The 243,793-nt window shown below is 43.6% G+C and overlaps 1 protein-coding gene across 6 annotated transcripts; it reads left to right on the plus strand.

Annotated features, from left to right (window-relative positions):
* The first annotated feature begins 75,965 nt into the window (after positions 1-75,965).
* On the plus strand, positions 75,966-243,084 carry LARS2 (leucyl-tRNA synthetase 2, mitochondrial). 6 transcript variants are annotated; one of them, XM_022573404.3, is made up of 21 exons: positions 75,968-76,339; positions 79,510-79,764; positions 85,350-85,478; positions 110,192-110,283; positions 113,074-113,134; positions 139,962-140,051; positions 150,953-151,096; positions 176,076-176,183; positions 177,373-177,532; positions 185,715-185,819; positions 188,621-188,736; positions 191,422-191,705; positions 195,479-195,577; positions 198,576-198,713; positions 213,624-213,724; positions 216,394-216,576; positions 218,169-218,338; positions 220,282-220,359; positions 221,259-221,370; positions 232,627-232,754; positions 236,485-243,084. In XM_022573404.3, the coding sequence occupies exons 2-21, from the start codon at positions 79,531-79,533 to the stop codon at positions 236,662-236,664; spliced, it is 2,712 nt and encodes a 903-aa protein (XP_022429112.2). In that variant the 5' UTR covers positions 75,968-76,339; positions 79,510-79,530; the 3' UTR covers positions 236,665-243,084. The 6 variants fall into 6 exon arrangements, with proteins under 6 accessions (XP_089774174.1, XP_089774172.1, XP_089774175.1 ...); XM_022573403.2 differs by having other exon boundaries at positions 75,968-76,106; XM_089918047.1 differs by lacking the exon at positions 75,968-76,339 and adding an exon at positions 81,760-81,989 and having other exon boundaries at positions 79,680-79,764.
* The last annotated feature ends 709 nt before the right edge of the window (positions 243,085-243,793 follow it).

Below are 243,793 nucleotides of genomic sequence, written 5' to 3' on the forward strand. Positions count from 1 at the left end.
GAACTGCAAAAAACAAAAAACAAAAAAACCCACACATTGCCATAGCTCGTAGAAGTGTTGGGAGGGTGGAGGATCATGCTCACAGGTAAGCTCCCAGAATCACACTGCAGACCTGACCTGATGAGGACACTGCTGCCTCTGGCACTAGAGGAACACTCCCCCTACCTCCAGCCCACCCCTCTGAGGCTGCTTTTTCCCCAGGAAGTGACTTTGTACCCGCTGCTGACCCTGAAAGCTAGATGCCTCTGCCACCACCCTGCAGCAGGTTCTGAATAGAGCCGCCTTTGTTGAGTTGCTCATTTCTGAAATTGTACCTCACACAGGTGAGAGTTGACATATAGGTTGTGTGCCTGTGTCCCAGCAGCAATGGAGGTTGGGGAACTGATTTTTCTGGGTTCTGCTCTCCATAAGCAGAATTTGTAAGGCTGGTATATGCGATTTATCCTAAGGAATTGGCTTATGTGATTGTGGGGGTGGGCCTGAAACCCTCAGGGCAGCCCGGAAGGCTGGAAGCTTCCAGGCAGGAGTTGATGCAGCCATCTTGACGCAGGAGTTTTTGTTCCTCAGGGAAACCTCAGTTTTCCTCTTAACACTTTCAACTGATTAGATGAGGCTCTCCAACATTATCTACGATAATCTCCTTTACTTAATGTCAACTGAGCAACACCTAGATGGAGTGTTGGATTGAATAACTGGGCTCTATAGCCTAGTACCCATAAAAAGTTAACACATAAAAATACCCATCACAGATGGTTATTTCTCGGAGTTAGCAATGGTGTTCAAAAGGTCCTGGGTACCCAGAAGACGTGGCAGATGTTTACGATGCACCCCAAACTCACCACTAAAGAGGAGATGATGAGGATGATGGTGGTGATGACGACGCCTACAACAATTTGTTGAGCTCCTACCATGCAGCAAATGCCTAGTCTATTACTATCTCATTTAATCCTCACAGTAATTCCATAAAGTGGTGGTAATTATCTCCATGTTATCAATAAAGAATCTGAGGCTCAGAAAGGTTAGTTCATGGGCCCAGTGCACGTGGAAGGGAGAGGAGCAAGAGATGCTCTGCTGGATTCCAAACCTCCGCCCACTCCACACACCGCCTCTCCAATTGTCCTAAGAAGGCACTTTGGTAATTTAACTAATTCTCAACATTTGTGCTAAGGAGGGGACAAAGGAAGTCAGTAAAAGCAGTGATTCGCCAACTTTAAGGCACATAAGGATCACCTGGAGAGGTTGTTAAAGCACAGATTTTTTTTGTTTGTTTGTTTGCAGTACACCTGCCTCTCACTGTTGTGGCCTCTCCCGTTGCTGAGCACAGGCTCCGGGCGCGCAGGCTCAGCGGCCATGGCTCATGGTCCCAGCCGCTCCGCGGCATGTGGGATAATCCCAGACCGGGGCACGAACCCGTGTCCCCTGCATCGGCAGGCGGACTCTCAACCACTGCGCCACCAGGGAAGCCCTAAAGCACAGAATTTTGGGCCCTATCAGCTGTGATTCTGATCTCGTGGGTCAGAGGTGGAGCCTGAGAGTCTGCATTTTTTAACAAATTCCCAGATGATGCTGATGGTGCTGGTGTGGGACCAGACTTTAGGTAGCATGAGGTAAAGAAATCCACACGTATTACGAGCATCTCTCCCCAGTAAAACCTTAAGAGCGACATCTGTAAATAGCAGACAGCTGATTAGAGTGGGCGCTGTTCTCTCTAGCCTGGGGCTGACAGTGCAGTGATCAGGAGTCAACGGGGTGATCATGGAGGAGGAGCAGCAGCAAAGGGCAGCTTGCTAATCTCTTTGTCAAAGAGGAGCCAGTGTCAGAGAACCGGGTTTCAGTTTTGTGACCTCTTCTGCAAGCCTGCAAACACCCCGATCCCGGGCTCTGAGGGAGCCCTGGTAGGAGGATTTGACTCAGCATCATTTTCCCCACTGAGGAAACTCTAGGCAGAAGTTCAGCTCTTGGAAGAGAAGAGAGGATGGGCTTGGCATGGGTGGGGGCCATGGCCAGCTCACTCGTACCGGGTATCCAGCCATTGAAGTTCTACCCAGGCCCATGCTGACTACGTGTGAGGAGACCCCACTGCTGTCTCCTGGCAGCTTACTGGAGTGGGGATTTAAGACACGGTCCTGAGAGGTACCAGGAGAGGAATGAGCATTCAGAAAATGGGAGAAGAGTTCCAGTTCAATCATTTAAGCTATAAAACATCTGAGTCTCAGTTTTGTCACTTGCAAAATGGGAAAATACAAGGATCTACCTTACAGAGAAAGGTTTCAGTGCATGGTTGTAAAATTTTATATTGCTTTGACTCTTTCCCTGCCTCATTTCCTTTTTTATTTTATATCCTTTTTTATTTTATGTGACTGATACTACAACTGAGCACAAACTGTTCTCAATTTGGAAGGAAGAACAGTCACTTCCAGATTCTTTAAGGATTTGGATAATCTGGACTTGATCAAATACCTGGGTGAACATGAGACAAGATAATGAGAAGGGTTTCTTAGCTTAGGCCTCTGGAAAGCAGAGCCAGAAGCAAAGACTAAAACATTGACATTAATTGGTTGTTTTTTTTCTTTTTTAATCAATATTTTTTAATTGAAGTGCAGTTGATTTACATTGTTGTGTGAATCTCTGCTGCACAGCAAAGTGATTCAGTTATACATATATATACATTTTTTATATAATTTTCCATTATGGTTTATCATAGGATATTGAATATAGTTCTCTGTGCTGTACAGTAGGACCTTGTTTATCCATTCCATATATAAAAGGTTACATCTGCTAACCCCAAACTCCCACTCCATCCTTCCCCCAATCCCTTCCCCCTTGGCAACCACCAGTCTGTTCTGTATGTGATTCTGTTTCATAGATAGGTTCATCTGTGTCATATTTCAGATTCCACATATAAGTAATATCATATGGTATTTGTCTTTCTCTGTTTGACTGACTTCATTTAGTATGATAATCTCTAGTTGCATCCGTTTTGCTGCAAATGGCATTATTTTGTTGGTTTTTTTATGGCTGAGCAGTATTCCATTGTATCTTCTTTATCCATTCATCTGTCGATGGACATTTAGGTTGTTTCCATGTCTTGGCTATTGTGAATAGTGCTTCTATGAACATAGGGGTGCATGTATCTTTTTGAATTATAGTTTTGTCTGGATATATGCCCAGGAGTGAGATTGCTGGATCATATGGTAATGCTATTTTTAGTTTTCTGAGGAACCTCCATACTGTTTTCCACAGTGGCTGCACTAACTTAGGTTTCCACCAACAGAGTAGGAGGGTTCCCTTTTCTCCACACCCTCTCCAGCATTTGTTATTTGTAGACTTTTTAATGATGGCCATTTTGACTGGTGTGAGATGGTACCTCATTGTAGTTTTGGTTTGTATTTTTCTAATAATTAGCGATGTTAAGCATCTTTTCATGTGCCTATTGGCCATCTGTATTTCTTCTTCGGAGAAATGTCTATTTAGGTCTCATGTAAATCAATGAAGCTAGAACACACCCTCTCACCATACACAAAAATAAGCTCAAAATGGCTTAAACATAAGACATGACACCATAAAACTCCTAGAAGAGAGCATAGGCAAAACATTTTCTGACATAAATCGTACCAATGTTTTCTTAGGTCAGTCTCCCAAGGCAATAGAAATAAAAACAAAAATAAACAAATGGGACCTAATCAAACTTACAAGCTTTTGCACAGCAAAGGGAACCATAAACAAAACAAAAGGACAACCTACAGAATGGGAAAAAAATATTTACAAATGATGCGACTGACAAGGGCTTAATTTCCAAAATATACAAACAGCTCATACAACTCAACAACAAAAAAACAACCCAATCAAAAAATGGACATTAATTGTTTGAGAAGTGTCTAGCCCAGGGTGGTGAGAGTGGGGAAAAAGAGAAGAGGGGCAGGGATAAGGAAAGATGCAAAACAACATGATGCAACGTGTTACCACCCTGGGTACCACTTCACAACAGGCTGAGAAGAAAGAAGCAGGTAACTTAGCAGGTATGTTTATCCAGCACATGGGACTCCTCCACAATAATTGCAAGGGAGAGCTAGTCTTTTATGGTAGTCCATGGAAGAGAGAAAGGAGGGCACACTTGGTGCTGCCATTGATGAATGCCAAAGGGGGAAAGCCTTTGCCTCCCTCCATCTCTTGTTGTGTCTTGCAAGTATGGGCACCTTGAACTTTAGCTGGAAACTAATTGATGTTCTCTGGCCCCTTTCCTAGGGATGATGGTAGATTCTCTGATTCCATTCCAATCTCCCCACCCATGATATCTGTAGCCAATTTCCCCACTAAGTTATCCAAGAAGCAAGCAACTTCACCAAGGCAAGCATTGTCCTTGTTCCCCTCAGAGGTAGGTCCAGCCTCAATATGAGGAAAATGTCTGCCTGCCTTGAGCATGACTATCATACCCCTGGTATAATTGTGGCAAGATGAATTTGACTTTTTCTGTCCCTGCAAGTGTTGCCAAAGTGGCTATAAATGGCCTCCCTCTCAGCCACCTGCAGGGGTGGTACCAGCTCAGATTAAAAGTCTTCTTGATTCCAGTTCACTCTGACACAGTGGCTGATGCATAGGAGATGCACAAGGTGCATATCTGCGCCCTTCAACACTCCTCTTATTTATGATTATGTTGGCATTGATCCTATTAAATAACTATTTTCCCCCATCACCTCTTTCTTTTACATTTTCTCCCTCCCCTCTTCTTTTATTTCTGACCTCATCTTTGTAGTTTAATCTCTTCTTTGTGGTTTTGTATATCCTTTGTAATTATGAAGTGGAAGGGCTCTTTGGTGATAATTTCTTGAGAAATTCGTACCAGAGAAGAACAAGAAATTTAAAGTCTTCTCTCTTCTCAACAAAGAGCTGTGGTTCTGTTTACGTCAGTAGAGGTGCAATTCAGAAGTACTAAACAGCCCAGATTAATGCTCCAAACAGCTTCTGTGTGGGTGGGCAAGGCAATTAAAAACTAGACATGTTCAAGTTTTTAGCGGATGTCTAGGTGATCAAAATGCTGTCAACACATCCAAAGAGGAGTCTGCCAGCTTTTGTTGGAACAACACAATTCTCGTGTCCACAAAGGAAACTCTCATCTTTTCTTCAAGTTAGTGTCAAACTGGAGAGGAGTATTAATGGGAGCGGGGGGAATGGGGATGGAGCAGAGACAGCAGGTGGCTTTGTGTTTAAAGGACAGCCAAGGAGACACCCATTAAAATCGGGATAATGCTACAGAACTTTAAAAAACCAATCTCTAAACTTCTAGATGAAAAAAGAGATGAGTTGCTTTAGGATGTCTCTAAAGGTCGCTTTCAAAAAGTTTGAAGGGCCCTTCAGCACACGCTGGGTTTGCAGCTTGGAATGGCTCATTGTCATTGCCCTTAAGTTTTTGTTGATTCTCTTTAGTGTAACAGGAATGTTGCCATGAGCTTCATGTATACCATCTCACTCTTCACAATAATAGGCATTATAATCTCCATTTTGCAGATGACAAGACTGGGTCTCACACAAGTTAAGAAGCAGAGCAAAAGTTACCCAGTATCCAATAGTGAATAGTTGTTCTATTCACTATTGAAAGTGGGGTAATGAAATTTCCAAGTATGATTGTTGAATGATCTATTTCTCCCTTCAATTCAGTTAGTTTTTGCTTCAAGTATTTTAGGGTTCTCATGTTAGGTGCATATATAACTATAATTGTTATATCTTCCTGATGGAATGACCCTTTTATCATTATAAAAAGTTCATATTTAACTCTAGTAACATTTCTGTTTTAAAGTCGATTTTGTCTGACATTTGCATAGCCACTCCAGCTCTCTTATGGTTGCTGTTTGCATGGTATATCTCTTTCCATTCTTTTACTTTCAATTTACTTATATCTTTGAGTACATAACTCAAAGCCCATTGAGTACTAACTCCAAAGCTTATTGCTCTCTACTCTCTGAGAAGACAGTTCAGATTCAGAGTAGTCCTATTTTAGTCTACTACCACTACATTTTGTAAGTGACTCAAGTTTCATTCTGCTTTGTTCTCTCATTAGAATACATCCATTATGGTATAGATTAAAATTCTCTTTTATAGAAAGGCTTTCTGAAGAAGTTTTTTAAAATAAAAAAAAGTCACTTGAAAGCCAACAAAAACGTTATTTATTAAACTTATATATCTAAAAGGAGCTTTAATCAATGAAAACTAGGAGTTGGATTAGAAAACATCAAAAGGATGGAAGAAAGACACTGTAATTTCTGTCTGATGTACTCTGGTAATTTTTCATTTTCTCCATACCTAGTTGTTTGACCATCTGGAGATGTATAACTAATAGAAGACACTCCTACTTGCACGACCAACTGGGACCCATCATTAAACTGAACCCACACAGCTCCACTAGTTAACTGTGTAGCCCAACCAACATTTTTCACAAAAACAGACTTGAAAAGTTGTGCTGATTTAGGGAGACAATCTTTTAGACTACTAGGAGAGCTGTTAGTTCCAGAAGCTGCACCTGCAAGGCCAAGTCCTTCATTTGTAACCTTAGAAGGATTAAGTATTGGTGCCTGTTTTGGAGAAGCAGCACTATTTATGATCATTCTATTCAGAGATGGTGTCTCTCTCATTGGGTAGTTTGGATCCACAGAAGGAGGAGGTGTTAAGGCCTTAGGTGAACTAGTACTACTAGGTTTTCTTCCTAAGATTATTGGGGAAAAGGGAGCACTTCCACTTTTCTTTTCCTCTTCTGAAATTATGGATTTAAGAGGTAATAAAGGGTGTTGAGTAAGCCAATACTTCTATGGAAAACAGAACAGTGTCTGGCACATAGAAGGTGCTCAGTACGTTTTAACTAGAGTTAGCAGAGCTTAGATGTTAAGGGCCTTAACACCACAGATCCTCAGTTTCCTAACCTGTAAACTGGGGATGACAATACCTATCTCCAAAGGGATATTGTGAGAACCAGTGCAATACCATGAATAATGCAATTAACGGAGGGCCTAGCTGTTACTGTTTATTATCATCAGGCTCTTTGAGTCAATAGAGGAAAAGAATGAGATGTTCAAATGAGAGGCAAAGCTGACCTGCAGAGTCAGCTGAGTTTGGATGCCCATGTGGTGTCACAGAGGCCTCTAGTAAATGCAATTACCCTTTGGAGCCATGAAGACCAGGACAGTGCTGGTAGCAGCTAGTGTTAATTGACGATCAATGACCAGGCACTTCTCTAAGTGCTTCTGTAAGGTATATGACCTATTATAATATGCCTGTTTTATGATGAGTAAACTGAAACAAGCCTAACTGTGTGATGTGTAAGCTGAAATATAGTGATGGGAAGTAGGCTACTAATGTGACACACTAATAGTGGTGGAGCCAGGATTTGAACCCAGGCAGTATGGCTGCAGAGGTTAGGCCCTTAACAACTAAGCTCTGCTAACTCTAGTTAAAACGTATTGAGCACCTTCTATGTGCCAGACACTGTTCTGTTTTCCATAGAATTATTGGCTTACCCAACACCCTTTCCTACCTCTTTCTAAAATATCTTCCTACACTGCAAAGACTGGAAAGCTAGACATTTTCCAGACCCCCTAAAAGCTTGTCTCCAGTTGTTCTCCTATGAGACTTTGATTTACAACTGAGTTACTTGAGCAGAGAAGCAGGGTCCAAGGCTCAATTTTCCTGGCACAGGTTGGTCTAGAGGTGGCATGGTTCTTAAGTCAGCAACTGTAGAGTTTGCTTCCTGATCCTGCAGTTTCCTAATTAAGCAGAGGAACAGTTCTTTTTTTTTTTTTTTTTTTTTTGCGGTACGCGGGCCTCTCACTGTTGTGGCCTCTCCCGTTGCAGAGCACAGGCTCCGGACGCGCAGGCTCAGCGGCCATGGCTCACGGGCCCAGCCGCTCCGTGGCATGTGGGATCTTCCCGGACCGGGGCACGAACCCACGTCCCCTGCATCGGCAGGCGGACTCTCAACCACTGCGCCACCAGGGAAGCCCAGGAACAGTTCTCTTGGTGGCCCAGTTTGGCACTGTGGTTTTGGCAGTTGTTCCTGGAAGCTCAGTCCAGAGCCAATTTCCTCAGCCCCTATAATGATTCTGTAAGTTTTCTATTCTCCCTTATAAATTTCTTAGCTAGAACAGATACTGTTGCCTGCAACCAAGGGTCCTCATTAACACCCTTGGATTCCCTCACCCTGGGGTTAGTTGATTTCTTCGAGAGCAAATTGAAACTCCAAGAAGTTAAAAGATTTGTCAAAGTCATACAGTAAGCCAGGAACTAAGATTTAGTTCTGTCAGACTCCAAAGCCTGGGATTCAACCACTATATTTCGCTGTTTTGGTTTTTTTGTTTGTTTGTTTTTTCCATTTTTCTGCTAGGCTCGAATATAATCACAACCTTTCATTTTTGAGATATCCTTATTATCAGAGGCAGCTATGTTCCTTTCTTCCTCTCTCAGTCTTCTTGGAATGTGGTTCTGAATATCTGGCAGTTCCAGCAGCCTAACCTTTTAATGACTTATCCCCATTGTCATGTGTTGAGCTGGGCCTCATGCTGGGCATTCCACATCATCCTGCAACAATCCCAGAGATGGATAACATAATCGTCATCTTAAAAAGCAGAGAAGAGATCCTGAGGGCTGTTGACTGAAGATCATAGCTGGTTAGTTAAGGTCATGCTAGCTGTTGGAACAAACCTAACAATATACAGCGGCTCAAACATGATAGGAATTTATTTTTCATTCACCCAAAGCCTAAAACAAATGTTCCTGATTGGCAGTGGCTCCCCTCCAAGTGGTGATTTAGGGACCCAGGCCGTCTCCGTCCTACGGTTTTGTCACTTTCGACGGGTGGCTTCCTCTAAGTCAAGGCAGTAGATGGAGAAAGGGCATGGGTGACCCCATGTGGGAGGGTTTTATGGACCAGGCCTGAAAGTGATGCTTTGTCACTTCTGCTCACTTTCTATTAGCAAAGACTCAACCAAAAGGCCACACGATCTCAGGGGAGGCTGGGAAAAGTCTATGTAAGGAACACTTGGAAATGTAGGCTGGCCACATGCCCATGGAGAAGAGGAAATGGGACTGGTGATCGTTAACCAGCGCCACACAGCAGCCTCAGCGGGGCCAGGGCCAGCCCTACTCTCCTCCCTGCTGCCCAGTCATCTTTGTCAACAGTGGTGGTGCAGAGGGAAGGAGATTGGACTGGAGACAGGAGTCCTAGTGCTCAACTCTGTCGCTGGCTACATGACTCTGGGTAAGTCATGTCATTGTTCTCGACCTCACTCTCCAACTCAGTAAAATGAAGGGGTTGGGCTCGCTATGTCTACCACTCTAGCCAGCGCTAACATTGACTTTGACTATGCTAATTGCTTTAATTATGCTTTTGTCTAGAAATGATGTTTTTAAAACATCTTTTTAAAACATTTATTCTTTCTTCAAAAGGCAGATCACCTGGAAGCCCAATGTAGGACAGATAAAAGGAGAGCTGCTCCTGCTGGAGGCAGGAGAGGGGCTGGGAGCCCTGTGTTCTTGGCTGCCTGCTCCCTCTTTCCTGCAGTGGCCCCTGGAGGGTCTCTGTGGACCTTAAGTCTCCAAGAAGCATAGTCTGGAAACCAGTTGTCGAAACCATAGTGGTCCCTTCACATGTGCATGCTAGGTCTCTGAATAGCACAGGTGACCCCTAGATTCATTCTTTCACTGCTCCATCCAATCTTACTGAGTTCCTATTTTGAGAGGCAGGAGAGTACAGTGGTTAGTCATGTGGTATCCGAACCTGGGTTTCAGTTTTGAATCTGCCACTTAATAGCCAAAGGATTAGATTTTGAACAAGTTCCTTAACTTCTCTCCACCTCAGTTTCCTCAGCTACGAGACATGGAAAATATGCATCTCATATGCTTGCTCAACCCTCTTCCTTGTACTATCTTTCACCTTAGCGCTTATCACCTTGTACTATGTCAAGTAATTTACTTATTTATCTTGTTTCTTGTCTGTCTTCTCCACTCGAATATCCACTCCTTGAGGTGGTGACTTTTGTCTATTTTGTTCTCTGATGTATCCTCAGCACCTATGACCAAGCCTAGCTCAATAACCGTTGCTCAATAAATATTGTTAAATGTTGTTAATTTCCTTAAAGCACTCAGAATGGGGACAGGTACATTATAAGCATTTAGTAAATGTTGACTGTTAGTATTTTTATTGAGTACTATTGATGAGGATACAGTGTTGAAAAGAATCAGATAGCGCTCCAGCCTTCATGAACTTTACAGTTCAGAGGGGAGACATATAAAATAAAGAAGCAAAAATAAATATCTATTATATGTTACACATATTTAAATTTTGACAATTGTTATGAAAGTTTAGGGAGCCATGAAAGGATGTAACAGAAAAATATCATTTGGTTTTGGTTTTTTGGAGGTGGACAGGGGTCCAAGCTGGCTTCTTTGCGATAAACCATTTAAGCTGAGACCTGACAGGTGAACATGAGTGGGCCAGGCACAGGGACAGTGTTCCAGGCACGGGGACAGGTATGTGAGGCCTCAATGCTGGATGGAACTTGGAGTTTCTGGGATCTGAAGGCAGACCAGTGGGGCTGGTGCCCAGTTAGTGAGGGGAACAGGGATAGGAAAGTCCGCTGGAGAGGCAGGGATTGGAGGGGACAGGATATACAGAACCTCGGCATCCCCAGCAGGGTGGAGTCTTGGCTCGACAAGCAGTGGGTCCCACAGGCAAGTGATGTATTTAAACAGCAGAGGAGGGACATGGTCACGTTCACAAGATCCCTCTGGTTGCTGAGTGGGGAGGGAGCTGCAGGGGGAGGAGGGAAGCGGGACACAGAGGCTACACTTCACCTCTGCACCACATTCCACGGGTCAGAGTTCTTTTTCTGCCATTTGTTTTCCCACAAGTTTTGAATTACTTAGGCAAACTCTTTCTTCTGTTTACTGATCAAGTTCTAGTGCTTGATCTTGAAACTGCAGGTCCTTCTAACTGCTGGGGAAAGAATTCTCATTGCACTAAGAAAGATTGCCTCCTTTCCTGCAGCTTAGGCAAACCTCCTTTGCCTTAGCAAAGCAGATACTATTCTACATCTTAAAACTGTCTTTGCAAATGCTGTTTCTGACAAGGTCTTCTCTAAGATGCCTGGATTTTGGAGATGGTTGCTCTGCCCTATAACTACCTTTTTTTTTTTTCTTTAACATCTTTATTGGAGTATAATTGCTTTACAATGGTGTGTTAGTTTCTGCTTTATAACAAAGTGAATCTGTTATACATATACATATGTTCCCATATCTCTTCCCTCTTGCGTCTCCCTCCCTCTCACCCTCCCTATCCCACCCCTCTAGGTGGCCACAAAGCACCGAGCTGATCTCCCTGTGCTATGCGGCTGCTTCCCACTAGCTATCTATTTTACGTTTGGTAGTGTATATATGTCCATGCCTTTTAACCTCTAAGATGTCTCTTGTCTTAATTGAGAACCCTGATAATAATATTTAAAATGGCATCTTTATTCTCTAAAAGTGATAAGTACTTGCGAGGTTTCCTTCTCGAGCCTGGAGGAGAACATGAACCCTCCCTTCTTCTTTCTTTATAAAAAAAGTACCTTTTTGTATTTCTTTTTTACACAGAGTTTGCTAGCTTTGGCTCACTGAAATTAACCCTGGAGACTTGTAGGGAGCTTTTGCAAAGTCAGGTGACAGATGCTGCAGGTTTGGATTCGGGGGGAGGGCAGTGGGGATGAGAGAGCTGGGAATTGGACAGAATTGAGAAAGATTCTGGAGGGAGAATTGACAGGACTTGGGAAAAGACTGAACTGAGTGTGGGAGGAACTTTGACAGATGACTCCCAGGTTCCTTGCATGAACCACCCGGAGGATTGTCCGTGAAAAGAAATGAGAGGGTAGAATGTCCCTCGGAAATCTGTTTACTCCACAATTAATGATGTCAAGAGGTCCTTTGTGCAAAATTTCCCTCCTCAGAGGCCCCAGAGTGAAAACTTAAAGGTCATTGACTGTGTCTGAACAGTATTAGAGGAAATGGGGGTGGGGTGGGTCACGGGGGTTCTTGGTGACTCAGCAGGTGGATTTTCCTCCATAGACATCTCTGATGATGTACTGGGACGTGAATGGGAGCAGAGCTCCACCCTGAGCCCCCAAAGAGGTGGCATTTCTGCTTGAACTCCTCTCAGCTCTGCCCTCTGGGCACTGAGAGCTTAGGGGGTTGGGGGAAGACATCTCACGAGTGGGGGAAAGTCTGACCCTGGATTGTTCTGTGGGAAGTAAGGACAGGGCTGAATGGCTGAGGAGATGTGCTGGGAATTGAATTCCCTGTGAGTGATTAAATGTACAAATGCAGGCAGCTGGACCACATGTAAAAATAGAACTCTGACCCACAATCTGCTGCCACCAGCTCAGGAAGCCAACCCACAAGGCTCGTAACATTCTGCCTAAAATGACTGGGACATTACAATCAATAACTGCCAGCTTCCCTAATGTGTGTCTTCCTTCCAACTTAGGACCAATCACAGAAGGCCAAATATGCTCCCCTAACCAATCACATAGGACGCCCGGCTTCTAGTTAGCCCACCTCCAGCTCCCTCTGCCCACGGCCTCCAATCAGGACACACCTGAAACCTTCCCTTTCTCCACTACACAGCTTTCCCACTCCCCCGCCTGCCTTTGAGTCTCTGCCAAAGGCAAGTGCTGACTCCCTTGCTATATAGCAAGCTCTGAATAAATAGCCTTTGTTTGTTCTCATTTGGGTAGTCTTCACTTATTTCCGCACCTGGCACCTTCCAGGACTTCATCGAAGCTACCTTGCTGGGGACGTGGGGAGGGGGAAAGCAGACACGGACCTTGAGATCTCTGTATTTCTCAGTGTTGGGGCAGAAGGCTGATTCTTCATCAGAGGTGATGCCGGCAACATCTGGCAATTAATCTGACACCTTACCAATGTAGCTGAGGAGTATGACTGAGTAGGAGGAGGGCTGTCTGCTGGGGCAGACCCTCTGAGAAACAGCAGTTTAAAGGGGTGTGTGTGCGCGTGTGCACATGTTTTCCTGAAATCGTTTAGCTCCTTTACAGGAAGAAAGCCCACAATGGCCACCAGCATAGCCTTAGAGTTTAGAGCTGTACAAGTGGCCCACATGGTGTGTTCTCCTTCCCAAAGAATATGTACAGAGTATGTGCACCTCTGACTGCAACTGCGTCTGAATCCTGGCTTTATCACTCTCCAGCTGTGTGATCTTGGACAAGTTACTTCCCCCTCCCCCTCCCCAGGGTCTCAACGTCTTCCTGTGTTTATTTCATGGGCATTTCCATGCTGCCATGCTGGTTTAAGTGTGGTCTACATGCCACCTGCATTTGAATCCCCTGGAGTATTTGTTAAGCATACAGGTTTCTGGGCCCCACCGCAGACCTAATGAATCAGAATCTCTGGCAGTGGTCTGGATATCTATCAGAGTAGCCAACTCTCCAAGTGATTTTTCCACTCATTAAAGTGTGGAAACCTCAGGGTTACTGCATCTTAGGTACTTGTGAGGTTACAATGATGATCAAGAGCTGATGCTCCTCCAAGGCAAAGCACATTGCAATAAACCCAGAAATGGAGGAACCAACAGCTGTGGGAAAAGGGATGGATTCCAATCTGGGAAATTTGAGAAGGCTGCATGAAGGAAGTGGTTTCCAGTCTAAGCCTTGAGGGAGAAGTAGAATTTCATCCTGCGGACATGGAGCCCCATCTGAGGTGCTGGTGGTAGGGAAGAGGAAAACCTTCTCCCTCCAGAGGAGAGAGGCATAGACTCAACACTGCCTGGAGGTCACTTATTACAGTGGCACAGGCCCATTCTAAAGCCCCGTTAGATGCCACCTACCTATGGGGTACATAGTACTGTCCCTGTTTTATGCATGGGGGACCAGAGGGCCAGCGAAGACCTGGGACTTACCCAAGGATGTGCAGCTAGGAAGGAGGACGCCAGAGGTTTGCCTATGGAGTTAGAGAATCTGCAGGAAGAAGGGGGTTTCTGTGGAGCATTTGAGGAGCAGGGAGCCCCCGCTGATCGTTTTTTTTTGGAAAAAGGTTGTGGTGCTGATTTGTGACGATGGGAAACCTGGCCTCAAGGCAGGGGTAGGCTGGTGTATGTTTAACTGGTCACCAGCTCTGGGGAGAGCAGGGGCCCTGAGTTGTAGCGTTTGCTGGTTGCTGTGGTGTAATCACTCCCACCACGGCCCATTTCAAGCTGTTGACATGATGCCACTGAATAAAGTCGGGAAGAGATGCACCCAATGGGCTCTCGAGCCAGAAGAGTGGCTCCGGCACCCTCTGTCTAGGGCATGAATGAAGGGGAAGTGTGAGCCAGACTCACCCATCGAGAATGAAGTAATGCCGTGGGCTGGTTTGTGGACTGACTGTGGCCTTCGGCTGGTTTAGAATGCCCCTTAGTCTCTTTGATGGGCTGTGCCATCTTTATTGCTTCTTGGGCATGCCTTTGCTGAAACATTTGCAGTTGAGGAACCCTGGCTGTGAGGGAGGCGGGGAGCTGAACGCTGCTCTTCTCTCTCAGAAGGGAATGCATCCAAGATCTTTACAATGTTGCCTTTGAAAAACAACCGGTCTCAACATGGTCGGAGGGGAACTGTGGGCGCATGGAAGAGCCAGAGGAGAAAGAATGAGGGTGTCCTGGCCTTTGGGACACTGGGAGGAGAGGTGCTAGGAAGACAGTGAGAAATGAAGGGGACCTCCCAACCGAGCTGGGCTTCGTGGGGCAGAGACAAAGTGGAGGGAAGGAGGGAAATTTACTTTCAACAGACCTATGCAGAACCATGGCAACCAGATAATTAAGAAGTTATTATAATTTCAGCATACATATAAATATTGTGCTTTATGATTTTCATTTGGAGTTAGGTATACGGAGGAGGCATGACAGATAATAGATGTCTTTTCTTGCCCAGGGCACTAAATGGATTCATCCAGCCCCACCCCACTGCCTCCTGACCCATATCTGCCTCCTCCAGCCCCTCACCCCACTCAAACATAGCCCATGTTGGTAGTGGGAGAGGGAAGGGGTGCCGTTTCTCCCCCTTGGAGAGTAAGCCAAGCTGTCCCTCTCTGAGGGCATCCTCAGTGACAAAGGGGCCCAAGCTGAGGCAGAACACACCTGACAAGGGCCATACCCACAATCTACGCAGAGAGCACTCCACCAGCAAAACCAGAGGGAGCCAGAGAGAGGCCTGAGACCTCACCCAATGATGGGAGACCATCCTTGATCCTTGATTCTCTTAGGTCCCCAAGACCTAAGGACCCAGGAGAAGGCATTTGGTATTGTAATTATTATTCTCTGGTGGTATCTTAGGAACCTCAGGGCTGGAACAATGCCTGCTATGTGGCATCCACTCAGGCATCTACTAAGATTGTGGGTAGGTCTTGTAACCCACTCTGTGGAGGACAGATTGGACAAAAGAGGCAAGAAAAGAGGCTAGGAGAATGTGGCAATAAGTAATAAAGAGCAGGGTGTAATGATGAGGATGGGGGCACTTCACCTCTGCACACTTCCTCCCAGAAACCCATAACCCCATCCAAGCACGAGAAAAAACATCAGACAAGCCCAAACTGTGATTGAAGAACTATCACACATCAGGGGAACCTAAGGAGAAATGACAGCTAGATGTAATGTGCATCCTGGAGGGGATCCTGGGACAGAAAAAGGACTTTAAGGAAAAACGAATGAAATCTGGACAAAGTGTGAAGTTTAGTTCACAGTAGTGTACCAATGTTGGTTTTTTCGTTTGGCAAATGTACCATGGTAACCTAAGATATTAACATCAGGGGACACTGGGTGAGGAGTATTTAGGAACTCTTGCTGCTATCTTGGAACTTCTTCATAAATCTAAAACTGTTCTTTAATTAGATTATTTGAAAGGGGGTGAGGAGAGGAGGCATGGCTTCCTAGTGGGGCACTTGGGGACAGCTTTGTGGACAAGTTGTCATCTGAGCTGTTGAAGAGCATGCAGGGATTGGGTGGGACAGGGTTTACAGGGGTGGAGCAGCCTGAGCACAGACCCAGGAAACCAATGGGGCTCGGTGGTCAACGGGCACTGCCTGTCTTCCAAGCAGAGGTGGACAAACAGCACAATGATGTCAGCTAGTATTATTTCCTTTTGACTTAAGGATTCTCTAAATCAGGAGGTAATTAGACCACCCCAGGCTGAACGAGGGCACGTGTATTTTCGTCGGCGAGGAGTGTGGTCCATGGGGGACTCTAGTGACCAGGAGCTCTGCTACAGTCTCAGATGGGCCCGGGGCAGGGTCGGAGAGGGGCGTTGCAGTGGCTCCCTCTTCCCACTCCGACGAAAGACTAGTATGTTGGGTGTATACCAAAACCTGCATATGGATGTTTATAGCAGTTTTAATCATAATTGCTAAAACTTAGAAGCAACCAAGATGTCCTTCAGTAGGTGCATGGATAAATAAACTTTGGTACATCCAGACAATGGATGTATTGTATTATTCAGCGCTAAAAAGAAATGAGCTATCAAGCTATGAAAAGACACGGAGAAACCTTAAGTGCATGTTACTAAGTGAGAGAAGCCAATATGAAAAGGCCACATGCTGTAGGGTTCCAACTATATCACATTTTGGAAAAGGCAAAATTAAGGCAACAATAAAAAGCTCAGTGGTTCCCAGGAGTTGGAAGGAGGGCAGAGGCTAGTGGGATGAATAGGTGGAGCACAGAGAATTTTTAGAACAGTGAAACTACTCTGTATGATACTATAATGGTGGATATATGTCATTATACTTTTGTCCAAACCCACAGAAGGCACAACACCAAGAGCAAGCCCTAAGGTAAACTGTGGACTTTGGGTGACTATGATAGGTCATCAGTTGTAACAAATGTACCACTCTGGTGGAGGATGTTGATAATGGGGGAGGCTACGTATAAGTGCGGGCAGAGAGCTTATGGGAAATCTCTGTACCTTCTCCCTTAATTTTGCTGTGAACCTAAAACTCCTCTAAAAAAAAATAGTCTTAAGAAAAGGAAACAGAGCCACAAAACAAAACACAATGAAACAAGTCTGTTGGGAGTGGAATAGGGGTCCAGAGGAGCCACCCAGCTCCCTTTGAAGGCCCCCAGCCCTGGTCTGCCTGGGAGGCTTTGCCTGAACTGAAGTCATTCCAAGGCCCAGGGGAGTGCGGATCATCAGGGTCCTGGGAGCAGAGCACACACTACTTTAGACTTTTAGAGGAGCAGTTTGTGGGGGAGGAATCATTTGAGCTGGAGTTTAATTGACTTCGCCAGGTAGCCTAAGTCCCACCCTGGCCTCTCCATTTTTTCCCAAGTCCTCCCTACATGGGAACATTTTGTTAAAGACACTTCCACACAGGCACCGCTCCTTGTTCATCGTGTTTCTGCCACTCAGCTTGTCCCTGGGCCCCCTCCTGCCCTGGACACTGAGGTCAGAGTTCATGTGACGTGAGCATCACAGGGGAGGGCGTGATGGAGTTGACATACTACCGGGCCCCTAGGTGGGCAGTTCTCCTTCCACAAAATCAGAAAGATAAGATCTCGAAGGCCCCTCCCTGCCTTGGAAACCCTGTTCTACCCTTATGACAGCTGCTCTGGAAAAGGGAAAGGGACAGAGTGGGAATTCCTCGTTCTGTTCATTCCACCCTGATTCCCAAATAATTGGCTTGGAGGTACAGATGAGCTCCGGCCTCCAGGGCATCTGCCTTTGGAAAGGAACCAGGCAGCTGCTAAGGAACTTATGCTGCTTCAAAGAGTGGACGACTGTTTGTCCTCCAAAGCCTTGTCTGGATTGTCCCCGGTGCAGATGGCAGCTTCTGGTGTGGGACCCTAATTTGAAGAAGATCCTGTGACCTCTGGACCAATTAAATCATGTCTCAGGAGCTGGGAACAGCTGTGTGAGGAAAGTGCTTGTGATGGCTTTGGGTAACAGGTGAATTTTTTTCTCCCACCAGAAGTCATTTGAGTGAGGTATTGACTGTGGGTGTTGTGTAGTTCAGGAAAATTGGTCTCAGGAGAAGCAAGAAAAGTGACATTAGCAACGTGCCTTTTTCAACAGAGGCTCTAATGAGGCAGAGCTGGTTTTGGGGGAATAATTGCTCCCAATTATCAGGAAAGTTGCCTGGACCAGAAATAGGAGAAGGTACCAGAGACATGCTACTTTGAGAGGGGCAGAGAGTTGGGGGGATTAGGTTTTGAACCTCTACCCCCAATCAGGCCACTGGAACTACATTCAGAAGTGTCCCTCGAGACTATTTTGTGGTGATAGAACTGTTCTGTATCTTGATTGTGGTTGATGGTTACAGGATCATATGCCTCTGTCAAACCTGCCATAAAACTGTAAATTTCAAAGAGTCAATTCTACTCTATGTAGATTTTCCCTATATTTAAACATACACAGTACACACATACACAGGGTCACTTAGGCTGGCTCTCCTCACCCAGACCCAGGTAGGCCTCTGTTGGTCAGATATTAACTCTAAGTCCTGCCTACAACTCCTGGGATCCTTGTATAATTTTCTAAAGGAGGGGAGAAGGAGGAGAAACGCCAATGCAGGATTATAAAAACTGGGAGGTCTCTGAAGCAGGGGCTTGCCACCTTGGCTGTCCCCAGCACCCCCTGGGAGCTCTGACAGCTCCAGGCCACACCTGACAAATGAAGTCAGAATCTCTGGAAATGGGACCCATCCTCAGGATTTAAAAGTCCTCCCACCCCAACCCGCACCCCATGATAGTTTTGTGTGAACGGTTTGGGACACTAATGGCTCTAAAATCATGAGGAGTGGCTCGTATATTCCATCCTTCACTTACATCTTTGGAGTCAGTGTCCGAGGCCTACATCTGAGGCTCTGTGCTCTCCTGCCCCGCCCACCCCCCGCCCGCCCTACAGGTTGCTGGATGCCCTTGGATTTCCATCTTGCTGCTATGCTGGGACGTCAGTAGACTCCTTCCTCTCCCACTCAAGGATCGATTTGGAACTTTGGCCCTGGGTTCCCACTGCCTCCGGCCCCTGCCCTCCTCCCTCTCTCCCTAGGAATGTACATACATATCGTGTCCTCAGAGGAAGGACTTAGAACTGAACTCTGGTTCCAGCTCCCCATCTTGGGTGAGATTCCTGGAGGGTCCCAGGTTAGGGCAAATCACTCATCCTCTTTGAGCCTCAGGTTTCTCACCAGTAAGATGGGGAAGATGGCTGAGATGATATGAGCACTCACTTTGAAAACCCAAGCATTCAAGCCCTAGTTAACATTTTCACCAATGGCTCCCTGGAGGACAGGACTTTATATCCTACATTTCTTGGTTTCCAACAGGAGTCTCTGCAGTGTTCTCCCAGGGATGCCCGATCATCGTTTGCCAAATTAATTACTGTTAAACCTTGTTTTTCATGGGGAAAAGGGCCAAGCTATTTTCAGGCTGGTGGGTTAAGTCAGAACTCCGTGCAGGCTTCCAAAACAGCTGTTGGTTCCTGCTGGGAGGTTTCTGAAGTGGCCCAGATTTCTAAGTGCCCCTGTCCTAAGGGAAAGGCTGTCACCATGCCTGCCCGCCCACTGGGAGGGAAGAGGATGAGCACTGCCCTCCTATGCGCTCTGTTCTTTCCTGTACAGCATGGACAGAGAATGAGGCTCTCCCCTCTGGAGGGGAAAGTTGAGGGACACAGTGGGAAGTGGTGTATTTTGAAGCTTTTCCAGAATTGATTGTTTCGAGGACACTTTTTTAAAGGGTCCCTTCTTGAATGTTGGCAAAGTGGCCAGACTGCCAGAAAAAGATATGACATGGACAGTGTCCCTCTGCCCTCATTAGATTTCCCCACCCACTTCAGAGGCCAGGGAGGCTGCACATCCCACCCCAGGGTCCAGGGTTCCCACTCAGGGTGTCAAGTCTGGACTGTGTTCTACGCTTGGCAGAGCAGGGTGGTAGGGGTCGGGGGGGTACTTGAAACAACAGAAATTGATTCTCTCTCAGTTCTGGAGGCTGAAAGTCCAAAATCAAGGTGACCCATCCTCCCTCTGACAGCTCCAGGGAAAAATACTTCCTTGATTCTTCCTAGCTTCTGGTGGCTACTGACAATCCTTGATGCTTTTTGGTTTGTAGCTGCATCACTGCAATCTCTGCCCCATTGCCACATGGCCTTCTTCCTGGTGTGTCTTCAAATGACCCTCTTAGAAAGGTCATTGGATTTAGTTAGTCATTGGATTTAGGGCCCTCTCTAATCCAGTATGACTTCATCTTAACCAATTATAACCTAGACCCTATTTCCAAGGAAGGTTTGAGTAGAGCTGAATTTTAGGGGGACACTGTTTAACCCAGTACAGTATCCCTGGGGCCTACGTAACCTTATATATCTTCTGTGTGAGGGGTTTTGTTTTGGCAAATCTGAGCAGGGTGAGCTCAGCACCACAGTAGTGAAGACAGGCACTGTGGTGTGAAAGAAGGGCCAGGGCTTGGATCTGAAGACTTGGGTCAACTTCCTGTGGATCTGAGCAAGTCACTACCCTCAGAGCATGAAGCTACCTGCAGACCCACAGCTTAATAGGATTAAGTTCTAAGACTGTGTGCATTAAAATTAACCCTCCAACATTCACAGAAAGATAGACAAGATGAAAAGGCAGAGGGCTATGTACCAGATGAAGGAACAAGATAAAACCCCAGAAAAACAACTAAATGAAGTGGAGACCTTTTTCTGGAAGTGGCAACCTTCCAGAAAAAGAATTCAGAATAATGATAGTGAAGATGATCCAGAACCTTGGAAAAAGAATGGAGTCAAAGATCAAGAAGATGCACGAAATGTTTAACAAAGATCTAGAAGAATTAAAGAACAAACAGAGATGAACAATACAATAACTGAAATGAAACCTACACTAGAAGGAATCAATAGCAGAATAACTGAGGCAGAAGAACGGATAAGGGACATGGAACACAGAATGGTGGAATTCACGGCTGCGGAACAGAGTAAAGAAAAAAGAATGAAAAGAAATGAAGACAGCCTAAGAGACCTCTGGGACAACATTAAACGCAACAACATTCACATTATTGGGGTCCCAGAAGGAGAAGAGAGAGAGAAAGGACCTGAGAAAATATTTGAAGAGATTATAGTCAAAAACTTCCCTAACATGGGAAAGGAAATAGCCACCCAAGTCCAGGAAGTGCAGAGAGTCCCATACAGGATAAACCTAGGATAAACACACCAAGACACATAGTAATCAAATTGGCAAAAATTAAAGACAAAGAAAAATTATTGAAAGCAGCAAGGGAAAAACATAACATACAAAGGAATCTCCATAAGATTATCAGCTGATTTTTCAGTGGAAACTCTGCAGCCCAGAAAGGAGTGGCAGGATATACTTAAAGTGATGAAAGGGAAGAACCTACAACCAAGATTACTCTACCCAGCAAGGATCTCATTCAGATTTGACAGAGAAATCAAAAGCTTTACAGACAAGCAAAAGCTAAGAGAATTCCACGCCACCAAACCAGCTCTACAACAAATGCTAAAGGAACTTCTCTAAGTGGGAAACACAAGAAAAGAAAAGGACCTACAAAAACAAACCCAAAACAATTAAGAAAATGGAAACAGGAACGTACATATCGATAATTACCTTAAACATCAATGGATTAAATGCTCCAACCAAAAGACACAGCCTTGCTGAATGGATACAAAAACAAGACATATATATGCTGTCTACAAGAGACCCACTTCAGACCTAGGGACACATACAGACTGAAAGTGAGGGGATGGAAAAAGATATTCCATGCAAATGGAAATCAAAAGAAAACTGGAGTAGCAATACTCAGATAAAATAGACTTTAAAATAAAGAATGTTACAAGAGACAAGGAAGGACACTACATAATGATCAAGGGATCAATCTATGAAGAAGATATAACAATTATAAATATATATGCACCCAACATTGGAGCACCTCAGTACATAAGGCAACTGCTAACAGCTCTAAAAGAGGAAATCGAAAGTAATACAATAATAGTGGGGGACTTTAACACCTCACTTACACCAATGGACAGATCATCCAAAGAGAAAAATAATAAGGAAACACAAGCTTTAAATGGCACAATAGGCCAGATAGATTTAATTGATGTTTATAGGACATTCCATCCCAAAACAGCAGATTACACTTTCTTCTCAAGTGCACATGGAACATTCTACAGGATAGATCACATCTTGGGTCACAAATTAAGCCTCAGTAAATTTAAGAAAATTGAAATCATATCAAGCATCTTTTCTGACCACAAGGCTCTGAGATTAGAAATCAACTACAGGGGAAAAAATGTAAAAAACACAAACACATGGAGGCTAAACAGTACGTTACTAAATAACTAAGAGATCACTGAAGAAATCAAAGAGGAAACCAAAAAACACCTAGAGACAAATGATAATGAAAACACGATGATCAAAAACCTATGGGATGCAGCAAAAGCCATTCTAAGAGGGAAGTTTATAGCTATACAAGCCTACCTCAAGAAACAAGAAAAATCTGAAATAAACTATTTAACCTTACACCTAAAGGAACTAGGGAAAGAAGAACAAACAAAACCCAAAGGTAGCAGAAGGAAAGAAATCATAAAGACCAGAGCAGAAATAAATGAAATAGAAACAAAGAAAACAATAGCAAAGATCAATGAAACTAAAAGCTGGTTCTTTGAGAAGATAAACAAAATTGATAAACCATTAGCCAGACTCATCAAGAAAAAGAGGGAGAGGACTCAAATCAATAAAATTAGAAATGAAAAGGAGAAGTTACAACAAACACCATAGAAATACAAAGCATCCTAAGAGACTACTACAAGCAACTCTATGCCAATAAAATGGACAACCTGGAAGAAATGGACAAATTCTTAGAAAGGTATAACCTCCCAGGACTGAACCAGGAAGAAACAGAATATATGAACAGACCAATCACAAGTAATGAAATTGAAACTGTGATTAAAAATCTTCCAACAAACAAAAGTCCAGGACCAGATGGCTTCACAGGTGAATTCTATCAAACATGTAGAGAAGAGCTAACACCCTTCCTCTCAAACTCTTCCAAAAATTACAAAGGAAGGACCACTTTCAAACTCATTCTATGAGGCCACCATCACCCTGCTACCAAAACCAGACAAAGGTACTACAAAAAAAGAAAATAACAGACCAGTATCACTGATGAATATAGATGCAAAAATCCTCAACGAAATACTAGCAAACAGAATCCAACAACACATTAAAAGGATCATACACCATGATCAAGTGGGATTTATCCCAGGGATGCAAGGATTCTTCAATATACGCAAATCAATCAATGTGATACACCATATTAACAAACTGAAGAAGAAAAACCATATGATCATCTCAATAGATGCAGAAAAAGCTTTTGACAAAATTCAACACCCATTTATGATAAAAACTCTCCAGAAAGTGGGCATGGAGGGAACCTACCTCAACATAATAAAGGCCATATACGCCAAACCCACAGCAAACATTATTCTCACTAGTGAAAAACTGAAAGCATTTCCTCTAAGATCAGGAACAAGACAAGAATGTCCACTATCACCACTATTTTTCAACATCGTTTTGGAAGTCCTAGCCATGGCAATCAGAGAAGAAAAAGAAATAAAAGGAATACAAATTGGAAAAGAAGAAGTAAAATTGTCACTGTTTGCAGATGACATGATACTATACATAGAGAATCCTAAAGATGCCACCAGAAAACTCCTGGAGCTAATCTATGAATTTGGTAAAGTTGCAGGATACAATATTAATGCACAGAAATCTCTTGCATTCCTATACGCTAATGATGAAATCTCTGAAAGAGAAATTAAGGAAACACTCCCATTTAACATTGCAACAAAAAGAATAAAATACCTAGGAATAAACCTAGCTGGGGAGACAAAAGACCTGCGTGCAGAAAACTAAGACACTGATGAAAGAAATTAAAGATGATACCAACAGATGGAGAGATATACCATGTTCTTGGATTGGAAGAATCAATGTTGTGAAAATTACTGTACCAACCAAAGCAATGTACAGATTCAATGCAATCCCTATCTAATTACCAATGGCATTTTTTACAGAACTAGAACAAAAAATCTTAAAATTTATATGGAGACACAAAAGACCCTGAATAGCCAAAGCGGTCTTGAGGGAAAAAAATGGAGGTGGAGGAATCAGGCTCCAAGACTTCAGACTATACTACAAAGCTGCAGTAATCAAGACAATATGGTACTGGCACAAAAACAGAAATTTAATCAATGGAACAGTATAGAAGACCCAGAGATAAACCCACACACCTATGGTCAACTAATCTATGACTAAGAAGGCGAGGATATACAAAGGAGAAAAGACAGTCTCTTCAATAAGTGGTGCTTGGAAAACTGGACAGCTACATGTAAAAGAATGAAATTAGAAGACTCCCGAACACCATACACCAAAATAAACTCAAAATGCATTAGAGACCTAAATGTAAGACCGGACACTATAAAACTCTTAGAGGAAAACGTAGGAAGAACACTCTTTGACATAAGTCACAGCAAGATCTTTTTTGATCCACCTCCTAGAGTAGTGGAAATAAAAACAAAAATAAACAAATGGGACCTAATGAAACTTAAAAGGTTTTGCACAGCAAAGGAAACCATAAATAAGACGAAAAGACAACCCTCAGAATGGGAGAAAAAATTTGCAAACAAATCAACGGACAAAGGATTAATCTCCAAAATATATAAACAGTTCATGCAGCTCAAAATTAAAAAAACAATCAACCCAGTCCAAAAATGGGCAGAAGACCTAAGTAGACATTTCTCCAAAGAAGACATACAGATGGCCAAGAAGCACATGAAAAGCTGCTCAACATCATTAATTATTAGAGAAATGCAAATCAAAACTACAATGAGGTATCACCTCACACCAGTTAGAAAGGGCATCATCAGAAAATCTACAAACAACAAATGCTGGAGAGGGTGTGGAGAAAAGGGAACCCTCTTGCACTGTTGGTGGGAATGTAAATTGGTACAGCCACTATGGAGAACAGTATGGAGGTTCCTTAACAAACTAAAAATAGAATTACCATATGACCCAGTAATCCCACTACTGGACATATACCCAGAGAAAACCATAATTGAAAAAGACACAGGCACCCCAATGTTCTTTGCAGCGCTATTTACAATAGCCAGGTCTGGAAGCAACCTAAATGCCCATCGACAGACGAACAGATAAAGAAGATGTGGTACATATATACAACGGAATATTACTCAGCCATAAAAAGGAACAAAATTGGATCCTTTGTAGAGACGTGGATGGTTCAAGAGACTGTCATATAGAGTGAAGTAAGTCAGAAAGAGAAAAACAAATATCATATATTAACGCATATATGTGGAATCTAGAAAAATGGTACAGATGAACCGGTTGGCAGGGCAGAAAGTGAGACAGAGATGTAGAGAACAAACGTATGGACACCAAGGGTGAAAGCATTGGGGTTTGGTGGTGGTGGTGGGATGAATTGGGAGATTGGGATTGACATGTATACACTGATGTGTATAAAATGGGTTACTAATAAGAACCTGCTGTATAAAAAAATAAATTAAATAAAATTCAAAAAAATAAAATAAAATTAGCCCTCTGCTCTCTGCAGAATATTCCTGCCCAGGAAGATGAAGTTACAAATAATTGTTTTATTTGTCTTATGAACTTACTGAAAATCCATTTATCTGAATTTTTATTTATCACTCAACTAGCCTTCGTCAGGGTAAATAGCCCCTTTCTCAGAACAGTGGATCGCTCAGCTGGTTTTAGCAAATGCCTGTTTACTCTTAAGGTTCATTCAAAAACTTCCTTTCTTTTTCCCAACCCTCAACTATTGTATCAGGAACTTAGTCCAATTCCAATCAGCTCCCCACAGTTGAAGATCCACCTTAAACCAGACCCTCAAATCCTATAAATATAGTACCCTTGACCTCCCCACTTGCTGCAGAGCAATAAACTGAGCTTTGCGGGCCCCACAGGCTATCCAGGTGGTATTTTGCCTGGAGTTGGCAGCTGGCTTATCTCTGAGTGTCAGTCTCCTATATTTTATATTTATATTGTATATAGCAAATGCATATTCTTATATAGAAATATATTTTTACATTATATATTTTTATATTTATATTATAAAAAGTCTATAAAATGGGGATAACAATTCCCTACTTTACCCACCACACAGACTTGTGGGTTCCCTGCTCACCCCCACCCCTGCACAAAAGAAGAAAATGGAGACTGGCAAAAATTCTCGTCAGCAAGGACGTACTCCAAGACTGAAAGGAACAGTTACCCCCTTGGGAGCTTTGGAGTCTTTTAAATGTGATGTGTCAGTAAAAGAATTCTGTAAGTCGTAGGCTGCTGTTAGATATTTTTGTCCCTCTACCCACAAACGGAAGCTTTTGAACCAAATAACAGAATCTAGTGAGGTAAAGTTGGCGACTTGTAAAATTGGTCCCTGAATCAAGAGTTTCCTAGCTTTTGTTAATTAGAATTAGACACACACGCGCGCGCGCGCACACATACACACACACACACACACACACACACACACCCCACCAGGCTCAGGATTAGCCTGGGGGATGTCAGGCACCCATGTGGAATGAGGGACAGTGCTGGGTGGTCTCCTTCCACCAGCCCACCCACAGCATCTTACATGTCCCCGCTGGTTGGGAGTCACGGGGGAATTACTGTGCAGTAAGCCAAGATGTTGATACTTAATAAGTGGTACTTACTGAAAGTTTAGTTACCAAAACTGAATTTAAATTGTTTTCTAATAGGCATTTTATGTAAAATGAAGAAAAATGTGCTGTTTTGAAGTTGTGCAGAATTCCCCTTTGTTTAGGAACATACCATAATGGCCTCTCTGAGTGTGTCTATTATGGACTGTGGTTCTAGGGGTGGGGCTTTTGCAAATCAGGTATTTGCCAGCTGGGTGGCATGTCTGTAGTTTAGCCAAGTGAAGATCAAAATGAAGATCCATATTTCACTTTCCCCAATTGTCCCTACAATGTCATTTGGACCTGACTCTGAGTCAGGACCCAATCAAGATTTGAACGTGGCATTTGGTTGCTATGCCTGTTTAGTTTTCGTTCATCTAGAATGGTTCCCCCAATTGTTTTCCCTTATCATATCAACTTTTGGAGAAGATAATCGGTTTCTTTATAAAAGGTTCCATCTTCTGGATGTTGTCAACTTGTTTCTTCGTGGTGTCATTTCACTTATCTCTCTTTCATGCAAAGTGGGAGTTAAGGCTCATTTGATTAATTTTTAGCAAGAATATGTCACAGATTTTTAAAAATATTTTTTCAGATAATGAAACCAATTCAAAGTTATTATGGAAAAATTTAAAGAAAAAATAAATAAAGGCAGCCCATAGTCCTGCCTTTCCAAAATAAATATGTTTTGGTGCATTTCTTGCCAGTCTTTTGTTCTCTGCATGTGTATAAAGAGAAACAATGAGAGAAAATATATAAATATCCTTTTTAAGAACAAAATTAAGCTCAGATTCTCTGTGTGGGGAAGTGTGTGTGTATGTGTGTGATCAACCTATCATTTGATCAGTTGTCCTATTGTTGGGCCTTAAGGTCATTTCCAGTTTTTGTCCTTTACATGTATGACAAACATCCTTGCATTCACATCCTTATCTATCTTCTTCTAAAATGGAACTACTAGGCTAGTACTATGTATACCTTGGTACACATTAACAAGGTGCCACAGTTGATTAATTTATACATCTGCCAGCCATTACTCGCCTGCCCATTTTATTACAACTTCACCAAACCAGAATTTTCTTTAAAAATATTTTGATAGATGAAGACATAATGGTATCTAATTTTAGTTTTCATACCATATTATTTAAGGAAGCTGAGCATATTTCCATACGCTCATTAGCCCATCATGGGGTTTTTTTAGTATAATTTTATCCATAATTTCTTGATTGCACAGTCCTTTGTATTAAAAACAATCCTTTGTCATATATGTTGCTCTTATCAAGTTGGAAAATGAAAGGCCGCTCATAGCCTCAGATTTCACTCATAGCCACTCTCTCCTTGGGATCACGCTGGAGTCTAGGGCCTGTTGAGAGGGTAGGAGCTTGGTATAGAGAAAGCCCTTGGCACAGGGCCTGGCACACAGTAGGCACTCAGCAAAGGTTGGGAGCATACTGGTGATCCCAATAAGCCCCCGGGACACGTCCCCTCCTGTGACCCTGTCGTAAACCACCAGGATGAAGCTCAGAACTCCTCCCAACCTTGCCTCCCCATTCCCACTTCATTCCCTTCTCTCCATCTGCTCCTCGTGAGTCCAGACCTGCTTGGATTTGCCTCTTGATTTTCCCTTTGTTGAACTACAAACCATAATCCCCAGTTGACAAGGGCCTGATTTGCAGAAGCCCCACCCCCAGAATCAGGTTCAGAATACCTGGTTCAGAGGACTGAACCTCTGAAAGCTGCAGAAGGTGAGGGCTGGGGTGGGTGCAGAGGGAGACTGGACAAACCTAGTCCAGGCTGGCCTAAAGCATGAGGACATCCTGGGCAGCCTAATAATTTGGTGCCCCATCACGCCGATATACTTTTTAAATTCTTTAATGGGAAGTAAATAGAAAGTAATTTTCTGTTTTAAAAAATAGTGTGCAGAGACAGCTCTCTCCTTCTATGTTCCCAGCACGGCTTCTCTAAACCCTTGCTCTGGTTTCCATTGTGATCACCAGCAACTGTCTATCCCTTCCAACCAGACTGTGAGTGCCTGGAAGGTGGGGACTTTCCCTCTTTGTCTCAGAGTCCCCAGCACCTGGGGCAGTGTCTGGCACATAGAAGGTCCTGGAATGAATTGCTGACTCTCCTTCTGTAAAAGGCTGCAGTAGACACGTGGGCTCAAAGGGAAGAGCAAGAAACCCACACATTGCTGATCTCAGGCCTCTTTGGACACCGGGGCTCAGCCCTCATGACTTGGAGCCCCTATGCCTGGGCCCTGGAGGGAAGCCCAGGACGCCCTCTCCTCCCCTCAGTTCTTCTGGGAACTGCATCCTGAGACACATTTGGCTCTTCTTGTCCTGGATTAACTTTAAAATGCAGCAATTCCTCTTGGAGGAAGAGATGGAGACCGAGAGGGAGAGCAAGCTGGAAGTGATCTGAATGAGGGTGGGGGCTAAGTGGACCACGATGCTGCCCTGGATAGCAAGGGTAGGAAATCAGATCAGAAGCCAAGAAGCTGTTGGCAAAAGGGTTGGGGTTAGCAAAAAGGGTGTCATAAAATACCTGTTCTAAAGAGAAGTCACTGGGGCTGAAAGGCTATGGCCTCGCCACTCTAATCCTGTTCCCAGGTCTCTGCTGCTTCTCCCCTGCGAGAAGCCTGGCCTCACACTTCTATGCTGACCACATCAACCTAGGCAAATAATAATAGTTGCCATTTGTGAACGTCCTCTGTGAACTCTGCTTCACATATGCTTTCTCCTTTAATGTAGACCTCACCGCTTCTCATCTGCTCTTTGATGTATGATGACACCTATCCTCACTTCCTTTTGTAGCTATAATAAAAATCAGTATAACATTAAAAAGCACTAGGGACTTCCCTGGTGGTGCAGTGGTTAATAATCTGCCTGCCAGTTCAGGGGACACGGATTCGAGCCCTGGTCGGGGAAGATCCCACATGCCGCAGAGCAGCTAAGCCTGTGTGCCACAGCTACTAAGCCTGTGCTCTAGGGCCCGCGAGCTGCAACTACTGAGCCCGCGTGCTACAACTACTGAAGCCCGCGCGCCTAGAGTCTGTGCTCCACAACAAGAGAAGCCACCTCAATGAGAAGCCCGCACACCACAACAAAAAGCCCCCGCTTGACACAGCTAGAGAAAGCCCGTGCTCAGCAACAAAGACCCAATGCAGCCAAAAATAAATAAATAAGTAAATATATATATAAAAAATAAAATAAGCACTAATTTTTTTTTTTTTTTTTGCGGCGCACGGGCCTCTCACTGTGTAGCCTCTCCCATTGCGGAGCACAGGCTCCGGACGCGCAGGCTCAACAGCCATGGCTCACGGGCCCAGCCGCTCTGCGATATGTGGGATCTTCCTGGACCGGGGCACGAACCCGTGTCCCCTGCATCGGCAGACGGACTTTCAACCACTGCGCCACCAGGGAAGCCCCAGCACTAAATTTTTATAACAAAAAAAAAAAAACCCTATAGATATGATGCTAACACCCCCTCTTGGAACAGAGCTTGGCTGCACTAGCTTCCCAGTTATAACTGATAGGCTTGATCTTAGAGGATAAATCACTGGGTTCAGGCATCGCATAGATAAGCCATGCCCTGCACCACCACCCCACTCCTATCCTCCAACTGCTCCCTCTCCCCAAGCCTGTCACATCAGAACTCAAAGCTTATGTTTGCATTAATATATCATTTACATAAAGTTCACCCATTTGAAGTGTACACTTTGAAGAGTTTGAGTAACTGTATACAGTCATGTAACTACCATCACAACACAGACCAGAACCATCCCCTAACCCTAAGAAATCCTTCCTGCCCCTGTGCAGTTGCTCCCCGCCCCCCACCAGCCTCATGCAACCACTGGTCTGCTCTCTGTCATTATAGTTTAGCCTTCTCTAGAATTACACATAAATGCTCTCATGTAATATATTGCCTTTTGTGTTTGACTTCTTTCACTTTAGCATAAAGTTTTTGAGATTGATCTGTGTTGTTCCATGTATTGCTATTTTGTTCCTTTTTTTAAGTATAAATTTATTTATTTTATTTATTTACTTTTGCCTGCATTGGGTCTTTCGTTGCTGCGCACAGGCTTTCTCTAGTTGTGACGAGTGGGGCTACTGTTTGTTGTGGTGCGCGGGCTTCTCATTGTGGTGGCTTCTCTTGTTGAAGAGCACGGGCTCTAGGCGCACAAGCTTCAGTAGTTGTGGCATGTGGGCTCAGTAGTTGTGGCTCACAGGCTCTAGAGTGCAGGCTCAGTAGTTGCGGTGCTCGGGCTTAGTTGTCCTGCGGCATGTGGGATCTTCCCTGACCAGGGCTGGAACCCATGTCTCCTGCATTGGAGACGGATTCTTAACCACTGTACCACCAGGGAAGCCCGTATTTTGTTCCTTTTTATTGCTGAGTAGTATGCCACTGTATGCATATTCTACAATTTGTTTATCCGTCCACCATTTGTTGCTTCCAGTTTTGGGTGATTATGACTAAAGCTACTATGAACATTCACACACCCATCTTTGTGTGGACGTATGTTTTCATTTGTCATAGGTAAATATCTAGGAGTGGAATGGCAGAATCATATAGTAAGTTTATGTTTAACTTTAAAAGATACTGCCATACTGTTTTCCGGAGTGACTGCACCACGTTGCATTCCTATCAGTAATGTGCAAGAGTTCCAATCGTTCCACATCCTTGTCAGCACTTGGTATTGTCAGTTTTTGTTGTTATTTTGTGTGTTTTAGCCATTCTAGTAGTTGCATTGTGGTGTATTGTTGTGGTTTTACTTTGCATTTCCCTGATGACTAATGATGCTGAGTATCTTTTCATGTGTTTATTGGCCATTTGTGTATCTTCATTGGTGAAATGTCTGTTCACATCTTTTTCCTATATTTGTATTGTGTTGTTTGTCCTTTTATTATTGAATTGTACAATGCCTAATTTTTTAAAAATTTATTTTATTCGAGTATAGTTGATTTACAATGTGTTAATTTCTGCTGCACAGCAAAGTGATTCAGCTATACATATACATACATCTTTTTCATATTCTTTTCCATTATGGTTTATCACAGGATATTGAATATAGTTCCCTGTGCTGTACAGTAGGACCCTGTTGTTTATCCATTCTATACATAATAGTTTGCATCTGCTAACCCCAAACTCCCAATCCATCCCTCCCCCACTCCCCCTTCCTTGGCAACCACAAGTCTGTTCTCTATGTCTGTGAGTCTGTTTTGTAGGTAAGTTCATCTGTGTCATATTTTAGATTCCACATATAAGTGATATCATATGGTATTTGTCCTTCTCTTTCTGACTTCACTTAGTATGATAATCTCTAGGTCCATCCATGTTGCTGCAAATGGCATTATTTCATATTTTTATGCGAAATGCCAAATTTTTAATAGCTAAATGTTCCCTATGACCCAGTCTGAGGCACGGAAGTCTGATTTCTGTCTCAACTGCTTTATCTCACTTACAGAGACAGATTTAATAATAGTAAAATACAGAATGTGCCTCCATCCAAGTCATGTTGACCACCGAAAAGTTATTTTAATCCATTGCACCTTTTAAAACTGAACAAGCATTTGTCCTCCGAACCCTAAACATGGTTAATATGACTTTTACTTCCTTTTTTCAGGAACATAAACATGTAACAATGCTTGTGTAAGAAAACACCCACACTTTAGCTGACACCTGCTTTTTCTCTTCTTATGTCAACTAAAGTTAAATAATCACCAACAGAACTTGGAGAAATCTATTCCAGAGATAAATCCCTTAGCTTCTTGATACTCTGATGGGTCATTGCTCTGAGTAAGAAAATCCTTACATCAGGAAATTTATGCCTTGGTTCAAATTCTTGGAGTTTCTGATTTTTACATAAAGTCCTAACCATGCCAGGGGGAACCCTTACATACAGTTCGTCCATGTGTCTGTGCTTCATTCAATTCTCTCCCATGGTGGGACACAGAATAAATCTAGTAAGTTTGATAGTTTAATAATGGTTACCATTGTAGATGGCTTACTGTGTGCCTGGTCCTTGGAACTTGGAGTCCATAATCTCATCTGATACTCAGGTAAACCCTGAGAAATGGTGGCTGTTATTATCCCCACTTATAGGTGTGGAAGCTAAAGGTTACAGAGGAGAAGTAACTAACCTGCCCTAGATCTCATAGCCAGCAGAAGCTGGGCCAGGTTCAAACATTGGATCCAGTGCTACTAACCACCCTACTGCATTGCCTCTCATTCTGTGTATCAGGATTACCTCATCTGTTCATCCAGAATACAGCGGTGCTTGCACGGTGGCCCCTGTGCTGGCCACATGGGTGGGCTTTCCCCCTTTATTCGCCCTCACTCTATTTGACCAGTTGGAAGGCTAACACTGCATTTCCTAGACTTCTGGATGTGAATGAGGTTGTGCCAATGAGATGCAAGGTTAGGAAATGTTATAGGTTAAATTGTGTTCCCCCGAAAAGATATGTTGAAGTCCTAACCTCCGGTGCCTGTGAATATGACCTTATTTGGAAACTGAGTCTTTGCAGACATAATCAAGTTAAGATGAGGTCATTAGGGTGTGTCGCTATCCAATATGACTGGTGTCCTTGTAAGAAGAAGAAAATGCCATGTGAAGACAGAGACACACGGAGAACTCCATGCGACGACAGAGGCGGAGATGGGAGTGATGCAGCTTTAAGCCAAGGAACACGGCCACCACCAGGGGCTAGGAAGAGGCAAGGAAGGATTCTACCTAGAGCTTTAGAGGGAGCATGGCCCCGCCCACACCTTGATCTCAGATGTCTAGCCTCCAGAGCTATGAGAGAATAAATTTCTGGTTTTAGGCCACCCAGTTCGTGATACTCTGTTACCAGCCCGAGCTGACTAACACCGGAAGGCAGAGCAAGGCAGAGGCTGCTGGCAGGCAAGCTGGAGGCCGGGGGCATGAGCAGTTTCAGGGGCCAACTCTCCGCCCACTGCCATCACAGCTTGTGGCCAGAGACAGTCACAGCAGGTCCTGGCTCTGGATCTTGGCTTTGAGGCTGGACCTTGAAGGCTTTGCTGCAGTGGTGGTCCCTGGCTGCACTTCTCCAGCCCTTCCAACAACTTTTGTAAGTGCTCAATTCCCTGGATTAAATCCTTTTCTGCTCTATTTCCTGTACTGAACTCTGATTGACACACATTCCTAATGCTGCTAAATATTGGATAGACTTAAAAGTGGAGAAGATTCCCGTGTGGAAATCAGGGCAAGCTATACTAGAAACGCAGCTGCAGGGGGGGTGGGCTTCAAGCCTGCCTTGGTCCGCAGGTCTCTCTCTAATCTCCAGGTGACGCACTTTTCCGTTTTCCAACAGCCTGAATTCCTTTCGCAGAGCTGACATCCTCAGTGGGTTTCACCTCCCTTGGGTTGGCAACCTTTGCTGGATTGTTCTATTGTCAACTTGTTTACACTGGGAACTCTGTTTTCCAAAATTGCCTTCCTGGTGTGGTTCTGAGTTTGATTTGGCCACAGCTGAAGTTCTGCAAGACCCAAGAAGCAGAATTGCTGCAGCAACCCTGAAGGTTGTTATTGGTGGGAGGCACTGAAAGAGAGTTTGTCACACCCTCCTTGCTCTGTTTCCCCTTCTGACTGCCAGGTGCCTGACCAGTAATGGCCCAGGGTCACTGTTGGATGCTTTACTGTCACCTCCCAGAGACAGTAGCCACTGCTCTTTGGTTAGCACTTAGGATGGCTAATCCCTTCTTTGAATATCCTGTTTCTCCTTGTCCCAGAGCTAGGGGCACCGTCTGCTCAGAGTTCCTGCATTTTCTCCTTTTTTCAGGCTTTTTCTTTTCTTTTTTGGAATCAGGATGCAATAGGGTAGATTTCCTTCCAAGCCTCCATCTCTCTCCTGTTTGATTCACATGATTTAGGTAGTTTTCTTTGATGCTTGTCCTATTTTGAGGTTGGGTGATGGGGGAGGGAAGGACAAGGAAGGATTTAAGGGTCATTGCTTGTAGCAGGATCCAGTGGGGACTGTTATGGGGCTAACCGATGCGTGTACATCTCAAAATGTCAGAAACCACAGGCAGATTGGAGGGTTGAGAAAACTCTCAGTGAGAACCATCAAGCTGCTCATTCTGTCTGTCTTGATAAATGCCCTTTTTATTAGGGGATGAGGGTGTTATGGTGATGGGAGAGGGCTGAATGGGGAAGGGTTCGGTGTTTTGGTTTTATGTGATTATTTATAGGCAGGGACATAACTTGTATGAACCACTGTAAAAGTTTTCTTCTCTGAGCTGTACTGAAGTCATGTCCTCCTAACACCGTGGACACCATAAGGGAGGAGAATGCCCTTTTCTATGATTCCCAGACCAGATCAGTTCCTACCTTCTTGGCATTGCCCAAAGACCAACAAGGAACCCACAGCTACTAAAGAGGGCAGGGAACAGCCAGGGCAGGTGACCCAGTGGCTGGGAATGGACGTATTTTATTGGTCATCTTTCCATCCATTTCTTTGGGCTCTAGAATTTGCACATGTTGGAGTGAAGTGTGTGGATGCAGTTCTGAACTCGTCATAACGTTCTGATGGGTACAGACTGCTTTCACTTGCAAAAAAGACACAGAGCCTGGCTGGAAAAAAATCACGTGTCAGACTTGAGTCATCTGTCCTTAAGGAAATTCTTGGACTGTGGAAATCCTTTTCTGATATTCTGGCCGACCCCACATTTACTCACATATGGGAGAGCCTGGGGAGATCCTCTCAATAGCTATCATAACACTGCTGTCTCCACCTGAAATCTCGGGACCACCCAGACCTTCTCACCTTTGGCTTCCATGGCTCAGGGAAGCAATCATATTGCCACAAGCTCCGGGAAGACTCAGGCTTGCTTCATGCACACTGCTCTTGACTGCTGGCATTAGCCTTGCAGACAGAGGCCCTAATTATACCAGTCACTCTGCCCGATAGACCTGGAGTATCCCCGTGATTAATGGGAGAGATTCACTCAAAACACAAGATATCTCATTTCCTAGTGGGTGTACAAGCAAAGTACTGCGGAAATGTAGCCTCCACTACTCCAGCTGAAATGTCTCAGCAGGTTTCCTTCTATTCCCAAGCAACTGGAAACAGCAGGAGTGTCTCCTTAGAATCCAAAATCATATTCAGGAAGAGGTGGGGGAGGTAGTCATTAGAGGTCCCAGGTGGTTTTTTAACAAAAGTCACTTTATATAAGTTCACTATAGAAAAGTTGGAAATTATAGAAAAATATGTAAAAGAAACCAAAAGTCACGCACAATCCCACCAGCCACAGATAACTCTGGTTGGCATTTTTGGGTATCTATTTCCATCTGTTTTGATGCATACATAGAGTAGTAGCTCACACAAAATACTCTGTTTTTTAATTTTTTTTCTTTTACTTTAGCATACTATCCAAATTATTAAATACTGCCAGTCAACACATATAGAGCATTAGCTGTGCACTGGGACCAATTTTCCACACTCCGTACTCTACTGATAATACCTCATTTAATCCTCTCAGGTACTAGAAAGAAAGCTACTTTTATGAAAGCTACTTTTATCTCCACCACTCTACAGATGAGGAAATTGAGGTGAGGAGGTGTTAAAACAACTTGCCCAAGGTCATTAGTTAATACACAGTAGAGTTAGGATTCAAACCCTGGCAGCCTGGCCACAGACCTGTGCTCTTAGCTGCCACTGTGCCGTGCTCTGGTTTCCAGTGCTGGCTCCCCAACAAATGAGCTGTTGACCTTGGTAGGTCTCTGGTCCTTCTTGTCACAGCTTGTGTAGGCCTGGCACCAAGGCATGCTGTGCAAACGTTTTCTGAGCACCTACTGTGTGTAAGGTGCTGTGGCTGCAAATTTAACAAACACAGGGTCCTGTTCTCAAGAGTGTCAAAAGGTCATAAGGAGACAAACACCGTTTCCTTAAAGCATGGCACAGCCAGGGAATTCATGGAAAGACCTCCAGGGGGTGTCCTTCAGGCAACAGCGAGAGCAGGACCTGCAGTTTGCGGTGACCCTGAAAGTGGCCAGCAGCCCAGCTTTCGGCACCTGAAAGAGGGGGATTGCTCTAAACAGTTGTGGATCCTCGTAGGGTTGACCTGGCCAGGACCGGGGCAGTAATGCTGCTTGGAATCAGGTGGTGAAAGAGCCGTGTGTCCAGGAAGTGCATTTGTTGCCATGGTGCCCAGATAGCAGGAGGGACCAGAGAGAGAGGAGCCTCTGTGCCGTCTGCCCTGTCCCCAGGAAGGTATTTATGGGGGGAGGATGAGCCCAGGAAAGAATTAGGGACCAATTCCAGCCCCAGGAGGACAAGAGGAGGACGACGTTCCTGGCCACGGCCTGGTCTCCTACAGGCTAGACTCTTGGAAGCCTGAGCTTTGAGTGACAAGGATGCTCAGGGCAGCCGACGCCACACTGCCAGCCTTGGCCAGGACCACTCGTCCTCAGAGCTTGCAGCCAAGTGACAAGCTGGGCTGCCAGTCCTGTGTTCTCCCTCTTTCATCTGTCCTACTGTGTGGATGAGAGGAAATGGGAGATGCTTTGAATAGTGAAAGCAGCAGGCCAGGGTAAGGCGTCTATAGGTATGCTTATGCCTGCAGAAAACTAGGTCCTTGTCATTAACCCATGTCTCATGAAAATTGAACCTGTCCCCCTCCAGGCTGGTGACTGGGCTGTGCCCCTCTTGTCAAAGAAGTGTCAGTGTCTGGGAAGCATGGACAGGCCGTATTTTCCTGCTAGAGAGTCCTGACTGCAGCCCCCAGGCATGTCCTCCGGGCAGGCACTGAGTCGAGACTTTTCTGTGCACTATCGCACAGAAACCACACAGCATGAGGCAGGTTCTAGGATTTCTCTTGTGTGGACAAGGAAATGAGCCTTGGGGAAGCCAGTGCCACACCGGGGCCACATTGGGGCGATGCTGCTACTGAGTGACAGAGTTTGGATTCAAACCCAGGGGCATCTAATCACAAACTGCTCGCTTGGTCTTGTGTGACTGCATCCATTTGTGTGACACTTGAAGCTCACTTTGGCCTAGAAATAAACTAACAATTTAAATCCTTTGGGCTCATTTGGTGTCAGTTTATTTAGGCAAAGTGTTACTGGGTCAGGGAACCAGAGAAGTGGCGGGTAGGTTCTGTCTTTATCCGTCTCAGAGCCCAGGTGTCCAGGTTCCAGTCCACACTCCAACCCCACCGAGGACTCCAAGGAGAGCTGGGAGGGGCGGCACGGTTGCCTGCTCACTCCTGTATCCACAGCAACTAGACCAGCATCTGCCCCACACCCAGGGCTCCATCCACACGCTGGATGAAGAGGGGGTGAGGCTCAGGACACCGAGGCTGAAGGCAGACTCCTATCCATCAGGGAAGCTCTTTCTCACCTGTCTCAGCCAGCCTCCTTACCTCCCCACACACCCCCTGTTCTGGCGGAGGTCATCTGCACCCCACCCCGTCCCACCTCTCACTTTTGCTTATGACAAAAGTATGCCCTCCTACCAGGAGTACACCACTCCCGTCTCCAAGGCCCAGATCCACATTCCTCCCTCCTGCACAGAACTCCCCACTAGCCAGTGGCTTCCTCCCCGTCTCAACTCCTGGCACATCTGTCTGAGCTATGAAAGCCTGGGGGCCCCTCCAGAAGGTCCCCCATCCTGCTCTCCTTCCCCTCTGTCTCCCACTTGCCATTTCATCCTCACCATTTGTGTGTGTGCTGGAGTGGGGGGATGCAGTAAGGAACTGTTGCATCACAGCTGTTGTATTGTTACAGGAGGTAGGAAATTATAAAGACATTACGTTTCTAGAATGATGCTTGCAGAATAATGTTTGTAGAATAATATTAGCACTAAGCATATTTCAGTCCCAGCTTCTTCTTTTGTTTTTAAGACACTGAAATTCCAAGTCTAATTTTTCCGTGCCCATTAAAAAATTGAACCTTCCTGTGGGCTTTTACCACCACCATCCCCCACTTTCATCAGGAGCTCACATGAGCCGTGTACTCACACTCCCACCACACAGGTAGCAGTCCAAACACACAGCAGGCCCTGATTCTGGACAAAGAGACCTCTGCCAAGGCTGGGGGAAGAAAATCGAATCCCATTCATTCATACTTTCATGTTTGCTGAGTATCCCCTATGTTCCAGGCACTGCCTTGGGGACACAGTAGTGACTAACATTCCAGTGCAGGGAGCCAGGAGTAGGCAGATAGCACTTTCTAGGGAGGGAAGGAGGTGCTATGGAGAAAGTAAAGCAGAAAACTGAACGAGTGGTGGGAGCCCAGCGTGGGCTCCAGGCAGAGGGATCAGCAAGCAAGAGCAAAGGCCCTGGGGTGGGAGCGCGCATGGCAAGCCAGGCCCGCAGGAAGGCAGAGGAGTGGACCATGGCAGTGGACCAGGGAAAGAGTCAGGTGCCGAGGTCGGGGCAGGGGTTAGATCGTAGGACCTTGCAGATGGCTTCACATGGCTTTGTGCTGTGCCCAGGTCAGCTGGAGAACCTTTGGAGGATCTTGACTTGTTTTTTTACTTCTGTGTTAAAGAATCACTCTGGCTGCTGAGTGGTGAACAGACTTGGGGGCTGGGGCAAACGTGGGTGCAGGAAAACCAGTTTGGAGGCTGATGGTGGTCTAGGGGCTGGATTCTAGGTACACTTTCAAAGACAAGCTGATGGGGTCTCCTGATGTCTTGGATGTGAGTGTTAGAGGAAAAAGAAGTTTGCTGAAGTTGACTTTATATGGAAACCATTTTCAAAGTGCTCGTGTGCATATTATTAGGGTCTTTGATGACCCCTGGAAGGTGGGCAGGACTTCTCTTTACAGATGGAGAGTCTGAGGGCCAGAGACAGAAGGGGCTTGTCCCATGTCACAGGTGTTGTTTCTTAGACCCAGGCCATTGGCTGCTCCTGAGGCATTTAATCTCGTTTCGTGCTTTATGTTCTGAGAGAGCCTGAGCAGGAGGGCTGTGCAGGCCGGGAGAGGGTGAGCTGGGCTCCAAGAGGGGGTCTGCACAGAGGCCAGTGTGAAAGGAGTTGAGGCACCACAGGCGGGGCCTGGGGTTATGGTCGGAGGCTGTCTCTGCACCCTCCACCCTGCAGAGCAAACGTCCTTCACCCTCAGTAGAAAGACTGGGAAGGTGCCACCCTTGGCTCTGCTGGCTCCCCTCTGGCACTAGACTGCAGAGTCGATTCTACTTATTACCACCCTGAGCTTCCACTCCAGCACCTTCCATGGTGGTCACAGCATGATTTGTTGGTGACACAGAGGTCCCACTGGCCTCAGAACAGTTGGGGAAACCCAGACCCTTTGCAGTAATTCAGGGAGGAAATGGGATAAATGGGAGGGTGACCCTGCGCTGCCAAAAGGCTCAAGACATCTTGTCACCCGGTTCCTCAGTGGGGTCCCAGCTGGAACAGAATCTAGCCCTTGCGGTTCAAGAGACTTCAATGCTGGGACTGTTATTACAGAGTTTGGGCAGGTTAAGGAAACCCAGAGACTAGCCGCAATGGGGGCTGTTGTTACCACCGGACCTAAAAAGGAGGAGGAAAGGTACTCCTGGAGGCCCGAGGGCTGGAGCATGAAGGAAGGACTGCCCCGAGGGAGCAGTGGTCATGGGGCCACGGTCAGGGCCAGAGCAGGGCCAACAGGGCAGAACCTCCCCGGCTCTCCTCCCCGAGGAAGGTCTCGCATTGGCCAACCCCGCCAGAATCCAGAAGGCGAGGGAACCCCTGGTGCTGCCGTCCTCAGGATCAGCCTTGGGGTACACAGGGCAGGGCCAAGAACAGAAGAAGGGAGAGGCAGAGGGAGAATAACAAACACACCAGAGATGCCTCAAACCTGGGGGAAATGTGTGCTTAAACACAGCGTTGATCGTTCATTACTGCTTTCCCCTGAACCTGTGCTTAAGTTACCACTGGAGAAAATCAAGTTCTCGGGAAAGAATATTCTGGTAGGAATAGTGATTAGGTACTAAAATCCAGAGACTGAAATTTTGACTCCTGGGGACTTTCCAAAACAGACTTAAAAAATCACTGGCTTCAGATGTCAGAGAGCTTTCAGAAGGCAGAGGAATAGACCTAAGCCCCAGGAAGTCATTTCTAGCTCTAGTGTTAACGTATGTGATCCAGTATTTTCCAAAGTGGCCTATATAATTTTGATATAATGGAAACATAAGTCATTTTCCAGGCAGAGTCTATACTAGCAGATAGGCTACTACTATGTAACCCTTTTCAGGGCAGACACATCTGGATAATTGGGATGGTGTAGATGGGTCTTAAAGTCCTCATAAATTCTAGATAATTAGGATGCTTTGGAACCAAAAGGAATTTGTTGTAAACTGGGACTAAACATGTTGCCTTCTTAGTGTGAAAATTTTTTTTAATTAAGACTTTTTTTTATTCCTCTTTTTCCTCAACTAAAATCTAGGTTTCCACAGGCGACCAGCTGACCTTTTGATTTGAGCAGAATTTGCTACTGCTTATAAAGTCAAAGATCAATGCTTATCAAAAATCGTCAGCCTGGAAATCTCTTTAATTTCCTGAGCTGTGTAGGTGGCTTTTCTGATAACATGCACTCATTCTGATGCTACATTTTGGAGGCGGTCTGCATCTGAAAAGCGCACTACAATCTGCTTCCCCCCCAACACCCAGGCACATTGGTCGGCAATTCCCATCAGTCCTTTCTAGCTGCTCCATGGGGCCAAGGCTGGGTCACAAAGCTCTGAATTCACTCCATCTATCCAGAGAGAGGGAGATGGGAGCGCAGACCTGCAGGAGGGCCTCCACACTTCACTGAGGTGCACCCCTTTAGGTCCCTGTCTCCTTCGCCTTCTCTCGGTGGCTGCTTCATGGTGTTTCTGTCCTTTTTTGCCCTTTTTTTCCCCTTTCTCCTCTGGTAGGGATTTTTGGGAAAGGATCTTAAATTGTAAGGGTTTGCACTCCCACTCCTTTAAATCATCTCTAGATCACTTATAATACCTAATACAATGTAAATGCTATGTAAACAGTTATAACTACAATGTAAATGCTATGTAAATCGTTGCCAGTGCACATCAAATGCAAGTTATGCTCTTTGGAACTTTCTGGAATCTTTTAAAAAATATATTTTCTAGGGGACTTCCCTGGTGGTCCAGTGGTTGGGACTCCCCTCTTCCGCTGCAGGGGGCAAGGGTTCAATCCCCGGTCAGGGAATTAGGATCCTGCATGCCGTGCAGTGTGGCCAAAAATTTTTAGATAAAATAAAATAAAATAAATCTGCTACCCCTGGTTGGTTGAATCTGCAGATGTGGAAGGCGGACTGTAATTCTTCTGAAAGAAAGAAGGCAACCTTCACTGACAGTGCATACATTCCTCCAGCTGATAGGGGCACTGCATTCGATTACTGTCAGTACCCTAGAAAGTTAAAAGGATAAATTTGTATTTCTAGATATAATTAAACAGTTGTGATTTCCACTTTATTATCTTTCTTTTCTTTTATCATGCCATTTCTTTAGTTCAATATAGCAAGAAAAAAGATGAAAATGGAACTCCAAGCCTATGTAAAAGCTTGTGCTGATGAATTAAACCAAAGCACCTCATTCATTCGTTCATCCAATCATTCATTCAATGTTATTAACAAGGAATACTTTTTGAGTATTTACTCTGTGCCAAACTTTATGCTAAGAACTTTAGATGATTACCTCATTCAATCTATATAATTACTCTATGGGATAACTGCTAATATTATCACTATTTCATAAGTAAGAAATTTTCAAGAAATATGCCAGGTCCTATGCTAAATGGGGAGGAACAGAAAAACTAACATATTTTCTTGGCATCAAGGATTTAGGACCATGGAGGCAGAGACAAATGCATAAACAAAAACATAAAATAAAACATTATAGGAGCCACCATGACCAGCTGTTAGGGTCCAGCTGGGCACACAGGAGGGAATGGTCCCTTCTCCTTAGTGTTATTCAGCTGGCTGTAAGTCCTGAGGCTTTCCAATGGGTTGGGAAAAAATGGGCCTAGCACCAGCATCTCAACACACTTGTTTTTCAGCCAAAGCTCTTGGCCACTCCCCCTTTTCCCAATCACCTCTGCTTGCAGGTTCCCCCTCCACCCTGTTGACTGTGTTATCCCCCAGACCCTTGGGTATGCTCACCCCCAGCCCTAGAAAAGAAAAGCCCAATACTTTCTGTGATAACCAGGTTGTGATGTAAAAAGTATACTCTGTTAACTGTAGGTACCCTAAGCCCTCTTAGGAAAGCCAGCCTGGGAAGATACCATGATCAACTTTTGAGGGCAGAGCAGGGAGGTTACAAGGTGAAAAGTCAAAAGTAATGCTTAAAGATGAGAGAGTAAGAGGAATTTGCTGTGCTCCTGAGAGGAAGAAGGAAAAAGAAATGAGGCAGAGAGAAGCCAGAGCTACCCAGAGGGTGGGTCCCTAGGGGTAAAAGTAGCAGAAACAGGTGGTCCATGCTGGTGGCCCAAGGAAACTTCTAAGAATGAGGACGCCTAGTGGCCAGTTGTAGTTGTAATCCCTTTCTTCCCATCCCCACTGCAACACACACACACACACACACACACACACACACACACACACACACACACACAAGGTAGAGAGGTCTACCACATTCAGGAATACCTTGACACCTTTTGGAGGAAAACAAAGGGCTGAGTCTTGTGTGAGGGTGAATGCACTGTGGCATACAGACAGGGAGCTAGGTGCAGGGGCAGATCCAAAGTTCATGGAATCTGAAGCTCATACAGTTTGGTGAGATGCCCTTAAAGAAAAATAATATAAAAATATCAACCTTTTGCAAATTTTACCAAAACATATGACCACGTGAACACTTTGCTAGGGCCTCCCACAAGGGAACAGCCCTGGAATTTAAGCTTCATTAGCTTTCTTATAAATCTTTCACTGGGAAGACGTGACCACAGGAGAGCCAGACCCCATTTGAAAATCCTCAGAAATTTTTGAGGGGGCTTTGGGCTCCATAGTCCACACAATGGGGGAGTTTGAGTCAAGCTGATCTAGATCTCAGGGGTTGGCTGGATATGACTGACAGCTGGGTTATAATCACTTTCCTAGTCTCCAGAACAAACTACAATCTCAGAGGAGGAGAGACCACGGTGAAGGAGGGACTAAAGGCAGCTGCGTCGGAACCTGGAAGGGTAAGTCTGAGAGCTTGCGTTTCTGGAGGGGATGGGAGGGAGGATGACCACAGGCCTGCAGAGTGAGGTGAGCCGGCTCTTTAAAAGCTCTTCAAGTCTTATTAGAAAATTGCAATGGAGAGATCCCCTGCCCTCTCCTCCATCCCAGGGTACACAGTAAGGTCTGTCCTCCACTCTGATTACCCTCATTTTGGCGCTCAGAAAGAAGCTAATCAGAAGACACACATTGTACAAGCTACTTCAAGTGCAATTTAGAATTCAGCGTGACGAAGGGAGTCATCGGGTGTGTGATTATAAAGAAACATTCCAACAGAATTAAGGCATGAAGGTGCAGGGGTGGGCGGGTGGACAGGGATGGTCAGAAGAAACAGGGCACAGCTCACCACCACTCTCAATAGTTCCCAGCTCTGCACACCAACCAATGAGGAAACACAGCTTCCCTGTGTTCCTGCATATCCAGTAGCATCGCCAATAATCCTCACAACCCTCTCAGTGGCGTGTATTAGTTTTCTCTTGCTGCTGTAACAAATTACCATAAATTTAATGTCTTAAAATAATACATTTATTTTCTTATAGTTCCATAGGTCAGAAGCCTGAGATGAGTCTCACTGGGCTTAAATCAAGGATTGATGTCAGCGGAGCTGCATTCCTTGCTGGAGGCTCTGGGGAGAAATCATTCTCTTTTCCAGCTTCTAGAAGCTGTCTACACTCCTTGGTCCCCTTCCATCTTCAAAGCCAGCAAGTCTTTCTCACATCTCATTACTGTGACATTGACTCTCCTGCCTCCCTCTTTCAGATGTAAGGATCCTTGTGATTACATTGGCCTCACCCAGATAATCCAAAATAATCTCTTTATTTTAAAGTCCAGGTGATTAGCAACCTTACTTCTCTTTTCCCAAATAATGTAACATATTCACAGGTTCCAGGGATTAGGGAATTAGTATGTGGACATCTTTGGGGCCATTATTCTTCTTATCACAATAGGAAATATTATTATCTCCTATTTTCCAGGTGAGAAAAATGAGGCACAGAGAGGTCCTGTGGCTTGCTCAACATCACAGAGCCGGTGAGCAGTAAAGTTGGGATTCACCCAGGCCCATCTGATGCCAGACCCTGTATTCTTAACCTTTAAACTGTACTCCTTTCATATAATCATTGTTCTTTTGTTCAATACTTTATTGAATTTTATTTGACACTTCCATTGATAGAAGCATTTGAGTAAGGCAAAGGCTCTGGGGGCAGGAACTGCTGGTGGTATGGACATGCAGGTGTGGGAGAGGCATACTGTATACCCCATAACAGTGCCAAGTGGGGGACCATCTGCCTGTGTTAGGTCACAAGAGACCGGGGTTCACATCTCAGCTCTGTCACTTGTATCTATGTGCCTTCCAGCCAATTGCTGGATCTCCTGAGTTTCCTCTGCAAATGATAATAACAGAACAGAACCCACCTTACAGGCTTGTTATAGTAACTAGAACAGCATGTATGAAGCTTCCAGCTGTGCCTAGAGCACAGGTGGTGTTCCAGGAATGCTGCTGTTACTACCTCTCTCTCCTTGGCCCCTCTCCCCAAGGAACCTTAACTTCTCGCAGGTAGGTACTAACAGAGGAAATGGTGGCTGAGAGTTCTGGATTCTGAGGAAGCAGATCTGGGGAAGCTGAATCAGAACAGGTAGGAGGAGGACAAGGAGCTCTGCTTTTATCTGTCTTAGGTAGAGTCCACATTAGAACTAATTAGAGAAAAGGGGCTCTGTGGCTAAAACACATTTTAAAAACACTGATGTCTCCCTCCCTCCCTTCCTTCCTTCTTTGTGTTTTCAGAAAAGTTTGGAAGAAGGAGAGGAGAAATAAAATGTCCATTAGATCTAGAGTTCTTGGTTGCAAGCAACAGAATCTGACTCTGACTAACTTAGATGAAAGTTGGAATTTAGTGGAAGGGCATGGGGTGACACCAAATTGAAGACAAAGTTGAACATCTGGGTCTCGGGAAGACAGGAGCATGTAGACAGCAGGAAGGAATAGATAGCCTCTTCAGGGCAGCAGTGCCCTGAGTGGAGCCCTTCCCGCTGGCCCCCTGGGCTTGGCACTGGGTCCACTATCCATCTTCCTGGGAAGCAGAGTTACTGGACTAGCCTGGGACGCTTGCTGGCCCCATGTCTCAGTAGGCAGGGAACCTTGACTGACTGTCCCACCAGAGCATCTCCAGAGGGCAAGATGGGGTTCCCCAAGAAGATACCAGCAAGCAAACAACTGTCACCTTTGACAAAGGTCACCTTTGCAAAGCAACCATCGGTCACCTTTGCTATGTTTGAAAATGTATCTTTCACCCCTGACCTGCCTCCAGGACTCTCTTTCATTTCCTCATTCTTTCTATTTAAACTGCAAAATGTCATTTTTGTAGGTACTGCCACCCTCCCCCCCGCCAAAAAAAAAAAAAAAAAAAACAGGAAAAAGAAAAGCTTCGTGCTTCTTGGACTTGGGGAGAAATACTTTGTTTTACCGTCAGTTGACTCAGGGTCAACTGAGTTTGGTTAATACGGGACTCTGAGCATAGTGGCCTTTTGCTGTGTCAGCATCAGTCGAAAAAGGACCACTATGTCACAAAAAACTCACCTGTTAAATCCTCATATTTTACAGTTGAGACACAGGTCGGAGATGCTCAGTGACCTGCTCAAGGTCACAAGGCAGTTTAGAGGCAGGATCTCTGCTGGTTCCTTCCATTAAACAACCTAGGCCTTTGGAGTGGCAGTGCCTCATCAAGAGGGAGCTTCCTCTTATCTGTCAGGCACAACGTTGCCCCATCATGGATGACGATGTGAGTGGCGCCTCCTGGCATTTGCGGTATGATATGGCGCTGAAACCCAGCACCCAAGGATGGGCTCCTGGGCGATGGAGCACCGCTGGCTGTGTTTGAGGTGTCCAGAGTCAGATGCAGCTCCTTTGTCAGTCCGTGCCCCTGAGGGCTTAAAAAAGGAAAGAAAGAAAAAGAAAAGAGAAACGCTTCCAATCTCTGATTTTACGGAACAAGGCAAATTTCTCGTTTTGACAGAATCAAAACCCAAATCCGCCTTACCAAGAGACCAGAGGAAAAAACAAAGTTCAATAGATTTTTTTTCTTAAACTGTTGGATCCCATTTGAAAGGAAATGGGTTTCGTTCTTTAAAAGAGAGAGACAAGAGAAATGAGAGTCTCTCCAGGATGGAGAATTCAAAAGTATGGTGTCCCTACGTGCCCGGAAACCAAGGGAGGGTCAGCAGTTTCAGGGTGTGGTTGACAGGTGATTTGACCAGGGGGTGTAGAACTGGAAGAGGGTAAGGTTTCTAGAAGAACTGGGGCGTCTCTTACTGTCCAGTGACTTCCAAATGGCATCCTTCAGTTTCAAGGAGGGCAGGGCAGGGTGAGCTACTCAAATCAAAGTTGGCACTACAGTGAGCCTCCAAGCCCCACCTCCAAATGCTGGGCCTAATTGTCTTGCTCTAAAGTAGATGGAATCTAAACCCAAACACCCCATTCTACCTTTATTGCATTTCTAGGCTGTCATTGCCCCCAGACTTTTCTTCCTGATGGGCCACTTGAGTGAAAAACAAAACAAAATAACCCAAGACCTTGCAGCAAAATGAAGCAAAACCTATCCTGTATTTCACCAGGAATAAAGTATTCTGTTGTTGATTTTTTAATGCAGACACTTTGCCTTAGTATGATTTATACCTCATTTTATCTTTCCGATACATTTAGCCATCAGTGGGTGGGAAGTTTTCAGAGCCCTGCTCAAATGTCATCTTATCCAAGAGATTGGCCATCCTATCCCCAAGAGAATATTCCTTAGTACCTAGAAAAGCCCTGTCATATATTAGGTGTCCAGTAAATATTTGTTGAATGAATGAATGACAAATTCTTTCACTCAGATGCGCCCAGACCCGGTTGTGCTGATGCCCAAAATATTCATCGACTACCCTCCGAGGTAGATAAAGTGGGCACAGTATGGGAGGGATAAAGGGAATAGTACCCCAGGCTGCTGCCCTGGAGGACTTGAATGTGTAATTTGGGAGGAAAAAAAAAATGTACGTGTTATAGAAGTTAGTGAACTCGTAACAGAAACAGAGCAACAAGGAGGCAAATGGGGCCGTCCATCTGCAAGTGATTTCATTCATCCATCGAATGTCCTGAGTGCTGACTGAGGCTGGCTGCTCAGCTGAGTGCTGTGGCATGATGAATCCTGAGGTCCACGCTGCCCTCCCCGAGCCTTGAGTCTGGTGGGGTGAAGGGAGAGTGAGAAGAACGCCCAGAGACAGGGAAAATTTAGGTCTCAGGCTTTATAAGAAACTTATTTAATATTCTTTAATTACCTTAAAATCAATGTAGAAATTTGACTAAGAATTGAGGATTGAAAAATCTATTTTAAGTTCACGTAATTGATTTTGTGGGATCAACTTTTAGAGCTGGGCAGAGCTTGGAGATGCTCTAGCCCACCCCACCCCCTCATTTATTATCAAATGTGGAAAGCGAGGTTCAGATCAGCCAATGAATAGTTTTCCATATAAGAAAGAGGGTCCACATCCCTAGGGTGACAAAATCACAATCTCTATATGGTCATATATAGTGGAGAAAGCATGCAATATGATAGCGACTTTGTGGTCGTGGAATTTTACTTTTTAAATTTTATACATCATTAAAGCAGGATATGAGATTTGTGTGTTTATCAAAATGAGAGTGTATGCCTGAGCCAGTCCTCTGCCAAAGTAACATTGTTGTGAAAGATAATGAAAGAGAGAGAAGCTGCCCAGATCAGAGGAAGCCATGGAGACCTAGTGACTGTATGTGCCATGATAAATGACTCATGGTTATGTAAGATGTTAACAACAGAGGGACCTAGGGGAAGAGCACACAGAGTTTTCTGTACCATCTTTGCAAATCTTCACAATTATTTGAAAATAAAAAGCAATTTTTAAGAAGGAGAGCATGGTGTGGTAGATTGTATTTTCTAAAAGTGGATGCCACACGGTCTTCCAAAGTTTGCCACCTCCACGTCAAGAGGTAGAATCTATGTTCTCTCCTTTGAGGGGGCGCAGGCTACTTACCTTCTCTGTGCTTCTGCTGCCTCTGTAAAATGGGAAAACAGTGCTAGAATTGTTTTTACTATGAAATGGGAACACACATGTAAAGCACGTAGACAGAGCTTGGAAATGTTGGATGTCATTATTGTGGGGCACAAGTTAGGAACCCAGTTATCAGAGCTGGACTGGCAACCAAAGTAACTTAATACAGAATCCCGGGAATTCCTTAAACTCCTCCTGTTTCAGGGGAGAATCCTTGCCGAGGGTGGAGATGCCAAGTTTGCAGGTGGGCTCTGGGAGAGACAGGATGGAGAAGATAAATGCAGAGACCAGGGATGGACGATGATGTGTAGTGCATGCACTCGGGGAAGGAGGAAACTTCCATAGTCTGTGTCGATCAGGGGTGGTGTCAGGAGGGGGTTAGCTGTAGCTGTACCTTGAAGGCTGGCTCAGGTGCAAACGAGCAGAAAGGCAGGGAAGGGTAGCAGAGGTGGAACCAGGGCCTCACCAGGGGCCTGCCTGGGCACACTTTTAATGTTATTTGTTATTTGCCTTTAGCTATCCTTCTTTCTCGATTTTTACCAATGTGAAATGGTGGAAAAGAATCTGTACATTTCATCATTTTAAGGATAGTAGACTCTAGCCATGAACTCAAAGGTTCCTGCTGGCCTACAAGTACTCGTCAGCTAAGCCCTCTCCTTCCAAGGTCACATGTCCATCAAATGGCACAAATTGGAGCTTATACCCAAGACTGGCCACTTAGGACAGACACCACATCCATGTGCTGATGGTGATTGGTCCAGAGGTGGCCCTGGGACACCAGCAGGACCAATCAGTCACCTCTCCTGGGATCATAAGCTCTCTGGGAGAGAGAGGGAACCCTTGTGGTGGTTTTAAGTCATGGCCACAAATTCTGTGATACTCCTGCCTTAGAATTGTAGCCCATGACTTTCCCCTTGAATTTGGGCAGGATCATAACTGCTTTGAGCACAGAATATGATGTAAGTAACACCAGTTGACATGTGGCTTCTGTCTTGTTTGTTGAAACACTTGCTCTTACAGCCTTGAACCACCAGACAGTAGAATAGAGGAGAGGAGAGGAAGGAGGGAAGGGGAGGGGAGGGGAGGGGAGGGGAGGGAATATGAGCCCTTAGTCATTTGAGTCATCCCACCCCTTGTGCTAGACATGGAGTGAAAAAGCACTTAGATGATACCAGCTCCCAGCCATTTGAGTCTCACCAGCTGTTATGGATTGAATGTTATACCCCCAAATTCATATGTTGAAGCCCTAATCCCTAATGTGATGGTATTTGGAGATGGGGCCTTTGGGAGGTCATTAGTGTCAGATGAGGTCACGAAGGTGGTGGCCTCATGATGGGACTAGTGCCCTCACAAGAAGAGACACCAGAGAGCTGTCGCAAGCACGTGCTAAGAAAAGACCTTCTGATCACATAGAAGGCAGCTGTCTGCAAACCAGGAAGAAACCTGGACCAGAACCTGACTGTGCCAGTACCCTGATTTTGGACTTGCAGCCTCCAGACTGTAGGAAAATAAATTTCTGTTGTTTAAGTTACCCAATCTATGGTATTTTGTTATGGTAATCCAAGCACACTAAGATACCCGCTGAGACCCCAGACATAGTGGAGCAGAGAACAGCCAACCCTGCCATGCCCTGTCTGAATCCTTGGTCCATAGACTCCACAAGAATAAGAAACAGTTGTTTTATACCACTAAGCTTTGGAGTGACTTTTTAATATAGCAATATCTATTAACTGGATGATGGTTCCTATTAACTGGAACATTGTCCTTCCAGAGCCTTGAGCTGGGGACTGTGGAAGCTTTGAGTTGCCAAAGGCAATATCAGCTAACAAAGGGACAGAGAGAAGGAGCTGGCCTGAGAAATAAGCTGGCACAGAGCTGGCAATGAAGAGGAGGAAAGGTCCAGCCCTCCTTGATGATACCACTGAAACCCCTGGATCAAGCTGTGTCAATCTCCTCTTGAACTTTTCAGTTATATGAGCCAATATATATTTTTTAAAGTATTAATCCAGTTTGATTTGGTTTATATTCCCTCCAGTTATAACTGGAATAGAGATTAAAAGGATAAAAAAGGGAATTCCCTGGCAGTCCAGTGGTTAGGAATTCACACTTTCACTGCCATGGCCTGGGTTCAGTTCATTGTCAGGGAACTAAGATCCTACAACTTGCATGTGGGGCAGCCAAAAAAAAAGGAATGAAAAGGAAGACAAGAGAAATGGAGGAAGGCGGGAGGGGGTCAGGTGGGAAGGGGGACAAGACCAGACCTGTTCTGTTTTCCATTTAAATGTAAGTGGTATCTGTAGCAGACACTGTAGGTTGCCCATTTACCATCCATTCCCCACCTTCCACCTTATTAACAGAACCAGTCCAGGTTGTCCAATATTCCTTACCACTGATTGGCTCAGGAGTGGGCATGTGATGAAGTTCCTCCAATGAGATGTGAGGGGAGGTCTCTGGGAGGAGCCTTTGGGAAAGGCTTCCTTCTCTCCAGGAGGCGAGACAGGCCCTCTTGCCTTCTCACCGCAGGAGTTGGGGGGTACATCTGGAGGGGCCACAGCTACCTTGCAGAGAAGGAACCTGGGTCTTAGATGACATTGAGCTGCTGATTGTACCTTGCCTCAGGCGCACTCTCTTCTGCCTTTTGTGTGAAATAACAAATGACAATCCGGTTTGAACTGCGGTTTTCTGCTACTTGCAGCCCTGATATTGCAGAGCCTGAGGAAGGCCGACTTAACCACCATCTTATTTTACTGAGGAAGGAACCAAGGCCTAGAGGGACATCTGTGTGTCCAGGTGTCAAAACTAACTGATGGCAGTGAGAGACAAGAGCCTCACCTCCCTTCTAACCTAGGCCTCATCCCATGGTAAGACAGGTTCTAGAATCTTCCATGTTGCGTTGCCCCCCCCCCCCCACCACTCAGCCCTGAGCCTTCTGTAGTCAGCTGTGTATGCAGAAGCTCATCTGATTTGAATCCAGCAGGCTATATTCCACCTAATTAAGCAATTAAGAGCAGGAAAGCTACATCTCCAGAGCCTACCTGCTTTTCATGATGAGCCTTTATAAGCCCTGGCTGGTTGTTGTGATGGATGCCAGGGGCCGCGGAGACCTCTGGAAGCTGAGTCTTGCTGGGCTGGCCTGGGGGCTGTGGCCCTGATTTTTTATGGAATCTAAAGTCTGCCTTTGGATAATTACCTCTGTGTGATTGTGGGATTAATGTCACCTGGGCCAGAGGTCTGCTGTTTTCTGCTTAAGGGAGGAAAAACAAAACCCTTTGGAGAGGCTCAACGACTGCGAACTTGGAAATCGCCCTAAAAATTAGTGAGCCAGTGTGGTGAGGCCAGAGCACAGCCAGCAGCGTGCTGAACAAGTGTGCTCGTGGGTGAGGTAGAGAGGAGCCTCATAGAAAATGTGTTGATCTTCCTGCTTTCCTCACACACAGGCACAAGGGTGTGCAAATTCACTGAGAAGCAGGCAGCGGTGGGCTTCTGATATGACACCCTCTGTCCTGGGCGCCCGCTATCAGGAAAAATTCAAGCCAGAAAATTCAGGAAGAAGATAGCTTGGGAAAAGCCGGGTCCAAATAGAAGCCACCTTCATCTTGGACACCTCAGCCATTGCTCTCATTACTCAAGGGCCTGCCCTGCAGCTCAAATTCATAGGCAGTAATGTTTCAGCACCAAGGCAAACATCCTTCTCTCAGAAGAACCCCCTCAAAGAGACTGATGCTACAGGTAGAGGTGCCATCTGCCACATGTCTGCCACTCAGCCAGACAGAGAGCTGCTGATAAGTGGGTGGGAGGCACCCCCAGCCGATGTTCTAGAACAGCGTTTTCCCTTAAGTCCAGTGTGGGGCGAGGGGGGGTGGCGGGGGGCAGATGATGTCCTCAGGCAGGTGCTCTGTGGCTGGTCTTGGGGGTTGTGTGTCTTTGTGGCCCCGGGTCCTGTTTCCCTGAGTGGCTCTGTGGGACGAGTGGTGAGTGTTGGGGGTGGGGGAGGCAGAGTGTAAGTTGTCCTGTGCAAGCGGGTTGTGTGTGTGTGTGTGTGTGCGCGTTTGCTCGCTTACACAGGGACCTATAGGGATTTGGGTATCCCTGGATATGGGAAATGCCTGGTGCTTTGCAGGCAGAGCTCTAGACCAGGAGTGTAGTCATGTTAATAAAAATAGAATGTGAGTTAGATATTAACTTTCAATTTTCTAGTAGCTACATTAGAAAAAAAGAAAAGAAAATCTATTTCCAAAATATATTTTATTTAACCCAGCATATCCAAAATTATCATTTCAACATACATTCAATATAAAAATATATAAATGGGATATCTTATGGTCTTTTTTCTCTTATGAAGTCTTCAAAATCTGGTGTGTATTTTACACTTACAGCAATATCTCAGTTTGGACCAGCCCCACGTCAAGTGTTCAATAGTCACGTGTGGCTCATGGCTGCTGCCCTGTACAGTGTGGGTCCGGAGACTTGAATCTGAGTCCCTGCTCGGTTTCTTTCTAGCTCTGTGGCCCTGAGAAAATTATTTATGTGTTCTGAGCCGCTATGTAGCCATCTGTGTAATGCCATTGATAGTCCATCTCGTGGCAGTCGTTCAGGTAGCGTCCTATGTGTTGCTGGGTATCTAGGGTCCAAATCAGTGCTGCGGGGCTGGCTTGTACAGTGGTGTGCCAGAGCTGGACCATACATGCTCACAAGAGCCAATGGTTAAATATTCAGGAATTTTGTAAACTGATGGTAAACTACTGGTCTCTTGAAATCAGCCATGGTGGGAGAATGTTTACACCATGGAAATGAGCAAATGCTTACAAATCGGTCCCTGCCACTCCAGAGAGCTGGTTGTTAAACATTTACTTGCACGCCATGGACTTGGGTATATTTATATGTGATTGCAGGGGTGAGTGTGGTCTGGGGGCTGCTTCCTTGGCTGTTTTTTCTCGCTGAGGCCTCAGCATCTCCCTTTAGGTGCTCCTGTCTTGTGGCAGCCCCTTCCAGATTACTCTTTCCCACTATGAGAGGCAGCATTGAGGAGTGGTTAAGCCAGCAGAATCTGGAGCAGACCCTGGATCCTCCATTTACTCATTTTGTAACTGTGGACAGGTTAACTTCTCTGTGCCTTTGTTTCCCTCATCTGTAAAAATAATAGCAGCTGAGAAATAGGGTTAAATACCATCCCCGTAGGGCTTCCCTGGTGGCGCAGTGGTTGAGAGTCGGCCTGCCGATGCAGGGGACACGGGTTCGTGCCCCGGTCTGGGAGGATCCCACATGCCGCGGAGCGGCTGGGCCCGTGAGCCATGGCCGCTGAGCCTGCGTGCCTGGAGCCTGTGCTCCGCAACGGGAGAGGCCGCCGCGGCAGTGAGAGGCCCACATACTACAAAAAAAAAAAGAAAAATAAAACCATCCCCGTAAAGTGATAGAACAGTGCTTGGCATACAGTATGTGCTCATGAATGTTGCCTGTTCTATGTTGATGATTCGCAGCTGATGTCTGCAGCTCCTCCTGGCCTGCAGGCTCTAACTGTCGGTCTCTGTGGAACAGTCGTGAAGGGGCAGTGTTTATGGCAGGGACATCCAGAGGACGAGCTGGTGTGATGGTGGGGTAGGTAACACCACAGTCAGGTTGGACCTGGGGTTGTCTTTCATTCCATTTTCCTTTCATCTTCTCTTTCTCGTCCTGTCATGAGAATTGACCGCCTACTGTGTGTGAATTCTGTGGGGAGGGGATGGGCACACAAAACTGAGAAAGCTGATCCCTGCCCTCAACGAGCTTACAAAAGCTCTTTGGGGTCTTCACTAATTTTTAAGAGTATAAAGGGGTTCTGAGATGGAAAAGTTTGAGAACTGTTGGACTGCGGGTATAACGAAAAGACTACTAAATGTGGGGGCCAGAGGGGTTGGCAGGTTTGAGCTCTAGCACCTATTACTGTGTTTCTAATCCCTTGACTTCTTCTGGCCTCAGTTTCTTCCTCTGTAAAATGGGAGTGATAATGTGGATCGATATCCCAGCCACCTCCAGGGTGCTGTGAAAGTGCATTTAAAGACCCTAAGGGCCTGGAGGGGGGAGGGGTTGCTGTAGGCACAAGCTGGGCCCTTGGGGACTATGTTCTAAAGCTGACATTTTACTATCTGGGGGATCTGGCTGACCCCCCTGAAGTGAAGAGAAGCCCAGAGAGTACCCAACAGGCTATCCCAAGCCCTGTCATCTGGCTTTCTGGAATACCAAGGATTCTCTGGGGTAATTCCCACATCAATGCATGAAAAGCAAAACCGACACATTTAGGTGACTTTGGACAACATTGCTGGAAAATGCAGGCAGGGAGTTCCCTGGTGGCCTAGTGGTTAGGATTCTGGGCTTTCACTGCCTTGGCCCAGGTTTAATCCCTGTTGGGGATCTGAGATCCAGTGAGCCAAGTGGCATGGCAAAAAAAAAAAAAAAAGAGGCAGGGAAGGGATGTGGAGCTTGAAATTTCCAGATTTCTACTACCCTTCTTTGACTGGAATTGACAGCCTCAACTGTGTCACCTACCAGGACCAGTCTCAAATGGAGGGCTGTTAAGACTCCAGAATAGCCCAAAGGGGACATTGCCCCACCCTACCCTGCTCCTGACCTTCTTCCATCAACCCTGGCTTCCTCCAGGATCCAGTGCTTTTTTCCTCCCCAAAAGATGCTGTCATGATTGTTCCTACCCATAAGAACCCCTAGGTTGTCTCCCACCAGAACCCCTATCTCCTACCTCATTCCCCCAGAGACCCCAGCCCTAACCTTGGCCAATGACTAGGTGGAATGAGGAGACTCCATAAGAGCTGAAGAGCTTTTCCCAAAGAAGAGCTTCAAAGGTTCCTGGGATGTTTAAATATGTCAATATTAATAGAGATGTTTTAAGTAGAAGAAAATGCCAAAATTGCAGCTGGTCAAAATGCTAAAAAACACTCCATGTCAAGCTCAGCAACCAGCAGGGTAGAGAGGACAGGTTCTCCTTAGCATCGCTCTGGCCAATTAACTCCAGTCCCTCTATTCCCCTCACAGAGGAGGAAGCCTTCCCAGCACCTCTCCCTTGCCCCTGCCCGTTAAGGAAGACAATTAGCATCTGAGCAGAGGTCTCCAAATGACATCCTGTCAGTTTTCTGTCTAGTTCAATACTATTTCCAACAGTGACTTTCAAAACAGAAATGATTTTTTTGTCATTTACTTACAATTTTTAATTTCTTTTAATTTTTTTTTTTTTTGCGGTATGCGGGCCTCTCACTGTTGTGGCCTCTCCCATTGCGGAGCACAGGCTCCAGACGCACAGGCCCAGCGGCCATGGCCCACGGGACCAGCCGCTCCGTGGCATGTGGGACCCTCCCAGACCGGGGCACGAACCCGTGTCCCCTGCATCGGCAGGCCAACTCTCAACCACTGCGCCACCAGGGAAGCCCTACAATTTTTAATATTTTAAATCTGTTTTACATAGTTGTGTGATTATATTCTAAAAACAATTTAATAGGCTGTTTAACATTTTAATATAATAAACACTTTTTTTTGGTTTTATTAAACACTTCTTCTTCTTTTTGTTTTTTTTCTTTTCCAAAATGGAAATTTTTTTTAAGTGTACAAAAGTAATGCATCGTTTAAGAAAAAGTTTAGGGGAATTCCCTGGCTGTCCAGTGGTTAGGACTCAGCGCTTTCGCTGCTGTGGTCCAGGTTCAATCCCTGGTTGGGGAATTAAGATCCGCAAGCCGTGCCACGTGGCCAAAAAAAAGAAAAAAGAAAAAGTTTAAAATAGGAAAAATAAAAAAACCACTCATAATCCCCTCCTCCCAACTCTAACACAAGCAATACCATCATATTGGTGCTTTTTCCTTGCAGTCTCTGTCCCTATAAATACATTTTATTTGAACGTTGTGATGCTTGTCTTGGCTTGGTTCCCCAGAAAGCAGAGTCTGAGACAAAGGTTTCTGTGCAAATATTTCACTGAGGAACATGATTTCAGGGAGGAGGAATGAGAAATGGGGAGCGAAGCTGGCAAGAATGTGTTATGGAACTGGCCACAGCTGAGTGCACCTGGGTGCTGGATCCAAGATCATCTGAGGAGTCATAGGAAGACCTTGCATGGGTGGGGGGAGAAAGAGAGAAGCATTTTCCATTGGCTCCCAACCCCCGTCGGTCAAAGGCTTTCCCCATGGGGTAAGTCACCCACATTTCTGAGGTGCCCTTGCATGGGTGCTGAGTGGGTTTCCCCTAAGTCCCAGGCGATGGCATTGACAGAGAAGCCCCAGGGTGAGCAGCATAAGCAGGGGACACATAATGTCAGGTTGCAGCTGTGAGAAGCTGGCCGGAGTTGACCCAGAACTGCTCACCCCAGCGTGGGCAGGACTAAGAGACAGGCAGGGCCAAGCAGATCTGAAGAGGTGCCCAATACAGTCTTGGCGATGCCCACCTAATTTTATCCTTGCTTTCCCCACTGACCTTTATATATTTTCCATATCGATCAATAGTTCTCAAAAATTTTTAATTGAAATATAGTTGATTTACAATGTTTCAGGTGTACAACAAAGCGATTCAATTATACATATATATATATATATTCTTTTTCAGGTTATTTTCCATTACAGGTTATTACAAGATATTGAATGTAGTTCCCTATGCTATACAGTAGGTCCTTGTTGTTCATCTATTTTATATATTGTAGTGTGTATCTTTTAATCACAAATTCCCAATTTATCCATCCCCCACTTCCCCTTTGGCACCCGTAAGTTTGTTTTCTATGTCTGTGAGTCTGTTTGTTTTGTAAGTAAGTTCATTTATATTACGTTTTAGATTCTCTATATAAGTGATGTCATATAGTATTTGTCTTTCTCTGTCTGACTTACTTCACTTAGTATGATCATCTCTAGGTCCATCCATGTTGCTGCAAATGGCATTATTTCATTCTTTCTTTTATAGCTGAGCAAGTGTCCATTGTATACATGTACCACATCCTCTTTAACCATTCAACTGTTAATGGACATTTTGGTTGTTTCCATGTCTTGGCTATTATAAATAGTGCTGCTCTGAAATTGGGGTGCATTATCTTTTGGAATTAGAGTTTTCATCTTTTCTGGATATTTGTTCAGGAATAGGATTGTTGGATCATATGGTAACTTTATTTTTAGCTTTTTAAGGAACCTCCATACTGTTCTCCATAGTGGCTGCACCAATTTACATTCCCACCAACAGTGTAGGAAGATTCCTTTTTCCCCACATCCTCTCCAGCATTTATTATTTGTAGACTTTTTGATGATGGCCATTCTGACTGGTGTGAGGTGATACTTCACTGTAGTTTTGATTTGCATTTCTCTAATGATTAGTGATGTTGAGCATCTTTTCATGTGCCTTTTGGCCTTCTGTATGTCTTCTATGGAGAAATATCTGTTTAGGTCTTCTGCCCATTTTTTGATTGGGCTGTTTGGTTTTTTTGATATTGAACTATATGAGCTGTTTGTATATTTTGGAAATCAATCCCTGTTGGTCACATCGTTTGCAAATATTTTCTCCCATTCCATAGGTTATCTTCGTTCTCATAATTTTTAATGGCTGCTTTCCAAGTAGAGGGAAAAGTTTAAATTTTATATATAATCGATTTCTATATATTGTGTTATTTGCAAAACAATGACAAGCTGACCCACTGAGGTGACCTAAGAAGGGTCATTTTATACCTTTGTGGCATAGAGGGAGGTGTCATTCCTCAACCCAAGTGAGTGGAGGGAAGACATTGATCTCCTTACTAAATACTTCTGTTTCTATTTCAAATTCAAAACTTTTGGAATACATTGATGATTGGAAATCAGGAGAAAAGAACCCTACTGACTTCAGTGTTCTCAATAAAACTCTATCCCTTTTCTTCCTTCCCAGCAGTAATACTTTTAGGACTGCTAGAGAACTCTGGATAAAGACGGGTTTAGGACTCCATTTGTCTCTTGGCACTCATCCATTCGGCAAATACTTATTGAGCACTTGCCATATGTCAGGTATGGCACCAGGCACTGGGGACCCAGAGACCACGGACCATCTCTGTCCTCAGGGCATCAGGTGATACAGGCTTGTAAACAATCAAATGTTATGACAATGCTATGATAATAAGCACAAGACACCGCAGGGAAAGAATAGGTCTGACATTTCATTCATTCACTGACTGTATTTGTTATTTATTGCTGGGCAATAAACTGCCCCAATACTTAGCTACCTAAAACAATAATAACTATTATCACACAGTTTTGGTGGGTCAGGAATTTAGGAACAGTTTAGCTGAGTGGTTTTGGCTCAAGGTCTCTCATGATGTTGAAGTCAGGATGCCAGCCAGGGCTGCAGTCATCTGAAGGCTTGACCAGGACTCAGGGATCTGCATCCAATATGGTTCCCTCACATGGCTCTTAGCAAGAGGTTTTAGTTTCTTGCCATGTAAACCTGGACTGCTTGAGTGTCTGTGATGTGGCTGCCCCAGAGCAAGTGATCCTACAAAAGGAAGTTGAAGCCACAGTGTCTTTCATGAGCTAGCCTCAGAAATTGCACACCATCACTTCCACTATATTATATTGGTCCCACAGGACAACGCTATTCAGTACAGGAGGGGACTACCTAAAGAGTCAACATTAGGAAGTGGGGATTATTGGGGGCCACTACCGCGTTGGTTCATTGATTCATTCGATTCCCAGTTATTAAGCATCTGCCAGGAGTCTGGCACTACGCTCAGGACTGGGGATACCAACGTGGTTGGCAATAATTGAGTTCAGGGACCAATTCTTTGTTTCATTTTATATCTCCAGTGCCTGGAACACAAAGTCTCGGTAAGGCTTATTTGTCAAAAGGAAGCAAAATGAAGTGGTTAGGAGCTGGACTTATGGAGCCAGTATGCCTAGGTTCAAATCTGGCCTCCTCCTCCCCACACTGATGGTTTTCCAACAAATCATGTTGGTTTATGTTGCTTACAACCAAGAATGCTAATGATATGCTCATTAGTTTTCCCACCAATCTCCTTTTATATAGTTCAGACTCCACACAGGATCCCACACTACATTTAATTGTCATGTCTCCTTTAATCTGGGACAGTTTCTCAGTCTTGCCTTGTCTTTTATGACCTTGCCACTTCTGAAGAGTACTGAGTATGCATTTTGTAGAATGTCCCTCAATTTGGGTTTGTCTGAGATTTTCTCGTGATTAGATTGAGGTAATGCATTTTGGACAAAAGCACCAGAAGTGATATTATGAATCATATAAGGGATACGTGATATCAACATGTCTTATTACTGGTGCTGTTGACTTTCATCACTTGGTTAAGGTGGTAGGTATCTGCACAGTTTCTATTTTTTCCTTTGTAATTAATAATTATCTTGAGCTACTTTCAAACTCTGCAAATATCTTCTTTTTTCGTTCTTTTACCCATTGATTTGGCATCCATTGATAATGCCTTTGGACAACAATTATTCCATGTTGTTTGCCTATTCCTGATTTCCTATCTCTATCATTCATTCTACATTTATTAATCGGAATTTTACTTTAAAGAAGAATTATCCCTTCTCCTTCTTATTTACTTATTCAGGTATTTATTTATAACAGTATGGACTCATGGATTTTTTTCCCTATGGTTTATAATCCATTACTATGGTTATTTATCTCTCAAATTATCTCAGATTTGGCCATTGGGAACCCTCAAGCTGGCTCCTGTGTGTATAGGAGAAATTATTTTTAGTTTTAATTTTTTATTATAAAAGTTATATATGCCTGGGTGGAGGGTACATGAGACCTCTCTGTACTACTTTTGCAATTTCTTGTAAATATATAATTATTTCAAAAAGAAAGTTAAAAAAGTAATGTATGCTCATTATAAAAAATCAGGAAATACAGAAAAGTATAAAAATTATCTTATCTCTTAGACTTAATCACTGTCTGTATTCTGGTATGTTTCTCTCCATTCTTTCATTTTAAATGCTATCATAACACAATTGTGGCAGCTCTGAGCACTGACATTCTAGTTTTATAATGGAGAGAATGCCAGCCAGGGAGACAGGGATTACTAAAACAGTAATACCACCAGCCCAACATCCATGTGTCTGCCACATGCCCCCAGCCCTCCCGGTGCTGGACCACATCTAATCCCTCCCCCGCCAGCATATGAGGTGGGGTGCTGTGTGCAGTACCCATCAGACAGGGTACTGGAGGGTCTCAATGTATTGATTCAGGTAGAAAAGAGTATCAAGGTTAGTTAGTAGAAACAGAAGGAGTTAAAGCTAGTAAATTCTGGAGAATGTACACAGGTCAGGCTGACTTGAGAGAAGAAGAGAGAGATTAAGATGATTAGAGGGAGAGAAAAGAGGAGAAAAGCAGAAAATGTTGAATTTTTACATTCTTGCTTCCAGAAAACAGAGGGCAGCCAGGAACTCAGTGGGTGTTTAACCAAGCGGACTTAAGGTCTTGGTCAAGGATGAACTTCTCGCCTCCACTCTAGGTTGCCCTGACAACCTTCTCCTTCTGGTATTGACATAATGATGAGAAAGAAGGGAAAACAGGCAAATGAAGAAAATAGTCATGAGAGGCAGAACCAGCCGTGGTCTGGCTTGCTTCATCTTGCAGGGAGGTCTGGGGAGGAGTCCAGGAGGGGCAGAGGGCTCTTGGGCTGGTGTTTCAGACAGAGGCATGAGGACTAGAGGGAGAGATGGGGTTTCCTGTACAGGGATGGACTTGAACTCATGTGCTAGAGACACCTGAAGCTCCTCTCAGAAGTTTTAGTGAAGCCATTCAATTTAAATTAAATCTCACTGGTTGCATATCCTCCTTGCTTCCCTGGCTCTTCAGGTTAGTCAAGGTTGCTTAGAAGGAAACTCCAGAACCCAGGTTCAGGGAATGGCAGCCACGCACTCTACTGGCAGGGCTCAGAGTCACCACATTAACCTGGGGCTTAGAGCCCTTTCTCCTTTTCCATCACCCAGAAGGGTTGGGACCATCAGAGGAGAGAGAAAGAATGGAAGAGGGTATCAACAGTAGTTATTACTCTCTTCTCTTTTCAGGTAGGGAAACTGAGGCTGAGACAGTAACTCGCCTACGGTCACAAAACTGAGAAATGTCCAGGATTCAAACCCAGGTCAGATCAAGTCAAGGTTTTGCTGGGTAATTACCTCACTCTGTGATACAGAGCAGTGGTTCCCAAACTCTATCGTGTGTCAGAATCTCCTGGAGGGCTTGTTAAAACACAGAAGGCTGAGCCCCACCCCAGAGTTTCTGATTTGGTAGATCTGGGACGTGGCTTGGGAATTTGTATTTCTGACAAGTTTCCAGAAGATATTGATGCTGCTGGTCCAGGAACCACACTTTGAGAACTACTGACATAAAGCAAGCCATTTAAGCCTTGGACCTTGAGTATAGTCTTTGTAAAACAAGGAGTACCTTTTTCAGAGGTGCTTTAGCCATGGGGATACGAAGGTTGAGGGAGTTTTACTTTTAGCAAAGTAGCTCCTTGGATCTCTTTACATATTAGGGTTCCATGTGAGAGGTTATTGGAAAGGAGGTTTCTGCTATTAAACATAAAACCAAGAGTTTAAAACCAACTAGTGACCTAAAAGATGTCAAATACTGTTTGTTCCTGTTATCTCTTGCTATGGCTTAAAACAACAATTTTATTACATGATTTTGTGGGTCAGGAATCTGGGCAGATCTACCCCTATGGTGTCCACCACAGTTACTCCAGGGCTACTCAAGCTGGTGTCCGGGCTGGTCTGGAGGGTCCAAGATGGCTTCACTCACATGGCTGGAGCCTTGTCAGGGTGGTTGGAAGGCTGTTGACTGGAACCTCTACCATGGCCTCTCCAGCAGGATGGTCTCAGGGTAATTGGATTTCATGGCAGCTCAGGGTCCAGAGCAAGTGTTCCAAGAGACAGAAAGCAGAAAGCACCAGTCTTTTAAGGCCCAGGCCTGGAAACCAGCACAGCGTCACTTTGCCATCTGCCATTTGTCAGCATAATCACCAGAGGTCCCTGTCCCCAGATTCAGGGGAGGGCACATACACTGCCTTCTCAGTGGGCAGAATGTTTTGTGGCTGTCTCTTTGAACTCAAGCTTCATCCACACCTGAACCTTATGTCGATGATAAGCTTCTGATCCTCAAGCCAGATGTGGTAAAGGGATGAGACTTGGGGGTGGGGGGGGTTAGTATATTTTGCATGTGGGCTAAATGTAAATAACTTGAGCAGAGGGTGGGTTGTAATAAGACCTAGAACACCTCCATCCTGCTGGAGGAAGCCCAGTCGGCCCCATGGAGAAGCCCATATAGAGAGAAACCTGGCCCTGCACCTTTCTCCCAACAGCCCAGCTGAGCTCCCAGCCCATAGGCAGCGCTAACTTGCCAGCCATGGGAGTGAGCCAGCTGGGAAGGTTTGGTCCTTCAGCTCCAGTCAAGCTTAGCTGATGGTGCATAGATTGACATGACACTAAATAGGGCTGTGTGATGGTTCATGTTGTGTGTCAGTGCCCGGATGCCCGGATGTTTGGTCAAACATTATTCTGGATGTTTCTCTGAAGGTGTTTTTCAGATGAGAGTAACGTTTAAATCAGTGGACTTTGAATACATTAGATTGCCCTCCATAATGGGGTGGGCTTCATCCAATCAGTAGAAGGTCTGAATAGAACAAAGACTGACCTCCCCTGAGCAAGAAGGAATTCTTTTTAAGATTTATTATTTATTTATTTAATTTTTGGCTGTGTCGTGTCTTAGTTGCAGCACGCAGGATCTTCGCTGAGGCATGCAGGATCTTTTGTTGCAGCACGTGGGCTCTTCACTGTGGTGTGAGGGCTTCTCTCTAGTTGTGGCGTGAGGGTTTTTTCTCTTCTCTAGTTGTGGCGCACAGGCTCCAGGGCGCGTGGGCTCTGTAATTTGCGGCACGCGGGCTCTAGTTGAGGCGTGCGAGCTCAGTAGTTGTGGCACATAGGCTTAGTTGCCCCACGGCATGTGGGATCTTAGTTCACTGACCAGAAATTGAACCCGCATCCCCTGCCTTGTAAGGTGGATTCTTTACCACTGGACCACCAGGGAAATCCATGAGAAGGAATTCTGCAGCAGATCTTGAGGTCTTTGACTCTAACTGCAACTCTGCCATGTATGGAATACTAGTTTTTGATGAATGTTAATAAGTCCTCAGCTATTTAAAAAAATGTTTCCATGGTCAATTATGTTTGGGAAAACTATTTATCAAACAATGCTTAAAAGGTCTCTGTGTTGCAGAACTTCTAATTAGGCCGTGGATCAGTTTCTGTATAGCACATCTGGAGCCTTGGAAAGGGCTGATCTGGGGTTATTGCGAGCTTCCTGACAGTGAATCTTTATTCTGTTTTGTAAGTGGGTCACCCTGGTCGGCTTCCACTCTTTTAGAGGGTCTCATTTATAGGAGAAAAGGGGTCTCCTTCTTGGGTAAAAGGAAAGCGATGCATCGCTTTGTTCTCTTCCATCAGAGCAGCACTGTGGGTCCACGAGTGAAGACTTTCCAGCCTGAGAGCTGCTGCTCCATCAGAGCCCTCCCCCAGCTCCTGAGGCTTCCCCTTTCTGCGAGGGAGTTTGGACCACTCTATCAGATATTCTAGAGCAGAACCAATGAATTATTTATGTGCTTTCTGCTGGCAAAGATGCTAATGAGATGCTACTGCATACATTAGTGCAATACCTGGAGATTCTTTTTGCTCAGGACCACTGTCTCTGCCCCCTATTGGCCGTGGTGGTGGGTAGGGTATGGGGTGGCAAAGAAGCCAAGGAACTGAAGACTCGCCAGCCAGCAATTCATGACTAGGGAGGACAGAGGCCTATCCATCTTCCTAGGTCCCATGTTGGGGACTTGAAGAATGAACATCCCGAAGCTGTTTTCCACTCACACAAGCAGGACAGAGCTCAAATCACCTCCTCCAGGATGCCTTTCCTGACTTATCCCTACCCACTGTGCCCTCTCCTTCCTCTCCAGGCTGAGAGATGTGTCCCTCCTCTGTGTGCTGCAGTCCCTGTGCTGACCAGCATCATAGATGATGGCAGGGCTCCACTGTCTGTGTCCACCATTACACCCTGAGCTCCTGAGAGTGTGTGTTCAGTGCCTTTTTTCTCTTCCTCTCCAGGACCGAAGGTGGCGCTCAGTACGTACAGGATGTTCAGATGTTGTTTGATGAGTTGAATTGAATTGTTCATACGTGATTAGTTCAATTCAGAAGGAAATATGGTTATTTTGATAGGGATTGGTCTTTGCCTTTGGAGCTGCTGAGCAAATTTAATATGTAAACAAGACTCAGGTGGAGAGATGTTAAACACTCAAAAAAATATCTTTTCCAAGTACTTTGGCAGCTTCCATTTGATGAACAGTTGGTTGATTTCAAATGATTTAGTTGTATTTATTCAAGTAAGTTCAATAGGACCAATCTCTATTTGGCAAAATTCTGTTAACTCTTACTGTCTTTTACTGTATGGCCTTAGAAGTAATTCATTTTCATTTCATCTCCCTTCCTTCCTTCCTTTCTTCCTTCCTTCCTTCCTTCCTTCCTTCCTTCCTTCCTTCCTTCCTTTTTTCCTTCCTTCCTTCCTTCCCACTCATTCAGGTGAGAGTTTGCTCCCCAAATTAAGAGAATAAGTATTAGGAAGTAAATCTGTGGTCATGTATCTTGTCTGGTTTCTGCATTGCTTTCATGTTTCAACTGACACTGTCCCACCAAAGCTATTGGTTAGCTCTTTACCGCTTACAGTGCAGTACATGGGCTGGCAGTATTGGCATCTCCTGGGAGCCTGCTAGAAATGCAGAACCTCAGGCACACCCCAGACTTTCTGATCCTTGGGTGATTCATATGCATGTACATGTTTGAGAACAGAGGTTTAACTAACCTGGACAATGTCCCTGTTTCATACCTTGGAGATGATGTGGGGACTGAACCAAAAGAAGAGGATTGAATATATACCTCTTTGCAATTTATCAGCACTAAGTGGCCTACACCTTTACGGGATCTACACACTGGAAAGGTTTCCCTACCTGTCCCACGCACACCTCCTGTAAGAAGCAGAACCGCTGCCCCTAAGGGACTGCCATTAACCACTTTATATGTGTTCTCTCTCTCAATCCTTACAACAAGTCTGTGAGGTAGGCACCACCTCTGTCTCTTTACAGATGAAGAGCCTAAAGACTAGAGAGGAGAAACAGCTTGCTTGCCGCCACCCAGCTTGGCACAGTACCTGGCCTGTAACAAGGATTCTGTAATTGAAGGCTTTCAGCATCCTTCTCCTCTTTTGGGGGACAGGGTGTCCAGATTTAAATGGCTGCAGAATAGTTCAGTTGACTCATAAACTGCACTGAGGTGTCATCTCCTGTTTTCAACCCTTTGCAGGCTCTAGAATGGTATTGCTACCCTGGGCCAAGAGCCAGGGATAGTATCTTATTGCCTGCCCCATCCCAAGGCTCCCACTTCCTCTTCCATGTACTTCTCCTCAATCTCCTCCTCATTCTCTCCTTCCTCCAACTTCTCCTCTTTCTCTTTCTTGTCTTCCTCTTCTTCCTGTTCTCTCTCCTCTTCCTTTCCTTTTTTTTTTAGATTTTTAAAATTGAAGTGTAGTTGATTTACAATGTATTAATTTCTGCTGTACAGCAAAGTGATTCAGTTATACATATATCTACATTATTTTTTATATTCTTTTCCATTATGGTTTATCTCAGGATATTGAATACAGTTCCCTGTGCTGTACAGTAGGACCTTGTTGTTTATCCATTTTATATGTAATAGTTTGCATTTGCTAACCCCAAACTCCCACTCCGTCCCACCCCCACCCCTCTCCCCCTTGGCAACCACAAGTCTGTTCTCTATGTCTGAGAGTCTGTTTCTGTTTCATAGATAGATGTTTCCCTTTTTTCTCTTCTTTCTCCTCCCATGGTCAAGCACTTGAACACGGTGCAGCTCCTCTTCCTTCCATCCCTCTCCTTCCCTCCTTTCGCTCTGGGCTCCAGGTAGAGAATTCAGATGACGATGATGATTTTATCGTTGTTATTGTTTGGCCATGCAGGATTTTCGGTCCCTTTCCCCCCTTTATTCTTTTCATCTTCTACCCTGGTGGGAAGGAGGTCATTCAGCATAAGAACATGAACTGCTATGAAAAGCAACCAACATTAGGAAGAGAAAGCCTGGTTTGTCTTAAAGATCTGGAAACTCTGTGGGTGAGGAGGAGGGATGTGATGGGCAATAAGGACCGCAGGGAGTGAGGAGGGAGAGAAAAGAGAAGAGACTAGAAAGAAGGAACTCCAGGGTGCTCCTCAGACAGTCTGGTTGTTCTGCAAGGGGATGAGTAGGAAAAGCACAGACTATTTGGCGCCATCCTCTCTACTTGGGGTGTGTTCATCACCAGCCACTGGGAAGCCACTGTCAGGTTAAGGGTATGCCGGCAAGTCCTTCCAGCCACTGCAGGACATTACGGGGCAGTTACATCATTGTTACTGCTAATACCAGCCCACCACTTCCTACGCTCCCTCTGCATGCCTGGCACTTGTTAAATTCTTTCCATACACGACTCCTACATCTCACAGATTGGGCAGAGTAGGAAACTGAGGCCTGTGCTTACTCTATTTATCTGCTGTACAGTTTGGACTGTAACACAGTAAACTAGATCGTTGGGACTGACACACAACTTGCTGTCCTCTGTGTACAAAACTATGCTGCTGATCAAGGATCAGAGGAGTGTGATCATTGACTTAATTAATTTATTGTATACTTGGGAAGAGAAGACATATACACATAAATTCAAGGGCTAATTACCTCTACAAGAATACAAGAGATGCCAGAGATGGTCTGACTAAACACCAAATTAATGGCAGGGATATAGGACCTATAAGATCTTACTAAGATTTATTTATTAAAATTGCAGATATCACCAAAAGATGGACAAGATACATTTTATACATTTGCAAATAAATATAAATAACCCATAACCCACTCTTAGACTAAAAATAACAAATTCTGAATATCTTCAGGTCAAATGTCACTCAGTACTGTTTTATACATTCAGTATTTCTTCAAATAGGATTATCTTTTTCTAGAAGTAATCACAAAGCCTAAGGAGATTTGCAGCAGTGGAAAGGATTTTTTTCTCCCCTGTAATGAACAGATCAAAAGCTTAATCCCAAGGTCTGTCTCTGTGTCCAAGGATAATCGTGGTGTGAGTCACTCCAAGTGGGTTTTTTCCTACACACTCAAGAACCGCAAGGCATGGCAGCAGGGTGGGGGAGACATAAAATTTTAAAAGTCAACAAAAGAGGTCACTTTCAGCAAACTTTGTATCCTGGAAGGGATGCCAAAAATGGGTACTTTTTTATATCAGGCACCTAGGAAAATATGCACTGATTTTGCTCCAGGCCACTCAAGGCCAAGACTGCTCTTCAGAAAGGCATCTACTCCCATTTTCTTGGTTCCTGATCTCTTGGACACTGGCTTTGCAAAGATCATTATGAGTCTTTTGACCCACCAGTGCTAGGCTTAACTTTCAGGTCAGCAAGAACCATTAAAGAAAAAATTATCCATGACACTAGTTAAAATAGTGAGGCAGACTTTATTCCTGGAGACTTTTACTATAGGTGTAGGGACTACTGCAATGGGGTTTTGCAGTAGGGGAGAAAGATTAGGCTTAGCTCTGAATATAACAAAGAAAAGTGGGAATTTATAGCCAAGGAGCAGAGTGAGGGTCAGTGGATGGAAAATTACCAATAGGAAACATCAAGGGTAAGGGGAGAGTCTGGCTAAGCCAACCTAACAGGATGCTTGCTGAAGGCAGGCCAGGGTGATCAGACATCACTTGGAGGTTGGTGGAGGAAGAGGAACCCCGGGCAGGGGGAGTCTGGCTAAACTGACTTAGCAGGATTCTTGCTATGATTGGGCCATGCAAAGATAGACACAGAAGTGCAAAAGTTGAGACCTAGTTCGGAAGAGGATTCTGAGACAGCTGGCTTCAGGTAGGGCTTGATCTGGCAGATCCTTCTGTAGCACCAGGACCCAATTCCTCTCTTAGCCTTCTGCCTTCATTCTTAGCAGACTCATCCATCTCGTTCTGGGATGGCTGCTGCAATTACTGAGATTTTCCTTTCCACACAGCAGCAAAAAGAATCTGGGTTCTAGTGTTCCCAGCAGAAGTCCTATGCTTTCAACTGGTTAGTCCAGCTTAGATAATGTGCCTGCCTCAACCGTCTTTGTGGTCAGGGGATGGAATAACTGGACTGGATTAAGCCAGACCTCAGACCTGGGGTATGAAGGGTGGAGTCAAGTTCACAAGACTAAATGGCTCAGAGTTGGGGTGAGGGGTGGCTTTTTAAAGGGAAGTCCAGAAGCATTGATCAGAAAAGGGGGAGGAGTAGGTAAGGGGAAAAATCATAGATGATAAGCCTATCTACACCTTCAGTGGCTTGATTATCACAGCTGGGGCATTTTTATTGAAAAACAGGCCATACAGTAGCAAGAATCTTGGGGTTGGCCTTCATAATGGAAGACTGCAAGTTGTTCCCAGAAGATCTGAATCAATGTCTGAAATGTGACAGCTCAGATAAGAATTTACGTGGCTGCCTCAGGACTTATTTTTTTGAAAGGTCGCAAAAGCATGGAAATAAATGTCAAGTTGGAATTATTTATTGCTCTTGTACCTCGAGGTCATTTCTAGTGAGTTTGCTTTACCTAGTGAGGTAAGCAGGGAAAAAGCTTGTTTTTACACTAAGGGAAGAAATGAATGAAGAAATGGAGACTCCTATTCCTGGAAATTCCTGACACACAGGCTTTTGTATTAATCAAAGAGAGTGCAGAGCAAGGTGCAAGAGGTAAGGAAAATGAACAAAGGGTAGAGAAGTAAAGTTTCAGTGATTCAAATAAAACTCAAAGCTGTTAAGGGAGTCTGCAAAGAACTCAGGAAATTGGTCATTACAATTTTTTAAATAGTACTTGAATGAATCCAGAATGTCTAAACCTTGGTAGGGTCCAACAGAGTAGGTGGGGCAAGGCGAGGTGGGAAGGGGGTGAGGACGTGGCGTGGGAGGGACCAGAAAGAGACCAACTGATAAGGTGGTTGGGAAGAGAAGAAACAGTGAGAGAGGGAGGGGTTGGGGGGGGGGAGAAGAGGAAGCAGCAGGGAGAGGAGGAGGAGGAAGAAGAAGGATAAGGAGAAGAAGAAGAAGAAGAAGAGAAACTTGGAGGATCAGACACCATAATATGAAAGGCACACAGGTGGGAGGAAAGGCAGGGGCACCCAGGCAGAGAGAACTAGAGAAGCAATTTGAAGATGAGAGTCTTCCTGAGGTCAGAGAAGCGTGTTTTCTTCATCCTTGTCCACCCATTTCCTGGTGCAGGGCCTGGCTCTTATGCTCTTATAGTGAAAACCAAGGCAGAAGAAGCACGCAGAGAAGGATGCCGGGAAGCTGGAGGGGGAGACACAGGGATGGGAGGTATGCAGTAGTTCAGGCTAAAGATCGAATGCCGGCTCTTAAAGGAGTAAACATGAGTAAATACGTTGGAAGGAAAGTAAAATTTTCAAGTCTCCACGCTATAGAAGCCTCTTACAATATGGGGGAAAAAGGTAGTATAATTTCTGAAACAAGATTGAGCCTAGAGTTTAAAAAAACAAGTATTTTTCATTTTTTAATCACAAAAGTAATACATGTCTGTTGTTAAAAACTTCAGTGTTTTAATACAGAGAGTAAAATGTGAAAGTCCACCTCTGGGAGCTGGGCATCCTGCCCCCTCTCACTTTTTCAGGCTTCCCTCTTTCAGTTATTCCTTCTATGTCCGACACTGATTCCTCCTTTGACTTTACCATCTCCACCCCCTTACAAACATGTTCATGCATTTCCTATTCCTTTTAAAAAATGCACCAAGAAGGGCTCAGCCTTCACTTCTGTGGCATGTCTGCCCCATATACAAAGCGTGAATTAAATCAGGAGGGACATTCTACAAAATACCTGACTGGAACTCTTCAGAAGTGTCAAGGTCATGCAAATAAAGATGGAGGAGCTGTCCCAGATTGGAGGAGACAAAGAAGAATTGTATCTCAATACAGGGTATACCCTGGACTGGATCCTAGACTGGGTATTAGAAGGAAACTCTCCTGATGTGATAAAGAGTGCATTAGTTATCTGTTGCTGAGAAAAATTATCCCAAAGCATAGCAGCTTAAAACTACAAACATGTTCTATCTCATGCAGCTTCTGAGAGTGACTTAACTGGGATTCCTCCTCAGGGTCTCTCCTGCTGTTTCAGTGAAGTTGTTGCCTGGGGCTGCAGTCTTAGAAGAGCTGACCGGACTGGAGGAACTGTTTCCAAGCCCACTGACCTGGCTGCTGGCAGATGACCTCAGTTCCTCACCATGTAGCTCTCTGTTTTTATTTTGGCCGTGCCACTCCACACAGCATGCTGGATCTTAGTTCCCCGACCAGGGATCGAACCCATGCCCCCTACAGTGGAAGCATGGAGTCTTAACCACCGGACCACCACGGAAGTCCCTAGCTCTCTTTATAGCCTTGCTCATGACATACTCCCTCGTACCGCATCACCTGAGTGAGTGATGCAACAAACACACACACCAAGATGGGAGCTGCAGTGTCTTTTACAACCTAATGTGGAAAGTTTAGGTACATAGAGTTATTTCTGCTGTATTCTATTGGTCACACTAACCCAGTCCAGTATAACATGGGAGGGGATACACATTGGTGTGAAGACCAGGAGGTGGGGTTATCAGTGGTACTGGTGGTATCTTGGAGGTGGGATACCACAAAGAGTATTTACCAAAAACTTAAAGCAAGCATCATACGTTAAGGTAGAGCATTAGAAGCAACCCCAATCCAAGTGAGGGACCAATGGAGTAAGACAAGGATGTCCACTGTCACGGCTATTCGCAGTGCTTACTCAAGTGTGAAAGAAGGCTCTCCTTCTCTTTAACGATTATTTGTGGTATCTGGCATGTTTGACCCTGACCTGTTCTTCAAGTTGAGTCCTGGCCAAAGGAGACAAATAATGTTTGGGTGAGACTCTGGAGAGCTAGGCTCCTTTGATGAGACGGTGCCATGTAAAGAAACTTTCTGAAGAATTAGAATGTTAATAACATACAATGCCCTATAAAGATGAAATCAAACAAATGGTGATGGGCATCACTCTATTTAATAAAAAGTCTTCTTAATCTTTTCTGTATACAAAGTCATAGAAGCTGAATAGTATACAAATTACCACACACTCGGTGGCTTAAAACAATACACACTTATTTCCTTATAGTTCTGGATGTCAGAAATCCAAAATCAGTTTTACTGGGCCAAAATCAAGGTGTCAATAGAAGTCCGCTCCCTTCTGGGAGGTTCTAGGAAAGGATCTGTTTTCTTTCCTTTTTTTAAATCGTGGTAAAGTAATCATAAAATTTACCGTCTCGGGACTTCCCTGGTGGCGCAGTGGATAAGAATCTGCCTGCCAATGCAGGGGACATGGGTTCGATCCCTGGTCAGGGAAGATCCCACATGCCGCAGAGCAGCTAAGCCCGTGCACCACAACAACTGAGCCTGTGCTCTAGAGCCTGCGAGCCACAACTACTGAGCCCATGTGCCACAACTACTGAAGCCCACATGCTTAGAGCCCACGCTCCACAACAAGAGAAGCCAGCGCCAGGAGAAGCCCGTGCGCCGCAACCAAGAGTAGCCCCCACTCGCCACAACTAGAGAACGCCTGTGCACAGCAACGAAAACCCAACACAGCCAAAAATAAATAAATAAAAAAATTTTTAAATTACCATCTCAACCATTTTTAAATGTACAGCTCAGTGGCATTACATACATCCACATGGCTGTGCATTCACCATCATTCATCTCTGGACCTTTTCATCTTCCCAGACTGAAACTTTGTACATGTTAAACAATGACTCCCCATTCCCCCTCCTCCTAGCCCCTGAGCAACCACAATTCTACTTTCTGTCTCTATGACTTTGGCTACTCTAGGTACCTCATACAAGAGGAATCATATAATACTTGTCCTTTTGTGACTGTTTCACTTAGCATGTCTTCAAGGCTTGTCCATGTTGTAGCATGTGTCAGAATTTCCTTCCTTTTAAGGCTGAATAATATTCCACTGTATTTATGTACCATGTTTTGTTTATCCAGTCATCCCTTGATGGACACTTGGGTTGCTTCCACCTTTTGATTATTGTGAACAATGCCTCAATGACATGGGTGTGCAAGTATCTCTTTAAGATCCTGTTTTCAGTTTTTTTGGGTATCTACCCAGAAATGGAATTGCTGGATCATATGGGGAAATCTATATTCTTGTCTTTTTCATCTTCTAGAGCTGCATTCCTTGCTTTCCTTTGCTCATGGTCCTTCCTTCATCTTCTAAACCATCAGCACAGCATCTTGTTCAGTGGTCACATTGCCTCTTCTTCTGTCTCAAATTTCCCTCTGCCTCTCTCTGTCATTGCATTTAGGACCTACCAGGATAACCCAGGATAATCTCATCTCAAGATTTTTAATTTAATCACGTTGCAAGGTATCTTTTGCCATATAAAATAATATTCACAGGTTCCAGGGATTAGGACCTAGATATCTTTGGGGACCATTATTCAGCCTACCACACAAGCTAATAGAAAAAGCAAAAGTAACATAGAAAACTATCATGAACAGAAAGAAAGCCCCATAGAACCCCACTGTCCCTAGAGATCATCACAGGAAATAAATAGTATGAGACATATTTTTCTAGATTTCTTTCCATGCATATACTAACACATGTATTTCATTTATTTCCTTTCCTTTTTAAAAAATCAAAAATGGGTAACATTTTACACAGCCCAGCGACTTGTCTCTTTCATTTAATAATGTATCTCTGTAGCAAGCTCTTTAAGAGTGAAAGAAATTTACTTTCATGTTATGTCTCTTTGATGTAAAAATAGCAACTTTCCAGTAAAGCAAGTGAACTTTTAGAAAAATTCTATTTGAAATAATCTCCTAGAAATGTAAATGTTAACTTTAATTCATAAGAGGAAAGAGGTATTTTTAATCAAAATAAGGGTAGAGGCTACTTAGAATTTAGTGTTTTGGGTAAATTAGAGAAAGGGCACCCTAGTTATATGTGCATACAGCATGAAGTCCTTGAAGATTGAATTACTTTGTGTGGTATGTTGATATGAGAGTCAGTGCTTCCATGGTGTCAATTTAAATTAAGCATCTGGTTTCAGGGGTGGAGAGATCAGGAGACCTGGATGGGAATCCTGACTCTGCCATCAACTAGCTGTGTGACCTCAGGCAAGCTGTAGCCAATCTCTGGGCCTCAGTGTCCTCATCTTCGAAATGAGAGAATTGGCCTGGAAGTTGTCTCAACTAATGATCTTTCATTCTGCACTTTGGGAAGGGCACTATTTTAGCAGGTTAGAGACCCAGTTTTGAATACCAAATATTTACAGTCAGCCCTCTGTATCCGTGGGTTCTACATCAGTGGACTCAATCAACCACAGATGGGAAATATTCCCCCCCCCAAATTCTAGAAAGTTCCAAAAAGCAAAACTTGAATTTCCTGTACACTGGCAACTATTTACATAGCATTTACATTGTAATAGGTATTATAACCTAGAGATGGTTTAAAGTGTACAAGAGGATATGCATAGGTTATATGCAAATATTACACCATTTTAAGAAGGGACTTGAACATCCTTGGATTTTGATATCCTCGAGGGGTCCTGGACCCAGGACCAGGATCTGGGATCCTGGTATCCCCCTGGGATACCTTGGGATGACTGTACTAATTTGCTGTGATCTTGAGCTAGACAGCTCTATTGGGCCTCAGTTTATTCATCTGTAAAATGAGCCGGCTGGACTAGAGTATTCTCAAGATCCTTTCTAACTCTCACATTCTAAGACAGTGAGTCTCAAACTTCAGTGTGCCTAAGAATTCCCTAGGGGTTTGTTAAAATGCAGAGTCCAATTCAGCACGACTGGGGTGGGGCCTGAGATTCTATATTTCTAGCAAATTCCCAAGTGAGGCTGATGCTGGTCTGAAGTGTACTGAATAACAAAGTATTTGGATTTCGAACTGTCAGGAAACTTAGTTAAAGACTTGGAAATTGGTGAGAGATTAGTGTGTGGGTGGAGTACTGGTCTGGGGATTATCTGGTGCTGTGGGGTATGCACATTTGCTTGTCTTCTATTGTCCAGCTCTGTAAAAGCTAAGATATAAACTATAGATGTAGAATACAGAATAATGGGATGAACTTTGTTTGATAGAGGTACAAGTGATTTCAGCCCTGTAGAAAAAGATAGCTCTCAAACATTACTTTTTCTAGTCCTACATGATATCAACCAGTTTTGCACAAGTAGCAAATTTCTTTCAGTATTCCTGATTGCCCATATATATGTGTTCTTCTAAATCTCCTTTAAACAGGTTTTACGTTTTTTAAAATTATACTTTAACACCACTGTTCCTTCGCAATTCATTCATTGATTCATTCATTTATTTATTTATAGCAAGAAATACTTGCCAGGGATGGGGAGGTTACAGGGTGGAATACATAAACTCTTATAGGAAAGTGGGTGGTCAGGCATCATGCTTTCCTGACTCCCAGCCCAAGTATCAGGTGAGGAAAGCACACTTTACCTCCAACTTTGGCCAGGTAATTCCCCTCCCACAGCTAGACCACGGATATGGTGGAAGATGGCTTAACCATCATGTGGTCCATTAAGGATCAAGAGGTTGACAGAGGAGGAGGAGGCTGTAACTACGATGTACTTCGAACCGTGGCCTCGGGGTTCCTCCAGTGGTCTTTACACCCGTGCCGCCTAGGGACACTAAACTGATGGCTTTCACACCCCTGCTACAATTGTGAGGAATTTTATCCTTGGGTGTCCAGAGTTTTGCAGCCGCTAGACGCAGGGTGGAGGTCTGGGCCTAAGGGCGGGGCTTGGGGCCAGGGGGCGGTGCCAGTGACCGAAGAGCGGAACCCGCGACAGCCGCCCAGCGGCCCCGGCCTCAAGGAATGCCGGGAGTCGGGACCAGGCCGCGCTCTTACTCTTTCGGCTCCGCCCCCGTCTGTCTGTGTCTGCAGTGGCCGCCATCGATAAAGTTGTTGTTCTGCCAACATGGCGGCGCCCGTGGTGACTGGCCGGGCCGTGTTCGCCTAAGGTGGGAACCGAGGCGTAAGGAGCCGCAGGCCAGAGCCTGTGAGCAGGTAAACCCCTGACCCGGGCTCATAGGGGCAAGATACGAGGCCTGATCTCCCCTTTACCCGGATTGGTAGATTTCGACTTGCCGGGAGCCGGAAGGGAAAGTGCGGGCTGTGTTTGGTGGTCTCGGAGCTGTGCAGTTTCCCAACTGGAAAAGTTTCTGAGATTCAGATCTTCAGATTCTTTGAGCCACCGACTCTGTTGATAGCTCTGGACCCTTTCCCAGAAAAATGCATATGTACGTATAGTTTTGTACTCAATTCCCTTTCTCCACCGCTCCACTACCCCGGCTGGTCCCTGGATCTTTGCTCCCGGGGCTGAGGCTTTAGACTCGAAGGACATCCATTGGCCCACATCCTCTCTGTGACCCACAGATCATTGTCACAGCATGTTAGGGCTCTAAGGTCATCAGAGAGCATCTGGATTTACCCCTTTATCTTAAGGAGAAGCTGATTTTCCAGGTAGGAAGTAATTTCCCTGAGGTCACATAGAGAATTAGTTGGGGGTTTTTTTTGTTGTTTTTGCACATAGCTCCTTTAAGATTAATTTCCCAGGTACATTCTCGGACACTTTCTTTTGGGCGCACACTAATGCCCTCGTGTGCTTCTCTGTGTTCTGTTTCTTTGCCCGTTTTTTCCTACTCTGCTAGGTTTCTCTGTCCGTATATGATTGTCATTTTGGGTCCAGTTCTCAGGCCCCTCCCTCTATGGTCACAGGCCGCTACCCCCACCATTCTCAAAAAACTTAAGCTTAAGCCCTAAGTGAGGTTGAGATCAGGGCTGGCTCTTAAAGAGGAGTGGAGTAATGGGGATTGATACTTTGGAAGGATGTGGAAGAAGAGACAAGATTCCAAACATCTAGGCAAGGAGCTGGCTGTGACAGAGCTAAGGAAGAAAAGGGCCAAGTTGATCATAGCACGAGATATGAATCACACCTTTCACATTCATGGTAGGGGCATGGTCCTCTAATAAAATGGCTGCTCCTTATCAGGAAGAGGCAGTGTCCATCAGGGCTTTGGTGGTGGAGTGTCCCAGAGCAGGGCCTGGGATGTAAAGAAAGGGAACTGGACTGAGCTCCAGGGCTGCAGTAAATCATAGCCCTGAGTGCACTTATGGCTGAGTTCCCCTAACATAAAGGGTGTGGACTTTTCTTAAAGGGTCTTGACACATATATTACCAGATTGCTCCCCAGGGAGTTGGAATCAGTTTGCATTTCACCAGGAGTGTATAAAAGTGCACATTTCTTTTTATAACAGGTTTTTACCAATCTGATAAGCAAAATATTTCCTTGTTGTTTTAATTTGCATTTCTTTGATTAGTTGTAAAGTCATTCTTTTTCAGGTATTTGCTAGCCAATTTGTATTTCCTCTTTTCTCCGTCCCCAATTTTTAAAATTAGGTTGTTACTCTTTCTCTTCCCCTATGTGAACTTTTATAGAGAAGGGTAATCTTTTGCTGTAGTTTTGGCAGTTTTCTCTCAGCTTGTTGTTTGCTTTCTAATTTTGTTCGTGGTGGTTTTGATATGCAGGTATTTTACATTTTTTAGAGAGTTTTATTAATATTTTCCTTTATGAAATCTTCCATTGCTTTTATGCTTAGGACAGAACATCCTGCACCTTTTACAGAATTAGTACATACTCATCTATGTTTTTTCTTGTTTTATGGTATTTTTAAAAATTCTTTAATCTATGTGGGATTTACTCTGCTTTTTGGTTTGAGGTGGGGCTCTAATTTGAATCGGCCCCCCATTCACTGAATAGTCTATCACTTTCTAATCTATTTGTGCTTTTTGCTTTATGAACTTTAAGTTCTTTAAAATACCCAGATCCATTTCAGAATTCTCTACTCTATACCATTGGTTTATGTACAGGAAAGGTTATTAGTGAGCCAGGTATTATGTAAACATTTTTAGAAAGCTTATTGTTATGTAGACAGGGAATGTTGTTACACGTTTTTTATAATTTGGTGCATAGTATAAGTAAGTTATAGAGACAGGATTAGAATTTTAAGTGAAATTAAGATTCCTTCCTTCATATTGCTCATATTGGTGATCTGTCTGCACTCTTTGGTATTTCTTTTTTCACAATGGCTAACCAGCATCGAAACAAAAATTTTGAGAGGATCAAGAATTAATGCCAGCTTAGAAATAGAGACACAGATGTAGAGAACAAATGTATGGACACCAAGGGGGGAAAGCGGGGGGTGGGGGGAGGTGATGAACTGGGAGATTGGGATTGACATATATACACTAATATGTATAAAACAGATAACTAATAAGAACCTGTGGTATAAAAAATAATAATAAAATAAAATTCAAATCAAATCAAAACAAAACAAAAAAGAATTAATGCCAGCTCAGAGTGCCAGTTTCTTCCTTCATTTCTCTCTGGTTTTGAAAGGTCTGTTTTTGTCTGTTTCTGCACTATAGCTAATGCTGTTATGCAGGAAGGCAGAAATTTTAGGCTATTTAGTCATAAATCTTAAATATTTGATGAACTGTCACCTTAGGCTTTAACACAGTGATGAAACATGAAACTTCTATGAGGTCATTTCTGGAATTCACCTTTGGAGGAAACCAATGAAACATTAAAGTTGAATTTTGATTCGCAGCTAGATGTCTTAGTGGGCCCCAACCTGTGGGTTGTAGTCCAGAAAACCGTAACACTCATCACTGTTCCACATGTTATATATTTATTTGTTTGTTTCTTATCTGCTTTTCTCTACTAGTATATAAGTGCCATGAAAGAAGGGACTTTGTTCACTGCTCTATCCCCAGTGCCTAGAATAGTGTGTGGACCTAGTGACACTCAATAAATATTTAGTAGGTGAATGAAGAACTAAATGAATAAGCAGTCTTCTAAATAATGGTTATTTCCTGGCTCAGCCTACTGAGTATACTTAGCTTGTAGTATGTATGAAGAACGCTAATCTTAGCTCAGAGTCTCCGATCTTCCTGGGAGACCTGTGTTCAGATCTCTTCTGATACTTGAGCCTAAGACCAAGCCCAGATGTGCTTAGAGCTCTTCTGAAGCCTGGACAATGGGAATTAAAGCCTCCTGTACAGACCCTAGGCTGGCCTAAAGGCGAGGGCCAGAGGTGGCTCTGCTGCTTCCCAAGCAAGCAAGCTGTGAGGTTGCAGCAGGAGCTGGCCCAGGTGGTGGTCTCCTTTTGTTCCTATGGGGCTTTTGTATCTTGCTGTTTGGGAGCATCGAACACGTTTAATATTTTCCAAATAAGAAGTTTGTGTTTAGCTCAATTGCACTTCTGAAGTATTCTTTTCAGGGGAAGAAGTCATCAGAATAAGAGGAAAGCATGTGGACAGGCGGGGAGCGCTGGCTGTGCTGAACGGAAGGATGAGCTCCGGGAGGTTCCAGGCGGCTCACACGTGTGCTTTCTGCCCTCTCTTTCAGGGCCTTCCCTCCTTTTGAAGAATGGCTCCTTCTTGGCAGAGGCTGGGTTTATATGCCTCTCTTCTGAAAAGGCAGCTAAATGATGGTCCAGATGTCATCAAATGGGGAAGGAGAGTGATTCCAGGATGTTCCAGAGGTATTTACAGTGCCACGGGAAAGTGGACCAAAGAGTATACGCTGCAGACAAGAAAGGATGTGGAGAAATGGTGGCATCAACGAATAAAAGAACAGGCCTCCAAAATTTCAGAAGCTGATGTGAGTATTCTTTTATATATATATATATATATATATATATCTTTTTTTTTTTTTTTTTTTGGTTGCACCAGGTCTTAGTTGCAGCAGGTAGGCTCCTTAGTTGTGGCATGCGAGCTCTTAGTTGCTGCATGTATGTGGGATCTAGTTCCCTGCACAGGGATCGAACCCGGGCCCCCTGCACTGGGAACTTGAAGTCTTATCCACTGCGCCACCAAGGAAGTCCCATGAGTATTCTAAGAGATGCTGAAAGAGTAGAGAAGAGGGACTAAGAGCTTGGACTGGGGTGAGACTGCCTGAATTCAAATAAGTTATTGAGTATGTGACATTGAGCCAAATTTCTGAATCTCTCTGGGCTTCAACTATTTTTTATCTAAAATGGGCATTGTTAATAGTAGTGCTCACCTGCTTCCCAGGATGCTTGTGAGGGGTAACTGGGATGAGACCAACTTGGTGCTTGGAGGAGTTTCAGTGTGGTGCACATACAAACAAGGTGCATGCAAATGGTGCCACACTGGGCATTCTGGAGCAGCATTTACTGGGGAAGCTCATCAAGACAGGAGCCACAGCAGATGTCAGGTCCTCTGTGGTCCACTGCATGGTGGGGCAGCACACAGGGATCCAGCAGGGTCAGATAGGAGATGCTAGGAGAGGCACCTGGGCCCCTCAGCTGTGGAACTTTTAAGCTCCTGCATATTCTGAGAAGTACCTCCCTCTCCCCTCCCATGATGCTGGCCTCCAGCCCTATTCTGCCATCATGGCTTGGGAGGTACCAGCCCTTCCCAGATGTGATCTGGGACTGGGGTCCAACCTCATGGTTGCAGCTATATAAGTTAGGGGACCCTTGGCTTTTGGTCTGTCTGCACCAGCTCAGCGCTCTACCTGAATTAATTGTCTTAAGCACTTGGCTGTAGCCACTTTCCATGGAGTTCTCTGCTGGAGGCCAGCTCCTTCTCTGGGAGGCCAACCTGCTGGGGATCAGTCTTGGATGCATTAACCCTTACCTCTCGATATTGGTCAAAATGACAAATGGAAGATGTGATTTGTTGAATGAAATGTTGAATCTGATCAGAGCACAGCACTATAAAATAGAGTTTTACTCTTAAATTCTGACCGTCCTTTCATAATAGTTACCAGTAAAATAATGCTGACCCTTTATGTTTAATTAAAGAGATTAGGCCAAAGGCAAGCAGTTGAGTAAATATATATCTGCACAAGATGACACTGCTTGAATCGCCTTTCCTGATTCTCCACTCTTATCAGACTCATTCTTTCTATGAGATTGATCATTATGAACAATGAGGGTGGGTAGCTATTTGTATTAAACTGAAGGATGGTTTTCGGCATTAGTTACAAAGAAAATCTGGTATTTAAAGAGATGTAGTGTGTAACACGTGAAATGATAAAAAGCAAGGTTTAAATATATTGCATAATTATACAATAAAAGCTTGACTTTTACCTCATTAGGAAGTGAAAATTCTTTGTGGCAACATGACCAGACTAATGTAACTAAATGTATTTTGGAAGCAGACCTTAGGGAGCAGTTTAATTCTCAATGAGGAGCATAAAATTAGCTTTTTTTCTTTTGGTTTAAATTTAGTCACTTCCAGACATTTTGAAGTTGTAGCTTTTTCTTCTTGTGACATTGCATTCTTAAGCATATGGTTGTGTAAAAACTTAAATGGATCAAAATAAACTGTGTTTCACTAGTTGGGTAAATAGCTTGAAGGACATTTTGGGTGATCCCCTGGTGGCATTCTGAGGGTTTGAATCAGGGAACGGCAAAGTGGAGAGAGCACTGGATCGGGAGCCTGAGCAGTAATACTGGCTCTGCCCCCAAATCAGTGCGATCTCATCAGCATCGTTTAACCTCTTTGATCCTCAGATTCTTTGCATTGTTTATCTCACAGGATTGCTTTGAAAATCAAATGAGAAAATGTGACTGAACCCATTTTATAAACTGAAAGAGGATAAAAATGTGTGGTGTGTCTTTGTCAGGAATGAGAATATGACTAGATGCTGGTGGATTTTGAAGAATCTATAATCAACCTCCCTCTGGTATTAGCTACATTTGAAATCCACCTGAATGAGCTTCTAGATGCTGAATATTTTGCCATCATCATCGTAATCATCGTTATAAAAAGAACTTCCATTTAATGAGCATTTTACTATGTCAGCCACCATCTTTCCATTGATTATCTCATTTAAATCCTGAATCAACCCTGGGGGTGAGTAATATTATCCTCATTTTGGGGGTAAGAAAACAGGCTCAGAGGGAGGTTTGGTAACTTGTTGAGATGCACAACTCACTTGTGGCAGAGCCCAGGACTCAAACCCAGACACGTTTGATTTCTAAACTCATGCTTTCACCAGGAACCTTCTTTTGCCTTGCCTTTGATTTACAGATTGTAAACCGAGGCCAGAAAGACAAAGGAATTTGCCTAAGGTCTCACAGCTAGTGTCAAAGCTAGACCAGATCCCAGGCTGCAGGCTCCTATTGAGTGGTCCTTCCCCCTCCATCCTCTAGACTCAGCGACAGCTTCAGAGCATGATCTATAAAGAGGCAGAAGTTATCTTTCTCCTGATGTTAGAAGCTGACAAAAATAATAGGACCCACTTATAAAAACCATCCTTTTTCTATCGCTTCCAATCTTAATTTCTTTTAAAGGCTTAAATTCTTACACTTTCATATAATTATGAAAATTTCCCTTTCAATCAGATTCCTACTCAATTATAGTATAAACTCCCATAATTCCTTCTCTCCACTCCCAGAGATAGAACTCATTTCATTGTCACAGAGGAAAATGACTTAATTCACACAGAAAAGCAAAAGGCAGGGGCAGGCAATAAGCTGAATACCTTTTCTGCAATAAATAAAAATATTCATGAATAGTAAAGAGTTTTGCTAGCAATACTTTTCTTTTAAAAAAAATTATTTATTTATTTTTGGCTGTGTTGGGTCTTCATTGCTGCGTGCGGACTTTCTCTAGTTGCTTCGAGCAGGGGCTACTCTTCGTTGGGGTGCGCGGGCCGCTTATCGAGGTGGCTTCTCTTGTTGCGGAGGTGGGCTTTAGGCGCATGGGCTTCAGTAGTTGTGGCGCGCGGGCTCAGTAGTTGTGGCTCACGGGCTCTAGAGCGCAAGCTTAGTAGTTGTGGCGCGTGGGCTTAGTTGTTCTGTGACATGTGGGATCTTCCCGGACCAGGGCTCTAACCTGTGTCCCCTGCATTGGCAGGTGGATTCTTAACCACTGTGCTACCAGGGAAGCCCAATACTTTTCTATATATATTCTGTAAACTCAGTTTTGTAGTTCTGCTTAGCTAGTATGTAATGAATCCCTTGATTTTGCTATAAATTTAATCTTTGTTGGATAGACATACAAAATGGATATGTTAATGAAGAAGCTATATGTGGAAAATGTTTGGGGCAACATTGTTAAATAAACATTTTAAAATATATGTCACTATAATAAAAACAAAATGATTATAATAAAAAATAGGTTTAATGTAAAAACTTTAAAATGAAAAACTAGAAATAGTTTATATCAAGGCTTTTATTGTTTTTTTCAGGTCCCAAAGAACTCTGTAACAGCTGTTTTCCCATGTCCCTAAAAATTCCCAAAGGAAAGGCAGTAGGCCAAATCCATTGCAATGAGTAATGTTTGAATCGAGTGGGTAGTCTGCTTATTTCCGATTCTGCACCAAGTATCAGAACGAGGTCTTGTACTTCCTTTGAGGGATTTGTTTACAAGCTGAGAGGATTGTCTGTCACTTGCCTTCTTAAAGAAGGAAAGTCCTGAGTCCCCACTAACTCCTGAATCTCAAGTCCTCTCTCATGCTCCTGAGGTTTTCCTAAGAGTTATGGATCCACATTAAAGTGCATGATCAACGTGGGGCTTTCCATCCGTTTCTAGAAATCAACAGCAGCTGTCACTTCAGTATTCCAGATTTCCAAGTTTATGTATTATCCAAACTTCTTATTTATTCACTTTTCCCTTCTCTTCCTTCAGGCACCTTTACTTACCACTCAGTTGTTAAGTTCCAGAAGATGGGCAGTACAGAGAAAAGTGCCACTCTGGTCTGTTTTGCCACCCTTTAGGGGCCCTGCTAAAGATTTGTTTAACTTCTTTGCTGAAGGAAGTGTAAAGCAAGGGGTCGAATGAGATTTGGAAAGAATCTGATTTCTGGTTTCTTCTGTTCCCCTGATTACAGTTGGCTGTCAATTATCAGTCATGCAAATACTTACCAAAAAATACCTCCCCAGTCCACACACATACCCAAAAGAGTGGTTATGAATATTCTGTCTTGCATTTGTTTTCATTCATTTTGAAGAAGCAAAGCCTTAAAGAACTCTAGTAGAGCTCACGGAAGGGAGTAAGGACAGAAAGAGAAAAATAGAAGGTGGCACAAAAGTAATGATAACATCAGACAGTCCAGACCCTTAGTGACTAAACAGAAGCAGTTACCTGTTCTCTTCCTTTCTTCAGAGGCACCCCTTCTCCCCCATGGGAGGATTTAAGGTTGGAGAGGGGGAACATTCCTGTCACCTGGACAGGATTGGTGAAGTGTGCTGGGAAAAGTGCCCTTCAGTAATAAGTGCTCTGCAGAGGCCTGTTATCAGGCTTCAGAGCACAAAGGCCGACAAACATTTATCCAACATTTATTAAACTGGGAGGTGGGCAGCCGGGAAGGTGGGGTTGGGGGGGAGGGATGATTAAAACATGGTCCTTGCCCTTGAACAATAGGTCCCCAGTAAGGAATCAATTAAATGATACCACCTTTCCTGTGGAGCCTTGTCCCCTCATGTGCACAAACTCGTGACAGCATTCACCATTTTACTGTGGAAGAACTAAGGTGCCAAAAGTCAGTGTTCCAGTGAGGACCTCCTGCCCTGTGTTCATTCTGTTCCAATGCATTTACCTTTTTTCTGTGTTTCTCGTGATGAAGCTGCGTCTTTGGAAGTTGGAGAGTTATGTAACCCTGGCCTGAGGCTGCCTGTAGATCACCCCCTGGGAAATAGCTAAAATTTTCTCATTACCTTACCATTTCAACTTTTTCTGTTGAAAGATAAGCTCACAATACAGCAGAGAAACCCGGGACCTGAACCGGTGCCTGAGGACCCTGCTTGTACTGTTCAATCCAAGTCTGCATGCAGCTACAGGGAATTTAGGGAGGGTCTCCATTTTTAGACGTGTCACATCTCTGTGATTCACTATTGTTTCCTTGAATTATATGGACATATGTGTCAGAGCTTCATTTGGAAAAACATATAGTTCTTTAAGACCTAGATAGCTGTCCTAAAAGAGAAGCTTTTAAAAGAGAAAAAGACAGATTTAAAAATACATATGGGTAATAGGACTTTGAGGTTGTTTGGCATTATTTTGGACATTCTTTAGGTTAAGCCAGGGCTTTGAAGTTTGGTATTAGGCATTTTTGTCAGTTTACCTTATGGGAACGGTTTTTTAAAAAGAAAACTTTTAAAAATGTTAAATTATTACCTTGAGTAAAATGCCAAAATATTATGTGCATGCAGGTTTCCCCGTGAATGCTTAATAAATACTCATTGTCATTTTTTTGTCATTCTTTTCTAGAAATCAAAGCCCAAGTTTTACGTGCTTTCCATGTTCCCTTATCCTTCCGGCAAGCTGCACATGGGCCACGTGCGTGTGTACACCATCAGCGACACCATTGCACGCTTCCAGAAGATGAGAGGGATGCAGGTAAGGCAAGATGCCTGCTGGAATAGCACTTTCCTGCCTGACTCAGGACAATAAGAATGTAGGACAAAGGAAGAAAACCAATCTTAGTTAAGATTAGGACAGCTTTGAAGATAAACGTGAAAAGCTCAGGGTTTCCTCTCATTAATTGGAGGACATAATAAAGCATCCAGATTAATTGGGGGGCAGCCGTGTGTTGGATGTTGTGCTAGGGAGGGAGGTGGGGTGTGGATGCAGTGGAAGGAGGTTACAGATGTGGGTACCACATGATATCTCCTCAGGAGGAGTTCATAGTCCAGTGGGGCTGACACGCATAAATAGACAAACATTGAACAGGGGAATGAATCCAATAGTAGAAATGAGGAACAGGGTTCCCTCTGTTCCTCAGTTTCAGTTGCTCTCTTTAAGATGATAAGCTATCTTGGAGGGGGGCGGGTATCCTCCAGGCTCTCTTGAACTTAATTTCTTGTTAATTTTCATAGCCCATATTTAAGTCAGATCATCCCCAAAATAACTGCCAAATATGGTGAAAACTTGTCCAGCCATTTCTAAGTGGTAATGGCAAAAAAGAAGCAAATCTCTGTAATGGTCAACAGTGTGAAAGCCTGTGAGTAGGAAGTGGGACCACAAGAGATTTTTCTCCTTGTATTTGATATTTTCTGTATTCTCTAATGAGCATGTATTTATTTTATAATGGAAAAAGTAAAATTTTCCTAACAAAAAAATATGTGGGGAGTAACAGCTCTGCGGGAGTTGGGGAAGGCTCCACTAAAGAGGGAGCATCTGTCCTTGAAGGACAAGGCGAAATTTCCTGGGAGAGGAGGAGGAGAACCCTTGCATGTCTGATGTTGGTAGACGCCTTCACCCCACTGCCAATTACCCCAGAGTCTGCGCTGTACTCTTTACCAACAAGTCATCTGTAAGATGACGTGGCAATGATCATAGCAGCTTCTTTAACACCTTACAGAGAGAGGCAGGATCAAAGAGGGGCTGAGAGCATGGACCATTGAACCAGATGGCCAGCATTTGAATGCTAGCCCTTAACACTTAGTAGCTATTCGACTTTTGACTAATTACTAAATTAACGTCTCTAATACCTAGTTTTCTCTCATCTGTAAAATGGGGATAAAATAGTACCTGCCCATTGGACTGTTACAGGGATTGAAAGAGGATGACTATGAAGCACTTAGCACATAGCTGGCACATAAGTACGTAACCAGTAAATATTAGCATCGCCAGTGGAGGGCTGGAGCCTGCTTGTACCAGTTCCTGAGAGCTGTGGGCATGTCTGCCCAACTTCATGTTAATTATTTGTCACCTTAGTAGCATGAAATCCACCATGGTGGGAGTATTTACATCATGGAAATCAGCAAAGCCTACAAATCAGGGCTTTTTCTGCCAGAGAGTTGATTGTTAAACATTTACTGGCACTGCCACTGGCTGTTGCTATTATTAACCTCTCAGGGTCTATATAAAGGGTATCTGCCCCCTCCCAGTCCTTTATCAAGATTTTCTTTTAGAAAGGTACGTGAATCCATTGTCATAATTGGTTTGAAAATTTGTGCTGAACTGACATTGGCAGCAAGAAGTATTCCTAAAAAGGAAGTCAGGGTACAGTGTCTCTTTGTCACTTGAAGAGTTAATGACTTTTACTGTCAGATTCAGAGATTTGCCTTCTACAAGGGATGTCTCCCTGGGCTATGCAAGGTATTATTTTTCCCAGATACTGCTTTCCATCACTTCTGCAATGTTTATTAGAAAGAGGTGGTGCAGAATAAATTGACTCTTGTCATGAAGTATAATATCTGTGTTTCTTCAACTAGATTTATTTATTTATTTTTTTACTTAGGCCAACTTATTTTGGAAAATTAGTGAGTACAGGCCAGTTGCTGAAGATTAAACTTTTACAGCAAAACTGTACATTTATGGTACATTAGCGGATAAGTGGTTGAGGTGGTGTAGGTGGGACTCTAATTCCCTTGGGTGGATGAGACGTTACAGAGAAGGCTCAAGGCAGAACCCCAGGCCCAGAGATAGTGGGACCCTTGTAGGCAGCTTAGGCCCAAAAGACAAAATGGAGTCCCATACAGTAACTGAAGCCCAAGGTCAGGCTGGACCCAGGGACTGGGCAACCCAGGTTTGAACCCCATTGTACCACTTTCTCACTGAGTGACCCTGCACAAGTCATTTAATGTCTGTGAATCCCACTCTCCTTGTCTTTAAAATAGGGATAATAATATAATAATAATTATTTTTCCCTCCTGGGTCATTGTGTGGGTTAAACGAGATAGTACATGTGTCTGGCACATAATAGTCCCTTAATAAGTGGTAGCCCTGATTATTATTTATACTGATCTGACTTACTCTGGGAAGTCATTTAATAAATGAAATGAAATCTAATTCATTTAATAAATGAATCTGCTCTCTTCTGCTTGGGGCCTGCTGCATGGAGTTGCCTCCTGAGAAGCAACTAGACTGCAAATCATCACCTGCTATTTGTATTATCTATCCTGTGACTCGGTTGGTTCCTGAAACCACTCTTTGTTTTTTGGTTTATGGTATCTTAGTTATTGTGACCAGCAGGCACCTAGGGTTCCCTCTGTTCCTCAGTTTCAGTTGCTCTCTTTAAGATGATAAGCTATCTTGGAGGGGGGCGGGTATCCTCCAGGCTCTCTTGAACTTAATTTCTTGTTAATTTTCATAGCCCATATTTAAGTCAGATCATCCCCAAAATAACTGTCAAATATGGTGAAAACTTGTCCAGCCATTTCTAAGTGGTAATGGCAAAAAAGAAGCAAATCTCTGTAATGGTCAACAGTGTGAAAGCCTGTTGAGCTTCCTGTTGTTTTAAAATCCTTCTTTCGCAATGTCAGGACTAGTCCCAGGGATTGGGATTCAGGTCAGGTTCAGTGATCCTTACTCTAAGGAGGGAAGGAATATCTGCTCTGCAATAGCGAGGTCTGACATGTGTATTGATTAATTCATTCGGTACATAGCCCTTGGGCACCAGCTTTTCCAAACACCGGCCTTTCTACTGTATTATATAGTAGTATTGGAGACTTAGGTTCAAAATCAGTCAGTAGGCCTAGGAAAAATTCAGTAAGCTTGCCCTTTTCTATAATTTGTTAATTTGTTGGTAGATTTGCTTAATTCTTTTTTTTTTTTAAGATTTATTTATTTATTTGGTTGTGCTGGGTCTTAGTTGCAGCAGGTGAGCTCCTTAGTTGCGGCAGCTAGTCTCCTTAGTTGTGGCTTGCCGGCTCTTTAGTTGTAGCACGTGGTCTCCTTAGTTGTGGCAGGTGGGCTTCTTAGTTGCAGCTCGCCAGCTCCTTAGTTGCAGCACGTGGGCTCCTTAGTTGTGGCATGCAAACTCTTAGTTGCAGCATGCATGTGGGATCTAGTTCCCTGACCAGGGATTGAACCCAGGCCCCCTGTATTGGGAGCACGGAGTCTTATCCACTGCACCACCTGGGAAGTCCCTGATTTGCTTAATTCTTTTTTTATTATTATTATTATTTTAAAAAATTATTTATTTACTTTATTTTTGGCTGCACTGGGACTTTGTTGTTGCACGTGGGCTTTCTCTAGTTGCAGAGAGTGGGGGCTACTCTTTGTTGTGGTGCACGGGCTTCTCATTGCGGTGGTTTCTCTTGTTGCAGAGCACAGCCTCCAGGCATGCGGGCTTCAGTAGTTGTGGTTCGCGGGCTCTAGAGCACAGACTCAGTAGTTGTGGTACTTGGGCTTTGTTGTTCCACGGCATGTGGGATCTTCCCAGACTGGGGATCGAACCCGTGTCCCCTGCATTGGCAGGAGGATTCTTAACCACTGCGCCACCAGGGAAGCCCCCTGATTTGCTTAATTCTTGAATGGAGATATGGAAGTCATTCTAAGGCACATAAGAACAGTAGATGAGAAGTAAAAAGTGGAGTGACCTTTGCACCAAGTCTGCTCTCTTCAAGGCCACCAGTGACCTCCCTGGATGTGTCTCTGTCATCCTGTCTCATCTCAGTGGCATGTAATACTGTAGACCATTTCCCCCTCTGTGAAAGACTGTGCTCTTGGCGTGAGACCCACTCTCCAGGTTTTTTTGCTGCAACTTGGTTTCTTCCTCCCAGTTTACTCCACAAGGTTTTCCTGCTCCACTCCATCTTTGCATACTCTTATCAGGTTGGAAAGTTCTGCTTTAAAGGCAGACCTCAGAGATTGTGTGGGCTTTGTTCCAGACCACTGCAATAAAGTGGATATCGCAATAAAGTGAGTCACAGGAATTTTTTGGTCCCAGTGCATATAAAAGTAATGTTTACATTATATTGTGGTTTGTTGTGTGCGATAGCATTATGTCTTTAAAAAAATGTACATACCTTATTAAAAAATAATGCTGTTGGAAAAATGGTGCCAATAGACTTGCTCAGCGAAGGGTTGCCACAAACCTTCAATTTGTAAAAAGCACAGTATCTGTGAAGTACAGTAAAGCAGAGTGCAGTGCAGTGAGGTTATTCCTGTATTCCTAGTTTGCTCAGAATTTTTATCATGAATGGGTATTGAGTTTTGTTATATGGCTTTTCTGCATCTATTGAGACAATACATGGTTTTTCTCCTTTAATCTGTTAATGTGATGTATTATGTTGATTGATTTTTTAAAAATATTAAACCAACGTTGTGTTCCTAGGACAAATTTCATTTGGTCATGATGTACTTTTTAGAATGTATATATTGCTGTATTCATTTGTCAATATCCCTATGTGCCTGAAAGACACTGACCTGTAATTTACTTTTCTTGTAATATCTTTGTATTTAATATCAGGTTTATGCTAGCCTCATAAAACAAGTCCCACTTTCTGAATGTGCTGTGTATTATTAGTGTTATTTCTTTCGTTATTGTTCAGTAGCATTCACCAGTGATGGTATCTTGACCTAGAGCTTTCTTTGTGGGAAGTTTATAAATTACAGTTCTATTTCTTTAATGGATATAAGGCTATTCAGATCTTCTGATTTTTTTTTTTCTGTGTCAGTTTTAATTTGTGTTTTTCGAGGGATTTGTCTACCCTACCTCAGATTCTGTTCTAGACTGCCTTCTTTTTTTTTTTCTCTATCCACTTTCCCTAGGTAGGCTCTATCCTCTTTAGTTTAAATATGATACTTTAAAAAATTATAAACATTTCCAACACAGGAGTACAGAGAACATTATTCTAAATACTCAGACCCGCCATCCTGATATAATAGATATTACCATTTAATCTTGTTAATCTCAGCTTTTTTTCTTCTATGTTGCAGATACAGTTGTGCCTCTCCACAATCAGATTCCAGTCCTTCAGTTAAAAAAAAAAGCTAGTGTCTATCCTTTGCCTTCATGTTTTCATGCTTTTATTCTATGTATTGTTTATGGATACATATACACTTGTATATAGTATTGTGTATTTTGAGTCAGTTCAAAATACACAATAGTTTATAGTTCATCCATTATAAGTGCTTATAGTTCATCCATTAAGTGCTGTGTCATTATGACAATATTTAATTATCTATTTTCACATTGATAGAGTTTTAGGTTGTTTTAGATTTTTGTTCCAATGAACATCCTTGCACCTGACTGTTAGCCTGTGGGAGAAGTGGCATTGCTGGGTCATAGAGTGTACACTTCTCAGCATAAATATGTCTTGCCAAATTGCTTTCCAAAATGTTGGTGCCAATTTATATTCCTACCAGAAATAAATGGCATTTCGTATAGCCCTACATCCCTGACAATACTTACTAATGTTAGGCTTTTAAATCTTTGTTAATTTGATATATGGGAAATGGCATCTAATTGTGTTTTCAGTTTACATTTTCCTGAGTTCTGTCCTAGTGAAGCTATTTTTTATATATTTAAGTTTCCTCTTCTCTGATTGGCTTGCTCACATTATTTGCCAAGTTCCTCTTGGGTTGTTTGTCTTTTTCATATTGTTCTTACTGTTCATATAGTTCTTTTTTTTTTTGGGAGGGGGTCTCAGTTGCTGTTCACGGGCTTTCTCTAGTTGAGGTGAGCAGGGGCTACTCTTCATTGCTGTGTGTGGGCTTCTCATTGTGGTGGCTTCTCTTGCTGCAGAGCACGGGCTCTAGGCTCACAGGCTTCAGTGGTTGCAGCACGTGGGCTTCAGTAGTTGTGGCACATGGGCTCAGTAGTTGTGGCACACGGGCTGTAGGGCGTGCAGGCTCTAGGGCACGTGGGCTTCAGTAGTTGTGGCTCGTGGGCTTAGTTGCTCTGCGGCGTGTGGGATCTTCCCGGACCAGGGATCGATCCCGTGTCCCCTGCATTGGCAGGTGGATTCTTAACCACTGCGCCACCAGGGAAGTCCCTCATATAGTTCTTTATATGGTCTGGATTATTGATTCTTTGTTAGTTAAGTACAGTGCAAATGTCTTCTCCCAGTCTGTGGTTTGTCCTTGTATTTTGTGAGCCCGCCAGACCACAGATTGTAATTTGGGTTTGAGAATGGACAAGAATGATGATTTGGAAAGTTCAAGGTTGCTTTTACTTTGGTTTCCTCCTATAGCAGCAAATAAGTTGTGCAAAGGAGAGAAATGAGACAAGAGTGTAAGCAGATCATTGGGGTCCCCCGTGTTCTTGTTGTAGTCAATGGAGATGTGCCTGAGGCCATGATCATCACAGTTCTCTTGGGGAAACCTAAAGTCACAAAGTTGGCCAGGCCTTGGGCATACAAGTAAATTACATGTGGACTTGGCAAGTGGAGAGGGAGGTGGTTTGGGGGTGATGAGTTGATCAGGAATCTGTGACTTTAGTCAGTGGCAGTGGCCTCCCACCCGCCTCCTACCTCACAGATTTGTTGCAGGGTTCATGTGCAATGATCAATGAGAAAACTCTAAAAACCATAATGCAATTTTCCAGTGTAACCCAATTAATAATAGCAGTAATACGGTAGTCCTGAGGTTTGGATGTTTAAGCGGGGACCACTTGAAGCCAGAGATAAATTATTCTCTTTCAGGAGTCAGAAAAGACCACAGTGCCATTTGGTTTCTTCTTAAACTCATACAATGTCTGATGACATATTTAAAGTTTAGCACCATATGGTGATTTTGTTGTGTTTTCATATGTTGTGTGCACAGATGGTTAGAAAATAAAATTACCCACCTCCCACCTCAGCTGGTCTCCTCAGCACCTTCTGGGCCAGAAGCGGGGCAATTAAAGCATCAAGCTGCCGAGTCCCCCTCACAGAGTTGGACCTTGAGTAATTTGTCTCAGGCAAAACACCGCAGGGCGCTGCCCAAGTAGTGTTTTCCGCTTGGGCCTTTTTGCTATTTCCTGTGGAGGAGGAAGGAAATTGAGGCTATGTGTCTGGCAGCTGCATGATCATAATGCAATTACCCACAAATATCAGGAAGTGAGGGGAGTTCTTAGCAAGTGAACCATAATATACGTTTCATCAGCTTTCAGTTGGCCAGTCAGTCAACAAATGTTTATGAAGTGCCCAGAGAATGCATCGCATGGCATTTAGTTTTCAGATTTTCTAATCTCTGGAGCATCTGAAAGTAGAGAGTAGATTTCCAGGGCTTATCCTCTCAGATGTAATTTGAAAGGGACATTGAGTTGCTAGTCCAGTATTTTGATTGGAAACTGCCTGATTTATCTGCCTCACGTTCCCAGAGGTCTTCTGTTTTGGGTCTAGTTACTGTCATTTAGATTCTTTACCCTGAAGTATTTGCTTCATTTTGATCCCCAACCTGTAATAATAGTGAGTTATTAAACTTGCTAAACAAAATTAAATGTTGTGTTTCTCATTTCTTGGAAATAAAGTGTTGAATCTACTCCACAAAAACCACAGCACCCTCTGAAAATAGCAATTTTTTTCAGAAGCAGTAACCATGGTTGCTCTTAATTAGAAGCTGAATTGGTTTCAAATATAAAGTTTTGTTTTATGATGAAAGGGAGAGAAAGCTGGTCATTCCTGGGGAATTGGTACTTCTCTCTCATTGGGAGGGCAGACAATCAGCTGCCCCAGCTTCCTTCCCTTCTTAACCTCCAAAGTCTTCTTAACTCTCCTTCATCTTCCTTCCCGTGCTGGAGGAAGAACTGTACTTTTGCTTGTTCATTTCTTCCCTCTTAAAAAAAGTATTTTTAAATTGTACATAAAATTCCATATTCTCCCCTTTAAAAAGGAGAGATACAACATAGATAAGGCTACAATCCCCTTTGACTACCCACTCCTCCCAGGCCCTTCTAGACAGTGATCCCTATCATTTTCCAGGGTATATCCCTCCGGAGCCTCATCTGTACATTGTCACCTGTAACTGTTTCTCCTGTATCCCTTCTAGTCTGCTTGCCATCCATCCTGCCTGCCAACTCTGAGATGCCCATAGCTTTGCCCAAATGGAGGCAAGAGGTCCTGTTGGGTAAGCCATGGTCATGTGACTGGGTCCACACCGGAGGCTGTCCTAGCTTGAGCTTCTAGGTCTCGCTTCCTGGCCAGCTCTGTCTAACTTGACAGGGCTCTGATCCCTGTGTTTGCCCCTCATCAGTAGCTGGCCCTCACTCCCCTTTGATATCTCGAGTCATGGTAAATTTTGCAGTCCTGTAGTGTTCCTGTGCTGGTCTTTGACTAGTTTGCTGTCAGATGGATCTCCTGCTTTGCTTTGTATGGTGGAAGGGCAGAACTCTGCAGGCCACATTTCCCAAGCTCTGGTGTCAGCTGGCCTCTGGCTGGTTTTGGACAGGAAGAATTCTGGCAAGATTGTAGGGGAGGAGGAAGGAAGAAGCCAAGGAATTTCTCTCTCTCTGACCTGGTTAGCATCTCCTTCATTATTCCAGTTCCATTTGGCCAGACCTGCCTCTTTCAGCTTCTGCAACTGATCTCAGCCTTTGGGTTCAGTTATCTCTGTTTCCTCCCTTTGTTCCTTCAGTCTAGAAGTGGGGGCAGTGTCCCACTCGTCCTAATTTCCGGGTTGTTTCCCTGTCCTCTTGGCTTCTCACTCAATTTAAAATACTTAGAGCATTTGTTAGAAGAACAGCTGGAAATGATGGTTTTTTACACCCTGGAAGTTTATTTTATGACTTCCAAGTTATAGCTGCCAGGACTTCTTGATTCCCTTTCTGCTGAAAGCACTCATCCAAGAAGAGGTTAACACCTAGGGGATTGAGAGGGCTCAGGTGGCCCTAAAATATAAATCCAGATGTTGGTGGGCGGGTTGTTGTTGTTGTTGTTGTTTTTAGGATAAATTGTCTAGTTGGCATATGTGAACTGTAGGTTTAGTTACTTGTGGAACTATGGAAGGATTAAACCAAGTTATGGTGATAGAAAAGAATAGAAATTTTAGAAGCCAAAAGGAGAGTTTAGAGTTCCTCCAGTGAATGTTTTTGATACTCTTGCCCATAGAGAAATCACAGACAAGAAAGTGGGCATTATATATCCAGAATGGGGGTATTTGATCTGGATGATGTAGAGCAGCGGTCCCCAACCTTTTTGGCACCAGGGACCGGTTTTGTGGAAGACAGTTTTTCCACGGACCACAGGTTGGGGGGGATAGTTTCGGGATGATTCAAGCACATTACTTTATTGTGCACTTTATTTCAATTATTATTACATTGTAATATAGAATGAAATAATTTTACAACTCACCATAATGCAGAATCAGTGGGAGCCCTGAGCTTGTTTTCACTTGCCACTCACTGATAGGGTTTTGATATGAGTCTGCAAGTAATTTATTTATTATGGTCCCTGTGCAGTCAAACCTCTCTGCTAATAATCTGTATTTGCACCCACTCCCCAGTGCTAGCATCACTGCCTCATCTCCACCTCAGATCAGCAGGCATTAAATTCTCATAAGGAGAGTGCAACCTAGATCCCTCGCATGCACAGTTCACAGTAGGGTTCGCGCTCCTATGAGAATCTAATGCTGCCACTGATCTGACAGGAGGCAGAGCTCAGGCAGTAATGCGAGTGAAGGGGAGCTGCTGTACATACAGATGAAGCTTCGCTCGCTCGCCCGCCTGCCCGCCGCTCACCTCCTGTTGTCCGGCCCGGTTCCTAACAGGCCATGGACCTGTACCAGTCCATGGCCCAGGGGTTGGGGACCCCTGATGTAGAAGAGACCAAGAGGTGAACGAGGTGGGCAAAGACAGCACTGACACGGTGTCTTTTAAATAAGTAGGCTATAACAATTTGACCAGCAACTAGAATCTCCTGCCCAGGGGAAAGGGACAGGCTTTGGTATTTTGTAATCTTGTTATAGGTCTTTATTTTGTTCCTCCTGGACAGTAGTGAGTCATCTTATGGCACAAGAGTGAGTTCTGCCCTTGGTCACTGGATGTCTGGGAAACCCAAGGTGTAGAATTGATTAGACCCTTTCCTGTTTCGTAGAAACTTGGTTCACAGGGACATTGAATCCAGTGGTCCAGCCCATGGTGGAAAGAACTGTCCTGACCCCACAGTCTGTATTCCAGGGCAGACATTTGTTTTTTGTTAATTTTTGGTAAGACTGTGAAATATTAAGAAGCTTTAAGATTTTTCTAACTTTCTTTTCTTAATAGATCTTTATTGGAGTATAATTGCTTCACAATACTGTGTTAGTTTCTGTTGCACAACAGAGGGTCTCAGCCATATGCATACACGTGTCCCTGTATCCCCTCCCTCTTGAGCCTCCCTCCCATCCTCCCTATCCTACCCCTCTAGGTCATCGCAAAGCACCGAGCCAGTCTCCCTGTGCTACGCTGCTGTTTCCCACCAGCCAACTGTTTTACATTCGGTAGTGTATATGTCCAGTCACTGCTACTCTCACCTTGCCCCAGCTTTGCCCTCCCACCCCATGTCCTCAAGTCCATTTTCTATGTCTATTTCTTTATTCCTGCCCTGCAGCTAGGTTCATCAGTACTATTATTTTTTTTAAGATTCCATATATATGTGTTAGCATATGGTATTTGTTTTTCTTTTTCTGACTTATTTCACTCTGTATGACAGTCTCTAGGTCCATCCACCTCACTACGAATAATTCAATTTCATTTCTTTTTATGGCTGAGTAATATTCCATTATATATATGTGCCACATCTTCTTTATCCATTCATCTGTCGATGGACATTTAGGTTGCTTCCATGTCCTGGCTATTGTAAATAGTGCTGCAGTGAACATTGTGGTACATGCCTCTTTTTGAATTATGGTTTTCTCAGAGTATATGCCCAGTAGTGGGATTGTGAGTCATATGGTAGTGCTATTTTTAGTTTTTAAGGAACCTTCATACTGTTTTCCATAGTGGTTATATCAATTTACATTCTCACCAACAGTGCAGGAGGGTTCCCTTTTCATCACACCTTTTTCAGCATTTATTGTTTCTAACTTTTTTGATAATGGTCATTCTGACCACCGTGAGGTGATACCTCATTGTAGTTTTGATTTGCGTTTCTCTAATGATTAGTGATATTGAGCAGCTTTTCATGTGCCTCTTGGCCATCTGTATATCTTCCTTGGTGATGTCTACTTAGGTCTTCTGCCCATTTTTTAACTGGATTGTTTGTTTTTTCTGATATTGAGCTCCATGAGCTGTTTGTGTATTTTGGAGATTAATCCTTTATCTGTTGTTTCATTTGCAAATATTTTCTCCCATTTTGAGGGTTGTCTTTTTGTCTTGTTTATGGTTTCCTTTGCTGTGCAAAAGCTTTTAAGTTTAATTAAGTCTGATTTGTTTATTTTTGTTTTTATTTCCATTACTCTAGGCGGTGGGTCAAAGAAGATCTTGGTGTGGTTTATGTCAAAAAGTGTTTTTCCTATGTTTTCCTCTAAGAGTTTTATAGTGTCTGGCCTTACATTTAAGTCTTTAATCTATTTGGAATTTATTTTTGTGTATGGTGTTAGGTAGTGTTCTAATTTCATTCTTTTACATGTAGCTGTCCAGTTTTCCCAGCACTACGTATTGAAGAGGCTGTCTTTTCTCCATTGTATGTTCTTGCCTCCTTTGTCATAAATTAGATGCCCATATGTGCGTGGGTTTATCTTTGGGCGCTCTATCCTGTACCATTGATCTATATTTCTGTTTTTGTGCCAGTTCCATACTGTCTTGATTACTGTAGCTTTGTAGTATAGTTTGAAGTTGGGGAGCCTGATTCCTCCAACTCCGTTTTCTGTTCTGAAGATTGCTTTGGCTATTCAGGGTCTTTTGTGTTTCCATACGAATTGTAAGATATCTTGTTCTAATTCTGTGAAGAATGAATGCCATTGCTAGTTTGATAGGGATTGCATTCACTCTGTAGATTGCTCTGGGTAATATAGTCATTTTCACAATATTGATTCTTCCAATCCAAGAACATGGTATATTTCTCCAGCTGTATGTCATCTTTGATTTCTTTCATCAGTGTTTTATAGTTTTCTGAGTACAAGTCTTTTGTCTCCTTAGGCAGGTTTATTCCTGGGTATTTTATTCTTTTTGTTGCAGTGGTAAATAGGAGTGTTTCCTTAATTTCTCTTTCTGATTTTTCGTTGTTGGTTTATAGGAATGCCAGAGATTTCTGTGCATTAATTTTGTATCCTGCAACCTTATGAAATTCACTGATTAGTTCTAGTAGTTTTCTGGTGACATCTTTAGGATTTTCTATGTATAGTATCATGTCATCAACAAACAGTGACAGTTTTACTTCTTTTCCAATTTGTATTCCTTTTATTTCTTTTTATTCTCTGATTGCTGTGGCTAGGACTTCAAAAACTATGTTGAATAAGAGTGGCGAGAGTGGACATCCTTGTCTTTTTCCTCATCTTAGTGGAAATGCTTTCAGTTTTCACCATTGAGTATGATGCTTGCTGTGGGTTTGTCATATATGGCCTTTATTATGTTGAGGTAGGTTCCCTCTATGCTCATTTTCTGGAGAGTTTTTATCATAAGTGGGTGTTGAATTTTGTCAAAAGCTTTTTCTGTATCTATTGAGATGATCATATGATTCTTATTCCTTAATTTGTTAATGTGGTGTATCATTGATTGATTTGCATATATTGAAGAATCATTGCGTCCCTGGTATAAATTCCACTTGATCGTGGTGTATGATCCTTTTAACGTGCTGTTGGATTCTGTTTGCTAGTATTTTGTTCAGGATTTTTGCATCTATGTTCATCAGTGATATTGGTCTATAATTGTCTTTTTTTGTGATATCTTTTTCTGGTTTTGGTATAAGGTTGATGGTGGCTTTGTAGGATGAATTTGGGAGTGTTTCTTCCTCTGCAATATTTTGGAAGAGTTTGAGAAGGATCGGTGTTAGCTCTTCTCTAACTGTTTGATAGAATTTGCCTGAGAAGCCATCTGGTCCTGGACTTTTGTTTGTTGGAAGATTTTTTTTTTTTCAGCTTTATTGAGGTATATTTGACATAAAATTACAAGACGTTTAAAATGTACTTCGTGGTGATATGATGTATGTGTACATTGTGAAAGGATTCCACCCATCTCGTTAATCAACACATCCATCACATCACGTATTTATCCTTTTTGGGGGGAGGTAAGAACATTTAAGTTCTACTCTTTCAGCAAATTTCAATTATACAATACAGTGTTATCACTACAGTTGCCATGTTTTTCATTACATCCTCAGACCTTATTCATCTTATAACTGAAACTTTGTACCCTATTACCAACCTCTCCTTATTTCCCCCACCCCCCAACCGGGCAACCACTTTTCTCCTCTGTTTCTAGCCTTTGACTTCTTTTTTTTTTTTTTTTTAAGATTTCACATATAAGTGATTCTATGCAGTATTAGTCTTCCTCTGCCTGGCTTATTTTAGGTTAATTACATTTAAAAAGCATTCTAACCCATGTCCTCAAAAGCTGTATAATCTTCCTTTACAAATCAGAGTTTTTATTTAAATTGTATAAAAACCATATATGGTTTGCATTATTTTTTCTTATTAGACATCAGGTTTTTTTTGTTTTTTGCTTTTGTTTTGTTTTGTTTTTGCAGTACGCGGGCCTCTCGCTGTTGTGGCCTCTCCCGTTTCGGAGCACAGGCTCCGGATGCGCAGGCCCAGCTGCCATGGGTCACGGGCCCAGCTGCTCCACGGCATGTGGGATCCTCCCGGACCGGGGCACGAACCCACGTCCCCTGTATTGGCAGACGGACTCTCAACCACTGCGCTACCAGGGAAGCCCTAGTCATCAGTTTTATACACATAAGTGTATACATGTCAATCCCAACAGCTCAATTCATGACACCACCACCACCACCACCCCGCCACTTACCCCCCGTGGTGTCCATATGTTTGTTCGCTACATCTGTATCTCAATTTCTGCCCTGCAAACCAGTTCATCTGTAGCATTTCTCTAGGTTCCACATATATGTGTTAATATACAATATTTGTTTTTCTCTTTCTGACTTACTTCACTCTGTATGACAGTCTCTAGATCCACCCACGTCTCTACTAAGGACCAAATTTCGTTCCTTTTTATGGCTGAGTAACATTCCATTGTACATATTTACCACATCTTCTTTATCCATTAGTCTGTCGATGGGCATTTAGGTTGCTTCCATGACCTGGCTATTGTAAATAGTGCTGCAATGAACATTGGGGTGCATGTGTCTTTTTCAGTTATGGTTTTCTCTGGATATATGCCCAGTAATGGGATTGCTGGATCATATGGTAATTCAATTTTTAGTTTTTTAAACAACTTCCATACTGTTCTCCATAGTGGCTGTATCAATTTACATTCCCACCAACAGTGCAAGAGGGTTCCCTTTCCTCCACACCCTCACCAGCATTTGCTGTTTGTAGATTTTCTGATGATGCCCATTCTAACTGGTGTCAGGTGATACCTCATTGTAGTTTTGATTTGCATTTCTCTAATAATTAGTGATGTTGAGCAGCTTTTCATGTGCTTCTTGGCCATCTGTATGTCTTCTTTGGAGAAATGTCTATTTAGGTCTTCTGCCCATTTTTGGATTGGGTTGTTTGTTTTTTAAACATTGAGCTGCGTGAGCTGCTTGTAAATTTTGGAGATTAATCCTTTGTCAGTTGCTTCATTGCAAATATTTTCTCCCATTCTGAGGTTGTCTTTTCGTCTTCTTTATGGTTTCCTTTGCTGTGCAAAAGCTTTGAAGTTTCATTAGGTCACATTTGTTTATTTTTGTTTTTATTTCCATTACTGTAGGATGTGGATCAGAAAAGATCTTGCTGTGATTTACGTCAAAGAGTGTTCTTCCTATGTTTTCCTCTAAGAGTTTTATAGTGTCCGGTCTTACATTTAGGTCTCTAATCCATTTTGAGTTTATTTTGGTGCATGGCGGTCGGGAGTGTTCTAATTTCATTCTTTTACATGTAGCTGTCCAGCTTTCCCAGCACCACTTATTGAAGAGACTGTCTTTTCTCCATTGTATATCCTTGCCTCCTTTGTCATAGATTAGTTGACCATAGGTGCGTGGGTTTATCTCTGGGCTTTCTATCTTGGTCCATTGATCAACGTTTCTATTTTTGTGCCAGTACCATATTGTCTTAATTACTGTAGCTTTGTAGTATAGTCTGAAGTCAGGGAGTCTGATTCCTCCAGCTCTGTTTTTTTCCCTCAAGACTGCTTTGGCTCTTCGGGGTCTTTTGTGTCTCCATACAAATTTTAAGATATTTTGTTCTAGTTCTGTAAAAAATGCCATTGGTAATTTGATAGATTGAATGTGTAGATTGCTTTGGGTAGTATAGTCATTTTCACAGTGTTGATTCTTCTTCCAATCCAAGAACATGGTATATCTCTCCATTTGTTGGTATCATCTTTAATTTCTTTCATCAGTGTCTTTTAGTTTTCTGCATACAGGTCTTTTGTCTCTCTAGGTAGGTTTATTCCTAGTTATTTTGTTCTTTTTGTTGCAGTGGTAAATGGGAGTGTTTCCTTAATTTCTCTTTCCGATTTTTCATCATTAGTGTATAGGAATGCAAGAGATTTCTGTGCATTAATTTTGTATCCTGCAACTTTACTAAATTCATTGAGTAGCTCTAGTAGTTCTCTGGTGGCATCTTTAGGATTCTTTATGTATAGTACCATGTCATCTGCAAACAGTGACAGTTTTACTTCTTTTCCAATTTGTATTCCTTTTATTTCTTTTTCTTCTCTGATTTCTGTGGCTACGACTTCTAAAACTATGTTGAATAACAGTGGTGAGAGTGGATATCCTTGTCTTGTTCCTGATCTTAGAGGAAATGCTTTCCGTTTTTCACCATTGAGAATGATGTGTGCTGTGAGTTTGTCGTATATGGGCTTTATTATGTTGAGGTAGGTTCCCTCCATGCCCACTTTCTGGAGAGTTTTTATCATAAACGGGTGTTGAATTTTGTCAAAAGCTTTTTCTGCATCTATTGTGGTGATCATATGGTTTTTATTCTTCAATTTCTTAATATGGTGTATCACATTGATTGATTTGTGTATATTGAAAAATCCTTGCATCCCTGGGATAAATCCCACTTGATCATGGTGTATGATCCTTTTAATGTGTTGTTGGATTCTGTCTGCTTGTATTTTGTTGAGGATTTTTGCATCTATATTCATCAGTGATATTGGTCTGTAATTTTCTTTTTTTGTCTGGTTTTGGTATCAGGGTAATGGTGGCCTCATAGAATGAGTGTGGGAGTATTCCTTCCTCTGCAGTTTTTTGGAAGAGTTTGAGAAGAATGGTTGTTAGTCCTTCTCTAAATGTTTGATAGCATTCACCTGTGAAGCCATCTGGTCCTGGATTTTTGTTTGCTAGAAGATTGTTAATCACAGTTTCAGTTTCATTACTTGTGATTGGTCTTTTCATATTTTCTATTTCTTCCTGGTTCAGTCCTGGGAGGTTATACCTTTCTAAGAATTTGTCCATTTCTTCCAGGTTGTCCATTTTATTGGCCATAGAGTTGCTTGTAGTAGTCTCTTAGGATGCTTTATATTTCTGTGGTGTCTGTTGTAACTTCTCCTTTTCCATTTCTAATTTTATTGATTTGAGTCCTCTCCCTCTTTTTCTTGATGAGTCTGGCTAATGGTTTATCCATTTTGATTATCTTCTCAAAGAACCAGCTTTTAGTTTTATTGATCTTTGCTATTGTGTTCTTTGTTTCTATTTCATTTATTTCTGCTCTGATCTTTACGATTTCTTTCCTTCTGCTACCTTTGGGTTTTGTTTGTTCTTCTTTCTCTAGTTCCTTTAGGTGTAAGGTTAGATTGTTTATTTGAGATTCTTCTTGTTTCTTGAGGCAGGCTTGTATAGCTATAAACTTCCCTCTTAGAACTGCTTTTGCTGCATCCCACAGGTTTTGGATCATCGTGTTTTCATTGTCATTTGTCTCTAGGTATTTTTTGATTTCCTCTTTGATTTGTTCAGTGATCTCTTGGTTATTTAGTAACTTATTGTTTAGCCTCCATGTGTTTGTGGTTTTTACGTTTTTTTCCCTGTAATTCATTTCTAATCTCAGAGCCTTGTGGTCAGTAAAGATGCTTGATATGATTTCAATTTTCTTAAAAATTTACTGAGGCTTGATTTGTGACCCAAGATGTGATCTATCCTGTAGAATGTTCCATGTGCACTTGAGAAGAGAGTGTAATCTGCTGTTTTTGCATGGAATGTCCTATAAATATCAATTAAATCTATCTGGTCTATTGTGTCATTTAAAGCTTCTGTTTCCTTATTAATTTTCTGTTTGGATGATCTGTCCATTGGTGTAAGTGAGGCGTTAAAGTCCTCCACTATTATTGTGTTACTGTCAATTTCCTCTCTTATAGCTGTTAGCAGTTGCCTTATGTATTGTGGTGACCTTATGTGGGTGCATATATATTTATAATTGTTATATCTTCTTCTTAGATTGATCCCTTGATCATTATGTAGTGTCCTTCCTTGTGTCTTGTAACATTCTTTATTTTAAAGCCTATTTTATCTGATATGAGTATTGCTACTTCAGCTTTCTTTTGATTTCCATTTGCATGGAATATGTTTTTCCATCCCCTCACTTTCAGTCTGTATGTGTCCCTAGGTCTGAAGTGGGTCTCTTGTAGACAGCATATATATGGGTCTTGTTTTTGTATCCATTCAGCCAGTCTATGTCTTTTGGTTGGAGCATTTAATCTATTCACGTTTAAGGTAATTATCGATGTGTATGTTCCTATGACCATTTTCTTAATTGTTCTGGGTTTGTTTTTATAGGTCCTTTTCTTCTCTTGTGTTTCCCGCTTAGAGTAGTTTCTTTAGCATTTGTTGTAGAGCTGGTTTGGTGGTGCTGAATTCTCTTAGCTTTTGCTTGTCTGAAAAGCTTTTGATTTCTCCATCAAATCTGAATGAGATCCTTGCTGGGTAGAGTAATCTTGGTTGTAGGTTTTTCTCTTTCATCAGTTTAAGTATATCCTGCCACTCCCTTATGGCCAGCAGAGCTTCCGCTGAAAATCAGCTGATAACCTTATGGGGATTACTTTGTAATGTTGTTTTTTGTTTTTCCCTTGCTGCTTTTTTTTTTTTTTTTTTGCGGTACGTGGGCCTACTCACTGTTGTGGCCTCTCCCATCGCGAAGCACAGGCTCCGGACGCGCAGGCTCAGCGGCCATGGCTCATGGGCCCAGCCGCTCTGTGGCATGTGGGCTCTTCCTGGACCAGGGCACGAACCCGTGTCCCCTGCATTGGCAGGCGGACTCCCAACCACTGCGCCACCAGGGAAGCTCTCCCTTGCTGCTTTTAATATTTTATCTTTGAATTTAATTTTTGTTAGTTTGATTAATATGTGTCTTGGTGTGTTTTTCCTAGGGTTTATCCTGTATGGGACTCTCTGTGCTTTCTGGACTTGGGTGACTATTTCCTTTCCCATGTTAGGGAAGTTTTCAACTATAATCTCTTCAAATATTTTCTCAGACCCTTTCTTTTTCTCTTCTTCTTCTGGGACCCCTATAATTCGAATGTTGGTGTTTTTAGTGTTGTCCCAGAGGTCTCTGAGATTGTCTTCAATTCTTTTCATTCTTTTTTCTTTATTCTGATCTTATTTTCACCATTTTGTCCTCCAGCTCACTTATTTGTTCTGTTTCAGTTATTCTGTTTTTGATTCCTTCTAGTGTATTTTCCATTTCTGTTATTGTGTTGTTCATCTTTGTTTGTTTGTTCCTTAGTTCTTCTAGATCTTTGTTAAACATTTCTTGTATTTTCTCCATCAGTGCCTGCATTCTATTTCCGAGATTCTGGATCATCTTTACTATCATTACTCTGAATTCTTTTTCAGGTAGATTGCCTATTTCCTCTTCATTTATTTGGTCTTGTAGGTTTTTACCTTGCTCCTTCATCTGTGACATATTTTTTTGCCATCTCATTTTTTTTTTTTTTTTTATGAGTGGGATTGTGTTCCTGTCTTACTGGTTGTTTGGCCTGAGGCTTCCAGCCCTGGAGTTTGTAGGCTATTGGGTAGAGCTGGGTCTTGGTGCTGAGATGAGGAACTCCGTGAGACCTCACTTGGATGAATATTCCGTGGTGTCTGAGGTTCTCTGTTAGTCCAGTGGTTCAGACTCGGCCCTCCCACCACAGGATCTTTGGCCCGACCCCAGGCTCGTGAACTAAGTTCCCACAAGCCGCCTGAGGTGGCAAAAACAAATAAATAAAATGAAAAAAAAGAACAAAAACAAAGTAAAAAATAAAATTAGCCTAGGAAACTAACAGATATGTTAGGAAGAATATAAAAATAAAATTATAGATGCATCAACAACTTGAAGGTACATCAGTACCACGATAGTAAAAAAAGTGGAGGAGGGAAAAGAAAAAAAAAGTGGAGGCGGGGAAGGCCTTTGCTGTGGAGGGCGGGGCCTAAGCAAAGGCAAGGTTTGGGTAGTGGGTGGGGCCAATGCTCAGGACCCGTGGGGCTGGGAAAGGCCCTGGGGGCTGTGGGGGGGTGGAGCTTAGGCTCAAGGAACAGAAGGGACCCAGGTGTGCCCCCCACCTCTGGTCTCAGATGGTAGGGGACCTCACCTGGGAGCCCAGCAGGCTTCCTGGGCTCGAGTGGGTGGGGCAAACGCCCTCTTCTCCTCTCCTCTGGTCTGGGAGGGCCCCTCCTGCTTGCCTCTACTGATCTCCCTAGCCTCCCTCCTATGCCCCCAAGGACCAACGCAGCCTGGAGGGGGGTTTGGAGGGCGGGTACCGGCTTGGGAGCTCAGCAGGCTCCCCTGCCCAAGTGGGCCAGGCGATCCCGCTCTGCTCCCCTCCCACGCTTCCCAGAGAGTCCCTCCTGCCTGCCTCTCCTGATCTCACCAGCCTCAGGGGTGTCAATCCTGTCTGACCTCCACTTCTCTGCCCTCAGCCCCCCTACGTCCTACCGGTTCACTTTGGGGTTCCTCCTGTCTCCTTGGGCATCAGAGTCCCCCACCAGCAGCAGGCAGGTGCCCTAGTTATGGGGAGGCGCTAACTCTGCGTCTTCCCACACCACCCTCTTGACTCTTCCTTCCCTAACTATATTTTCATAGACAGCTTGGGGTAACATGTGAACTAAGAATATCTTTTCATGTTAATTTCATCTGAAAACAAAAATAGAAATGAATAAGTATATTACATAAATCCAGACTGATTTTTTGACTGTCTCTGTATTGACTTTATTTAAAAACATGGATGGTAACTTAACAATGTTAATAGGCAGAAACATTGAACTGGTGCCATTTTGGCAGTTCCAATGAAGAAAACAAGTGATAATTAAGTTTTCCTCTTTCTTGTGGAACATGGTTATACAACAGTTACATTATTCTGCCAGCGAAGTAGCCCTAGGAGAATTAAAGCATCGCTGGAAGCTGTACTCTAGTGTTATCCATGGAAGTATTTCAGAACTTTCTACTAATCAAGCACAAATCCCCAACATGGGATTATTATTATTTTTAGCTCTTGAAAATTAAAAAGAAAAATCTGTGAAGGAAATGTTTTTCATCTATGGGTTAAGCAGTACTCAAGAGAAAGCTGTATTCTAAAGGGTGAGTGTTTTAGTCAGGATTCTTGGCTACCAGGGACTGAAACCCAACTCAGACCAGTTTAAGCAAAAAAGGAGATTTTGTGTGTTTTTACAAATCCTGGTGTAACTCACAGAACCAAAGGAAATGTTGTAGGAATGGGGCCCACTAGGAATTGGGCCCGTGTCCTGGGAGCACATCAGTATCCCTAGTCTCTGCCTCCCATTTCTGCATCTGTCCACATGCCAGCAGTATTTTCTTAGACATCTCCACCAGGTGCTCCCTCTGTGGCCAGAGGGGTGGGTTTTGTGATTTGCCGTCTGCAGCAGGACCATATGAAGTAGGAGGAGGAGCATTTTGCCAGAAGGGGAGGGTGCTGTTTGGAAAGATGAAACACTTCGGGTAGGACACATTTAGCAAGAGGAAAAGAGACCTCAGGTCTGAAAGATCAACTGGATTGGGTTATGTTTTGACAACTTCCTAAAACTACATAGACTAGATATTCCTAGGGAATGTTAGAATCTTTTTAAAAGACATGTATACACACACACACGTACTTAACATATTTTGTACAGATGTCCATGATACGTTAAATGAAAAAAAAGGTCATAAAATAGTGTATGACAGGTTCTATTTCCATAAAAACAAACCATCTAGCTCCTATATATATATATATATATATATATATATATATATATGTATGTGTATCTTTGTTTGAGTGAAGAGAAAGGTGTGGAAGGATACAAAGGCTGACGTTGGTTACATCAAGGAGTTGAGAATAGGAGTTGGGGCTGGGGGAGATGATCAGCTTTGCCTTTATATATCATGTATTGTGTCATTTCACTTGTTAAAATAAGCTTGTGTTATGCTCGTAATTTGAGAAACATCCAATTAAGGAAAAAGAAGAGGAGCCTATTCCGACTGACCTCAGGAGCGTGGATGCAGGGATTGAATGTGATAGCTTGGGAGTCATGTCATTTTTTTTTTGGCTGTGCCGCATGGCTTGCGGGATCTTAGTTCCTTGACCATGGATTGAATCCGGGCTCTTGGCAGTGAGAGCGCGGAGTCCTAACCGCTGGACTGTGAGGGAATTCCCTGGGAGTCATGTTATCTTAGGCTGGCAGGCCAGGGCATTCCACTCTTCCCAGATTTCCAGGACTGGGAAGCACGGCAGAGGATGTTGCAAACCAGACTGGAGCAGCAGCAAACTGGAGAGATCCACAGCACTGTTGTTCACCAAGTCTGTATCCCGTACAGAAAGCAGACCTGAGTGGATCAGACCTACCACCACCCCTGATATAGCAAAATCTACTGGGCAGGGCCCTTCCTACCCAGCACACAGATGGCTGCTTCTGCTCATGGACTGCCCCTGCTCCAGTCAGCCATGGCAAGAACAGCTGGGCTACTTTCAAATGAAGCACCTGATCTGAGCCACTAATTATGCACGAAAGAAGAACTGATGCGCCCCTTTCATGGAAAAGAAGGCCAAACGGCTGGCCCTTTGAGCCTCATGGTCTGTTCGGTTTGGTTAAGAACTTCCAATGCCTGGCACCAACCTGCTACAGAGGCTCTTATCATAAGTAACACACCCTTAGGATTGTACATGGATGAGGATGTGTGTGAGGTCAAGGGGTCTCCCTGTCTGTTGTCACAGAACCACCATAATGAATGTGGCCAGAGAGACATGGGCTGAGGTCCTGACGAGGGAATCGGTGATGTGCGATGTTGTGAGGTGCTGAAGATCAAACAGACAACGGCAGTTGCCACTGCAGCCAGCCCTGCCATTTACTGGGTGCCTGTACTGTGCTGGGTGCACCACATACATCTTAGTGTGTAATTCTCAACGATTTGGGTGGCTGCTTTCAGTCACAGTTGATAGTTGGGACTCAGGGTAAGTGATGTGCCTCAGGTCCCACTGCCAGTAAATGGCAGGTTTGGGTTAGGACATTTCCCCCCAAACCACACAGCCTCCCGAGGAGCGAGCCTTTATTGCATTTCCCACTCACTAGCCAAAGGAGTTAGAGCAGCTCTGATTTTAGATGCATGGTCTTCATTCTTGAGATGGAATTGTTCCATCAGAACTAAAACCTAATTAAAAAATAATAATGTGCAGAATGGAAGGACGATGTAAGGCAAGTGGCTTCTGCCACTGGGAGGGCCATGCCTGTTCTCTTACTGCCACCTGCTAAGAGGGACTAGGGAGAGAACGGATCTGGGCACTGGGATTCGAGTGTGAATGCAGTTTGGGACACTAAATTGTAGGTGCTTATGGACCTGAGGCAGAGGTGGCCATGGGTGATACTTATTTGCATCTCAGAGAGTCTTTGAACAAGACAGAAAGATGGAAGAAAACTCTAGGTGCACAATGAAAAAAAAACAACACACAGAAATAATATGATCCCAGTTGTTAAAAATTGGATATAAATTTACCAAATAACAGTTATGTATGGCTATATGGTAGAATTAAGGGTATTTTATTTTCTTCTGAATATTTTTCTCTATGTATCAAGACTATTTGTAGTGAACATGCATTATTTCAATAATCAGGGGAAAAAGTTATTTATAAAAGAAAATGAGACCTGTTTCTTTAGTGGAAAATGTTCCATCATGATATGGGCGGGTGATAAGGTAGTGCCAGTAAGTGTGTCTGAGTGTCCATCACTATCCAAGATGTATGTGAACAGAAGCTCAGGTTCTCTGCATGATTACAAACAAACACAAACTAACAAACAAACTCAGCTTGTGGCAGTTGACAGATCAGGAGCTTGATAGGAAGTAAGAAGGCCAGCTGTAAAGGGCTGTTTTCTAGAAATACTGGAGCCTCCTCAGGCCATCCTCACCCACAGGCAAGCTTCAGAAATATGGCTCTGGGAGAAGCTGTGGTTATGGCTTTGTGGCTGAAAATCAGCATTAGAGAAGGGTAGGAGTCTGAGTTTTCAAAGCAGGTGTCCTTCCTGGCAGTGGGTGGAGAGCCCAGCCTTCTGAGTCTGTCCCTTGATGCCACAGCTTGTGTTTCAAGCCATTGTTCCCATTCATGGCATGTAAGTTAGGTTGAGAGAACTTCCTATTGAAGCTGCCAGCTGAGCTGTGACTGGTCATCCATTTGCAGAAATGAGTGCCTATCCTGGTCTGAAGTAATTGCTTCTGGTGTGACCTAGCTGGGCTGCTTACTCTTGTTGGTCCATCGTTGCTTGGACTGTCAAATAAAGGAGTGGGGATGGAGGATATATTTCAAAAGCTTCTTCGAGCTCTGAGATCTTAGGACCCCCTGTTCTTTGGAAAATGGAAATATCTTATAGGAGGTGATTCAGAGTGGCTTATTGTACACTTCAAAAGTGGCTAGTGTGACTGAGGAACTGAATTTTAAATTTTAATTAATTTTAACTAATTTAAGTTTAAATTTATATAACCACATGTGGCTAGGGGCTACCCTATTGGACAGCACAACTCCTTAACTGGAAAATCTAACACGAGGTGAGCATTTTGAATGCCTATATATATATTTTATATATACCTATTTTTGAAATTAAAAGAAACTTTTTATAATTTCAGAAAAACGCTTTGGGTTCATTACACACAATACAGACAAGAAGAAGAAGAAAGTAAAAAATAGTCACGAAAATACCTACTCAGAGATAACTTCTATTGGCACCTTGGTGTATAACCTTCTAAATTGTCTTCTGTGCTTACGTCTTAGATAGCCAGCTGGCTTTCAAAAGCATAGTTTGAAATCATCCAGGAAAGGGATAAGACGTGTTAGAAAGAGAGAATGCCTGCTCATTGCCCAGAAGAGAATACTGATAAAGATTTTAGCAATCTGCCACGGCTGATGTTTCTTTTCTGGGTGCTAGGTTATCAATCCTATGGGATGGGATGCATTTGGATTGCCTGCCGAAAATGCTGCGATCGAGAGGAATCTACATCCAGAAAGTTGGACGCAGAGGTATGTGTTTACAGGCATATTCAAGCACTTGTATACAGAACCCTTAAACAATTTTTTTAACCTGTGCACAAGAAATAGAAAGTAAAGCAAACAAAACATTGCAGTCTGCCAAGCAATAAACAGGATTGTCTGTATTTGGTGTTTGCCTTTTTGCACACTGTATTCTTATCTAAGAAATAACAAAGAGGGTTTGGATATCATTCATGTGTTCATTTTGATGCTTTGTTATTTAGTTATTCTTCCTTTGAGTATTTGCGTTTGGAAGGAAAAAGGAGAAGGAAAGGGTGACATTTGTTAAATTTCTACAGTGCTCTTCATCTTCGTGACTGTAGTTTGAGCCATATACAAATTCCACATTATAATTTTCTCTGCAAATTCTGTTAATTTTTTGCCTTCACCATTCTGAAGGAAGAGGAACTTAGATATTCAACGAGGAAATATATGGCCAATTTATTCTGGGTGTGGCTTTCTCCAAGGAGGACATACTCTCAGTACCCACTGTGCCTCAGGCTTCCATGTACTTGTGGGCCAGCAGTGCCCATCCCTCTCCCTCCTGATAAAGCCTTGAGGGCCTTATACCAGAACCCAGCAGAATGTTCTGGGCTCACTCCAGCCCCTTTCACAAAGCCTTTCCTCACCCTACCCGGTTCAAAGTCTATCCCCATTGTCTTTCACCTCCCTTTGCTTTATCTTGCCCAAGGCTACATTGTAAAAAGAAATATCTTCTGCACCATCTATTTGTCTTTTTTCTTCCGAATCCCTAGTTTCCACTTTTCCAATTATGGTTAATTCTAGAGTAACGGGAGTGATGAAAAAAGGAGGAAATAATGATTTAAATAAAATGGGTCAAATATGGTATAAATTTGATGTAAGCTAGGCTAGGGATTGGCAAATTCCATGGGCCAAATTTGGCCCTGCCTGATTTTGTAAATAAAGTTTTATTGGAACACAAGCCACACCCATTTGTTTATATATTGGTCATGGCTGCTTTCATGATACAATGGCAGAACTGAGTAGTTGTGACAGAGACCATATGGCTCACAGAGCTGAAAACATTTACCATCTGGTCCTTTACAGAAAGTTTGCCAACTCCTCCAAGGAGGAGTAGTATGCTCCTCCAACTAGAGCATAGCAATAAAGAAGATGGCCCCTGAATCAGGCCACATAGGTACAAATCCTGCCTTTCCTTCTTCCTAGCCATTCACCTTGAGCAAATTACTTAATCTCTCTCCGCCTCAGTTTATTTATCTGTAAAGGAGGGATAGTCATAGTTCCTACCTCTTATGAATGGATAAAGATTAAGCACTGTCTTAGTCAGCTGCTATAACAAAAATACCATAGTCTGGGTGGCTTATAAACAACAGAAATGTATTTCTCTCAGTTCTATAGGCTGGGAAGTCCGAGATCAAGGCACTTGCAGATTTGGTGTCTGGTGAGGACCTGCTTCTTGGTTCATAGACAGCTGTCTTCTCTCTGTGTCTTGACATGGTAGAAGGGGCAAGGTTGCTCTCTGGAGCCTCTTTTATAAAGACACTAATCCGGTTACCTCTCATAGTACCTTTGGTTACCTCAAAATACCATTACGTTGGAGATTAGGTTTTAACATAACAATTTGAGGGAGACACAAACATTCAGTCTGTTGCAAGCACTTTTCTGCAAAATGCTTAACACGAGGCTTGGAATTAAAATAAGCTATTGTTAGCTAATCAGAGATCACCTAGAGAACTTCTTCATGGTTTTCCATATTTTCAGTCTGCTTGTACTGAAAGGGGACACAGTAGAAATTAATTAGTCCTTTTTCTTTAAAAAGAAAAAAGAGGACCTAGAGATCATCATATTAACTGAAGTCAGACAGAGGAAGACAAATATCGTATGATATCACTTACGTGTAGAATCTAAAAAAATGATACAAATGAACTTACTTACAAAACAGAAATAGACTCACAGACGTAGAAAACAAATTTATGGTTACCAAAGGAGATAGTGGGGAAGGGCAGGGGGGAATAAATTAGGAGTTTGGGATTAACATATACATATTACTGTATATAAAATAGACAAACAACAAGGACCTATTGTATAGCACAGGGAACTATACTCTGTCTTGTAATAACCTATAATGGAAAATAATCTGAAAAATATATTTATATGTATATATGTATAACTGAATCACTTTACTATATATCTGAAACTAACACAGCACTGTAAATTAACTATATTTCAATAAAAAAGGTTAAAATTTTTTTTAATTTAAAAAATTTAAATAGAAAAAAGTAAATAATATTTCATATTATATTAAAGTTGATTAATTTACTTCTCTCCTCTTTTCCAATTGTTGGAGAGTTTTCGGTTTTAGGTTTTGATTGACAAAGCACTGTATGGCTCCTCTTGGATTCCCGCAATTTGTATGTTAAGATTTTTCTTTTCAGTCGCTTTTAAATTTGTAAATGCTTGGCTTAAATTTGTGCAGAATACAGGCATATGGATGGGCCAGGAGTGCACAAATCAGAAGGGTTGCCTTCCTGAATGGCCTGGGAAAGGGTTAGTCCCTAGGACCAAAGACTATCATGGTTTTTAGTGGATTTTGCAAGGGTCCAAAGAATAGATGTCTTCTACTAGGCAGATATTTTCACGGATTCTTAGTAATTAATTTCTTCGCCAGGGCGAAACAACACTTAAAGCCCTTTGGAATAATCTGGACTTTTCCAGTTTCCTTTTCACATTCTCAAAGTGTAGTTTGTTTATGGCTTTTCCTGTTTCTAAAATCCAAACTCTTTTCCCTTTGTTTCACAGTAATATTAGACACATGAGGAAACAACTTGATCGACTGGGCCTGTGTTTCAGCTGGGATAGAGTAAGTCACCTTTTTCCTGGAAGGTCTTTATTTTAACCAAGGTCCTGATTGAATGGGGGATTGTGCACATTTACTTTATCTTCCTTCTCTTCAGGTTGGGAGGAAGGAGGAAAAGAAGGGTGGCAGAAAGCAGGAGGGAAGGATTAGCACTCCACAAATAAAAAAGTATCCCCAGTGGATAATTTGCCTGCAAACAAGTAATTTTCTGTGGGATTAAGCTAAGAGAGTTAACTTCTTATTTAACTTCACAGTTGGCTATTATTTATGTGTGGCAAAATCTTTGCACAAGGATTTCTCGTGTTCTCAGCAATAGTTTAAAAAGACTATTGGAATCTATGTAAAAGTGATTAAATATCAACCCATGTGGTCCCTTTAGGTGATTAGGTGTAGGTTGATGGATCATTTATCTCTTGTCCCATGTTTGGAATTGAGGCTTATAACAAAAAGCCTTTTGGTATAAAATGTTTTCAAACTGTGTATTAAACCACTGGAGAATTCCAGACCTGGGTGGAGTTCAGTGAAGACCACCTGGGTGTTAGGAACACCCACACTAAATACGGCTGAACCCTTTAAAGCTCTGGCCAAAGACCACCCCTTAGACATTGATGAGTGGTCTGTTAGGTAAGATGAACTCTTGCTTGTCCTCTCCACGAACCAATGTCGTGATCTCTCTTAGCATCCCACTAACTCCACAAAATGCTTTTCATCGCTGGGTCTGTCAAGTTCAAGTTCATATCCTTTTACTCATGCGAAGCACCTGGAGCAAACCCAAATGCAATCACCTTCTCCTCCTCCCCCATAATTTCTTAAATGATTGCAATTTGATGAGTACAGTAAAAAAGTGAAAATCAAACACGTTTAAACAGTCCCTGCTTTTTTCTTTTTTTCTATTTTTTCTTTTTTAGCTTCTTTAGATAAGGTCATGGGTTGAATCAAGTTCTTACTGTAGCACTGATGCCATTTTTATCACTAACTTGCAAGGTCACCAGGGTTTCATTTGGTAGAGGTGTGAAAAAGTCCTGGTGCCTGAGTCAAGTTGTCCTAAGGAGCCAGTGGGGAAGTGCTGATGAAGAATGAACTGCATTCTAATGTGGAGAGAACTGAGTAATGCCCTCAGCTCTCCAGAGATGCGTTGGTAGATTCCTTGAGAGTAGAGATGGGCTTGTTAACCCTCTAGGATGAGAACGAGCCTAGTCCTACGCAGGAACAGCAACCATAAATAGTTCAAAAATTAATGGATTGTTTTCCTGATTATCATAGAAGATTAGAAAATGCAGAAAAGTATAAGGAAGAACATAATGTGGTTAATGTGGTTAACCACAATGTGGTTAATTTAATGTCCTTGTATGGTTCCTCGTAGTCTTTTATTCTGGAATATTATATAATTTACTTTTGCAAAATAGAATTTATAATTTGTGTTTTTTATTTTGCTTTTTTTTACCTGCTATTCATGAACATTTTCCCAGTTGATTAAATATTCTTTGGAAAAAGTGACTTTTTATAGCTGTGTAGTTTTCCATCTTACGAATCTATCATAATTTATGTAACCTACCCCTTATTATCATGTGTTTAGATAGATTCTAATGTTCCTCTGTTATAAATATAGGTTCTCAATCACTCTTGTAAAAATCTGAAGTCCAGAAAGCTGTAAAAACGAAAAGTTTTTCCGTAACTCATTTGACTGCAAAATCTGACCTGAACTGATGTTTATCTCACTTAGAATGAACATTCATATATTTTACTCTAGGAATAGTGATGTAATTGATTCCTAGGTGCTCTCCCAGACCTAGTTAGGTAAATATACTGTTACCTTTTCATATCCAAAAAGGTCTTAGTTCTGAAGCACCACAGTCGGACCACAAGCATTTCAGATAAGGGATTTTGAACCTGTTAGTGCAGGATTGTAGGTAAATATCACCACCCCTTCTATCAGTGTCTAATAGTTACTGAACAATTCCCATGGGCCAGGCACCCATAATTCTCTCTTCAGATCTCTAGAAAGCTCTAAAATGTGGGTGATTTTATTGAGATCGTTTTATTGCTGGTCACCCAAGTGGCAGGGCTGGGCTAATCCACTGGCCACTTTATGACTGCTGTGCTCACCCCCCCGCACTTGGAGCAGATACTTTAGTACACATATTTTATTTCCTTAATATGACTTCTCAAAAAACCATGAGCAAGTTTAAAGCTTACAGTACTTGAATTTAAAGATACTTAAAGGTATAATTTGCTTATGTTACTTTGCTATTGCCAAATTATCCTCCATAAAGATTATACATATTTACACTCCCAGGTTATTATATAGTTGTTTTCACCTGTACTTCTTTTGTTATTAGTGATGAGTTTTTCCGTGCTTTTAATGAATGTTTGAATTTGGGGAGGGAGTGTGTGTGTGAATAATCTAATCCTGTCTTTTGCCCATATAGTTAGAGGGTGTTTGTCCTTTTCTTAATGATTTTCATTTTGTTACAAATATTTTCCCTCAATTTATCATTTGCCTTGCATTTTGTTTGTAGTGGGATTATTGTTAGCACACAAATATGTATTTGGAAAGGCCTTTCAGATAAATACATTTTTATTCTCAATCTTTTGTTTAATTTTTGCATTTAACTCAACTGGAATTATTTTAGTATATGATATAAGATAAGGAATTCCTCCTTTTTCTGAATAACCAATTGTTTTTGTCTTTGATTTTCAAACATTCTTTTCCTCATTGATTTAAAAGGCTAGCTTTATTATAACCATCTTCTTTTACACTGTTATTATACACTAAGTTCTGTTTCTGTTCATTTGATCCATTTATTACTATGTCATTGCTAAGCTATTTTTAGTTACAGTTGCTTTATAATTGGCTCTAATACCAGGTAACAGAAGTTTCTTCTTATTGTTTGATACTGACAGTGCCATCTCTACTATCTTGTGTTTCTGTTTCCTTGATATATTTTGCCCATTTGAAAAAAATTTTATCCTTTATTTGTTGAATTCTTTTGGTGCATCACTTGTGCATACAATTAATTTTAAAAAATTAAAAGATGGACAAAGCATATGGGGGAAACCTTTTAGCTAATCTAAAGTCTTTGTCTGTAACAGGGAAGTGTAAGCTATTTGTATTTATTTTTATAACTAGTATAGCAATTCTTTATTGTGCTAAAAGATAGCTGTAAGGGTCTTAAACCACGTGTTTAGTATCAACATAAAAAATAAAACTGAACATATGTTTTTGCCTCCCATGTGTCAGTAAGATAAGGAGATTAGCTGGCAGCATTGGGTCTTCATTGCTGCACGCAGGCTTTCTCTAGTTGCAGCGAGCAGGGGCTACTCTTTGTTGCGGTGAGTGGGCTTCTCATTGTGGTGGTTTCTCTTGTTGCGGAGAATGGGCTCTAGGTGCATGGGCTTCAGTAGTTGCAGCACGTGGGCTCAGTAGTTGTGGCTCGTGGGCTCTAGAGCGCAGGCTCGGTAGTTGTGGCACATGGACTTAGTTGCTCCGCAGCATGTGGGATATTCCTGGACCAGGGACCGAACCCATGTCCCTTGCATTGGCAGGTGGATTCTTAACCACTGTGCTACCAGGGAAGTCCCACACTTTCCACTTTCTAAATCTATTTTCCAGAGGTTTTTTTGGGTATGTTCTGAGATTTTAGGCCTAATTTCTTCTTATTCTTTTTTTTTAATTAATTAACTTATTTTTTTATTTCTGGCTGTGTTGGGTCTTCATTTCTGTGCGAGGGCTTTCTCTAGTTGCGGCAAGCGGGGGCCACTCTTCATCGCGGTGCACGGGCCTCTCACTATCGCAGCCTCTCTTGTTGCGGAGCACAGGCTCCAAACGCGCAGACTCAGTAGTTGTGGTGCACGGGCCTAGTTGCTCCGCAGCATGTGGGATCTTCCCAGACCGGGGCACGAACCCGTGTCCCCTGCATTGGCAGGCAGATTCTCAACTACTGTGACCCCAGGGAAGCCCCCTAATTTCTTCTTATTGAAATTTTTCTTATCATGTATCATTCCTTATACATAGATCTTTGCTTTTGGTTTTAGAATCATTTTCATAGCAAATTACTTAAACTGAATGCTTCTTAACTAGTTTCAGTGCTCATCATAGACCTTATAGAGCATGACCTTATAGAGCATGATTGCCCATTTTCACAATTTAGATTCATGAAAGAAAATGTTTAGATATTTTAGCTCTTGCTTTGAATCTTCCGATATTACATGTTATTTTCATAATGGAGAATGACTTTTCATTGCTTTCACCTATGACCAGCAACTTACTGGGATATGGAATTCTTTTTTCTTTCAAATCTCTTTAGTAGACCTTGATCCTTGATTTACTGTCTTAAAAAAAATACAAATTATAGACTTACAGGAAGTTGCCAAGATAGTATAGACAGATCCTATGGACCCTTCACCCAGCTTCTTCCAATGATAACATTTTATACAACTACAATATAATATCAAAACCAGGAAATTAACATTGGCACACTACCATTAACTAGAGTACAAATTTTATTCAGATTTCACCAGTTTTTATATGTACACACTGTGTGTGTGTGTGTGTGTGTAGGAGTAGTAGTAGTAGCTCTGTACAATTTAATCACATGTGTAGATTTATGGAATGACCACCATCTGGCCCATTGGCCTCTGATGGAGAAGTCTGAGGCCAGCCCAGATCATCTCTTTGTAATACAGTGATCTTTCTACCCTCGTTTTGATGCTTGTCGGACTCCTGTCTCTGCCTTTTCCATTTAAAATTTTCATCAAAGTGTAGCTCAGTGTCCATCCTTTCATTTTAATTTTGCCTGGTGCTTGGTGACCACTTTTGATCTGCAGTGTAGGTATTTCCTCCTGTTGGTTTTCTGGACTCTCTTTCTCAAGAACACTGACTTTGAGTGTTTGCTCTATTCTCTGTCCTCCATTGTTTTCACCATCTTTCTCATGATTTTGGTCCCTTTGTTCTTCTCTACCTTTTGGGAGAACTCACGTTTGCTTTCCACATCACTGATTCAGTTTCTATTGAACCAGGGCTGCTTTATATGGTTTCTAATGCAGATAGTCATGCTGTTGTATTTTTAGATTGATTCTTAGTGTTCCTCATCTCATTCAGTTCCCATTTTCTTTCCCAAGCCTCTTGGCCAACTGCTTTTTTTTCCTTCTTATTTTGCTATCTTATCTCATTTCATAGATTGTGTATGTTCAAAAATTTTCTTGAGAATACAAGGTGATGCTCTTGAAAAATTATTTTTGCTTCTTGTAATAAATCTTTTTACAAGTTTGAAATGCTGTGCTCTCCTTGTTTGTTTCAGAAGCTTTTCATAGACACCTTGTGGATTTTTCCCCAATTTCCTGAGTGAAGTGGACTAGTGTATCAGTTTAGGGATCCATCAGCATGAGGGGAGCAGAGTGGAAGCTCTGTCATACTCTCTGCCTCATTCATTTCTCTCCGGGTTCGGGGAACCCATAGCTCCTGGGGCATCTTTCTCTTTGCTCTGATCTTTACCCGGGTGTGAGTTGTGGTATCACAGATGCCCCTGTGACACCCTGACTGCTTCAAATGCTTCTGAGGCACCACAGACAGGCGTGTCCAGTTGGTGGGCTTTTTACCTGCTCTGTAGCCCACTCTCCCCTCTGGATTTGCCGTTTCAAGTAAGGGGTGCCAGAGCCCTGCTTCTCAAGAACCCAGTCTGTCCTTAAGAGGGGGAGATGCTATTTGGCTTACGGTATTTTTCTTCAACCTAGTCCCATCTGCGAAAATTCCTTGTCATTTCTGGCATGTCAGTGGCACCTCTGTTATTTCCTGTATTGGTGCAGTCCCCTCGGCCCCCATCTTTATATTCTCTTGGTCATTTTTTTTTTTTTTTTGCGGTACGCGGGCCTCTCACTGTTGTGGCCTCTCCCGCCGCGGAGCAACAGGCTCCGGACGCGCAGGCTCAGCGGCCATGGCTCACGGGCGCAGCCGCTCCGCGGCATGTGGGATCTTCCCGGACCCGGGCACGAACCCACAACCCTGCATCGGCAGGCGGACTCTCAACCACTGCGCCACCAGGGAAGCCCTCTCTTGGTCATTTTAATGGGAGTAATGGAAACAAGTTTAGATACATGTGTTCTTGACGCCATTTTCCCCAGAAATCCACCAGTGTTTTTTAATGAAACCTTTACAATCTGATTGGTCATATAGAGCAGCAGAGTGAGGAGGTACAGGAATAGTTTATTTAATTGACAAGGCAGATCTGTACCCTTTGCAAATAACAATCCTAAAGTCCCATAAAAACTGGATAATTAAGCAGATGGGTATCTGACAGTTAACAGAATATTTAAAAAATACGATGGCTCAGAAATGTTATCTTCCTCCCCAAGGCGGAGAAAGCTAACTTGAAAACGTGGGTCATGGACTCATTCTTCCTGTCTTTGCCTGGATGGGAATCCCTGTAGGAATGGTCCAGCTCGGGAGCTGCATTCTCATCTTTCTTACAGAAAATGCTTAATTCTCTGAATTAAAAGGAAAAAAGTATACATTTCTTGAATTAATGGTGAGCCAGAATGATAATCAAATGATGTCTTTTAGCTCAGCACTGTGTTTCACTTTTTCAGATATTATTCCGCAAATAGCTTGTATCATCTCGATTTGGAAAGTAAGAAACTGAAAGCTGAATTTGAATAGTTGAACATCTACTAAGGGAAGAGTGAAGAGGAGATAAAATTCCAAACTGTGCGGTGAGAGAGATCAGACATGTTTTTTTGTGGAGCACTTACTTTGTGGAATAATTGGCAGCCTTTCTGGAGAGGGTGTGACCCTGCGTTCTGCTCTCATGGGTTCAGATTATGGCCTTGGTGATCATGCACTGGTCCTAGGAGATGGCCCCGTGAGTTCCTTGTGACAGTGACATAGTTAGCTTCTAAGTTGTGTGGTATGGCCCACTGAGGCAAGTGTGTCTCTGACTTTGATCTCTACCATCTCACCAGTGCTCTGGTGCCTGAGCTGGTTCTGGACCAGGCCTTGGCTGTGTTTTGATTGGCATAGACTCTGGGGCTTGATTTTTATCAGGAGTCATCTGGATAATTATGTGGGGAGCAGTTCCCTAGGAGTTCCCTTCAAAACCAGACAAGTATATGAAAGGAAAAAAACATCCAAACCAGATAGGATTCAAAGTAATGCCTGTGGAATCTGCGAGAGCAGGGCTTTATTAGCTGTTTATGGTGCTTGCTGAGCAATCCCCAAACACTCATACTCCAATGTAAAATCAAAACAAAACAGGAACATAGGACTGGGCATAAATGATGTTTGGATTAACTTTTCTTGTCTCCTTTACTAGAGTAATCAAGAGTTGACTCTGCTGAGTTTCTTTACTATGGAGATCTTTTGAAATTTTATTTGCACTCATTTTCACTGGATTTTAAATTCCTGTGTTTGATTTCCTTCTTGTGTTTCTCCATTCTGCCTTCTCTACATGTTGGTGCCCAGTAATAAGACTGATGGCTTTGCCCATCGGTCCCCTTGGGTCCAGGCAAACACAGGAATTACTGCCCCCAAGACAGTCATCCATTGAAACGAACTCAGTGTGCCCCCCACCATGTTCCCCAAAGGCTGAGCGGGCTAACGTGGATGTGTAGTGTGGTTATCCTGGAGCAGTGGAAGAGGCACATTGGAACTGGGCTCCATCAGAATTTTTACTGGGACATGCTTTTATGATGTCGAGCTTTTCCGAGTTTTATCCATCAATGCTGCACAGCCTACATAAATTAAGGGGGCTGCTGAGGCATTTGTGGCATCTCCACCATGTGCAGATGGTGCTTTGCTTCTATTTGCATCTCTTTGCTTCTATTTCTCTCTCTCTCCCCGTCTTTCTTCCCTTTCACTGTCCTCTTTCCATTCCCTTATTCTCATCCATTTTCCTTGACTCACCTTCCTTCCTTCCCTCCTTCCTTCCCTCCTTCCTTCCTTCTTCACAATTCCATTATCACACCTAAAACAATTAATGATAATACCATAAAATCCTGGAATACCAGTCATTTTGCAGATTTCACTGGTTGTCTTATCAGTATTTCTTATTCCGTGGGTTTGTTTGCCTGCACTTCTGCTGGTCTTTGTTTAGCCTTTTCTTCCCCACCCTCATGTCATAATCATGGTTTGGAACCAGTACTCTCTTTTCATCCAAAACACACGCCCTTTGGACCATACCTGCATGAGTTTATTTTCAAAGACAGCATGATTTGTATGATTACAAAATGAAAATTATTATTGCTTCAAGACCCTTACTACCTCGGAATTTTATTTACATAGAAGACGAGACATTCGAAAGGAAAGATTAAACTCCAAGAAATAATGAGGGTTCCAGGATAATAGAAAGATATATTTTTAACGGTTTTTATTTTAAAAGAATTTAAAGAATAGCCTAAAACAAAAAGAATTTAGGGCAAGTGATTGCCTGAAAACCTGGTTGGGAAGATTCCCATTGTGAGAGCTCGGGGTTGTGGTTGCCTTGACAACGTGTAAGGGGCCCTCGAAGTGTTTGACTCTCTGAGTCCTCTTTCAAGTCCTTACAGAGGTGAAGCAGTTGGTCTGGTAGATCTCTGACTCTAGATTACTTTCTGTCTCTCAGAATCAGAAAACTAACCTTTTTCCAGAGGTTTTTCTTTTGGTTGGGAGGGAAGAGGCAATACCTTTGTTTTAACTGAAATGAATTGGCATCATATCTCTAGCGCTTTCATTTCAGGGAAGGTTGGTGCTGGTGCATAAGGGTTAGTGTTCAGAATTATCATCATCTCGAGGCTGAGAACCGTGTCTCATCATGAATACCTAGCACACATGCAGCTGACCTCATGCACAGCTGTGACAGCTCAGTCCTTACCAGCCTAAAACATGGAGGGAAGGTTTTCATTGCCTCAGACAGGATAGTGTTCTTGGACTCTTCAGCCCTAACTAAAGAAGGAGGTCTCCTGGGGCCGCTCAGCAAATGTGGCTATGCAAGGAAGTAGTTTGTTTTATCCTCATCCCCAGTGGTGGTCATGAGTCCTATCAAGGATGTACACTCTGGCTAATGGGAATAGAATTTACCAATTTAATACTTGTTAAATGCTTCTAGGAGATTGGATCTTGGATGCTCATTCCAGAGGCTTGAGTTTTAGTGATGGGCTTTGCCATTCACACATGGTGGGCATGATGTATTGCTCCCTCTTTCCCCATGGCTGAATCAGGTCTCCAGGTCAGTTTTGCACAATAGCCAGTACAACCTTTGACAGAACAGGTGCTTGTAGGTGTACGATGCAAGGTGCTATAAGCATGTGGTTCAAGTTCAGAAGTTCTTGAAGATGAAGTTGTTACTCCGTGAAAATAACAAGGATCATTTATTTATTTATTTTATTTATTTGTTTTTTTTTGCGGTACGTGGGCCTCTCACTGTTGTGGCCTCTCCCGTTGGGGAGCACAGGCCTCGGACGCGCAGGCTTAGCGACCATGGCTCACGGGCCCAGCCGCTCCGCGGCATGTGGGATCTTCCCAGACCAGGGTACGAACCCGTGTCCCCTGCATCGGCAGGCGGCCTCTCAACCACTGCGCCACCAGGGAAGCCCACAAGGATAATTTATGTGTGTGCTTATACCAGTGGTTCTCAAACATTGGCGAGCATCAGAATCACCAAGAGGGCCTATTAAACCACAGATTTCTGGGCCCCACCCCCAGAGTTTCTGATGCAGTAGGTCTGTGGTTTTGTTTTTCTATTCAGAAAAAAAGGATCTTAGGAATGATCGTGCTCCCAAACCTTATTAGGTAGGAATCATAAGAAGACCTACCATCAATTTTTTCTGACGTGTGGTAGCGCATAAATGAATAATAAAAGCAAAATTTTAAGAAATAGTCAATGTTTTTGCAAATACAAGATTATTTTTATAACTTCTTTCACTGTGAAATATTAAACGTGGATAGAGTAGAGCAAAAGCATGTATGTAAAGCTTAACGCATTATTGGAATGTACAGCTACCACCTAGGTTAAGAAATAGAACTTTGCAGCACCCAGCAGTTCTCTGTGTGCCCTTTTCCAATCACAACTCCATCTCTCCCCACTACCACTATCATAGGGAACCTCTGTTCTGGCATTTATGATAATCATTGCCTTGTTTTCAGTTTTACCACCTGCATATGGTTTTCATAGTTACATAAATGAACTCAGATAGTATGTGTTCTTTTGCGTCTAGCTTCTTTAACTCAACATTACGATCAGAGAATGTTCTCTGTATGATTTTCTGGAGGAAAAACATTCCTGTGTGTCTCCTGTACTCTCAGTACTCTACTACTGCACCTTCACTTCTGACACCAGATGTGTGTTCTACAACTTAACTCAATTCTGATACTATCTACATGGAGATGGTGTCAGATCCCACAAGTTAAAGGCTTAGCCCTACAGGACTTTCCCCGTCCCCCACTTCTTACGCCAATTACAAGTCCAGGTTGTTACCTATGCTTCTGACCAACTGGCTATAAGTCAGAGGTTCCCACAACCCTTCCTTGATTAATTTGCTAGCAAGAATTCATGAACTTCACAGAATTAAGGAAAGCAGTCTACTTACTAGATTAGTGATTTATTACAAAGGACATCAAAGGATACAGATGAACAGCCAGATGAAGAAGTATATAGGATGAGGTCCAGGAGGATCTCAAGCACAGAATCTTCTGTCCCAGTGGAACTGGGATGGGCCACCCTTCCTGCACGTTATCATCCAGAGGCCCATCAAACCTTACTGTTCAGGAGTTTTCATAGAGCAGGGGTGGACTCCCTGACTCTCTGTTTGAACTCCTCTGACACTGTCCCATCAGGGATAGGGAGGGGCACCTCATTACTGCTGGTTGGGGTAGAAGTCAAGACCCCACCCCTGTGGTCTCCACTGACACCGCCAAGGGTTTTTTTTTCCTATGTTAACTTGCATTTTATTTTATTTTTATTGAAGTATAGTGGATTTATAATGTTGTGTTAGTTTCTGCTGTACAGCAAAGTGACTCAATTATACATATTTACATTTTTTTAATATATATTCTTTTCCATTACAGTTTATCATAGGGTATTCAATATAGTTCTTTGTGCTCTACAGTAGGACCTTGTTGTTTATCCATTCTGTATATAAAAGCTTAGCGGCCAGTACGGGTAGGAGAGTCCCGGCTTTCCACTCAACCTCCTGTGATGCCACAGTGACACAGAGAGAGATTGGGCTGCCTTGTTATTGCCTCCCAAGGTTGTAAGTCTAGACTCTCCACTGAGCCCTTGCTGGCGAGGGTAGGGCTGTCATTTTTTTTCTGTGGTGTTGACTAAGGTAGAGCAATTACTGTCTAAATTTTCTCTCTTGCTCGGCTGTCCCTTTCCTGGTACTCTGGCTAAAGAGAGCAGGCTGTTCTTTTTTTTTTTTTCTTCTTTTTAATTTTTTGTCTGTACTCCTTGGCATTTCTGGATTACTGGCTTCATTAACTCCAATTTGGGGACTTATGAGAAAATCCGTGGAACTCACCACTGTGTCACTCCTCAGGTGCTGAGGTCTCTAATTAGTCTACCTTCTCTTTTCAATTTATTGGAGTCTATGTTTGTTTTATACATATATATAATATTTGAGGTTTTTAGTTGTACTTAGTGGAAAGAACAAGGAAAAGTACATATATTCCATCTTCCCAGAAGAAGACGGCATATATAGTTTCAGATCCCTCCTTCTTCTTGTGAGATTCTGACCTGCACTTCCCTGCCCGTAATCTTTCCCTTAAACATCATTGGACTAAAAGATCTTCAAAATAATTTTCTATACTATTTTCTAAGTTTATAGTTTTATTTCTTAGTCTGTGTCACATAGGAAATCTTTTAAGCTGTGATGGGTTTCTACTACTCGTTGCTTATGGCGCTCGCAGGCAGCAGAACAGCTCACTTTGGGCACTGCTGTCACTTTTGCATCCTAGGAATTGATGAACTGATATTTCCTCTTCCTCTGGATCCATGTCCGTATCTAACAAATAGCCTTCACATTATTCAGGAAACCTAGAGAACTCACATCTCAAAAATATCTTTCAGATGACTCTGCCCTGTTGATCCTGAAACTTTCAAGTATGTTGCAGATAAAATTAATGTTCTTTTCCTTCCAGAAAAATGGAACAGTTGTAGAGAGCTGGTTTGGCACGGATAGTTGAAATACTGGCATCTCCCCAAATAGACCGATAACAAACTGCAACTCAAACCCATTCCTCTCATCTGTAGTTTAATGGAGGGTTTTCTGGACAGTTTAATGGACAGTTCCCAACTGTCTAGTTAGAAAAGCTGTCTGTATTGTTTGACTGCCTTGATGAAATTCTTGTCAGCTGGCAAAGAACAGTTACCAGGAAATTAGGCAAATTGTTGCTTCTTGTCCGATTATGGCTAGTTTACAGAATCTTGTGCAGTTTGTAGCAGGAGGCAGCTTTCAGGTTACCATAAAAATGACAATGCTCAAAAAATAATGGTCAAGGGACTTCCCTGGTGGTACCGTGGTAAAGAATCTGCCTTCCAATGCAGGGACACGGGTTCAATCCCTGGTTGGGGAACTAAGATCCCACATGCCTCGGGGCAATTAAGCCCGCATGCCACAACTACTGAGCTTGCGCGCTTCAACTAGAGAGAACACGTGCTGCAACTGTAGAGCCCACACGCTCTGGAGCCTGCACACCACAACTAGAGAGAAGCCCATGTGCTGCAAATGAAAGATCCCTCATGCCTCAACAAAGATCCTGCCTGCTGCAACTGAGACCCAATGACGCCAAAAATAATAAATAAATAAATAAAATAAAATTTAAAAAAAAACAGTGGTCAAGAAAATAGCAAAAGAGGAGCTTACTGATGAGTCTGATTTCAGTTCAGAAAGTGTGAGTTGTCTTCAGAACTGCAAAGACCATGATTTCCCTTCACTTAATATTCATTCTCTAAATTGGCTTCAAGAACACGTAGAACATGAACCTTTCAAATTACTTGAAAATTTAGCTGTAGCCCTAGATTTGAAAAACAAGACCTTTAAGAATAAAATACATGCTCTGTAAAAGCAGAGTGTCTAGCATTTGTCATTTTCAATTTTCATTAAATGCTCATTTTCAGTCTAAAGTTAGTCCTGAGATGAAGAAACATAATTATGTAAAAATGAGTTCTTAGACAAATGCTTAGGTTCATGATTAATTAATTACCCTGATATTAACACCTGTTCCCTCAGTTCTGCAGAAAGGAGGAGAACAGGGAAGGTAAGCGAGGCCAGAGGGAGAAACTCAGCCAAGATGGAATTAAACAGATGGTTGACGGAAGAGGGATGAGAAGATAAAGCCAAGATGAAGCGGACAGTGAGGCTGAAGAAGCCTGGGCAGTGGCAGTCATGGGGGGTAACAAATAGTTTAGGAGGGAGGAAGCAGTGGCCGTGTGGTCTAGAACAGGGACCCCTGGCTAGGACTGTAGATGACAAAGAGTTGTTGGGAAAGATGCAAATGCAATGGAATAAAGCAGAACTGGAGAGGTGGGAGGGATGGGTCTAGGGCCTGGAATGCCTATGGGAGGTAAGGTGGGTGATGGATTGCCTCTCTTTTCTCTCAGAGACAAATGGGTGTGAATGGGATAGGAATGGGGCTGACAGTTCAGAGAAACTGCTTAAGGGAGGAGAGACTGTGAAAAGGCTTAATGTATTGGTAGGTGGCCTGAATCTTCATGCCCCCTGACCTAATGCCCATATGTTGTTGGTACTCAATAAGTCTCTGTGGAATAATTCAGTGAGTAAATGAGGAAACAGAGCCCTGAGTTGGATGGAAATTCCCTTCTTTTTATTCTCTGTACCTCCATTCTCTATCATGATAGCCAGTTATTGAGTCTCTCAGGATAAGGACTCGGTAAGGTAGACTCTTGGTGAGTGTTTTCTCATTGGTGGATTAAATGGGGAGAAACACAGAATTCTGAACCAGTGTTATACCGGGGAGCTGAGAAACTGATCTCAAGTATGTCTCCTTTTGAAAAGCCATTTGTTTTTGATGTTGTAGAAGTTGCTAATGGAGGTAAACGTGGTTCTTCGTTTGCCTTTAGAGTTTCAAAGGTTTTGCAGACAGGTTTCTTAGAACACTGGGTTCACTGTGAATTGGAGTGACATTTCTCATGTGAACCCCTACTTGACAACATTTAATGTGAATAAGCCAGACTAGTTCCAAGAACAAAGGCATTCTATTGATACTTTTTTAGAAAACCTGTTATATTTAAGAAAACTTGCAAGGGCTCTGTCTCAAAGCTTTAATTTGTTTTTTAAATATAGTGACACTTGACATCCTGAATTTTGTTGTATTTGTTGCTTTAATGAAGATTTATTGAGCAGCTGCTATGCATAAATACTGGGCCAGACAGTGTTGGAAAGGCAGGCTGACCCTCTCCAGATTCCTTGATCCTCACAACAGTGTCGCAGTTTCCAGATGAGGAAAGTGAGGCCCAGAGAGATGAGTCATTTGTCCAGGGTTACCAGTGAGTCCACAGCAGACCCACAGACTGAGTCCAGTGCTCAGACCCTGGTCTTCAGCCTGCCTGCCCTTCACTCCTTCCATCCACTGACCTTCACCTGCCTCCAGGAGCTGACAGCCTGTTTAGAAAGGTGAACAAAATTTGGGGACTTAAATAAAAGGGTCAAAAAGTTTGGGTCCTAAAAGGTGGAGATGTACTTGGCATTTAAGACTCAGCCAGGCAGGAGATTGTGACCAAGATGGCAGAGTAGAAGGACGTGCTCTCACTCCCTGTTGTGAGAACACGAAAATCACAACTAGCTGCTGGACAGTCATCGACAGGAAGACACTGTAACTCACCAAAAAAGATCCCACATCCAAAGACAAAGGAGAAGCCACAATGAGATGGCAGGAGGGGCGCAATATGTTACTAAATAACCAAGAGATCACTGAACAAATCAAAGAGGATTCAAAAAACACCTAGAGACAAATGACGATGAAAACACGACAATCCAAAACCTATGAGATGCAGCAAAAGCAGTTCTAAGAGGGAGGTTTATAGCTATACAAGCCTACCTCAAGAAACAAGAAAAATCTGAAATAAACAATCTAACCTTACACCTAAAGGAACTAGAGAAAGAAGAACAAACAAAACCCAAAGGTAGCAGAAGGAAAGAAATCATAAATATCAGAGCAGAAATAAATGAAACAAAGAAGACAATAGCAAAGATCAATAAAACTAAAAGCTGGTTCTTTGAGAAGATAAACAAAATTGATAAACCATTAGCCAGACTCATCAAGAAAAAGAGGGAGAGGACTCAATTAATAAAATTAGAAATGAAAAGGAGAAGTTACAACAGACACCACAGAAATACAAAGCATCCTAAGAGACTACTACAAGCAACTCTATGCCAATAAAATGGACAACCTGGAAGAAATGGACAAATTCTTAGAAAGGTATAACCTCCCAAGACTGAACCAGGAAGAAATAGAAAATATGAAAAGACCAATCACAAGTAATGAAATTGAAACTATGATTAAAAATCTTCCAACAAACAAAAGTCCAGGACCAGATGGCTTCACAGGTGAATCCTATCAAACATGTAGAGAAGAGCTAACACCCATCCTTCTCAAACTCTTCCAAAAAACTGCAGAGGAAGGAACACTCCCACACTCATTCTATGAGGCCACCATCACCCTGATACCAAAACCAGACAAAGATACTACAAAAAATGAAAATTACAGACCAGTATCACTGATGAATATAGATGCAAAAATCCTCAACAAAATACTAGCAAACAGAATCCAACAACACATTAAAAGGATCATACACCATGATCAAGTGGGATTTATCCCAGGGAGGCAAGGATTCTTCAATATACGCAAATCAATCAATGTGATACACCATATTAGCAAACTGAAGAATAAAAACCATATGATCCTCTCAATAGATGCAGAAAAAGCTTTTGACAAAATTCAACACCCATTTATGATAAAAACTCTCCAGAAAGTGGGCATGGACAACATAATAAAGGCCATATACGACAAACCCACAGCACACATCATTCTCAATGGTGAAAAACGGAAAGCATTTCCTCTAAGATCAGGAACAAGACAAGGATATCCACTCTCACCACTGTTATTCAACATAGTTTTGGAAGTCCTAGCCATGGCAATCAGAGAAGAAAAAGAAATAAAAGGAATACAAATTGGAAAAGAAGTAAAACTGTCACTGTTTGCAGATGACATGATGCTATACATAGAGAATAGTAAAGATGCCACCAGAAAACTGCTACAGCTAATCAGTGAATTTGGTAAAGTTGCAGGATACAAAATTAATGCACAGAAATCTCTTGCATTCCTATACACTAATGATGAAAAACCTGAAAGAGAAATTAAGGGAATACTCCCATTTACCATTGCAACAAAAAGAATAAAATACCTAGGAATAAACCTACCTAGGGAGACAAAAGACCGGTATGCAGAAAACTATAAGACACTGATGAAAGAAATTAAAGATGATACCAACAGATGGAGAGATATACCATGTTCTTGGATTGGAGGAATCAATATTGTGAAAATGACTGTACTACCCAAAGCAATCTACAGATTCAATGCAATCCCTATCAAATTGCCAATGGCATTTTTTACGGAACTAGAACAAAAACTCTTAAAATTTCTCTGGAGACACAAAAGACCCTGAATAGCCAAAGCAGTCTTGGGGGAAAAAAAGGGAGCTGGAGGAGTCAGACTCCCTGACTTCAGACTATACTACAAAGCTACAGTAATCAAGACAATATGGTACTGGCACAAAAACAGAAGCATAGTTCAATGGAACAAGATAGAAAGCGCAGAGATAAACCCACACACCTGTGGTCAACTAATCTATGACAAAGGAGGCAAGGATATACAATGGAGAAAAGACAGTCTCTTCAATAAGTGGTGCTGGGAAAACTGGACAGCTACATGTAAAAGAATGAAATTAGAACACTCCCGACCACCATACACCAAAATAAACTCAAAATGGATTAGAGACCTAAATGTAAGACCGGACACTATAAAACTCTTAGAGGAAAACATAGGAAGAACACTCTTTGACATAAATCACAGCAAGATCTTTTTTGATCCACCTCCTACAGTAATGGAAATAAAAACAAAAATAAACAAATGTGACCTAATGAAACTTCAAAGCTTTTGCACAGCAAAGGAAACCATAAACAAGACGAAAAGACAACCCTCAGAATGGGAGAAAATATTTGCAAACGAATCAACGGACAAACGATTAATCTCCAAAATATAGAAACAGCTCATTCAGCTCAATATTAAAAAAACAAACAACCGAATCCAAAAATGGGCAGAAGACCTAAATAGACATTTCTCCAAAGAAGACATACAGATGGCCAAGAAGCACATGAAAAGCTGCTCAACATCACTAATTATTAGAGAAATGCAAATGAAAACTACAATGAGGTATCACCTGACACCAGTTAGAATGGGCATCATCAGAAAATCTACAAACAGCAAATGCTGGAGAGGGTGTGGAGAAAAGGGAACCCTCTTGCACTGTTGGTGGGAATGTAAATTGATACAGCCACTATGGAGAACAGTATGGAGGTTCCTTAAAAAACTAAAAATTGAGTTACCATATGATCCAGGAATCCCACTACTGGGCATATAACCAGAGAAAACCATAATTCAAAAAGACACATGAGGGGCTTCCCTGGTGGTGCAGTGGTTGAGAGTCCGCCTGCTGATGTAGGGGACACGGGTTCGTGCCCCGGCCCGGGAAGATCCCACATGCCGCGGAGCGGCTGGGCCCGTGAGCCATGGCCGCTGAGCCTGCGTGTCCAGAGCCTGTGCTCTGCAACAGGAGAGGCCACAACAGTGAGAGGCCCACGTACCGCAAAGAAAAAAAAAAAAGACACATGCACCCCAGTGTTCACTGCAGCACTATTTACAATAGCCAGGTCATGGAAGCAACCGACATGCCCATCGACAGATGAATGGATAAAGAAGATGTGGTACGTATATACAATGGAATATTACTCAGCCATAAAAAGGAACGAAATTGGGTCATTTGTTGAGACGTGGATGGATCTAGAGACTGTCATACAGAGTGAAGTAAATCAGAGGAAAACAAATATCGTATATTAACGCATATATATGGAACCTAGAAAAATGGTGCAGATGGACCAGTTTGCAGGACAGGGATTGAGGCACAGATGTAGAGGACAAATATATGGACACCAAGGCGGAAAAGTGGCGGGGGGGTGGGGGTTTTGGTGGGATGAATTGGGAGATTGGGATTGACATGTATACACTGATGTGTATAAAATTGATGACTAATAAGAACCTGCTGTATAAGAAAAAGTAAAATTAAATTTAAAAATTAAAAAAAAAAAAAAAAAAAGAAGACTCAGCCAGGCAAGAGCATGGAGCACTAGGCCTCCCTTTCATTCCGTGGTGGCCTGGACAGCAGACTGATTCCACCCCACCATGGTGGGGAAGGGAGTGGGTGATCCTTAGATACCCCTGGGGCCCCTGGCATCACCATTCTCCTCTCATCTATGTGCTAAGCATTTGCCAAGTACATTACCGACATTTTCTCATTTAATCTTCATGTCTATCCCAGGATTTGGTCCAATTATTGGCTCCTTTTACAAATGTATTAGTTATTTATTTGCTGCATAACAAATTGCCCCAGAACTTAGTAGCCTAAAACAATAAGTAATTATTATTTCATCATTTCTGTGGGATAGGAATCCAGGCATGGCTTAGTTGTGTCCTCTGGCACGGGGTCCCTCATAAGGCTGCCATCAAGGCCAAGGCTGAGGTCTCATTTGAAGGCTCGCCTTTGGTGGGATCTGCTTCCAAGCTCACTCATGTGGTTTTTAGCTGCTGGACTGAGGGCTGGTTCCTTGCATTTGCTGGCAGAAGCCTACCTTAGTTCCTTGCCACATGAGCCTCCATAGGGCAGCTCACAGCATGGCAGTTGGCTTTTTTCAGAGCAAGAGAGAGTGAGAAAGAGACAAAGAGAACAACGGCCAAGACAGATCCACAGTCCCTTTGTAACCTAATCTTGGAAGTGACATCCCATTACTTGCTGTATTCTATTTGTTAGAAGCAAGTGTCTAGGGCTCAGCCCACACTCAAAGGAAGGGGATAACATAAGGGTGAGAATACCAGGAGGCAGGGATCATTGAGGTCCCTCTTAGAGGCCACTTGCCACAACTTATGGGGAAAATGAGGTACAGATATGGACAAGTCACTTGCTTTGTATCACATGGCCCCTAGGTGGGATCTGAGCCCTAACCTCCTGATTCCAGGACACTGCATGCCCTGCCCCCACCCCACTCTTGCTCATTACTCGCAGGCAAAGGTGTCTACCTGGCCCTTTACACCCTTATAATAGCAACTTAGAAGGTGGGTAGGCCATCCTAGGCCTCTTACGCAGAGATTGTGGACAGTGAGCCCTCCTCCCCCGTTATATTTCCCCCGTGGTTCTGCATTTAGGCCAGATCCTTCCCTTTGGAGCCTGGGTTGTTGGAATTGGTTATATGGATACATACTAAGGTTGTCTGGGGGCCTTAGAGGTGGCCATGTGGATGCCTCTTTATGACCCCAGGACATTTGTCTGTAGGTGGACCATCTCTAGTTCCTTTAAACTCTTCTGTGTGAGTCTCGGGGTGTGTATTCCAAGTATGTTGGAAAGCTCCTCACCAGGGCAAGGGTCGCATTGCTGTAGACCTAGCTCTTTGGTTTTCTTCTTCCTTTGAATCTAAAGGTTTTCTAGGACTGTAAAACCATCGATGAATTCCCAGAGTAATACACAATCACTATACAGCATCAGTGAAGTTCAGAAAACTTTATAATTTTAAGAAAATCACCCACAATCATCAGTGTCATCCTGAGGCAACCCAATGTTTGTTTATATGTTGGCATTTTTTCTAGTATTCTTATCATTTTTCCCTTATATAATTGAAACCATAAAACATACTCCATTTTGTATCAACTGTCATGTTCCCATGTCATTAAAAATTATATATAGTTTTTATGTAAATCAAGGATATAACATTTTAAATATTTCATTTATTCTAGCGTTAGTGCAAGTTGTACAAATATTCAATAGAAAGACAGCTATGTGAACATTTATAACACAAGTTTAACTACATGTAGTATGTGTTTGGTTCATGTGGCTTTCCGTGTTTGAAAAGATCTAACGTGAAAGTCTTACAAAAGTTGGGCTGACATTGAGGGGAAGAAATCATTCGGGGCCGTACGTCATCAAGTCACTCAGACACATGTTTGGATCCTAATTTTGCCTCCTACTGGCTATGTGATCTTAAACAAGTTACTTAGAGACTCAGTTTTCTGAAAGGTAAAATGATTTATTCATTCAGCAGCCGTTTTATTAAACATCCATTGTACCAGGTACTGTTCTAAGCTCTTGGAATATATCAGTGGGAGGAAAAAAGACAAAATTTTTTTTTTTTTTTTGCCCGCACCGTGCAGCTCCTGGGATCTTAGTTCCCAGGCCAGGGATTGAACCCGGGCCATGGCAGTGAAAGTGCCAAGTCCTAACCACTGGACCGCCAGAAAACTGCCCAACAAAAATTCTATCTTTAATGAAGGAACCTTACAATTGACTGGGGGTGGGAGGAGGGGAGACAAAGATAGGCAATAATCATAATAAATAAGTAAATAATATAGTATGTTAGGAGGTCATAAACGCTACAGAAATTAAAAAGTGGAACAAGGTAAGGGGTGGGGGACAGGATGGCCAGGGGTTAATTGCCATTTTAAGCAGGGATGTCAAGTCCACACTTGATAACCGTAATAACTGACTGCTTGCATCATAATAAGAACTAAGTGAGATGTTTCTAAACTGCCAAAATGGGACCCAGTACTAGGCAGCGCCTGGTAAATGTTTGCTATTATTACTGCTGTTGTTATTCCTAAAAGAAGATTCACTGCAGTATTCCTTTATCTAAGAGTGCTCCAACCTGTTCCTCCTGCTTGATTTACCCAGAACTCCTTGGAGCATGCATTTGAGTCAGTCTGGGCACAGCCTGGCTGTACTTTCCAAGGTGCTGTTTCACTGCCTGGTGCCTCTCTGAGCCCAGAGACCTGGGTTCCTGTCTTGATTCCGTCACCCAAAAGCTGGGCAGTGTTAGGCAGGCCACCCCCTCCTCACCGAGGTGCCGTTTCCTCGTGTGTAAAGCAGCATTCATGGCACCGCTTTGCAGCGCCACCGTGGGACGCGGGATGGGAGAGGAGAGGAGGGGAGAGCTGGAGGAGAAGTTTGGGAGCGCAGAGCCGTGTACAGATGTGTCCTGTTATTTGCTAATCAAGACTCCAAGCCAGGGCTGTGCTGAGCGGTCTGCCTCCACTCTCTATGCCCCCTCCTGCCTGAGGATCCTGTAGGAGCCTCTAAGTGAGGAATTAGTCATCTTCCCCCCACCTCTTCCTGTGAAGCCCCAGGGGAAGGCCAGGCCACTCTTGTTGGTTTTCTGCAGCTTCTCTTCTAGAACCAAGTCTCCTCTGGGAAGAGGGATGAGCTGTCAGACAGTCTTGTATTTTTAAACAGCTGATCATTGAGCACAGTAGTTACCTAATCAAGTTTCTGTGTCTGTTGGATGGAGGTGGTTATTTCTTGTTGTTTTCTTATGTTTATTTTGTGAAGACAGACAGTGACGATTGACTGTAAGGGCAAAGAGAATCTGTGTTGGGGCAGGCCTGAGGCGCACAGGAAGGATTTGAATCCAGGACAGGCTCCTGGAGAGACCCTTCTTAGCACAGTGCACTGGGGGCCCTTGTTAGAAATCTCATATGGAGTAAATTGTGCCCTTAGCTCCTGTCGAAGCCCAGTTCATTAAGTTCCATGAAGACACAAGGGCAGGACAGGGGACCCTGTCACTTAATGCAGTATTTGGGAGGGAGATGTATTGGGAAGAACCTCTCTGCAATGGTTCTCAACCCTGGCAGCACATGAAATTTCTGGGGGTGAGGTGAGAACCAGGCACCAGTAACCTTTAAAGCTCCATTTCAAGGTGCAACCAAGTTTGAGAGCCAGTGCTAAGTTTAGAGGACTTCGTGCGGGGGTGGCCATACATGTCCTAGTCCGGCAGATGTTTCTGGTGAGCCTCCCTCTCCCTTCTTCCAACACAGCAGGTGCACAGAGCTGTGGACTGGAACCTTGAACCATCACCAGTGAGGAACATCTGATGCAGGATATATATTTACTCCTAAGCTCTGCAGTATGAATCCTGAGGCAGGTTTCTCCAGCCTTTAAGCTGTGCTGTGCTTTCAGAACCCCTCCCCTTCAGAATTAGAGAACCTAGGAAGGAATGAAAGGCAAGGCTATTTCCTTTTGATGCGTTGCAGTAAAGAGCAAATGATAGAAATGCACAGAAAAGGTATGTGAGTACCCCCCTCTCTCCTCTATTTACAAGATTGGTTGTTTTGGAGGCAGAAGGCTCTGTTGAGACTGAGGAGAGGGGAGACAATGCTGGAAACTGTGATGCATGGTGGTGGCTCACCTTTCTTACTGTGTTTATTTTCCCCGTGTACATGGCCACCGAATGACTGACTTGATAAAATGTTGCCTCAGGTTTTGGTTTGTTTCATTTTCTTCAATCCTGATAGCTGGCCTAAACATTGTGAGGTTGCAATGCAAATTACATGCACGATGGCTTTGAGTGGTTCTGTGGTCTGGGACCAATCACTGTCAAAAGTGCAGTGGGACCAAGAAACAAAAACCCAACTAAATCCTGCCAGAGCAGAAAGGTGGGGATAGGAAGCGACCTTGCTGGCTCTCCCTGCAGTGGGCATTGCCACCAGAGGTGACTGGGAGCAACCTGGTGTGGATTTCTCGGTCTGGGTCATGTGTTTTGGTCTTCCCCTCATAAGCACTATCTCTTTTTAGTCAGAAAGCCAACATTTGGTAAGGGATGGTGATGGCAAGCTCTTCTGACCCCAGTCCATTCCTCTGCCTTTTGCCCTGTCCCAGTAGCCCAAGGAGGGCATCAGCCGCCTCTGAGAGGGCTGTGGTGGTGGAGCCAGCCTCACTCCTCTCGTCACACACTCTGAGTCAAGCAAGGGAAGTGGCACCATCGATCCTTCATATGTGCCCAGCGTGTGCTTTACACACATCATCACATTTGTCCTTACAGCCCCTCTGACAGACCTCATCACCCCTCTCTTCCAGACAGGGAAACTCAGCTGTGGCTACAAGGCTAATGATGATGCAAGGACTTGAACCCAGTCAAATGGCTGCAAAGTGGGTTTTCCTTCCCTTGGATCTCTCTCTCTCTCTTTTCCTGGAGCAAGGAGTGTCAGCCTGAGGAAACCTCAGTGAGGTACACTGCAGTCAGTCACCTTCACAGATCAAATGCTGTTTTCTCTCAGGGACAATCTGGTGGACGTCTGCACCTCGGCCTTCTTGTGGCCATTGTCGAGCACTGTGTGCAGGCAGTCCTGGCAAGGCTGGCTTGGTTATTAATCCGTACAGTCACTGAGGTGTGGGTAGCAGGCCTCAAAGTTTCACGTTTTGATCCTTACTTGTGTTCTGGGAGGTGTCACCTTCTCTGTTGGGCCCTGGGTTTGGCTGTGAATGTGCAAAATATTTCTAATGCTAAAACATTTCTAATGCTAAAAGTGTGGAGGAATGAGTCTAGTTGAGATTCCAGATGCATAAATTTGGTCTCTTGGCAGCTAGATTGCACTTTCTAGAGCTCAGGGGGTTATAAAAGTTGACATCTTTATATAGATCTATGTGCAGCGTGGCCGAATTGCAGTTGCTTTTGGAGCTATAACTTTGAATTACCTGACTTTTTGTTTTAAAAAGAAGGATGCATTCACGTAGGTGTTGGCTTATTTGGAAAGCAGGGCAAGGAAGGCACAGGAATGAAAAGGGATTTTGGAAAACAGAGAACAGCCCTCGTTTGACTCCTCTGGTGGTCTCACTGAGAAGTCTTACCAAGATGGTGCCGTCCCACAGCTTGAGGACAAGAATCCCCAGCCCGCAGAAGTAGGGCTCCCCTTTGGAGGACAAGCAGGGCTGGGCCTAGACATTTGGGTGCTGTGGGCTGGATTCCAAAGGATGATCTTTAAACATTTTGTTCAACAACTCTTTCATGGGCGGGGATAAACTGATGTTGTGTCAAGAAAAACTGTATGCCTCTCTAACTTCAAAATAGGAAATTTATTACATGAATTTATTACAGGAGATTTTCCAAGTCAGACAGCTACTCGGAGGTATATTGAATGATTTAAAATTTAGTTCATAAAGTCAGTCACTCCTTCTCGGTGAGTAGCATTATGTGTGCCTAACAGTTTCAGACCTGTGTCTCCTGGCACCCAACTTGCCAGATCTCCCCTCTGGTTGGTCTCAGCATTGGTGGAAGGGCCGGTGGCTGCATCGTGCAGCATTCCCACCTGCGTTGCATGATGTGCTCAACGGAGATGGGGTCACACCAGCTGGAGAGGGAAACCTAAGTTAATTTACTCCCGTTTCCACTCTTCCCAAGGACGTTTTATCGCTTTTACGGACTGCCCTCCAGAGTTGCTTGGCTCATTCCCCTTAATCTATGGTTACAGATTCAGACTAAAAAAGATTGAAATCCTTTGAGTAGGGTTTCTCCCTTTGGCATTATTGGCATTTGGGGCTGGAAAATTTTTTGTTCTAGGGGCTGTCTTGTGCATTGTAGGGTTTTAGCAGCATCCCTGACTTCCACCCACTAGGTACGATTGACAGCTGCCCCCACCCTCACCCCCATCACAATTGTCACAGACAGCAATGTTTCCAGTCATACCTGGGGAGCAAAAGTTTCCCCATTGAGAATCCCTGCTTTAGGAAAAGGAAGGAAGGGGTCTTAACATCTTTGTGGGTGCTGAAACCCCAGAAGACCTTTGTCTACAGGGCTGGGTTTTAAATTAGTTCCCAAAGCGTGAAAAGGCAGTCTCAATTTCTAGCCAGTTGACTACAGTGAAGCTTTTAAGCAGTTTAATTTCAGAAAGATATGTTTGATGCTTTTTACTAAGATGAGGCATTAGAAGACTAGAAATAGCTGTTTGGGTTTTTTTTTTTTTTTTTTTTTTTTTTAATCGGCAAATCAAGGGAGGTTCCAGAAAGGCTCTTTGACTTTTTCAGGAAATACTTTTCTGAGCAGGGTCTCTGACCTACCATGCTTATGGTTCTTGTGAGACTGGACTCCTGCTCTGGCATTTCTTCATGGAGTGGGCAGTACTGAGGGTCGTGGCTGGGCCTTGTGTGCAGCAGATGGGAATAAATGGGCAGGAGCGAGGTTCCTGTCCCCAGGACGTCCCCAGCCTCCTCTAGACAGGAGCCTCCAACACTTCAGCAGGAGGGGCGGTGCAAGTGAGGTAAACATGAGTTGAAACAGTTCTGCTGGGTTTGGAATGACGGTTCTGGGGCCACGGTTTTCGAGGTGTACTCTTTTAGCAGCTGATGTTACTTTTTCTTCAAATGACATGTGCAAAAACACAATATAAATAAAAAATGTCAGACCCAAGTTTGAAGGCAGAGTGAAAGAGGGGACCTGTACCCCACACACCTCATCTCACCTTGGAGCTGACACTTCCAAAGACAATGCGCTTTGCATCACCCATCTGACTGAAAGTGGGCTAATGCGTGGTTGGATAATCTTGTTTTTTTTCTCCCCCTGACTAGATCTATCATCTTTTTTCTATTTTAGATAAAAGTAGTTTTCAAAACTACAAACCTAAGTGAAGATTATCATGCTGTTCCATTGCTGTGTAATTTTTACTCTCAATCTATGGAAGCAGATTCAGGGGCTGAGAAAATATATATGTATGTACATACATACATATACATATTCGTTAGGAGTATTTTGATATTTTGTTTTGAAAAACTTAAATATATAGAAAAATAGAGAAAAGAGCCCAACCCCTAGATTTAACAGTTGTCATTATTTTGTCATATTTGCTTCACCTATTTCTTTAAACCTCTACTGGATAAGAATTTTAAAGAACATACCTACCTTAACAAGGTCTGGGAATATTTCCACCACATTCCCCTTACCCCCACCCCATTCCCTATTCCAGTTCATCTTGCAGACCTGTGTAATTTTTTTTTTTTTTTTTTGCGGTACACGGGCCTCTCACTGTTGTGGCCTCTCCCATTGTGGAGCACAGGCTCTGGACGCGCAGGCTCAGTGGCCATGGCTCACGGGCCTAACCGCTCCGCGGCATGTGGGATCTTCCCGGACCGGGGCACGAACCCGTGTCCCCTGCATCGGCAGGCGGACTCCCAACGACTGCGCCACCAGGGAAGCCCTGATAATGCTTTTTAATGGGCCTTCCTAAGTAGACTACAGCATGATTCACATAATGGGATAAATGGAATATAATGAGTCTAAAAGAGCTACCAGTCCCCAGTTATATATAGAAGCACAGGTTTGTTTTCCAGTGAGGATCATACCAAAGCAGGCAAATATTCTTCTTGAATTTTGTGATTGCTTCTAAAATGAACTACGTTTATGAATTAGCTTCTTGGCCCCCCAAATATGTTTATGCTGACAAAAATGGAAGTACCCAATTTTGTACAATGTAGTTCAGCTATTACTTGCATACATGGTGGGTGGTGCTGTGCAAAAGACTTATGTCGAGTTTCTCATCATTAAACATGCCCTGGGAAAGGTGAGGGTGGGTTTCGATAACATCTCTCTTCCCAGAATAAATTGCTTCTTCCCTTACTTTGCAAATTGGTAAAAATATTATAGGTTGATAAATATTTTTGCAGTGTGATTGCTTTTCAAAATTGAATTGCAAAGCTTATGCCTACGTTGGGAGAGGGGATATTTACAATGGCCTATACCTGATTTTCCCCCTCTTTGGCAGGAAATAACCACATGTTTACCAGATTACTACAAATGGACTCAGTATCTCTTTATTAAACTCTATGAAGCTGGACTGGCCTATCAGAAAGAGGTAAGTTAAAGTTAGCTCTGCTTTTAAGATTCTGTAAACCTTCTCCATCTTCTTAGAAGACATCATTGTTAAATAAGGAATAAAATAAACCCTGTTTGCACAGTAGCAGTGAAAATGAACACAACCTCACATTCATGAAATCAATCACAGCGGGCCCAGAGAGTAACTACTGTCTGGCTTAGTTTGGTGCCTCCAGGACAGGGCTTGAGTTTCTTTCACCCTTGAATTCCCAGCACATAACAATGTCTGTAATGAAGTCAAGGAGGAGGCTTAGGAGGAACACGTTTCTCAAATCCTAGCTACCCCTCGTAGATGTGTGCCGGCAGGTGACAACCTTTAGGAATCATGGTTTCTCATCTGCTGATGGGTGATAATATCTTCCTTGCCGGGTCTTGGGAAGAGAAAGGTAATATTTAAAGAACAGCAAGCACAGTGCCCACACCTAGTGGCCTCCCAAGAAATGGAATGCTTCTTAAAACAGGAGGTCAGTAATAGCAGATAAGCCTTAGATGGCGGGAGTTGAGAGAAAGAGTATCATCACATGGCCTAGAACTGCACTGTCCAGTATGATGATAGCCATTAGCAGCATGTGGTTGTTGAAATTTAAATTTAAAGTAATTAAGATTAAATAATATTAAAAATTCAGGTCCTCAGTCATACTAGCCACATTCACGTGCTGGTAGCTAGTGTTGGACAGCAAAGATATAAAACATTCCCATCATAACAGAATATGCTTCCACATAAGAAAAGTACCAGATAGCACTGGTCTACAAAATTCAGAAGTACCAAGTAGAAAACTCATTGTACCATTATACTTTAGATGTTCTCCTTTGACCAGAGGGATTTAATGACATAGAACTATATTTACTTTTCTGTGGGTCACATCACATTGCTTCGTCTTGCAAAGAATAGTACTTATAATATCATTATTTTTTAAATATAAAACATTTTACAATCAGTATAGAGACTCATATAGAAGGCTCAGTTTAGAATATGAGAATAACACAAAATGTCTTAAACCTTGACAACATAAAAAATAACATAGCTAACAAAAATCAGGAGGTGAGGGCTTCCCTGGTGGCGCAGTGGTTGAGAATCTGCCTGCTAATGCAGGGGACACGGGTTCGAGCCCTGGTCTGGGAGGATCCCACATGCCGCGGAGCAACTGGGCCCGTGAGCCACAACTACTGAGCCTGCGCGTCTGGAGCCTGTGCTCCGCAACAAGAGAGGCCGCGACAGTGAGAGGCCCGCGCGCTGCAATGAAGAGTGGCGCCCGCTTGCCACAACTAGAGAAAGCCCTCGCACAGAAACGAAGACCCAACACAGCGAAAATAAATAAAGTAAATTAATAAACTCCTACCCCCAACATCTAAAAAAAAAAAAAAAAAATCAGGAGGTGAAATTGGGGAAGAGAAGTAGAAGCAAGCGTGAGATGATCCCTACATCTTTCATAACAAGGAGTCATAGATGGAGAATTAGAGATTTATGTCTTTTTTTTTTTAAGTTGAAAGGTAGCTATTAAAGCTAAGGTTAACAAAGGTAGCAAAAACTAGAATAGGGGTCAGGTGGGAGGAAGGCTGTATGACTGTGCTGAATATCTCATATTATATGGTAGAGGGTCAGCAGAACTGTCTAAAGATAGTATATCAGGGACTTCCCTGGTGGTGCAGTGGTTAAGAATCCGCCTGCCAATGCAGGGGACATGGGTTTGATCCCTGGTCCGGGAAGATCCCACATGCCGTGGAGCAACTAAACCCATGTGCCACAACTACTGAGCCTGCACTCTATAGCCCACATGCCACAACTGTTGAGCCCGTGTGCCGCAACTACTAAAGCCCATGTGCCTAGAGCCTGTGCTCCACAACAAGAGAAGCCACCACAAGGAGAAGCCCGCACACTGCAACAGAGAGTAGCCCCCGCTCACCACAACTAGAGAAGCCTGCACGCAGCAACGAAGACCTAATGCAGCCAAAAAAAATAAACAAAATTAAATCTTATTTAAAAAAAAAAAAAGAATATGCCTGCCAATGCAGGGGACATGGGTTCGATCCCTGGTCCGGGAAGATCCCACATGCAGTGGAGCAGCTAAGCCTGTGTGCCACAATTACTGAGCCTGTGCTCTAGAGCCCATGAGCCACAACTACTGAGCCTATGTGCCACAACTACTGAAGCCCGTGTGCCTAGAGCCCATGCTCTGTAACGAGAGAAGCCGCCACAGGTAGAAAAAGCCCACACTCAACAATGAAGACCCAACGCAGCCAAAAATAATAATTATAATAAAAAAATAAAAATAAAGACAGTATATCACACTTGAGGTAGTACAATTTTATTACTTAAAGTTATAATAGTAAATACCAGAAGAACTAATTAACAGAATCTGCTAAAAGTGGAGAAGTATTTTAATAACCATTGCAGATAATTATGAATATTCTCCTTTGATACTACACCAAAACTCAACAAGTGGTGGGTTCTTAAAGGTCAGTTGCAATGTTGAATCTAAATATCAATGAACTTTTTGTACTCTATTAAAATGTGTTGGCCTATTTTACACTTTGAATGAACGTTGTACCCATGCATTATTATTATAATGAAAATAGTTTTGACCTGCAGACCCCTTGCAGGGGTCTCAGGGACCCCAGAGGTTTATGGACCACACTGTGAGAACCACTGTACGGCATATACAATCCCTAACCCACTCTCATCTTTAAATTAAGGATATTAAAATATTGGTTGTTTAAAATATTATGTTGTTATGTTTGTTTTTTTAAAGAGACTGTTCCGTCCCCATTGACATCTGGGATAAATTGAGAGTGAGAACTTTGTGGAACTGAGTCATACTGATGTTTAACCACTGTAGAGCCTCCTGGGTCAATTTAATTTCTTAACACACCATAGCTGTTCCTATGCTCAGAGCCCCGTTAGGTGAGGAGTGGTGAGAGACGAGTACCTGTCCGAAGTGCTGACTGCAACAGACCTTTTGTGTTGTTAAAGCATTATTTTCAGAAGTTAAAAATATGACTCCCATACAAATATAAAATGAACATGTGTCAAGGATTTTATTCAACTCATTAATTAGTGAGAGAACCATTTGTATGTTAAGACTGGTTCAAATGAGATTTCAAGGAAGGGTGGTTTATAGGGTCACAGGCGTGCTGAAATGAATTTACTAATAGAATCAATACTGCTTAATGTCCGTCCTACGAGGCATAAACCTAATTCTGGGGACAATCTTTTCTGTGAGACAGAAATCATTGGCATTGTCTTTGCATGGGAGCCCTTTGCATCGCTCTCAGACATAAAGCGTTTGTGTAGCTCTGAGTTTTCTGCAAGTTAACCTCTTCTTTTCACCTAGCAGGGCTGTAAAATAACTTAAACAATAGTGAATAGGGAGTCAAACAAAGGTACACATCCCTAGAAAATCAGATAATCCCTGGGGGATGTGGGTCTGCTAGCCAATCCCAGCCTACACTGAAGGAGCAATCCCTTTTGCCTGTTTCTAAGTTTTGGATAATTTTTCTTAGCAGCATTATTCAATATCCAAAAGCAAAAGGGTAGGAAGAGAATTGCTGGGAAAATCATCAGATTTCCACTCTGATCAACAGGTTCAGTGCTGATCTAACAGCCTGGCAGACACCTTCCCAGAAGAGCCTCCCTTGCTCAGGTGGATTATAATTATACCCAAAAGGGGTTTCTACACTGGAATCACCCATGGGTCCAGGCAGAGGGAGTAAGAGATCATGAGCTACATTGTGTATTCCAAGTGATAGCAGGAAGGACAAACAAAAATTGAAGTTATAAGACATGAAAAAGCCACAGCAAAGCAAAGGGCGTCCTGCAGGTAAAACACAGGAAAGAGCGAACAGTTCTTTAAAGAGTGTAAGCAGTCGTGCACAGCATCAATTAGATTAGCCAGTGTTGCCTATCCTCAGTTGCATAGTTACTATTTATATGCATGGGGTATGAAATGATGTGACATGTTAATGTAATAGTGTAAACATTTCTTGCATGGAGCCCTTGGTTGTGTAATATCCCTTTACAAGACACTTGATTTTTTTGTATCTATTTATTGTATAGTTAAGCTGACTTTTTGAATATATTGAATGTTTATTATAACATTTCTTCATAGGACACTTGCTTCTCTGTCTCCGCACCCCGGGTTTGTTCATGCTGCTTCAGTTCTAAGCACATCAAACCCAAGTAGGAAGCTTAATCTCATCACTATTGGGTTGGATCCCAAGCCAATCACAGACAGCATCTTCGGAGCTGAGTAACTTTTCTGATGATGGAAGGGGTTTCTGGGGCCCCCCATTGCACAAGGATGACCATGCTACTGGCTCCAGATGTCTCTCTTCTCCCCAGTTGTTTCCAAGTCAGTGTGACACTCCGCCCCCCAGCCTCACAATCTGCATACCCCTGGGGAATTTGGTCCAGTTTTCCCTCTGACTACTTCTCTCATGGGAACACACTGTTCCTTTCCTGTTGCTGCTGCTGTAACAAATTACCACCAACTGGGTCGCTTAAAACAGCACAGATTCATTGTCTTACATGTCCATGAAATAGGTCTCACTGGGATAAAAATCAAGATGTTGGCAGAGCTGCCTTCACTCTGAAGGCGCTAGAGGAGAATCTCTTTCCCTGCCTTGTCCAGCTTCTGGAGGCTGCTTCTGTCATTGACTTTGGACTGCTCTCCAACTTCAAAGCCAGAGCGTAGCATCTTGAAATCTCTCTGACCTGTGCTTCCATCATCACCTCTCCTTCTCAGACTCTGAATCTTCTGCCTTCCTCTTTCTCTTATAAGAGCTTTTGTCATTACTTTGGGCCCATCTGGTTAATCCAGGTTAATCTCCCCATCTCGAAACCCTTCATTAATCATATCTTCAAAGACCCTCTTGCCATGTAGGTAACATATTCACTGGTTGCAAGTGACATGGGCATCTGGATTCTGGATGACATAGGATGTGGACATCTTTGGGGTGCAACTGTTCTGCCTACCACCCTCTTCTCCCAACTTCATAGGGTGTTACAAGGGTAAAACAGATGAATGCTTGTGGAGAGCCTGGGATGGCGCCTGGCACAGAGTATGTGCTTAATAAGTGCCTGTCTGTGCATGCCTGCAGGTACCTGGAGTCATTATGATATTTATTTATTTATTTATTTATTTATTAAAGAAGGTGTTGGGGGTAGGAGTTTATTAATTAATTTATTTTTGCTATGTGGGGTCTTTGTGTCTGTGCGAGGGCTTTCTCTAGTTATGGCAAGCGGGGGCCACTCTTCATCGTGTTGCGCGGGCCTCTCACTATCACGGCCTCTCTCGTTGCGGAGCACAGGCTCCAGACGCGCAGGCTTAGCAGTTGTGGCTCACGGACCTAGTTGCTCCGCAGCATGTGGGATCTTCCCAGACCAGGGCTCGAACCCGTGTCCCCTGCATTAGCAGGCAGATTCTCAACCACTGCGCCACCAGGGAAGCCCCATTATGATATTTAAATTGGAAAAATAGAAAGTTAAAAAAAATCCTGAAGGGACTTCCCTGGTGGTGCAGTGGTTAAGAATCCACCCGTGAGCCACAACTACTGAGCCCATGTGCCACAACTACTGAAGCCTGCGTGCCTAGAGCCCATGCTCCACAACAAGAGAAGCCACCGCAGTGAGAAGCCCGCGCACTGCAATGAAGAGTAGCCCCCGCTCACCACAACTAGAGAAAGCCCGCATGCAGCAACGAAGACCCAATGCAGACAAAAAGAAAAAAAAAATCCTGAAGCTTCCTGGCTAATTCTAAGGCAGGCTGTCCATGGGAAGGTATCACAGAAAAACAATGTAGATTATTTCACGGATTTTCATTTAGAAAGATAATGTTCTTATTGCTAACTAAAACTTGCTAACATTGACTTAAATGTTTTTGGTGTATTAATGTTTAAAAGTCACTATTAAATGACATGATCTTAAGAAAAAAATCAAATAGAATGCACACGTACACAATTGGTACATTGTTTGAAGATCAGAGTTAGCTCTAATCCAAAGTATTTTTTCCAGGTAGATCTCCTTTTATTGGATAGCCATTTTCAAATTGGCTTTAGAACGTAAAACATATTGGAACTTCCCTGGTGGCCCAGTGGTTAAGAATCCACCTTCCAATGCAGGGGACGCAGGTTTGATCCCTGGTCTGGGAACTAAGATCCCACACGCCATGGGGCAATTAAGCCCTGCGCGCCACAACTAGAGAGCTTGTGCACCACAACGAAGAGCCTGCGCGCTCCAACGAAAGATCCCGCGTGCGGCAACTAAGACCCAACACAGCCAAAAATAAATAAATAAATTAATTAATTAACAGTTTTTTTAAATTAATAAATAAAAATAAAAACATATCGATATCAGTTAACATTCTATTCCTGGGGTTTATTTCAAAATATAAACTTGAAATTAACATTAGAAAGTTAATTTACTTTAGAAAGACTGCATATAGCATACTTTGTAAAGCATATTTGGCAAAAAATAACTCACATATTAATACTTTTCCTCTAATGGCATTGTCATAACTTACTTTTTTTAAAACAAGATAGCCTTAATTTTTAAATTCAGTTCTGCTACAAGCTGTATAAATGGACATTTAGGGAAAGTATTTTAGCAGAGCATTACAAAACAGAACCAGAGTCTTTAAATCTTGTTCTTAACAAGCACTGTCCATCAGAATGTTTATTTTCCGTGCAAAAGGGAATCTCTTCTTGCTCTCACAGAACAAAATATTTTCAGCCAAAAATATGAATATAGAGACCTCTTCTTGGGAGAACATTAATTTCACCTCTTTGGTTTAAAAATAAATTATTCTGTGGATGTAGCTAGTAGAAAAAATGATGCTGTGTTCTACTTGGACATCCTAGAGACCTGTGGAGTGCCACCTAATTTGTGAGTTTGTCTTTGGTTGTCTTTATGATTTCAGTGGCAGCTGCTTCTAGTGCTAATTCGCCTGCCTAAGCTACTTAAAGAAACATGGTGGACAGACAGGCAGCCTTTCTCAGTCTGCCCCCTGGTGGCTTTGGAAGGTGGTGGCAGGTAACAAATAAACTGGCCTTGGGAACCTTCCACCCCCCATTCTGGACTGAGTCCAAATTCAGGCCCATTCTAGATGGAATGGAGCAAAATCAATTTTGAGAATTAGATCCTTTAATAAGATCTATATGGTGTTCCTTAATTAAATAAGCTTTTGTCGAGAAAAAAGCTAATAGACCCTGAGGAAATCAATGCCCTAAAACATATTTTACCAGCCTTCTGGAACGTGAAGCTACATGACAGCATACTCAAAAAACATCTTCAGTCATATAAAAGAAGAGCTTGAGGAGAAAGAAGCAAGGGAAATGATGGAGAGCAGCCAAAGGCCTGAAGAGTGATGCCTTGGCCAGGAGACAAAAGCATACTAATGGAGGATGTGCTCTAGTTGGGACTGGCACCCTGTGAAATGGGTGAGGGCCAGGGACGCAAGGGGAAGGAGGATCCAGGGGAAGAGGAGGATGAGATGAGAAAGGATGAGGTTTGGAATAGGAAGCCTGCTGGGCAACAGGCACCACAGCTGCTGTGTTGCGGAGAGGAGAGCTGATAAACTCAAAATCAGGATGAAATTGCCTTGAGAATCCCCGATGGACCCCATAGTCACCCACACCTCCAAGAGCCTAACAGCCAAGAAGGGGAGGGGGAGGAGGCAAAAATGATGCAGCACCCACAGTCACTGTACAAAACTGACCCTGTGAACATGGCTGATTCTTGTTTAGAATCGTGTTGTTTAGAATTGTGATGTGCATTTATTAAACGCTTTCTGAAAGCTTCCCACAAATCACTCAAACAAACAGACAAAAAATGTTAATCTTAGTGTTTAACCCTTGATCAACTGGGGAAGTTCTCTTATTTGGGATGGCTCATTCTGTGATGTTGCCAGATAACTTGTGTGAGGGAAGCAGTGGGCAAAATCAACTAGAGTCCATTGTTTTTGCAAGTGTTTTAATGATTTCAGTATTGATTTAAAGTTGATTTCAAAGTACAGAGATAGGCTGTATTTTACTAAGACGACTAGTTCACTCTAAGGAGCATGGAGTTGGCTTCAGGAGGTGATAGAGACCAGCATCAACCAGCGCAGTGACTACAGTCACTGAAGTTGTCCAGAAACTATATTCTATGTAGCAAGACTGTGCTTGCTTAAAAATCAGGGCGTCTATCAAAGTAAGTGTTCAAAATGTGAAAACCCAAGAATGCCAGATGAGAGAAGACAGACTGTGGCTTGAGGGGAACCTGTAGGATAGAGACCATTACATAAGAGAGGAGACCCGGAGAAAGGTATTTGGGAAGCAACTCCAGGGCTTCAAGAGGCCACAGGTGCTGTGCACCCTGGACCCCACAGGCCCTACATTTTGACCACCCATGGTTTTACCGCCAGCAGAAAGGCTGAGTCTGAACCCTGAAACTCTGTGCTTGAGGTGGATTGCAGTCCTGAGAAGAAAAGAGAGTGGGTTCTCACAAGGATGCATCTTTGATTCAAGACTTTATTTCCTTTGGTGTTTTTCCTCTTCTCCACCCCCAAGACTTTCATTGGGGGAAAAATTGCTTTTGTGTTTTGCTTTTATTTGTCTTTCGTTCATTACCAGGGTTTTATTGCTTTTTGTGACCTGGAGTCTGAGAGATGCCAGGCCATGTGGGAATGTTGATAGGAAAATAAAGTCCTATTTGTTTTTGCAATCTGCAGTGCTGAGTGTTTGCTTCTCTGTGTCACCTGCAGGGGGCAGGAGACAGAGGTGAAGGCATATAGGGCTTTTTTCCCTCCCTTTCGTACTTTATACCATTTTAGTTGTACATGGGGTATTTTGGGGGGGGGGGGCGGGCTTTGAAGGAGCTGTCCTTGTTACCAAACAATACTTGGCTCTTTCTTTTTATCTTTTATTTTAAGTGGTGTCCTTCCCCCAACCCGTAATATGGGCAATGATAATAGACAAGTAAGTCACCCTTGGTTTATTCACCTCAAGTTTTTAGGTCTAAGGTCCTATATTTTGTCTATATTTATGGATTCAAGGATTTGGGGGGCCCTAGAATCAGGGGAGAAAATCATTCAATGCACGTCTTTCCCACTCCAACTCTAGGCTTCACAGGCTTAAGTTTTTCAGTGGATGTACTACTTTTTAGTTGTAAAATCACAACCCATACATGGGTTAGCCCCTCCTGCACTCCTACTTTTTATATAATTTTTAGATATGTCTCTGAATCAGTCAGGGTCCCAGCAGGAAAAAGAGGGCCTACCCGAAAGCAGTCACTGAAGAAAATGTAATGAAAATACTGTCTCTGGGACTTCCCTGGAGGTCCAGTGGTTAAGACTTCGCCTTCCAAAGCAGGGGGTGCAGGTTCGATCCCTGGTCGGGGAGCTAAGATCCCACATGGCTCGCGGCCAAAAAACCAGAACATAAAACAGAAGCAATATTGTAACAAATTCAATAAAGACTTTAAAATAAAATGGTCCACATCAAAAACAAAAAAGACTGTTTCTGTGCAGAGTTCAGGGAAACCCACAAGGGATGGTCAAGCACCTGGCACTGGGAACAGAAGGAAGCTTTTGCCCACCCCAGGCAGTAGGGGCGACATCGGGAGCCATTACTGGAACTGGGAGAGCAGTAGCTGGAGCAGTAGGAGAGGCCTGCCCAACGGGGGCGGTGGCCCAACTGGGAAGAAGCCAGGGTGCCTCTAATTGGTTGAACCCAGCCAGAGGGCAAGGGTCCTGGTTAATGTAGGCACAGGGGACAGCTTCCTGGGGTACAGAACAGGGTAGAAAGAGGATTTGGACGGGCAAATTGACAACATTCAGCACAATCTCTTATTAAAATTGCTTATTAAAATTTTAAAAAACAATGTGTATTTTACTGCCTAAACATGTCTCTGTACTCATTGCCTTCTTTGTACTCAGTTGTACCTAAATGTCATAAAGGAGTGAATGTAGATGGCAGAGGTATTTTAAATGAAAATAGAAACGAATTAGAACTCTATGGAGAGAAACTTCATCATGGTTAAGACTACAGGTTCTATCAGCCAAAGAAATCTATGGAGATAGATCTCAGAATATTGTTACCTTTTGGGGGGGGCAGATGTTGATAGGGAGAAGGCACGACAGAATTTTCTGGGTTGCTGGGAATGTTCTATGTCTTGGTATGAGTGATGGTAGAAATTGATTGAGCTGTACACTTAAGATTTATCCACGTTACTCTTTGTATGTTATACCTTAATTTAAACAGAAGTTTTAAAAAATTGCAAAAATGTTTACAGTTCCTAGAGACCTGAGTTCCTACCTTGCTATCTCTGCCACTTACTGACTGTGTGACCTTAGGCAAGTTATTTAATCTCTCTGTTCCTTAAGTTCCTCCTCTGCAATATGGGGATAATAATATTCTTACCTCAAAATGTTGTCGTGAGGATTGGAAGAGCCAACCTTAGGAAAGCACTTAGCACAGCATCTGGCACATGGTAATCTTTCGTTAAGTGTTAGCTATTTACATTAAAATAAATACATTTTTCCCCTAAAATAACCCAATTTTACTAAGTTCTAGGTACCATTTTTTCTTCTTTTCCTCTGTTTACTAAAATTTCCAATCTGCAAGTCCATCCTTTCATACAAGCGGATTCCAAACTTGAGTTAGACACATGCTTAGAGCCTCCCTTCCCAAACCTATTCTAATAAAATGAAAGCACAGAGGCAGTTCACATTCTTTTTTTACAGCTTACTAGTGGCTTCCTTGCCAAGTGATGCTCCAAGGAGGTGCCCTCAAGTCTCAGAGCAGAGATACTGCCTTTGCAGACCCTCTCACATGTAAGGAACCTCAATATGATCCTATTCAGTATACTTATCAGATTGCATCATTTTGTTTCATGAATTATAACAGGCCTTGGTTAACTGGGACCCAGTGGATCAAACAGTGCTTGCCAATGAGCAGGTGGATGAACATGGCTGTTCGTGGCGTTCTGGAGCAAAGGTGGAACAGAAGTACCTCAGACAGTGGTTTATTAAGACAACTGCTTATGCAAAGGTGAGTGTCAGCCTGGAGGCTCCCCAGTAATGCGTACATGTTGGTAGGCAACACCAAGGTCTTCTCAGTATTGGAGAGCCTCACTGTTGGGGGTGAACTCTAGTTAGAGCTGTTAGAGCCATGGGTGTGCAGACAGGGAGCACATGAACCTCAGGGTCACTCACGTAGAGGTTGATGGATTTGGGTCTTTCAGTTGGAAATCAAGAATAGCACCTGGGGGTCATTGTAGGCCATTGTTTGCTGACCTTTCAACATATCATTGTACTGCCATAGAGGCCAGAAAACATTCATCTTCATCTGCAATTATATCAACAATAAAGCTAGAAAGGAAGGAAGTATCTTCACCTGTGCAGTTCTAGTAAGACCTCCGGAAAGACAGAATGACATTTCAGAGGGTCCAGAGAAGACCATCTAAAAGGAGTGAAGAGATGGCCAGTCTCCATGAGGGAAGGCCAGGGTGACGGTGAACTAAGCCAGGAACCAAAGCTTTGGACTTTAACTCTTGTTGTGTCTCTGATTAATAGTGTAAACTGATGCAAGTCCCCGCACCTCAGTTTCCTCATCAATAAAAGGAGAGGGTGCGACCAAGTGGTCTTTAAGGTGCCTCTGGCTTTTTATGTTTTCAGGAATCAAGGCAAACCCAACCATTGAAAGGGGGAGCTTGCTTACTAAATCACCAATAGCCTTGGCAAAATAACTTGTTCTGGGTATGCCAGAACCATTCTGTGCAAGGTATTCTTTGAGCCTACCATGTTTCGGGATATGGAATTGAGTGATCACTCCCTGAAACTCCAGAGAAAAGTGGTTAGAGCAAATCAGGGGCATTTCCCATGGCAATTTGATAATCTCTGTATTAGCATAAGACAGGAAGTAAGCAGGATCTGAAAAGGTAAAGGCATCATGAAGGGCTACTGATGGTATGTCATGGTAGTTCTTACCCTGGGGTAGTCACCATACAAAGGATAGTTGTACCTTTCCATAGTAGCCCATGGGTTGCTCCATCACAGAGAGGGTACTGGACTGAAATGGACTTTGGGTCAGATCCAATACTGCACTTCTTATATGCAAAGAAAGCACAAGTTATAAATAACTTCTGATCACTACAAAACCTTGCTGAATTAGAACTGTAGTACACCAGCTCACCATACCAATGCCATATGGTTATATGACCTCTAGTTCTCTCATTCAAAAGACATGTCTTAAAAATGAGACTGTTTTCCCTTTTTAATTTATTCAGAATGTAGCATATGGATTTGGAAAACTACTAATTAGAACTTGTTAACATAATGCCTTACTCCTTTTAAGCACACTAGTAGTATTGAGAGGCTGAATAATAATAAGGAAGCTGAGGACATTGCTCTCTATAACGTCCCAGGCAGTGAGAGCCCCTACTTGCTGACAGTTGGGGTCGACTGCATTACTGGGAGGCATGCCAGGTCACCTCGCGGACCTGTCAGATGACTCTGTAATAAGCACTGGTGGAAAGGCCACCTAATTGTCCTCTGCCTCTAATTGGAAATGTAGTAATCTGAGTGGCATTATTCTTTAAACTGTCAGCTGTGAATTTTCAGCTCTTCAGCAGAAATGGTTAGTTACCATGGTGACTTGCATGGTTCTTGCTGAACTCCAGTGAAGAATTATTGAAAAAGCTGAGTTTGGAGGTCAACACTTGGTTTGCCCTGAAAATCAGGAGAAGGGGGGTGGCATGGGAGGTAAGGGTGGGCAGAAATCCATGTTCACTGCAGGTCCTTGGCTGAGGGCTGCACATGCACAAAGCAAGACTTCATAAGGCCTAATAGAAAATGATTACTATGAGATTGAGAGGAGAACAGAGATACCAGGGGGCTGCACAGTGCTCTGAAACCTTGGAGTTATGGCTCAGCCAAAAGTACGCAGTTGAGACCTCAGAAAGGCTATATATTACAAGCGTGGATGACACCCTAGGACCAAGGACAAAATTAAAATAGACTCACCTTAATTAAAAATAAAAGTAAGCCTGACAGTTTCAAAAGGCACTTTCAGAACAAAACTCAACACCTTTAAAAGGAAACAACATAATCCAGACTTTCTGCAAGGTTGGTTTCATCTGCAATGTCTAACATATAATAAAAAAAAAATTACTAGACTTGCAAAGAATCAGGAATTGTGACTCATAATAAAGGGGAGGAAGATGGAGTCAGCCCAATAGAAATAGATCCTGAGATAATGGAACTTAAAGGAAAAGATGAGTGGACAGGGGAATCTCTGAAGAGAAATGGAAACTATTTTTTTTTAAAAAACTGGAAATCTAGAACAGAAAAGTGCAACTTCTAAAATGGAAAATTTATTGTTTGAGCTGCAGAGGGATGAGTAAGGGTTAAGTAGGCCATAAAGCTATAGGGGAACCCCCATCCCCCCACATAGAGAACATAACAAGTGGTAGCCCTAAAACAGAAATGGATATGACAAGTTTGAGAAGCTGAAATAATGACAGTATACCTGAAACTAAGAGAGCCAAGAGGAGAAACTCAAGATAGGGCTGGAGAACCTGAATAGGTGGTTAGGGGCCAGATCAGGCAACGCCTTTTAGGTCTTAAGAAATATGTACTTTATCATGGGGTCCCTGAGAAGCCATTAAAGGATTCTAAAGAAGGGAATGACATGGTCAGATTTGTGCTTTTATAAATTCACTGTGGAAAGGGCAAGTGTGGGTGCAGAGAGACTAGTTAGGAGGTTATTGCAATGGTCCAGGCATGCATAACTTAGACTTAGATGGTAGTGGAAAGAGATGGGTAGGTTAGAAAAATATTCAGATGGTGAAATCTGTAGAACTTGGTGATAATGAATGAGAGTGTGTAGGAGATGATGTCATCAAGAAAGACCCTGACTTGGACACAAAGTGAATGATTAAGCTACTCACTGGGATAGGGAGTCCTGGAAGAGACATAGTCCTGACCCTTTTGAGTTTGCAGTGGCCATGAGTCATTTGAGTAGAGATGTAGAAATAAATGATGCTTGGATAAATGGGTCCAAAACTTCAAAGAAGATCAAATGAGATAGGACATCTACTTTAAAACCTGGTATAACAGTAATGGTGTTGAGTTAGTGATGAGGTCCTATTTAGATAAGGATGAGATATTGAGTCAACAATGCTTTTAGCTGCAAGTAAATAAAAACTCAAGCAGTAGCTTAACAGATGGGAGGTTACTTCCCACACAAGAAGTCCCAGTTGCTGGGACCAAATTGGGAGAGGACTTTGAGTTGGCATTTCTGTGATTCTCATGACCTTTCCTTCCTACCTATTACTCATGGTTGCAAGATGGCTGCTGCAGATCAGACATCACGCTTCCATTCAAGACAGAAAGAAGCAAAAGAGGCAGTGTGAGTGACTAGAATGCAAGAACTTTCCCACAAACCCAAAGCCAATTTCCACTGATGTTCTGTTAGCCCCGGTTGTGTCATGTGACTACACCCAGCTTCAAGGAAAACTAGGAAAGCAGGCTCAGGCTTTTTAGCTTCTATAGTCAAGATGGTTGGGGGAAGGGGATGGGGAATGGGTGCTGGGATGGCCGGTGAGCTGTGCCTGCCACAGTTATCTTTAGAGCTCTGTATTTACATCTAGTTTTGCAGCTCTGAGGGCTGCCTCTGTGATGTACAGCTGGTGGTCTGCTTGGAAGCATGGCTGTGAAGGAGCCCTCCTTTCGTTCACTTAACTTCCAAATTATAAAGACGATGCCTGATGTAAAAATTACAGGGAACCCTGAAATATAAAAATCCTTTATTAAGGCTGTTCTGTGGCGTATTTGATTTTCCTCCCTTTACCCCCCCCCCCAACCAAGTCTTCCTAGGATTGTTTGCTTTATGAAACGTTAAAAGTGATTTCAGCCACTCGTTCTGTGAAAAAGAAAACTGGCAGTAGGAGTATCTGAAGAAAATGAATTAGTCTTGGCAGAGATGTGTGGGAGGATTCTTGTGGGCAGCACCACGAGGTGAGAGGAAGGGGAGGAGGGCGGATTGGAGACTCATACAGAAAGCAAGAGGGATTCAAAGCCGGATGGAACGAATGCTTCAGTTCCTGACAACAGGGTGACAATTGGAAGGCGAGACAAATAGACAGCTTCCCGTTTGAACTTTTCTGATAGATTTGTGGTTTTGGTTTCTGTGCGGCTTCCTTTAGCCCCCAGAGGCTGACTTCTTGCAGGCCCTCAGCTGCCGGGACACTATACATGGACTCCTCTTTGGCGTTAAGATGGACATAATCATGCCCTGATGGTGCTTAGTCAATGCCCACACCAAATTGGTGCTTATGTTTTTTAAGTTTCCAGGAGTTACCTGGCAACTGCTAGAATGTGAACCAAGTCTGTGATCACCTCCCACTTCCTATCTGCTTGCCCCTGATCTGATCAGTTCTCAGGCTTTCACTTACACCATCTTATTGAACCTTCACATTATTCTTTGGAGGGTAGATACATCTGTTATCCCTGTTTTACTGATGAGGAAACTAAGGCTCACACTGGTCATAAGTAACAGCACTGGGATTCAAATCCAGGTGCTTGAGCTCTTCACTGGCAGTATGTGCCACTTCTCAGGTAGCCTGAATTCATTCTTTCTCTCCCCAGCTGTATTCTTGACTAGGTGCTAAGAATACAGGTGAGAAAAGCTGAGGTCCCTGCTCTTTGGGAGCTTGGAGGCTAGTGCAGGAGACATTCGCAGACATGAGAGGTCACAGCCGTTGGGATCAACATCACATTGCAGGAGAGTGCAGGGGAGGCGAGGAAAAGCCCCAGCTCTACCCAGTGGTCTGAGGAGGTATCACAAGATGGTGATGAAAGATGGGAAGTGCAGAATATCTGTAAGGGAGCGTTTTGTTGCCTCCCAGACATGCAGGAAACTTCACGCTTCACAAGTATTTCCAAGTAGAATTTCTGCTGGCAAGAAGCAGATGGGCAACAGTGAGCCCTTATGAAATCAGGGAGGATGGGAGGTAATAAGCCACCCATTTCCCTGCCCCCTCTGCGCCTCTCATCTTGGTTTCATGTTGCACTTGTGGGTAAAGTAGAGATGCCTTTACCAGAACGCACTGGTCTTGTTGGACACTGCAAAGAGTGAAACTCTGGAGTTGGAGAGCCAAGGAGGTGAGGGAAGGGAATGAGGCTTATGACAGGAGCTCCTTGGGGAGGTGGAGGAGGAGGCTGGAGCAGGACAGCCCCGGAGAAGCAGCGGTACAAGGGTCTAGTCCCCTGGGTGCCCCTGGCTGCTTAAGAGTCCCCTGCACTCTGAAGTGGGGACCCTTGGGCACCCTTGTTCTAATCCCGAGGCCTTGAGTTCCCTGTGAAAGCATTTGGCTGTCTGCTGGAAAGTGGGCTGTCGCCTGGCTTTCTGCTTCTACCCTCAGGTCCTCTCCCAGCCCCAGAACAGAGAGAGTGCCAGGAAGCACCTCCTCGTAACAGCATGCAAGTCCTTCTGTGCTCTCAGAAAACTTTGCAAAGGGATTGATCAGTGAGGTTTGGCGACTTGACCCCACCTTGTCCCCCGAAAAAGACCCTTGGCCCCAGTGTCGCCTGCTGTGTGTTCAGCCTGGCCCTTCGCACGGTGGGCGTGTGCACAGATTAGATGTTGGCCGAGGAAGCAAAGTTTCTGAGAACCAAGAGGAGCAAGTGAGAAACATTTAACGAACTGTCAGCTTCTCTGCAGGGCAGTTGGGATAAAAAGCCGTGAGGATCCAGACCAGGGCCAGATTTAACAGCGCTAATGCTGAGGTGTATCTACTGTGAGGGTTAGGGTTAAGCCCAGTGGCTTTAACGCTGTTACTGCATTCACCCCCACTGTGCCCCTCTGTGGCCAGTCAGGGCTGAGCGTGGCCTTATTCCTCCCTCCTTGTAAAAAGCAGTTTATCAGCTCCTGCGTGGTAGCGGGGGCAGAGCCCATACAGCTCTGGACCCCGGGACTCAGACCAGTGCTCAGACGCATTCTCGGAGCCAGCTTCCTGCCCGAGTTCTCCCCCAGGCCTTGGCTGTCTCTTCTTTTGGAAGCAGCAGCCTCTGCTCCCATCCCCAGGATCTGGTTTTGACTCCCTGTCTCACAGAGCTAATTAATTGTTAAATTCTGTTCCTTCTTACATAATACTTCCTTCTGTTCTCTGTGTAACCTGCCTCTCCAGGATCTTTTCTCTCCTAAACCATGAGCCGAACTCTACTCTTCACCTTCCGTCCTGTCCTCTCAGTCCTCCTCAGGGTGATCGTTGTCTGGTGCTAAGGGGCGCAGTGAAGTCCTTCTGGGGGCGTGGGTGGGAGGGGGACAGAGGCGAAAGAAAAGTAGGTGATTTGAGGCTGACAGTCCCCGGCACTTTGCAGGCGAGCAAGAGGCTGCCTGGGGTGTATCAGGAGACTTGTACGCCAGCCTCCCTTCCGGCCCGCAGCCCCAGCCAAGGGGACAGGCTCTTTAATGTCAGCTGGGGCTGAAGGTGAGCCTGTTGGGAGAAGGCCGCCTGCTGGCTCTGAGCAGGCCTTAGGGATAACTTCTGCCTGGAAGAGCTCACCAGAGTTGGTGCAGGGCTGGGTTCCAGCTCTGGATTTGGAAACCATGGTATTTCATGACAGAACAGGCAATGAGATTTCCTGTCCCCTAAATGCAGTGCCTTCCTGCCTGTCTTGGGAATGTCCCCCACCAATGCCTAATCACATCTGTATGTGGCCTCTATTAGGTCAGGTCTCTAGGGCCGCCTTATTTCCTCACCCCAGAGTTCTTGCCCACACCCTGTCCCTCCCATCAGGGAACTGAAGACAGCCCTGCCTGCACACCCACTCCAGAGTGTGTGAGAATGAACGAGAACTTCTGAAGGAAGGAGACACACAGTCTCCAGCTTGGCACACATACTCTGCAAGCCGGAAGGTTTCCTTTTTTTTTTGTTTGTTTCAAGAGGGAATGATTGCAAGGGGAAAATGGGAGAAATACATTAATAATATATTTCTTATTGTGTATTGACAATGAAATAAATTATAAATTTGATTAGGAAAAAAAATGAACAAAGTAAACATTATGTCTTGCTCTTAAACCCTTAGTAGCCTTTCTGAGCTCCCAGCCAGGTCCTTTAGAGCGTAAAGGCCACCTTCTTTCTCAAGGTGTTAGCCTGGACTCCGTGGGAGGTAAAAGATTGATCAGCACCTTGTTGGGGGCAGTCCCTGGTTGTGCTCAGGAGCGCTAGTGAGTGTCACCAACGAACTCCTTTAACTTAGGGAGTCATCTGAATTTTAACACTAGAAGAAACCCGAGAGAACATTGTGCAGGCTCCCCGACATTAGGCTCAGTCTCCTGTGCTTTCTAATCACTGTCCTGATCTGAAAAACATAAAAGCCGACCAAAAAAAAACCCTCATGGGGCTTCCCTGGTGGCGCAGTGGTTGAGAGTCCGCCTGCCGATGCAGGGGACATGGGTTCGTGCCCCGGTCCGGGAAGATCCCACATGCCGCGGAGCGGCTGGGCCCGTGAGCCATGGCCGCTGAGCCTGTGCGTCCGGAGCCTGTGCTCCACAACGGGAGAGGCCACAACAGAGAGAGGCCCACGTACTGCAAAAAAAAAAAAACAAACCCTCGTGCCTGCCTTTACTGCTGCCGGAAATTACAAAGTCAATATGGTGTCTAAAAACGAAGGGATAAATTGTTGCTTTATTTTAAGTAGGCCACATCCTGCCCTCCTCCTGCTCCCCAGGGGGGCTGATGGCCAGCTTGAGATGTCCCTGAAAATTACCGCCTGATCCCATTCCTCATTTTATAACTCAGGCCCCCAAGGCTAGGAAAGCCAGGACCCAACCTGAGTCTCCCAAGCCCTAGGCCTGTGTTTCGTCCGCCTGCTCTTGAGCACTAGTTCCCAAGCAACCAAGTATTTCCGACAACCACATGCAGAGGGCAGACAGTCGGAGGGTGAGTGTTGCAGGAAGCCAGCTAATGCAAGTTAGGAAATGTTATAGGTACAGGGAGAGGGCACAGATGGCCAGATAACGGAAAGTACAGTGATTAGAGGTTTTCTAGTTTGTTCTTGATGGAGTTGGCTTGTTGACCTCAGAGCTGGAGCAGTGTCATGTTTTATGTCATTATTCTCTAATCCAGTGCCCTTTCCTTACCCCAGGGCATTCTAAACCCAGCTGCCTGGAGAACAGTGAGACTGATCCAGTGGCTTCCACTGCTATTAAGGAAGCGAACAGACATTAGCAGATACATACATATCCATATTATATTGTTCCGTTTTGTTTTTCAAAATGTGTTTTCTTATAGAAAGCGACAATTTTCCACAGTATCTTTCCATTTCTCTATTTATTTTGCTTACTATTCCAGGGTGGCTGATTCTGAGTGTCAGAATTGCTTAAAAAAGAGATTTAATCCTTTCTAGAGCTGTAGTAAGTTGTGAACTCTGGTAAAATGCAAACTCTAGTCATTTAAAAACAGTATATTAGCAGCATAATTTTAACTGTGTAAAAGCATATGCACAAGTACACACACTCATACTATGTTTTATCAGTTCTAACACACGATTGGTTTTAAATTTTATGCTCCACTGAGAATGAAAAATGCTCAATCAAAGGCACCATTGATTGTAAGACGTGTCTCAATTTCAGAATTTGTGGGGAAAATATGCATCTCAGTATCACTGGAAGATGGGATATAAATAGGATGGAAGGATATAGAACAAATATTAATAGTGATCTCCCTGGATGCTTAAGTTGATTTTGGGTAACTGTAATTTTTTTCCCCATCCTTTTCTGTCTTTTCCAAATTTTCCATAATGATTATTGTTATTTTGATAATCATAAAACAAAACAGCCTGATAGCAGGGTTATGTCAGCATTTATTTACACATCTTCTTTAGACCTGAGTGTCTTGGAAAGGGATGGTCTTATGTTCTTGCAAGTTTTAAGTTTATAAGCAAGCTTCCAAATCGAAGGCATTTGAGCAGAATGTCCCCTGGGACTGCTGTCCCCATTTTGTTTTTCTTAATTAGACCAATAAACGCTCTTAGTGTTGCTCCCAAAACTCCCCCTTCTCGGAACAAAAGCACCTTTTCAGGCAAGGGTAGCCTAGTGCCACAGATTGGGCTGAGTACCATGTTCTGTTTGCAGGATAGTGATTTAATTTCTCCCTCCTCCTAAGGGGTACAGTTGCAGCCTCTCTCTTGTACTGTGGAGACAGGGGCAGTGAGGTGATGTGGGTGGCCTCTGGGAATCAGAAGCTGTCTCATCAGACAGGTGGCTCTGTCACTGAGAGAGTTTGTCCTCTGCCATCTGCACTCTTAGGTTTTGGTGGTGACATTTCAGAACCTATAGTCACCATCTCTTAGAAGTTAGTGGAATTTAAATCATTTTGCTGCTGAAAAAGTGGGTTACCTGAGACAGGGAAAAAACAAAAAGGCTGGTGTGTGGCCTGAGTTGATACATGAGTAAGTTGATATATGAGTTGATACATGGCTGCCACTGTAGCTTCCTGGTTTCCTTCACCACATCCTTTCCCACAGAGCATGCACACCGGGACATCCATGCTGGTCATACCCAGAAAGCACTTCCTTCTTTCCAGCTATTCGGAAGCTATTTAATAGCACTTGGTTTGTTCCTCCTTTTCACATGGCTCTGAGATACACCCTTGATGTAAGTAAGCATGGGCTGCTTGGTGCCTCTTTTCCTTTTTCCTCTGCAGTCCCATGACCCATACATTGTTGGCAAGTCATACATCATTTGCAGGGTGCCTTGCTTAGAACTGATTATTTCCCTTCTGGGTTAATAGCACTTTCACTGGAATTGAGACCCTTGGATAGCACAACTGAATTTGTAAATAAATGTTTTACATTGAGATGTCACAACAAATGGATTTTGCTAGAAATGCATATTATTTTGCAGAAGAGAGATTAAAGTAGAACCATCAGAGAGAGAGAGGTAAACAAGGTAAACATCATGCCAGAGCTTTTTAATGTGTTTATAGTCTTCATGCACAACTTCATGCCAGAGCCAAAGCAGAAGAGGAAGACTAGGACGTGAGAGAGTTTATTCCTCTAGAATATTCCAGAGGGGACATCTAGATTTTTTAAAGATCTTACTGCCTCCAGAATTGACTTTCCTTTATTACAACTCAAATATATACTGTGTCTTTGGAGTAATTGCACTGAAATGATTCCAGAAACAAAAAGAATAAAGAAATCTTGGCAACAATAATAAGTTTTAGAAAAAATACAGACAAATTATCGTTCAAAAATAATTGCTGGGCTTCCCTGGTGGCGCAGTGGTTGAGAGTCCACCTGCCGATGCAGGGGACACGGGTTCGTGCCCCGGTCCGGGAAGATCCCACATGCCGCGGAGCGGCTGCGCCTGTGAGCCATGGCCGCTGAGCCTGCACGTCCGGAGCCTGTGCTCCACAACAGGAGAGGCCACAACAGTGAGAGGACCGCGTACCGCAAAAAAAAAAAAAAAAAAAAATTGCTAATCAAATCATACTGATTCAGAAGAAGGCTAAGTGTTAAGCTTTTTAAAAATTGTCCATTTTAATTAAATCTCATTAAATCCTGTCTCAAATCTGTAACCAGCTCTCAAGGTTGCAGTTTCTCGACTTTCCCCTTAGTAGCTAATAAATCCACTTGTTTTAAAAGGTCTATATTTCTCAGTTTGCCTAAACTTTTTTTTTTTTTTTTAACCAAGGTCTTTAAAATGTGTCATGTTTTTAAAACCATGCCTTCTAGAATTCTTATTTACGGTCCTGTTGCACCTTGTTCTTCATGCTTTAGCTCACATCCTGTCTTCTCTTGGGAAGTATGGATTTATTCCTGGCATTATTTCTGCTTCTTTGAAGAAACAGTCAGATTAGCCATGTTATATCTAATCCTCTTTTTATCCCCTGCTTTGTAGTTTTCATCTTACTCTTTCTTATTCCTGATTCTATTTTGTATTACTAAAGCCTTTTCAGTTGGATGTTTGCTTCAGCCCATCTCCTGGTGGTACATGCTCTTAAACACAGGCTCACACTGAGACTCATTCCTGTACAGTGTTGTTTCAACTTCTGAAGCCATCTTCATTCACGCGCTGTACCTATGGAGCAACAGTGGCCGTCTTTTCAGACTTATCCTAGTGAAATGATTATAATAGGTCCCCCCAATCCTAACCATAGTACTTCTATATATGCTAAATAATAACCACAGGGAAACTTTACAATTTGACTTCAGTTGAGTATTAAATGCAATAATTATTTGTAAAAATTGAATGAGGAGCCCATTCACGTTGTTCATTTCTAGGTTTTGCATATGGAAGAAGTTGTCTCTTTTTTTAATTTACAGAAAGATGCCTGAAAACTGAGCATGATGGCCCCAGAAAAATCAGATCTGGTGAATTCATTATTTGGGGTCTGCTGTTGACTTGGTCGAGTGAGCCATTTTTTCATTAATTAAGTGAAGGGAGTTGAATAATTAATGGTTTCCAAGTTGTGCCCAAGCCTTGGGAGTTGATGTAGAGGGGTTAGAGGAGAGAGCAGGGCATCTCCTAGAATAGTTCAGCTTTCAACTCTTAGATATTGGGTTCCCTCAGATTTTATTTGAAAAGGGATTTCATAGCACTTTAATAAAGAGTATCAAAACCTGGTACTTCCCCAAGTTTTTGGATTCTATGAGCCAGTAAGATTTCTATAAATTGAGGTTGGCCAGAGTGGGTAAGGGAGGCACTGCCAACTGGCAAACGTAAGGACTTGAGATGAATACCATCTACTGTCACTGTAATTGCAAAACACCACAAAAAGTATATAATCTCAACAAAAACCCCAAACAAACAAACAAATGAAAACAGTTCTTTGCATTGAACAACTGTAGCACTGTAAATGCTCACCAGGCTCTTCTTGTTCTGGTGGAGACTTGGTGGGGCTGGCCCTGGGCTGAGGGGGGCTTGTTGGAAGCTGTTGGGCAGGTGCTTTCTGGAGCCCTGTTCTTCAAAATTCAGTCGTGAATAATGAGTTTATTTTATAGTGGGGACTAAAAAGGGCTTGCTGGGTTATTCTCAAGAGTTTGGTTTCATTTTTTCTTTTTCATTTCTTTTGATTTTTAAAAAATATTCATAGATTTGGTAAGGTTTTAAGCAGGTGGACTTTTTTCCCTGCCACAATTAGCATATCAAAACATTCACATTTCATTCTATTTGAATCTTTTGTCCTCATCGAGATCTGAATATTTTAAGCAAAGCACCTCCATAGGAAGTATTCCAGCTTTGACAGTTCAATCTAGAAGAAAAACACAATGAGGGGGTTTGTAAACTGTGGCTCAGTAATGCAGGGGAAGGGGAGGGGCGTAAAGTGTGTCAGAAATGGACCCCATCAGCTCCGAATTTTCTGTGGCAGGAAAGGATGGAGTGGGAGTTGGGGCTAACCTTCAGATCATATAACGTGGGTTTTATCTGATGGAAAGACATCAGATCCCGTGATACCACACATAGGTTTGTTTGGAAGTTAAATGGAATCTCACTAATCCTTGGAGAGGAAAAGCCGAGGGTCATTCTGAGTTCATAATGCCCTAGTTATGTGCTTGTTGGCATTTAAGACCCCTTAAATCGCTGCATAAATTGAAAAGCTTTCTAAAATATATAATTGTATCAGAAGATTGAGTAATAGTTTATTAGCATTATGTTTTATTTTTCTAATATTAATTAATATATTCAAGATTTTACACTTTTGCTACAATGATATCAGACAGTATAGTTTCAGCTAATATAGATACACATCAGGATGTTGAATTTTTTTTTTTTTTTTTTTGCGGTACGCGGGCCTGTCGCTGTTGTGGCCTCTCCCGTTGCAGAGCACAGGCTCCGGACGCGCAGGCTCAGCGGCCATGGCTCACGGGCCTAGCCGCTCCGCGGCATGTGGGATCCTCCCAGACTGGGGCACGAACCCACGTCCCCTGCATCGGCAGGCAGACTCCCAACCACTGCGCCAGCAGGGAAGCCCAGGATGTTGAAACTTTTAAAATCCATTATTAGTTAGGAAACTTGGTTGAAACAACCTAAAGTTACTCTCGTTAACTTAAGCCAAAAAGGAATTGGTCAGGAGAGGGTCAGGTTCCTCACAGTTGGATGGGAAGGCAGGAGACCCAGGCCTAGGCAGGAATCAGGGAGAACAAGGGCACAGCTGAAGTCTTGTCCTAGGAATGGTCTGGTTAAGTCATTGCTGCCATTGGTACCAGCATCTCCAGCCTCTCAGTTCTGGTGTGGCATTTAAACCAGTTGACCCTGTGCCTCTAGGTCCCCCCTCAGTGTTCCAATTGTACTGAGCCTATGATTGGTTACACTATTTGTTTAGCTTCCACAGAGGAGGAGATGGGGATGGGAAAAGCACCCTCTTTCTAGCTTCCATAGTTGGTGGTGGGGCCCTGCCACTCACTCCATCTTGCAATTCCCCTCCCTACCCCTGCCCCCAAGAAAGAAGAGACTTCAGGTGCTGGGCAGCTTAAACAATAGAAGTTCACTATGCAATTGGGGAGAAAGGTTCTGAGGAAGATGCATTGTAGTTAAATGAGGCCTGAGGAATGAGTTTTTAGCTTCACTCCAATTAGCTAAGTGATGTTGGGCATCTTGTTAAACCTCTGGGAGCCTTTGTGTCCTTATCTGAAGAAAGGGAATTTTGATCACAACCCAAGCCCTATGACTCTATAACCAGAGTCTTCTTTCCAGGAAAAAAATAAAAATATAAATAGGATAATAGAAGCAGGCAGATCTCTAATAAGTGTCTCTTTTAACTTAGAGAATGATAAGCCAAAACTATGTGAAATATGGATGTGGGAAAGCAGGATATAAGGACCTCTGCTGGAGAGTAGTCATTGCATAGTAGAGTATAGGAATGCGTATGAACTTAGGAGTCAGCTACACCTTGCTGCCAGTGCTTTTTCACTGTTCCACCCCATACTTTTGGAGTGACTTAGAGGAAATTTCTGAGACTTGTTTTCTCATCTGTGAGGTGGAGATAATACTTCTTGACTTGTCCTGTTGTGAAGATTAAATGAGGCAACATACATAAAAGTGCCTGCTACACAGGAAGTGTTCTACAAAGGTTACTACTCCCCTCCCTAGATGCCTGGGGATCTGGTTTTGTAGTACTGCTTGCTCTCTGAGACTCTCCCTTGAGTGGAGGGAATTAAATGGGAATTTGATGAGCATTTGCCCAGTTCAAGACACAGTCCTAGGCTCTAGGTCAGGCCCCTTGTGGGGTTTAAAGAAAAACAAGATAGTTTGCACTTGAATCATAGAGATCACAGGCCAACATTTCTCTATGCCATACTCTGGGAACAATGTGGGATAAGAGTTGTGACCTATGTAATACCAAACTTAGTAAGGTTTTGTTTTTACATTTTTATTATAAAATGAAATGCAGATAACCATATAACAAATATATAGCTTTTGAATTATTTTAAAGCAGCTGCCCTTGTAGGTCAAGATAGTGGATCTTACCAGAGCACTCCAGAAGCCCTCTACATGCCTCATCTCAACATAAGTGCCTCCCTGGCCCCAAAGTAGCTACTATCCTAACTTTTAGATAGTAGTCACGTCCTCACATCTCTCTATAGTTTTAGCACCTAAATGTGCCTCCCTAGAGAGTATAGTTTATTCCTACCTTCACTTTTTAAATTTGATGTCTTTCAAGTACTTTAATCTACAGGTTTCCATCTTTATCCCTTTCTTTTTCTTATTTATCAGTTGAAGGACCTGGGCTATTTGGCCCATAGTTTCCTGGGTTTTGCTGATTGAACACTCATGGGGCAGTTCAACATGTCCCTGTGTTCTCTGGATTTCCTGGCACCTTTTATTACACGAAACACAATGTCTTCTACAAGGGAGCTCAGTGGCCATATTATAATTGAAGTGGATGGGAGCATGGAAACTTTGGTACATGATTCATTCATAATTGAGATACCACATGCCATCTTCTAATGTCCATAGCAGCTGGTTTCTTTTGAAAGAATTTCTAGGAAAGCCTTATTTTAGATGAAGTTTACATTGCAGTTCTTACCAACTGACTCATTTTTATCTCTCATGCATCTTTAGGGTAGTATATCAAAGATCGAATCCCAGAAATCCCATTAACCTCTGGGTTATGCTAAAATTAGTTGTTCGGCTTTTCAAGTCTGTGCTGTCAGTAACAGAAACTCTATGTTTCTAATATTTGTTTTGTAACATTCTTAAAATGTTACATGTATGTGTAGCTCTGCAATTTCATGTTCCATTTATGTCGGCCAGGAAGGGAAAATATGGAGAAACTATGGTTTATCTGAAAGATTTTGGGAATAAGCTCTTTCAATCAAGTAAATATTCTCCTTAGCTGAGTGTGTTTATAGGTACCTTTACGTATATGGTTAGTTTCCAAGGAATTCGTATCCAACTAAATATATATAAACTACATATGGAATATAATTCAGCTTTTATTCAGTGAATCATGATCTTATGCTGCCTTACGGCCACCCCTACGAGTGATATTTTTTAAAATATTTATTTATTTGGCTGCACCGGGTCTTGGTTGCAGCACCTGGGATCTTCATTGCAGAGTGTGGGATCTTTTAGTTGCAGCATGCTGGATCTGGTTGCCTGACCAGGGATCGAACCCAGGCCCCCTGCATTGGGGGCACAGAGTCTTAACTGCTGAAGCACCAAGGAAGTCCTTATGAGTGATTTTTAAACACCCCAAAAGTCACATTTAGAAATAAACCTGTATCAAATAAATAAATAAATCTGTATCAATTTTTTTTTTTGGACTTTTGTAACTTTCTCTTAAAGCACAGAGTTTGCAGGCTTAAAATCATGGAATTGGGTCCTCTTGAGGTCCCTGAGGGAGGGAAAGAGAGGGACACCAATGAAACTGAAAGGCCACCAAGGGGCCCACTGAAGAGCCAGGTTCCTGTTGGCTGTGCCGCAGGAGGACAAGGCCACCTGTCCATGGTCAGCAGTGTGTCCCCTGGGACAGGTCTATTGAAACCAGAGCCTTGGCTGACCCAGGTTATTAGAGGTAGGCTTCCTCGTCATTATCAGGGAAAAGAGAAGGGGAAAGGGTTGGTTTCTACATTACCTTGGCAGGAGGCCCATTTCTCTTTTTTTTTTTCACTTTTTCAAAATACCTATTATATATCAGAAACTATAGGTGCTGAGTTTACACTGGTGAACAGAACTCTCAGGGAGCTTATAATGCAGAGAAGGAGCCAGACCGTCAACAAGCAGTCAAACAGACTAGAGAAGAGATGGACCATTAGGGATGTGGGAAGAGCAAGGAGAATGATAGGGGCACCTCTTTACATGGGGAGACTCAGCAGCCACTGTATAGAGGGTGAGGAAACGGTGTTTCAAGGCAAGAACATAGCATGCGCCAAGACCATGAGGCAGGCTTGGTATTTTTGAGAAACTGAAAGAAGGCCACTTTTTTTTTTAACTTTACAATAAATTTTATTGACTTTTTTATTCTTTATACAAAAGGAACTGCTTATACACTGTGTGATTGTTGCTTTAATTTTTTTTTGAATTTTATTTATTTTCTTATACAGCAGGTTCCTATTAGTTATCCATTTTATACATATTAGTGTATACATGTCAATCCCAATCTCTCAATTCATCACACCACCACCACCACCCACCGCTGCTTCCCCCCTTGGTGTCCATACGTTTGTTCTCTACATCTGTGTCTCAGTTTCTGCCCTGCAAACTGATTCATCTGTAAATAGTGCTGCAGTGAACATTGGGGTGCATGTGTCTTCAAATTTGAATTATGGTTTTCTCTGGGTATATGCCCAGTAGTGGGATTACTGGGTCATAAGGCAATTCTATTTTTAGTTTTTTAAGGAGCCTCCATAGTGTTCTCCATAGTGGATGTACCAATTTACATTCCCACCAACAGTGCAAGAGGGTTCCCTTTTCTCCACACCCTCTCCAGCATTTGTTCTTTGTAGATTTTCTGATGATGCCAATTCTAACTGGTGTGAGGTGATACCTCATTGTAGTTTGGATTGCACTTCTCTAATAATTAGTGATGTTGAGCAGCTTTTCATGTGCTTCCTGGCCATCTGTATGTCTTCTTTGCAGAAATGTCTATTTAGGTCTTCTGCCCATTTTTGGATTGGGTTGTTTGATTTTTTAATATTGAGCTGCATGAGCTGTTTATATATTTTGGAGATTAATCCTTTGTCCGTTAATCCGTTTGCAAATATTTTCTCCCATTTTGAGGGTTGTCTTTTCGTCTTGTTTATGGTTTGCTTTGCTGTGCAAAAGCTTCTAAGTTTCATTAGGTCCCATTTGTTTAATTTTGTTTTTATTTCCATTACTGTAGGAGGTGGATCAAAAAAGACCTTGCTGTGATTTATGTCAAACACTGTTCTTCCTATGTTTTCCTCTAAGAGTTGTATAGTGCCTGGTCTTACATTTAGGTCTTACATTTAGGTCTTACATTTAGGTCTCTAATCCATTTTGAGTTTATTTTTGTGTGTGGTGTTAGGGAGTATTCTAATTTCATTCTTTTACATCTAGCTGTCCAGTTTTCCCACACCACTTATTGAAGAGACTGTCTTTTCTCCATTGTATATCCTTGCCTCCTTTGTCATAGATTAGTTGACCATAGGTGTGTGGGTTTATCTCTGGGCTTTCTATCCTGTTCCATTGATCTATATTTCTGTTTTTGTGCCAGTACCATATTGTCTTGATTACTGCAGCTTTGTAGTATAGCCTGAAGTCAGGGAGTCCGATTCCTCCAGCTCCGTTTTTTTCCCTTAAGACTGCTTTGGCTATTCGGGGTCTTTTGTGTCTCCGTACAAATTTTAAGATTTTTTGTTCTAGTTCTGTAAAAAATGCCATTGGTAATTTGATAGGGATTGCATTGAATCTGTAGATTGCTTTGGGTAGTATAGTCATTTTCACAATATTGATTCTTCCAATCCAAGGACATGGTATATCTCTCCATCTGTTGGTATCATCTTTAATTTCTTTCAACAGTATCTTATAGTTTTCTGCATACAGGTCTTTTGTCTCCCTAGGTAGGTTTTTTCCTAGGTATTTTATTCTTTTTGTTGCAGTGGTAAATGGGAGTGTTTCCTTAATTTCTCTTTCAGATTTTTCATCTTTAGTATATAGGAATGCAAGAGATTTCTGTGCATTAATTTTGTATCCTGCAACTTTACCAAATTCATTGAGTAGCTCTAGTAGTTTTCTGGTGGCATCTTTAGGATTCTCTATGTATAGTATCATGTCATCTGCAAACAGTGACAGTTTTACTTCTTCTTTTCCAATTTGTATTCCTTTTCTTCTCTGATGGCCGTGGCTAGGACTTCCAAAACTATGCTCAATTATAGTGGCAAGAGTGGACGTCCTTGTCTTGTTCCTGATCTTAGAGGAAATGCTTTCAGTTTTTCACCATTGAGAATGATGTTTACTGTGGGCTTGTCGTATATGGCCTTTATTATGTTGAGGTAGGTTCCCTCTATGCCTACTTTCTGGAGAGGTTTTATCCTAAATGGGTGTTGAATTTTGTCAAAAGCTTTTTCTGCATCTATTGAGATGATCGTATAGTTTTGGGTTTTTTTGGTTGTTGTTGTTGTTGTTGTTGTTTTTTGCGGTACATGGGCCTCTCACTGTTGTGGCCTCTCCCATTGAGGAGCACAGGCTCCGGATGCGCAGGCTCAGTGGCCATGGCTCACAGGCCTAGCTGCTCCGCGGCATGTGGGATCTTCCCGGACCGGGGCACGAACCTGTGTCCCCTGCATCAGCAGGCAGACTCTCAACCACTGCACCACCAGGGAAGCCCAATCATATGGTTTTTATTCTTCAATTTCTTAATCTGGTGTATCACATTGATTGATTTGCATATATTGAAGAATCCTTGCATCCCTGGGATAAATCCCACTTGATCATGGTGTATGATCCTTTTAATGTGTTGTTGGATTCTGTTTGCTAGTATTTTGCTGAGGATTTTTGCATCTATATTCGTCAGTGACATTGGTCTGTAATTTTCTTTCTTTGTAGTATCTTTGTCTGGTTTTGGTATCAGGGTGATGGTGGCCTCATAGAATCTGTTTGGGAGTGGTCCTTCCTCTGCAATTTTTTGGAAGAGTTTGAGAGGATGGGTGTTAGCTCTTCTCTAAATGTTTGATACAATTCACCTGTGAAGCCATCTGGTCCTGGACTTTTGTTTGTTGGAAGATTTTTAATCACAGTTTCAATTTCGTTACTTGTGATTGGTCTGTTCGTATTTTCTGTTTCTTCCTGGTTCAGTCTTAGAAGGTTATACCTTTCTAAGAATTTGTCCATTTCTTCCAGGTTGTCCATTTTATTGGCATAGGGTTGCTTGTAGTAGTCTCTTCAGATGTTTTGTATTTCTGCGGTGTCTGTTGTAACTTCTCCTTTTTTATTTCTAATTTTATTGATTTCAGTCCTCTCTCTCTTGATGAGTCTGGCTAATGGCTTATCAATTTTGATTATCTTCTCAAAGAACCAGCTTTTAGTTTTATTGATCTTTGCTATTGTGTTCTTTGTTTCTATTTCATTTATTTCTGCTCTGATCTTTATGATTTCTTTCCTTCTGCTAACTTTGGGTTTTGTTTGTTCTTCTTTCTCTAGTTCCTTTAGGTGTAAGGTTAGATTGTTTATTTGACATTTTTCTTGTTTCTTGAGGTAGGCTTGTATATAGCTATAAACTTCCCTCTTAGAACTGCTTTTGCTGCATCCCATAGGTTTTGGATTGTTGTGTTTTCATTGTCACTTGTCTCTAGGTGTTTTTTGATTTCCTCTTTGATTTGTTCAGTGATCTCTTGGTTATTTAGTAATGTACCGTTTAGCCTCCATGTGTTTATGTTTTTACATTCTTTTCCCCTGTAATTGATTTCTAATCTTATAGCGTTGTGTTCAGAAAAGAAGCTTGATGTGATTTCAGTTTTCTTAAATTTACTGAGGCTTGATTTGTGACCCAAGATGTGATCTATCCTGGAGAATGTTCCGTGCACACTTGAGAAGAAAGTGTAAACTGCTGTTTTTGGATGGAATGGCCTATAAATATCAATTAAATCTATCTGGTCTATTGTGTCATTAAAGCTTGTGTTTCCTTATTAATTTTCTGTTTGGATGATCTGTCCATTGGTGTAAGTGAGGTGTTAAAGTCCCCCACTATTACTGTGTTACTGTCAATTTCCTCTTTTATAGCTGTTAGCAGTTGGCTTATGTATTAAGGTACTCCTATGTTGGGTGCATATGTAATTGTTATATCTCCTTCTTGGATTGATCCCTTGATCATTATGTAATGTCCTTCCTTGTCTCTTGTAACATTCTTTATTTTATCTGATATGAGTATTGCTACTCCAGCTTTCTTTTGATTTCCATTTGCATGGAGTATCTATTTCCATCCCCTCACTTTCAGTCTGAATGTTTCCCTTGGTCTGAAGTGGGTCTCTTGTAGACAGCATATATATGGGTCTTGTTTTTGTATCCATTCAGCAAGCCTGTGTCTTTTGGTTGGAGCATTTAATCCATTCACGTTTAAGGTAATTATCGATATGTATTTTCATATTTCCATTTTCTTAATTGTTTTGGGTTTGTTTTTATAGGTTCTTTTCTTCTCTTGTGCTTCCCACTTAAAGAAGTTCCTTTAGCATTTGTTGTAGAGCTGGTTTGGTGGTGCTGAATTCTCTTAGCTTTTGCTTGTCTGTAAAGCTTTTGATTTCTCTGTCTAATCTGAATGAGACCCTTGCCGGGTAGAGTAATCTTGGTTATAGTTTCTTCCCTTTCATCACTTTAAGTATATCCTGCCACTCCTTTCTGGGCTGCAGAGTTTCCACTGAAAAATCAGCTGATAACCTTATGGGGATTCCTTTGTATGTTATGTTTCGCTTTTCCCTTGCTGCTTTCAATAATTTTTCTTTGTCTTTAATTTTTGCCAGTTTGATTACTATGTGTCTCGGCGTGTTTCTCCTTGGGTTTATCCTGTATGGGACTCTCTGCACTTCCTGGACTTAGATGGCTATTTCCTTTCCCATGTTAGGGAAGGTTTCGACTATAATCTCTTCAAATATTTTCTCTGGTCCTTTCTCTCTCTATTCTCCTTTTGGGACCTCCATAATGCGAATGTTGTTATGTTAAATGTTGTCCCAGAGGTCTCTTAGGCTGTCTTCATTTCTTTTTATCCTTTTTTCTTTATTCTGTTCCACAGCAGTGAATTCCACTATTCTGTGTTCCATGTCCCTTATCCGTTCTTCTGCCTCAGTTATTCTGCTATCAATTCCTTCTAGTGTATTTTTCATTTCAGTTATTGTGTTGTTCATCTCTATTTGTTTGTTCTTTAATTCTTCCAGATCTTTGTTAAACTTTTCTTGCATCTTCTCAATCTTTGCCTCCATTCTTTTTGCGAGGTCCTGGATCATGTTCACTATCATTATTGTGAATTCTTTTTCTGGAAGGTTTCCTATCTCCACTTCATTTAGTTGTTTTTCTGGGGTTTTATCTTGTTCCTTCATCTGGTACATAGCCCTCTGCCTTTTCATCTTGTCTATCTTTCTGTGAATGTGGTTTTTGTTCCACAGGCTGCCGGATTTTAGTTCTTCTTGCTTCTGCTGTCTACCCTCTGGTGGATGAGGCTATCTAAGAGGCTTGTGCAAGTTTCCTGATGGGAGGGACTGGTGGTGGGTAGAGCTGGCTGTTGCTTTGGTGGGCTGAGCTCAGTAAAACTTAAATTCACTTGTCTGCTGATGGATGGGGCTGGGTTCCCTCCCTGTTGGTTGTTTAGCCTGAGGCGACCCAACACTGAAGCCTACCCGGTCTCTTTGGTGGGGCTAATGGCAGACCCTGGGAGGGCTCATGCCAACGAGTACTTCCCGGAACTTCTGCTGCCAGTGTCTCCGTGGTGAGCCACAGTCATCCCCTGCCTGTGAGACCCTCCAACACTAGCAGGTAGGTCTGGTTCAGTCCCTTATGGGGTCACTGCTCCTTCCGCTTGGTCCCAATGAGCACAGTACTTTGTGTGTTCCCTCCAAGAGTGGAGTCTCTTTTTCCCCCAGTCCTGTCAAAGTCCTGCAATCGAATCCCACTAGCATTCAAAGTCTGATTCTCTAGGAATTCTCCTTCCGTTGCCAGACCCACAGATTGGGAAGCCTGACGTGGGGCTCAGAACCTTCACTCCAGTGGGTGGACTTCTGTGGTATAAGTGTTCTCTGTTTGTGAGTCACCCACCCAGCAGTTATGGAATTTGATTTTATTGTGATTGTGCCCCTCCTGCCATCTCATTGTGATTTCTCCTTTGTGTTTGGATGTGGGGTATCATTTTTGGTGAGTTCCAGTGTCTTCCCATCGATGATTGTTCAGCAGTTTGTTGTAATTCTGGTGTTCTTGCAGGAGGGAGTGAGAGCACGTCCTTCTACTCCACCATCTTGAACCAATCTCGTTGCTCTGACTTTTTTTTTTTTGAGGTATAGTTGATTTACAATATTATGTTAGTTTCAGGTATATAATGTAGTGATTGAAAATTTTTATAGATTATACTCCATTCATAGTTATTATAAGATACTGGCTATATTCCTTGGGCAGTACAATATATCCTTGTAGCTTATTTATTTTATACATAATAGTTTGTACCAAAAGAAAGCCACTTTTTTTTTTTTTTTTTTTTTTTAAGAAAGCCACTTTAATTGAAGTAATGAACAGTCAGGAACCTGAAGCAGGACTTTTACCACCTTCTCAAAAGTCAGTTTTCACTCAGGCAAATACTGAAACATAATGGTCCTTTTGGGCAACTTTACTTGACCCATAAAGCATTTTGTATATCCTATGGAAAGCCATCTCACAAGCACAGATGTTGGAATATATGTATGGCATTGACACATGTTGATCTGCTTATTGTACTTAAAACTAGCAACTCTGGTTTTCCTTGATCCTGCCCTGGGAGATTGGGCAGTACGGTTTCATCAACATCATGAATTGGCTTAAGCATAGGTCATGCTGAATTATGAAGTTTCAAAACTTACCTAAAATATTTCTGAATCTTTGTCATCAGCTATTTGGCTTTTGTGGATCTCCTTTCCAAATGACCAGGTAGACTATAAAATACCCACGGTTTCTAATTAATGACATTTCCTCATAAAAAACGTTTTTATCTTTCGTGATTAATGGTCCGGAAATGGGAGAACCCTAGAATCATTTTGTTGAAGATGACCTATAAACATGAGCTGGGTAGTTGGGTCTCTGCATGAGGATTATGCCAGGTGTCACACAGCTAGGTTCCTATTGGTAGCAAAAAGGAAGCTACTGAGCCTTAGTGTGACGTTGCGTTAAAAGGACAGCTTGAGCTCTTCACTGAGGCTTTCCAGTGCTCTCCTTTTCCAATTTTGCACACATGTCTGGTTTCTATTTTAATATTAGTGTAACTCCGTTCCCTCTTTCCTTTGCTTTTCTCTCAAGATTGACAGCCCCATGGCAGGAAGGCTCACCCTGTTATTGACTGGTCATTGCACCCTACTGTGGACTGGGCAGGCACTCTTTAGTTGCTTCTTTTCCCTTCCTTTCTTTTCTTTTTGGAGCTTTTCTTTCCTCACCCACCCACTTCCTATGACTTTCCTTCTCCTCTGTGGTCCACCCCCCAAATCTTTTATATCTCTCCCTACTTTTCACTCTGTTACTTTTCTTCCCTACCCTCCCACTATTTTTCTTTTCCCTTGATTCATTTCCACAACCCGTGTCCCATCTTCTTTGATGCTAATAGCATTTGGCATTGCAGTTTGATCAGTTACCCAACGAATAGCCGCAGGCTCCATGTGTGCATTATTTAAACTTCATTTTAGGGACTCTGGCACATCCTGCTTTGTGTATGCCCAAGTCTCCAATGCCTAGATGATGTCCTTGTGTTTAGGGTTGGGGAGTTAATACATTCCTGGGAATAAACAAATGAATGAACACATTGCTGGTCAACTTGATGGTGTCCATAATCCACAATTTCTGCCTCAGAAGAAATTTCTGGATCTTGAAACTTGCAGGCTCTCCCGAATAAGTGAGAATGGATGGATAGATAGATGACAAGTGTAGAAAATGCTCTGTGTTGTTTATCACACGATAGAGTAAGTCTCTGCCCTGTAGGCAAAAGAATGCAGTTAGTAAGGTCTGGGTTTTAGTCCTGGCTTGTCCTTTCCTGCAGGCTTGCATGAGAAAGCTATACGCTTTTTCAGTGTGGGTTCATTAATCTGAAAGTGAGCTACCTTACCCAGAGTGTGTGAGAAGAGATGTGTTTAAAAGCACTTTATGAATTACAAAACACTACACGAATAAAGCATCGTTATGTTGCCTGTATTTGTCATAATACAATTAGGAATTTAAAATTGGACTCTTATTATAAATATATGATTTACTTTTAAACTTATTTGTTGAAAGAATTTATCTCATCTTCAAATAAAGGGATGGCATGAGCTTGAGACCATAGAGAATAGTTTATTGAAAAGCCTCCCTTTTGTAGGATTTTAGGATTAAAATTAGACGATGAAAATAAATGTGTGCTTTTAATAGTAAATGTTACACAAATCAATGTGATGGTTTCCCTTATGCTAATTTTTATTTTTTAAATAAACTTATAATGTTCTATATATGATACAGTTGAGTTGTAGAATAGCCATACCTGTGAATGACTTATCTTAGGGTTTAAAAATTCATAAACTTGAACTTCTTTTGTTTAGGTCCCAGACTGTGGAGGAGAATGCACTAACCACATCCATCAAAGATGTTAATCATGGTCTCCCCTTGTTAATTTTCTTCTCTCTCTGAAACCTTGGCCCACTCAAAATAGAGAAGTGAGTGAAACCCATCTCACTAAATTGAGTCATGATGAGTGCATCTGTGTGACCTTTGCTGGGCCTCTCTGATTGACAAGTGAAGAAGAAAAGGGCTAAATCCTGAACCTCCTTCAGTGTCCCCAGCTCTCCCACCTTAGCGATCCCCAGATCACTTGTTTTGTCTTAAGTAAGCTGTGTGCTTCTACCTCTCCGTTCTCCTTTCATTCCTACAGCCCATGCAGGACGCGCTGGCAGACCTTCCAGAATGGTACGGAATAAAAGGCATGCAGGCCCACTGGATCGGGGACTGTGTGGGCTGCCATTTGGACTTCACATTAAAGGTGATCGAGCAAGAGCATCTCCAGCAATTAATGCTCAGAAACTCCCTTCTGTATTTTTAGAACTCTTTGAAGAGACCAGCAACTTGAGACTCTGCAACAGTGCTATCCAGTAGAAAGATACTGAGAGTCACATATGTAATTTCAAATTTTCTAGTAGCCACATTTTTTAAAGTGCAAAGAAACAGGTGAAATTAATTTTAATAACATTTTATTTAACTCATTACATCCAGAATTTTCATTTCAAGATGTGATCACATTGTAGGCCTTTGCTTCTTCACCAGGGTGAGGGATGCAGGTCTCTGAGCCACCTGGCTACTGTATGTGGAATGTCTTCTGTATTCTCTCCCTTGCCCTATATTTTATCGTGAAAGTGTTTCCACCTCCATTCCTGGACCCACCTGAAAATGAGACATCTCCGGAGGGAACACTCTCAGTCCTGCAGGTACAGGGCCATGTGGCTGTGCCTCTGAGGCCCCTCGCCTGGCTCCATAGGTGACACCTAATTGGCACTCAGTCCACAGTGTGGACTTTTAGTTCTGGGCCCCAAGCGCTTCGCACATCATTGGCACTTTGTGAGCACATTTGAATGTGTGAACAAAGGAGGATCTGGCCTCTCTGTGTCCCTTGTGTCTGTCACATAGTTGGCATTCAGTTGGTGCCTAATGTTTGACTCTTCCTTGAAAGGCATTTAACCAGCCCTAGGAGCACACATTCTTGAGCTCAGCTCAGGCTGTCCTTTCTTTCCTATTCAAAATGGAATTAGCCTCAGTGTCTTTTTCTGGTTAGAAATGTTGATGTCTTTATTTGTAACTTAAATCCTGGAGGAAAGTATAGCTCCTTTCTCAGGACGAATAACATTGACAGTTATTATTGATTTGTGAACAAAGGAGCCAAGAACCGGGGAAGGCATCCTTCTGAGCATGCTTTGACCCCCTTTGATTTGGGGCCCCCAAGTACGCCTGGTTGTGGGCACTGGGGAGGCCTCCTGAAAGAGGAGCTGTGACCCTCTTCTCTCTTGCCCTTTCTGCCCCTGCCAGGGACCACCTCAGGTCCCCACATCCCTGTGGCTATGGTCAGAAGCTGTCACCACTATCTGGGATTGGGGAGGGGTGGGAGGAAGGGGTATGGCTGGGGAGCACAGCAGCCCAGAGGGAGGACTGAGAAAATGACTCTGCTTCCCCCCTGCCAGGTTGATGGGCAAGTCACAGGAGAAAAGCTGAGCGCCTACACGGCCACCCCCGAGGCCGTTTACGGCACCGCCCACGTGGCCATCTCTCCCAGCCACAGACTCTTACATGGGCACAGCTCTCTGAAGGAAGCCTTTCGGAAGGCTCTCATCCCTGGCAAAGGTGAGTTGGCAAGTTAAGGTTAAGACGGGGGCATTATGCCTTACGTTTCACAGAGTTCACGGCCCTTTCACATATGTCATCTTGTGTGATCTGTTATTCTCCTTGGCCTAACTTTTCATGTTTTGATTTTAAAACATGAGGATCAAAAAGAACTTTGAAAATGTTAAGTTACTTTGAGTTACTAGTTTGTCCACTTCTTAAGTTTTTGTTTGAAAGCTCAACTCTTTCACTTTAAATATAATCTAGATTTAAAGCTCTTTTCTGATAGGAATAGAATCTGGTACTTAACTTACAATTTTATCATCAAATAAAAGTATACTGACAGGGACAGGAAGGAAGCCAATGACAATTAAAGGAAACATTTCAATAACTTAATTTTAGTATCTTTAAGAATTCACACAGTGATCTGAGCAGACAAGCAGAGTCCTGCTCAATACAGGCCTTAAATGAGTGGATCAAGCTGACCTAGAATTGGCATAGCAGGTGTTGGTCAGTGAGGATTGGGAAGTGCCTATGCATTAGTCAGTATTCCAGGGTTGCAAGCAACAGAATCCATCTCTGGCTAACCCAGGGGAGGAGGGGAACATACTAGAAAGCTGTGGGGAAGAACCAGTCTGGAAGAGGACTTGGACCAGACAGCCATGGGGGTTTGGGCAGTAGGAGCTAATAGTCTCTTGCGTACCACTGACTGAGTGAATCTGCTCTCACCTCGCCCTCAGTGCTTGGGGCACTTGGTTTGAGATTCCTGTTGCAGAGAAGGGTGTTCACTTGGTATAACTGGGGACCTGGCCTTTTTGTTGGCCAAGGGAAGGCCAGGCACCTTCCTTGATAGACCAACAAGACTGTCATCAGTGAGGAAGGGGTAGCTTTCTGAAACTCAGAGGCTCTTCCCAGAGGAAGGGGATATGATCCTGGGCAGGCGAAAAGAAATCACCTGTCATTTAGAAGTAGGTCTCCAGAGAAATGTAAAATTTCTGTAAAAATCTCAGCCTCCTTCACTTTTCATAGACTATAAACTTCAACCCAAAAGCACACCATCTGAATTATTGGAGGTCTATTTAAATTATTTGATTAATAAAATTTTTTGAATGGTGGCATAAAGTTTTTTTTTTTAATTGCTATTCTTAAAATAGTCAGAATGAAAGATTTCCTGATCACATTGGAAAGATAAACAATGTCATCCCAGCTTATCTCTGCTTAGGACTTCTAATTGTTTACTTAACAACATCAATATTCAGATCAGTTAATACTTACTGAGAGCCTGCTACATGCTGAGCACTTGGGGATGCATAGATGGCCGTTCACAGTCCTGTCTTCGGGGGGCGGAGGCGGGGTCATAGCAGAGGAGACCCAGATGCATATGTAATTCACTGGCACAGGACAGATATCACTTGGTTTCATCTCTTTTGTTGTTGTACATTGAAATGGAGAAAAGACTCTTAAGATTTCAGTGTGTGCTTATAAAGTCCAGTAGCTATCTCTCTCAGTTTTATTTTCCACGTATTCAAAGGAAAGATTGGATTGTTTTCAACTGTTTAGTTTAAAGGGAAAACTTGTTGTTTTTACTTTCATGAGCATTTTGAGATTCCTTGAGGGCTATGTTGGTTGAATAATATCTAAAATTGAAAAACTGAAAAATATAAACATCTGGCCTTAGATTTTTTTCCCATGGTTAATTTGGGGACACAAATTAAAATGAAGTAATAGCAATAGAGGATTAACTAGCCAATAAGTTACAAAAGATGGAGTTCCTGACATGAAAGACACTATATAAATCCAAAACATTTTCATATGTAAGAAATTAAGAAATAATTTTAGCATATGCAGAGAGCAATGTTTTCATGATCATTTGGATATCAGCAGATCTGACTTGGCCTGGTTATTTCCTTTTGGCGCTGAATGGCTCGTTCACTTTGTTCTCCCCTCTTTTTAGTAATCTCTGAAATAATTACAAATGGAACACTACACTTGGCTCTAAATTTTCTGATTCTAATTTTCAGAATGGAAATATTCTTTTTGCAGATGTCAATTTATTCAAAGTCTCTAGATTAATTTGCATGTCAAGTCTCTGGATGTTGACATGTAGAATCAGTCATTTACGGCCAGTACAGTGCTAGAGTGTAATGCAGTTTTCCCAATTAATTAAAATTACCATATGAATATGGATTTATGCCTCCTTTGGCCTTTGAGGTCACATTTTAAACCTGAACATCTTATCACTAGTGTCATTTACCATTGCCATGTGGCTCAAATCAGGCAAGCAGCTTGGTTTTCCCTCAAATGTCCAGTTTTGAGGATAACTAATGTTAGAGCAGTAACTGCTGCAAGTCATGGCAGCCCACAGTTGTGACTGAATATATCACTTGCACAAGTTTAAATTCTCAAACATGAGTTCCTGCAGTTGCTAAGTTGATTTCTGCATATTGTCTCCTGAGTTGGCACAAGATGATCAAGGTTCTGATCCCAGATCCATCCTATGACTTAAGGATGGTCATTTCACCTTTGTAAGTTGAGTTTTCTCTGCAGCGCAGGTGATGAGGCTATCGGGCAAGGTGGGGTGGAGCGCTTGGTGGGAACAGAAGGAGCCCTGAGGGGTCTGAGGAGGAGGGTGACACATGTGGACAGGGTGATGCTTGAGTCGCAGAGTAGAGGCAGGAGAGCTGGCTTACCCCATTAGTTAGGGTGAGAGATGGTGAAGACCCTAGAACAGTGGCCATCAGAATGGAGGGGCGAGAACAGCTCTGAGAAGTATTTGGAAGGCTCCTGGGACAACTCCCTGATTTCTGGCCTGGCCGACTGGGTTGCTGATGTTACTGACTAAATGTACGGTTTTTGCTCAGCATACTATAATTGGCACAGATTCCTTTAAGAGAGCAAAAATTAAGGTCCTTCTCTATACAGTTCTTGAAATTGACTGTATTTCCATAATCATTGGCATTGCCTCCTTTTCTCAGCTGACCGCCTCTGATTTAAGTCATGTTATGTAAGCTGTGACTTGATAGGAACCAGAAACCATAAAAAGCATCAATAGGAAAATATCATCAGAGTTCTAGAAGCAGTTCTGACATTTCCTGGAGTCTTTTCTTACATTCCTAATATTAAAATATGCAAACCCTGGGGCTTTGGAACCACACATTTCAGCTCTGAGTCACCAGTGGTCTACACAATGTATTTTTTGCCAAAAGGGTAAATGAGGTCTCCCTAATGGGTGACTTAGAAACTCTGTTGTTATTGACACATTAGAGAGAAGCCCCAGAGCACTGAATAATTTATTGCTCCCTATTGTCTTGCCATTGATTCAGCATGGGGATGGGACAAAGGGTAAGGAACAGAATCCTGTGGATAATAGTTTATTCTCAATCAAACTGCTCCTACTAGCATCCTTTCAGCACATGTTAATAGATACTGTGTGGAGGAAAGCTTCCGTGCTCAGGTAACCTGGAATAAAGCAAAAATAAATAGGTTTCTTTGCTTCTGGACTTTTTAGTGCCTTCGCTGTGCTAACGTGCACTGTGACTGTCTACGAGGGGACGTCATGCAGCTCTCCTCACGCTTACTTGACCAGAGGACCCTGTTTCCACAGAGCATCCCTGGGACCTAGTCGCAAGCAGCACTGCTTTGCTGAGTTATGAACAGAGACTTTGGTCTGTTTTTCCATGGGGCGTGAAAGACCTGCCTTTTTTGCAGTGGGGGCCCTGAGAGCAGAGGGCAGCTTCTTGACTGGAATGTTTCCTTTGTAATTACTAACTAGTAAGTTAGTAATCCTTTGTATCTTCTAAAGCATTTAGCTATGACTTAACCCCTGTATGAACTGCTTCAGTTACTTGGGATTTCTCCTTGGCTTCCTGCTTCATGTCACCAGCACATGACTAATGAGAAATGTGGAGAATGCTAGGCCTGGCCAAGAACTTTTTTCTAATTGAAAAACTGTCATAATAGACCTTTTATGTGGGAAAATGGAGAAAAATTCAGCCCTTTAATGCAAGTACTCTACTTTTTTTTCATATTTTTCTTGTAATGACTTTATTGAGATATAATTCACATATCATAAAATTCACCCATTTAAAATGTGCGATTCAATGGTTTTTTAGTATATCTACAGAATTTTACAACCATCACCACTGTCAATTTTAGGACATTTTTATCATCCCCCAAAGAAATCCCATACCCTCTAGCAGTCACCCCCATTCCTCCTATTTCCCCCAGCCCCAGGCAGCCACTAATCTACTTTCTTTCTACATAAACTTTCCTGTTCTGGACATTTCATATAAATGGACTCATATGATATTTGTTCTTTTGTGACTGGCTTCTTTCATATAGTATAATGTTTTCAAGGTTCATCCATGTTGTAGTCAGTACTTCGTTCCTTTTTATTTCAGAATATTCCATTGTATATACCAGATTTTATTTATCCATTCATCAATTGATGGACATTTTGTTTCTTTCCACTTTCCAGCTAGCTGCTATGAACATTCGTTCAGATTTGGGCCAACCCAATATCTAGGAGTAGAGTTGTTAGGTCTTATGGTAACTCTATTTTTAACTGGTTGAGGAACAATCAGACTTTTTTAAAACAGCTGCTCTATTTTACATTCCCAGCAGCAGTACATGGGGGTTCCAGTTTCTCCACATCTTTGCCTACACTCGTTATTGCCTGTCTTTTTTATTATGGCCATGCTGGTGAGTGTGAAGCATTATCTCATTGTGGTTTTGATTTGCATTTACCTGATGGCTAATGGTATTGAGCATCTTTTCACATGCTTATTGGCCATTTATGTATCTTCTTTAGAGAAACATCTGTTCAGATCATCTGCCCATTTTTTAATTTAGTTGTCTTTATTATTAAATTACAATCATTTTTTATGCTAGATACAAGTTTCTTATCAGATATATGATTTACAAAAATGTTCTCCAGTTCTGTGGGTTTTCTTTTCACTTCCTTGATGGTGTCCTTTGAAACACAGAAGTTTTAAATTTTGTTAAAGTCCAATTTATCTACTTTTGATTTTGGTGTCATATCTAAGAAACCATTGCCTAATCAAAGATCACAAAGATTTATACCTATGTTTCTTCTAAGAGTTTTATGGTTTTAGATCTTATATTTAGGTCTTTAATCCATTTTTAAATTAAGTATAATTTTTATATATAGCAAAGATAGGAGTTCAACTTTGTTCTTTTGTATGTGTCATAAATCTTTTAAATTCGTGTTCCCGCACACACTTATCTTAAAAATCAGACTGCGTCTATCTTTATTTTTTGGTTTTTACTTAATGTGATATCAGAAAATATTTCTTTGTTTTTAGGCAGGCTTCCCAATTGTTTTTTTAATCCATACATAATATTCTGTCAACTCAAGTGTATCATAATATCCTAAATCTTCCCTATCATGTTGAACATTTGGCCTTTTTCATGTTTGGGCTATTATGGAGACAGCTCTTTGCCTCTATAGAATTACTTCCTTAGGAAACATCCCCAAGAGTGTGATTTTTTTGGTCAAAGTTTATGAACCCTTTTCTAGTTCTGTTTACAAGTTGCTTTAATTGGTTTCTGAAAGGGCTATATCAGTTTAGAGTGCTGTATTGAATGATATATGAATTTCAGTGCAACTTCACAAACAGTGATGGTACCCTTCTAAAAGTTTTTCTTAACTTATCAGGTGAAAAATAATAATACTTCAAAATTACTTTAATTTCCATCTCTCTTTATAAAAATTAATTTGTGTTTTTAAAAATCTAGGTGATATATGTATATTATGTGAAATTTCAGAGGGTACTAACAACAGCAATGACAGTAGCCTCCTTACCCAACCACTTTTAATTTGGGGGGGGAATTTGTTACTTAGGATATAAGTTCGATGGCTGTGACAGAGTCCTAGAAAAACAGTGACTAAAAGGACAGAAGTTTATTTCTTGCCCACGTGACATATAGAGTGGGTATAACAAGTCTGCTTTGTGGGGTGGTTGGGGCCGAGGCTCTTTCTGTCTTCCTGCTCTGCCCCTCTAGGACGTTGCCCTTATCTGTGTGTTCCAGATTGTTCTACACTTCATCTGCGTCGCAGTAAGAAGGTGGTGGGGGAAGAAGGGCAGGTCCTTCCCTTTGAGAGCTTGACCTGCAAGTTGCTTCTACACTTAACCCCATGGCCATACCCAGTGCAAGTGAAGCTGAGCAGTGCTGCCATTAGCTACGCAGTCATGTGTCCAACTAAACATTCTATTGCTGAATCAGAAGGAAAGACAGATATGGTGTCAACTGGCAGTCTGTTCCACCACCGTTTCTCTGGTATAGACCGCCACATGTCTGTATAATATGCCTACACTGCTGTCTCTCCATTCACCAGTTGTAGACATTACCTAGTGACTTTTATTCTCACTCCACCACGGCTCACTGTCCATCCTCCTAATAACATACCATAATTGCAGAATTTGCAAATGTATACCTGTTCTTTGAGAAGGGACCACATGGAATCAGAAATCTGGCTGTCCACTTTGAGGGTGTCAGCACTTCAGCAGCTCCAGCAGCAGGTGCCTTCCAGTCATGGTACCAGGGTGCTGGTTGAACCTCATCCCTGGAGACCCATTTGCATTGCATTTTCACTCTGTCCCCACCATAACCCTGTCCTGTGCTTCCTGACACCCAAGGTGAAGGAAGATCGGAGCTGGCTTGGATGTTTACAGAGCCTATCTTTACCTCTCTGAAAAATAAATCCTAATTCCTAGGCTTTTTTTTTTTTTTAAGGTTTTTCTGACGTGGACCATTTTTAAAGTCTTTATTGAATTTGTTACAATATTGCTTCTGTTTTATGTTTTGGTTTTTTGGCTGTGAGGCATGTGGGATCTTAGCTCCCCATCCAGGGATTGAACCCACACCCCCTGTGTTGGAAGGCGAAGTCTTAACCACTGGACCACCAGAGAAGTCCCCTAGGCTTATTTTAACTTTGGGGTTTGTAGAACATATTTTAGATAAATCTATATAAAGTCTTAAAACATAGTGGGTATAAATAGTAATAGTTCATAAATTATAACTGTAGTTAATTGCTTATGTTGCAAAAGTACAAATGAACTCACTAATTGTTTACCACCTCTCATCCCTTCTTCCTTTGGGACTTTTTTGGGGTCTTCATGCTTCCAGTCCTACATATATTCAGTGAAGATTCATGTATGTATGGTTTATCTCACTGCTGCAGTAGTTGTAATAAGCTTCATTTAAGATGACACACTGTTTGGATAATTCCAAATTAAGTGTTTTATTATGACCACATAAATATCGGTCACCTGAGCCAAATATACTATGATTACATTTTCCTTTTTATATAACTTTCTGTTTTTCCTGAAGTTCATGGTGTCCTCATTTTTTTAATTTGCTTTGTGTTCTTTGAATTTCTGACTGTCTTCCCACATCCTCCCAGAAGCTCTTTAAAACTCCTCTCAAGTTTTCTACATATTCCAGCCTGTCAGATAATCTATCCATCCCCTTTTTTTCCTGAAGATGCTTCCTGGGGCTCTCTGTCCTGCTTAAATCTGACCTGGTCATCCTCCAGGCTCCTGCATATCTGTCATCCTGGGACTTCTCTCTGTCTCTGCTCTGCAAATGTCTCTACCCTCTTTTCTTTGTTGGATCCTCTGTTTCCTAGATCCCATGTCTGTCTCTTTCTTGATTTACCCCTTCCTTTTGCTGGACCACAACCTCTGGTATCTCCTTAGAAATGGTACATGGGAAGGAACTGTTTTGTCCTTGTATGTATGGAAATCTCCTCTCTGTTCAGTCATTTTCTCCTTTTCTATCCACTTCCATCTTCAAGTGTTATAGTTTAAAATTTCAGATATCTTTTAGTTTCACCATAGATAGATTGTTGTGCTTCTCATTCTTCTGTATACTTGAGGTACTTTTCAAAAGGAAAAGTGGGTGGTGGGAACATCTTTACTCCACCATCTGGAAAGTAAAAATGCCATTTTCATGTCTTTGGTTAGGAGTGCGAATGAATATTTTCATTTTTTTGTTTAATCTTTTGATTCTCCACTAGTGTGAATTATCTGTTAATACCTTCAAAGAACAAATTCTATAATAATTAGCACAAAAGCACAGAAATTCTAAGGCTTATTTTTCTCACTTGTCTCCTCTGAGATTCAGATGGTGTTAGAGTCCCAGCAGACTGGCGTCCACAGTTGTTTGCTTTCATTTTCAGATTGCCTCACGCCCGTGACAGCTGTGAACATGCTCACCCAGCAGGAAGTCCCTGTTGTCATCTTGGCCAAAGCTGACTTTGAGGGCTCTCTGGATGCAAAAATAGGTAAGTAGCCATTAAAATGTAATCAGGATAATGTACTTAGCAGGTTTAAGATCAAAATCCTAGCCTGGAAGAGCTGACTATATATTCCATGATCTGTTTTGCCTCTTTGTAAAAATGAATGTCCCTTCATTTCATCATCTCTTATTTAAGCATCATATTTGGAAAACATATCAAGTATATTGCATCTTGCTAGTTGCTGCTGAGAATAATGAAAAATGTCTGGCCCATGGATTTTGCCAGTAGAGCTAGTTGGTGAGACTTGCCTATACAATGTGGGGAACCATACAACTCAGATGAAAATCCAATTTCAGAATTCATAGAACCAACAGCAACTGCTGAGATGGGCGTTCAAAGCACACATGATCGATGTGGGCTGGGTTTTTGGTGAAGGCTTTGTGGAGGAGGTGAACTTCAGCTATGCAAGAAAGGGATCGTGAAATAGCAGTAAAATTGAAGTCATATTTAGAGCTGTAAATTGGATTTCCTTGGCGGCCTTACTCATTCCTAAGAGTTCTAACCTATCATCACCGAACAGGAAGTCTGGGATTGAACCAAGGTGTGAGACCTAATCATACCCCATCCAAGACCTGCCCTCAGGGTAGACCCGAGCAATCTCTACAGCTTTCCTACTGTAGATTCCAGCCAGTCTCCAATGTGCCAGAACCTGCGGAGGAAGTTATTTCCACACTCTGTATCTCCTAGCACACAGAAGAAATAGCATTGCTTATTGAAATCATGGTTTTGCTCACAATTCTCAGATCCTTTTTTGGCAAACTGATTTGAAGAAACATCAACACAGAAAACAGATACTAAGCCACTCAAGTCATTCTCCTCTGACAATTTAAACCTAGAACGTATGTTCCTTAAAGGAAATAATTCCTTCTATTACTTTAATGCATTTTATAATTAGTAAAATTCATTAATACAACCAGCCAAGATAAACAATAGAGGAAGCTCTTGTTGATGTGGCTTTTTTCCCTTTTTTTTTTTTTGTTGTTGTTTTAAAATATTTATTTATTTATTTTGGCTGCGCTGGGTCTTAGTTGCGGCGTGAGGGATCTTTTAATTGCGTCATGCAGACTTCTTAGTTGCCGCATGCAGACTCTTAGTTGTGGCATGCAAACTCTTAGTTTCAGCATGCATGCAGGACCTAGTTCCCCACCAGGGATCGAACCTGGGCCCCCTGCACTGGGATCGCAGAGTCCTACCCACTGGACCACCAGGGAAGTCTCCCCTTTTGGTATTTTGAGTCAAAGTACTAACAGAATATTGAGAGTTCTGAAGGATAAGGGAAAAAGGAAAAGGAGAATCTGATTTTCTTGGGTATGCATGGAAAATCATTTTTCCTGTTGTCTTGATATCCCACACTTCTGTAATTAATGTTTTGTGAATTATTGGCTCTTGGCCTTCCAAGAAGAACAGAAACAAAAGTAAACAAGAGTTAAAGTGGTGCTTTCACCATCTCACCTGCATGTTACAAATAGTTCACATTCTACTGAGCCCCACATGACCAACACAGTGGTCCAGAGTGGTCTTTATGTGATCAAATAAATTCTGTGGTTACAATGTCTCCATTCGAAGATTGCTCCTAGCTACTACAGACCACAAACTTTTGGAATGCAGTAAATGACTTTTTTCCCTTCTTGACCATGAACACTTTTCAGCAACCTTTATTGCTTGCCATTTGTCCTCACCCTTCAGTATCCTTCAAGTCCACTCTGAGAGTTTATTTGCTTCATTAGATGCTTTTCATCCATAATCTCAGCTGGAACACTGCAGAACTTTCCATCATACCATGGAGTTTTCCATCTTACCAAGGAGCTTTAGAATGTGTGTCCCAAACATTAAATCACCCTTTTAGGGCAGCATTCCAGAGAGGTTGTTCATGGACATCTGACGTAAGCATTTTGTATATTACCCTTAGTTTTATCTCTCTCAGTTGCTGCGTGATGTGTAGTGTCCACAAGGATGTCAGCAGTCTTGACAGTTGACCCTACAGCAGTTCTCAACCAGGGGTGATTTGCAGCAGGCAACATTTGGCAATTTTAGAAACATTTCTACTGGTAGAGACCAGGGATGCTCTTCAACATCCTACAGCACACAGAACAGGCCCCCCAGCAAAGTTCAGAATGTCAGTAGGACCCAGGTTGAGAAACCCTGGCCTACAGAACCAACAACTAAAAAGCCTGTTTGTATTAATAGCTGAAGCTGAAACAGCATGCCTTGGCCCTCTGGATGAGTGATTTACTTACATTCAACTCCATCTCCTCAAGGGCATATGTGGGTTGAAGAAGAAATGTCTGTTCAGAACGTACTGTTGCCTCTGGGAACAAAGCATAGTTTGAAGAAACACATTGGCCAGCTTTCCACTTACTGACCAAGCGGATTTTTCTGGGGCGCTACGAGCTGCTGGAGGAGTCATCCCTGCTTCTCAAGAGAACTCACTGCCCTGTGTCACTCAAAAGAGACACTTCCCCAGATGCTTGTGATTTACTATTTAAGTGACAGAAGCACCCAAAATTGTATATTTTAGAATTACAACTATTTCTTAAAAGAAACTAAGCAATGGAAAAAGACTTACAGGAAGTAGTGTCAATATGGTAAACTATTGTGTTAGGGTAGTGAGTTTCTCCAAGACTGTTCTCCATTTTCCCAGTGAATATGATGTGGTTTTATAATTTCTGTGACTAAAATCTTTTAGAGTCTCCCTTCAGAAGCTAACGCTGAGTGTCAGTGCTGTCAGTTATTTTGTGATTTGGCCATTTGCAAAGGAGACGTTTTGTGTTTCTTCCCCTAAACAGGAATTCCCAGCACCAGCTTAGAGGACACTGTCTTAGCCCAAACCCTGGGCCTGTCGTACTCTGAAGTCATTGAAACCATGCCAGATGGCACGGAGAGACTGAGCAGCTCTGCGGAGGTCGGTGCTCGTGGAGGTGGCCAAAGAACTTACTTATAAACTCAGGGCCTTGACAAGAGCCTGATGACACATTTTCCTTTGGGTGCAAGTTACGACCTATCATTTCATTCATACCCACACTAACAGTCTTGCAGCCTCGTTTCTTATCTATGAAAACAAAATAATATTTTTTCAAGATCTAAAAGCTTATCAGCTCCAAGTTGAACCTGATCCTAGGATAGTGTGGTTATCGAAGCAAGTAAACTTTATTTTGTGAATCTTCTGCTTAAGAAAAATGACCTCTTCCAGGGAAACTGATTTCCTTGGGACAGGTGACCAAAATTGGCTGTTCCTTTTAGAGATCTCTGTTCTCCCCAGATTACTGACTTATTCCCACCTAAAGTTTGACTCATTTTTAGAAATCAGCAGAGAAGTTCTGAGTCATGTTTATTTGGTCAAGGTTGTCTCTTGCTAGGTGGTAAGTCTGGCAGGATTTGAGCTCAGCCTTGATACCGAACTAGGCCAGAAATTATGATGGGAGAAGTAGGGTGAGGTGGGGCAGGGGGAAGTGGGAAATGGCTTAGACAGTGATTCTCAAACTTGAGCACACACCAGTATCACCTGGTGGCCTTGTTAGAACACAGATTCCCTGGCCCCCATCTGGAGATTCTGCTTCACAGTCCCTGATGCAACTGAAGAATTTGCATTTCTAACAAGTTTCCAGGTGATGCCACTACTGCTGCTGATCCAGGGACCACATTTTGAGAATCCCTGGGTTAGAACTTTGCCACCCAAGGTGTGGTCCCAGGACCAGCAGCGTTGGCATCACTTGTTAGAAGTGTAGACTCTCAGACCCCACCTGGTCTAGTGAGAACCCCATGTGATTTGTGTGCACATTAAAGTTTGAGAGTTCTGGTTTAGAGCACTCTTTCTTAAACTTGGCTGCCCTTTGAGAACACCTGGAACGTTTTGAAAAATACTGATGCTTGAGTCCCACCCCAGATATTCTGATTTAATGGTTGAGGGAGTGGAGAGGACATGGATCGGACATCAGGAGAATTCAATGCTCCCCGGGTGATTCTAATGTGCAGCAGGGCCTGGGAACTCCTGGCTTAACACAGTGATTGCAACCCGGCCATGTCTCAGAATCACCTGGGAGATGCTTACTGGCCCCACCTGGGTGATCCTGATTGCATTAGACCTGAAGATCCAGGTTTTTCAGGTTTGGGACTACCTGGCTATAGGATATCACGTATATAAAAAATAAGGGAATAGCCAGGTTTTTTTTCCTGTGTAAGGAGTGGCAATGTTTTCTGACCTCATGTTTGTGCCTTCACTTCATAAATTATATCCCCAGACATGAGTCATGTTTTAAGATACTGAACCTTAAACCCTTCTTAAGACTGTGTGTGAGCAGGCTTCTTAGATGTAGAGCAGAGCCAAGCCAAGGTGCCAGAAAGGAGACCCCGATAACCCTCTGCAGGGTGAGAAAGAGGACAGTCATGGCCAAAATTAGTCTTATGAATTAGCCAGAAAAATGCCCCCTCCTTAGTATAGGACTGAGCATTAATTATGCTCCCTGGCTTCTTTCAAATAGCTTCAGGTGGTCTGTTGAATCTTCTGGTGGCCCTAGACTGAATATCTAGACTAGAGGAATTCTTTCAATGGATGGAAGGAGAATGGATGGTGAAAGCTTCCATGAGCTTCTGGGATGTGAAAACAGTAATGCATTGAGAAGATAGACTTTCAGGAGAGCTTGTGATCACCTGCACCATAATTACATGATAGTGGGAGTGTAGGACAAAGAAAGTGCTCTCCCAGAGTGTAAGTGGTTCCTTGGTAGAGAGCTCGGTCTTCAGGACACTTCAGACGCTTAATGGAAAAGGCTGCTTTTGATAAACATAGCTGTACTTTCCTATTCTTTATGCCCCGTGGCTGTAAGCTCATTGAGGATAGGGGCAGATCAGATTTATCTTTGTGCTCCCAACGCCTAGCACAAGCCTGGCACCTAGTAGGTTTGCGGTACACCTGCACTGAACCAATTCCAAGGTTCCCACAATCCCCTCGTTGGCAAGCCATGCTGGCCTGATTCTTATCATTAGTTTGGTTCTCTCAAAAGTGTCCGGTGAACAGAGAATTCCTCTTTTCTGCTATGAGTGTCCTGCCCTGCTGTCTCTCACATGGGAGCATTTAAATACAAAAGGGGTGGTCCTTCAAGCTGAGGCCTCAGTTTGTTCCCCTGCTTGCCTGAATTCCTTCGGCTCTAGGATAATATGGAACTTTTCTTTTCTGGCCACCCCTGTCTCAAGAGGGGATTAGTCATTAAAATAAATGTGCAGTTTTTTACTGGCAGCTGAATGCTGATATTTGCCTCTCTCCGTAGGTGCCACAGGGCTCTGGTGATAAGGAGAGCCCCAAACCAGAGCCCACAGTACTCTCAGGGGCCCCCCCAAAACTGTTAATTTCTTTAACATCAGAAGAAAAAAGTGAACTCTTAAGGTCAAAAATTATATTCATCTTTATTCACCACTGTCATAAAATATAAGTTTTAATACTGTAAGGAGGAAGGTGCCCACAAAGGCAACAGAGAGTCACAATGTGGCCCTGCACAGACCACACAAAAAATGGCAATCCAGGGTGGTGGCATCAGGGTGGCAGCTCATTCTTACCAAGGGAGGAATGCGATCTCTCTCCTTCCCCTCTCAGTTCACAGGTATGAACCGGCCGGATGCATTTCTAGCCCTGACTCAGAAAGCCCGGAGGAAGAGAGTGGGCGGAGAGGTGACAAGTGATAAACTGAAGGACTGGCTGATCTCTCGGCAGCGGTACTGGGGCACGCCCATCCCCATGGTCCACTGCCCGGCCTGCGGTCCTGTGCCCGTGCCTCTGGAGGACTTGCCTGTGACCTTGCCCAGCATCACCTCTTTCACTGGCAAGGGAGGCTCCCCACTGGCCTCGGCTTCGGAGTGGGTGAATTGCTCCTGCCCTAGGTAAGAAACCACGTTCCCCAGCTGTGACCATGTCTGGTCCCGGACTTCCACTTGGCTGGAAAGAATAACATAGGTCTTAGGTCTTTTGCTGTCTTTGAGAGAAGGGGCTGGAATCTGGGGCCCAGCCCCTGTGATGAGCGCCCCATCCTCTCTTCTGAGCCGGTAGAAGCAGCAATGTCAATTCATATCTTTCCCAGAAACAGCTGATCCAACTGATGGAAAAGCTACACATTTTCATGATAGCTTTGGAAGAGACCACTTTCCTCCATTTTATATTCCAAAGAGCTTCTCAGAGATGAGAGAAAATGCCTTACCGTTTTCCCACATAGTGACTGTGATAACAGTGGGGTTTTTATCACAAGTAGCAGAGTAGTAGTAGCTACGAGGACAAGTCTGCTCAGGGGGTCTCATTCTTTAATATACTGAAACATACCATATCTCATTTCTTCTCATTTTGACAGTAGGATTATGTTTTCCTGTTAATTCACTGGCATGTCTCACATGTGATTTTTATGATACCATTCCAGCTGATTAAACAAATAACAGATACCAAGCTGTAATATTTCCCTTCTTCCTTCTATGGAAAAGCCATTTTTCTCTGCCTTATAGATCATGATGGGGTTGTTTTAAAATAATTTAGTCCTCTTCTTAGCATCTCTAGGTCAGTAATTAGGTAACCATGTAGTGCAAGTGCATGGCTCAGAATGGGGAGTCAGACAGTAATGGCTTCAAGTCCTGGCCCTGCCTCTTCCCTAGCTGTGTGGTTTTGGGAAACTCACTTAACCTCTCTGAGCTGTGATTCCCTTATCGGGAGCTAAAATAACCCCCTTGAAGGGATTTCAGAAGATGAGAATTAATGCATGTAACACTGCAGAGTGACACCTAGCAGACACTCTGTAACTGGAAATGTTAGTGCCATCCTGCCCAGGCCTGCCAACAGTCCGCCCAGGTCCTCACCCAGGCGGTTCTGAGGTTTGAGATGGGGCTTGCAGTCAGGAACATAGGAAGCTCTGGGCCATTTTAGGGTGTCACCCTCTTTGTTGATAAGCAGTGACAAAGGGTTTCCCTGCTGGAGACATCAGCAGCCTTCAGCCCGCCAGTTGTGGCAGCCCAGGGCCTTGGTGGTGGGGATAAGTTTTCCTACCTTGGCTGCAGATTCCTGGAGGGCAGAGCCCAGGGCTTGGGCTTGGTCAAGTCTCCCTGATGACCCTAATGAGCACGCAGGGCTGAGAGCCACTGAGCCCATGTGGCCAAGCGGGACAGCATGGTGGTAAGGACCACAGCCATGAGTCCAGCAAAGGTGGATTCCTTACCCTTGAGCTCTAAGACCTTGAGCAGATTTCTTAACCTCGCGGAACTCTAGTTACTCAACTTCAAAATGGGGACATGAGTAGTGTCTACCTCATAATCCCCAGGGTTACTAGGGATTAAATGAGATAATGCCCATGAAACATTTGGCTTAGTGTCTGCCACCCAGTGTTAGTATTATTACTATTGGAGCTAATAATGGTAATAACATTGTTACCATCACCATCATCTGTCCATCCCACTTACCAAGTAGCCTCTTCCATGTAATCCAGCTTTTAGTGTCAGCAGGAAAACATGTTGGTTGTCTTCAAGTCCAACATGACCTTTAAAAAGAAAATCAGCATGGCAAGTTTTAGTCAGATATTAGTCCTATTATCAGTTGAATCCTGCATTTTCTTCCTAACTTGTATGGGTGCCCTAATGGTGAGGAAGAAGAAGTAACAGTTGCCTTCTAATTATTTCCCAAAATAGTATGTGTTCTGGTTGATTGCCTTCCAAATAAAAAGACCTGGAATTTATTTATTTAATTTTTAAATTATTTTATTATTTTTTGCGGGTGGCGCGTTGGGTCTTTGTTGTTGCATGCGGGCTTTCTTTTGCAGTGCGTGGAGGCTACTCTGTGTTGTGGTGCACAGGCTTCTCATTGCGGTGGCTTCTCCTATTGCGGAGTATGGGCTCTAGGCATGTGGGCTTCAGTAGTTGTGGCTCACAGGCTCTAGAGCTCAGGCTCAGTAGTTGCGGCGCACGGGCTTAGTTCCTCCGCGGCATGTGGGATACTCCTGGACCAGGGCTCAAACCCATGTTCCCTGCTTTGGCAGGCGGATTCTTAAGCACTGCACCACCAGGGAAGTCCCCTGGCTTTCATTTACAGATGCACTGTAGGAAACAGGATTAGGGTTCCCTTGGGGCTATCTCTGATAAGCTCCTACCCCAGGGACCACCTCGCTTCCCAGTGGGAGGCCCCCTGACTGAAATGAGGAGGCCCCTGGGAGCCCAGAGCCCTGCCAGATCTGGGCTCCTGTGCTCTCTGCTGAGCCACTTCCATTTAATAAGCAGAAGATGGGGAGTGGCTGTTTCCTCCAATAATATTCGGAAAGCCAGTATGGACTGCATCACAGATACAACATATAAAGGCAACCCTTCTTTTATTTTTAAATTAAAAACAGACTCAAGCCCTTGCATGCTAAATTAGCAGAGGATTCATCACTTCCTCTTGGGGTTCCTCATCCCCCTCCTCAAATTCTCCAAGAACCCCCGAGGACCCATACTGCCAAAAGGGCAGCATTTGGAGAGGTGGTTGATCCCACTTCCATGCCTCAGAAGGGAGAGCCTGGAGTCTGAGCCCTGTTCTCCTGCTGTGGCTTCTCACGGCCACAAAGGGTCCCTGCTAATAGCTGTCGGTAGCTGGCTCACCCCATCCACTGCTGTTCCAGGCCTCTGGGGGGTCTTCAAGGAAGCCAAGCACCCTCCTTGGCCAGGCTTGGCTCAGGGTACTCTCTCTTGGCTTCCCAGAAGTTGTGGCTTTTGGCTTCAGTCCCACAGGGCCATGACCCTACCAACATGTTTCAAAATTGGTTCAGCAGTTGGGTGCTTGTGGAACCTTAGTCCTCCCCAGGCATCTGCATGCCTAGGATGAGGATTGCTTTTTCTTTTCAACCCTTTACGCACCAGGCATCTCACTTCATTCACTTCCTTGAACAGTGGGGCTATCTTCACCCTTCTATAAGGAAGCTTCCTTTAGGCAGTGGTGTGTTGGTAAGTGTGTACTAAATAGCTCTCTGGAGGGGAGCTTCTGGTTTGTAGTGTTAGCCCATTTCTGTGGTATAGGTACTTCCACCAAGGGCTACTTTCAGACTACCAACTTGGCATCATTTGTCCCAGAGTTGGGAAGTGATCCCAACAGTTAGTCCTCACAAGCTGGTATGAGGTGGCTCCAGCATACCTCTGCCTTTGGGCTCCCAAGGTGATTTATCTTCCTAAGGTCACCTCTTGTGGATTTCTGCTCCCCTTACCCAAGAGACAGAGATAGAAAAAAACCCCAAGTTCATTTTTCAGCACAGTATCTCACTACATTTGGTTTTCAGCTTTTCTTCATAAACTGATTTGCCTCATAAGCATCATACAGTAGGCATTGGCTGAAGGCAGTCTTGATATGCCTAAAAGAGAAGTGAATGCAGTAAAGAGACAAGATTCCTGTTAGATATTCTACCATGTTAAATTCAGAGAAGTACAGAATAGGGCTTTTAATTGTTGAAGATTTAAATGTTTATTTTGTAAGTTTCTTTAAAACATCATGTACTCTGCAGTACAAAGAGAGTCCACACTGTGAATTATCTTTTCATGATGGAGCGTTGTTCTTATGACATTTTAAATTCATAATGATTGTCATAGCTTTCTCAAAAGCTGGTGGAAAATGCATTAATATTTAAAAAGAAACCAATCGATGAACTTCATTTATTTCTTAGGTGCAAGGGAGCAGCCACGAGAGAGACAGATACGATGGATACCTTTGTTGATTCTGCTTGGTACTACTTCAGATATACCGACCCTCAGAATACTCAGAGGTAAAGAAAGCCCTGCTGAATTCTTGAGCATGTGTCAGTCTGGGTCTTCCAAGAAGCAAACACCAAGATGGAATTCGATGGGCAAGAGATTTATGGGGGCAAGTGCCCCTAGGGAATAAGGAGGTGAGGGAGCAGGAGTTGGCAGGGCGAGCCCTTGACCGTGATGCTGGTCTGACACCTGTGAAAGGAGAGGGCGGAGGTAGGAGGATGGCGAAGGAAGAGCCTCAGACCACACTGCAGCTTGAGAAAGTCTCGAGCAGGCTGACGGGAAGCCTCAAGCAAAGCTTGTCCATTAGAGAGTCTCAAGTCAGGAGGAAACGCCTGCTGTGGTCTGCTCCCTATAGGAGGGCATGGATTGTGTGAACCCCCAGTGGCTCCAAAGACAGAAGAGCTAGAAGCTGTTGATCAGTTGTGCTCTTTGAAACAGGCTCTTGTAGGGAGTGTGTTCGATTATTAAATTAGATTCTTCACAGCCAAGTAAGTCCCAGGTACAAGAAAAATGAAAAGCAGAAAAAGGAAGGAAGTGCTAATACCCTCGTTGGCCCTGTGGTGAACTGCATTTATGCAGTTGTAAAGGTGTAATGTTACTTACTTAACTGAAAATAATGATGTAACTATTCAGGGAGGATAGGAGGGTAGGGAGTGTGAGAGAGCTGAGAAGCATGACTTCTTAGCACATACAGTCGCTAGATAATTTCCAAAATTGACAGACGAACAAAGAGCATAAACATTTTTTAATAATTGCCAGAAAAAACATCTGAAAGAATTAAAAGTGGCTAAGTGACAGGTGAGGGGTGGGAGGGAGGTTAGTGAAGGAATGGGGCTGTAGACCACTGTTTTAATTATAAACCTTTTGGTACTATTTGATTTTTTTCAGCTATGTGCATGTGCTTCTTTGACAAAAATAAATAAATAAGGGAAAGAGAGCAGTAGGTAGATAGGTAAAGAAGGAAATGAGAACAAAAGAAAACTGGTACAGAGCACAGGAAAACCACAGACACTGTGCTTCAAAGACCTTGCCAGCTTGCTCTTGTCCATGGGAGAACAATTATACTGAAACCCCATAGTCCACGTATGAAAATGCCCCCATTTTCTTCGTTGGTTGTAAGATAATACATTTCCAGGGAGACAGGCCCTCCTGCCTGCCCTGCAGTCCTGCGGATCTGTGATTTGAGTTGAGGCTGTGCAGAATGAGCAGGATCCAGAGTAAATAGCAGCCGGCAGAGGCAAGAAAGGATACAGGGCGACTTCTGTGGCTGGGAACCACCGGGGCAGCCCCGGCTAACCCACAGAGGGGCCCCTCTTCTGGGTCTTCCTTCTAGAAGGGGCTTTTGGTGACTTCCAGTTAGGAAGAGCTGCCTTAGAATGCAAGGGAAATCAGGCTCTCCGCCTCTCAGAATGCTTCAAGGGAAAACCTTCTTACAGATGAGACTTCAATTTAATGATGGGACCCTTAACTGGTGAGAGTTATGTCCCGAGACCTTCACAGCCCCCAGTTTGGGAATGCCACGTATCACATCATTTCCTTTGTAAAATGCTGCTGTTTATTTCCATGCTGGCTTGCATTCTCACTAGGTGGTTTCCAGGAAAGATCATAGATCCCTTCAACATCTCACTGCTCAATTTATTTCAAACTTACTTTCAGGCCGAGTACCATTCTTGACTTCCCTTGCTTTTCTGTCACCTGCATGAGCAGTTAGATTTCTCTGGGGAAGCATTTTTCACAAAGAAACATTATTTAAAATTTTATCAGAATTCTGGAATAGTAACTGGAGGAGAGAAAAACAAGCTGCCTTAAGATGCAAACACATGGTGTTTGGCCAGGCCCACCTGCTGAGTGCCAGGGAAAAAAGTACCTTGAGGTGTGGGGAAGAGAATTCACATATATGTGAAACCATGGAGTGTATACACACATACACACAGTGTACACACACACACACACACACAGAGTGTACACACACACAGAGTGTACACACACACGGAGTGTATACACACACACACACACACACAGAAAATAAAGTGAGTGGCATTTCTTTTCCTCCCTAGCATCCATTAGGACTAGGGAATGATGCCTCCAGTGAGGAAGCCTTTGTTTTAGGACCTCTCTTGACTAAAAAGTATCTATTAGGTGACAGAATTAGGCTGTTCCATGTTAATTACTCCAAGTATGCTCAGTGCGTTCAGGAAGCGTATGCAGGCTCTTGCTGGCTATCTGCATTTTGAGGCTGCTTTAAAAATAAGATTGAATTTCTGTTTTATTTATTTATTTTTTGGTTTATAAAATGTAATTTTATGTTACTCTGCTGTTACATAGGGCATAACATTTTCACAAGGCATTTTTGGGACTCCAGTCGATGATTATTAGCAACATACAATAGTGGTCCAACTCTCTAACAATCACCAGACAAACTGGACACCCTCTCACATGTGCACAAATCTGCATGGAAAAGCACTAATTTTAGACTTGGACTTGTGTACTTTATTTCCCCTTTCTAGTGTATTAAGAAATGACATGCATGTCATTTCTTAATGCACTAGAAAGGCAAATGAATTTCTGTCTTAAAATGAACTTTTAGTGTCTGCATGAGAGTCTCCATTGTACATGCCATATTGCCCTCTATTGGTAAGAACTCAAAAATCTTGATTGTCTCTGGTAATAAAAATTAAAATAAATCCAGATAGTCAAATATGCATTGTACAGAAATACCCTTTTTGCTGGTATGTTTTCCTTTTGTCCTCATTATATATGAAAATCACATTTGTTAAAATGTGTCAATAATGGCTTCTGAAACAGTTTTTATAAATTTCATAAATTAACACTGCTCTGACATTTTTCTCCTTTGTTATATAAGCTTCTCTCATTATATTTTAATAAGAAAATCACTGTTTTTCTCTGACATAATTTATTTCAGGGAATATGCAAATTATGATTGGTCTAATTTATGCAATTGTGACAAAGCAGGGTTTTTTTATAAATGACCATCTCTCTTCCTCCCAGCCCTTTCAGCACAGCGTTGGCAGATTACTGGATGCCTGTGGATTTGTACATTGGAGGGAAAGAACATGCTGTCATGCACTTGTTCTATGCAAGATTCTTCAGTCATTTTTGCCATGATCAAAAAATGGTCAAGCACAGGTGAGCATTTATACTGCTTTGCAAAAGAATTCAGTTCCTTGAACAGCAACTGAAGGCAGGTGTTGGTTCTTCTGAAGCAAGGTAAATATATGTGGCAGAAGAACTCTGTTTTTCAAGCATACTTTAGAGGTCATTGTCAGCCTTAACCACTGGAAGTCCATTTATGTTGCTTAGTCAGTTCTAGGCCGTGGTGTTTGCCTGCTTGCATAGGATCTTCCCTTCAGCTTTTCTCTGTTGAACTGAGTTAAGTAGTTGAGATTTTCACTTGTGAGGCAGAGAAGAGCGGTTCATAATGTCACACAGCTTTTTATAGCTTCTCATGTGAGGTCATGTTTATCATATGGTCCCTTGGTGTAAGCTATGTTTCCAAGCTTGACTGAATCCTGTCTCAATATGTCATTCTGATAAAATGGATTAAAAGCTAGGGATCACATTGTAAATCCATTGATAAATTCTTTTCTTTTTGGTCTATAATATATTCCCCATCATGTTCAGAAAGATGTGTGTGTGTGCTTTTTCCCATGAAATGTATCATATATATGTATATATAATATATATTATATAATATGTATTTAATGTATTATACAATTTAAAAAATAAAATTAACATCCATGCACCCCCTCCTTAGATTAGGATATAGAGTATTACAGGTCCTTAGATTACCCAGGGTGCCCTCACTAATCAGATCATCCCCCTTCCTACACCACCCACCCCTCTCCCATACAATCCCTATCCTGAATCTTGAATTATTCATTTTCTTGCTTTTCTTAAATGTATTACTTCTTTATATATATATATTTTTAATTATTTATTTATTTATTTTTGGCTGTGTTGGGTCTTCGTTTCTGTGTGAGGGCTTTCTCTAGTTGCGGCAAGCGGGGGCCACTCTTCATCGCGGTGCGCAGGCCTCTCACTGTCGTGGCCTCTCGTTGCGGAGCACAGCCCCCAGACGCGCAGGCTCAGTAGTTGTGGCTCACGGGTCTAGTTGCTCCGCGGCATGTGGGATCTTCCCAGACCAGGGCTCAAACCCATGTCCCCTGCATTAGCAGGCAGATTCTCAACCACTGCGCCACCAGGGAAGCCCATACTTCTTTATATATTTTTAAACAGTATGTGTTGTTTAGTTTTCTGTGTTTGAACTTTGTATAAGTAGAATCATATTTCATGTATTCTCTCTTGCTTCTCTTGCTCAGCATTTTTGGGGATTCATCCATGTTCCTGCATGGAGTTATGTTTCATTCGTGATTCACTGCTATCTGGTATTCCATTACATGGAATGGAATTTCTAATACAGAGCTCAGTTTATGTCTATACCACCATTAATGGTCCTTGGGCTGTTTTGTGTAATTAAGAACAAAACTGCCATAAGCATCCCGGTACGTTTCCTGACATACACGTGTTAGCAGTTCTCTAGGATGTGTACCTGGAGTAGGATTAGGGTAACCACATGTTCAGCTTCACTAAGAAATGCCAGACCGTTTTCCAAGTTGGTTATATAAACCTACACTGGCACCAACAGAGGTGAGGGTCCTATCACTCAAGATCTTCATCATTACAACATATAGTACAGCCATCGCTGTGTATCTGCGGGGGATGGCTTCCAGGACCCACCACAGATACCAAAATCTGTAGATGCACAATTCTCATAGTAGGCTCTCCTTATCCATGGGTTCCACATCCTTGGATTCAACCAACCTTGGATCATAATCACAGAGGGCTGACTGTATTATCTAACTTTTAAAATTTTGTCAAACTGGTGGTTATATAATGGATCACTTTGTGAGTTAAATTTGAATTTAAAGACACTGCTTACTTAATGAAGTTTAGCATATTTTTATTATGTTTATGGACTTCTGTGTTTCCTCTTCTGTTAAATCCCTATTTGTGTCCTTTGCCCTTATTTCTTCTGGGTTGTCTTTTATCAGTTGTAGGAGTTCTATAAATATTCTGGATGCTAATCCTTTATCAGCTATATGTATTGCAATATTTTATCCCAGTTTTTGGCTTGTCTTATTTTTATGGTGTCTTTTGATGAACGGAAACTTTTTTTTTTCTTTAACGATTGTTGTGCTCTTTATTTTTTTTTTATGTCACACATGGATTTCATATATCTTTTTATATCTTTATTGGAGTATAACTGCTTTACAATGTTGTTAGTTTCTTCTGTACAACAAAGTGAATCAGCTATATGTATACATATATCCCCGTATGCCCTCCCTCTTGAGCCTCCCTTCCACCCTCCCTATCCCACCCCTCTAGGTCGTCACAGAGCATCGAGCTGATTTCCCTGTGCTATGCAGCAGTTTCCCACTAGCCATGCGTTTTACATTTGGTAGTGTATATATGACAGTGCTACTCTCTCACTTCATCCCAGCTCCCCCCCCGCCCCCCACCCCGTGGTCCTCAAGTCCGTTCTCTACATCTGTGTCTTTATTCCTGCCCTGCCACTAATGATGAATAGAAACTCTTAATTTAATGTAGTACATTTTAATAATCTTTTCCTTTATGGCTATTGCTTTTAGTGTCTCAGTACCTTTAATGGAACAGTCCATCCATTTCCCCACTGATCTGCAGTGCCCTCTCCATTATAAATCCAGTTTTCATATATATGCAAGGGCCTATTTATAGGGTCTTTATTTTGTCCATTAGTCTATTTGTTTTTTGACTATAATTGGACCTTTGTTCTTCCATATAAATTTCAGATTTAGCTTGTCAAATTCCACAGAGATTATCTATTGGGAGTTCAACTGTAATTGCATTGGATCAAAATACTTACTAATATCTTTTCTCACTCTTCCTATTTGCATCTCTGACTTTAACATCTGAAATCATTTCCCTTTTATCTGAAATACATACTCTCCCTTATATTGAAATATATCTCATGTTTTTTAGTGAAGGTCCATCTATTATTATTTATCTAAAAATACATTTATTTCAACCTCATTTCTTAGAGTTTGCCAGCTCAATAACACAGTTAAAACATTTTATACACGTTTTATATCTTATCTGACTTTTTCACTTGTTTTTCATCAGGACAATGATTCAGGCTCTCTTGTCTTCCATACTGCCTGGAGCATAGTTCCTGGGATTTTTTTTTCAGTTTTTGCTGTGTTTTGTTTTTTTAATACAACAACCTTTAGAATATTTTTTAGTTGCAGAGAAGAAAAGGGGGGAAAAATCTGGTTATCTCCTTGTCCAGATAACTTCATGTTAACAATTTAAAAATTAAGTAATGAAAAAGTAATACGTCTAAGGTTAAAATTTAAAAATTTAACAGCACAGAAAGTGAACATTGAAATCTCCCTCCCTGCATCCCACCCTCTACCCATCTCCTCAACCTGTTAAATTTCTTTTGATTTCTTCCAGAAAAATATTTTGCATATCTCCATATTTCTATTGATATACTCATTTTTAAATGTTACATATATATATATATATATATATATATATATGCCTTTTACATTTTTGATATATCTCAGTGGTCGTTCTACATCAGCATTTACAATTTATGCATAGTATTCTGTCATATGGATATACCATAATTTATTTAAGCAGTCACCTAATTTTCTAATTGCTATTAAAAAAAAAAAAGTCCAATGATGCTCTTTATCTATGTGCTTAGCAGGCATTTGGGATCACATCTGTAGGTTCAAGTCCTGACACTGGAGAATGCTGGGTCAAAGAATATGTATTTTTAAATTTTTGATCCTTAAAAAATATATTACTTTTAGAACCTCTGTAATGCAGACTAAAATCCAGTTTCATTAAAATGAAGTACCTTGAAAGCTCCCTCCCTTTTCACCCCATGCTCAGACCTGCTCCCTCATTCTGTGCATGCATACATGGATTAAAAGTCTACAGAAAGCTAATTTAGGATATAAATTAAATGCTTAAAATAATTTCTTCTCATTAGCCCCAGAGACCTTCATGTGTAAAAATTAACCCATCTGCATCAGAAGGACACTAAACACATTAACAGTGTTAATCTTCAGAGAAATAAATTACAGTCATCCCTTGGTATCCATAGGGGATTAGTCCCAGGACCCCCAAAGATACCAAAATCTGAGGATGCTCAAATCCTTCATACCAAACGGTGTAGTATTTGAACATAACTTACACTCATTCTCCTGAATGTTTTAAGTCATTTCTAGATAACTTATAATACCTAATACAGTGTAAATGCTATGTAAATAGTTGCCTGGGTGCACCAAATTCAAGTTTTGCTTTTGGGAACTTTCTGGAATTTTTCTTTTTTTTGAATATTTTTGATCTACGGTTTGTTGAATCCACGAGTGTGGAACCCACAGATAAAGAGGGCTGACTGTCATTAAAATGTTTGTAACTTGGATTATAGAATTTACCATTCTGCCTTGCATTTTCTCTACGGAAACTTCATTACCTCACTAGATAAAGATTACCCTGGAGGATGGAAACTGTGTTCTGTTACTATCATAGTCTCATGGACATTATATATTCTCAGTGAATATTTGTTTAAATAAGTTGAGGTTAACCCCTTGATATAAACAGATAAAAGTTTATGTTGTTCAAAGGAAATGTTCTTCTTGGGATAAGGAGAGTTGGATAGAGAGAGGTTTAGTTCAAAGGCCAAATACAACATGAGAAATATTTCCTTCTCATGTAGGTCTAGAAACAAAGACCATAAATGGCTTCTGGCTCCTTAACAGTAGGGCACATTTCTCAGCTTTGGAACAATTATTTGTAGAAGTAATGAGTGAGTAAATAAATTATTCAAAGGCTCACTAATTTAAGGTGTAGGACAGGCCCTGGCTACTTTTCTGATTTCTTTACAGTGTTTTAAAACTATAGTCAAGGAGGAAAAATGTTTGTAGCATTCCGACATAATTTAAAATACAGTTTTGGATGTGACTTGTTTCTGTTCAGATAAATTTCTAATTTGCAAAGCCTCAAGGGACACCTGGTATGTGCCTTACCATCAACTTTAAGGGACAGCTGTATGGTGTAAATGGAAATATACCTAGGCAATATATTTTTTTAATTCTTCACAAGATGGTATGTTCTATTCCATGCCCTCCCACCCCCCAAAAAGAGGGAGATTTATTTTAAGTACTTAGAAGGCTGACTTTTTTGAGGAAGGTGCAGAAAGTCATCTTATTTCTGTTTCTCAGCACAGTTGTCAGAATTACTCCTGTTACATTACATCAGGGCAACAATAGCCTCTGAAAACTATTTCTGAGTGTTACCTGTTTATCAGAGGTGTTTTGGTAAACCACTTGGCCTCAGATGAAATGAAAATCATCTACTTTCTGTGATGAGTAATGCAGAACTCTCTGATTAAACATTTTTTAAAGCCTCCAAACAATTTTATCAAGCTGGCCTAAGAGGAAATTTTGAAACCTGTCAACCTTATTTGTGTATTTCTCTCTGTTTATTAGCTATTTTTCCTGAAATGTGTATAAATTGGAATTTCATGTCCATTTCTGTATTCTTTTTGATTAGCGTTGTCATTTCAGAAGGGATTTGAGACTACAACTGTTCCACTTTTGTTTTCATTTCTCAGCCACGTGGCCACTGTCTCAGGTAGTAGCTCTGGACTGGGAGTCCAAAAAAACCTCTGTCCCGTGATCACATGGGCCTGTAATTAGTGGTGTGGACAAGAGATCTAACCCCTTTAGTTCTCAGTGGCCTCATAGGTTAGGGATTCAGTCACCTCTGAGCCCTCTTTTCACTCTATGATTCTGGTTAAATGTCTTCAAATATCAATATAAAAGTAAAGGTTTATGTAGATTTAATAATCTTCCTAGTTCCTAAAAGAGCCCTGGCCCTTTCTTTCATCACTGATACATTTAGGTCTGCAGTTTGAACTTTCAGAAGGTCTCTTTACCCTTTATAAGAAACTGGCCTCTGGGTTGGGTATGCCATCACATGGGACAGCAAGTGCCTTTATTTTGTGTCTGAAACACCAGGTTGATGATTAAGCTGGAATTGATGTCAACAGGAAATTTGCAAAAGGAGAAATACAAGTGACCAATAAACATACTATAAAATGTTTATCTCTCTAGCAGCAAAAGGAATACAAAATAAACAGCAGTGAGGTACTGTTTTCCGTATAGCATCCCAATGAGAACAGCTCTCTCATATACTGCAAGGCAAATGTGAACAGGCTTCATGAAAAGCATTTTGGCAGTATATAGTGAGAGCTTTAAAAATAGTCACACTTTTGGATACTATTTGCACTTCTAGAAATCTATCCTGAAGAAATAATCAGAAATGCAAACTTATACAGCAAAGTGTTCCTGTAAGTATTACTTCAAGTAGCTAAATATCCTGAACCTAACTGCCCCAAAATGCTGAGAAAGGGCAAAGTATACCCCATCTTAGGGAGGATTCTTGTACAAAGAATGTTGAATAACATGGAGAAATATATCTTAGTAATGAGAAGTGAAAAAAGCAAGACAGAAAATTGTAGATAGTTTGATTATCTCTGTCTTTATATGTACACATATACCAATACACATACACAAAGCAAGAGAAAAGACTAGAAAAAATTATGTCAGCATGCTAATGCTATTTTTCTCTGGATGATGAGCTTATTGATGATTTTATTATTTTTTAATGGATTTTTTTCCAGATGTTATACAATGATTATGTAACTTTATAACAGAAAATAAAGCAAAGTCGTTTACAGTTTATATTCTGAAGCAGGGAAGTGCACTGGGCCTGCCAGTGTGAGTATGAGGTTGGCACCAGCCTTGGCTGCTCGTCACCAGGATGCTGGAAGGCACAGAGGGGTACGCTCGGTGGGGGGTACGTGTCTCTGCTCATCTCCACTGAACTGGGGTCAGGAAGCCTTTTCTCCCCCTTTGTGAGAGACAGCTGTAACACGGAATCTTGTCAGTTTTTGTTCTTGCTCTTTCATACAACTCAGACACTAAATTCCCTGAATCGACTTTCTCCCTGCAGTTCGCAAACAACAAAGGGGCGGGGGGTGTGTCGGAAGCTGCTGCTCCCGTGCTAACAGCCACCTGCTGACTATTGAGAGCTCAGCAGGTCCCCATCCATGGTCCGGGGAACTTTTTCTGATCACACCAGAAATGGAGCTATTGGGAAAAGGCAAAGGAAGAGAAGAAAAGCCTTACTTGAGTCTCGCCGTAATGCTAAGGCTTCCTTCCATGCCCCTGGCTAGCTGCTAGGAAATGGAAACTGTGATATTTTAAGATGAGCCATGTCTTGATACTTAGAAACGGGCTAATTATGTGAACATGATGGTCCTAGACTCAGGGCAGGGATGAAGAGCAAGGTGAACTTAGTCTGAAAAATCCCAGTTAGAAACTATTTTCAGAGATCCATGGCTTTCTGTTTTCTTCTTTTCAGATCTATAGTAGCCGCCTGACCAGGCAGGAGAGTGGGTAGCAGGCTCTCCAGGTCTTCTTAAGTAGGGAAATGTCATCTGCAGTGACTAGCTAGGGCTCTGATGGATCCTGAGATTCTTTTAGCCCATCTTGGTTAATGCATTCCTTTATGCAGTGAGTTTTACAAGGGTGCTTAAAATAGCCTATCTGTGTTCTGAAATTCCTTGTTAATCCTAAGAATTAGTAACCTTCCTCCCTCCCTCCCTTCCTCACACCCACCCTCCCTTCCTTCCTTCTTTCCTTCCTTGAACAAAGGTGCCTTTCAATGACCAGCAGGTGTTCATTGTAATTTCTGAATTAGTGCAGTCCAAACTATCAAGGAAACTGAAGATTCCATCCCTTTTCATCATTCTGATTGCATATAGCTGTGCTGTGGTATAAAAAAAAGGTAATCCGTCTCTAGGGATGGTATTGAAGGAGTGAGAAGAAAGCTGGCTCAGCAAAGAGCACAAATTTGTATTCATGAAAGTGAAACCATCTAGGCCTTCCTCAAGGCAGATGCCCTGCAGAACGACTCTACCTTTAATGGCTTCAGAGTCAGAAGGGGTTTGTTGGTGGTTTACAGTTGCAGACTTTTCACTTTCTTTTTCTTGTTTTTAATTTAATTTATTTTAAAAATCATAGAAGTCATGAATATGCATGTACCCTTAGCTTAAAACTTCCCAATTTTGCTGTTCAGGGAGACGCTGCTTTGGGAAAGATCCCCGGTGTTCTCCTTACTTGCTGCCAGTAATGATAAATCCTTCCTTCTCTTGAAAAATAACTAGCTAACTAGCTAAATAAATAAGTAAATAAATATCATAGAAGGACAAATGCATGTTTAAAAAAATTCAAACAAGATGAAAGTGCATTAATACTGTCCACCCCCCTGTTCCCCGGTTTGTGTATTTGTTGTCCAGTTTTCCCTTCAGAGGGAAGCTTGGAGAAGGGCTGTTGAGAAAGGCCCAGGAGCTAGAGTGGGTGGGAGCAGTGACCAGGGAGATGGTGGGCGGGTCCCTGGGACATAGCTTGGCTGGACAGGTGTCCCCGGGCTCCTTCAGAGGGGTCTGGGACCCAGGGGTCTGGGACCCTGGTCATGTTGGTCCCTTGCGGGCACCAGCAGCATGACCCACCCAAAGTGGAGGAGGGTGCCACCTACAAGAGAAAGTGCCGTTTGCACTCCTGACCTTGCTGGAAACGCCTCCTTTTACCTTCAAATGGAGGAAAGTAGAAGCTTGGGTGCCCAGGCGTGGCCATCATCTTAACCCAGTGGAGAAGTTGTTCCCAGACTTTAGAAACATTCACTCTTCACTTTCTTATAAACCTCCCTGCTATACACAGTCATTAGGATGCGTGAATAACTTGTTTGCTTATACAAGTTTGTTCCGAGGTACCATTTGTTGAATGAATGAATGAAGAAATGGAAAATACACTAGCTACATTGTTATGAATCTGAGTAATGAACCTGGCAATGTGGTGTCATCTCTGCTCCAGCAGGACTAGGCTCCAAGTCTAGCAGGGTCCTTGATGTCCCCTTGTCCCCCATTCCCATGTACTGTGCTTCTCTATATCACACTTCATGCCTCCTCCTTGTGGTGGTGGCGATTTATGAGCATGTCTTGGGCCGCCCATTTTACTGTAAGCTCTTTGATTAATTTCAGAGGGCTCTGTACCCAGTTGTCGCTCAAATACAAATGTGACTCCTCTTTCTGGGCTAAACTACACCTGAGGATGGATGGAATAAGAACCAGCTTCCCAGAGCCCTTTGGCCCTGGAAGAGTGGAGGGAGAATCACTGGGGGGTGAGCAGGATTCCAGGACCTGGGAAGCGCCCCTCCCCACTGTGGAATTTCTCTCTCTCTCTCACTCTCATTCCCTGCTGATCTTCCCAAGGGCTTGAAATAGAAAGAGTTTGAAATCTTTGAGTGTGCCTCTGTCTGCAAAAAGGTTCTGGCCCCACCTGGAAGCCATAGCGTCGAGTGCTCACTCTTCATCCCCTTTCTTCCTTCATCTCTTGCCCCCTACACATTGTCCCCCCCTCTGCTGCTGGCAGATTTATTTATGCATTCATTTCAAACCAGTTTCATTAATTGAGCATCTACTATGAACTGGGTGCTGGGAGGGGTCTTCACGGCTCCTCCTCTTCCTCCTCCTCCCTCTCAGGAGGAAGACAGGCAGCAATGCAACTCACCTGAATACACAGTGACATGTAGTATCTGCCCAATGCCGTCACAGGCACAACACTGGACACACCGAGGAAAGAGCAACTAATTCTGACCAGGAGGGCCTGAGATGCCTTCACAGTGGAGGTGGCATTTGAGTCAAGCCTGGAAGGGGGAGTAGAGTTTTGACAAATGGGCAGTTTTGATAGCACTTCAGGGAACAGTGTGTGAGTGAGGACATGGAAACGCATATGGGCAACATGTAGAAAGAGCAAAGGAAGTGAAAAGGGAGGGATAGAAGTCCGATGGCCAAGCCGGCAGTTTGGACTTGATGTGGCAGGAGTTGATCTTCAGATCTGACTGGACTCTGTTCCTCCTTCCCAGCTCTGAGAGTGGTCAGGCATTGGTTTGGTTCAGTGATAGCAGACAGGCTGGCTCCCTGAGGGCAGTAATTGATTTGCCCACCATGACATCCCTAATGCCTGGCTCAGTGACGAAATCATAGTCAGCACTCAATAAATACCTGCCGAATAAATAAATGATAGATTTCACAGGGTAACTCTGCTTTCTGAGGACGTGATACCAAGAATTCCGAGCCTCGGCCTGAGTCCACCAGGAAGTGCTGCCATGGATCAGTGATGGGGCGGGAGGGGCACTGGGGCAGTCTTGCCATCCCTGCACTAGATGACACTTCCAGCCAGCCCTGCAGTGCTTCAGCCCTGGAAGAAGAAGGTAGCCCAGATGAGCCTCAGCTATCAAGTTGTGTTGTTGCTAACTTTTGGAAATTAAGATTTATTCATTTAACTGGCAGGCCTTGTTTTGGGTGTGCTGCTGTTTGAGAAGGGTACGCCTGCCATTCTGGAGAAGGCCTCCAGTGTGGACGCTCCCCTGAGATCCCTCATTCTGAAAGGCTTAGAAGTGGTTTTGAAACAGGCAGAACTGATCTATGGTGTTAGCAGCCAGGCTGGTGGTGCCCATGGTGGGGAGATGTTGCCTAGAAGTGGGAGGAGGGGGCCTTCAGAAAGTAGGTCACATTCTGATCTTTGACCTGGGTACTGGTTACACAGGTGTGTTTATGTTGTGAAAATTCCTCAAGTTTTACCCGTAGGAATTATATGCTTTTCAGTATGGGTGCTTTACCTCATTTAAAAGTTTACTTTTAAAAAAGAGAGAGTTGTGGGCTTCCCTGGTGGCGCAGTGGTTGAGAGTCCGCCTGCCGACGGAGGGGACACGGGTTCGTGCCCCGGTCCGGGAAGATCCCACATGCTGCAGAGCAGCTGGGCCCGTGAGCCATGGCTGTTGAGCCTGTGCGTCCGGAGCCTGTGCTCCGCAACGGGAAAGGTCGCAACAGTGAGAGGCCCACATACCGCAAACAAAAACAAAAACAAAAAAAACAAAAGAAGAGAGAGTTGTAAAAGATGAGTTCTGAGGAGTGCAGCCTTAGGCGGAAAGGCTGGAGTTAGGGTCAAGATTCCAGCAGGTTGCAATTCTGTCCATTCCCAGAAGGGGGCAGCATTGTGCCACTTGATAACCTGCAAGACTGGAGAACAAGCTCCTTGTTTCTGACCCCGCCCCTTCTGGAGGCTTAATGCTACTGGTCTTTTGATCATCCTACTGGTCTTTTATCTTTGGGATCCAGATTATTCCCTCCCTCCTTCCATCCCAAAGACATCTCTTTTCTTTCTCTTGAGAGTGACCAAAGCCATGTACTCAAAGTGAGAAAAGAGAGGAAAAACCTCAAAAACTGGTACAGGGACACTAGAGCCTAAGACGGTAACAGCAAATTCATCCTCCTGCCACTGAGCACAGCAGGGACAAGGTTGCAGTCTGTCTCTTTTGTGTTAGGCAGCAGCATGCAAAATTATTTGAGGAAGATTCTTGAAAGATAAGCTAGTGCTCAAAAACGTGCATCCTGGGCGTGTGAGAAATCAGTCCCGTCGAGCCACTGATGGCCACTGCGGGTTGGGGAGGCATCCCTTCTGTGTAGAACACTTGTGCAGTTTGCTTTGTAATCAGTCTCTTCATCTGCCCCATGAAACGTAGCCATACAATTTTCTCCTTCTGTTTTAAAACTGTGTTGTATTGTTTCTGTAATGAGGTTAAAATCCAGGTGCCACCTCAGACTGGATAGAAGGCAAAGATGGCTTCAGGAGCTGGCAGCCCCAAACATCCCGTGTCTTCCTCCTTCCATCCCGCCATCTGTCTGTTCATTCGCATTTGTTCATCCATCCATCCATGTTTTGAACATGTTTAAAGAGCATGTTGTCTGTTTAGTACAGTGCTAAGCGCTGGGGATAGAGGGAAGGACAAGAGAATGCTCCTTGCCACGGTGGGGGTAGAGCAGGGGGCGGACGGGTATTTATGTTGTAATCACAGGGCAACCTGGTCATGCTCTTCACGGCAGGGTGTGCTGGACGTGGCAGGGCACAAAGGAGGGCTCGGAGCTGCGTGAAGGGGACTGTGTGCAGGGTACAGGGACAGCCACCGGAGAAGGGGATGCCTGAGCTCAGTGGTAAAGGTTGGGTCCAGGTTTCCCCAGGAACCCAGGCTGAGGTGGGCATTCCTGCTGAATCCTAGGAAGCATGGCACATTCTGGGAATGGTCAAGTGTCCTTGTGACCTCTGTGAGGAGCAGGGACATTTAGATGTGAGAGGAGAGGCCAGGAAGGTAGATGGGGCTGATGGTAGAGAGAACTGCATGCTTGGTCTGTGGGTACAATTCCCTGAGCTTCCTGAGGAAAATGCAGATCTGGGTCCTCGGGCATCAAAACCCCAACCTACCCTGGATACGGCTCATGTGGCCCGAGGACACAAGGTTCCCGTGGAGTCTGTGCCAGTGTTCCTGAGAAACAGGGACCCCAGACACCATTGCTCCCCCTTCAAGGTGTTTCTGTATTAAAATGCATCATGAGATCCAAGTGCATTGTATTTTTAAATCATTTTTCATATCTTTCCATCACTCACATTTTCTGGGAATCTTGCTGGGATGTGGCACAAAAGGATGTCATTCTGCCAATGGTGACACTGCTGGTGGAATTTCTTGGAGGTGGAAGGAAGGCAGTTTTATGACTCAAAAGAGCTTATTATTAAGATAGATCTTAGAGCCGGAACAATGGGGTGACTATTTTTATGCGTATGCACATGTGAAATTTCTTCCAAATTAACACAGTACCATGCTGGATGGGCCCTGTGACACTGAATAATTTGAGGCTTCAAAAATACGTGTTACATTTCCATTTGATGTCAAATATATGGGTCTTTTCCACGTTGGAAAATACCCCCCCACACACACACACACATACCACCAAACTCACACATGCACACATGCATACATACACACGCTCATAACAAGATTTTAAAATACGAAGGGCAGGGGCTTCCCTGGTGGCGCAGTGGTTGAGAGTCCGCCTGCCGACACAGGGGACGCGGGTTCGTGCCCCGGTCCGGGAGGATCCCACGTGCCGCGGAGCGGCTGGGTCCGTGAGCCGTGGCCGCTGAGCTTGCGCGTCCGGAGCCTGTGCTCCGCAACGGGAGAGGCCACAACAGTGAGAGGCCCGCGTACCACAAAAAAAAAAAAAAAAATACGAAGGGCAGGAGTCCTTTTTTTCTAGCTGACCTTCATCTTTTTCCCAGTAAGCCTCTTTGTTCCACTCTGTCCCTCTGAATCCGCTAGAAAGTTTCCTTTAAACTGCCTCTGTCCACACAGCTGCTGTGACAGGGGCTGCACAGTGTACAAATCAGAGGCCTGTCCAGAGGCCTTACCCTGTATCAGGGTTCATCTACATGAGCCTCGAGTGTGAAATGAGATCCTGTTAAATTAACAAAGACAGCGCCCTCTACCTCCATCATCACTAGAGCTGGGTTTGTGGTCGGCTTGGCCTCTTTGAGGTTATTGGGTTTTTGAGCCTCTAAATAAAAGCCATTCCATGTAAGTGAGCTTGAAGCACCCGAGGGTTTGTACATCGATAGGCTCGTCATGCTGGGGGTGATATTGGTGGAAAACATCAATCTGTCCCCTCATTCAGACGTTCCTACCTTCTGCTTTGTAAGAGTGAAATACGGCACATGCTCTCAGCAGAGGTTTCCACAAATACTTTGAGTTTGGAATAGCTCTTGCTCACATGCTTCAAAACTGAGTAACAATTTCAAATCTGAGACAAAGTAATTTCAGTAGGAGGGTCAACCCCTTCTTGTCCTCTTAAGAGAAAACATCTATAGTTCATTATTCAGCCAGTAAGGGTGTGACTAAAACAGCTTTTTTTTTTTTTTTTTTTGCGGTACGCGGACCTCTCACTGCTGCGGCCCCTCCCATTGCGGAGCACAGGCTCAGCGGCCATGGCTCACGGGCCCAGCTGCTCCGTGGCATGTGGGATCTTCCCGGACCAGGGCACGAACCCGTGTCCCCTGCATCGGCAGGCAGACTCTCAACCACTGCGCCACCAGGGAAGCCCTAAAACAGCTTTTTAAAAAAATAGGCACTATTAAAAAAAAAAAGGCACTATAAATAAATTGTAAGCCACCCATATGTAAAATGCTCGATAGATGTTTAAAAATGAAATAGATCTGGGGAATCCCGTGGCCGTCCACTGGTTAGGTCTCTGTGCTTTCACTGCTGGGGCCCCGGGTTCAATTCTTGGTTGCGGAAATAAGATCCCGAAAGCCTCTTGGAGCAGCCAAAAAAAAATGAAATAGATCTGTATGGACTGATAGTAACTGCCTCATCAGAGGGGAATAGGCCTGGGAAGGCGGGGGCAGGGGTGTTTGAATTCGAAGAGAAAGGGCATATTCATATATAATTTGTATGATTTTAAAAAGAATGTAAGCAGGCACTGTATAAAAGTTAAGGAAAGAGTAATCTTAACGAGCAAAACCCCAACATAAACCTGTCTACATCCTCCTGAGCCCTTCATTACTCCGGGCTCAGCATAACTGACATTTGTACAGACCTTTAAAATTTACAAGTATCTTCATGCAGTCATTTCATTTAATTCTCCCAACAACGCTTTGAGGCAGGTTTTTTAAATCCCTATTTTACAGAGGAGCAGACTGATGCTCAGAGTAAGTGACTCGCCTGGGCTCATAAAAGTCTTTGAGAAGCAGAACAGAGATTCAGATCCAGGTCTTCCAGATGTGAGGCCTGATGTTCTTTCCACTTTGCCCCATTGGAAAGTAGTTAACTTCTTCTGATTTGACTTAATTTCCTTATCACTTATTTGTAAGGAGCCATTTGTTCAAGTTGGATTTACAGGTGGCATTGGCCAGCCAGTTTTCATGCAGGGCAGTTATCTCTGCTCATCAGCTGGTAAGGTTTGTACTGCTGTTTTCTGGATGCTTTGAATCCCTGCCCCACCAGTTTTCTTTTTTTGTTATCTGTCCTCAGAGAGCCTTTTCATAAACTGCTGGCCCAAGGCCTTGTCAAGGGACAGACGTTCTGCCTACCATCTGGACAGTATCTACAGCGAGAGGAAGTAGATCTCACAGGTAAGAATGGCCCATCTAGTCCCATCCAGGTGCTCACAGAAAACCAAGCCGGCGAACGCTGCCAGGCCCTGGCTGGGCAGGAATCCAGGCGAGTGACCCTTTAGCCTCATGGTCTCAAAGCCTCAGCTGGCTCTGGGCTGGCGCCCTCTGAGGCTGAGGCTGGCTCCCCTCAGCCCCATCCCATCCAGCTCAAGTGTCAGTTCAGTTTCCGGAAGTGTTTTCTTTTGTATATAACATGGAGTCAACTCTGGCATCACCTCCTGTCCTAGCCTGTGTTTGACATCCCATCTCAGGGACAGAGCCCCCAGACCCAAGAGACATTCTTGTAAGACTGGGGCATTCTCAGCACATCTCCCCACGTGGTCTAGAGGGGCATTTCAGAACGTCAGGGACCACCAGTCTACTTGGGCCCCCTGGTGGAATTCCTCCCCCTGACCCCCTGGACTTCCCCTTCTCCCAGCTTTCCCGAGCCTTTTCCTACCACCCTGTGTTTTCACTCATCCTCAAAGATCTCTAGGTGGCATGATGAGGGTGTATCACGTGCACCCAGCATACAAATAAATGACGTGTCAGAAAATTGGGAGGTGGCCGTGAGAAACTCTGGCAGTTAAATTTAGAATAACTCATGCTTAATGGATGAAATTAGGTAAACCCAACAACCCCTTAAAAGGTAGTCAGGCTCCCAAGCCAAACACTAGAGAGAAGGTTTAGGTGGAAGCAGGCAATGGGATTACCTAGTTAAAGCAGTAATTCCTCAGGGTTTGGAAGGGTCACCATGGTCCTTGGGAGAAAAAGAAGCTGGAGAAGCAGAAATTGGCAGTGTTTCTCCAACACTTGCCAGAGGGAAAGGAGCTAAGTCCAGGGGACACATAACTTTTAGCTGTTGGTGAAGGGCTCTCTGTGTCATGGGCAGGGCTGCTACGTATGACTGTGCAGTTTGTGCAATGTACAAAGGCAACCGCCTGAGGGGGTGAGCAGGGCCCGAGATCCAGCCACTCACCCAACTATACACCTCAGGGCCACATCTGCCAAGAGAGGGCACCTTTTTCTAGCTTCTCAACTTCTCTGCCCAGAAAGATGCCTTTTTCCTAATTTTCACAACAGTGTTATAAAGGCTTGCTGCAGCCTGGACAGGGGTGTGGGGTAGAGGGGGCAGTAGTTCCCTGATCCTCACCACAGCTTGGATAAAACATCTTCCAGGACTTCAGTCTCCCTTTGCTCTGATGTCACGAGGTCAAGCATTGTTGTGAACATCTTTTTCCTTCCCACGCAGACTTGCCCCCAGGGGGAGAATATGGACCTGGATCAGCAAGGGCAGGCATCTGTCTACTTAGTGGGTGTGCCTCTCATGAAATATGGAGTTGGCTTGTAGGTATATACGCTGGTACCTTGGGGAGTGAGTTTGGTTGCTGTTAGAGGGAGTATTTAGCTGGAAGGAACAGAAATCCACGCAAAGGCAGGTTTCGCACAGGGATGTAGGGACATCGCCCAAACCCAGCTGCAGGAAGTACGACATGTAGGAAGCCGCCGGGCCACTCCTCTCTCCTCTTTCTTGAGCCTCCAGTTCCTCTCCCTGCCCCTCTCTGTTCTTCTGCCATGTTCTCCTTCCTCCCCCAGGCTTGGATTCTGCTCTCCCTAATTTCAGTTTACAGAGTGACCTTTGGTAGCCGCAGAGCCACGTCTTGGCCCAGCTCCTTAGGACCTTCTGGTTCCAGTGCCCAACAGCATTGAGACAGAGTTTCTGTCTCTTAGTTCCAATTCCTGAGAAGGAAGCTTAGCCTTCTCAGATGTCCTTCCTGGTCCCAGCCACTGGAGCTTGGCAGCAAGGTCACCTCCTCCAAACATGGCCATGGAAGGCCTCCTCCATCAGCACCGTCTGGACCGATGGTGTGTGGGTGGAAAGGAGACAAAGAACAGGGCTGCACAATGGGACACCGCGTTTACTGTGAGCCCAGCAAGCTAACTCCACGCATGGGCCTCGATGCTGCGAGATCATGTTCTGGTGACTTCAACACGGACTGGGGACCTAGCCCCCAGGTGAAGTGACCTCTCAGGTGCTTTGCTGCTCGGAGACCCTGACTGGTCATCTGCCCGTTTCCAAAGGAGACCCTGAATCCATAAAGAGAAGAGCAATATGCGAGTCTTCCTTATCCTTTTTCACTTTCCTTTTTGCATATAAGTAATTTACTTTTTTAAAAAAAGGGAAATTGGGCTTCCCTGGTGGCGCAGTGGTTGAGGGTCCGCCTGCCGATGCGGGGGACGTGGGTTCGTGCCCTGGTCTGGGAGGATCCCACATGCTGTGGAGCGGCTGGGCCCGTGAGCCGTGGCCGCTGAGCCTGTGCATCCGGAGCCTATGCTCCGCAGCGGGAGAGGCCACAGCAGTGAGAGGCCCGCGTACCGCAAAAAAAAAAAAAAAAAGGGAACTTACTTTGTGTTGTTTTGTGATTGAGAAAAAGGAAGGTTTGTTATGGGAGGTGGGCCTACTCATTTGAAAACAAAAACATTTTTATGACGTCTAGAGGGAGAGAACAAGTCATGTTAAATGAATTAGTGGAATTCTTTAAATTAACACTTATAATTGCTCACCCAGTATTTTCTTATTGAATATACTGTCACAGAACCAATTCGGCATCACACATCCCCTACCGATGCAATTTTCTGGTGTCTAGGTTCTGTTCCTGTTCATGCAAACACGAGGGAGAAGTTAGAGGTGACTTGGGAGAAGATGAGCAAATCCAAGCACAATGGCGTGGACCCCGAGGCCGTTGTGGAGCAGTACGGCATTGACACCATCCGGCTCTACATCCTTTTCGCCGCCCCTCCTGAGAAGGATATCTTGTGGGATGTAAAAAGTAAGTCACCTTCCTCTTCCCAGCCTGCCTCCTCTGTGATCCGCCTCGGTGCCAAAGGAATTCAAGGAAGGAAATGTCTTTGCTGAGTCAATAGTAGGGTTCTAGGAATCAGCTGTGTGAGGCAAGTAGCAGTTTGCCCAACATCCTGTGCCATTCCTAGGCCAGTTTTCTCAGATGTAATGAAATGAACGTCCAACCTTTGGGGGAGCTCGCTGTGACTGCAGACTCCCAGTCCTCACCACAGCCCTGCTGACCCAGCCCCCAGGCCAGGGCCCCGGAGCCTGCCTTCAGTGAGTCTGTGGCGTTCTCATGCAGGTTCTACGAGGATCCCACTTTGAAAACGTTTCCTTGAGCCAGACTGGCGTTTGTGGTACTCCTGGGCCCACTGTGGTCCACAGAGGCCAGTCCCCTTTTGGTCTAACCTGAAAGGTTTTTTCTAGAATGGTGTCACTGCCTGTCACCAGTCCAGAAAACCCCGCATGGGGCCTGGTCCTGATGTTACCTGTGACCTCTTCAGTCACCCACAGTAGCCTTCAGAGGCCCCCGCAGGGGAGATTCGTCCCTCCAAAGTTGTTTAGACCTAAAATGGTGTGAGGTAGAATAATCTCAGGTATCTGGATATCCTAGAATAAGCTGTCCAACAGTAATCAGTAATTCAGTTTTCCTTCATGTGGTCTTATCCAAGTGTTACGGGGAAAAGAAATCAGATGCCTGGAATCACCGTTCAGTTCAACACACCATTTCTAGTGAGAAGTGTGGTCTGGAGCAGTGGTCACAGATGCCAGTCCTGGAACTAGAATCCCTGGGGACACTCAGGCCCAGGTTCTGGCTCCCCAGCCCTCCCTGTGGGACCAGCTCCAGGAATCTGTCTCTCACAAGCCTTCCAGAAGATCCTGCTGTGCATCCAGGCTTGAGAATGTCTAGTCCAGTGGCTAAAGTGTAAAAGACCTGAACTGGCCCTAATTTGGTTAGCTGTGTGACCCAGGGCCACCAGGTGAAGCTGTTCAACTTCTCCAGATCAGATGAACAGCTGATTTGATGAACACATCTGAAATATGTGATACACACGGATCTGGCGAGGACAGGGGTGGTGTTAAAACACCTCAGGCTGTGCAGCACTGCAGCTCAGAGTGCGGTCTGTGGACCACTGCCGCCTCTGCATGTTACCTGTCCACGTGAGATGGGGCACCTGCACCAGTGTAAGTCAACCCTGTCTCCAAGCACACTGTTAGTTCCGAGGACACTTTTGTCACAGCAGGATTTCTTAACCAAGGAGGCAGTGCCCTGATGCACATCCTGGCCCAAGCTTCTAAGCTCGTTGTGGGCCAGTGACAGTTGGTGGAAACCCTTTGTGTAGCCCTGCCGTCCTGTACTCCGAATATTTGGAGCTCTAAGAAATGATAGAGTCAGTCCTGGTCTGAGTTCCCAGACACTGGAAGCCAGGAAGGACCCTTCTCCGTGCCCTTGGAGAGATCCACCGGGCACAATGAAGTGTCTCTTCATTCACAGGTGCTTTGTCACTTAGGTATAACCAAACCAATCATTCTCACATGTCTCTCTTTCTCTCTCACATTCACTGACATTACACTCAGCCGACGCTCTCCCTGGGGTGCTGAGATGGCAGCAGCGTCTCTGGTCCTTGGCAACTCGATTTATCGAGGCCAGGGTTTATGGGAAGGTTCCCAGGCCTCAGCTGTTGAGTAACGAGGAGAAAGCCGAGGGAAGGAAGCTGTGGGAGTACAAGAACTCCATCATCTCTCAGGTCAGAAACCTTCCAGGGGACACTGGTTGATTCTGTAACTGAGCCCTCGTGATCTGTGTGGCTCACCCTGCCTTGGGGTGGGCACTCTGGGTCTTCCTCCTTTCTTATTATGGTGGCCCACTTGCCTTGATTAATTGATCTTACTGCTTTGGGTATTTCACCAAGGTGGAGCAACAGTGCAAACGTTATCATGAACAGAGATGCTCTCAGGAAATGGCTCCCACTAATGGTGCCTCCCATTTATCCATCCTGGATCTCAAGAAGCTGCCCACTTTCCATGTTTCCATATTTAACACATCCAGGTAGAGAACCAAATTTAATATCATACTGATGACACACTGTATATGTTATAAAAACAGAAACAGAATTTTAGAGTTGAAAGGGGCTGGAAAAGACTCTCTTCTTTAGCCTCCTCCTCATCCCATCTGTGGGCAGAGCTGAGACACAGAGAGGTTAAATGTCTTATGAAAGTCACACGACCAGTGAGGAACAGAGCAGAGTTCCCTGACACTCAGAATAGCGAGTACTTTCCCACTCAGGTACTTTGTTACACGATGTTCACGTGAGTTATTGTGGGTTAAATTTTACAGGTAAAATAATTGTTCACTTTATCTTCTTAGAGAATAGTATATTATTGTCTAAATCACTTTAAAAGATTCTTCATTGATAGCATCCCTTTAAATTGTTCATCTAGAGGTCTGCTCTAATACCATGACATTCACCTTTTTTAAGAACTTTGTGAAAAAATGTCATATATCTTTGAAAGAAGGCCCTTAGGAAATCTGAAGCCATTTTTTAATGGGTACCAGATACCCCAAATTCTCCTTAGGCTGAATTTGTTTTTTTAAGTTGTGCTGATTCAAGCTTAGAAAGTTAGCCAAGGTCACTTCGCTGGGCTCTGGCAACTGATTACGTTGAAGGAGCAGGGCTTTTCCTCTGGTTTGTATAACCTGCAGTGAGCCTGGGTCCAGCATGGTCTCATTTATTGACACTTCTTCAGCTTTATTTTCATCCTCTCTACTATAGTGCAGGGAAACAGAGCTCACGGAATTGAATTTAGTGATCAGAGTGATGCCTGAATGATCGTTTTCATACCCCATATTTTCTCTTTGGATTTGGCAAATTCTTCTCTTCTGTCAGATAATGGAATTGGGTTATTTCAACAAGTTGGAAACTCTGGACATCTTAAGGATGTGTTATTTTTCTATATCTTTGCCCATGGTCAAAATTGAAAAGCACACCAACAGGAAAAAGCTGACAAATCGTATTTGTGTTCTTGTGTTGACTCCATGTTTGAAAATGTAAAACTAACCTTATCCCATATACCAATAATCTTCACTGTGAATTGAAGTCGTGTAACCACAGAGAGGTGGCATCCTTTACCCCATCTCCTGTTTACTATCGTTTTGATGTTTGCTCATCAAATGGGTCCTGCCTCCTTTTCAGGTAATGATCAGTGTTTTCTTAGGCACCTACTATGGGAACCAACACTGTCCCAAATATGGGGGAAGAGTAACAGTCTTGAGTGGTGGAAACAACATTGACTTTGATTTTTAAAATCTTTGTGCTGAGGTTCCCTGGTGGCGCAGTGGTTGAGAGTCCGCCTGCCGGTGCAGGGGACACGGGTTCGTGCCCCGGTCCGGGAAAATCCCACATGCCACGGAGCGGCTGGGCCCGTGAGCCATGGCCGCTGAGCCTGCGCGTCTGGAGCCTGTTGCTCCGCAGCGGGAGAGGCCACAACAGTGAGAGGCCCGCGTACAGCAAAAAAAAAAAAATCTTTGTGCTGACGAAACATTAAAGTGACTATTTAAGATAGTGAATACATTTATAAATATCTTTTATTGCATGCATTTAGTTTCACATTTTTTGGATAAGTTAGTTTTTTTATGGGAAAGCTTAAAGGAAATTTGAACAAAGTGAATAATTCAACTTTTTACCAATAGGTGACTGCCCATTTCACAGAGGACTTCTCACTGAATTCTGCGATTTCTCAACTGATGGGACTCAGCAGTGCCCTCTCGGTAGGTGGCCCGTCTGTGCTCATTTGCTGGTAACCGAGGAGGGAGCGTGGCTTCCAGTCACATGGTGAGGTGGCCTGCAGCTCCTTGAGGGCAGAGACTGTGCCTTTCTGGACATTTTATCTCTGAAGTGTGGTGTATAGTAGGTGCCCCATAAAGTGAATGGGTGTGACTGAGTTAACTGATTAGCCACACCTCAGGAAGACACTGAGTGTTTGCAGGAACTGTCAAAGAATGGGGAACCCTGAGCTCCCTGAGGGGCGCAAGAGGACCCCTGTCCTGGAGGTTCCACATTGCAGAACCTTTGAGCTAGTCTCTATTTCCCACTGGTTCTGTGCACATAGGAAACATAGCTGAGTGGTTAAGAATTAGGACCGACCTGGATTCTAATCTGGTCTCCATCTCTTGGTTAACCGTGTACACAGGGACAGATGACTCTCCCACTCTAACCCTTAGCTGCTTTATCTGTCAAATGGGGTAACAATACTGCCCTCAAAGGGTAGTAAAAACCAAATGCGTTAGCATCAGACCGCGAGCGTGGTTAAATGCTCAGTCAACAGTATATCTGCTCAGGAATTCCCTGGCGGTCCAGTGGTTAGGGCTCTGAGCTTCCATTGCAGGGGGCACGGGTTCGATCCCTGGTCCAGGAAACTAAAATCCTGCAAGCCGCGCAGCACGGCCAAAAAGACAAATAGTAATATATCTGCTGTTGCTGCTCCAGCTATTTTTAATACTATGATTAAATGGGGAAAGTTCTTTGCCCAGAGCAAAAATGATGTTGAAGAGGGTTTCTTCCTGCCTGTTTGTGTCTCTGGATTTCACATACATTCATGGCCTTTCTTACCCAGGCTTATCTTGTACATCTCAGTGTTCTTACATTGCTGTTCTTTTCTGTTCCTCAGCAAGCTTCTCAGAGAGTTGTTCTCCACAGCCCTGAGTTTGAGGATGCTCTCTGTGCCTTGATGGTGATGGCTGCTCCCATGGCCCCTCACATAACCTCGGAGCTCTGGGCAGGTAGGTGGGGAGGCCTTGCTTGACCAGTTACTACTGAGCAGCATGTGCTCCAGCCTCTTGTTGAGCATTATTCAGCCGTGGGGTCCAGCGTTTGGCATCTGCACTTGGGACCTCTCTGTGGAAATGGAAAGAAGTGAGAAGGTGCTGTGCAGGAGGACTTGATGGTTATTCTGGGCCCCGTTCTCCAGACCTTGTGTTCAGAGGTCTCCTGTGACTTCTGTGGATGTTTCAAAGGAGCTTGCAGAAGCCAGGCAGCCTAGGGATGCTGTGTTTACATCATGCTTTTATCTGGGGGCCTCTGAAAAGTAGCATTCATTTCTTTTTCATAATTATTTTAGCTCTTCTCACCTGTTTATTCTTCTCAGTAGAACTCTGGCATAGTTCTGTTAAGTTCTCCCAAAATCTCCTTGAGATTTTGATTGAGATTTGGTTAAACCTAGAATTAACTTGGGAAAGTTTCACATTTATACTGCATCTAGGCTTCCATTCCAAAACATGATCTGTCTCTCCATTCATTCAAGACTTCCCTCGTGCCTGGGCAAGTTTTGTAATTTTCTTCATGTAGGTCCCACACATTTCTTAAGATTATTCTCAAGTAATCTTGCCACATTTCATTTTATTTTTGTTATTGTGACTGGAATCTTTTTTCTTTAATAATTTTTGACTGGTAATATCTGGCATATAATTTTTAATATTAATTTACTTCCTTATTTTCTAACCAGATTCCCTACCAATCTCTCCTCCTTCATTTAAGGGGTAGAATCCTCTTGGATTTTCCACGAGTCTATGATCAGCAAATAAGGTTAAGTTTTCTCCTTTCTGATAGTAATGCCCTTGTGTCTGTTTACTTTCTTTAATATACTGCTTAGAAAACCGTATGTAATGTTAAAGAATACTGGCAACAGCCAATCTTGTTTCATTTCCAGATTTAAATGGAACACTTCCCTGTTAGGTATGGTGTTGGCTGTTGGCTTAGAGTAGATATTCCCTGTCATGTTAAGGAAGCGGCCTTCTAACCTTGTTTACCAGAACTCATCTTAGGAATTGGGAGGTAGATTTTACGTAACATCCATTCTTCAATTGTTATCGTGTTGTATCCTTTGCTTTTAATTTTCCCCTTTGCCCTGTTGTCATGACCTACGTCCAATTAATTGATTGCCTAATAGCCTATTGCGGGATAAATTTACCTTAACCATGGGGTAGTAAACCTTTAACATACTGTTAAATTCTATTTGCTAGTGTTTTATTTAGAATTTTGCAATTATACGCCTAAGAGACACCAGTTTTTTCTCACTAGGCATTGTCAGGTTTGGGAATAAGGGCTTTGCTGACTTCACCAAGTGAATTGAGTTGCTTCTGTGCTTTAGAACAGACTATACAGGACAAGACGTTCACCCATTCTTTGCTGAATAGCCAGAATGCCCTAAAGGGTGGGTGGTATTAGGCCCTGCCAGGCTACTGCCATATCATATTAGATTATGTAGCCTTTCATTATCTCCTTAGGCAGGAAACATGCCTCTTTCATTTAGCATTGGTGATCACATTAAGTCTTTTAAATGGCACACTGTTAATTCTTTCCTAGTCTTCCCTTCTTTTAAAGCAAAACTTATCTAATTTATAATAAAAGTGTTTACTCTGACCCTAGAATATACAGATCTCTCCCTTTTATCATCTTTTTTTGTCTCACATTATCTGTCTGCCTCCTTCATTTCATTTCTCCCAGGAGGGACTGATGTAAATGGGGTTTCAGAAACTCCCTCCTTGCATTGCCCCTCCAGTCTCTGTGTTTTAGGGCCAGGATTTGGGGGGGTGGCAGAGAGCGTCTGCTGTCTCCAGGGTCCTGTCCCTGCCCAGCAGGTCTTACCAGACAGGTGTACACTGTGGTGTTACCCTGTTAGTCTGTCCTTCAATTGTGTGACAAGATCTCCAGCAGGACATACACTGAAGCAATATGGTAGAAACTGGCCCATTTCAAACTTTGCTCCATGTTTTTTTCCATACACAATACCAGTGGGCTTTTGTGAGCTGTGTTATAATAAGGAGTGGGTCTAGACTGAGTCTTAGTTTTGCTAGCATGTCTCATTCAGCCATTCAGTAAACATTCATTGAGAATGTATTTTGTGCCTGGCTCTGTTCTAGGCATTGGTGGGAAAGCTGGGGAGGGCATTCTGAGCAGCGGGCATTGCAGTCTGTCTGTGTTAATTCACTTGAGAAGATCTCCCCTCAAGCTTTACAAATTCATGGCAACTAATTTTTTTTTTTTTTTTAATTCAAAGAAACAATGGGAAGCCTTTGTCTCCTGGCTCTGCACATGTGTATGTGTGTGGCTCCTCTGAATGAGCATCGGGGGCTGTAGCACAGTCAAGTGAGGAATCCTACACACCAGGCATATCACCCTGGTCATTAACTCACAGACAGGTCTTTGTCAGGTGCCTTCTGGAGAGAATGGGGCCACGACCCCTTCCTGCCTTCTCCCAGCAGCGGATAAGGGCCAGTGTCACAAGGTGTTGAAAGTCCTTTGCAAACAGAAGTGCTATGTTGTGACGGTCATTATTGTCATCCCACACTGTCAGTCACTCTTGTCTCAAGCCTTTGGGACAGTTTTTGCACACATTTGGTTTATTCTAAAAAACATAGCTTTCATATAACTTCTGGTTTCATTCCTGCATCTTCGAAAGATAACCTCACAATGATTATAATGGAAATGTGGTCAGTGAGGGTGGGATGTTCAGAAATTACCATTTCTCAGAATTCTCCAGAGAAGCAGGTTTTCATAAAAGAGATCCTCCCCCAAGGGCAGCAGAATTGAGATCTGTCTTCTGGGGGGCAATTTGGGGTCCATGGGCAAAATGGCCATCATGGCTCTGGATAAAAGGAAACCTTTAGAGAAGCCCAAAGTGCTTCTCTACCGATCACTTTAAGAATCAGTGGAGACCCAAGAAACAGAACCAGTGTCTTGGCAGTGTGCACACTTCAACAGGATGAGGAAATCTTTTTTTCCTTCCTGAAACTTTGGATCTGAGAAGGTCAATAGACCACATCTGAATTTACAAACTTATCTTTTGTTTACCACCATAGAATACTGTCTTATCTATGAGGGTGTTAGGGAAATTTTGCATATTTGGAGTTACTGATGCTGTTTCCACACAAAGGACACAAGGTTTCCTTTGTTGGTGGATAGTAAAAAAGCCGAAAATCACCAAACAGGGAGCTCCTTGGTGGTACTCTGGTTAAAGGTATCATTTTATCATCATCAAAAATGACCTTTCTAAGAATATACCAGCAATACAAATAAGCTGGTTTTATCTTATATGCAGAATAAGGGCAACTGCCTCAGGTCCCCCTCTTGGGCAGTTGGTGGGGGGAACTACAGCAGCTACGCAGGTATAAAGCAGGGGAGGAGGCTGACAGCAGCTAAAATACTCTAACATGCACTCTCACCAAAGCTCCATCAGGAGGCTTGTTGTCCATCTGTAAGATCCACCCTCCCCCAAGTTGCTCTCCAGTCTACTGGCTACCACCACAACTGGGTTCAGATAATACAGACTATCCCTTGGTAAATGCTTTTGGCAGTTTTAGGCATGGGTAAGTGTGCCTCCTCAGGATGACCCTCCTCCTCCCCTCTCCACAAGGAAATCATTCTAATGCACAGTGCCCAAGTTTCATTTCCATAGTCTTTTTCTTCATCCTTAGAGGGCACATTTTTTTTGGAAAAAAATAGATCAGGGTTTGGCTGGGCATCTAGTCCAGTATTTAGCTCAAAATGATATTCCCACAGTATTCAGGTTCACATAAATTCATCTCAATCCAGTTGAGACTCAAATTCACTGTTGGTATTAGTCATCATATTACCAATCACAGTCTTTTACTGAGCCTTGCTCAGGGTTTGTTAGGAAGCACCTGTCTATGCCTTTTTCCAGAGGCTCAATTCTGCACCTTCCTTGGAAGGGTCACATCCTTGCCAAAACTCCATCGTGGGTGGTGGAACAATTTAGCTTGTGCATGCCCCCCCAAGAAATACGTAGCTAATGATAAGAATGTATGGTGTCAAACTGGAGAGGGACAAAATGGTTCTAGTGACAAAATTATCCCTATCAGAGAGAAAAACTCTTCAGTGGGATTTTTTTCACAGCCTCCCATTCAGTGCTCTGAGGAGCTGCCTCGCAAATGTCCATTATTACTCTGCTCAGTCACACCCTAGGACAGCTCTAGCCCTCATTACTCATTTGTAATAATAATAATACCTTGCATTTAATGTACTGCTTATCATATGTATGATATGTCCTATAACATTTATGATATATTTATTTACATTTAATTATAATTTAATGTATGTATTTTATAATGTACTGCTTTATCATATATATATAGTACATTAAATTCACGATAATTTGATTCCTGTCTGTGAAGTAAATAATTAACCCAGCAGCCCTGAGTTACTCAAATCTTGTACATTCTCAGAAGGGCCTACTTGTATGACTAGCCTTTGGCTGGCTCCTAGGAACTGAGGTCTTAGAATGTTCCCTATGCTACTAACTGATTAGGGCACTGTGCATGCTTGAGGTCTTGAACCCCATTATACCAGCTTGTGTGGATAGTTTGTGTAAAAAATGTGATTTATGGTGAACACCTGCTTTCCTTCTGGAGGGTCTGAAGTTTCAGTAACTGCAGTTACCACTGCAATTACCCCAATAAAAACCCTGGACTCAGGCTCAAGCAGACTCCCCTGGAAGAAAACATTTTGCATGTGTTTCTGCAGTTCATTGCTGGGGGATTTAGTATGTCCTGTGTGACTCCACTGGGAGAGGACTCTTGGAAGCTTATACCTGGTATCCTCCAGCTTCTGCCTGATGTACCTTTTTCCTTTATTGATCCTGCTTTTTATCCCTTTGCTGTAATAAACTATAGCCTGACTATAAAAAAAAAATGACCTTTCTAACAGGCAGCAGCTTGGATGGATCTCAAGGGGATTATGGTGAGTGAAAAAAAAGCCAATCTCGGGCTTCCCTGGTGGCGCAGTGGTTGAGAGTCCACCTGCCGATGCAGGGGACACGGATTCGTGCCCCGGTCCGGGAGGATCCCGTGTGCCGCAGAGCGGCTGGGCCCGTGAGCCGTGGCCGTTGGGCCTGCGCGTCCGGAGCCTGTGCTCCGCAACAGGAGAGGCCACAACAGTGAGAGGCCCGTGTACCACAAAAAAAAAAAAAAAGTCAATCTCAAAAGGCTATATATTCTATGATCCCATTTATCACATTCTTGAAAAAAACAAAATTACAGAGATGAAGAACACATTAGTGGTTGCCCAGGGTAGGGTTAGGGACTGGGCAGAAGGGATGGTGGCCATAAAAGGGGAAAGGGAGCCTTGTGGTGATGGAACAGTTCTGTCTCTTGAGTGCAGTGGTGGTTATATGAAGCCACACGCACACACGTTAGTGCTTATAAAACTGGTGAAACCTTGGGCTTCCCTGGTGGCGCAGTGGTTGAGAGTACACCTGCCGATGCAGGGGACACGGGTTCATGCTCAGGTCCGGGAAAATCCCACATGCCGCGGAGCGGCTGGGCCCATGAGCCATGGCCGCAGAGCCTGTGCGTCCGGAGCCTGTGCTCCACAACGGGAGAGGCCACAAGAGTGAGAGGCCCGTGTACCACAAAAAAAAACCAAAACCAAAAACAAACAAACAAAAACTGGTGAAATCTGAATGAGCTCTGTGGATTGTACCAATGTCCATTTCCTGGTTTTGACATTGTGCTGTAGTTATGCCAGATGTTACCACTGGGGGAGGCTGGGGGAGGGGTCACAGGACCTCCTGTACATTTCTTTGCAACCTCCTATGAATCTATAATTATTTCAATTTCTTTTTGTTTGTTTGTTTTAAATTACCTTTCTAAACCCACAAGTCCTGAGTGTTGAGATTCTGGTTCTGGAATGTCATAGACGATGAGAGAGGAAGGAAGGGAAGAAGCAATTTATTTCTTGTTGTGGAAGGTTTTAATAGACACACACACACACACACAACTGACCAGATGCAGCCATTCATCCCACTAGTGTGTGAGGCTCCCGTGTCTCCTGCATCGCTCTGCAGAGCAGTGTGAAGGAGCTCGTGGTGATGGGATGGGTCTGCCCTAAGTGCCCAAGGAGCGCTGCTCCTCGAGGGTGATCTCACAGCTATACAAGCCCCGCTTCCGAAGAAAAGTACATAGAGCCAGCTGCAGAAAATAGCTTCACCCTCCAGTGTACCTCTCTGGGCTTCTTAAAGCAAAAGCAGAACCTAGATTTTTCATTGAAAAGTACATCTATATGCATATTGTAAAACCTTCAGTTCTTACAAAGGGTGTGTCCTAAGTTCCCTCCCATCCTCACCCCTATGCTCAGTTGCTCTCCCCAGGCACCTCCACTGCCAGTTGGATAGTTGATTTGACAGAACTCCATGCATGTATGTGAAATATTTCTCTCTTACCATATGGAGTGTATAGAGTCGTTCTATATCAACACTTACAGGCCGACCCTGTTCTTTTTTTTTTTTGCGGTACGCGGGCCTTTCACTGTTGTGGCCTCTCCCATTGCGGAGCACAGGCTCCGGACGCGCAGGCTCAGCGGCCATGGCTCACGGGCCCAGCTGCTCCGCAGCATGTGGGATCTTCCCGGACCGGGGCACGAACCTGCGTCCCCTGCGTCGACAGGCGGACTCTCAACCACTGCGCCACCAGGGAAGCCCTGACCCTGTTCTTTTTTAACAGCTATATGGTGTCCTACCCAGTGAATATTCCATAGGTTATTAAACAGTCATCCACTGATGGGCATTTGAGTGATTTCTCCTCTCTTTCTGTTTTTTTGTGCTGCTTTGAGATGAGCCTCTTGTCCAAAATACAAGTTATTTAAAATGTGGTGATAAGATCTCCATTTCTATTTCTCTGGCCATTTTTACAGTTTCAACAGTGATTTATCTATCTTGGTTTTTGCCTCCGGCTTTTACCTCTTGTCATCTCCAAGTCTTCCATCAGTACTTTAATTGTGAGGGTCACAACAAGGTGACCCTTTGTCTCTCTTAAGTTTCTGAAGTAACTCTAATCTTGAAGTATAGTCTACCACCATAAACCCATTTTTCTTAGTAAAAATGGTGGTAAAATATTGTAGCTATATTGTTTTGCTGTACATATATGCTGTATTCATTAATTTCAACGAAACTGTAAATCTTGGGAATTCCCTGGCGGACCAGCAGTTAGGATTCCACGCTTTCCCTGCCAAGGGTGCAGGTTCAATCCCTGGTTGGGGAACTAAGATCACACAAGCCACGCAGTGCAGCCAAGGAACAACAACAACAGCAACAACAACTGAAAATCTACAAATAATCTGGAAGTGTGGGAACACTTCTTGTAAGGGACGCTAAGATACTTGTAAGGGACAGTAAGACACCTGCTGATGTTCGGATGGTTTTATACATGAATGTGTATGCTGTGTCAGTGTTGTTATTTCAAAATAATGTCAACAGAACCCTTTCTGTGGGTAAAGGCTAATGTGAAGTAGCATCACTTCCTGTCCACTTCCTTGGAAGTGCCAGGGCTGGACGAGGCATGATGGGGATGAGACACCACAGAGTCCCCAGGTCTTCCTCTGTGTGTATATGAGGATGGGGGTGGGCTGGAGACAGGCCTGCCATCCACGGGCACCATGACCACCCAGCACTCACTCCGGGTGCCATGGTGGCATGGCAACCTCACCAGCTCTCAGAGCGGGAGAGGAGGCTTGTTTCAGTTATTTCACGGGAAGGTCAGCAACAACAGCTCTCCAGAGGAGGGGCAGGAAGGGGGTGGGCTGAGAGCGACAGCTGGCCCTGCGTGGTGGCCTTGTGTGCCAGGGCCTTGCCACTTCCCAGCCTGTGTTCAGACTTTCTCCACATGCTTCCCAAAGGCCAGCTCTTGACCTGACCTGTGTCACGTAAAGAAACCATTGTATTTGCCATGCAAATATTAGGTATTTTTACTACCCTAAAAAGAGCAGGAAGGCAAAAACACTACGTAGAACTGGGGGTGGTAAGTTTCTTTTCCTCCCTGCTGAGCAGGATGGCCCCACTCCCATCTATATGGAATTGCTGGCAGGGGCCCAGGCCGCTATAAATAAGCATCCTGATTGCTCCAGGAAGGCTGGACTTCCTCATTTTTTTTTAAAGTGGAATTTGTAACAGCTTCTGCCCAGAACATTTGTGTCCAATGTCCTTTCATCTCCCAGGCATCCTGTACAACTGCCATGCGGAGATTTTGGAATGCTTCCCACTGCAGCTGGGTCACAGGACAAGGCATGCTGGCCCAGCCAGCTAAAATAAAGAAGTAATTATCTTCCTTCTGTGACCTCTGTCTTGCGATATGAGTCTTAATAGGATCCCTTCTGAGGAACAAGCAGGAAGCTCCTTTCTGCTTCTGCCAAAAGGCACATCTGTTAGAAATGGAGTAGGTTCATTAGAAGCATGGGAATCCCAGGACACAGGGGCCAGATGGGCCCCAGGAATACATCTTTTATGCTACTTGATTCTCAGACCCCGATGGGCCTTCCCTTCCCTCAGGTTGACTAGCAGCACAGGGTTACAATAGGAGTGACAGATAGTAAGCTACAACAAATCTGTGATGCCTGCACAAGAACCAAGACAGAGGTCAACAGAACAAAATGGACCAGTGCTCTTCAGAGTGGTCCGTAGACCTGAGGCTGGCCTAGGAACTGTCTCTAGGCCAAGATAAGGAGCTCAGTAGGTACATCACCTGTGTCACTAAGCACATATTCGTGTAAGACTGACCATTTTTTTGGTAGCAAGAATTTCTCAATGAAGGAAGCAGCGTGTTAATTCATATTCTGGCCCGTTCTTCAGCTCATCACAGACAGGCATTTTGAGTATCTTTGTAGTGAATAGTTCTGAAACCATCCCTAATATAATATATTGTAAAAGAAAAATCACAAACCAATAGGGAAGAGAAGGTTTATTCAACAGATTGGATTTGGAGAATTGACCAAGTTTTGTTTGTTTGTTTTGCGGTACTCGGGCCTCTCACTGCTGTGGCCTCTCCCGTTGCGGAGCACAGGCTCCGGACGTGCAGGCTCATGGGCCCATGGCTCACGGGCCCAGCCGCTCCGCGGCATGTGGGATCTTCCCAGACCGGGGCACGAACCCGTGTCCCCTGCATCGGCAGGCAGACTCTCAACCACTGCGCCACCAGGGAAGCCCTGACCAAGTTCTTTTTAAGAATGTTTTTTCACATTATATGCAAAATAAATTATGGATAAATGGGCAAGAAAATGAAACCTAAAAAAAAAAACAGAAGAAAAATCTTGAACTGATGTTATAGCATGGAAAACTGTTTTTAAATCTTTTCTAATTACAAAAGTAATAAGTATTCCCTGTAGAAAATCTATAAATTTTTTTTGAAATTTATGTTTATTCTTATAGTTCTAGTTATTCCATTTCACTCTGTATAATATTCTGTTGAATAAATAGCTCTATTTATCTAGTCCCCTACTAATGGTCATATGGGCTGTTTGAAGTTTTAATTATTTTTACTATTAAAAAAACAACAATGCTTCAGTGAATGCTCTGGTAGCTGTCTTCTTCCTAATACTACTAAAGGCCTAGATAGAGGCAGTACATGAGAATTCCATTGTTTCACTTCCTCACCAGCATTGGTATTGTTTCAGCGGTGGTTTTTCATCATCATCAATAAATTTGTTTTTAATAGAAAGATCACCTATACTTCTGCCTCCCAGGGTTAATGCTTGCTGCTTTTCTGATGTATTTCCTTCTAAATTTTTATCTGTTTATTTAAATATTTACTAAAACTGTGGCCATACTGTATATACTATTGTGTGTCATCCTTTTCCATGAAATTGATTATTAGTTTAAAATGTAGGAAAAAAGAGAATCCAAAACTGTGTCTACAGCATGATCCTGGTGGTAGTTTGGTTTCATTTTGTGGAGTTGGTTTGTACATACAAGTATTCATTAAATACATTACATTAGTATCTTTCAAAATAAAAAGTTAAAAAGATGCTATCCATGTAAACATGATTTTCTTCTTTGTTTTTAGACTTTTTACAAATTTTCTGCAAGGAGCATGCATTACTTTTGGCATCAAAGAACATAAAATAAAACATTGTCATTCACAGCCCAGTGTTCGGGACTGGCATTGGTGGGAATTCATTCCCTCTGTCCCAGACTTGGCCTCAGACCATCCCCTGAGCTATGGGCCCGTCCCTCAAATGCATCTGCTGGTCTCAAGACTAGTAATAAGGGGGAGGTATGTAAGGGCCACCCCACCTCCACCAGCCCTGGAAAAGCCGTTCAGAGCGTAAGGGCTGTGCATCTACCACAGCACCGCCCCCAGCGTGGGCACATGGGCCACAAGCCCGCTTGCCCAGGGCTTGCCTCTGGGAGGACCAGGAGGCAGCGGGGATACCACACAACAATTGCCCAGGGATCTGTTTTCTGCTCTGTGTATTTCCTGCCCATTCGGGGGCATCTTTTGTACTCATGAGATCAACAGAGGCTTGGAAATCAAACTTTCCCTGCTAGGAAGCCCCTGGTTGAAGTCCCAAAGCACTGACAGTTGGCCCTGAGCAGCTCTGGATGGTGAGCCTCCTCTGCTTTGGGAGCTGCAGCGTGAAGCACTCTGGGAAGAGAGACTGGAGAGGGTTTCATTCCTCCCTGCTTCCTCGGGTTTGACCCACCCTGAGCCAAGGACAGCTCTTTCCAATTTGTTAATGGGGGGAGCCCCTCCCGAGAAGAAGTTTAGCGGAGAGGTTGAAAGCCCTCAGAGTAGGTCCAGAAGGAGTGCCCGCTGTTCTCAGCATGTCGGCTCTGGTGATTATGAGTAAAAGTTCTCTCAGGCCACAAGTATTCATGGGCCAGAAAGGAAGCAAATGCAGCTCATTACTTTGGGATCCACTCTCAGGAGCACAAAGGATTCCTTCACCAGCAGGACTGCAGAGAGACCGAGTAAAAGCAGCAGCCTTGCTTTTGCAAATGCACTTGAGAACAGTGTGTCCATCCATCGTTATGGCTCTGGGTGTTGTTTGAAAAAAAAGAAAAAGCTACCTATAAGCTGGGATGATGAGCCAGGCTGAAGGAAGTAGGGGGCACCTGGTAGGCTGTGGAAAGCCATGGTGTGGCCTCCTGGGGCCTCAGACGGCTCCAAGCCAGGCTGTGTCAGGGCAAACGCTTTATTAGTGCTCCCAAGGGCCTCGTACGTGCTCAGTGACTCTCTGCCTTGGCGTTGCAGGCCTGGCGCTGGTGCCAAGGAAGCTGTGTACTCACTACGCCTGGGACACCAGTGTGCTGCTTCAAGCCTGGCCAGCTGTGGACCCACAGTTCCTCCAGCAGCCCGATGTTGTACAGATGGCGGTTCTGGTGAGTGTCTCCTGCAGCCCCCAGGGCCAAGGTGAATCGGCCACACACACACAGATGGGTTTGGAAGTTTCTCGCCAGGCCTTTCTAGCCCACTCAGCTCTCCGCCCAACCCTCCAGCCTGTCTTCCTTTGCCAGCACCTTCAGTTTTGAAGTTACCACATACCAAAAGCTTGTGAGCATAAAACTTGTGGCCAGAAAGTGGAAAGTATCAACTTGTCCTGCATTATAGGTTCTAATTGTCTTCCTTTCCAAATGTGTTTCAATCTCTCTAAGTTTCATTCAGCTGCTCTGGGCTCTTGGAGGGGGTAGAGTGATGGTGAGGAGGTGGGCAAGGAACACCTCGCGCTGCAAAATATATTTCAGAAAGGCTACATGAAATTTATTTTTTGGTAAATTGCATCATTTTAAATACATAAAAGTAGTTGATTATAGAGCAAATAACTCTCCTATAGTTTATCCTTATGTAATTTTTATGTATTTAATTTGTTTAATCTGAGACCCATTATGAGGAATATCTCTTAAATATGCTGATGTGGCTGAAGAGGGAAAGAAAACAAGGGGTGAACCTTTTAGTCTGAACCACACGTGGGCCAGCTAACTTACATCCCAAGTTTAATTTAACTCTCACCACCCTAAAAGATAGGCTTAGCTGTTCCCATTTTTTTCAGCTGAGGACACAGGCTCAGAGAAGCTCGTCACCTTGCCCACGTTTATTTGTTTATTCCTCAGTCATTGTCAAGTTACCTATGCTATCAATACATCAGGCACAGTGCTAGGCTCTGGGGACACAAACCGAAATGCAAAAAACAGGGTCCCTGCCCTCACGGAGCTTAAAGCCTGGTGCGAAAGATAGGGGAAAAGAAGAAGGAAAGAGAAAAATAAACAAAATAATTGCAAACTATGGAAAGTACCACAAAATAATCACCCAGGGGCTGAACAGGAGCCGGGCCTGCCAGGCCCCACCTGCTTCATCTGCAAACCCTGGGCCCTGCGGGCAGATCCATGTTGGGAAAGACAGTTGCCCCCAGGAGACTGGGTCCTTCACAGATGCTCTGTCTCCATACCACCTCCCCGACACTTAGTTCCTCACTGCCTCCAATTCGCCCCCCCATGGAGGGGAGGAGGGGGGCTGCCCTGCTAGGCTTCTTCTCAAAATCCTCAAAACCGAAACCAGCCTGTGGCACAGAGAGGCAATTTCTTTAACTTGAATAATGTTTCTAAGAAATAACTATCTGTGTACCCCTAAGAACTCATCCTCAGCGCAACTGAGAAATACCAGCCTGAGACTCTGGAGTTTTAATCTGTGAAAATGTCTTTCCATTTTATTTATTTATTTTTTTTGTCTTTCCATTTTAAATTACCACTGAAGAAAAGAAATTTAGTTTTGATAATTGGTAAAATAATTTCAGATTACCATTGAAATAAAAATCCAAGATTTAAAATGTGTGGAGGACTCCCTGCAAGTACACCAAACTCAAGAACCTCTGGGGTGGGGCACTGTGCCATGTGGCAGGACTTCTGTCAAGGTCTGTGTTCTGTCTCCACGTGATCTCACTTGGTGCCATGGCCAGAAATAGAAGTTGCAACACAGAACAGCGTAACTCGGTGTAATTCAGTTCAGCCGTGCCCATGTGCTCTGAGGCCAGAGGCACTACATCGTCTTCATGGAGCCCAGCACCCAGGAGGGACAGTCTGGGGAGGCACACGCACTGTCATGCACACCGAGAGTTTGTGTAGCCTCCAGGTTAAGACGTAAGAGCTTGGGGGTTGGACCATCTCAGTTTTGCAAAATACTTAATTTCTCTAAGCCTCAGTTTCCTCAGTTAGAAAACACAGGGCCTGCCTTACCTGGTTGTTGAAAGAATTAGATGGGATAATGCCAGGAGGTACTTAGCCTGCTTCTGGACACACTAATGACAAAAGCCACTAACACGCAGTGAGTACCGACTAAGAACTTTCCAGATACTAACTCATTAACCCCGCACAACAGCCCTGTGAAGCAGACCCCGCTGTTTTCCCCATTTCACAGACAAGGCAGATACGTGCCTAACCCCATCTCACAAGTGAGGAAACAGTGGCAGAACAGGGCTTAATAACTCACTCAGTAAATATTAAATGCTGCTAGCATCAGCATCGCTGCCTCTGGCAGTTGGGGGATTGGAGGAGGCATCCAAGGAAGGGGATGTGGACCTTGGCTTTGAAAGAGGAGCAGTATTTCCCTAGTGGAGAAAGGAGCAAAGGCGGGGGAAGTCCTCACTGGACCGTGAGCCATGGAGGGGGTGGAACAGAGGCAGAGGCAGGGCAGCACTGGAGAGAAGGCCAGACTCCATCCCGAGAGGTTGGGGGCTGGCAGGGAAGAGAGAGGGTCCATGGGGTCATCCCGTCTCCACCACTTGCTGGAAAGGGGCCTTGGGTAAGTGGCTTCGCCTCCTATCCCTTAGCTTTGCCCTCTGTGAATCGGGGATGGAACGGCTGTGACCTACCTCACAGGCTTGTGGTGGGGATAAACAGGTTCACTCAGGTGGATTGTGGAGCACAGTGCCTGGCACAGAGTGAGAGCTCAGACAACGTGAGCTTTTATTGTCATTAGCCATTGCAGGGCTCCTGTCCGTGAGTAGTGGTGGATGGGGCGGGTGGATAGTGCTCGTGGCCAGCGGCCCTCCAGGCAGCTGTTGGAAAAGTCCAAGAGAACAATGCAGAGGCCCGGACCAAGGCTGAGCGATGAAGTGGCGGTGGCAAAGCTGGAGGGGCGGAAGCTTGTAAGGCCACCAATTCAGAAAGGAGACCTTTCTGAAGTCAAGCAGCCACTGTTTGAGGTGATGTCTTACTTGTCTCCCACGCAGTGATCTAGGCTAATGCAGCCCATAAAAATGCCACTAAATTCTACAGAAATCTGAAGAGATGAGGTGGGTGATTAAGGGATCCTGGATAATGTGCTTGGGTTGAAACTTCAGAAGTTCTTCCTGGTAATTTTTCATAACACAGTGACTTTATTTTCCAAGTTAAAAACAGGAGCATTCGTGAAAAAAACGTAAGCGTTCTTACAGGAGCGATGGGATGGAGGAATTGAAGCACAGCAGTTCAGAAGCTATTTGGGTCATGTGTCGCTTTCCTCGGTGGCAGTATCAGTTCATATTTGATGTGAAGTTTATCCTTATGAAACTAATATTCAGTGAATACCACTACGGCTAGAACTATACTGGCCCATTTTAGGCAAGAGTTGTGTGTGATGTAGGTCCAGCTTCCAGGTGGTCAAACTTGAGCGCCCCCTTCTGGAGCCAGTCATCAGGGAGGGAGGTTGCCTACACGCCCCAGAAATTAGTCCACGTGAGATCTATGTAAATCCTCGGTGACACCCCCTGTAGCCAGATCTGAACTTGATTTGAGCTTCAGTAACACAATAATCCCTCTACCCCCGGATACAGCCTAAGCCATCTCATGCTGAGGATTTTTGACATAGTTTCCACCACAGCTGTGACGGGCAACACTCAGGAAATACAGGGTGGCGCCCTCTCCCTCTCCTTATCCAAAGCGTTCGGGCGTTAATCCTACCCATCTAAGTGCGCTTTGTTCTTCCGGGAAGCTGGGTGCTGCCTTTCTTTCTCTTTTCCCGTACTCCTTCCCCACACAGAGGCAGCAGTACCCTTGAGGGGCAGTGGGTATTGATGTCTGGCTGCCTGCCACTCTCAGGACTTTGCTCATTGTTTGTCTTGGCTTTTCACCTTCTCAGATCAACAACAAAGCCTGCGGCAAAATCCCTGTGCCCCAACAAGTTGCCCAGGACCAGGACAAAGTCCACGAACTGGTTCTCCAAAGTGAACTGGGTGTCAGGCTCTTGCAGGGGCGAAGCATCAAGAAGGCCTTCCTCTCCCCCCGAACCGCCCTCATCAACTTCCTGGTGCAGGAGTGACTAAAGGGATGCTGCGGCTACCACGAGGGCTTGAGGCACCTCCTCCAGGCCTGGGATGAAGGAAGGAGTCTGGGGCCCAGAGACAGGAAAAAAACAAATGTCTTTTTTATATATATACATAAATTTTTTTTATTTATTTATTTATTATTTATTTATTTATTTATTTATTTATGGCTGCGTTGGGCCTTCGTTGCAGTACGCGGGCTTCTCTTTGTCGTGGCTTCTCTTGTTGTGGAGCGCGGGCTTTAGGCGTGCAGGCTTCAGTAGTTGTGGCATGCGGGCTCAGTAGTTGTGGCTCACGGGCTCTAGAGTGCAAGCTCAGTAGTTGTGGCACACAGGCTTAGTTGCTCTGCAGCATGTGGGAATCTTCCTGGACCAGGGCTCAAACCCGTGTCCCCTGCATTGGCAGGCGGATTCTTAACCACTGCGCCACCAAGCCCCAAGCCCAATGTCTTGAATGTCTGCCTTTGCACTCTGACGGGCTGGCATCAACAGGGTGCCTCTGAGGTGTGGCCTGTGCAGGGGTGAAGGTGGGTGGAGGCAGAGGAGAAATATGAGTGAAGCGGGGTGGGGACCCAGTACCTTCCTCCACCATTGCAGGGTGGAGGAAGCATCTAGCCCCATAGGAAGCCACCAGAGATTCAGCTGGGTGGGAGCGAGAAGGTGAATTGAAGAGCAAGTGAGGATGAGCACGAAGCCTCTCGAGCAGCCTGGGAGCTTCTGGACCCCAGACATTGCACTGCCTTAGGCAGGTGTTAGGAACATAAGGCTAAACTGAGGAGGCACAGGGGCTGAGGAGCAGCGTGGGCAGTCACTGTTGAACAGGTTACAGAGCCTCAGCATTGTGGTGGATTGTCTCCCGCCTTCAGGCTAGATGGAGAAGCCTTTTGGGTCGTGTCCAAATATCCATATGCGGAGTGGACACTGGGGTCTTCAGAAGTTGCTCGGGGGAATTCCCTGGAGGCCCAGCGGTTAGGACTCAGCGCTTTCACTGCCGTGGGCCCGGGTTCGATCCCTGGTCAGAGAACTAAGATCTTGTGGGCTGGCGCAGCCAAAAAAAAAGAAGTTGCTCGGAATCAAAAGGCAAGCAGGGCTAGTCTGGCTGCCAGCACTCCCACCACTTCTCAGCCCTGCTGTGCAGGCTGTTTCCACCCCAGCCCAGCTGGACTTGCCTGCCGGGCCTTCTCTGATCCTGGTACTCAGGCTCTTGGACGAAGTACCACTTCCCACTGTGAGTGGTGAGCGGCGCTTCCTAACCACTCCCTCAGGGTGTAAAATTTGCTGTGAAGTGAAGCGGAACGGAGCTGGTTCCAGCCTCGGATGGAACCAATCTCGGAGCCCGCTGCAGCTCAACAGGGAGTCTGCTCATGTGCGCCGCAGATGGTGATGCCGCCATGGATGTGGCCCCCAGAGCCAGTCATTAGGAAGAGCAAGTCCACCGCAGGGGGTGGGACTGATGCCACCCAGGCATCTCCTCCTGTGCTTGAGCCACAGCAGTTGGCTGCCAGGGAGACCCTGTGTCATTGTATATTAGGGTGATCCTGGGTTTCTGTGAAGTCAGCTATCAGGTGCTCTTACCAGAATTGGCCTAAGCCACTGATTACTATTTAATAGGGGGAGGAGGAGGAGAATCTAGCCATTCTGTGACACTGAAAATCTGTATTCGTTCTCTGATGCCTTTTTCTGAAGTAGCCTCAGATGTGGTCCCCTGCACTTCAGCAGTTAACAGATGACTTTTTTTAATGGAATAAAATGTTTGTCATGTATGACTTTGGGACATATGTGTGATCCTGGAATAGCCACCATATTCCAATTCTGGAAGTTAATCAGGAACAGATTGAGGTATTCCATCGTCATCTGAAGCACTGGCTATGTGCCTGACTCCACGTGGACTGTTATAAAGTGGGATGCATGGGGAACTTACAGAACATGGTAGACCATACTGACTCAGGAACGTTAGTAACAGCAACTAAGTCACTTGGCTCAAACTTAATATTCTGCCTGATCCCCATGCCCAGAAATCCTGGTTTAATTGATCTGAAGTGCACTTGGGCATCTGGGAAATCTTAAAAGCTCCACAGGTGATTCTAATGGACAGCTAAGTTTGAAAACCACCGGATTAATTGATGCATTTGAACCATATGTCTAACTAGTCCTTTCTCTCCCTAACCTTCAGCTTAACTGGGATGAATTTGGTAACGACCAAAACACAATGAAGTAGAGCTGGGAAAGACTAGGACCAGAAGGGAACGCAGGGGCCGGAACTCTGGAGCAAATATTTAAGACGTTCCTAGAGCTGACTTGAGTGCACACAATCCAATTCCATGTACCAGCAAATGTGGATTAAATATAAGTGAACGGATGAGGATATTTGGTACGAGGAGGCGAGTGAGTGTTTTTGCTTGATTGTCTTGTTTATTCCAGAAGTAACGCAAGTGGTCTTGAGTCTGTCAACAAGATGAGTGTAGGGAGCCCTTTGCACATAATCTGGCCAGAGCAATGGGCGAGTCCAGCCTCAAGGCCACTGGACTAACCAGCACGTCTTTGGAGACCTTTTTCTCCAAGAGGATAAAACTTTTAAAAACAAGAGCTCATTGGTACTACTGAGATGGTTGGTGTAATGGAAAAATTGAACAGAAAAATCTGATCCCTGGGGTGGGAAATGATCTCAGTCCTTTATTACTGCCTTGATTAGGTCAAAAACTGGACTCAACAAGTTCACGTGCATTACTTGCATTTAATTTCCACTAAAACCCTAGAGGGAAGGAATTATTCTCTCATAAATATGAAGATACCCAGGTTCTGAGGTTCAGTAATTTGCTCAGTTTCCACAGCTAAGTAGAAGAACTGAATCCAAACCCAGGTCCTCTGGCCTCCAAATCCCCTTATGCCATCCACTGTACCTACCAGTCCCCTCACCTAATTGCCCATCTTGCTTGAAGTCAGGAATATTGAGATGTTGGCTGGAAGCTTGGTGCTTACTAGGGAAGCCTCGCGACTGAATGGAGTGGCCATTTTTCTTGTTGCCTTTGCTGCCTTGGCTTGGGGTTTACTGATTGATGGCCTGAGGCTGCTGGGGGCAGATGGCCCAGTGGTGTGAGCTAGAGGTTTGTGGCCACATAAAGAAGTCCACCAGAAATCCTTGCAAGCCACTCATGGCCCACAGGCTTCTTGGCAGGCCAATGCTCAGACAAGATGGCCTCCAAACCAAAAGCTGAGGATCCAAAGTTGGCTTTGGTTTTCATTTCCAGGTGGTTTGATTCCCGAACTGAGCCCAAGTCAGGGTTATGAGGCCACTAGTGCACACGGACATGCAGCAACATGCAACTGGGCTGATGACATTTCTGCTGGGCCACAGTCGGCCATTACTCGAGCCAAAGAGGGCATGGTTCCTGCACCAGCTGCCCTGGCCTCCACCACCAGCTGCCCTCTTGGTGTTTCTCCGCCTAGGAGGGAAGGGAAGGAGGCAGACAAGTCTACAGGGTCATTCTGTGCACCAGGAACCATGCAAGGGGTTTTGCTGGTGCTCTTAAATCCTCACATCAGTGCTACAAAGTGGGAATTATGACCCACATCCTATAAAGAAGGAAACTAAAGCCTAGAAAAGTATAGCAGATTACCTACATCATGCCACTGATAGCTGCTCAAGCCAGGATTCAGCCCCAGTTCTGCCTTTCTGTTCACAGCTCATGCTTTCTCTTCAGCCCCAACCTGCCTTCAGGGAGGGAAGAAGTGGGGTGTCTTGGGAGGAAATACAGCTCTTGTTCTTTCTCTCCCGGGAATTCTGAACTGGAGCTCTGGCATGTATGTGGCCCCGCAGACTGGAGCCCCACACTCATGATTCACCTCCCCGCAGACCCTCCTTAAAGAAGGGGGCTGGGCTTTTGTACCCTGAATCTGTCCATCACTGGCTGTGGGCCAACACCAGGTGGAGGGGGATAGTTAGTAATTTCCTGGGCATCTTGGGATGAAGGGACTCCCACTGGCTCAGGGAAGGTTTCCAGAGAGGAGCACAACTGAGCCGTCGGCAGCCAGCATGCACGGGAGCTGGGGACAGGCACCCCTGCTTGTGAGGAGGACCCGGTGGAGCACCCAAGGCGACCACCACAAGGAGAGAAGGTGAGAGTCCTGAGAAGCCTGAGAAGCAGCAAGTCTGTGGGTGAGGAAACGCTCTAGACAGACACAGAGTCACAAGAGACGCGGATGAACATAGGATGGAGTGAGGACAAGCTGAGCTGCCTTGGGCCTGCCTTGATGCCCTGGGCTGGGTGGCTCCGGGCAGTGCTGCTGCATTCAAGGCAGTGGGTGAGACCAAACTGGAAGGCGTCATTCCCCCTTTTGCAGATGACAAAACCGTGGCTCACACAGGCTGTGACTTGCTTAAGGTCCTACAGTAAGTGATGGAGTATCTTGACCCCCATTCTGTGCTCATTCCACTCAGGGGCCCCTGCCCCTACCCTGCAGGAAAAGCCTGGTGGTACCGCCAGGCAAAACTTAGCTCAGGAGGTAAATATTCTTAATTGTGGAAACCATCAGGGTAGACAAAATGAGTAGAGTCTGTACTCCGTTTCTTCCTGTGAGAAGAGCAAGCAGAAAACATCTGTTTCATGGGCTAAGTTCTGTCTGAAGCTCAGAGGGTGGGCGGCCAAAGGCTCTCATCCAAGCTGATGAGTCTGGAGATCGGAATCTGGGGTGACCAACAATGAGCAAGGAGGAACCCCCCCAAGGGTGGGTGGGCAGGCAGTGCTGGCAGGGAGGGGGCAGCCTGGAACGGCTGAGGAAGGGCCAGTCCTGTGGGGAGCAGCCTCGGATCCCAGGGTGGGGCCAACAGCCGTCCAGAACGGTTGACCTCACTCCAGATCTTCACTGCGTCTGCCCACGTGAGGGAGCGGATGCAGGGGTAACAAGGCCCTGCGGGGGTGGGGAGCCAGGCCTGCTGGAGTCACGCGCCTGGAACCCAACAGTCATGACTCACCTCCATGCGCCTCAAGCCCTGAACTTGAATTCCAGTTCTTGTCTGGCTTCTGGAAGAGCAGGCCCGTGCCAGACACCCAGTGATGCCTGAGATGCCCCGATATCAGCAGCAATAATAACATTTACCACTTACCGAGGACTAGTTACGTGCCGGGCCCTGTTGTAAGAGCCTTACCACAGAAGGGGCCCAGCTCAAGACCACATGAGAGGCTGGCAGAGCCGTGATTCCAACCCTGCTCCACCACATTGCTTCCCAAAGGCCTTGATGCAAACCAGCCCTGAACCTCCTGGGTTTTCCAAGACAGCCCTGATTTCTGGCTCTCAGAGTACCCTAGAACCTGCCAAGCCCACACTTCCTGATCTGAGGACACCTGGGTGAGCACCTCCCTGGTGCCCAGGGAGAGGTCTGGACTTTCTCTCTGAGCCTGGGACTGACGACTCCCAGGGAGCCCTCACCTTTGAGCCCCATCAGTGAGACCTAGAAGTCAGGGGGTCAACTTTGCTCTACTCCACATACTGCGAGGAAAATTCCATGGAAGGGGAGACCTGGCCTGGGCCTGTGGGCACAGTGAGAGCTGCCTGGCCTCACAGCAGCTGGGCCAGTGTCTTCCCCAGAACATCCTTTCCTCTGCCCACAGAAGAACCTCATCTGTGATTACTTAGGGGTGGTTCGCCCCAGCCCCCTCTAAAGGTGGACTCGCCTGCCACACCTGCTGCAGCTGCACCCTCATGGGCTGCCTCAGGACCAGGAGAAGAACCGGGCCTGGGCAGGGATCCCCTTCCTCAGACACTGTGAGGTGAGGGGCGAGTGTCCAGTGGGTATAGTGGACACTGTGGGGTCAACTAGGGAGGCGGGGCCACCCAAAAGGTGCTATTATTCACTGAACCTGGAATGTCATTCATCAGGGAAAAGGCAGCTCCCTTCCAATAGAAACAGGGACAGGGTGGGCCAGTGGGGCTTTGCGAGGTGGGTTCCCCAGGGGGCTCGCTGTCAGTGGGCAGGACACAAGGCAGCCACCACGTGGAAATAGGCTGAAAAGCCAGATGTCATCAAGTATCTCCATGATTAGTTGTCTGTTAACCTGTTATCAGATAACATGTTAGCTTTCTAGTAATATCTTAATTGATTTTTATTATGGCCTGAATGTTTGTAGCCCCCTAAAATTCATATGTTGAAATCGTACTTCCAAATGATACTAGCGGGTGGGGCTTTGGAGGTGTAACTAGGTGAGGTCATGAGGGTGCAGCCCTTGTGGGTGGGATTAATGGCCTCATGAGAGTCACAACAAAGCTTGCTTCCCCTCTGCGTTCTGCCACGTGAGGACACAAGAAGTCAGCAGTCCGCAACCCGGAAGAGGGTTCTCACCAGAACTCGACCAAACTGGCACCCTGATCTCAGACTTAGCCTCCAGAGCTGTGAGAAATAAATTTCTGTTGTTTATCAGCCATGCAGTCTATGGTACTTTGTTAGAGCAGCCAGAACTAAGACAACTACCAACATGTTAGGAGTCAGTTCCCCTCTTAGTGAGTGCAGTAGACCTCAGTTACAAGTTACCTCATGATTACCTGCAACCCCTTAATTGTGCACTAACACCTTAGTGGTCTGCCAGTATCTTGATTGTCTACCAATCATCTTGAGCAATAATTTTTCAAAAATTATCAGCTGTTAATGTAACTATAACAGATAAACCCCTAAGCCACAGTGGGCTCACTCACTCAGCAAACTTTATTTCTCATTCCCTAAGTCTAATCCTCTGGAGAAGGGAGCAGGGAGGGATCCTGTTCCATCCCATTCCAGCTTGAGGGAGGGACCCAGGCTGAAGGAACCTCCACCACCTTCACCTCTTGGCTCTCAAGTTACCCTGGACGTTGATATCCAGCCCTCAGATATGGGCAGAGAGAGGTGGAATTTCATAAGGTTTTCATGGGCCGGAAATGGCCATACATCACTTCTGCCCACTTTCTCTTGGCCTCAGGGAGCTGGGAAATGTGGTCCCGGCTGGGCAGCCCCTTCCCAAGAACAACTCTGCCTAAGGGAAGGGGAACCCAAATCCTCGGTGGGCAGCCACCTGCCTCCACCACCTGAACAATCTTTGCTTTTAAATTCTTGGCTGTCTGTGTAAATCTGTTACCTTCTAAATATCTCAGTTGTCTG

Source organism: Delphinapterus leucas, chromosome 10, assembly GCF_059928025.1.
Source record: "Delphinapterus leucas isolate spDelLeu-1000000601 "Yukka" chromosome 10, BTC_Dleu_Yukka2, whole genome shotgun sequence".
NCBI lineage: Eukaryota > Metazoa > Chordata > Mammalia > Artiodactyla > Monodontidae > Delphinapterus > Delphinapterus leucas.

What these genes read in the sequence shown, in the direction of transcription:
- LARS2 (XM_022573404.3), top strand. Translation starts at nt 79,531, where the DNA reads ATGGCTCCTTCTTGGCAGAGGCTGGGTTTATATGCCTCTCTTCTGAAA. An exon ending in AGAAGATGAGAGGGATGCAG is followed by an intron (nt 85,479 to 110,191) that starts GTAAGGCAAGAT and finishes TCTGGGTGCTAG; the next exon opens with GTTATCAATCCTATGGGATG. An exon ending in AGAGGAAGTAGATCTCACAG is followed by an intron (nt 213,725 to 216,393) that starts GTAAGAATGGCC and finishes TCTGGTGTCTAG; the next exon opens with GTTCTGTTCCTGTTCATGCA.